The sequence below is a fragment of the Cajanus cajan genome, chromosome 11 (genome assembly GCF_000230855.2).
Source record: "Cajanus cajan strain Asha chromosome 11, NIPB_CcT2T_4, whole genome shotgun sequence".
NCBI classification, from domain to species: Eukaryota; Viridiplantae; Streptophyta; class Magnoliopsida; order Fabales; family Fabaceae; genus Cajanus; species Cajanus cajan.
The window spans coordinates 28,978,695-29,201,782 of record NC_138527.1 but is presented as its reverse complement, the minus strand read 5'-3'; the positions used below and the strand labels follow the sequence as shown (position 1 = coordinate 29,201,782).

At 31.3% G+C, this 223,088-nt stretch overlaps 14 protein-coding genes, 2 long non-coding RNA genes and 1 pseudogene across 21 annotated transcripts; 10 read left to right on the top strand and 7 right to left on the bottom strand.

Annotated features, from left to right (window-relative positions):
- Window positions 1–12,988: 12,988 nt before the first annotated feature.
- On the top strand, window positions 12,989–15,972 carry LOC109801562 (hypersensitive-induced response protein 1). The gene is made up of 5 exons (XM_020362663.3): window positions 12,989–13,450; window positions 14,156–14,276; window positions 14,388–14,479; window positions 14,554–14,650; window positions 15,214–15,972. The coding sequence occupies exons 1-5, from the start codon at window positions 13,262–13,264 to the stop codon at window positions 15,573–15,575; spliced, it is 861 nt and encodes a 286-aa protein (XP_020218252.1). The 5' UTR covers window positions 12,989–13,261; the 3' UTR covers window positions 15,576–15,972.
- A 9,725-nt stretch (window positions 15,973–25,697) lies between these two features.
- Window positions 25,698–37,863, top strand: LOC109801576 (alpha-amylase 3, chloroplastic). Of its 3 annotated transcripts, XM_020362685.3 has the most exons (13): window positions 25,716–26,190; window positions 26,735–26,865; window positions 27,031–27,085; window positions 27,178–27,300; window positions 27,437–27,563; window positions 27,707–28,056; window positions 28,443–29,230; window positions 33,948–34,137; window positions 34,364–34,470; window positions 35,493–35,742; window positions 36,011–36,133; window positions 36,352–36,519; window positions 37,326–37,863. In XM_020362685.3, exons 1-13 carry the CDS (start codon window positions 25,930–25,932, stop codon window positions 37,482–37,484), a joined length of 2,832 nt encoding a protein of 943 aa, XP_020218274.1. In that variant the 5' UTR covers window positions 25,716–25,929; the 3' UTR covers window positions 37,485–37,863. The 3 variants fall into 3 exon arrangements, 2 of the variants coding, with proteins under 2 accessions (XP_020218274.1, XP_029127408.1); XR_002240027.3 differs by lacking the exon at window positions 37,326–37,863 and having other exon boundaries at window positions 25,698–26,190; window positions 35,493–35,758; window positions 36,352–36,490; XM_029271575.2 differs by lacking the exon at window positions 25,716–26,190 and having other exon boundaries at window positions 26,761–26,865; window positions 27,018–27,085.
- Window positions 37,864–41,616: 3,753 nt separating this feature from the next.
- Window positions 41,617–44,114, top strand: LOC109801190 (pectate lyase). Its single transcript, XM_020362198.3, has 4 exons — window positions 41,617–41,987; window positions 42,604–43,261; window positions 43,359–43,601; window positions 43,705–44,114. The coding sequence occupies exons 1-4, from the start codon at window positions 41,776–41,778 to the stop codon at window positions 43,927–43,929; spliced, it is 1,338 nt and encodes a 445-aa protein (XP_020217787.1). The 5' UTR covers window positions 41,617–41,775; the 3' UTR covers window positions 43,930–44,114.
- Window positions 44,115–52,116: 8,002 nt separating this feature from the next.
- LOC109801544 (uncharacterized) lies at window positions 52,117–57,364 on the bottom strand. The gene is made up of 13 exons (XM_020362642.3): window positions 57,184–57,364; window positions 57,026–57,087; window positions 56,415–56,492; window positions 56,231–56,309; window positions 55,977–56,047; window positions 55,686–55,787; window positions 54,663–54,752; window positions 54,006–54,080; window positions 53,717–53,749; window positions 53,440–53,517; window positions 53,052–53,120; window positions 52,757–52,869; window positions 52,117–52,516 (listed from the first exon to the last, which is right to left on the bottom strand). The coding sequence occupies exons 1-13, from the start codon at window positions 57,242–57,244 to the stop codon at window positions 52,495–52,497; spliced, it is 933 nt and encodes a 310-aa protein (XP_020218231.1). The 5' UTR covers window positions 57,245–57,364; the 3' UTR covers window positions 52,117–52,494.
- A 4,142-nt stretch (window positions 57,365–61,506) lies between these two features.
- Window positions 61,507–63,061, top strand: LOC109799854 (uncharacterized). The gene is made up of 2 exons (XR_002239902.3): window positions 61,507–61,750; window positions 62,327–63,061. It is a non-coding gene; the product is annotated as an uncharacterized LOC109799854 (long non-coding RNA).
- Window positions 63,062–63,744: 683 nt separating this feature from the next.
- On the bottom strand, window positions 63,745–64,963 carry LOC145953495 (putative LRR receptor-like serine/threonine-protein kinase At1g14390). Its single transcript, XM_083067463.1, has 4 exons — window positions 64,751–64,963; window positions 64,480–64,532; window positions 64,292–64,403; window positions 63,745–64,206 (listed from the first exon to the last, which is right to left on the bottom strand). The coding sequence occupies exons 1-4, from the start codon at window positions 64,961–64,963 to the stop codon at window positions 63,886–63,888; spliced, it is 699 nt and encodes a 232-aa protein (XP_082923589.1). The 3' UTR covers window positions 63,745–63,885.
- A 74-nt stretch (window positions 64,964–65,037) lies between these two features.
- Window positions 65,038–68,185, bottom strand: LOC109800894 (putative LRR receptor-like serine/threonine-protein kinase At2g02780; annotated as a pseudogene). Its single transcript, XR_014430639.1, has 5 exons — window positions 68,047–68,185; window positions 67,390–67,464; window positions 67,101–67,133; window positions 65,467–66,737; window positions 65,038–65,202 (listed from the first exon to the last, which is right to left on the bottom strand). The product of XR_014430639.1 is annotated as a putative LRR receptor-like serine/threonine-protein kinase At2g02780 (transcript).
- A 244-nt stretch (window positions 68,186–68,429) lies between these two features.
- On the bottom strand, window positions 68,430–71,571 carry LOC109800893 (POLLEN-EXPRESSED TRANSCRIPTION FACTOR 2). Of its 2 annotated transcripts, XM_083066715.1 has the most exons (2): window positions 69,848–71,571; window positions 68,430–68,571 (listed from the first exon to the last, which is right to left on the bottom strand). In XM_083066715.1, exons 1-2 carry the CDS (start codon window positions 71,555–71,557, stop codon window positions 68,431–68,433), a joined length of 1,851 nt encoding a protein of 616 aa, XP_082922841.1. In that variant the 5' UTR covers window positions 71,558–71,571; the 3' UTR covers window position 68,430. The 2 variants fall into 2 exon arrangements, with proteins under 2 accessions (XP_082922841.1, XP_029127410.2); XM_029271577.2 differs by lacking the exon at window positions 68,430–68,571 and having other exon boundaries at window positions 69,657–71,568.
- Window positions 71,572–71,897: 326 nt separating this feature from the next.
- On the top strand, window positions 71,898–75,629 carry LOC109800999 (single-stranded DNA-binding protein WHY1, chloroplastic). The gene is made up of 7 exons (XM_020361956.3): window positions 71,898–72,131; window positions 72,218–72,321; window positions 72,405–72,503; window positions 73,833–73,927; window positions 74,226–74,299; window positions 74,600–74,703; window positions 75,315–75,629. The coding sequence occupies exons 1-7, from the start codon at window positions 71,948–71,950 to the stop codon at window positions 75,432–75,434; spliced, it is 780 nt and encodes a 259-aa protein (XP_020217545.1). The 5' UTR covers window positions 71,898–71,947; the 3' UTR covers window positions 75,435–75,629.
- Window positions 75,630–81,553: 5,924 nt separating this feature from the next.
- Window positions 81,554–88,491, top strand: LOC109801566 (WRKY transcription factor 72A). Its single transcript, XM_083066285.1, has 4 exons — window positions 81,554–81,721; window positions 85,560–85,997; window positions 86,415–86,528; window positions 87,444–88,491. The coding sequence occupies exons 1-4, from the start codon at window positions 81,665–81,667 to the stop codon at window positions 88,344–88,346; spliced, it is 1,512 nt and encodes a 503-aa protein (XP_082922411.1). The 5' UTR covers window positions 81,554–81,664; the 3' UTR covers window positions 88,347–88,491.
- A 1,210-nt stretch (window positions 88,492–89,701) lies between these two features.
- LOC109801048 (Pentatricopeptide repeat (PPR) superfamily protein) lies at window positions 89,702–95,100 on the bottom strand. 2 transcript variants are annotated; one of them, XM_020362017.3, is made up of 2 exons: window positions 92,525–95,100; window positions 89,702–92,146 (listed from the first exon to the last, which is right to left on the bottom strand). In XM_020362017.3, the coding sequence occupies exon 1, from the start codon at window positions 94,815–94,817 to the stop codon at window positions 92,946–92,948; it is 1,872 nt and encodes a 623-aa protein (XP_020217606.1). In that variant the 5' UTR covers window positions 94,818–95,100; the 3' UTR covers window positions 89,702–92,146; window positions 92,525–92,945. The 2 variants fall into 2 exon arrangements, with proteins under 2 accessions (XP_020217606.1, XP_082922410.1); XM_083066284.1 differs by having other exon boundaries at window positions 92,530–95,100.
- On the top strand, window positions 90,510–92,962 carry LOC109801049 (Cystathionine beta-synthase (CBS) protein). Its single transcript, XM_020362018.3, has 5 exons — window positions 90,510–90,678; window positions 90,783–91,225; window positions 91,605–91,871; window positions 91,947–92,119; window positions 92,564–92,962. The coding sequence occupies exons 1-5, from the start codon at window positions 90,510–90,512 to the stop codon at window positions 92,841–92,843; spliced, it is 1,332 nt and encodes a 443-aa protein (XP_020217607.1). The 3' UTR covers window positions 92,844–92,962.
- Window positions 95,101–100,188: 5,088 nt separating the features above from the next.
- LOC109800735 (ubiquitin-conjugating enzyme E2 2) lies at window positions 100,189–104,221 on the top strand. The gene is made up of 6 exons (XM_083066186.1): window positions 100,189–100,357; window positions 101,038–101,185; window positions 101,301–101,326; window positions 102,186–102,275; window positions 103,263–103,351; window positions 103,930–104,221. The coding sequence occupies exons 2-6, from the start codon at window positions 101,061–101,063 to the stop codon at window positions 104,056–104,058; spliced, it is 459 nt and encodes a 152-aa protein (XP_082922312.1). The 5' UTR covers window positions 100,189–100,357; window positions 101,038–101,060; the 3' UTR covers window positions 104,059–104,221.
- A 1,095-nt stretch (window positions 104,222–105,316) lies between these two features.
- On the bottom strand, window positions 105,317–109,154 carry LOC109802664 (putative LRR receptor-like serine/threonine-protein kinase At1g14390). The gene is made up of 7 exons (XM_083066185.1): window positions 107,771–109,154; window positions 106,968–107,101; window positions 106,604–106,847; window positions 106,321–106,514; window positions 106,050–106,102; window positions 105,862–105,973; window positions 105,317–105,778 (listed from the first exon to the last, which is right to left on the bottom strand). The coding sequence occupies exons 1-7, from the start codon at window positions 109,020–109,022 to the stop codon at window positions 105,458–105,460; spliced, it is 2,310 nt and encodes a 769-aa protein (XP_082922311.1). The 5' UTR covers window positions 109,023–109,154; the 3' UTR covers window positions 105,317–105,457.
- Window positions 109,084–113,029, top strand: LOC145952987 (uncharacterized). Its single transcript, XR_014430498.1, has 4 exons — window positions 109,084–109,221; window positions 109,587–110,108; window positions 110,280–110,405; window positions 112,678–113,029. It is a non-coding gene; the product is annotated as an uncharacterized LOC145952987 (long non-coding RNA).
- A 9,737-nt stretch (window positions 113,030–122,766) lies between these two features.
- Window positions 122,767–128,605, top strand: LOC109800831 (protein IQ-DOMAIN 29). Its single transcript, XM_020361727.3, is given in 8 exon segments — window positions 122,767–123,058; window positions 123,549–123,686; window positions 123,856–124,146; window positions 124,342–124,530; window positions 124,758–124,838; window positions 125,778–125,939; window positions 125,941–126,763; window positions 128,220–128,605. Coding segments are annotated over 7 exon segments (1,677 nt in total). The 5' UTR covers window positions 122,767–123,058; window positions 123,549–123,587; the 3' UTR covers window positions 128,252–128,605.
- A 78,807-nt stretch (window positions 128,606–207,412) lies between these two features.
- On the bottom strand, window positions 207,413–211,197 carry LOC109799980 (putative serine/threonine-protein kinase PBL3). Its single transcript, XM_020360654.3, has 6 exons — window positions 210,906–211,197; window positions 209,756–210,075; window positions 209,502–209,637; window positions 208,740–208,876; window positions 208,528–208,651; window positions 207,413–208,024 (listed from the first exon to the last, which is right to left on the bottom strand). The coding sequence occupies exons 1-6, from the start codon at window positions 210,967–210,969 to the stop codon at window positions 207,573–207,575; spliced, it is 1,233 nt and encodes a 410-aa protein (XP_020216243.1). The 5' UTR covers window positions 210,970–211,197; the 3' UTR covers window positions 207,413–207,572.
- Window positions 211,198–223,088: the final 11,891 nt, after the last annotated feature.

The window sequence follows — 223,088 nt, the reverse complement described above, 5'->3', positions numbered from 1 at the left end:
TGTATCATTATCCTTGATTCATGCACGTCATCTGTATGAGTATGAGACAGCATGGACGATTTGTCCTTATCTAAACTCTAATCCATTTAGAATAAGATTAGCTTATAAGAGCGTATCTGGTGGTGGTGGTGGGAGTAACTTATAAGCAACTCTCTCTGTCATATCATATCACATCAATTTTTTTTTATTTTATGAGTTGTTTAAATTTTAGTACTGAAATTTCTATAAATAACTCTACTAAAATTTAAGCAACTCATAAAATAAAAAAAAATTGATATAACATGATGTGATACATGAAATTACTTATAAACAAAATCTAAAACTGACACCAAAATACTCATTATTTAAATAAAATAATAAATATTAAATTTTTTATTCATACTCTAAAACTGACACCAAAGATTAATTTGTATTTATAAAATATAATTTTTACTAATTAAATATTATTTTAATATTGTATAAAATCTACTTCAAAATTTAAAGAATTTAAAGTTTAAAATTTAGGATTTACACTCTTAAATTCTATTTTCATCCTCTTAAAATAATATTTAATTAATAAAAGTTATATTTTATTAAATAAAGATTAATTTTTTATTATCAATTTTAAGAAATTATGTAAATTATATATAAAAAGAGATAAATGTTATTTTAAAGAAAATTTTGAAGTGCTGCAGAACCTTTTTTTAGCCTAGTAATTTAAATACAACCCGTAGCTTATGTTTAGGAGGAGTAAACTCTCTAGAGGGCCACGATTCTTAATGGAGAATTATTGAAGATCATTTTTCTTCTTCGACACTAGATTTGAATATTCTTTCTTATTTATTTTTCTTTTTTCATGGATATGATTTAGTACTCACCTTTTTTATTCTAGGATTGGGTGTAGCCTTTGTTATTTTTAATAGAATTGGAATTTTTGTTTTTACATGTGAAGTTTGTTTTCCTCCTTTTAATTATTTTGTTGCTAAGCTTAATTATACGAATTTTTCATAATCTTAAACTAAATGGTGAATCTAATCATTAAAATCATAAGAAAGTATGCTTATGTTTAATTATTCAAAAAATAATCAATTAATTAAGAGTATAATAAATTTAACTAGATATAGCTATCACAAAAATAAAGTTAATTCAATTAAATACACGTGTGTTAAAAGAAAATAAAGATTATTACCTTGAAATCAATCACAACATGTATGCAGTAGAAGTTGATTCATTAATCATCATTGAGTAAATTCCAATCCTACAAACCCTTTTTTTTCTTGATTTTTTTTCTTCATATTTTAATATTTTTGTTTTCTTTTTAGTACTTGCTCACAATTTCTTTATATATTTTACTTTTTTCAACCACATAAAATATTATTTTGTCTTTTTGAATCATAACAAATTCATAACAGTAAAACAAGATCTGTTGGTATATTCAATAATTTTATTACTTAACAATAATATTACTCTTATAGTTTTCTCACATTTAACCAATTTTAACAACTCTTTTAATAATGAATGATATATGATAATTTAGTAGTATCATGGTGATAAAATATTAAGAAATAATATTAATTATCAATTTTGTCATCCTTTTAACTAATTTTGAGTTAAAATTTGTGCTTAAATATTGACAAGATGAAGACAAGAACAATATTTGTTAAAACATTGATATTAATTGCATATTTACTAATAAATGTTGTTATTTGACTTAACACCTCACATGTCAATTTACAAAGATTTAAAACATTTTTTTTTTGTGATCTTTTGGATTGCTTAAAACGTCTAATTTTGAAAAATATTTTAGTTTAAGTAGTGAGTTGGACAATCAAATAAAGATTCAACTCAAACTTAAAAGTGACATCAACAAACTCACATATACATATATTTATAAAAAGAATAAAATAAATTGACCAATAAAAAGGACTAATTAAATATTATTTAAAAATGACTAACTTATCATTATATGAAAAGGATCATTAATTTTTCTTTGAATTAAAATTTTGTTTAATTGAAGGGAAAACTTGATAAACATAATGAATTTGACCTTGTACTCTCAATTTTTTTTATTAATAAAAAAATTATAATAACAATAATAAAGATCAAATATAAGTCTTTATGCATCTATATCAACCTATATTATTAAATTGATTTTAATAATTCAAGTTGTTAGAATTTCCCGATGAATTTAACTTTACACTCACATATTCTTTATAAAAAAAAAAAAAAAAAAACGTGTGCATCTTGCCATTTATATTATTAGTTTTTCATCACAAGTAAAAATAATTTTGAATAATAAAACCGAATTGCTTTCCAAGTTTCATTTGTGGGTGAAGAATCATATTGGAAAAATGAGACCACGATCATTCCAATACTCGCTAAACTTGCCCATTCCAAGGATCAAATTGTTGATATCCCTATTTTAATCCCATCGATTACAAATTCTTGCCGCATTACATTTAACTTTTTCTTTGCTATTTTTCACTCCAATTTTAATAAAATATTTCCAAACTTTATTTGTCTTGGTCTTAATTAATCCTCTTACCTTCTCTCTGTGTCACCACTCTTATTCCCAATTGGATTTGCTTCCACATGCATTCTTCTTTCATAGCTGATAATTCTAAACTCATCATCAGTGCAATTTCTATTTACACTTCCAATTTCCATCGATGGTTCTAACATATTTATGTGCGAAGGAACACCAACAATACACGCATGTTATTATTTAATTGTAAATCAAGAGGCACATAATGTTTAGTTATATTATATCTATGAATGTGTGACAAATATTGTGTTTCTCTTCTTCAAGCAAGGGCTGAAAATAACAATGGTTGTAGATTGGTTATTGGCATTTATACACCTAGCAAAAATCGAATGGTATTATCAGGAAACTAAAACACCGGTAAAACAAAGAAATGTGGGTGTATTTATTTTTTATTTACGTATAAAATTTAGTCTTTTTATTTGAATTCATTCCATAACAAGTATATGTTATCTATATTATTAATAAAAGGGATCATCTTATTGATTGCATTTTTAGACAATTTTATCTTTATAATTATCTTTTTATAAATTACAATTTTTTTTAAGATTTTACTTTATATCTGACTATATATTTAATAATCATTCATTATCATAAAAGTTTCACATTCTAAAATGATATTAGAATTATTTAGATTCACTCTAGATGAGTCACATACACGCACTAAACTCAATAATGTTGGGCGTGAGAGAATATATTGAGAAAAATTTAAGTCTCGTCTATCATAAATTATTAAAAAAAAAAGTCACTTATCATTTATTCAGGTATTAAATTTAATAGTGCTAGACATGAGAAAGTATATTGAAAAAAAAATAAGTCTCATATTAAGATAAGACAATTAATAGTATATAAACGAAGAATAACTCTCATCTTATAAATCAATTTTATAAAATTGAATTAAAGAAAAATTATAAGTGATTTTGATTTTTTTTTTGTGGGAACATGATTCATAATGTAATTCATCAAACGAAAACTTTTGGTGGTAAAAATTTTAAAACTAAAAATTATAGAGAGAAGTTTAACTTTGTTAAAGTGTTAATTGAACGAAGTGAAAGAAGTGCTTCTACTTGAACACAAAAAATGGCCTGGGAAAAAGGAATGTTGCGTTTAGAAAGAAACTGGTGCTTCGATCCTAGGAGAGAGAAAAAGAAATCAAAATAATGTTCAATCAACACAAAAGCAAAGTGCTACGAGGAGAGACAGAAATAGCACCACTATTTTAAGAAAATCATGTAATTATGGGATAGGTAAATAATACCACTACGTTACAAAACGAGTTACGGAGAGAAAGAAACAACACTATTAACTATGGAGAGAAATATAATGAATTGTTTCAAAGTGATGTGGGTAAAATAGGAAAATTGCATATAATTTTAATAGAAAATAGTGGAGTAATTAATTTTATAGGTTATTGTGTACACACATATAAAGAAACAGAGAGAGTATTTAGCCTAAAATTAATTTTTAATATAAAATTAAACATATATCTAAATTTGTGATGTCTTTTTTATCTAGTTGTATTATATATTTTTAGGAAAAACTTGATGTAGTTTTATACATGAACTCTAAATATAGAGAACAAAATCATAATATAAAAAATTCAAATATTGATAGTATTTTATTCTAAAAAGAGAAAATAAATCTTGAAATAATAAAAAAATTAAATCTAAATATTTAAAATATAAATAACAAATTCTTAAAATAACTAAATTATTTCTTTTTTACATTACAGATATTTAGGCATATACTCAAAACCCCTCATTAACTCAATGTTTATGTATTGTAAAACATAACACTAAAAGTAATTATTATTGTTCTTCTCCTAATTAGTTTTCAATAATATTGATCCTTTCTTGTTATTGATGAAACATATTTTCTCAATATCACTTCATTTTTTATAACTCAAACTTTTTCATTAAATTTACTACAAAGTATCGTACCTGTGAAACCCTTCCCTCTCTCTTTACTCCCCTCACTTTCATTCACTCTCTTCTTCACTCTCTTTGACTCCATTCTTTCCTTTTCCTTAATCTTTCCTTATGGTGATCTCTTGGGTTGAAGGTGCTGAGTAGGTGTTTCGGAGCTAGCTGAAGTGGTCTCTCATCTCCGCTTGTTTCAAGCTCTCTTCTTCTTCTTCTTCTTCTTTGTCTCTTCCCGGAGCTCGGAGCCGTTTAACCGAGGTAAGGGAAGTTAGTTTTCTTGATGGCTGGATGAAAATGAGTTTTTCAACTCATGGATAGTTGGATGTTGAATGATTTTGGCTGAGATTGATGGCTGTTTTGGTGAAAATAAGTTTTCAGGGTTTTCGGGGTATTGGAGGAAAAATTTGGGTTTTTCTTGTGTGATGATTGCATGTGTGAAAAGATTATATTTTTGAACTCTTGGATGAAAATGTGAACTTTTGGTTGGATTGCATGTGCTGGATGAGTAGATTTTTGCAGATTTTGGGCAAATTTTTGAACTTGGTGGGTTGCTGCTGAGCTTCGCGTTGAGCGCCGTTCTGCGTGCTGGGTGTGAGACCACTTGGAGGCTCCTTTCAGGCAAGCCCGCCGGGCGAACTTGAGAAGGTGAGCCTCTGGATGGCCCACGCCGGGCGTGACATGGATCGCGCCGAGCGCGCTAGCTGTATGTGACATGTTTTGGGGTTCTGGTTCCACGTTGAGTGCGACCCTCTTCGCACTGGCGCGAGGAATCCTTGGGAGTCTCTGCCACGGGGGTGCTGGGCGCAATTTAAATTGCGCTGGGCGCGAGACCTTGGGAGGTCTCTACCTTCCCCGCGCTGGGCGCGGGTTAGGGCACGCCGGGCACGCGAGACTCCTTAGAGACTCTGCCTGGGCATGCGTTGGGCGCAATTTTGTATTGCGCTAGGCGCGTAAGAGCCTTGGGCTCTCTGGCTGGGTCACGCCGGGCGCGGGCACTCTTGCATTGGGCGCATTGACCACTGGTACACTTTGGTTGCGCCACGCCAGGCGCGACTGTGAGTGCGCCGGGCGCGTATGATGATGTTGACTTATATGCTAATAGCTGTTGATTTATGCTGAAATTGTTGATAGATGTTGTTTTATGTTGAATTAAGCTGTAATTGATGAATATGTTGTGCTGACTAGATGATAATGCTGAAAAATGATGTTAAGCTGTAATAGATGTATATTGTCGTGCTGAGCTGAGCTGTTATTTATGATTCTAATGCTGAATTATAATATTGTTGTACTATAGAATGTTGAGCTGAGTTGTGAGTAGTAAGCTGTGTTGAATACTACTTGGTCGTGCTGTGTGCTGATATTACTGTGCTGTGCTGAGCTGTATGTTGTTATAGCCGCTAAGTCGGTGCTGTTATTGCCGCTAAGTCGGTGCTGTTATTGCCGCTAAGTCAGTGCTGTTATTGCCGCTAAGTCGGTGTTGATATTGTCGCTAAGCGGTGCTATTATAGCCACTAGAGTGATGTTGTTATTGCTGCTATGCAGTGCTGATATTGCCACTTTGCGGTGCTGATAATTGCTGAATGTTGTGGTGTAGTATAAGCTGGTTGGTGTGCTGATAGCTGTAGCTGTTTTAAAATTCATATTGTTATATATGTATGTTGATTTTATTTCACTAGCTTACCCTTTGTTGTTTCCATGATGTTTGGACTGCAATGATCATACTATGTATGGGAGCAGAGCAGGGATAGGTTGGTGGCTGGTAGTGAGTCTGTAGCTGGCAGACGGAGCTGATATATTAGGATATTTTGTTGTTTTAGTTGTTTGGTGTAGTAGCATTTGATGTATTTTGTACATTTTAACTTTATCCAGACTTGGACCTTATATATGTATATATTCTAGACCCTATATGTATACACTTGTTCCTTTCTGTGTGGTGTTTCTGGTGTGCTGTGCGGTGTGTAGTGACCAGCTGGGTCATTACACTTTAGTGGTATCAGAGCCTGGTTCGAGTCTAGTGGACATTTTTTGGGGGTGGTTCCTTTAGGCTTTTGTTGTGATGAGCTCTGTGTTGTGCTGTCTTGCTGTGTTGTTTGCTGTGCTGATTGCTGTGATGTTTTGCTGTGCTGTTGATTGTTGTTTGGTTTAGTGATTGTATGCTAAATATGCTGTTACTTTTGTAGACAATGACTAGAACCAATGAGCAAATAACCCGTGCCATGGAGATGATGGTTATGGCTATGCAGCAGCAAAATGCTTATTTTGCTAGGGCGGAGGCTGATAGAGCTGCAGCTGGTGCAACAAGGCCCACGGGGTCACAGGAGAGCCGAGATCTAGCTGAGTTCCGGAAATGCCATCCTCCACAGTTCAAGGGAGATGCAGATCTAGAGGTAGCTGACCACTAGATTTGTGAGCTGGAGAAAATCTTTACAGTGCTGGGATGTTCTTAGGAAAGGAGGCTGACATATGCTGTATACATGCTAATTGGGGAGGCTGAGCATTGGTGGAGGGGTACCCATCACACGCTAACCGCTAGAGGAGTGGTTGTTGACTGGGAGTGCTTCAGGAGGATGTTCTTGGAGAAGTACTTCCCTGAGAGAGTGAGGCACGCCAAGGAGGCTGAGTTTATGCGGTTACACCAAGGAGGGATGACAGTTTCTGAGTACGCGATGAGATTCGAGCACCTGGCTCGTTTCTATTCGCAAGGTATAGCTGAGGCCTGGAAATGTAGGAAGTTTGCGGAAGGTCTGAAATATGAGCTGAAGAGGGTGGTGGTGCCTATGGCCATCACTGAGTTTCCGGCCTTAGTGGAGAAGGCGAAGGTTGTAGAGCGATTGGAAGGTGGTAACCGTGTGGTGAAGACTGCTGAGGGACCAGCTGAGTGTTATGTCGTTTGGCAAGTGTACCAAATCGTATAAGTAGTTCAATGAAAGTATGAGTATCGTCTCCCAAGGGACTTGCGCAACACTTTGCAATTTCACTTGTTATACTAACTAAGCTACCGAAAAGCAATAAGAGTTTGATTTGCTGCAGTAAATAATGTGGTGGAAGAGGAACTGTTGATTTTAGTTGGCCAAGTTGAATCATTGCTGAGAGATGGAGCAGATTGCTGTCTTCTGCTTGCTGCTTTGAGTGTGGAGACCGAGAGGGTCATTGCTGAAATAGATTTGGTGAGAGACTTTGCTGAGGTGTTCCCTGATGAGGTGCCTAGGTTGCCTCTTGCTAGGGAGATGGAGTTTAGCATTGATTTGGTTCCAGGTGTAGGGCCAGTGTCGGTGGCTCCCTATAGGATGGCTCCTGCTGAGCTGGTTGAGCTGAAAGGTCAGTTGGAGGACCTGTTGGAGAAACAGTTGGTGCGGTCGAGTGTATCGTCGTGGGGTGCTCCTGTGTTGTTGGTAAAGAAGAAGGATGGAGGTAGTCGACTGTGTGTTGATTACCGGCAGTTGAACAAGTTGACCATTAAGAACAAATATCCACTTCCCCAGATAGATGACTTAATGGATCAATTGAGGGGACCATCCATTTTCTCAAAGATCGACTTGAGGTTGGGTTATCACCAGATTATGGTGAAGGACGGTGACATACCGAAGACTGCTTTCAAGACTAGGTATGGTCACTACGAATATGTTGTGATGCCGTTCGGTGTGACTAACGCCCCAGCTGTGTTCATGGATTACATTAACAGGATTTTCCGGCCGTTCTTGGATAAATTTGAGGTGGTATTTATTGATGACATCCTAATTTATTCAAGGACCCCGAATGAGCATGGTGAACACTTGAGGTTAGTGCTGGAGATTTTGAAGGCGAAGCAGCTGTACGCTAAGCTTTCGAAATGTGAGTTTTGGGTGGATGAGGTGAAGTTCTTGGGCCACGTGATCTCAGCTGGGCGGATTGCTGTTGATCCGGCTAAGATGGAGTCGGTGTTACAGTGGGAGTGTCCAAGAACTGTCCCTGATATTCAAAGCTTTGTGGGTTTGGCGGATTACTATAGGAGGTTCATTGAGGGATTCTCCAAGATAGTAGCGTCTCTAACCCAGCTTACGAGGAAGGAGCAACCGTTCATTTGGATAGATGCCCGTGAGCGGAGTTTTGATGAGCTGAAGAGGAAGTTGACTACTTCTCATGTGCTGGTGTTGCCGGATTCTGGTGAGCCCTTTGATGTGTACTGTGATGCCTCTCACCAGGGTCTAGGGTGTGTGCTGATGCAAAACAGGAAAGTAGTGACGTATGCTTCAAGGCAATTGAAGAACCATGAGAGGAATTATCCCACTCATGATTTGGAGTTGGCAGCTGTGGTGTTTGCCTTGAAAATATGGAGGCATTATTTGTATGGTGCTCGGTTCAGTGTCTTCAGTGATCACAAGAGTCTGAAGTACTTGTTTGATCAGAAGGAGCTGAACATGAGGTAGAGGCGGTGGATGGAGTTTCTAAAGGATTATGACTTCTAGCTGATGTATTATCCTGGCAAGGCTAATGTTATGGCAGATGCGCTAAGTAGGAAATCCATCCACATGTCGAGTATAATGGTGAGGGAGCTGGAGCTGGTTGAGGAGTTCAGAGATCTGAATCTCTGTGTGGAGTTAGCTCAGGATCACATTAGTTGTGGGATGATTACCATAACTAATGAGTTCTTGAGGCAGGTTGGACTTAAGTAGTTGCAAGATGTTAAGCTGGTGAAGCTTCTTGGTTTGCTGGGTACCGAGAAGGCTGTTGGTTTTGAGCTGGGAGAAGATGGATTCTTGAGGTTCAAGGGCAGAATTTGCCTACCTCAGGATGCTGAACTGAAAAGAGCTGTATTGGAGGAAGGCCACAAGAGCAGACTTAGCATACATCCTGGTATGACTAAGATGTACCAAGACCTCAAGAAAACTTTCTGGTGGTCTGGTATGAAGAGGGAGATAGCTGAATATGTGACGGCCTGTCTGACCTGTCAGAAGGCAAAGGTTGAGCATCATAAGCCGAGTGGGTTGATGCAACAGATGGAGATTCCGGAATGGAAGTGGGATAGTATCACTATGGACTTTATTATCGGGTTGCCTAGGTCGGCTAGGAATAGTGATGCTATCTGGGTGATTGTTGATCGATTGACCAAGTGTGCACATTTCTTGCCTGTCAACATCAAGTTGTCCTTGGAGAAGCTGACGTAGTTGTATGTGAGGGAAATAGTACGGTTGCACGGGGTGCCTTCCAATATTATTTCCGACAGAGATCTGAGGTTCACTTCCAGATTTTGGCAGAGTCTACATCAAGCCCTAGGCACGAAGCTGAAGCTGAGTTCTACTTATCATCCGCAGACGGATGGTCAGTCAGAGAGGACAATCCAGTCCTTGGAGGATCAGCTGAGGGCTTGTGTGTTAGACCACTTGGATAGTTGGGAGGAGGTCCTACCGCTGGTGGAGTTTACTTATAATAACAGCTTTCATGCTAGCATTGGGATGGCGCCGTTTGAAGCCTTGTATGGCAGGAGATGTAGGACTCCTCTATGCTGGTATCAGGATGGTGAGTCTGTGGTTGTGGGGCCGGAGCTGATCCTACAGACTACTGAGAAGGTGAAGATGATTCAGGAGAGGATGAAGACTGCTCAGAGTAGGCAGAAATCTTATGCTGACAAAAGGCGTAAGCCTTTGGAGTTTGTTGAAGGGAAGCATGTGTTTCTAAAGGTGACTCCGACATCTGGTGTGGGTAGAGCGCTGAGGGCAAGGAAGTTGACACCGAGGTTTGTTGGTCCCTATCAGATAATACAACGTGTGGGTCCGGTTGCTTATCGGTTGGCCTTGCCACCGTCTCTTTCAAACCTACACGATGTATTTCATGTATCCCAGCTGAGGAAGTATGTCCATGACCCTGGTCATGTGGTTGAGCTAGATGATGTGCGGGTGAAGGAGAACCTGACGTTTGAGAAGTTGCCGGTAGCTGTGGTGGATCATAAGCTGAAGGAGCTGAGGGGCAAGTCCATTGCTCTGGTGAAGGTGTTGTGGGATGCAGCTACTGGTGAGGCTACTTGGGAGGTGGAGCAGCAGTGCAGGGAGCGGTACCCGTTTATTTTCCCAAGTAAGTCTATTTTCGGGGACAAAAACTCTTGTTGTTGGGGAGGTTGTGAAACCCTTCCCTCTCTCTTTACTCCCCTCACTTTCATTCACTCTCTTCTTCACTCTCTTTGACTCCATTCTTTCCTTTTCCTTAATATTTCCTTGTGGTGATCTCTTGGGTTGAAGGTGCTGAGTAGGTGTTTCGGAGCTAGCTGAAGTGGTCTCTCATCTCCGCTCATTTCAAGCTCTCTTCTTCTTCTTCTTCTTCTTTGTCTCTTCCCAGAGCTCGGAGCCGTTTAACCGAGGTAAGGGAAGTTAGTTTTCTTGATGGCTGGATGAAAATGAGTTTTGCAACTCATGGATAGTTGGATGTTGAATGATTTTGGCTGAGATTGATAGCTGTTTTGGTGAAAATAAGTTTTCGGGGTTTTCAGGGTATTGGAGAAAAAATTTGGGTTTTTCTTGTGTGATGATTGCATGTGTGAAAAGATTATATTTTTGAACTCTTGGATGAAAATGTGAACTTTTGGCTGGATTGCATGTGCTGGATGAGTAGATTTTTGCAGATTTTGGGCAAATTTTTGAACTTGGTGGGTTGCTGCCGAGCTTCGCGCTGAGCGTTGTTCTACGCGTCGGGCACGAAACCACCTGGAGGCTCCTTTTAGGCAAGCCCGCCGGGCGCAAAGATGTGTGCGCGGGGCGAGCTTGAGAAGGTGAGCCTCTGGATGGCCCATGCCGAGCGTGACATGGATCGCGCCGAGCGCGCTGGTAGTATGTGACATGTTTTGGGGTTCTGGTTCCACGCTGAGCGCGACCCTCTTCGCGCTGGGCGCGGGGACTCCTTGGGAGTCTCTGCCATGGGGGCGCTGGGCACAATTTAAATTGTGCTGAGCGCGAGACCTTGGGAGGTCTCTGCCTTCCCCGTGCTGGGCGTAGGTTAGGGCACGCCGGGCGCGCGAGACTCCTTAGAGACTCTACTTGGGCTTGCGCTGGGCGCAATTTTGTATTGCGTCAGGTGCGTAAGAGCCTTGGGCTCTCTGGCTGGGTCACGCCGGGCGCGGGCACTCTTGCGCCAGACGCATTGACCACTAGTACTCTCTGGTTGCGCCACGCCGGGCGCGACTATGAGTGCGCTGGGCGCGTATGATGATGTTGACTTATATGCTGATAACTGTTGATTTATGCTGAAATTGTTGATAGATGTTGTTTTATGCTGAATTAAGCTGTAATTGATGAATATGTTGTGCTAACTAGATGATAATGCTGAAAAATGATGTTAAGCTGTAATAGATGTATATTATCGTGCTGAGCTGAGCTATTATTGATGATTCTAATGCTGAATTATAATATTGTTGTACTATAGAATGTTGAGTTGAGTTGTGAGTAGTAAGCTGTGTTGAATACTAATTGGCCGTGCTGTGTGCTGATATTGTTGTACTGTGCTGAGCTGTATGTTGTTATAGCCGCTAAGTCAGTGCTGTTATTGCCGCTAAGTCGGTGCTGTTATTGCCGCTAAGTCAGTGTTGATATTGTCGCTAAGCGGTGCTATTATAGCCACTAGAGTGGTGCTGTTATTGCTGCTATGCAGTGCTGATATTGCCGCTTTGCGGTGCTGATAATTACTGAATGCTGTGGTGTAGTATAAGCTGGTTGGTGTGCTGATAGCTGTAGCTGTTTTAACATTCATATTGTTATATATGTATGCTGATTTCTTTTCACTAGCTTACCCTTTGTTGTTTCCATGATGTTTGGACTGCAATGATCATACTATGTATGGGAGCAGAGCATGGATAGGTTGGTGGCTGGTGGTGAGTCTGCAGCTGACAGACGGAGCTGATATATTAGGATATTTTGTTGTTTTAGTTGTTTGGTGTAGTAGCATTTGATGTATTTTGTACACTTTAACTTTATCCAGACTTGGACCTTGTATATGTATATATTCTAGACCCTATATGTATACACTTGTTCCTTTCTGTGTGGTGTTTCTAGTGTGTTGTGCGGTGTGTAGTGACCAGCTGGACCGTTACAGTACCCCCAAAATATTTTAGTATAAAATAATAAAGCTTGTTTAAATTTAACACTTTTTCACACAACATTTAAATTTAGTAAAAGGACTCACTCATCTAAATTCATTATATAAAACTTCATTTATATTAAATAGAAATGAAACAAGAATAAATTCATAAAATATGCACAAATGACTTTTACAAGTTCTCCAATGCACCCATAAGTTTATTTTTATCTATTTATGTTTTATATTATTATTATTATTATTATTATTATTATTATTATATATATATTTAAGAGGAACTTGATGTTTTTTTATTCATGAACTCTAAATATTTAACATAAATAAATATTTTTTTAAAAAATAAATTGTTTTTTATAAACTAAAGATATTTAAATATATTTAATAATTTATATCAATTAATATGATATCTTAATTTTATATGATTGGAGGTGTCAGTTTCCATTTCCGGTTGGACCGAACGCGGCTAAAGTGTATACTTTCCTATCCTCGTGCATTTGGATTCTGAAAACAACTGAAAATCATGCGAAACTGTCTTATCATTGCCATTACTTTACCTCATTCCTTCGCTCTCTCTTTCCTCCTCTTTTCATCTTCCAGCTTCTGAACTCCCTATATATACCATTACCATCTTTTCTTTTCTTTTCATTCTCATTATTATTATCTTTGTTCTGTATTTCACAACCAAGTACTGAACTTCTCTGGTTGTATTGAGGAGAATCCTCTTTTCATTCTCATTGTTTGTGTTGGAGGTTTAGTGAGGATGGGACAAGTGTTTGGTTGCGTGCAAGTGGATCAGTCAAGTGTGGCAATCAAGGAAGGGTTCGGGAAGTACAATGATGTTCTTGACCCTGGTTGCCACTGTGTGCCTTGGTGTTTCGGCAGTCGTGTGGCTGGTGCCCTTTCTTTGCGTGTCAAACAGCTCGATGTTCGCTGTGAAACTAAGACAAAGGTTCTTTTTTCTTCCATTCTCACTTCCTTCTTTGCTGTTCTTCTCTTGTCTCAGTTCAAGTATTTTGGCTTTAATCTCTTATCACAATTCAAGTATCACTTCAGTGACTTATGTTGATCTTTGTTATGTGAAATACTGAAATATCGAGCTGAAGCTCTACTTCTGGTTGGAAAATAATACCAAAAATACATACCATTTTACCATAAGATTAACCACGTCAATACTAATCCTAAGTCTTAATCAATGAAGTGTAAATGATTTACAGATAACAATTGTACCTTAAATATGTAGTTAAGGGTTTGATTTTGATTATGACACGCACAAAAAATCATTCATTCAGAAAGGTTAGTCCTTTAAGAGATCTCAATTTTTCAAAAGATTAGTACTTAACTTCTAGGTGAGGATACCTTGATACACCACAAGAAAAAAACAAAACTTACAATAATATGTATTATACCATTAGTGTCTCTCTTAGCAAGTAGTCTAGAATTAAAGTTGACTGTCAGAAGACTCAGAACCAAGGTTGTTGGTCAGCACTTGGCATGAAGAAGGATACTAGAGATGTAATGTAAAATCATGGATGTGTTGAAATATCAAACAATATTTTTGTTTGGTCATTATTTTTTCGTACAAATGATTGCACATTTATGTATCCTGATTACTGGCCGAATTATTTGACTGACCATGTTGTAATGCATTCATCAGGACAATGTCTTTGTTACTGTGGTTGCTTCTATCCAATATCGAGTATTGGCAGAAAAGGCAGTGGATGCTTATTACAAACTCAGCAATACCAGTGCACAGATACAATCCTATGTCTTTGATGGTGGGTATTTCAGTGCTTGTGTTCTGAATCTACTGCTTAAAAAATAAATAAAAAAATTAGGCTTGTGTGTTCATCATCAGATTGAAACTCATACTCCTGTTGCTATTTTAGTTATCAGAGCAAGCGTTCCAAGGATGGAACTAGATGCTACTTTTGAGCAGAAGAATGATATTGCAAAAGCTGTGGAGGAAGAACTTGAAAAGGTATCCCCTTTTGCTTTAGTTTTAAATTAAGAAAGAAGTAGGAAATTCTTAATCTGTTTGCTTTTACTTTCTAGGCTATGTCAGCTTATGGGTACGAGATAGTTCAGACTCTTATTGTGGATATTGAGCCAGATGAGCATGTAAAGAAAGCCATGAATGAGATAAATGCTGGTATGTTTTCTAGATGTTTGTGTATTTGCTTCAGTTATAGTTAGTTACTCACATTTCCTTTTCAAGCATGAAAACAAAATAAATTTAAGTTTAGTGTGGTGTCTAGGGATTTCCTAGCTGAAAGGTTTTGATTGGAGAGTTTTTGTTCCCCTTGCCATTATATAACTAAAGCTGTATTATTACCTTAGAGACGAGTTAGTTGGACCTGATACATATATAAACATATTAGACAAAAGCCTAGACTTCTCATGGAGCTAACAAGTTTTAATAGTGAATCATTTTTCTATATAGTGAACATATTCATTAGCATCATTATCCTGAACAATTACTTTCTTATACTTGTTGGTGTCACCTTAATTACACAACTTTGCATAAGACTTCAGGCCAAGTAATTATGGACTTGTTAGTTGATGAATTGGCTAGTTTGTGAGAGATAACTTCGTAGATCTTTTAGAGATACTTTTAGCTAAAGATTTATCTTGTTTGAACAAAAAATTATTTGACATATATGAATTTAGTTTTCCTAATTACCCTTTTCATTGTTCTTTTACCATGATAAATAGCTGCAAGATTGAGGGTGGCTGCAAACGAGAAAGCAGAAGCAGAGAAGATATTGCAGATCAAGCGAGCAGAAGGCGATGCAGAATCAAAGTACTTAGCAGGGCTTGGCGTTGCTCGTCAGCGCCAAGCCATAGTAGATGGACTGAGGGACAGTGTGCTTGCTTTCTCTGAGAATGTGCCTGGCACAACATCAAAGGATATCATGGACATGGTTCTCATGACCCAATACTTTGACACAATGAAGGACATTGGTGCATCCTCAAAATCCAATGCTGTTTTCATTCCACACGGACCTGGTGCTGTAAATGATGTTGCTTCACAAATCAGGGATGGTCTTCTCCAAGGAAATGCAACACTGTCTTGAAGACTTGCATATTATACCTCTACTCTAGTAGTTTAAAGTTTAAACAGCTTCACAACTATGTGCATAAGCACTTAAAAGTAAACAAAACTGTCTTGCAAATAGAAGTTATATTATTGGTGGTTTGTGTTTGTTTTAATGTTATGTTATGTAGAGTTATCCTTGGCTTTGTCTACTATCAGAGTTAGCCTTTGAGAAGCCTCGACTACAGAATGTGCACTCACAAAACCTTTGGGCTTTGGTTAGGTTTATGAAGGTGCTGGCCTTCTTATAAGTTTGTGAAATTTATTAAAAATAAATCATAAATTTTTAATGTAATGATTTGAGTTTGAGTTTTAAATATGTAGTTGGTTATATACTATATAAAAAAATTCAAAATATATAAATATTGACCTATAAATGTAGTGCAAATTTGATTTGAAGTGATAGCATATGAAAATGAGGTTGTAGTTTGGAATCTGGAGTAATCTATACTGGTTTTCAGATTGGAACCTTGATATTGTGTTTGTAATTTCAACAAATAAAAAATAAATGAATATGAGACTTCAATTTTCTCTATTTTTGGTGATCACAGTCACGGGGATGATGCTAGTGAACACGTAAACAGTATTGCTAAAATAAAAACGCGTTGTCGAAGACTTGAAGTTTTTCCAATATTACGTTTTGACTAAGAAGAAAGTAACGCAAAATTTTCTTTCTTAAAAAAAATTAAAAATAAGTATTTTGAAAGAATAACTGAGACTTGAAATTTGTTTTTAATATGATTATTATTTTTTTTTGAAAAAACATGAAAGTTTTTAAAAATAATTAAAACTGGACTTTTAGAAAGGAAAAAAAATAACATAAAAAGATATTTCACTAGATTTAATTTCTTTTTAAAAAAAATGTAAAAGCAGGTATGAAACAATGGTAGAGACGTAAAGGTATGCGCCACAAGATTTTATTTTATTTTTATAATAAAAATGCCTTCATATTAAAAAATGGAGATTAAATTTATAATATAAAAAGTAGCATATGGATAGTAAAGAAAAAGTGAAAAAAAATTGTATCCGTAGATTATTTAACTTTTGGTATTTTTAGAAAGAAAAAAAACTTTTGGTATTCTTATTATCGATGAATTTAATTAGAATATATTGAAAATATAATATTTTTATATACTTTCATTTAATTGCGAATTGTGATATAAGGTAGATGTGTAGAGTTTTATAATAATCACTTTAAAAATCATAATTAAAATATTTTTTATTCAAAATAGTGTAAAATATTTTATATTAAAAAAATAATAAAACTTTTACATTGTCAAATAAAAATTTAAAGTCATCAAATTGTTATAATAATGTGTAGAAATGAAAAATAAACTTGTACTCATAAGTAATGTTTGAATTCATCTGATTTTAGTGAAGAATATTCAATTTGATCGAGTATGTTACGAATATGAATAATACCATATTAAATTGGATACATATACTTACCTGTCCTGTACTCGTCTTCGTCCTCAACCTACTTTAAATTTTTAGAAATTTAATTATTTTTTTTTAAATTTACTTAATATTTATATAATTTTTATTCTATTTTAAAATTATGTTAGTGAAAGTTAATTAATACAATTTTGTAATAAACTACTAGGGTTAGCCTAGTGGTTGGGTGGGGGGGGGGTTGGGGTAGTTAGAAGCATGAGGACCTAGGTTCAATCTTCATTGCGACTATTTTTGTAAGCTTTCCTATCTTTACAAAAAAAAATACAATTTTGTAATTGTCATTCCACAGTGAAATTCATATATATATATATATATATATATATATTGTCAACAAATATATTTATTTAATTTCTAGATAGATATAAATATAGTCGATACCTGATAGGAACAAAAATGAATCACAAATTTCATATTTGTTAAATATTGAATATGAAGATAAATAAAAGATACAAACTTAGGAATAGAGATGATGATATTGTAATTTTCATTTGTCCCCCCCTAATAATGTGTTATTAAATGAAAATGTAAAAAATCTTGATATCATTGAAATTAATTTTTTTATATTAATTTTACTATCTTATATGAAACATGATTTTGTAATCAGTAATTACTTGATGATTTTTTTTAAATATTAATTAATTATTTATTATTTTGAAAAGTTTCTTTTATATTGAGATTTGTTTCTCCTTTTTCATATTTCAATTTTTATTTTAAAATTATTTTTTTGCATTAAATTTCATCTTCTCATATTTTAAAGGTTAAATTATACTTTTGATCCTTTATCTTATTTTTAAGATTTTTTTAAAATATTTATTTGATCTCTTAAATTTGAGTTATTTGATCATTTTAAAACAATGATAGTTTTTAATTTTGAGACTTACTTTTAAATCTTTGTTTGACCGCTAATTTATAATTTGAAACTTGTCTCATTATATTTATTTAAAGAAAAAATATTAAATATAATTAAAATTAAAAAAGTGTCATAAATATGATAAAAATTACATAAAAATAAGTAAAAAAATAATTTTTTTAAATATTATTTTCAAATTATTTGTAAAATATATAATTCATACAATTTTCATTATATTTATGTTGAGAATTAACATATTTGATTCCTACATCTATGAATGCAAAATATGCACTATGTGAAAACAAAAATAAGAATAAAAGAATAATATCATAAATTTACATAGAAAATCTTTTCAATATGAGTAAAGCAAAAATAGGAGACATAGTATAGTAAAAGAATTTTATTATAAAAAGTAAGATTACAAATAGTCTTTCTTTCTCAAAAAAGAAAAAAATCACTCAAATAATCCTATTTTTTTAAAAATGATGATTATATCTCAATTCTTTCCGATTATCTCTTTTTCTCAAAGAGGAAAAAAGAGTAAATAAAGATAATTATCTATACTTATTATAAAGGAAATATGTTTTTAATAACTATATTTTAATTTTCACTTTTTTATCATACAATATTAATCTTAAATTGATACTACACAATTACAAAGGAAATAAGTTTTTGATAACGAACCTTTTGATTTTCACTTTTTTATTGGAAAATAATATCCCTAAATATAATAATTAATTTTTTTTAAAATAAATATATAAAGAGAGAAAATACATCTTTCTTCTTGTGTTAGTAAAGAATGAGAATGAAAAAAATAAAGTCAGCGGCATGAATGATTAAAATTCAACGGATGCCACAATGTCTTATGAAAAATAAAAGCAACGGTGTATGAAAAATACAAAAATGCACGTGTCTTATGCCCTTTAGTTAAGGTCCATGTAGATATCATGGCTGCTACGAAATACTAATATTACTCATTTTGTTTCTCAGTGTAACAATCTTTCCAAGGTTCACACGTGGTTCCGACCAACACTTTTGATATGATTCTTCACTCCATATTATGCGATTTCCTTCGTAGGTTTCACGTCAGAGTCTACGGACATTTTTTTTTAATGGATGGATATGGGCTATATTTAATTAGCATTTTACAGCCATTCATTTAATTTAGTTACTTCCATCTCCAAATCATAATCTTCACTTCATACACCTAACAATTATCATGTTCATGTATAAATACAACTTGATCAACCACTAATCTTCATTTAAGCTAGTTAAAGCTTTGAATGATTTACATTAATTCCCACAACATTTAGTATCTCCAACTAGTGATACCCATGAGAGAAGTTACATAAAACTTCATGCTTTAATTAGTTCACTCAAAATCTGAATTGGTAAATCCAATACCAACCCAAACAAGATGTTTAACGCATCATTAATCTCCAATCTTTAGATTGAAATGGTCAACTGCAAGTGATATTCTCAACCCAATGATATAGACACACGAAAGATTAGTAAGATAAGACACACTTAAAAACCATCTTCTTAGATTGAACAATGCAGGAAAGATAGGCACACAATTATTCTTTTAATTACTCATAATTTAAATAATCAACTAAACTTTTTAGTTAATATTTAAATCATAATAAAAAAAATTAAGAAAGATAGATCAAATCACAACGCATACATAACAAGAAAATAAATAAATAAACACTAAAACGGTCCGGCCGCTCAAAATGGCCAAACAACACCTAAAAAAAATACTGGAACCGTCATCCAACAGCTCAAGATCCTTAATCTAACAATTAATAATAAAAAAAACAACTCTTTCGCAATTAACATAAATTAAATTGTAGCACATATATTTATGACTTACATCTTAAAAAAGTTTTAATGTTATGATTTCCCAATTCATGAGCATTAAATATATATAATATTCCAAAGAAACGTTGCAAACATTTATAATATATACCATCGACAACAAAAAGTAAATAAATGAATTATATCTAAATATATTTCATTTTGCCTAGAAAAAAAAAATGAATTATATCTAAAGTCCAAAATGCATCTTAAGCAGAACCGCATTCGTTATATAACTTATAAGCATATATATTCAAATAACCATTATATATTTATAAGTAGAAACTATATATAATCCATTCGCAAATGCCATGCATATAATGCATCTAATCGAAGAAAATAAATAGTAAACATTGCCTTTATTCCAAACACATTTCTCCGGCATGAGAAAAGAAAATCAGGATCTAATCAATGAATTCTTTTACTATTTTCATCATAAAAGAAATCAACAATGGTCAAGCTACACACAACATCAATAATTCCAAAACCTCCTTCATACGATAACCATCTGGCATATAAATAAATAAATAAATAATTTTGTGTAAGCATCAAACAACAACAAATATGAAAAGTCAATAATCTAACAGTAATGGTAGCTTTCATACTGCTTGGAGGAATTTTAATTACTTTTAATATATAAAACACCAAATAAACATAAACATCACGTCAAATTATTAAGGTTATCAAGTTTTAAAAAATTCTTAATTCATAGTAGTTAATTAAGAGTAGTAGTGAAATCACAAATAATTATTCCAATCTATGAGTAAATGACTTTCTTCAATTAAATCATCCGAGTTTTTCATATGAGACTTAATATTTCTCTTTTGATGGGGGAGATTGAGAGGTCTAATCTATTTTGAGATATTGAAGACTATAATCATATTTATTATTTAATTTATTAAGGTTTTCACTATCATTTAATTAGTTAATTTGATTTCCACTCATTAAGTCCATATTATTTTTATGTTGATGATATAATGACACTAGTGGAAAAAATACTTTTAAAATCGGTCATTTTTTATTTTTAAAATTGGTTCTCTGACTGATTTTAAAACAACTGATTTTAAAAAGTGGGACTTTTAACATCGGTCAACAACTGATGTTAAAAGTCTAACTTTTAACATCGGTTATAGCATGACCGATGTTAAAAGTGGTTAATTTTTTTTTAAAATAATTGACTTGTTTTAGGAAGATCTCTGAACAAAACCTGCAAATTAATAATATACCAGACAATATATAATTCAAATGTTTTCAATGGACCAAATTACATACAAATGACAAGAGTTGGTAAATGTTAACCATATATGTAATCAAAGTAACTTATAAATTATTATGCATCCTAAACTACAAAATGAGTAAAACTATAAACATAACTCGTAGCTAGTCAATGTCTCAATAAAAAATGTAGCCCATTGCTCCCTAATGGTGTTTATATCTTCTAGCGACAATGGTGATCGATCTATAAACATTTGTTAAGAAAATTTAGAACAATTAGAAGTAACTCTTAAAACATGATAAAATGCAAACTTAAAATAATTTTTTTTAAAATTCTAAAACATACTTCAGTCCACCTAGATACTATTTGTGAATCAACAATGGTATGCATTGCCTTCATTACATAGTATCCGCACTCATAGTTTCATTTTTGCTTATGAGACTACAAAAAGAATATAAAAATCAATTTTAGTAGTAATGGTAATTCAAAAGAAAATACCTTAGAAAAAATATCATTACTAAAATAAAATAACTTACTTTAAGAGAGACCCAAAGCATTTTTTTTCAACTTTGAACCTTTAAGTATATGGTATCCTTCCATAGCCCTAATGATAAAAGGACATCATTATTATATTTTAAAATAAAATGTAATGATCAATAAAATAAAGTAGTTTTTTTTAAAATAACTTACTTATCTAATAATTGTTTAAAGTCCGCAGGAGGAGGTTTGTGCATCGAACAAATGCATACAAATATATTGTCCATAGGACAAATAATCAGAAGTTGCCAATGAGCACTGCATTGAGAAACTATCAGTAATAAACAATACATTTTTTAAAAATTTATAATCAATTATATACAAATATACTTACTTAGAAAAGTAAGGAGCTAAGTAAACTTTTTTATTTGAGTCAGACATCCAATTTTGGATGTAAGCTTGGATTTCTTCTGTCTTGTTCCCAATTTTTTGGATTAACTCGGGTTCCAAAAATCCATAAATGTGATCATTCCCTTTATCCACACTCAATTTATGGATAAATCTACAAGGTTAGAAATAAAGTTAGAAAAATGCAACAAAATATAATTAAAATTAATTCAAATACTTACAATAACCACAATTACAAAATTGATATGTTCAACATACAGTGCTCACATCATAATCAAAATCATCTTGTTTCTTTCTATATCGTGACAACCCACATCTTGGACATTGATGCAACCCTTCAAACTCACCATGATATAACATACAGTCATTTGGGCACGCATGTATTTTCTTATACTCCAAACCCATAGGAAACAACACATTTTTTGCCTCGTAGTTACGATTAGGCAATGTGTTACCCTCTGGAAGCATTTCTTTCAGTAGCTCTAACAATTCTGTGAAGCTTTTATCACTCCATCCATTTCTTGCCTTCAAATTGAACAATCTTAATATCGCTGAAAGTCTTGTGAATTTTGTACAATTTGGATACAACGGCTTCTCCAAATCGTTGCACATAGTTTCGTACATATGTGCATGCTTGAATGATTCTAGACCCACATCATGAAGCATCTCCTCTAACCGATCATCCATATCTATATCTTGTGTAAATGTTTGAGTTTGAGTTTCGACTGATACACTTTGAATGTCAACATTTTCACCATGCCATATCCAACATGTATACTTCTTAAGAAATCCATCACAAAAAAGATGTTCTCTTATAACATCAAGTTCTAGGCGAGTCGCATTACAACAATTAACACAAGGACAAAAAAACCTTCTATTCATATCATCATTAGCATTTCGTATTACATATTCAATAAAATATTATACTCCAGTCTCATATTGATCACTTATACGTAATGCATGTATCCAACTTCGATTTAATAACCAACTTTTATCCATAACTTATGTTCTTCATAAAAAAAACATAGACCATGAATGTTAATCTCACTATTTTAATCATTTGTATTAAATTTCAAATGGGACTCAATATGTGCATAAATATAACATCATAGTAATTTATAAAAATCAAATAAAGCACCTAATTTTTCTAAACACTAAATTACTAAGTAGACATTAATTATATCACAAATTATTAATAAAATACAAATATATAACACATACATACAAGGTGTCTAATTTTCTAATTTGAGTACCTAATTTGTCTATATAAAGCAATGGTGAGTCAAAAAATAAATTATAAAGGTGCCCAACTTGGAACGGACCGTTCTAGGATCTGAAAAATGCCTAAAACTATAGTCTGGAACGGGCCTAGAACGGCCCGTTCTACATGCAGAACAGACCATTTTGCTTGCAGAACGGCCCGTTCCAGATTCAAATTTTGCCCAGCAACAACGAAACTAGAGACATGAAAAGAGAATGTTACCTTGATATTGTAGTCATGTAAAGAAAATGAGAAGTTAGAGAGTTTAGATGAGAGCCCAAGAGAGTAAAGAAAAGAATGAAGGGATAAATGAAAGAGAATGGAGCCAAAGATCAAAGAGAATGGAGGGGAAAGGAGAAATACTAAGTTCAGACATTTTTAACATCGGCTATTCATGAATCGATTTTGTATGTAGTTTTTAAAATCGGCTATTGAAGAGCCGATTTTAAAAATTACATACAAAATCGGTTCTTAGATAGCCGATGTTAAAAGTAGAACTTTTAAAATCGGTTATTTAAGAACCGATTTTGAAAACTACATACAAAATCGGTCTTAGATAGCCGATGTTAAAAGTAGCACTTTTAAAATCGGCTATTTAAGAGTCGATTTTAAAAGTGGCATCAGAGACCTTTTAAAATCGGTCATAAGGTAGTTGATTTAAAAAGTAATGTCATTATTTACAAAATTGTCACCGCGTCACTTTTAAAATCAGTTACCTTATGACCGATTTTAAAATCTCAATTTTAAAAGTGATTTTTGTACTAGTGTGAGCTCACTAAAATAGACTACTTATATTGAGTCCATCTAACATTACAAGAAATGTTACTTATAGTGACAAATAAAAAGTGTCATTATAGATACAATATATGTAAGTATATATCTATTTGACATATAATTACACAAAATTTTTAGTGTTAATTTTGAATGAGATTTAACAACATATTTTGTTGATGAAATAAGGTTCAAACACATGTTTGGAATATGTCTTGCCTCCTTCAATACAAGCTTGTTTCCATTTTGAATCATCAAAGTTACTAATTAATGTCGATAATTTTACTTGTGACATGGTATCTTTTTAGTATGATAAGTAAAATTCATTAAAGGGATTAACATGGAAGGATTCTCTAGAGTCAAATATCCATATAAAATTATTAGACAACAACATTTACACAATTTCACATAGTGGTATGATTGAAATTAAAACAACATAAACAATGTAGAATGTATTCAAATGTAATCATCTAACTTTTAACAAACTTTGAACCACTTATCAATAAGAAAAAAAATATATTCACATAATAATTTCATGAAGTTAAAGTTTTAAATGAGAGTAAATCACATAATAACTATAAAGTTTTATTTACTATAGTCATTAAAAAAACAAACAACTATCTTAAAGCATTCCAAAAAGGAGAGATTTCATATCCTAAGACTTAGCCAAAATTGGACCATAAAAAGGTTGGACAAAGGCTTCACATCTTAATAATTAGCTAAAAATTATCACAAAAAAATTATATTGGATGTGTCACTGCCTTATTGGCTTGACTTCCCTCCTTGTTTGTAACTGGCTGTGTTCGGCTTAGTGATTGTGTTTGAAATAGGTTTGGGGTTAGTGCAACCCTTGAAAGATATTGTATGTACGACCTCTGTAATCTTGTTCAAATCTCATCACCAACAAACCAGCCTAAAAGAACAATGTCTCCTTTTAAATTCACTTGCTATTTTTTTTTGGTGTTTGAAATTATTAAGACATAAACAAAAGACCTCCTAAACCCATCCAAAACAACAACAAACTACAATCTTTGTATCCTTTGGTTTGTTGCACATATATGACATTTCAAAAGAAAAAAGTCTCACATTGCTTGAACCACTCAAATGTAGAACCTTTATATATCAAAGTGCTCCTTACATTCCTAAAGAGGCAAACAATGGGTGGTGGGCTCGCGCACGTAAGAATGGGCCTTGTGAGTCCATTGTAGTTCAAATCTGTCGATTTGTCCCCCGTGCGAAAATGAGATCCAATCCAAAAATATTGAAGCATAACTAATTTAACAAAAATATATTTTCTATTTATTTTATTAAATTAAGCTTAATTAGATTTTTTGTGTTCTTTCATACTTTTAATAATGCTTAATTTATTCCTTTATATAGGACCTTTGTATAAAAAATTATATAGATGTGTTTAATTAACAATTAATTTAATTTTTTAATAAAAAATTTAGATACAATTTTTTAGATGCGATTAATATTCTTTAATTAAAATTAAAGTTTTAATTAATAATATATATAAATGTATATTATATTAAATGCAAATGTATAATATTAAAGTAAAACTTTAATTTTGATTAGAGAACAACAATCATCATAACTAAAGAATTGTACCTATTTTTTTTTTTTAATGTATTTTACAATAAACAAGAATAAAAAAGGTCTAGGAATAGAACAAAAAATGTACTTCTACAGTATTTATGAATCTTTCGGTTAAACTTTAATAATGAGAGACGATATTGGCTTGTTATCCGATAGAAAAATTACCTAACAACAACAGAATTAAATTATCTGAATCCTCAAAGATTTATTTGTAAAGAAATTTAAGCCCTTCAGAAATACTAAGATCCGGAAGAGAATATATACTCCAATAAATATAGTTGTAGTTACTAAACATTCTGGGATATCTATGTATCTTGTTTTGGAAATGGAAACTCATCCAATCGTGCGGAGAAGACATTGAAAATGACATTTTAGTCCACTCTTTATAAGTTAGTTGGAACGAAGCCAAACATTTCACAACTTGTTCCCATTTGCATGCCATGTCCACCAGCGTTGCATTAGAGTCTCTCTTCCCTCTTTGCCGAAGAGAATCTCCATTTCACCGCCACAAACCAATCCCCTTCAGACCCTTCTTTCTCACTTGTTCTTCCAACCTTAATGATGCCTCCTTCGTTTCCCACCAACCTCGTAGGACCCTCTCTCCCGCACTTGAAGCTTCCCTTGCGGACACACCCATCCTCCACTCCCTTCAATGCCCTCAAACCATCACCAACACTTTCCAAATCAACCGAACCCAAATGGTCTCAACTTTCTCTTCCCATTATATATATATGTGCATGCATAGGTAGATGTGTAACAATATGGTTTGATTGGGTGGTAGATGATCATGTCATTTAAGCATGTGGTTTGGGGCCAATTTCCAATTCTATGTATATGAGTTGAACCTCTTAAATGGATCTCAATGCAGAGGATACCTTAAGTTCATGCAAAAATATATTTATATACAGAAAGGGAGATGTTTGGTTTCGTGAGAAAGTGTTGGGGAATACCCAAAAGGGAAAAAAGTTTTGATTTTTGTATTTTTAGGAAAATGTTTGGAACAAAGAAGTTGTCGGGTATCGTAGATTTTGTTTTTGTAGGGTTTATTTTTCTGAGAATGTAAAAGGCAATAAAGGAAATCACCATGCAATAAAGGGTTTATTTTGGGGGAGGGGTTAAAAAGGAAATCACCATGCATGAAAGGCAATAAAGGGTGTTTTGATTTTACTTTTGCTATGTCTTTACGTAATTGAACATGTTTCGGTGTTTGGTATTGATGAGGTTGTTGGTGATGGGATATTTTAGGTGGAGGGAAAGATTTTTGTGAGATTAGATCCCGGAAAGGATTTGAGGGATCGGGAGCTTACCGTGAGTTGCAATATACCCGGAAAATGGATTCTTCACTGGGGAGTTACCTATGTTAATGATGTTGGAAGGTACATCCTTGTTAAACGACATGCTTGAATTCTCTGTTTTTGATTTTGAGATGCCTTGTTATTCTTATACATTAGTTGATTTGATGTTATTTAAGAGCCAACAAATCTTTATTAGTGATGAAATTTGGTTTGTTCTATAATGATGATGTAAGCTTGATTCTCTAGGGAATGGGATGAACCTCCTTGTGATATGATACCCCCTGGCTCTGTTCCTGTAAAGGTAGACAACGGCTTTTTGACTTATCATGATCACATAGAACATGTTCATATTGCCATGCAGAAAGTTTGAGTTGGAAGTGAATAATATTTCAGGAATATGCAATAGAGACCCCTTTGAAGAATTCATCCTTGTCAGCTGAAGGAGATACGCTTCAAGAAGTCAGGATTGATCTTAAAGACAACAATGGAATTTCAGCGGTTAATTTTGTTCTCAAGGTTTATTTCTAACAATTAGCAGTTGAGAATGCTTGAAAAGAAGGCATTGATTCTAAGACCTTTTGACTGAACCTTGTTCTTCCCTTTTGTCATTTCTCTCTGCTTCCCAATTTGGGTGGTCCTGTTGTTGATTCAGGATGAGGAGAATGGAACTTGGTATAAAAACAAAGGAAGAGATTTCAAGGTTTCTTTGATCAACAACCTTAAGGCGAATTCAGATACTAATATAATTGGACCTAAAAGGGGCTTTGATTTATGGCCAGGTTTTTCAAATCATTATACAGTGATTTATTTGCTTCTATAAAAAGTCTAGTTTCTCTTCTTAATGCTCTAGGAGTGTCGAATAAACCATTCTCTTCTCATGATACACAGTCCAATATTTGTGATACTATTTCTTCAATCATAGGGAATTTGGGGCAGATATCTGAGATGTTCTTCAAGTCAAGAGCTGACAGAGATGAAAGAAGTGAATCCAGAGTTCCAGAAAAAGAAAATAATCAACCAGAACGTTTCTATGAAGAAGTGTCTGTAACAAAGAAGGTTTCAGTTAAGAACTCTATCAGTGTCTCCACCAAAAAATGCTTCGAGTCTGGGCAAGTTAAGGACCTCATACATTTTGAAACTGATCTACCTGGGGATGCTGTCCTTCACTGGGGAGTTTGTAGGGATGATTCAAAAAAGTGGGAAGTTCCACCTCCTCCTCATCCACCAGGCACGGTATCATTTAAAGGCAGGGCTTTGAGAACTCAATTACGGGTACAGAACTGACAAATATGTTTTTCGTTTTTGCAACTTAAATTTAAGCTATTAAGTGTTCTTCATGCTTACTATTTACTAACAACCAGGTCCTGTGCATCCTCTTCCCTCTCTTTTATTTTACTACATATTCTTTTACAAATATTGATGGCTTTTATGTCTTCATCAATACATTTAGAATTTTAGGTTATGAATGAATGCATGGTATTCAATCAACAATTCTTCTTCTAAGAGTTTTATACATGTTCTTCCCCTTCTCTCTCTCTTTTGGGTGAGAACTACAAGTTTGGTTAACTTCTTTTGGTAAGGATAGAGGCATAGTATTGTAGTTAATGTCTTTCTTTGTGTTTTAAGATATATTTACTTGTTCATCCTGTTTTTTATAGCCAAGAGATGGTGGAAAAGGATCTTCAGCACTAATCACCTTAGAAGAAGGATTTTCAGGATTTGTTTTTGTTCTTAAGCAAAATGAAAATACTTGGTTCAAGTACATGGGAAATGACTTTTATATCCCCCTTTCAAGTCCTAATGGCTTACTTAATGTTGGCAACATAAAGGATCAGTCAGCAGGTGTGCAGAGGGAAGTGATTAAAGAGGCTAGTCAAGATACTTCTTTCTTTGCATTTGCTGATACAATAGCCAATGACATAAGAAATTTGATCACAGACAATTCCTCTGAGAAGAGTCAAAAGACAAAATCCAAAAAAGAACAACAAAGCATTTTTCAGGAAATTGAAAGACTAGCTGCTGAAGCCTATAATATGTTCAGAAGCTCCATTCCAATTTTCTCAGAGGCAACTATTGCAGAACCTGTAGCAACTTTTGTGGAACCTGAGACTGCTATGGTGGAACCTCAGGTAACAACTATTGTGGAACCTGAGACAACTATGGCGGAAACTCAGGCAACAACTACTGTGGTACCAGCGACTTCAGTGGAATCAGATACACTGTCCCTGGATCCAAAAATATGCTCAGGGACAGGTACAGGATATGAAATTTTGTGCCAAGGGTTTAACTGGGACTCTCATAAATCCGGAAGATGGTACATGGAGCTTAAAGAGATAGCTTCAGAACTAGCATCACTTGGATTCACTGTGGTCTGGTTACCACCACCTACAGAGTCTGTTTCACCTGAAGGATACATGCCTAAGGATTTATATAATTTAAGTTCCAGGTACTATATTCATTAGAAGCAGTCTACTTTTACTGTTGTTAACGTGAATCTTCTCTTAATACTTTGATAGAAGGTTCAGTCTTAGGCAAATTGCTCATGTTAAACAGTTCTTAGATATGTCATATGCTTGAATTTCAAATATTATTGTAACAAGTGTTAAGATAATTCTATAAGATATAGTTTAGATATACTAGTTTATCCTCTCCTAATTTCTAGTTTAGTTTCCTTAGTCAGTTTTATCTAAATCCCTAAACTTTAGGGATTGATTATGTTTTATGCCTATTTATTTTATTGTATCCATCAATTCAATAACATGAAAATCATTCAGATTCAAGTTGGTACTAGAGCATTCTGGTCCTGGTTTGGAAACCCTAACCCAGCCGCCACCAAGGCATCTAGGGTTTTTTTTTCGAATTTTGTTAGCGGTTGTCGGAGTTGATGCCGCCTGAGTGTTCATAGGTCGCCGATCGGCCTTTCTATTGTGAGCCGCCTCCAGACCGGTGTCTCACGCGCTCAAACGTGCGGTTTTTGTCAGAAAAGCTCGCCGGCGCGTGGGGTTCACGCGCCGCCCTCCAGGCCTCCGTTTGCGACGCCGTTTGCACCGTTGGACTCGCCGGCCCTCCCTCTTCTTGTTTTTGACCCTTTTTAGGTAGTGGGTCACACTGTAGGTGATTGTTTGGTTGCTGCTTGGAATTTCGTGGTTGTTTGGGTGCTGCCACGAAATTTCGAGACTGTTTGGAGGTGTTTTTTTGTTGCTGTTCTTCTCCTTTTTCTCTTCATGGCAGAGATTTCCAAGAATGGCACACCCTCTGCTTTTATCCCTAGTTCAACTGACCATGGAAGTCGAGGGCGTGGTCGAGGTCGTGTTCGTGGTAAAGGGGGTAGAGGAAACCTCCATTGTACCTACTGCCAAAGAGATGGGCATACACGAGACAAGTGTTATTCCTTGCATGGCTTTCCGAGCAAGATAGCTAAAGTGGCTCAATCTCCGACTTCGGCTCTAGAAGTCAAGATTGAACCCAAGAGTAATCATCCAATCACATTATCTGCCGATGATTACAAAGAGTATCTTCAACTAAAGGCGACTAAACAGGCCCCTTCCTCCATCACTGTTGCTCATACTGGTAATTCTACGGTCTGTCTCTCTCATTCTACGTCTATTGGACCTTGGGTTTTGGACTCCGGTGCTTCTGATCACCTAACTGGTAATGTCTCCCTTTTCCGTAACCTATCATCACCTAAAACTCCACATCATATCACTCTTGCAGATGGGTCAAAAGTCCAAGCCATTGGTATTGGTCAAATATCACCTCTTCCATCACTACCATTAAAATCTGTTTTACTAGTTCCTGGATGTCCCTTTAATTTGATTTCTATAAGTAAGTTGACTCGGTCACTAAATTGTGTCATAACCTTCACTTCTGATTCTTTCTTGATACAGGACCGGAGTACGGGACAGACGATTGGAGCTGGATCTGAATCACATGTCTCTACTACCTTCAGCCTTCTACCTCTACCATATGTGCATCTATTGAGTCTCCTAGTTTAATCCACCGTCGCCTGGGTCATCCAAGCTTGAATAAATTAAAGAAAATGGTACCTCATCTCTCACGGTTAGAGTCTTTAGAGTGTGAGTCGTGTCAATTAGGAAAGCATGTTAGAGCTTCTTTTCCTAATATAGTTAATAGTAGAGCTATATCTCCTTTTGATGTTATTCATTCTGATGTTTGGGGTCCTAGTCGTGTTCCTTCTCTTTTGGGGCATAAGTATTACGTCACCTTTATTGATGATTTTTCTAGATGTACTTGGATATTTTTGATGAAAAATCGTTCTGAGTTATTCAATATTTTCCTATGTTTCTATTCGGAGATCAAAACTCAATTTGGCAAAGTAATTCGGATTTTACGAAGCGATAATGCTAAAGAATATTTTTCAGATTGCTTCAAATCATTTATGGCTTCTCATGGCATTCTACATCAATCTAGTTGCCCTCATACACCTCAACAAAATGGTGTAGCTGAGCGAAAACATAGACATATTGTGGACACTGCTCGTACTCTTTTATTGAATGCCAATGCACCCCCAAAGTTGTGGGGCGATGCTATCCTCACTGCAGGGTATCTAATAAATCGAATGTCATCGTCTGTCTTGAATGATCAAGTACCTCATTCCCTATTATACTCATTGGATCCCCTTTACTCTGTTCATCCTCGTGTCTTTGGTTGTACTTGTTTTGTCCATGATCTTTTCTCAGGACGTGATAAGTTGTCTGCTCGGGCCATCAAATGTGTGTTCTTAGGATACTCTCGTGTCCAAAAGGGGTACCGTTGTTACTCCCCTGCTACACATCGATTTTACACAAGTGCAGATGTCACTTTCTTTGAAGATACACCATATTTTATTGCCACAGATGTCTCTCCGGTTGACTCAGATTTCCTCTCTCAGGTATTGCTTATTCCTCATTTTGATCATAGTATGCCTCCTACCACACCTTCTACTTTAGAGACACCAGATCCTCCCACACTACCAGGGTCTGACAATCCTCTACACCGATTTGGGATAACATATGAGCGTCGATCACATACTGTTGTTTCTCCCAATGATTCTACAATTGAGCCATGTGATTCTACTCCTGCTTCAGTCTCCTCACCTACTACGGCCCCACCTACCTCAGTTGACTTGCCCATTGCTCTTCGTAAAGGTAGTCGTTCTACTTGTAATCCTCATCCTATTTATAACTTTCTTTCATATCATCGTTTGTCTCCTACCTATTATGCTTTTGTCTCTGCTATTTTCTTTTTTACCATTCCCAAGATTGTACAGGAGGCCTTAACCCATCCAGGATGGCGACAAGCAATGATTGATGAGATGACAGCTTTAGACTCCAACCACACTTGGGTACTTGTCCCAACTCCACCTGGAAAATCCGTTGTTGGTTGTCGGTGGGTATTTAATGTTAAACTGGGCCCTGATGGACAAGTGGATAGATTGAAAGCTCGTCTTATGGCTAAAGGATACACGCAAGTATATGGTTTGGATTACAGCGACACTTTCTCTCCAGTTGTGAAGATGGCCTCAGTTCGTCTCTTCCTAGCCATGGCTGCTATGAGGCATCGGCCTTTGTTTCAATTAGACATCAAAAATACCTTCTTACATGGTGATTTGAAGGAGGAGATTTATATGGATCAACCTCCTGGGTTTGTTGCTCAAGGGGGGTCTGGTCTTGTATGTAAATTACAAAAGTCCTTGTATGGCCTCAAACAATCACCTCGTGCTTGGTTTGGTCGGTTTAGCAAAGTTATACAGGAATTTGGAATGATCCGCTACGAGGCAGACCACTCTGTCTTCTTTAGACGCTCATCGACACATAGATTTATCTATCTTGTTGTTTATGTAGATGATATTGTTATTACAGGTGATGATCAGGAGGGCATCAAGTCTTTGAAGCAACATTTATTTAAACACTTTCAAACTAAGGATTTAGGTCCCCTACGTTATTTCCTTGGTATTGAGGTCGCTCAGTCAAAGTCCGGTATTGCTATTTCTCAGAGAAAATATGCCCTTGATATTCTAGAAGAGACCGGACTTACAGATTGTAAGCCAGTTGACACTCCCATGGATCCCAATGTGAAGCTTATGCCTAATAGGGGGAGCCTTATCCTGACCCAGGAAGATATCGGAGATTAGTGGAAAAATTGAATTATCTCACCATGACCAGACCTGATATATCTTTTCCTGTGAGTGTTGTAAGTCAGTTTCTTAACTCTCCTTGTGAGTCATTGGCTTGCAGTTGTTCGAATCCTTAGATACATCAAAAGATCTCCAGGAAAAGGACTTGTTTACAATGATAGAGGACATACAGACATTGTTGGATATTCAGATGCAGATTTGGCAGGTGATGCAAGTGATAGACGATCAACATCAGGCTATTGTGTCTTCATGGGTAGTAATCTTGTCTCATGGAAGAGTAAAAAGCAAAGTGTTGTTGCACGATGAAGTACAGAAGCAGAATACCGTGCTATGGCTCACACCACATGTGAGCTCTTGTGGCTAAAATTCTTAATTCAAGAGTTGCAGTTTTGCAAGGTTGGTCATATGGAACTAGTTTGTGATAACCAATCAGCTTTATACCTCTCCTCTAATCCAGTTTTTCATGAGAGAACAAAGCATATTGAGGTTGACTGCCATTTCATCAGAGAAAAGATCCTCTCCGGTATCATCAAGACCTCCTCAGTTTGCTCCAAGGATCAACTTGCAGATATCTTTACTAAATCTTTACGAGGTCCTAGGATAACATATATATGTAACAAGCTAGATGCATATGATATATATGCTCCAGCTTGAGGGGGAGTGTAACGAGTGTTAAGATAATTCTATAAGATATAGTTTAAATATACTAGTTTATCCTCTCCTAATTTCTAGTTTAGTTTCCTTAGTCAGTTTTATCTAAATCCCTAAACTTTAGGGATTGATTATGTTTTATGCCTATTTATTTTATTGTATCCATCAATTCAATAACATGAAAATCATTCAGATTCAAGTATTATGATCACTAATTAACTTGTGTAGCACGCAGCACATTTCCAGCTGCTGGTTTATATAATACATGAGAAAGAAAAAACTTGTTCTCACAGAATAGATAACTGTCATACCATCGTAATGAAAAAAACTTGCTCGTATGAATTGTAACACTTCTGTTTTTGAATATAAATATCAGATACGGAAACATTTATGAACTGAAAGATTTGGTGAAAACATTTCATGAAGTTGGGATCAAAGTTCTAGGAGATGCAGTTTTAAATCACCGCTGTGCTCATTATCAGAATAAGAATGGTGTTTGGAACATATTTGGAGGCCGTCTTAACTGGGATGATAGTGCAGTTGTTGGTGATGATCCACATTTTCAGGTTTGTTGGTGAAGGTTTTGGATATTTGTTCTGTTTCCTTGTTCTAATCCTAAAACAGAATAAGATAGATAAGAAGGTTCTCTACATTTTATATAACATAGCTAGTTTCCGTTAGAGGTTTAAGTTTAATGCATTTCCATTATGTTTCATTGATTATTTTAACACTACGATGTGTTACTTTCTGGGTGAACCTGAAAAAATATTGAATATCCTTTCTAACATACAGGGTAAGGGCAACAAGAGTAGTGGAGATAATTTTCATGCTGCTCCAAACATTGATCATTCACAGGAATTTGTGAGAGAGGATCTCAAAGAATGGTTATGCTGGTTGAGGTTGATATTTTTAGACCCAAATTTTCTTTAGCTTACTTTTAAGTTTTAACAAAAAAGTGTTTGTTGGACAATAATGCACCCAATAGGTTTGTGAGTAGATCATAGATTCTAATCATGTGATATTGGGAGTAATGGTTTTGTTAACAAGATTTGTTATGCTGGATAGCTTAGAGATTCTGTCATAGAGAATTGAGGTTAACCATCTTCTAATTTTTTTGTAAAATTTCACGTTTGAGGTTAGACTAATTCCAGCTGTTAGTTGTGCATGACTTGGTAACTACCACAATGGGGCTTAAACTTATTAGTTATTACAAATATCCATGTTTCAAGTAAAGAGTTTGTAAGTGTAAATTGACGTCTTGATGCTAGATCATGCTCTAGTTATAGCAGATTGGCTAAGCTGGTTTCTTATCATCACCCATTTGTGTAATTGTCTTTGACTTTGACATCTCCTGGTAGTACAGGATGCCAGCCCCTAGTTTGTGTCGGCTATAGCTTATCTGTTCAGGAGATGTCAGACAAAATTTAACAAGTGTTTTGGGCTAGACGTATATTCTTTGTCAAAAACTCATTTTATGTAAAACCACTGTATCTTACCTGGTTTGCTATGGGGGAGATCGGGGTACTTTGTGCTTTATTGAACACGTGAGTGACAGAAATGGAAAGTTTCATTACAAGGAATTCTCATATGCTTTTCGTCATTTTGGATAAATTTCTCTAGAAACACTTATACGAGGAAAAAAATAAGAACGAAAATCAAATTAAGCTTCTCTATAAGTTAAAATTAGCTTATACATTAAGTAAAAGATTTTGAAGATGTTAAAGAAGAAAGCTTCTATAATTTAGCTTATGTGTAAGGCAATTTTAACTTATGAAGAAGTTTATTATAATTTTTCTTCGTATTTTTCTTTCCTAAAAATACTTCTGAAAAAATTTACCTAATCAGACTCTTTATGGTGTGATAATAACTAATATAGTGTCTTACATAGTTGTATACTTTTCTAATACTATGTGGCCCTCAGGAAAGAAGTTGGGTATGATGGATGGAGGCTTGACTTTGTGAGAGGATTTTGGGGTGGTTATGTAAAGGAATACATAGATGCAAGTGAACCTTATTTTGCTGTGGGAGAGTTCTGGGATTCTCTCAGTTATACATCTGGTGAAACGGATCATAATCAAGATGCTCATAGGCAGAGGATAATTGACTGGATCAGTGCCACTAATGGTACCGCTGGTGCATTTGATGTTACCACTAAAGGAATTCTCCACTCTGTAAGCATTAACTCTGGTACATCTTTTTCACAGCATTTGTTCAAATTTTCATATTCCATGTACCTCTTACAAACTGGATCATAATTTGAAATTAACACTAGTTTCATTATTTGATGAAATTTAGTCGACATCTCTTCTTGCTATATCAGAAATATATGCAACTGTACTGATATAAGCAACCTTACATTACCCTCTTATTTTGTCTTAACATGGTTGCTTTTCCTATTTTTTCTTTAATGATGAAATGTAAAATTCTTTCTCAATGTAGGCATTAGAAAAATGTGAATATTGGCGATTGTCAGATGAGAAGGGAAAGCCTCCAGGAGTTGTTGGGTGGTGGCCATCTCGTGCTGTTACCTTTATAGAGAATCATGACACTGGTTCCACCCAGGTTTGAACTTCCTCTTTCTAAAAATATCTTGATACATATTTTTTTCTAGGTTTAATTTTATTGAAATTTTTTATTATCTATCAATGATTTCAGACAGAAAATATTTGCTTAGCATATTGTTAAGAAGAATGCAACTAGTATAATTAGATGTTTCAAATTAGGAACTTTCCTCGGAATTTCTTCAGATTTATAGATTTCTTTAATATTTTCTCTTGCAGGGTCACTGGAGATTTCCTCGTGGAGAAGAAATGCAAGGATATGCTTACATTCTTACTCACCCAGGAACCCCATCAGTGTTTTATGACCACATTTTCTCTCGCTATAAAACTGAAATAGAATCTCTGATATCTATCAGGAAGAGGAACAAGATCCACTGCAGGAGTACAGTAAGCATCACAATATTGTCCAGTGTAATAAATCTAGTATTGTAAAAATGTTTTTTGGGATGGACAAATAAGAAGAAACTGTTTTCTTAGCATGCAAAAGCAAATTAATTTTGGTTCTCGACATAGGTTGAGAGAGTGAAACCAATTACTCAAAAATCATAATGTAAAATGATAGATGACATTCCACAGTATGAACCTATCTGGCTATCTCAATTTAAAAATGTGGTTTTAATCCCTATAAAATTTTAATACATTTTTAATCCTGATATTTATTAATAAAAAAAATGATGTAGTTTTTGTCGCTTGTTACAGACTAAAGCATGTATTTCTATTAAAATGTAGGAACTAAAATTGACTTTCATGATATCTTTAGGGACTAAAAGTATATTTTAGATTTTACCTTTATATTTTCTTGGTGCGTGATATGGAAACTAATACCATATGCATGCATGCCAATATCTTTTATGATTATCTTGATCATGTTGGAAATCCCGCATCATCTATGTCTATTTCTATGGTACAACTTATATATATGTTAGATAACTAGAGTTACTTGGTTTTGAGATCAAATCTAACATAATATTAGAGTGTGTAGTAATGGAGTTCATATTCATGAATCACCTATTCTAGTGCATCACTTGTGGTTAATATATCTGTTAGACAATTTCATCACACTTAAAGCCAATTGATCTAACAAATAACAATATAACATGTTCTTTAGATGTCTATTCAGTGGCAAATTGATGTAATGTATTACAAATGTTTATATCGTTGGAGCACTAACCTTTTCCACTTTCTTGCCCCAGGTTCAAATTAGTAAAGCAGAAAAGGATGTTTATGCAGCCATCATCGATGAAAAAGTTGCTATGAAGATTGGACCTGGAGATTTTGAACCTCCTAGTGTCTCCCAGAAATGGTCATTAGCTATTGAGGGAAAAGACTATAAGATTTGGGAAGCATCATAATCATAATATAATCATTACTAATTTGTATCTTATAATTAAGTATGTACATACATAGTCCTTTGTACATTCTTCCTCATGCATATCCCGTTGTCTCACTCAAGAATAGTTTTTCCTTTGTTGTATTTGGATGGTGGTATAGTTGTGCCATGCTGTTGCTTAACGTATATACATAGGATTTTGGCCACATAAGCAACACTACCTAGAAGGCCGCGTAGGGTATATTTCAGCCTAATGCTGGCTCATCTGGAACTAGAAAATTTTGGATGCTTTAAAAGTTGGGAAATGAGTTGTATCATATACTATATATATTTACGTAGTGTATGATTTTTACACAACCCGGTTGATGGTAAATAAAATTTCTCAACTGTCTCACGGATAAGGAACCAACCTTTTTGTTAGTGTACAAAGTAAATTTATGAACTCAAGTTTCACTTGTTCATGTGTATTGCTTCTTTCATGACAAACATGATCAGTTGATGTCAGATATCAGATGCAGCAGATTAAGTGAATACAACAGGAAGAGTCAAGAACATATATAGTATTGGCAATGACTTAGCGTGTAACAAATTTATTGCCTTACATATTAGGTACCTATGTTGCATGGATGTGGGTCGTTATTGGGTACGGTCTGGGTGATTGTTTAAAGTTATTGGATACGGGTATGTTAATGTGAATCTTAAAATTAAAATATACATGAATGAAAAAAATAAAATTATACATACACATGACTAAATTTTATAAATGAAAAAAAAAACACAAATAAGCATAATTTATAATATAAAAAAGAGTTAAATTGTTCAAAAGGGCAACTAAAAAATCTAAAATAAACTATACCATGTAAATGCTCATCAATCAATATTATAACATCCAACACTATATATCACATTTTCACTGTTTCATTCTCATAATTTTTTTTCATCAATCAATATTTTGAAAAAGAATCATTTCTAAATTTAGTTTATCAAAGGAAAAAATAGCAACATGATGACTGATTTAGAATAATTTATACTTAGCACTCAGTACATATTAAGGAGGTTAAGAACAAAAGGTTTCTTATATCATTGGTCACCTGTTCTCACCATACACGAAGAAGGATGTATAAATGATAATATATTTATAGTTTTTTTTTTCTCTAAAGGATATATCTATTTATCATTGGGTTACATATATATGCAAATAATATCTACAAGTATCCAAATTAAGCACCCAATTTTCTTTCAGTAAATGGTTTTGGTATGTATTCAATATATATAGTCAAGTATGTACCCATTGCATATGCGATATATATACTCATAAGTATGTACTCATTGTAGATAGAATACACATTTGGTACGTATGTAATTTCATTTAGGAGTGATAAAACGGGTTACAGTCTGTGGGCCGACCTGCTAGCCCATTAAAAATTGACGAGTTGGGTCAAGTATTTTGACCTGTCAGTCAGTCTGGTCCGCTCTACTTAACCCGTCAGTTCACTAGGTTGGGGTGGGTTAGCTCGCCAACTTTTTCTTTTTGTTAATTTATTATTTTTAATGAAAATTTAATTAAGTCACTTCAAATTTATTATGTGTAATTTTTAATTTATTATATAATAAATATGTTGTGCTTTTAATTTATTTTATTATATGTAATTTTTTTATTATTTAGCTACACCATTTGTGTAAATCCTTTAGATATTGAAAAAAAAATGTGTTAGAAGAGTAACTTAAAATAAATATATATAAAAAAATTCTTTTTTTTTTCCTTTTTTTCCTTTTTTTTTTTCCTTTTTTTGGTGAGCTAAGATTTATGGCCCATTTTTTCTGGAGAGTCAATCTAGTCCAACCTATTTTTGGGAGGTCAAGCCTAAACAAATCGATTAGTGTTGTCATCCTTAATTCCATTTCTATCTTTAATAATTATTTGAGTGATATATTTTTTTTATAATGTTAGTGTGGACTATGTGGTGAAGGTGAAAGTGGATGAAGAAGCAGCTGTAGGTTAAAAAAAACTAAAACTAAATAAAATTTAAGAGTTATCATATTATTTATTGAATTGAAAGAAATAAAAAAAATTTAAAAACGCATCACATTATTCTAAAATTAATATATATATATATATGTGTGCGCGCGTGTGGCCAAAATAGTAATATTAATATGTACTTAAAAACTAAAATGATAACAAGTTGTTAAATTTAAAAACTTATTTCACATTTTAGAAATAAAAAATTTATTCTTTTTAATAAATATTACAACTCTCATTACTCTCATGAACGAAAGTGACTATTTACCAATAATAATAATAATAATAATTAAAGACTAAATAGAAATTTCAATTTTATTGGAATTGAAATCAAAATTTGATATTTTTTTAAGAACAAAAACCATTTTTAAAATGACACAAAACAACACTAGCCGTGTGATTTTTACTTTTAATTTATTTATTCAATCTCCTCTGTTATATCTAAACAAGAAAATAAGTTGAAAATAACATTTTAGTTCATTAATTAATTTATACTCATTATATCCCCATAATTACTTGCAAATTCATTGGTATAATATGCACAAAGCGCTTAGCGGTCAACATATCCGATATCAAGTAGCATTACTAGAATTTCTCTTATTACATACGAATTTTTCTGCAAATTTTGTATTAAAATCCATAGCAAACATTATTACTACGAATTTTTCTACAGAAATTTTATCTGCAAGTAATACCTTCGTGATAATGTGTTTTTGTGAAAGTTTTCTACAAAAATTCGCGGGAAAGTTTCCTGCAAATTTGTTTGTAAGAAATTCTGCAGGAATATTTTTTACAAAAAAAATTAAAAAAATTACTATAAATTTTATCAATAATTCTTCAATTTTCAAATGCTCACAATGAATTCATCCGAAATATTTGTTTCTACACCTCCAACATTTGATACATAATCTTTTAAACTCTAAGATTATATAGATTATAAGCCTAACATTTAATCATACAAATTAACTTGTAAGATAAGTGTTGCCCCAACTTATATACTTTTTGATTGTTTTATTTTCAATCAATGTGAGACTTGAAGTTTTTTTTTAAATATTAAACTTATAAATTTAAATATCTTTTTGATTTTTCATGCGGATTAAAATTGGCAAGAAAATCCGCAGGAAAAATTACCTGCGAAATTTTTCTACCATTTAGTAAACATTACTTACAAATTTATTTTTGCAAGAAAATCTGCAAGAAACAAAATAAAATTCTTACAATATTTTCTGCAAATTTTTACCATGAAAAAAAATTTCTATGATCATTAAAATATTGTAGCAAAATTTGCAAAAATTTCTTGTAAATTATTTTTCATAAAAAAATTGTAAGAAATATCTGTAAATTATTTTTTGTAAATAAATTCGTAATTTTTTTTTTGTGAAATTATGATTGCAAGAAAATTCGCAAAAAGTTTCTACGAATATTTCTTTTAGAAAAATTCGCAAAAAAATAACACTTTAAAAACTATCTTGTCATTAAAACAATAATATCAACACTCTAAAAACATAATAGTTGTTTGTAATTAATTACTTGCGGGTAAGAAATAAGAATAAGTGTTAGGCTACCTTTTTTCAATCATCAAATGCTATCCTTGATAATAATTACTAAAGTTGATTTAGTGGTAAGGTGAAAGTAGTATATACAATATCTTATAACTTCGTTGTAATTCTACACATAATTAATAAAAATGCTACCCCTATTACTCGTAGCGCCATAAGAGATCCATGCATGGCAAAACCATAAATATCTATTTCAAGGCAAACGTTATAACCTCTATCACACTCTCAAGAATATCATTGCAATACTATTTGAAAAGCTAAACTCTAATGGTTAATATGAGCTTCCACATTTCAAGGTAGAACAAACTATATTAATTATAGCAACACGGCTTGGTTGGAAATATCCACTATCATTTTTATAGGGTCAAAAGCAAAAACCACCCACCCATGACAAGAAAATTATGTATCTAATTGCATTATTTTCTATGAATAGAAATGCAGGTAAACTGAATTTCACAAGTTTTCTTCCTAAATCTGTTCAATGTCAAAGGCTGACCGTAATTCCAGCCATTTTTTCTCTTCAAATTTACCCAAATAGAAATAAGTATATATGTAAAGTGCTTCCTAGACAATATTTAAGTATACACATCTATAGTTGTGTACTTGTATCATAATCGGAGTCTTTTTCCTTTTATTTGGCTGAGGTTACCTTTCCCTTGGCCATAAACACACAAAATAAAAAATAAATAAATAAAAATACAAAATAATAATAAAGACCCCCCACCTGCATAAAAATGCGTTACTTCTACCTTTTGATTTGTTTCATAACCATCATACCAACTTTGGATGCGAATGACAAAGAGAATGAAGAGTACTGGAAGAAGCAAACTGAAGTGCTTGATGCATATTGGGAGTATAGAGAAGAAGTTGCACAAGAAGAAAACAAAGAAGCCTACACACCTGACCCATATGCACTCACCAGCAACCTGACTTCTAATGTTAGCGAGTGAGTTTTATCATCAATTCTCCTATTAATGCCTATCGATCATATGAGAATCTTCACATATTCATTCATGGTATTGGTGTTTGTATAATGTGTTTCTTTTTATCTGTCATAGAATAAGGCTTTTTGTTAGGGTTTCCAGATTTTGCCTTCTCCAAAATTTCAATTATAAATAAATTATATATAGATAAGATTTGTTATTAATAACATTTTATCAGTTCAATAAATAAGTTTGTCAGCGGATGATATCGATTTAGATTATACATAAACATTTACTCAACATAAAATATGGGTGCTAGAAGTGTTAAAATATTATATTTGATATATGAACTATGATAGATATTAACACTTGACATGAAGAAAAACATATTTTATGTCAAGTGTTTGAGCCATGTAGAATGTTTGAATATTTTATGTGGCATCTATCTATATCAGATTCAGAATTGAGTTAGAATGTGAATTAAAAGTCTTCTACACATTATTACATCCTCTTTAAATTCCAGTGACAAAGACAATTTTCCTTCTTAATATCTCTGCAGAAGTCCAGTTATTTTATGTTTTTTTTAAAGAATGTTTCTAACACTTGCTGATAATATTTTGTATTTGTTTGAGAGAACAGACTGATAATCGGTGAGAACGATGGAAGAAGGAATTTGGGGGGAAAAGCCAGAAATGGTGACTGTATGGCAACAAACCCAATTGACAGGTGTTGGAGGTGTGACCCTAATTGGGCAAACAACCGGAAGAAGCTTGCAGATTGTGTGCAAGGTTTTGGCAGAAAAACGATTGGTGGAAAGAATGGTCCATTCTATGTGGTAACGAGTCCAAACGACAACGACCTGGTGAATCCTGTTCCTGGTACCCTAAGGCATGCAGTAACACGAAATGGACCCTTGTGGATCACATTTTCTCATAGCATGAACATTAGGCTGAGCCAGGAGCTGATAATGGCAGGTGACAAGACGATTGATGGAAGAGGGGCTGATGTGTACATTTCTGGTGGGGCTGGATTCACCATCCAGTTTGTGAAGAATGTGATCATCCATGGAATCAAAATCTTTGACATTCAGGTTGGCAGTGGTGGACTTATTAGAGATTCTGAGACCCACTATGGTATTAGGACTATGAGTGATGGTGATGGCATATCCATCTTTGGCTCCAGCAATGTTTGGATTGACCATGTTTCCATGAGAAACTGCAGAGATGGTTTGATAGATGCCATCATGGGTTCCACTGCTATTACAATCTCCAACAGCCACTTCACAGACCACAATGAGGTCATTAATTTACTCATTTCATTTCACTTCACTTCCTCTTCCTCCATATATGATTTTAGTCCTACATTTTCACATATATATTATATATATGATGCAGGTGATGCTGTTTGGTGCCAGTGACAGCTATACACTTGACAAGATAATGCAGATCACAGTGGCATTCAACCACTTCGGCAAGAGATTAATCCAAAGGATGCCAAGGTGCAGATATGGTTTTATCCATGTGGTTAACAACGACTACACTCATTGGGAAATGTATGCCATTGGTGGTAGCAAGAACCCTACCATAATTAGTGAGGGCAACCGATTCATAGCACCTAACAACATTTTTGCTAAAGAGGTACTTTATATACATTAATACATACACATACATTGCATTTGCATCCTTAGTTTTGCATGGAAAATGATGACACTGACATGCATATAATTTGGTGTTGGTGAAGATAACAAAGAGGGAGTACTCACCAGAGCAAGTGTGGAAATCATGGCAATGGAGCTCAGTCAACGATGAGTACATGAATGGAGCATTTTTCGTACAAAGTGGGGCTCCACTAAACAACAGGCCATTCACACGTAAGGACATGATATCAGCCAAACCAGGGTCATATGTGGGAAGACTCACTCGCTTTGCTGGAAGCCTTAAATGCATTGTGGGAAAGCCTTGTTAGACATCACATCACTAACCAACCAATTAAATACGTCATATATGTTTTTTCCTTAGTTTATACATACTCATTATGTGTATTCTTCATGTATATACTTTCATCGATTAATTGTAAATGGAAATTGCACCAATGTTTAATTAAATTGTCTCGGATATTTCCCTTCTAATGGAAGCTTCTTTCATTACTCATTTTTTATCTATCTTGTTATTCTTTTTATTAATTTCACCGTCATTTTTCACTTTTTTGACTTCATTACTATGTTTTTTTAGTATTTAATATGTCTAGTATAAATTTTATAGTTTGTATTATAAAACTTAAAAAATAGCAGTCATTCACTTCTACTATCCAAAATGGATAACTATAATAAAAACTATTTTATATTCTAAAGCAATTTTCCAAACCAATTTGGTAGGTTCTAACCGAATTGTGAATTATCTTAAAAATTCCCATATCAAATCACAAATAAATAAATAAATAGATATTTATGAAAAAAAATAATCATATCTAAAATTTTACTAATATTTTTTTTTATATATAATCATGTTAATACTATTTAAAAATTTGGCTTGTCTCACCAACACTTTTCAATATAGTATTTACACTTAAATATATTTTTAAACTTTTAAATTTGGTTTAAATTTATTTTTGATCTTTCCAAATTAAATTTAGACTTTTTAGTCCCTATACTAAGAAAAATATTTTAGTCTAACATAACAAAACTACAAATAACATCATATACAATGACAAATGAAATCAATTGTATAATATCAATTGAGTTTAATTTGAAGCCTTCTCGGTAAAAACAGACATTAATATGAGTATATTTTATATGATAGATTAAGTGATATGTAAGTTTTGTTTGACAAAATCACTAATGATAATCGAATAAATTTAATTGTTACATGATTTAAAAAAAATTAAATTTATGAGATCAAAATCAAATTTATCTCGTATTTAAGAAATCAAAATCATATTTAAACCTAATATTTATTATTAAATATCTATAAAAATTGGTTTGATTAGTATTTTTATACATTATTATTCTTTAATAAAAGCATATTTATTATTTTTCATAAATAAAATAATTTTAAAAATTAGTATTACTTTTATTAATATGTTTTCATATATTGAATACTTAATATTATTTCTAAATTTTTATCTCATTCAAACATTTTTTAATCATATTATTAATAGTATGAAATATCACATTATTATTATTACTTTGCTGATAACTAATAACTTAGTTGACAACTTTTAGTAAAATCTCTCATATTAATCATGTTTGTTTTTATATGTAAAACTCGAATCTAAAACCTTTCTTAAAAAAAATTAAATCCAGTATATTACTCTTACCAATACTTTATTGATTGGTTTATAATTATACACACCTTTTTATATTAATAACACCTCCATTATACTTTTTTTTTCTTTTCAAAATACCTTCATTTTTTTATTTTTAATTTCTCAACTTTATCAACCCCTACCTTCAAGGTTCAATTTTTTTTCCAAATACTTCCCTAACATGCACCCCTATCTTATCCTTCCTCCAAAGTTTATTTTTTTTTTCAAGCACTTACCTCTTTTACAAAATTCCTTTTTGTGTTGTTGTCTCCAATGTTTAATTTTTTTTGTCAAACACTCACTTATTTCACATACACCCTCTTCCTCTTGTTTTCAAGACCTCAAAATGTACTAAAATTTTATAATTAATTTTTTTTCCAAAACATAAAATTTTAATATTCTTGCATGCACCTAGTTTCCTTAAACATAAATTTTATTATTTTGGAAAAAACTTTTTAAATACTTTGAAGTGAAATGTTTTGTTTGGATTAAAAAAAATTAAATTCAAGTTTTTATGAAATTTTTTAAATTGTAGAATTTTGAATTCCTCAAAAAATAAAAATACAAATTTGAAATACTTCTTTTTCTTTTTTCTCCTACCTTCCTCTCATTTTTCAAATTTGACATAAAACATCGTTATTTGTTTAATTATTAAACATTCAAAAATATTTTTTACTATAAAATATTATCTAATATGAATTTTTAAAAATTTCTAAATATTTAAGAATTAGCTAATATTTATTTTTATAAAATTTAGTATTAAAATTTGTGTGTGTATATATATATATATATTAAAATTTTATGATGAAAATCAAATTATTTCATCTAAATTAAAACTTTTAAAAATTTGAATTGATTTATCTTAAAAAGACATTTAAAAATAATGGAAATAGTAATTATAGTAATTCAAATTCTAAAAAGTTCTCATTTATTTCAAAAATCTTTTTATTTATTTTCTTATTTAAATTTCTTAACCAAACACTTCTTTCAGTTTATCCTATTTATTTAAATTAAATTTTAATAATTTTGTAAAGGGAAATAATAAAAAGTCATAAAGTCTTATTTTTAATAGTTGTAATGGTGTCTATATAAGACACTTTATTCATCTGCTGTATGTTGTTCTATTAAGTATCAATACAGAAAAACATTTTCTCTGTTTTCTCTCCTCCATGGCAGAACTCTAACATGGTATCAAGAGCACTGTAACATCAACCATGACTTCCTCATCTCAATTCGTTCCACACACGCTCAATATGCCGATTGCTATCAAATTAGATGATGATAATTTCTTGATTTGGGAACAATAGGTTCTTGCAACAATTCGAGGGTTAAAACTTGAGAAATTTGTTCGTGGAGATGCAATTCCACCACGTTTTGCTACAAAAGAAAATGAAACTGCAAAGACGGAGATTCTTGAAGCAAAGACGGAGAATCTTGAATACACCAATTACGTTCAACAAGATCAACTGCTTGTCGCGTGGCTCTTGGCATCAATGTCGTCACCAATCTTAACAAAGATGGTAGGATTGAAATTTGCTTATCAAATTTGGAAGAGGTTAGAAGTATATTATGCTACGCGCACACGAGCTGTTATCAAGAAATTGAAATTGCAGCTTCAGATGATCAAGAAAAATAAAGGTATCAATGAATATCTCCTAGAAATCAAGAAAATTGTTGACTCTCTTGCTGCAGTTGGGTCGCCTGTTTCTGATGAAGATCATATTGATGCAATTCTGGATGGTTTGCCAGATGAGTTTGACGATTTCGTTACTTCCATCACGTCTAGACTTGATCCATATACTATTGATGAGATAGAGGCATTGCTGCTTGCTCAAGAAGAGAGATTTGAAAAGCGAAAGCATTCAGACACCCCTCTTATTCGTGCAAATATTGTTTCTGGTCCAAATCAATGGCAAAACTCCAATCAAGGTCGTGGTAGATCTGCTTTCAATACACAAGGAGAATTTCATGGGGGAAGATTTCATAATAGAGGGGGCAATTGGAACAATAGAGGCAAGTTTAATGCTGGTAGAGGCAATGGACGCTCAAATTAGAATCAGACTGGTCAAAACAATTGGAATCAAAATAAACCCACCTGTTAGATTTGTGGTAAAATTGGCCATATTGCTCTTAACTGTTATTACATGTACAATCAAGAGTATCAGAATCATCCTCAGGCCAATAACACTTAGTTTCAACCTAGTGGATATGATCTCTCGGAGACCACTACTCTTGCAACTCCTTCAACTGTGCAAGACCCTCTCTGGTACCCAAACTCGGGTGCATCTCATCATTTTACTCATGATGAATCCAATCTATCCATAAAGAATGCTTACACTGGAACTGATTCTGTCAATATTGGTAATGGTACAGGTTTGCATATCAGTCATGTTGGTCTTTCTTATTTTCATAATCATATGTCATCTAAACACTTTGTTATGCATAATTTGCTTCATGTCCCATCTATAACTAAAAATTTGCTAAGCGTTTCCAAATTTGCAAGAGACAATAGGGTATTTTTTTAGTTTTGGCCTGATTGTTGTAATGTTAAAACTCAAGACACCAAGGACATCATCCTCCAAGGGCATCTTAAGGACGACTTGTATGTGTTTCCTCAATTTCAAAAAGTTCAAACTGTTTCTGCTCATCCTGTTCAAAAGGAATCTAATCATTCTTTTTTTTAGCTTTGGCATTCAAGGCTTGGACATCCCTCTCCTAGAATTGTGAAATTGGCTTTAAAACATTGTAATATACCTAGTAGTGTAGACACTCAATTTCGTCCGGGGGCACACAAACAAGGAAATGGACCTACATTATGAAGGGAAGGAGCTTCCGAAGCGGGCAAACAATAAGATAGGACATTAGAAGGCCTAAAGGCCAAATAAGGTGATTTTAGTAGCCCGGAACGGGCTGTTCCAAAATCAGAACGGGCCGTTCTGAACCCCGGAACGAGCCGTTCCAATATCAGAACGGACCGTTTCAACGTGACTAAAACACATAGGAGTCGTAGGCTGGAACGGGTCATTCCAAACAAGTCAAATTTGGAATGGGTCGTTCTGGAAAGGACAACTTTATGTTAATTTCCACTTTGGAACGGGCCATTCCGTTTTCAGATCGGGCCGTTCCAGGTGCGTAATTTGCACATAACGACTTGCCCAGAACGGGTCGTTCCGAATCTGGAACGGGCCGTTCTGGCCCCCTTCTAATTCTTATAAATAGAGGCCTCGGGCACAGTTCTCAAGGCAGCCAGAGAAATTTTGAATAAGACTCCTTTGAGCACGAAAATTTTCTATTTCTCTCCCTTCTATTGTATTTTTTGAGATTTTGTCGCATCTCTATCTTCTCTCTCCTTATTGTATCTCTTGAGATTTGTGAGACATACTGTAGTGTGAAAGGTCGCCGCAAAGCACCTTCTCCATATTTGAAGATTCAATAAAGCTCGTTCAAGAGATATTTCAATCAATCTTCTTCTTTTCCTTTTATTTTTCATCTTTATCTTTTTTTGTTATAATAAACGTCATAATGTAGATATTTTAGGGTTAATCGTTTAATTTAAATTTCAAGCATGTAAATAGTCACCAATAAAAAGGGGACTTAGTATTTCTATTATTATTTTTTTTAATTTTAACTTCATCATAGGGTACCAATTAAGGGCGTTGTAGGGGTGTTTAATACCTTCCCCATGTAACCGACCCCCGAACCCAATTCTGGTTATCAAGGCCATTATTGGATCTTTAAAAACCTTTTCTTTTTCTAATGTTTTGAGTAAAACATTGGTGGCGACTCCATGAACTCATTTTTCAAAACCATTAATTAAGGATTAGTCTGATGTCCGGGCATTCCTTAATTGATGAGATTTTCAAAGGATATCTAAACCATTAGTCGCGAGATCAGAAATTTTCAGGTTGCGACAAGTAGTCATTTTCCTTATTCCTTTTTGTGTGACTTGTGTTGTATGGATAAAGCTCATCAACTACCTTTTGTACAATCAACTACTGAATATAAAAGTCCTCTTGAACTTGTTTTTACTGATATTTGGGCCCTTTTCCTGTACCTTCCTCTACTGGTGCTAGATACTACATTATATTTTTAGACGCTTATTCTAGATATTCATGGATTTACCTTTTAGATTCTAAATCTCAAGTTTTTGATGCTTTTGTTCAATTTAAAACCTTTGCTAAACTTCAGCTAGGCATGAAACTTAAAGCTCTTTAGTCGGATAATGCAAAAGAATATATTAAATTTACTAAGTATTTAACAGAACATGGAATTAAACATCAATTTTCCTGTCCCCACACACATGAACAAAACGATAGTCCTGAGAGGAAGCATAGGCACATCGTGGAAACTGGGTTAACTCTTCTTGCCAATGCTTCCTTACCTCTTCATTTTTGGGCAGAAGCCTTTTTAACTACTACTACTCTCATTAACTACTTACCTACTCCTTCATTGAACAACTTGAGTCCTCATCAAACACTTCCTGATTATCATTTTCTTAAGACGTTTAGGTGTGCTTGCTACCCTTTTTTTACTTATAACAATCACAAATTAGAATACATGTCTCACCTATGTCTCTTTCTTGGTTATAGTAATCAACATAAAGGTTATAAATGCTTATCTCCTAATGGTAAATGTTATGTGTCTAGACATGTTAAATTTGATGAGTCTCGTTTTCCATACAAAGAAAATCCTAGCCCTTTTATAGTTCCCTCTGTCTCTGAGTCTGAATGTTCTTTTATTAATCATCCTCTTAATGTTTTGGTTCCTCTTGATGAGACTGGTCAGATTGATAATTGTAATCCTATTAATTCCACTATTACTACCAATGATGATGTGATTATAGACACTAACACTACTGATCCCACTGTTACTATTCCTAGTGCTATTATTGATACAGGAGTCGCTGAGCAAAGTATGATCAATACTCATCCTATGACTACTAGAGCTAAGGTAGGGATTTTTAAGCCTAAAACCTATGTTACTGCAGCTGACATATCAACCTATGATCATACAATTGAGCCCACCGTGAAGGAAGCTCTCTCTAAACCTGAATGGTGTCAAGCTATGAAAGATGAATATGAAGCTTTACTTAAAAATAATACATGGAGTTTAGTTGATCTACCTGTTGGCTGCAAAGCTGTTGGCTGCAGGTGGGTATTCAAGTGTAAATATAATGCATATGGCACTTTTCAAAAGCATAAAGCCCGCCTTGTTGCAAAGGGATTTCATCAAAGAGAAGGTTTTGATTTCACAGATACCTTTAGTCCAGTTGTTAAGCCAACTATAGTCAGAGTTGTTCTTACATTGGCCTTGACTAGGCAATGGCATATACATCAGATTGATATTAATAATGCATTTCTGCATGGGGCTCTTAAAGAGTCTGTTTATATGGCTCAACCTCCAGGTTTTAATACCAAACATAAAGGTAAAGTTTGCAAGCTCAACAAAGCAATTTATGGGCTAAAACAAGCCCTAAGATCCTGGTTTCAGACCTTGAGCAATACTTTGTTCAAAATGGGATTTAAACCAGCTAAGAGTGATACCTCTTTATTGATCAGAATAACACCTCACTTTACATTGTTGTTGCTGATTTATGTTGATGACATTATAGTCACAGGCAATCTCTTCAGAATAACACCTCACTCTAGCACTGGGGCTAAATTTCGAAGTCTGGCAGCGATTATTACTGAGTTACTTTGGTTGCAATCTCTTCTCAGTGAATTAAGGATCCCAACTATAATTCCAAAAATTTATTATGATAATCTTGGTGCGGTATTGCTAGTTGCTAATCCAGTGATGCACTCAAGAATGAAACATTTTAAGTTTGACCTTTATTTTGTCGGGAATAAAGTTATTGAAGGAGCTATCCAAGTTATTCATCTACCTGCATAATTTCATATTGCTGGTATACTTACCAAAGCCATTTCTACTCCTCAGTTTGAAGCATTTTTTAACCAATTCATGGTTACCATAGTAGGCAACATGAACTTGAGAAAGGGTGTAAAAGAAAATAATAAAAAGTCATAAAATCTTATTTTTAATAATTGTAATGGTGTCTATATAAGACACTTTATTCATCTGTTGTATGTTGTTCTATTGAGTATCAATAAAGAAAAACACTTTCTCTGATTTCTCTCCTCCATGGCAAAACTCTAACAAATTTCTTAAAATCATCAAATAACAATATTTTATAAGTTTAAATATATTTTTAATCTTTCAAATTTAAAATTAATCTTTTTAGTCTATAAATTTTTAAAAAAAATATTTTAATTTTTATATTCAATTATTAGAAAATTTGTTAAATACTATCACATAAAACTTACTTACCTGCATTTTTGTTAAAAAAAATATCACATTAAATCTAACTGATATACATAACTATTTTAATCTACTATTTTTAAATATGTTATTAGTGAATTAAAAGTTTAAAATAATTTTTTTAAAATTACAAAGAGTGAAAACAAAAATTTTAAATTTGAATGAAAAATAAATTTTTCCTAAATTTAATGAACTAAAAACATATTTAAGCCTTTCTTATAAACTTAAAAAATATTCATATATTTACAAATTATTAATATCAATTTTAATTATATTATAATTTATTTAGCATAATTTTATATAAAATACTTATCATGTGCATCACAGAAACTTAAATCCTAATTTTCTATGAATTATACCAAGTAAAAGATAAAGTCGCATATACTTTACAATATAATAAAAAAATATTAAAATTAAAATGTCAAGAAAAATATGAACATTCCTCAAGCAGTAAGATTAAGCGGTTGGTAACTTTATTACCAATGAACATTAACATATAAATTAAATTGCTGACCGAAAACCTCACCAAGCTTCACAAAATGTTGACGTGTGATATAATATAAAGCTGGCGATGATGTTCATAATAAATCACTAATTCATGAAGACAGAAGTCATGAATCATACGCCAAAAGCGACTCGCATAAGCTGATGGCACCAAACCAATATACACTTTGACAGCAAAATTTTATTTACAACATAGAATCACTATTCACTAACTAGATTATTAAATGTTATCCAGTCTATTAATACTATGTATAGATAAAAACTTGATGTGAAAATCACAACTGCAATCACAAGTATGTTAAGATTTATCATGAACAAGTGAACTGAGCTACTGCTGAATAAAAACAAGGAAAGCCGAGGAACGCTTCCTTAAAAGCTTGGTAATCATGATCTTAGACTTTATCATCAACACCTGGTTGAAGTAGTCCTGCAAAATCAAAGCTTCTTCGTATCAAAATACGCAAGCAGATTGAACAGTTATAAGCACAAAGGAAACAACTATCAAGATCTCGATTTGGATGAACGTTAAGAGAAGTTCCTGATATCAATTAAATTTCTCATTCCAGTCTCGTACTTATCGATAAACTGAAGTGATCAATTACTAGGCAGAGGAAAAATTGCCCTTGGTTACGTTATTTAGAAAAATATCAAATGAGAAAATTCAAACCTCAACAATGGCCTTCGTTGCAGCTCTAGTTTATCCATACCATCTGGCATGATCGTATCTGAAGCTGACCTGTCTAAACCAATAGACAAAGTTTCTGCAATGTCTTTAAGACCCTGTCCCGGCAAGTGAAAACAGAATAATTGAGCATATTATAAAAAACTAAATTCAAATTGCAGTGGATACCATATCGTATGGATATAAATACGATATTAAAAGCATATTGACATATTATGGCCAAACTCGTTTTTCAGTAGGAAAACAACAGTAGAAAACAAAGCACAAGGTAGAAGAACACCTTCAGATTTGGAGTTCCTTTATATGTGAGCAAATTGGGGGACTTCCCTGGAAGTTTCTGTTTCTCCAGCTGAATATTTACTAATTAACATCAGATCATTATCTCAACAGGAAAGTACAAAAAGATATAATAACCAGAGCCACCCGAAGAATTAGAAGAGCTGAATAAAGTGCCAGTACTGTAATTTTAAAGTCGGCTCTCTAAATATAACCTGTTCAAGCTAATCTAGGTCTCTGACTGTCACTTTAACACTCAACAGATAAGAGGGTGATAATCCAGCCTCTAGAACATATATAATTTTGTATATTTAGCAGTAACAGGTAATTTGAGAGTGACTAACAGCAAAAGAGAATATAATTATAACAGACATTGAAGAAAAAACTCCAACCTGCAAACTTTCAGGCATTTTCCGTGCTTTTCCATGTACAAAGTCGATGAGATATGCCAATCCATGATTTGCATAATCCTGCAGCCACACTACTAAATCAATATTTTCTTTTGGCACATCAACAGGAGTAACCATTTTCATTCCAAGATCTTACATGCATACCAAATCATTCTAGCAATTCGTTTTTTACTCTCATCAAGAGATGTTCCATATAAAAGAAACAACATGGTCTATGACAATGACATATTCCTATTTCAAGAACAGGAAAAAGCTTTACCTGCTTATAACTCAAGGTAGCCAGCCTTTCATCCTGCAAAGGCATAATTATACAACATAAGAAATTAAGAATGAATCAAATAAATGAGATGGTAAACACAAGCATATGTGTGTGCATGAGCACTCACATATAGGAGCAAATAAAACTAACCAATGTTGAGGAAACATAAACATCATATTTACATTGTTACAAATTGATAGATATTTTCATTCCAATGAAAATTAAGTAATCAAGCCAAACTTTGATAACAATTAACTAGCCACTGCATGAAAACAATCATATTACATACCAATGTTTCCACCGTTTGTTGCAAGAGACCCAAGTCATCATGAAAATTAGTGATAGTACTTCGAACCCCAGAAACCTGTGAATGTTGTATAACAATTAAACACAGATTTGATTTCTTCCCATAATTGTAAAAAAAGAATAAAAGGTGATCAATTGTAAAGATACAGTAGCTGGTCTTCTGAATAATATAAAATTTTTAATTTAAAAACAATTATGTTGGATATTCTACTGCCATGAACAGAAACCAAAACATAGTGCTCCCACAGTAAGACGTATAAGGGAAGATGTATGGAGCTTATCTAACATTATAATTGATATTCCATTATAATAGAGACTCGAGCATTGTAAAGTATTTAGTGTAATGACTAAGTATATATCACAACATGACAGGACATGACAGGCATGTAAACCACTTCATCACTGATCAGGATGAGATCAAGACAGCCCAATGGAGAATTTTAATGTCTTATTACCACATAATATTCACTAACATAGATATCCATCAATACTTTTGAGTTTAAAAATCAATTACATCTAAATGAATGTTGGTTAAGTTGTCTGATAAGAATTCACTAGTACAAACCAGTACATATGCTAAATAGAAAAATAGTGCAAGAACAGGTGCAAGTATAGAATTTGTAGGTGTCAAAAACCATACCTCATCCTTAATTGACCGTGCCAACTCATTCTGCTTGAGCATTTTGTCATCTAAATTCTGAATTCTCTGGGTCAAATGCTTCTTGGCATCCTACCATCAAAAGAATTGAGTAAAAAACTTGGTATTATGTCATATACAAATTAATTTTCATGTTAAATGTTTCAAACATGAACATATTTGGACAAAATGTGAGTTGTTGTAGCACACATCTCCCCCCTTACCAAAGACAACAGATGCCTTGGACTCTGTTAAAATGTGTTGGTTTACTTTATTGGCACACATGCAAGAGAGGGGGGGGGGGGGGGTGAGAGTTCTATTAAAAATTAAATTACACTGATTCTTTATTACATACAGAAGCAGTTTAATACATTGTTGGCAAAACATTTTTGTGATGGGAAAGACCATTTCTTTTAATTATCCAATGTTAACAACAGTATGTAAGCTACTCTTTTCATTTTCTCTTCCTAATACTAAAAGAGTTCCCCACCAATAGGTCCTGGAGTAAATTGTTAAGGTCATGGTTTAGAAACTACTGCCTCCTGATCACTGCTTAACGAATAAAATCTGGCCAGAACAGATTAAGCTGTTTATTCATGGATTTGGGAGTCCTATATAGTTTTGCAGAGGTTGTTTAAAGCCCAACACTGTGACTGGCTCACGGCAGCTTATAATATGTCTTGACCTCCTTTTGAGTTTAGAAGCATTAAATTTATTAAATTTATATTTGACTCTTGAACAGTATTTTCTACTCCAACCCTACACAAGTCATCCTGTAATACAAATCAAGACACAACTAATACTTTTTGCCAATAGATAGAGAACTCAAAACGAAACACCAAGCTTGTGAGTTGTGAATCATATTAATGAGTGATGCAAAATATTTTAACCACTAGGGTGAATTAATATCAAATTCTACATTAAGGGGGCCTCATAGCTTTCAACTACACAAAGTATGCAGAGCCTAACAAACATAGTTACATAAAGATATAAAAAGAAAATCCCAAACAGTAAATGGACACCTACAGCAATGACATCTGAGGCATGCTGCAACTTTTTTGTTAAATCTGCAACAGCTTTTTCCATATTCCGTTTAGTCACATACATAAGATCTGAGAATGAAATACCCTGATATTGGAAAGGAAAAAACAGCAATCAGAATAACAATCCGTTTTAAAGAATTATGGGGTGATAACGATTTGCTACATTTAAATAAGGGAAAACTTAGAAGAAAAATCTGGTAAAAGATAAATACAATACAATGTCAACCATAAACCAATGAAACTATTCAAAGAAAACAGGAAAGCAGTTCCACACCTTCCACCACATGTAACCATAACCCAAAGCACCCACAGCAGCAGCTGGAACGACAAGGGATGAAAAATTACCTGTTCAAAAGGACAAACATTTAGAAAATCAAAGCATGGGGCAGACAAAATATAAAATTGCTCTACGCCAACACCACTCATCAACCAGTTGACAGCCTATGCATGAAATGCAGATAAACATGAAAAGTAAAACAAGGCATCTTAAGCAGCAGCTACATTAGATGGTATAATAGGTTATATTACTTTGTCCAGAACCCCCATTCAGTACTGTGATTGGCCTGCTTGATGATAACTGCCGAACTTCATTTGCTAAACGGCGCACCTATAGCAAAGGCAAGCAATAGTTTCGTGACAACCAAATTCAACCACTTCTCCGTGTTCATTTGGTAAACAAAAGACACCAAAACATATTCAACCAGTTCGTTACCTGAGCAGCTATGGCATCAGCATATTCACTTTCACCTTCAGCCTGATCCCCAGATTTTTCCAATCCCTTCACAAGCAACTACAACCCCAAAAATAGTAAAATTAAACATCATCAGTAAATTTATAGAAAAAGTAATATCGAGAGTAACAAATAGAATGCAATAACCAAGCTTCTGAATCCAATAATTAGTCCTAGAAACCAAAAAAGAAAAAAAGAAAAAAAAACTTAATTTACGAGGACTACAGAAAACAAACGCTGACCACTGTATTTAGCTTTAGCTTAAGACAACCATTCCAAAATTGTGGGAACCAAAGGCGTTTTACGGTCACAACCACTGACAATCACATGAAGTTAAAAAACGAATATTCCGAAACCCTAACATCGGTTAAAACCGAATCTTACAAAACTGAATCATCTCCGACTCGCACAAACCACTATTCGTTTATTTATACAGAACCTCCTCGACTCTAACAACACCATTCCCGAAAAAAAAAAAAAAAAAGGAAAAGAAAAGCAATTATAGAAATTTGGCACGCGGATTTCAAAAATTTAAGCTAAGAGATAATAGTAGTAAAGCGTTGGAACGCATAGGAAAGTGAAATTGGAAAAACCTGAAGGTCGCCGATCAAATCGGACAATTTTCCGTTTTTGATGAGGACGGTGCCGGTGTAACCTGAAGGAAGAGAGTGCACGAAATAAGTGATGAAAGTAGTTACTGATATTCGATTGTGTGTGTGTGTGAGAGAAAGAGAGAAAGAGAGAGAGGTACCTGCTCCAGCTATGATGAGGATCTTGGAGATTCCGATTCCGCTTTGCATAGCCATAGCCATGGCTGTGGAAAGAATGAGAATGAGAGTTGATGCGCTCTGTGCGACTCTTAAATGCTTTGACTACTCATCCCACACGAGAACGGGGAAGGGGGAACCGCCTCCTCAAACGACTTCGTTTTGCCTCCTCCTACTATCCCTGTCTCACGACGGCTAATTTACCCATCAGCAAATTAAATTTTTATTTATTTAATAATGTAAACAAATAAACCTATTTTTAAATCGTGTTATTATCGCAAAAAATATTCATTAATTTAACTATTATAACCTTCTTTTCAAACATTCCAACTACGTATAATTGTTTATTTAATTTATTTTTTTATATAATATCTAATTCATATTATCTCATATATTAATTATTTTTAAACTAAAATATTTTTAATTCATTTGTGTTTTTTAAATTTAGTAAAATATATTAATTATAATTTTTTTTAAAAATGTCATAATTGGTTTAAAAAAATATAAATATTAATTAAAAAAGATAAGTAGTATAAGAATAATTTTAAAAAAAATTATAAATAAAACAATTTTATTATTATAAATTAAATTAATTATTTTTTTAATCTTGATAAGTTAGATAATTAGGTCTTTTATATAAGAATAAATGAAATATAAAATATGAAAAAAAAATTAATATATTTTTAGTCTTTATAAAATGAGTGAATTTTGATTTTAATTTTTATAATTTTAATTTTTATTTCATTTTCATCTTTATAAAATTTAAAGTAATTAATTTTGATCCTAATGATCAAGTGAAATAATATATAATTATAAAAAAGGTTAAAAAAACAAATCATACAATTAAAAAAAAAGTAAAATAATCTTAAATAAGATATCAAAGATTACAAAATAAAAAGATAGTTATTATTGATAGAGTGGATAATTAATTTTGTTTTATACATTTTGTTTCCTCTATTTTACCTTAAGAGAAAATTTTGTATATGAAATATTTTTACATTCTTAAAATCTTAAAGTAGAAATCTTAATTTTTTATGTTTAGTTTTTATTTCACAATAAGAAATTTCTTTTTTTTAAGGGAAAAATAAGAAATTTTTAATAACTATTTTTATCTTACTTTTAAAAAAAAAATCTTATAAGAAGGGTGAGAATCCAACTTTTTCGAATTAGGAAAAAATTATGATATCCTTTTTTTTTTAAAAAAAAATCTCTTTCTCTCCCATTTTCACTCCCCCTTTCTTTTCCTTTCTCCCTCTCTACCTCTATCTCTGTCTCTCTCTACACCTCTCCTTCTTTCTCCTGTTTCTCTTTCTTCCTCTCTTTCTCACTCCTCATTTCTTCCTCTCTCCTTCTTCCTTTCATTTCTCTCTCTTATGTCAATTTTAATAATATTATTAAAGCATATTTTATTCCTATATTAATGATATTTGTTAATACTCTTTTTTTTATAATTTGAATGAAATAAAATAATATATTTTTATTTTTCTAAATTACAATGTAGCATTTTTTTATTGAATTTTATATTTAAATAATTTTAATAAGATATGAGTAAATATATATATATATATATAATAATGAGTTTCTTTTAATAAAGGATATTTTTGTAAAAAAATATTTATAAACATAGGAATATACTATTGTAACAAAATATTAAAAATTTTAATTAATAAGAATCATGTATGGATATTTTTAAAAACTTTTATGAGTAATTAAACATATAATAATAAAGGGGTATAAATATATGTAGAGAGAATAAATCAAATGCTTCCAAAAATAACTATTAGTAAAGTTACTCAACTTAATAACTCATGTTGAAAAAAAATTTCTAAAATACTTTCACACAAGATAAAGATTCGTGTTTAATAAACAAATTTAAATAGAGTTTTCAATAATTAGTTTTTAATGATTTTTAAATTTTTTTTTACCTATTCTAACATGTATTTATCATATATATTTTCAAGATAAATTTAATAATTTTTTTAAAAATATCATTAATTTTAAATTTAATTACCAATAGCAGAAAACGTTGTATTTTTTTTTTGGTAGAGTGAGAAATTTAAAAAACAAATACCAAAAGGAAAGTAAGAATAGCCAAGGGGTGAACACCCACATCTTACTGCCTCAAGAACAAATGCAAGAGGCTTAGAAAACGTTGTATTAGAAGATAAAACCAACAATACAAGGTTAGAAAATGAATCCCCATTTTTTAAAATTTATGACTTATTACCCATTTTTCAATATGCTAAGACCTGCACCAACAAAGAAAATGAGTAACTGCTATATAATTTGCGAGCTGTGCCTGTGCTGTGTTGCATCGATATGGTACGAAAACGGGTACAGTATACGTGTTTTTTATTTTTAAAAACTTTATGGTACCTTACGGGTAACTTAATGTAATTTTACAAATATTTTTTTAATTATATAAATCTAAATAAACTGTATAAACAATAAAAAAAATCACAAATAAACAAAATACTTATCACTTGAATTATAATATTAAGAATAAAAATCATAACAGTTGAAACATGATTATAATAATGTACATGAACTATGATACACACTTTAAATGTGATATATATCACATTTTAACAATTTCAAATTTCTATCTCATCTTTGTCTATCATATGTAAAAAGAATTGTTTCTAACACTAGTTCATTGAGAGAAAATTCAATAGATCTTATTTATCTTTATTCAATATTATGTATTTTGTTTTCACCCTTTATATTACACTTGCTCTTTCTTGAGAGGAGACATAGATTTTTATGTATAAAATGTAAATTTTCAACTCTTTTTATTATATATATATATATAATGGGCAAAAGAATATGTTTCAAATTCTTTCACAATAAAAAAAAATGATAATTTTGACTAAAATTTCAATACAACATATTGAAATATTGAAATTTGGGGATTATTGCACTATACTTGACCTACCAATCCTTTGATTTTATTTTTTAAATTATTTTTTGAGATATATAAATTTTATTTTTTGGACTTAGATATATGAAACCAAAAAGTATCCACATATATCCAAATTAAATAATTATTTTATTTTAAAAAAAAATATATGTTCTAGGAGCATACCAAATAGTAATCCCCCAACATGTACCAAATACAGATACTTCCTCAATACATATATGACATGAATTTTGGAGTTGTCATGATTTAGAATTTGCAAAAAAAAAAATAATGTCTTAGCCAAATCATAAAATGTGTATTTATATAATCAGTAACGTGCATTCCAAAATAACGAAACAGAAAAATATGAGTTTTAATGGATTAAAATGAATCCACATTTACCTGCTCCAGACAGAAAAACAAAAACACTAAAAATCTTTATAAAGCAATGAAGTTGTTTTCTATTCCTAACTTCCTTGATACCGATGGTAACATCCTTCATCCTTCTCCTCTAAGAAGAGGAGTCTTTAAACTAATGAGTAAAGATAAACCTGAAATTGGTGTCATGAGTTTCACAATCAAATCATCTGTAACCATAAATATTGCTGGACCCTTGACATAACCTTTAAGACTACTGCACTGCATATAGATGACTTGAGATCCACTAAAATTCCATTGTACGACCTAAACTCATAGTTATTAGTTCTATTCGATCGATCACTATACTTGTTTTCTATAAAACCTCTACGTTGATAATAAGCATGTTATTCATATATTGGTAACATCTGCTTGCTCAATTTTAACTGTGGGGCAATGCGAGGATCAATTACTCTTTCCCTCACTTCCTTTGGTACCAAATATTTGTCTTCACTGAAATCAACTATGCTCTTTTGTATAATTCATCAATGCTACCTGCGGAAAAGTACTCTCCCAATATGCGCACTACTCTTCCCAAAGGGAGAGAGAAAACTAAAAAGGAAGTCCACAAAATCTTCTTCCTATTGAGCAAATAATTTACTATCTGATTTTCTCATAACCAGTTTCACTTTGATTTGAATAGTACTACTGATCTCAACAACAGGTGGAGAAAAACTTAGATTTTGGCAGCAATGATTTCTTTACTCGGAACAAATCCGGCAGAGTTGACTTGGCCAACAAAGAACACTTTAACAGATCCAATACCTGCACAAAAAAATAGTCAATAAAAAAATGTTATGTAGGGGAATTAATTAATCAATGAATTAAAAATGAAAAACTCACAAGTGATACACGTATAAAGTAAGAAAGGACATGTTTGGGTAAAAACTAAACATGAGTACTTTTGAAAGATAAAAATAAAAAGAAAAATGAATATAAGTTTCTTCATGAATTAAAATTAGTTCATGTATTAACTAATCTGAAAAAGTTCCAAGTGGTTGTGTTTGTTCTTGGTTTTCAATAATGTTTCGTAGTTTCTTCCAATGGATCAGTGTATCTGCAAGAGAATAAGTACTATTTGCTTTTGACTAGTTCATTTACTTCAGTAATTTTCAGTTCTGAGCCCCTTTTCCTTGCCCATTTTAGTTTACGCAGATGGAAGCATATGCTTGGACATTTTACAAAATCAATGGAGCCCAATTTATGATGTAGCTGCAATACTTACCTCAATTCAGGTCCTAGTTATCCTCTATCTTTTGACATTGCTTTAAGACTATTAATGTTGGCATTGAATTTATGCTTCTGTGAAGTTATGAAAAAGCTCATATGGCATTATTTTTTATAACTGTTATTGGTATGGAGTATCAACCAATCTAAAAAGTCTTCTGTTGTAACCATATTTTTTTATCACAAAATTTGTATTCGATACCTTGCTTAAAAGGACCTAGTCAAGTACTACTTGGATCAACGTAATTAGTGTATCATAGGTAGATTCATGTGCAATTGTTAAACCAAATCTGTCTCTGAACAATACAATTATCTATCAGTTTAGATCTTGCAGTCATTTATTCTTTCCATTTCATCTTTTTCTTCAACTAGTTAAGAATCTACGAAGTGCTAATTCAATAGCAACCAACTTCATTGTTTTGTAATCTCAGATTTTTTCCTTCTTAAATAGAAAACCATAAGAATTTATTGTAATCATTTTAATTCCATCACTCAACAAATTAGTAAGCATTTTGATAGAATGCATTTTTTGTGCATTGTTCTGAATATTTTCTGTTCACATGAAACTGGATTTCCTGTTGCAGTCGTTGCTTTGCGACCCAAATCCTAACTCTCCAGCGAATTCAGAAGCGGCTCGGATGTTTAGTGAAAACAAACGTGAATACAACAGAAGAGTAAGAGAGATTGTTGAGCAGAGTTGGACTGCTGATTAAGTATCTTGGTGTTGCTGTTAAAAGGTTTTCAAAGGATCTGATTGAATAACCATTTAAGTACTTTAAAAACATTTGTGTCTTGTAACCCTTGACAATGTGTTTGTTCAAACTTATATGAATGGACTTATGATCTCTATGTTGAGCTGAATCATGTTTTGTTCAACTCATTTTGTTTCATCATTATAACATTATAAATTCGTTAATAGCTATGTTGCACAAATATGACATAGAACTGTCATCTTCTCGAGTTTGACATCTTTTTAGAGCGGACACATTATAGATATGCTTCGAAAATTTTGATGGACTGTGTCCACACAAATTGGGTACATCTCCATCACGGGCACACGTAAATGATCACGGACACATATAAATAAAAATAACACGTAAATGATCACAGCCACATGTAAATATAAAAAAAATTAATAAAGGGAGGATTTGAGATATAGAAAACATTGTTGTGAAATATAATGTCTCTTAACAATTTATTTTTGAGACTAAGTTATTATCATATTAATGTATAATTTTTTTTTCATGTTATGTATATTATATATTATATATATGTCATGTCTATATGTTTTATATTTTTTTTTTTTTTATTTTGCCATATCCTCATATCCATGTTCGTGTTGTGTATCCATGTCGTGTTTGAATTCATGTTACATATTTAGCAAACAATGTTGGACCTATGATCCAAACAAAAGTTATTTCCCGAAAGTTTCAAGGAAGGGGAACAAGGAATTGATTGGTAGAACCAAAATATGAAAACTTGATAGATACTTGAATAATAATAGCAATATAGACAAAAGCTGGCATTTTAAGAAAACTAAATATATTTACAATATATCTTTAGGCTTTGTTTGTTTACAGTTTCCAAAAGCAGATTTCATTTTCCAAAGTTTTTTTGTTTCCTCAACACATTTGAAAGTGATTGTCCTAAAATTCATTTTTGTTTTTTTATAAACAACTGTTCTCTAAACACTTGAAGATGAGATGAGAAAGCATCTCTCAGCTATTTTTACTTTTGGTTTTTAAAACAATTGTTTTGGAAACAATTTTTAAAACTTATTAGACTTTGAACACGTACAAAAAAGGTCCTGAAAGGCATCTGAGAAGAGCAGATTGCATGGTCTTTGGTCCTATGAAAGGTGGAGGACGAGACTCAGAAGGATATAGGAGGAAGTTGTCGAGAGATATCTCATGGTAAATAATATCTCTGAAACTTCGGTCTTTAGCATAATCAAGTGGTGTTGAATGGCCCACGTAGCCATCTCACCTAATGGAATAAGAAATTGATTGCTAACTGCTACTTACCATAGAATTAATTTACAAAACAACTTTTAAAACAGACGAGTGAGGAGTGAATAAACAAGCCCTTGTTCTTTATGATTAAATAACTTATAAACTACGAGCAAACAGTTTTGCAGCTAAGTTTACAATTTTGTTATGAAGCTTATACCGCTGGTCCTTGCCTCTTGAACTTGCACGGAGTACTGCAAATTCCAAAGAATATCCTCTATGGAAGGGCGATTGCTAGAAACTTTGCTGAGACAACTAATGGTGACCTGAACCGCAGTCCTCAATGATTCATGCACATAAGTTTCTCGGAGGGAAGAATCCACCACACCCCTTAGTATTGGTGATGCAACCCTTATAGATGGTGATGCACCCCTTAGAGATGGTGATGCACCCCTTATTGATGGTGATACACCCCTTAGTGATGGTGATGCAACTTCTGATAAGCCTCTCTCCAGCTGAACATGACCATAGAGGACATTAAAGATAGGAAAAACATATCCAATAGTACATATCTGACTAAGGATAAAATGTCACGTATACCTCATCCTTCAACTTCTCTACTTCACTGGAAGAAGTAACTAGTTTGCCAGTGATAACTTCAAGTAGAATAACACCATACTGATAGATATCTTCCTTTTCAGCATTATTGGTGCTGCATGTTGGGATAACATGTTATATTTTGGATGTATCAGTGGATGAAAGATATAGATAATTAAACTGAGAAATACCTGCCAATTTGATTGGAGGCTCTTTGTTCATAAAGTTTGCTGTCATGACCTTTCTAAAAATTGACGAAGGAAGATTTCATTAACGTTAGACACTTTGAGAGAGGCATTGAAAGCAAATATTACTAAGAACTAGTCATCAGAGATCGCATATCAACTAGTAATATAAGAAAAATAGAATATATGAGTGAGGACAATTTTCATCTTAAAAGTCTATATTGTAAAGTTAAGTTAGGTCGTTATCAAGATCAAATTACATAAGTTCTGTTCTTACCTTGGATGGCCATGGAATGCTGTATCCATTAACTTTAGCATTGAGGCTATCATCCAACAGAATATTCTCAATCTTTATATTGTTGCCAAATATGCCAGGACTAGTTCTGGTGTGTAAAAACTGGATTCCTCTTGCAATGCCTATGCTGATTGCCATTCTTTGGGGCCATTTCAGCATTTCCTTTTTTCTCCTATCTGTTTCATGGAATTTCATGTTACATTTTTTGGTCATAACAAGTGTTGATTTGCTCTTGCAGTTAATTTTTTTATGAATATTTTGTTTACCTGCAAGATAATCCTTCAATGTCACGTTTGTGACACGCTCAATTCTCAAATACAATGAATATTGTGCTTATAATTTGGGGACGGTCCTCATGAGTAATGACAGAGTGTCCAAGAACACTCACCAAATTTCTGTGCCTTAAATAGGGTAATACCTTCAAGCTCTGAATACTGTTTTTGTACAAACTCTTCTGCTTTAGTTTTACACAATTTGTACAAACTAGTTTTAAAGTTGATAATAGAGATTCAAAACTAGTTCTCAATAATGTCAATAATCACATAAAGGAAGAAATGTCCCTAACAAGTTCGTTTATATAAATATGGATCAAAGTGAAATATATATTAATCTCTCAAAGAGAGAAATGCAGTATAATTTAAACACACATCAAGATATGAGAAGTTAATTTATAATAACAATAATAATAATGTCCTTACTTGCATTAATATTTGATGTTGGATATGCAGGGACAGAAAATTTATCATCAGCAGAGATGTCTTGGTTATAATTGCTGTCTGCTTTTTCTGCTTTGGACTTCTTGAAGATGCACAAAATGAAAAGAACCAGAAACCCTGCAGTTCCCACAATACCTCCAACAATACCAAGTATTAGGCCTAGTTGCATCTCTGACTCCTTCTGCTGGCTTCTATGTGGTGGTTTAACAGCTAAAGCCTCCACTTTCTTGCAATATGAGGATGGATGTTGACCATTTAACCTTCTAGTTGTCAAACAATTCCCGGCATAAAGTGTTGTTCGATTTGAACCCTTTGAACTAATACATGATGGCAATTTTCCCACCAAGACGTTGTGTGAGATATCAACAAATGCCAAAGAAGAACTGCATGATACATTCACAGAAAGGGAACCACTTAATTGGTTTGCAGCCAAGTTTAGGTACTTGAGGAAAGGAAGAGAGAAAATAAATGATGGGATATTTCCAAATATCACATTGGAAGAGATGTCAAGTAGCTGAAGTTTATAAACATGCATGAGCTGTGGAGGAATTCTACATCTCAAAGAGTTGTCTCTCAAGATAACCCTCACAATATTCTTGCTCAGTGAAGGGAATCCAGGACCCAATTTGTTGCCACCTAAGTTGATCTCTTCAAGAGAAGCCAGTCTCCCAAGATCAGGCACACTCCCATTGAAAAGATTTTCAGCCAAAACAAGACTCCTGATGCTTCTCAAAGAGGAAATTGATGATGAGATTTCCCCATAGATGAAGTTTGAGCTAATATTGAGCACTTCAAGGAACCAGAACCTGTCAATCTTGGATGGCAAAGGACCCCACAACCCAAGTGACACCAATGACAACACCTTCAGATTTGAAAGGTTTGTCAAGACAGTAAAGAAAGACTCAATGGAGAATCTTTCTGAGAGAGTCTCAGATGAATTCCAAGACACAAGCTGAGTTTTGTGAGGAGAATGAGAAGTCTTGTTCCCAATGATGGTTAACTCGGTTACATGGCCATTAGAGCACATAAATCTTGAGAGACGGTGAGGGAGGGAGGGAGCAGAAGTTGTTCATGTTGTTCCATCCTTGAAGAGCTTGAGGATATCCAAGAAGCTTCTGAACTTGGAGAAGGATTCTGTTCTCACTTGTCGTTAACTGTGCACTGGGAATTGGAGTAAGCAGCACAAGAATGATTGCAGGAAACAAGTAATACAAAGAAACCAAGAAAACCTTCATTTTCTGAGGATCAGACACCTGTGTAGCAAGACAAAGAATGGTGCTAAGTGTCTCAGAAAGAACAGAATATAACTCTATTGCAGAGTTGAAGCTAAAAAAATCGAAATATGCCACCTAGAAGATAACAGTAATAGCAGCAGTTATTGCTCAAAAGATTAATTATATGCATAATCCTGCAGCCACACTACTAAATCAATATTTTCTTTTGGCACATCAACAGGAGTAACCATTTTCATTCCAAGATCTTACATGCATACCAAATCATTCTAGCAATTCGTTTTTTACTCTCATCAAGAGATGTTCCATATAAAAGAAACAACATGGTCTATGACAATGACATATTCCTATTTCAAATTTGACAAGAACAGGAAAAAGCATTACCTGTTTATAACTCAAGGTAGCCAGCCTTTCATCCTGCAAAGGCATAATTATACAACATAAGAAATTAAGAATGAATCAAATAAATGAGATGGTAAACACAAGCATATGTGTGTGCATGAGCACTCACATATAGGAACAAATAAAACTAACCAATGTTGAGGAAACATAAACATCATATTTACATTGTTACAAATTGATAGATATTTTCATTCCAATGAAAATTAAGTAATCAAGCCAAACTTTGATAACAATTAACTAGCCACTGCATGAAAACAATCATATTACATACCAATGTTTCCACCGTTTGTTGCAAGAGACCCAAGTCATCATGAAAATTAGTGATAGTACTTCGAACCCCAAAAACCTGTGAATGTTGTATAACAATTAAACACAGATTTGATTTCTTCCCATAAATGTAAAAAAAGAATAAAAGGTGATCAATTGTAAAGATACAGTAGCTGGTCTTCTGCATAATATAAAATTTTTAATTTAAAAACAATTATGTTGGATATTCTACTGCCATGAACAGAAACCAAAACATAGTGCTCCCACAGTAAGACGTATAAGGGAAGATGTATGGAGCTTATCTAACATTATAATTGATATTCCATTATAATAGAGACTCGAGCATTGTAAAGTATTTAGTGTAATGACTAAGTATATATCACAACATGACAGGACATGACAGGCATGTAAACCACTTCATCACTGATCAGGATGAGATCAAGACAGCCCAATGGAGAATTTTGATGTCTTACTACCACATAATATTCACTAACATAGATATCCATCAATACTTTTGAGTTTAAAAATCATTTACATCTAAATGAATGTTGGTTAAGTTGTCTGATAAGAATTCACTAGTACACACCAGTACATATGCTAAATAGAAAAATAGTGCAAGAACAGGTGCAAGTATAGAATTTGTAGGTGTCAAAAACCATACCTCATCCTTAATTGACCGTCCCAACTCATTCTGCTTGAGCATTTTGTCATCTAAATTCTGAATTCTCTGGGTCAAATGCTTCTTGGCATCCTACCATCAAAAGAATTGAGAGGAAATTGAGTAAAAAACTTGGTATTATGTCTCTTTATCTCCCATATAGTTGTCCACATAGCCCATACAGCATATTGTCCAAAATATAGGTCTCTCATTTTCCAAAAAAAGAAAATGATGAAAATTTAAACTGCAGCAAAGAAGACCATATGCTTGTCAAAACTGCAGATTTGTTTGAACTACAAAGATATGATGACCAAATCATGGTAAAAGAAAAAGAGGGTAAGAACAAAGAAGGGAAATGGCACAAGGAAGGGGCATAAAATAGGAACATTAAACCAAAAATGTTACAGACGGGTCAAAAACATCATTATAGAGTCCTCCTAATTCTGAGTCTTTATAGAATTCACACTGGTAGGTGGAAGTTGAAGCCAAACAAGAAATGCATACTTCAGGTGATAATACACAGGACACCTGCACAAATAATTAAAATTACAAGGGATTTAGTTCATTGAATCTGCAATAACTAATAATCCAGATAAAAGAAATACTAACAGCCATAAAAACAACAAAAAAAGGGAGATGGAATCTTGTTAAGTAGAAGATAGTAAACTTTATCATATAGAGAAGAAAAAGAAAGGTAGCACTTTGAAAATCAAAGGGGCCTACAGGCCCCATACAACTAACTAAAATGGATTAGGATGTGAACAGACAATACCAAGAAATAAACTTGATGGTGAATACTTCAATGATACTGAACAAACTATAGGCTGAAAAAGTAAAAAAAAAAAATGCAGAAAAAAAATCATAATGAAAATAATACAATAATATGATTTATGTTTATACATGGTAATGCAAAGAGATTGAAAATATGTGGGGGGAAGCATGTCAAAAACAGTGCTGTCAAACTTGCGTGGATCATTTGATCCACAATTCAACAAGTTTTTTTCCTCCTTCACAAGTCATGAGTCAAGCTGGATGACCAATGCAGGTGGAGTGGTTCAGATCATCATCTAAGGCATTTCATCATTGGAGTGGTGTGCAGAAACACACCATGGGTGCAAATTGGGTAGGTCAGGTCACACAACCCAGTGTAAAAAAGAAATCTGTATATTTTGTGCCCTAATTGCTGTGCCTATGACCTAAGTCATAGTCAGACTCATTATCAATCCAAGAGAATTCCTAATAGAAAATTCAAGAATCGGTCAGTGTTAATTGCCACACTTTTGCAGCATGCCTTGTGATTATATTTAGTAATTTGATCCAACAGAGAAAAAAAGGCGGAGGGGCATAATATATAGTACTAGAAGGATTTCAAAGGTGTGATGCTGATAAACACTAGCCTAATACTCCATTATATGTAAGTATTTAATTTAAAGTCAATATAATAATAGTATTACTACTGCAAGCATAACCCAACAACACTCTCAACATGTGCATAAACTCAGTAGCTGAAAGAGAGGAGAAGAGTAAGGTGCAGTGTAACTGTAATTCTAACAGCAATCACTCAAAAGCAGTGCCAAAGTAACATGTATATATAATTGTATAAAATCAAGAAATAAAGAAATGTAATTGCCATTATCAATCCATTTATAAAAGTGCTAGTACAAAACTTGCAGCAAGATAACACTTGCTGCTCTATCATATGATGGTTGTCAAGGACAAAATGTCAACGGGTAATTAAAAATTACAGCAGCAGTATATCTGAAACTTTTCAAAAAAATGCCTGTATATCTGAAATCTGTCATACAATGCCAGAGTTAAACACATGTAGATCCAGTAAGGTATTGTAATGCCCCTTCTCAATTTCCTCATCTTTTACTCGATGAAGAACAAGGGTCTCAATAATCAAGTCTTCCCAATCAACATCATCAACAACCGTTCCTTTTCTCTTCTTCCTTTTTCTTTCAGGACAAGAGCTATCTAAAATCTCAGTATCACCCCCATCAGCATCTAACGGATGCATGATTCTTTTTATCCGCACCTTAGCAGCGTTGATCCTCTCCTGCCTCATTTTACATTTCAATTGACCAGCAACAAATGATGGCGGCAAGGTATCCACTCCAACATCTTTCTCCAGCAAATGTCTAAGCAGAAGCTTTTTGCTCAATTCTGATTTTCCATCCCACCATTCCCTACACTCCAGAAGATCAAATCGTAAACTTTTCGTTTTCCGAATATTCCTACTCCTCAAAGTCTCAGCACAACGGTTCTCATTCAAAAACTTCTCATACAACATGGACAAACACTCATGAGAAATCTGCAGCCTGTCAGCACCCTCAGCACCTGGCCTACCAGCATTACGACTCTTTAGCATAAAATACCGCGAATCCTTCCGGGTAGTAACCCCATCAACCCCATATTCATATTCACCATCATGCCTCAAGCATTCAGCAACCACATCCTCCAAATCCACCCTAGGTCGATCAAGACTCTCCCTCCCCTCCCTCTTCTCCTCAGGCTTCAACATAGACTTCCTCTCCATATACTGAATCACAATTGGCGCATTCTTGACAATGTTCTTCATCGTAACATCCTTCCCCCAAGGCAACACCTGAGCAGCTTTCACAAGCGTCTCAAGCAGCTCCTTGTACCTAGCTCTACAAGTGGAAACCCTCGAATGAACCTCCTTAGCCAATTCATCCATCCTCACACCAACTCCATTCAACTCCGCCACGAAAACCAACACCGCCACCACCAGCGGAATCGGGCGGCGGCCGGTGCTCAGAAACCACTTCACCGCACACTGTATCAAAAACACCCCCTGCTTCATCATCCTCTCCGCCACACTCCTCTCAACCGAGGCAAAACAGGCGCAATTCTTAATCGTACGTTCCAACGAATGCACAATGTCAAACTCAGGAAAATCAGGTCTCAAATCAAGGAAATCAATAACGCGAAGAATCATCCTACCGAGCTCGTAAACGCCGCAACCGACGGCGGGGGCCACCTCCGCCATTGGCAAGGGGCGGTCGTCCCTCCGCATGACAACGTAGGCGCACGCGCCGACGAGCACGTTGAACCAATCGCCCTGGCCGAACTCGCCCTCGGTGATCACGGATATCATGCTTCTGATGTCGACGCTCTTGGAGGATAACCCTAACCGGTAGGTTAGTTCGTCGATGGAGTTCTGCGCGGCGAATAGCTTCCTCTCGCGGTAGGAGTAAACGTTGCCGGAACCGGCGGTGCCGACGTGGACGAAGGTTCCCGTGGGACCGTCGAGGCCGCCGATTTGGGCGTCGAATTGGTCGAACTGCTGGACGACGCCGCAGGAGGAGCAGAGCAACTCGCCGGTGTCATCGTCGCGGATGAAGGAGGTTTTGCCGCACTCGACGCAGGGAGGAGTCATGGACGTTGCGTTATGCGTGCAGAGGAAGCTTCGTTTGAGTTTGGAGCGAAGAAGAAAGAAGAATACGAGAAGCGAGGAAAAGCCCAATGCCACCGAGTTGGGTTGGGCCATTCTCCTCTTGCTTTCTGCTTATTTGTAGTTTGCTTTTCTTTTTCTTTTTTTTAAACCAATAATTGTCGTAAGAAGCAAAGCGAATGCTTATAATAAATGTTTTATCTATGTAACAATCTAAAATATTAGTAAAAAATAATCACAAAATTTAATACAAGTATTCAAAGACAGAAGGTGAGGCTACTTTTTAATAACAAGCAGTTCATTCAAAATTTATTGCGCTCAAAATTTTTAAATAAATTCTCAAATTTATGTCTCATAAATAATATAAAAAATGTACTTAAAAATGAAAATTATAGTAATTATTATAAATCACGTCATTTTGTTGTTGTAGGAAAAAAATATACAAATAACATAGGATAGAATGACAAGACGAGTGAGGGAAACACGATGTCGCAGGTTCAATCCATTACCTTGAAGCATCGCTCGCTACCTATGCACTCTTTCGTTCCTCCAAACTTCCTTATTCCTTTGAAACGCAACGTTTCATTGACACCCACACCCAACTCCCCATCACTCTCTGTCAAATGCTACCACCCCAAACCCTCTTCCTCACCTCCCCAATACCCTCCAAGTTCGTTTATTCTTCACCTTCATAACAAAGTCAATATTTTTCTTTCAAAAATCGCAGTATAAAATGATGGGTATTTGTGTCTTCAGTTGGAGGAGAATCGCTGCAAAAGGTCTACGTTGGTTACTCCATTTACACTTTGAAGGGTGTGATCACGGTGGCTCCTAGACCTCCGGAATTCGAACAAAAAAATGTATGTTTTGAGTTTCTGATGTTTGTGTGTGGAATTTTGAATAGAGTGTTTGGTTATGGAAGGTTCTTGTGTTTGTTTTGCAGTCCGGGGCGTACGCAGTGTCTAGGGAAGGTTATGTGCTGCTCCAGTTTGCTCCTTCACTTGGTGCTGATGAGGTCACATATGATTGGAACCAAAAGGAGGTAACTTGTGCTTCTGTTATGGAGTCTATACTTGGTGTCTTTGTTTGTCTAAAATATAAGAAACTCTTATGTATTATTAAGAGTATGCTGCACCAAGTGGCAAATAAGACATGTTAGATTGGGTTTAATATATTGAGTAAACAGTCACTTTGTCTCCGCATTTGGAAGGTGCTACTATATTAGTCTTTGTATGGAAGGAAATTAAAAATAAAAAACTCATTGAAGGTACAAATTAACAATCACATAGTTTAAAATTTAGAAAAATGTGTGACTAAACTGATAACATTAATATATATTTAAGAACTAAAACGACGGTAAGTAGTAAAATTTAGAGACTTATTTGATACTTTCTTAGTTTTAGCCTTTTAGGACAAATGTGGCAACGCTCATCACTTTCTGAGATGAAAGTGGTTGTTTACTCTCTAACTTAATAAAATTTAGATCAAATCTTAATTGTTGGGTGTGTTACGTTGAGTTACATAGGATTTCTCTTAAAATTCAAACCTAATCAATATACATTCCTTTGCTTTTTCTCTTCAAATATTGACATGTATTTTAGTGATTGTTCAGAGTTAGAGTTGAGAGGCTGGCTACTCTGGTATGCCAGCTGATTTTTTTTTCAGCCTGGGGAAACTCAAGTTTTTAACTAGTTGGAAATTATGCTAGTTTAATGGATGATACTGATGGTTAAACTTTTTATGTTAGAAACTAGTGTAATTAAACAAAAATTTAATGTTTTGAGAGAATGTAATATGTGTTCACAAGAGACCTGACTTGATGTTGAAGGAGTTCATGATAAGGTCATTCTGTAAAAAAAAAGTTTTATTTGTACAGGTCTGTGTTTTTGTGTAATGAAATTAAGGAAATTTAATTTTTGTTTTTTGAATGAGCCTTGGGTTAGACAGTATCAATTAGTTATTAATTTATTATAATAAATTTTATAATAATTTATTTTCTTTATTGCTAACAAGTAGTAACCCTTATCATTGTCCATTGCCTTCATGCTTCTGTGTGTTTGCTGTTTCCAACACAACTGAATGAATTTTATCCCCACTTTGAAAAAAATAAAGTTATGATTTCATGGTTCCTTTAAGACAGTTTAGTTTAGTTAGTAGTGCTTGAGATATTCAATGAGTGTGCAGGTTCAACCTTGCAATTCAATCTGCCTCCATTTCTCTCTCCCCTTCTCCTCATGGGACCTCTAGTGGGCTTCCCCCATCCTTGAACCGAAAAGAAAAAAGGATGTGATTTCATTGGCATTTATGACTCTGTTGAACATAGTTTTATAGTTTAAAACGTGAGTTAATTGTCCACTTTGCTTGAATGCAGGTATTTGCACTATCAGTGAGTGAAATGGCAACTCTAATTAACCTTGGATCGAGGGATTCTTGTGAATTTTTACATGAGACTATGAAACCTAAAAGGTAGTTTCCGTGTTGTTTCTTCTAGTTATATTGATAACTTTCTGATTATTGCTTGCTTTATCTTGTGATACAAATTGAATTTCCTTTTCATATGGAAAGGGTATATGGTAAATGGTGTCTTCAAACCATGTTGCAAATAAAACATGTAATAATATATGAGGATTCATGCATATTAACTAAATCAGTGTCCACTGCACTTGTTGCATTTTTTCTTTGGATGTGTGTGCATTATGCCATAAGTAACGGCTGCTGTGATTTTATCCTTTTAAAGCATTTTGCACATTGTTATGTTATGCAGTGATGAATATGAAGTCAGAAAAGTTTTGAAGGTGGAGCCAGTTCTGGATGCTTCTGGTCACTTAATTAGCTTAAGTAATTTTCTTTATTCAAAAACTTTTGTTGCTGTTATACTGTATCAATCTGATTTTACTTTATTGCCATCTTGTATTTGTCGGGATACTCTACTCCTGAGCTGATTTATTTCACTATTTTGTGTAACCTGTAAATAGATTCTACATGCATTATTATAACACTGATCAGTCTTGATGGTCCTCACTATAAGAAATAATTTAGCTTACCCATACTGATGCCAATACATGCAATATAAAGGTAAAATATTACATGCGTAAAATATTTACTTCAGTTCTGACTTTGTTATGTCAATTTTCAAAGGTGTTCAAAAGAAGCATGAGAACGAGAACATGAACGAAATTGAGAAAAGCATCTTTATCCCTGTTGTAAGGGCAGAGCTAGCGGTTTTGAGGTCGACTTTCAATGTATGCTCTCTCTCTCTCTCTTCCCTGCTCTAACGGAGGAATATTCGTTGCCATGTTTCACCACTGATAATACAATGGGATTATGTAGTAGCAAAAAGATAAGGCTTCTCTAAAATGAACATTGAACAAGTAAAGGTGTATATGCATGTTTTTTTTTTGGTACATATAGTGCATTGTAATCTTGCCCCACTAAAATTCAAGGTAGAAACAACCTTACTTTGCCTACATTAAAGACAAGCTCACTTCTGAGTGTCTTCCCATAACATAAATGACTGGTTACTGTACAAGAGAAGAAGAAATAAGATCTTCCTCATGCAATATAGTTCTTTGTGTAATAATAGCTCAACCTTCTAGTCAAGAAAACTACTTGTCTAGCCTAATTACTTGTCATGAAATCTTCAAGATTTATACAATTTTTTGCTTGTCAGATAATTTATAATTTGGAATGAGAAGTTCCTGGTTATGTTTATTCAATAGTGTGATATAGCATTTAAAAACAGGTTTCTCTACAGCATTTTCTTTTTCTTGAGTGAAGCCAATTTTCCTATATGCACTAAACCTGATTAATATTTTGCCCATTTTGATTATACTTTTGCTGCTTTTCTATGCAGTATATCATGCCATACCTTCTAGGTTGGAATGCCTTTGCAAACACCATAAAGCCAGAGGTATATAATCGAGTGAATAGTACCAACCCCAGATACAGAGCAAACGATGAATGGAACAGATAGGAATCATTATTTTCAAGACCTACACGGCCCTGTGACTGTGCTACCTCCTCAACTTTGAAATGTGTTGAATCTCTTCATTCTGGTAGCATAGAATTGTTTTGAAAAATTTTGAGATATCATTATTAGCACACTCATTTTTAATTTAATTATTTAGTTGTTTATTAAATAAATTATTTGCTCCTTTCCTTTTGTTTCTGTGCTCTGTCTCATGCTTTTCCCTTTTGTTTTTGAATTTAATTAGGATGTATGTGAATGTATAAGTTATTTAATCTTATATTTATAAATGTGTGTTCGAAACTAAATCTAAAACATGGATTATCACTCTCTATCTCTCCACGTCTAATTAAAGTAACAAAGAGTAGTTTCTCCATGTGTCCTAAATGAACTTCGCATCACATAACTAATTTAATATATAGGAGTTTAATAAATAAAATATGTGTAGCACATATAGTGGTATTGGAAGGGCTATTTGCATTACACGAAGGTTATGTGTCGCTTCCTTCATAGTATTTCTTTTTGGTACAATTTTTATAAAAAAAAAAATTTGTACAAGCTTCCTTTATAGTATAAAGTATAAATATAATTTATGGAATAAAGATTAAGTATATTTTTAACTCTAATAAAAAACGTTGAGGTCAACCTAATCTAAGATCGTGTTTGAATGATCTTAAATTATCAACTTAAATGCAAACTACTTGACCAGGATCTGTTGAAGATTGACCCACTTGATTTTTCTTTATTAACTCTTAATTAAGAATCTAAATAATGCATCAAATTAAGTTATGGTCAAGCAGTTGCCCAGTTGCTTACTTTCTTTTGAGCTGTTTGTAGCATCTTACCTTTTAATTAATCTATGATCTGTAGAACTCTCATATATATTATGCCAAGTAGATTGTTAATTTATGCTAAACATTCTTATTGAAGTAACATAGACAGATTTCATCCCTTGACCTTATTATACAGACTTTACTAAGCCCATAAACTATTAACATTAAATTTAATTATGAATAAAAAAATACCACCAGGATGGTTTGTTTATATTATTATGAAAGATCACTTGACTCAAATGTAAATTAAAATTAATCTTATAATATCTAATAACATTTTATTGAATGAACTTCTCACAATTTTTGTCATTAGATTAACGGTATCTATTGTATGAATCCATACCCATAATTTTACGATTGATATCTTCTTTTTTTTTTATGTATATAAATTAAAATTAATGTAATTTATATCTGTACATACTAAAGGAGGCCCCTATAATCATTTTGATCACATTTTTTTTATTTGGTCTCCTTTTTTAGTCTTGGTGTCTTGTAATACTCAATTGTTGCCAAAGATCAGCACTTCTTGTGCTGGTTTTAGTACCATACTATTCCTAATTGCAATAATATTCTTTGGCTTTTAATTATATATATATATATGAAATTATTGATTATTGAATCCATGCATTAAAATATAGATAAAATGTTTTTATTCTCTCTATTCTATTTATAAAAAAAAATCGGTTTTTGTCCTAAAATAATCAGTTGAAGAATTTTTCCGTAATGGAAACTTGTCCAAAGGAATAACCGTTTCTTTTGTATCTTTGGTCCCTAAGAAAAATCATTCCCAAAGTTTTTCAGAACATAGACCCATCTTCCTTATCGGTAGTATTTATAAAATCATCTTTAAATTGTTTTGCATATAGACTAAAGGTGTGTGGTCCTTAGTTCAATTATATATATATATTTGCATGGAAACAATTGTTTGCATAATGATTTGGTAGATAGAGTTGGCGAATATCGAACAATTGCAGGCGAGCTCAATGCTTGCCACGAAGAGTTTGAATTTAATTTGGTATTCTAAAATGACATCAAAGTTTGGCCCTATGTGGATTGCAGCCTTTCCCGGATTGGTTCAATATTTTTAACTTTTTTTCTTCAAAATTTAAGTTAAATAATTATTGTGGAAATTATTTTTATTCATATATTTATTTTATTGTAATAAATAAAATATAAATAAATATATATATATATATTATTTTATTTAAGAAAGTGATTTAAAAGTGATAGTGTGACATTGTTGTATTTATTTTTAATATGAAAAACACGTATATATAATATATTATTTTTATCTATGATCATTTTATAAAACTTATAGTGAAAAAAGTACCTATATCTCTTAATTATTGAACTTTTATTAATCACTTAAAAAATTAAATAAAAATACAGACAACACATAACTCAATTAGACTAGTTCCACTCAAATCCATTTTATAACGTACACAGATTTTATGAGATCGAATTAATTAAAAATATATTCATTTTAAATTTAAAATTTAGAACCTAAGCCATGTAATTAATAAACGGTTTCGTACTAACCTACAAAATACTCAAAATTTAGAGTCCAAAATCTCTGTAATTTATCAAACGGTTTCGAGTACACACATTTTTGTCAGTTCTATTGGTAAATCTGTATAAAACCCTAAATGCATCATTTGAAAAATACGACTCATTGTTTATTTTTAGATTACATGATGCGTAAAATAGGGATCCAATGATGTACACTAAACAAAATTTATTATTAACAACAATTATTTAATGATAATAATTTAATTTCTGCTATTTAATTATATAATAAAAATATTAATAATTAATATATAATAATTACTAAAAATCTATTTATATTACACTAAAATTTACTATTAACAATAATTATTTATTGAAAAAAACTTAAGTTCCACATCGATTAGAGATAAAATAATTAAATAGTATATAAGTGAGTAATAACTATCACCTTATAAGTTAATTTTATAGGGTTGAGTTAAACTCCTAATTCACTATTCTAAATTAGTATCAAATCACCCACTATTACCAAGTTTAATAGTGCTATAAAATAATTAGAGAGTAACTTTCACCTCACCTTATAAATCTCACATCGAAATAAGACAATTAAAAAATATATAAATAGAAGAGATAAAAAAGTATAAATTATGAATTTAGAAAAGGAAATTATAGGAATAAATTATTTAAAGTTTTACTAGCAAAATATAAAAGTCACTAAATGGATCGAAAAGAGACAATTGAAAAAAATAACTTTTAATAGCCTTTAAAATGGCTATAATTGTCACTATAAAAAATAAGTTTTCCCGACAATTTAGTAGGCTTTTACCAGCATTTTATATAAATGCCGGTAATAATATATATTAACGATCCTAGATACACCAACTATTATTTAAATGTTGGTAAAAAAAATAATGATTATTTATATGACTGTTAAAGAATAAATTAATTGCCACAAAAAACTAATTTTGGTGTAGTGATTGAGGAGTTGGACCCACCACTGTATTTGCTTTGCCATTATTTCTATGGTAACAAATGGCAACCTTACAAACGAAGTTGATTATAATGTCAAAAGGATTAATTAATTAATTAATATATATATATATATATATATTATTATAAATAAGTTTATTTAAATTTATTTTATTCAATAATTTATATTTTATATTAAATTTTAATAATTTAATCATTAAATTAAAAGTTCTTAATATTTAAATTAAATTTATAATTTTAAAAAAATTGAAAATTATATAATACTTTATTATATATGTTTAGATCAATTTATAAACCATTTTTACTATTATCTATCACTTTAAATTAATAAACAAAGTATCATATGATTTTAATTTTTAAAAAATTTGTAAATTTAATATATATATTAAAAACTTTTAATTTAACGATTGAATTGTTAAGATTTGATGCAGGACATGAATTATTAAATAAAGTAAACTTAAATAAATTAGAATAAATAGATCTTTCTATATATAATTATTGAATTAAAAAAATTTAATAGATAGATCAAATTTATAAAATTAAAAATTTTAAAATTTATTTAATACTCCATTTTATTTTTATTGCGGGACTTGCAAACCAAAACCATTTTTTCCTCCTATTGACAATGCTTATACCAGCTTAGGGATGGCAAAGTGGGTCGTGGCCCGCGGGCTGGCCCGTTGGCCCACCAAAAATTGGCGGGTCGGGCCTATCATTTCAACTCGCCAACCCGCCAAGCCTGTCCTGCCAAGCCCGTCAACCCGCTGGGCCAAATAGCGAGTCGGCCTGCCACAACCCGCCGGCGTGCATATTTTTTTATTTAATTATTTTTATGTTTATTTTATTTTGATGTAAAAGATGATGATGAAGATGATTAAGAAAAAAAGTAGAGACAACTTCTTCCAAGAGAGCTTCTAATATTCTTAAAATAAAAATTCAAAGTTAATTAATTATATTTGAACTTGTTTTGTGGACTATCAAAAAATTTAGTTTATAAGTAATTTATAAGTTTATAATTTGGTTTTGATTTTGGTGTAAGTAGACTAATTTCTATTTGATTTTGTTGAACATATATTATGTACAATATGTATGCATTTTTAATTTCATATGGTTATATTTATTTATTTGTAGCAAAAAAAAATTATTTGAACATAAAATATTTTTTTTTGTATGCGGACTGACCCGCCAACCCGCCAACCTGTCCTTAAGCGGGACAAGCTAGCATTCCTAGCCTGTTTTACATGGGCCGGCCCGGGTCAAAACGGGTCGGGCTAACTCGTTTTGTCATCCCTATACTAGCTACAATTGAGTTACATGGCTACTTCATATGTTGAAGTACCTAAAATTAAGTATTCACATGGACCCACAACTTCTTAAACATCTATAGTATACCGTGAATAATCCACACATTGCCGGCCCTTGAAGTTCCCCCACAGATTTAAGGTAGTGCAATGGTGGAATGTAGTTTTCTTTGATGCAGGTGCAGCCTGCTGCAGGAATATGGCTCTTCAAATGTTTGGAATGGCTTTGAAATTAGGGACATACATTCTTATTATCAACTTTCATTAGTTGGAATAGTGCACCAATTTTGTTTTTCACACACATCAGGAGTCAATATAGTACTCCTACCACCCTTTCATTAATTTATATAAAATACATATGCTTTTGAGGCATTTCTCCCAACAATTCAACTCTCTTTGCTTTCATATATATAAGTTTGATTCCTTCTTAAATAATGAGAGAGAATATTTTTACTTTCAAAGAACAATGAGAATGGAATCTTCAAGCGTGCTGCGTGCCTAAACCCTAACCTATTTTACAGCCCGTGTTAATTTACCCATCCAAATAATGAAAATAAGGAGGATTTTTTTGAATTTCCAAATTAGAACATTTATTTCTTTGTATAAGAAAAACAATGTAAGGACAAATGAAAAATTAAAAACAAAATTATCTGTTTAATTTTTTCTTCCCTTGTATTTCAAAAAATAAAATAAAATAATCTTCCCCTTATTTTACATCCTTTTCATCCAACCAAAGGTTTAAGAAATCATTTGACATTTACAAGTGAAAACAGGAATTACGCCAAAAGAATTGGTACACTAATGACAACTTCTTTTAAATTTAGGAAGTTCTTACTATTTTATTTATTAAATTAATGATTAAAGACTTATCACCACCGTCTTCTTAAGAACCTTGAAGGATTGGTTAACTTGAAATCAAATTTAATTAATATTTAATATTCACTTTTCTCCTCCAGCTTGCACAGACTTTAGAGATCCATGACCCAAATACCAACAACTGAGCTACAGCAACTTATAAACAATTTTTTCACCAAACACATTGGAATAGTCTTAGAAATATATGACCATGAATCTTGTGTTACCTTACAGTGGTAAAAGGAAAAAATGACGATCTAAATATAAAAAATTAAAAAAGAAATGATACAAAAAGTGAATTTGAGGACCCACGCATAATGATCATTGTCAAGGCTGATGAATGCATGTGGTGAACTTTGACTGGCATTTATGACATTTTTCACAGATGAATCTTCAATCCTACCACGACTGACATGATGAGCTCTATATATAATACAATATTTCTCCAATCTCTCTCATAAAGGTTGAATCCAGAATTAAAATATGTTATTTTATATCTTAATATAATAAGCCAACTAATATATATATAACATATATGACAAAATATATAGAATTCTTGTTCTTGAAGTTTATATGGAGCTATTGACAAGGAAATCTCTTTGAATTTCAACTTATGCAATTGAAGTCAACATAAGAAGGCTTTAAAAAGCCATGCTTGAATAGAGAAAATTTGTCTCCATGGAAAGCTAGCTATATAAATATATTATAAACTTAATTTGCTCTTCTCGAAAGATCATATCTGTGCTAGCTAGTAATGGAAGACAATAACTTCTTGGATTCTAACGATGATGAAGAGATTGGTAGCGAGAAGGTGTGATTTTCTTTTCTCTATAACTTTTTATTGAATGCCTTTCTTTTCCAAAGAGTCTTTTTAAGCTTTTTTTTTTTTTTTTTTTAAATTATATATATGATCGATCTATTTCATGCATATTCTTGGTATTGGTATATCTGTATTATGTAATTAACAGCTTCATTCAATCTTTGCCAAAGTATGATATGGTTTACTTTTAACACATTCACACGTGCATGTCGATTTCAGTTTAATTTCATTCATAACCATTAAATTGGACCTGTAATTAATTCACCTCAAAATTCAATGTATATATTCATGTTTTTAGGATTATGCCTTTTCGTGCAAATGATGATGAGAATTAGTCATTTTCACCATGATTAGTCAAATATCTCATACTTCTGAGTGTTAACGATGGGTTAACGTTTGTGAGATCCAATAATGGGTAATGGGTTTTCTAGAAGATTGAAAATAGATTGTAATTGCAACCGGAATTATAAGGTAACCAAGTGAGTTTGATTGAATTCTAATTTGAGTGAAGAAATAGATGAGGCATTGAGACACCTTAAACATTTTAGAGTCTCCTTAACTATTAAACAGAGTCTAAATAATTTGATTAACGCAAGATTTTTTTGGGTTTTTTTTTCTCCCGTTCATGTAAATATAATAACTTTATAATAATTAAGGATGTAAACAATGATTCTAAATTTTATAAGGATGAAAAATAAAAATAAAATTATAAATATCGAAATCTCAATTTATTCATTTTATAAAAATATAACATATTTAAGTTAAAATATAACTTTAAATAATAAATTCTACTAACAAAATTATGTATATTTTTTATGCATGTTTAATTGTTTCTGTATTTTTTTTTTTTTATAACAAGCAATAATGAGATTTCATAGCTGTAATAAAAAACTTATATGTGTAACCCCAAAAGAAAAATGAGATTTCATTGCAAGTAAATTGAACATTAGCACGAGAGAGGCAAAGTCCATGTATAAGCATTAGATACATTATATTAATGGTTAAAATTTTAATTTATATATAGTTAAAATTTCTCACTTTTTGGATCGTCTAATGGAGAACCCCACACAAAGCACCAAGTGTCTCTCTTTTTTATGGCCGTGCTCAACCTCATTGTAATGAAAGTCAATTGAAATGGCATATTCATGCAGGCATATGGTTGTTAGAAAAAATGTACTAGACAAACAATAATGGTTGTATACATGCATGCATGTTGTCGACAATATGTTATATGCAAATAACAAAAATCATGTTTTAGCTCAAAGTCATGTGCTGTGCCTGTAGCTGACTCACTAAATATTTATAATTAAGAAATATTAATAACATGCTTTTTAATCATCATTACTATTATCAAAAGTGGTAATGTGGTGCGACACTTGTACATAAGAATCACGGTTTATTTATTTTTTACTTTAACATAAAATCGTGATTAAATGTATTCATTTTGCTTTTATAAGAGTTGAGAAGAAATTATATAATTTTTTATATAAGAAAATATCATTATTTATTGTTGATTAATTTTTTTAAAAAACTACAAAAATTATGTCAATCTCACTTTTAATTCAATAAGCATTGCTCATAATCCTTTAAATTTATCGCAGTTTGTTTACTTTAAATAGCCATGTGAGACTCTTATACGTGGGTTAGAATACCCCTTTATACTCTGTTTCTTAAAAATACTTTATTTATATATATAATAATCTGACTCATGATTTTACAATTTCTAAAAAACAATGCAGTGAATAATTCTTTATTATTACCTTTGCTCCTAATATATAAATTGATGCATTTTTGGTCCGTATTATAAAAAAATATTCTCTTTAGTATTACCGTTTGTTTTAATATATAAATTGGTGCATTTTTTCTTCATATTATTATTATTATAATATATATATATATATATATATATATATATATATATATATATATATATTAAAATATATTAATCGTTAATTTTCTTTTATATTTTAAGTTTATGAAACACTTATTAATTTATCCTCACAGAAAACATTCTTACCCTTCTTAATTTCAAGAATAATTAATTTAAAATTCTCTTAATGATAATATTATCTTCTTACATATCTTAATCTCTAGTTATATATTAAATATAAAACACTGAATGTCTTTTATTTCAATCATAAAATATTAAAATTATTAATAAAAGAATAGAACATGGTTCCGATTTTATAATGTTTTGCTAATTACAATTCAATAGTAATTTTATATATCCTTAACTTTTCTCCTATTAGAATATAGCTGGTTTAAGAATCCACCAAGGAACCTATTTTCTACCAAAAGGTAAGCAGAAACAATATTAAATTTTTTTTTATATAAAAAAAACTAGTATATTAATTGTAGACACTTGAAGTTGAAATTATATATGTAAGAACATTTTTCTACCCCTCCTCCTTTTTTTGTGGAGAAATGTTGAAAAAGCAGCATACAGGAACAAGTAGGTCAAAGTCGAATAATTTGTGATATTATATATAATAGGTGGGGCGGTAACATCGCCACTGGAGTTCATGAGGCATGATATTTGTACAGTATAATGTTTGTTTCACATTACTGTATATTGGAAGAAGAGTATTAATTCACATATAAGTTGGTTTTTTAGTAAGGGTTAAAAATACCAAATAATCAAGATTATTTACAAATTACTTTCAATATTTTTATTTTAAATTAATCATTTAAATTTAATATTATTGGATTTATTTGTAAAAGAATTGAAGTTATGTTAAAAATATGAATTTGATAATTATTATATAGTTTTAAAGGACTGATTTTAAAAAATTAAAAAGTTAATGTCATGACATATAATTTTATATGGCTAATAAGCGAAGGCTTACTTTTATTTTCAGTACTAATTTTCAGAATATAATAACGAAATAGAAAAGTTGTTTTTAAAATATATTCTGTTTTAGAAAATAAATATAAGAAAATGCGCAAGTTTTATGTGTCATGCATTTGTTTTATTGGTTGTCAAATTATTTTTAAGAATTGTAAATATGTGAATATAGCATTTCATTTATTTCAAAGCTTTGAAAATATAGTTATTCTCAAGTATTATACTTTCCTAAAGAAACAACATTTTTATGGTTTACTATTTTTTTATTTTATGATGAATTTTTTTTTTCCGCAACATGAAAATAAAAGTTATCTTATAATCCAATTATTAATTTCTACTATTTATATTCTCATTTATTTCTTTTATCATTCTCTTAAGAATAACTAAAAAATGTACATTTATAAATTTTCTCTAAAATATATTATTCCGTAATACTTTTAAATAAGTGATTCCTAAAAATAATCATATATACCTTATAAACTCTTTCAAAACACTACTAAATGTGTAATCAGCTAGCAGGGATTGTATTGAAAAAAAAATATATTAAAAAAAAAGCAGGGATAATTGTTTTTGTTTTGGTAATTTGATTGTTTTAGTTTAAGTAATAGTCAAATTTAAATTCCTATAAATATTAAATAATTAAAAGATTAACTTAGCAATGTTCCTTAATCAATATAAACTCCTTCAACGCATCGTGTAAGTCGAGTCGACCCAAACCTAAAAGTGTAAAAAGAAGTATACACACGTTTGCACCAACATGGTGTAACCCTTTTTTTCAATGCACAAAGTATAAAGTAATCAATTGCATTTTGACCATACGTGTTAAAATTATCTCATTCTCCTTGCAGTACTCATCAATGAGGAATATATACTTGAGTTATATACCTTTCATTTTCCTTCATCTCTTTTCCTCTCCCTGATCACATACAAAACTTGTAGTCATTAATTTATATATGCATGTGTCATCAACATTATCACATGCAGGATCAAAAGCTGGAATCAGCTAAGGGTGAGCCTAGAGAAGAGAACAAGATGTTGGAGTTCTTTGACATCCTTCAACAAGATAAAGCTGAAGATGCTACAAATGCTAAAGGTACAATTAGCTATGAGGAAAGTGAAGAAAGTGAACTAGTGTCTCTTTCTCTTGGGATATCATCCAATATTGGTGAGGGTATTGTGGATAAACGACTTGAACTTGGGTTAGATATCAATTTGGATCCTTTGGATGAAGCTGAAGATGCAAATAATCTCAGCACTGAAAGTAGCTTTGGTGAGGGAGGGAAGGAAGAGGAACCAACTGAGATGTGGCCACCCAGTAAAGTTTTGAAGACAATGAAAAGTGGGGATAAAAGTGAAGCTTCTCAAAAACATGATCAGAAGAAGGCTAGGGTTTCTATTAGAGCCAGATGTGATGCACAAACGGTTAGTAACATTTTATATTAAGAAGTTTATATAGCTTGTTCTTTACTGCACATGTGTGTTTGTATAAATTTATTTTTACATACCTATAAAAAAATAAGAATGTGAAAAGTGAAATAATTAAGTTTAATTAACTTTCATAGATTAAAAAAATATAGATAGAGAAATTAATGAGAGATATTTTTAAAAATTAATTTTATTTTTTAAGTAAAATTTATTTTAATTTTTTTTATAATCCAAGCAGACTCATAATAAAATTGATTTTATTGTGATAATACTTTATATATAATCTTAAATTAAAAGAAATCAAGACCTAATGAAAACAAATATATTGATTATAATCATCTTTATGTTGCAATATGTTTTCTTAATTTCTAAATATCAAAACTTAAATTAGAACTTTCTTGAATTTTTACACAGATGAATGATGGGTGCCAATGGAGAAAATATGGACAGAAAATGGCAAAAGGAAATCCATGTCCCCGAGCGTACTATAGATGCACTGTTTCTCCATCTTGTCCTGTAAGAAAACAGGTATGATTTGTATTGAATAATTAACAAGCAGAGCTGAAAATCTACAAACATATGATGCATGTAGTCATATATTACTAACCAATTTGACTTCTTTCATTTTGTTTGCATCTTAGTTTTCGCTATTTTAACTGGATTATTAGATAAATTGGTATAAATTGAGTTTCTAAATTGTGCCATGGGATGGAAAGAAAATGTACTCTATTTCCACTAAACTTCACTGTAACTTGTTTTTGTTGTTTGTTTTACATTATGCACGCTTCAAATCTTTAATTTTTAGCACTTCGTAATTGAATTGGGCTTAACTCCAAGTGGCTAATCAGATTGTTTTCATGACTTCAAGTTAATTAAAGGGCATTTTTAATGAGAAAAAAAAAAGAAATAAATGAAATAAATCTGTCTAATAAGACTACACTACAAGAAATGTTACATATAGTAACATACAAAAAGTATCACTATAGGTATAATATACGTAGGTATATGTCTATTTGACATATAGTTACACACAATTTTAGCGTTGATTTTGAATGAAATTTAATAACATATTTTGTGTCATTATAGTCTATACTAACACTTTTTAATAATATACCAACATATATTGTAGTTATTGTATAAGTAAAAGTAATTTTTAGTAACATGTATAGTATCATTATAGGGTGTGTGTTACTATATGACAATTTTGTTATAGTGCTAAGATAAATTTATACATAAATTAATTTATAAAAATTCTCTCATATATTTAGTTAATCATAATTAACTTTTTGATTTAGTTTAAGCTAATTTTAACATATAAAAAACATGTGTTTCTGAAAAAAAAAAATTATCCAAACATATTATAAGCTCATATTAAAATCTCAAAAGCCAAAGCATTTTAATGAACAGTAATAATCGACCTTAGTTTATTCTAATTAATTTCAGGTGCAAAGATGTGCCGAAGACATGTCCATATTGATTACCACCTATGAAGGAATCCACAATCATCCACTTCCTATGTCAGCCACTGCAATGGCTTGCACAACTTCTGCTGCAGCCTCCATGCTTCAATCTCCCTCATTGACTTCACAACATGGACTAGTCAATTCAGCTATATCCTCCATCATCAACTCTTTTGCTCCTAATAATTACAACCCTAATAATGCTCTAAACTTCTCTACATACCAAGTTCCAAGACCACCTCAATTCTACATCCCCAACCCATCCATTTCAACCTTCAATTCTCACCCCACAATCACTCTTGACCTTACAACACCTCCATCTTCCTCAAATTCAACCTTCACTCACGTGCCAAAATACTCACCAACAAGCCTTAATTTTAATTCTTCAGGGTTCTCTCCTCTACAATCTAGCATTTCTCAATCACCTTGGATCAACAGTTTTAGTGCTTACTTCAACACTGGAACAGTAACTCAAAACACAAACCATGGTGGTAATTACATGTTAAACACCGGAAATATTCAACCATCTCTAGGGCATCTCCATCAACCTATTTACATGAGCAACAACAACACCATTTCTCAGCAATCTTTTCCTGATCCAATTGTTGCTGCAACCAAGGCAATCACAAGCAACCCAAAATTTCAATCAGCTTTGGCAACTGCTCTCACAACATATGTTGGCAATGAAGGTGGTGGTGGTGGTAGGTTAAGAGAAAATCATGTCACTGAAAGTGCAGAATTGAACTCAAAGCTATGTAGTGAAAATACCATAGCATGTGCATCATCAAGAAACTCGAATATGTTTCCATTACCACTTCAGGTGTCTAAAAGTGCCTCTGGTTCGTGTTCTAATAGAAGTAACCAGCTCTTGGAGCAATGGAAGTGAAACAATTAATCAAGCCTCACTGTGTCTGTTTGTATTAGATGTTTGTAGAATTAATTTATTATATTTTTGGATCGTACGTCGTTGAACACGATTAATTAAAGATGTATACTCAAATTAATTTTTAGTTACAAATTTTATTCTAAAATATATGCGTATCTCAATTTGTGAAATTGATATTGGTAATAAGCCGAAGGAGACCCGAAATTTATTGGGAGCTTGGCATAACCTACACAAGGGACATGCATGAACGTTAATCTACGGTTTTTCAGGTTTTGCTTTGGCAAATAGGAAAGAAGGGTGTTGATTTGAGTGAACATTTTCAAGGCTTTGATTCCCAAATTTCCATTGAGATCATATGACGGTGCAATACTATTTCCCTTTGAATAATGAAGTTGTTGCTTTTGTCAATATTTATTTACTTATTTTTATATTTATTATTTATTATTATTGTTGTTTATGTATGGATAGAATTTGATAGTATATATGAAGGTCTTCCCATGCAATTTGGTTTGATTAAATCCCCCTTCAGATTTGAGGGGGGAGTTTCTAGCATGAGGTACTAGCCAGACTCGACGTTAATTACGGTAACAAGTGAACAAAATGTGAAAGAAAAACAAACATGTAAGCCTTTGGGAATTATGAGGAGATGACAATTAGCAGCTTATATAATGAAATAAGATCAAACTTTCCATATCACTGCCTCTAATTCTATGTATAAGGTCATTTTAACTATTGCGTAGAATTAAAGAATTTAGTTAATTTAGAGAGTGATATTAATTTTTTACTACCTTTCTTTGTTAATGTTCATTCAAGGTTTTTATACATGTACAAACTAAGAAATGTAATAAATTTCTAATTTTTCATAAATAATTTTCATGTTTCTTATCATATATTTTTATTTTTCTGTAATAAATACATATAAGTTATCAATATATAAATTAATTTAATTAAAAGTTAGAATGTAATTAATGTTTTCTAATGACTTCCTCCAAAAAATTTGTACCATAATAAATAAGAAAAACATTTACAGTTGCATTTTACAGCATAAGATAATGGGCCGTTGGGCTTACGGTTGAAATTTGGGCCTCCTCAATTAGCTAGAGGAGTTTGTTGGTGTGAAGATCAGAGGCAAGACGCGATCAAACACTTGGTGCTTCAAGGGATGAAAAGCAATTAGCAGTTAACAAATGGTTTAACCAGCTTTTGACACGTGTACAACACTTGGCATTGCTAGCAACCCCCAGCAATCATTCAAAAAAAACCAGATTTAACCGCTTTTCAATAGACCACAAATAAAACTCCCAGCCTCTGAATCCATTGCCATTCTCATACTAACGGGTACGTCAAGTTCAATCTTTCTCCATGTATTTTTCTTTTCATGCTTTCAAATCAAAATCTATTTTTCATGCATTACAATTTAGAATGAAACAGTTTAAAACTGTATGATGATTGTTTATTGATTTTTTCGGTTGACATGATCAGTTTCATTTTATGTATCCTAGGATAAACAAATTCTTCACCAAATATTGCAATTTAAATCACCCGTTATGATACACAATTATTTTGATTTAGCCATGTTATTCAAACATCAGATTAGGTGAAAATATGGCCTATCGTTATATATGATACACGATATATGAGTCATTATGATTACTAGTTCATCTAGAGGATGGATAGATCGAAGAGTTGCGGATGGGAATCTTGCGGGGGGTATCATACCCAAGTCACTTTCCCATATGAATATAGAGTATATCTTCGGACCAAAGAGAATGTAATAATGCATAGAATTGCCACATGAAACCATGCTATCAAACTATCTAAGATTTCAGTCACTTGTCATTTCATTTTCATACTCGAAAGAAACAAAATCCAGGGGGTGATTAAGATCTGAGAGATGAATTAACCAAAATGACAATACAATTTGTTAAATCTTCACAGTTCAAAACAAGAGTTTTGTTGGGTGCGGTCCCAAAGATGCTGTTGAAAAATGTAACAAAATCCCATGGCTCTATCTAACTTTTGACAACAAAAAAGGATAGCCTTATTTCAATGGAAACCAAGAAGTAGACAAGGTCTAATATTACACGGCTATAATTATGTAATTTCATGAAAATTATTGAAACATCAATTAATACCAATTAGTTCATGCCTTTTAGTTCCAATATGGCGCAAGCACAGGAGTTAAAAACAAGCACTACGCTTTCAAAGTGCGATTCCTATTTCGATACCATACAATCCAGAAAGAAGCTACCACTGTCATTGCAGGAGACGTTGACAGATGCATTTGCAAAGATTCCCGTTTCTTCTTTTCCAGCAGTTCCTAGCGGAAAAGGTAAGGGATTAAAAGTAATCATTCCATCACTATCACCTTATGCATTTGATGTGAGTCAAGGATTTCCATGGTCAAAAGCACTAACGTGTAAAATTCTTTGGTAGTGATTGAAATTCTAGCAGACACGCCCGTTGGTGAAGCAGTGAAGATTCTATCTGAAAGCAACATTTTAGCAGCTCCAGTTAAGGACCCAGATGCAGCTACTAGTTCAGATTGGAGAAGCAGGTACCTTGGTATCATAGATTATTCAGCAATCATTCTCTGGGTGCTGGAGAGTGCAGAACTTGCAGCAGCTGCCCTATCAGCAGGTACAGCAACAGCTGCCGGAGTTGGGGCAGGAACAGTTGGCGCTTTGGGAGCAGTAGCATTGGGAGCGACAGGGCCTGCTGCAATTGCTGGGCTAACAGCTGCTGCAGCAGGTGCTGCAGTGGTAGGTGGCCTTGCTGCAGATAAAATGATGGCCCAAGATGCACCTCAAGTTGCTGATAACCTGGGAAAGGACTTTTACAAAGTAATACTGGAAGAAGAACCCTTCAAGTCCACAACGGTAAGCATGACAATGCCAGAGGTTCTGGAGTTAGCTGTGCATGTTCTTGGCTTTTAAACTGATGCTAGCCTTGTGTCTTGGTATGAGCATTTTTCTTCCTTGGTTGGGAAGAAATCTTTTTAATTTAGGATATCTCACTAATAAGGAGGCCAGTGCCAACAAAGCTAGGCTGGTTAGCTATTTATTTATTTATTTGGCTTTTGTAGTGCTTGTAGCCTGATTCAAATCCATCTCACAGAAAAACCATGACTGTATTCCTGCATAATCCATTTGGGATTTTTTTTACATAAAAGAAAATAATCCAATTATAGGTCAGCTGAATTCTTTCCTTAACTCCACATTAAAAAGAAAATACATTAATGTCGATTTTTGGTTTCAGGTACGATCAATACTTAAATCATATCGATGGGCACCTTTTGTTCCAGTTGCTAGAAAAAGTGCTATGTTGACTGTCATGCTGCTTCTCTCAAAGTATAGGCTGAGGAATGTACCTGTGATAGAACCAGGTAAACCTGATATTGTAAACTTCATTACTCAGTCTGCAGTTGTCCAAGGTCTCGAGGGATGCAAAGGAAGAGATTGGTTTGACAGCATTACAGAAAGGCGTATTTCTGATCTGGGACTTCCATTTATGTCTACTGATGAGGCAAGGATTGGTGTTTTAAATTTTCATCTTACGTTGGCTTGAAGGTTTAAAAACTTCATTTTGCTTCCTGTCCAGGTTATTAGCATCCAGAGCAGTGAATTGATTCTTGAAGCTTTCAAGCAGATGAGGGATAATCAAATAGGTGGTCTTCCTGTAGTAGAGGGGCAAAAGAAGAAAATTGTTGGAAACTTGAGCATTCGAGACGTCAGATACTTGCTGCTAAGGCCTGAGCTTTTCACCAATTTTAGGTAAGACGAAGTAAAAAAACCTTGAACCTGCATGGTATGCATTTTTGACAGGAATTAGGGAGACATATATGCCACTAAACAACTCCAAAATCAGATGAAAATGGTTTTTTACAGTTTCAACAATAAAACTCACTTTGGGAGAAGCATCTAAAATGGTGACGGAGAAACTCAAAAGATTTACACAAAATACTAGCATTTTCAGGAAAAACAAAATTGAAGATAATCAAAAGAATGAGAACAAATTTTAAAACAATATGAATTAATCAGGGTTCACATGATTATCTACTTAATATACATGAGTGAGTGTGTATGAGGTGATTTTTAATTTGGTAAATTTAGGAAAACAAACAAGGTGTACACCTCTGGCCATTGCACAGACTTCAAAGTTGTAAGGGAACTACTTACTTAACTGAAGTGTTTTCTGTCCTCTATTTTGACTCTCAGGAAGTTGACTGTGATGGATTTCATGAACAAAATTGCCTCTGCGTCCCGGGAAACTGGAAAAGTTACCCAGCCCATCACATGCAAGCCTGACTCGACACTGCATGACGTGATCCATACTCTAACTTCTCAGTCTATTCACAGGATTTATGTCGAAGATGGACAGGAAGAAGTAGTTGGAGTCATTACACTGAGAGACGTAATCTCTTGTTTTGTCACCGAACCTCCTTACCATTTTGACGATTACTACGGATTAGCAGTGAAGACAATATTGAATGAGTGATAATTTATGGAAGTTTGAATAGATGAAACACTCAAATGTAACAAACTATTATGTTATCTGAGAAAACACTTCTCATTTAAAGTTATTCTATGCAAATATTTTTCATGCAACTTCTATCATGCTAAAGCCAGAGAATTTGTCCAATCCCTTATCTGTGATTATCCCTCTTATCCTTTCTACTTCCTTCCATCTTCCCAGCCCAGCATATATGTTAGACAAGACCACCAGAGGAGCTGGGTTTTCTGGTTCTAAATCTAGAAGCTTCATGGCCATTTCTTCCCCAAGATTGGAATCTAGGTAACACCTACATGCACCAAGTAAAGAAGAAAAAACAGAAGGAGGAGGCTCTGCTAATTCCTGCACCAGGTCTTGGGCCTCACCCAACCGACCAGACCGACCTAAAAGATCAACCATGCAGCCAAAATGCTCAGGCTTTGGCTGCAAGCCATACTCTCTTCTCATCATTCTGAAAACATGTAATCCTCTGTCAACCTGACCCGTGTGGCTGCAAGCAGATAAAACACTAACAAATGTTGCACTGTTTGGTCGAACCATTTCTTCCAGCATTTCATCAAAGATTTTAAAGGCAGACTCATTGTCTCCGTTTCTTCCATACCCCCCTATCATTGCATTCCAAAATGCTGGATCATCAGGTTTTGCATAAAACTGGTCAAAAACTCCTCGCGCCCAAGAAGCATGCCCACATTTCATGTACATGTCAACCAGAGCAGTCGCCAAAAAGTCATCCCTATTGATGTAAGTTCTTATAGCATACCCATGTATCTCTTTTCCATGTCTCAACACACACGAATCCGCGCACGCTGACAAAAGGCTAGTAATAATTTTCAAACAAGGAGGCACACCAGAAGACTGCATTTCCCTAAAGTACTTAAAAGCTTCCCCACACACCCCTTGTTGTGCAAACCCATTGATCATGGAATTCCAAGTAGCGGAATCAGGCTTCAACCCTTCAGATTCCAGCCTCCGAAACATGTCAACAGCTCTCTCACTCTCTTTGTTCAACATCATTCCCGCAATCATGGAGTTCCAAGTGATCAAGTTCCTCTTATCCCCATCCACACCAATGAAAACATCAAAAGCAGAACTCCAAAAACCACACTTTGAATACATATCCACGAGTGCAGTCACCACCATAACCCCATCACCCGCTTCAAGTTTCACAAGCAGTCCATGGACCTGCCTCCCAAAACGAACACTTGGTACACTACCACACGCAGAAAGGACAGACACCAACGTCACTGAAGTGACTTTACACTCCAAACACTCCTCCCTCGTCATCTCCTTAAACACATCCAACGCCAAACGAGGAACCCCATTCTGCAACAAACCCGAAATGAAAGCGTTGTAACTCACCACACTCTTCACAGACAACTCCTCAAACACCCTAGTCGCGGAAACTAACTCTCCACACTTGGAATACGCAGTGACAAGCGAGGTGGCAACATAGACATCAAATCCAACCCCTAACTTCACCCCGCAGCAATGCATCAGCGCAACGTGGTCGAAACCCACGTGAGGAACACTGACCATGCACGCGATCGTGACCGAGTCGGGCCTCAAGGGGCCCAACCCAACTCGCCGAAACAGCCTAAAAGCCTCTCCCGGACGCCCGTTTCGCGAGAAGCCGGAAAGCGCGGCGTTGAGAGAAGCGACGTGTGGTTGGGGCATTTCGTCGAACACCTTGAGCGCGTCGAGGAGACGGCGAGGATTGGCGGCATAGGCGGCGGTGAGGGCGGAGGAAGCGTAGGGGTCGGAGTGGAAACCGGTTTTGAGGAGATGGGCATGGAGGGTTTGGGTGTGGGAGAGGGAATTGAGGTTGGTGCATGCTTTGAAGAGAGTGGGGAATGTGAAGGAGTGAAGGGTGTGGGAAGAAGAAGAAGAGAAGAGGGAGAGTGCTTCTTTGTAGAAGCCATCTGCTACGAGTTTTGTTAGCGTTTTGTGATCTCTTCTCATCGAATCATACTCTTTTGGTTGGCGTCATCATTTGTTACGCTGCATTGCATTTGCATGTGTTTGTGTTCATCCTTTGACTTGTCAGAAAATGAACAAAGGGTGACATTCTTACCTTATTATTGTAGGACGATTATACAGGTCTATCAAATTATATAAGAATTATTTTTCAGTTGAATCGATTAATTTAATCCAATTTTGATAACCATGATTAATACACACTGACACTATTAAACCCTTTCACAAAAATTAGAGGTGTATTTGGTCCACAACTCTAGGACTAACCCATGTTTTCTCCCTTAGAAGACTCATTTATTTTAATTCTATTTAATGAAAGGACTTTGAGCTTTCAACCTACACAACTCCAAATAAATTGAAAGAATTACATGTTCAATGTAAAATATGAAACATGCTCATTGAAAAGTTAAAAATATTTCTTTTTATTTTTTTAATGATAAATAACAAGAGAAATTCTTGATAATTTTATTTATTTTATATAATAATTTAACTTTGTAAAAAAATTTATAAACTGATATGATGTTATATAGTTTTTTGAGTGTGAATTTATATCACTTTTTTCGTAATATTTTCAAAATCAAACTAGTTATTGAATTGGCCTAGATATTAATTCAGAGTTAAATAATTCAACTATAAGTAAATCATTATTAATCTGATATTAATAAAATAATATTAATTATTGTTATAAAAAAATTATAATAAATAAATATAATATCATAATTTTATAAAATTAATAATTAAAATAAAATGTTATTTTTTTAAAGATTTGGCGTGATTACATATGAAATTCTAAATATTTATTGCTTGAATATGTAATAAAATATAATAAGACATTTGATTATCTTAAAGTTTAGAAAAAGATTAAGTGTTTGTTAATTAATAATTATTATTTTTTAGTTTATATTTTTTTATCTTAACTAGTATTTTATCTCGCGTATTTCATAAGTTAAATATTTACAATATATAATTAAAATAATAAATTATATATAAATAAAATATTTCAATATATAAATTATACTTAAAATTAATATAAATAGATATTTTAAATATATAAATTATATCTTATATTTGAGGTAAATAAATATATTATTTATTAATAATTTATTTTAAAATTATTAAAATTTAATTTATAAATAAAAAAGTTAAATTAGATAGGAAGTTAAAAAAATCTCTCAAATCGTTTTTATTGAAGAATAATCTCTTTCATATAAGATAGTCATTTATGTTTAATATATAGGGTTAATTTTACAAAAATAAAATCATCTTAATTTTGGTTCAAATAATAATTTTTAAAAACATTATTTCTATTTTGAAAAAAATTGTCTTAATTTAAAGATTTGTTCAAAAAAAAATAAATAATGGGAAGTTATTCGATATAGACTAATTAGTTCTTTGAATAATCTAGTTTATACAATAAATTATGATAAGTTTTTAATAGTTTAATTTATTATTTTAGTAAAAGAAAATGTCCATGGGTTGGTCCTAGCCTATAGGGTTTTGTGCGTTTTTTTGGTCCTATGAACTTTTTTGTAAGTGAGGTTTTTTTCTCTGTGAGATTTTTTGGTGGTGGCCCACATGGGTAGGCCTCCACAACCGTGTAGATTTAATGTAAGTATCATGTGTATTGAGAAGAGTAGTAGTAAGGAACTTATGCTATTTTAAGTTAAAATACTTTTTTAATTTATTTAGTTTTATTTATTTTATTTTTTAATCTTTATAGTTTAAAATAGACATTTTTAAATTTTATATTTATTTTTTCATTTCTTTTATAATTTAAAATAATTTTTTGTCTTAATTTTTTATTTTTCAATTCTTTTAGTTCGTTTGTTATTTTTTTGTAATGCTTGTTTTATGTTGATGATGTAGATTTTCAATTTTGGAAAAGTAAAAAAAAAAGTGTCTCAACAGTGGATATTATATGAGACTATAAAAAAGATGAGTGTCGAAAAACATAATTTAGATTAATTCTAATAAAATAAAATTGATATCAAACACGTAGTTGAATCAATATAGTGAAATATCAAACACGCAATTGAACTAATATATCGATTATGTCAACACAAAAGACACAATATTACCAAAAAAAAAATAACAATAAGGAATAATAAGATTACAAATCTATAAGCATAAGGAGTAACATGATCTACCTTAAATTATAAGGATTGAAAATGATTGAAAAAGACAAGTATAAAACCTAAAAATGTCTATTTTAAATCATAGAGACTAAAAATTAAAGTAAATGAAATTATAGGGACTAAAAAATATTTTAACTTGTAAGTTATATTTTTTTGCTTAAATATTTTTAGTCACTATAAAATAAATAAGTTTTGATTTTGATCTTGTAAAAAATGTTTTTTGTTTTCATCCATCTAAATTTTATAAACATTGTTTTTGGAGAAATTAGTAAATTTTGATTTTAATTTTTATAAAATATTTTTCTTTAGTTTTCATCTCTCTAAAATCAAAATTTATTATTTTGAGTCGACCATTTTAAGATAAAATAATAATATTTACTTTAAGGATTTATAACAAAATTAGAGGTTTGAAACATTTACATTATATTATTATAGTATAGTTATAACTTATAAATAACATTTAAGATGACTACATAGCATTTTAATAAATAAAAAATAATTAAAAATTATCACATAAAAAATAAAGATTAAAAATAATAGTTTCAATTTTAAAGGATAAAAAACTAAGAAAATTTTTTACAAAGACAAAAAATTAAAATTTGCAAATTTTATAGAGACTAAAAATATTTTTAAACCTAGTTTTTTAAATACAATTTTTATAATTTTAAAATTTATATAAAAAAAATAGTGGTGATTTTAAACTGTTCCAATATGTATTAACTATTAATCAAATTGTAAAACTAACAACATTAATTTAATTAGATGAAAATGATAACATTGTATCAATTTTAAAAATTAAATGAAAAAAATTGAACATTTAATAATAGAAAGACTGAATTGAATAAATAATTAAATTAAGAGATTAAATAAGTAATTAAATCAAGCATGCTTGTGATCATAAATCAATTGTTGCAAGATGCTCTTTATGTAAGAAACTGATTATAGACCCATATATTTATTTTATTGTAGATAATTAAGCATATTGTAGATCTGATAGTCTTTAATATATTATTTTAGGATATAGATATGTATTTTATTCAGTTTCTGTATCTATACATAAAGGAAATATTGGAGATATTTAATCACTTTTAATCTTCACATTTTAGTGGATCATTATATTTCTTAAATATAAAAAAAATATCATGTGAATAATTACAAGTAACTTTCTAATATTTTATTTATCTGTAATTATTAAAAGTACGAAGGAGCTTAAATTTTCTAATAAATAATAAAAAATATATAAAAATAAAGGTTAAAGAAATTTCTAATGTGATGTAATTATTTTTCGCATTTTATGACAATATTTAGTACCTTCAATAAAATAGTTCTTTTAGCTGTAACTTCATATAAGTGTGTGGTATATGTCACGTGATATCTATAAAAAAAATTCTAGATTAACAAAATAAATATTATTTATTTACTTTAAAGATAAAACATAAAGTATTTTTTATATGAAAAAAATTAAAATTCACTCATAGATATTAAAAATATATTTTAAGTTTTTTATAGATAAAATATTTAAATCTTATTTTCTCATAAAATGAACTTTAAAATTAGCACTTGTATTTGAAATTATTTTTGTTTTGCAAAATTATACTTAATATTATATAGAATTTATTATATATTAAAAGGTTTTAAAGAACTTCATTGTCCTCTTATGTATATTATATGTAATAAAGTTAAAAAATGGAGGCCTTTTAAGATTTTCAATATCACTATTAACACTTTTAATATTCTCATAAAACTACAAATTAGCCTTGTGAGATTGGATGTTAGCAATATCCACTTTTTCATCTTTGCTTTCTCTCATTCCCATTTCTCAAAAGATATGTCCCTTACTTTGCTTATAATATTATTGCTGTCATGTATTGCTCCATGCAGTGCCGAAAGCATTTTTGTTGTGCACCAATGTTATTGACCCAAAAGTAGATTCCCCGGAGGGAGATAAGTATCAAAGATATATTCATATATTCTCTCTTGTATGAAACATCAATAGAAGTCAAATGTATAGATTCTTGGATGTTCCTTTGCGTGTATCTTTCATTGCTGTCCACATATAAGCCATATAACTCTCTGATCTTGATTTGTTTGTGATATAATATAACTTCAACTCTGCAAAGGGAATCTAACTCCAATAGTTCTCCAATTGGGGTAAGTCTTCGTGTTAGTTTTAAGTTTGGTAGTTAATTAAGCTTTATCTCATCCATAGAGTTTAACCACCGAGTGCATTAGTTAATCGAAATAAGATTGTTCTAACTTAATAAGATATTTTGTGTTTGAATCTTAAATACATAACTATATTAAGTATTTGAATAGAGAATTTTATTGTTTAAAATAGTCTTATCTAATTTGAATATGATTGTTTTTGATAAAATATAACTATAATCCTTAAAAGAAATAAAATAGAAGAGAATTTTTGAAACATATAAGGAGGGGTAATTTTTGTAAGGTACTTTGACCCTTATAAAAGGAGTGATCCGAGCTGAAGAGTTGAGAAATTGTTGTAATTTAATACATGTACAATTAGATAGTGTTTATTTTTTTGGTGTTGAATTAGATAGTGTTTAAATGCGAGAAAAAAGCAGAAGAGTAAATATATTTTGGTCTTTCAAAAGTAACATCAACAAAAGTTTTTGAAGACCAAATCAAACAAATTAGATATTTATTCTAAATTAAATATAGTAGGTTGAAAATAAAGGTAATTTTTTGGAAGTGCAATCCCTATCTCATAAAATAAAATGGTGACGGTTGTCGGGTGAGCCACGCTTTTCTTAAAACCACTTTCCCATTGAAATAATAATAAAAAAATTCAAAGAAAATGAAGTGAGACTCCAAATCTAAACCAGATGATCAATTTTTATTTACATAAGTTTAACATTATAATGAAATTATTTTAATGTTATATTAAGCTTCTTTTTTTGGTGGAATTAGGTTATGGCCATGATGTATTAAATGTAAATGTTACTTGAACTAACTCCATGAACGATATCCAAAGTTTGCTACTAGCAGTAGTGGTTAGTAGCTACGCACACATGCAGATTTCTATTTTCATACAAACAATGAGATTACAACGTGTGAGAGCCTTCAATCATGAGTTGTGCAAGTTGCCAAGCAAATGAATGGTTACATTCTTAATTTTCTTTTGACATATACGTTAGTACATTTTACAAGAGAAAGCGACACACACACCCCTTTGAGATTGGGACCGTTGAAACCTTTTTCAATTATAAGATGAAGAATCTCTTTCTCTCACTGATAAGCTTGGAGGCACTTTTTAAATGACCAAATCAAATTCCCTATTCAAGTTCACATCTTTTTAACCAGTTCCCTCTTTCCCTTTCCATTGGGACTGCAACTCTTCATTCACAAGTCACTATTCTCTCTCTCAAGGTTCTTCTTGTTCTTTTCCTTACCCCAGTTTTGCTTAAATATCTGTGTTTAATGTTCTAGCAAGGTTTGTTTATGAAATTAAGTGATTCCCTTTTGCTTTGTAGTTTGATGGGTTGGTTTGGTTGGTTACCTTTTACTAATCCTGATTTGGAAATTTATTATGAGAGAAGTGGAAAAGTTGATCTTCTTAGGATTTGGGATTGTGATTGTGAGAAACCAAGTTTGTGGTGTTTTGGAAAACCTTGAGTATGTTGTTTTTTGTGATTTGTAAGCATGAATATGCTTCCCCCCACTTTGTTATTTTGACAAAAGAATCCAGCTTTAAACTCACTGATGCATACAAGGAGGATTGTTTCCTGGTTAAATAACACCTTCCTCTATAGGAATTGGATTTTAACATGTACGTAATTCTGGAAATTGTGAAGTTTGATCATTGTGTATGGCTGTATTGGCTTGATTGTTGAGAACTACAGTAAAATCAATTTTTATCTCTCATTGCGTGTGGGTTTGCATTACTTTAAACTTTTAATGTGTTGTGTAATAATTTATTACAGGTTGTTACTTTCTTTAATCTGTTGCTTGCTGATGTTGATCTCTATCTATCTCTGTTGTTTCTCTATGCATAATGGCTTGTTAATTACTGATTAAGATTGCTTGTGTTCGAGTTGATTGAAATATAGGTTGTGACTTGTGAGTTGTGAGGATGTCAACTCCTGCAAGGAAGAGACTTATGAGAGATTTTAAAAGATTGCAACAAGATCCCCCTGCTGGCATCAGTGGGGCTCCCCAAGACAATAATATTATGCTTTGGAATGCAGTTATCTTTGGGTATGTTATTAAACTAAAGAATTTGCAAATCCTGCATTTTTCTTTCCTTAACAAGGGTTTGTTCCCTTTTGTGGTGGTCTAATTAGTAATTACGCTTTTCTTCTTGTTTTTCTAGACCGGATGACACCCCTTGGGATGGAGGTACAACAATATCTTCTACCTTATTTAAAAAAAAAACTTTATATGTTGTCTCAATGTTCATATGAAAATTTCTTCTCTGCACCAGTCACCTAAACAAAGATTGTGTAATCCTTTTCTATAATGAACTTCAACATTTTAGACCACATTATATAACTGGGATAATTCTGCTGCACATTTAACTGAAGTTTCTCATATTATAATGATCAGTTGTGATTGTTTTAGTTTGTAGCTAACCCCAGGAACCCACCATCTTTATATTACCCGTTGATATAATAGCACAACCTTGACCCTAGTGTAGTGGATGGTCAGAGACTTGGGTTTATTTGCATTTACAAATGATTGAGAAGAAGAAAGTTGAACTTTGTATCCAGCTACTTATTATTAATATTTTGCTGTGAAGTATAATCAAATAATTTTTTTAACAACTAAACCTCTTGGCTTGAAAGACCTGCTCTCGGACACAGGGAGTCAACTTGGCACTTTCAAGATTGATTTCTGTCAATGTTAAAATAATTTTTAGTCAATAGAAGTTACGCCTTGCAAGTGTAAATTAGTATTTGGTTGTCAGTTTTGAGATAATGCGTAAACTATTTCCATGGATAAAAACACAAAAAAAAAAAATAATAATATGCAAGTGCTACAAATCTTCTAAATATTAATGTTTATCTGTCTTCCAATTTGGAATCATCTAGAAAGTTGAACTTTTATTTGATGCATGCTGATATTTAGTGTTGAATGTGCGAGTATTGTATTTGTGTCCTACACACAACTTTACGCTTCTTTAGGTGATTGATTTTATTGTTTGATTGATTCTTCTAATTTCAGTATGCTTAAGTGATCAAATTTCTGTGTATTTCAGGCACATTTAAGTTAACACTTCAGTTCGCCGAGGATTATCCGAATAAACCACCTACAGTGCGCTTTGTTTCTCAAATGTTTCATCCAAACAGTAAGTAGGAAACTGCAACTTGCTTTCTTGTCTCTCTTTATGAGCCAACATGTATAGGACCCTGCAATCACATAATGAAATTGAAATGCCAACCACTTGAACTATTTCTGTTTCAGCACCCAAGGGTTACTATCCAACTTTAAACAGAACTGAAAATCATTATTTAAATCCACCAAATCAATTTGGATTTGGGAATTCCCTGGAGAAACATTTTTTGAACTTCGTTGGTGGTGAATTTTTGTCTTCCTGCAACATCTCTTAGAGAAGTTATTTAGGAAATAAAACATATGTTGTTGTTTACTTCTGTCCTGATTCAGCAATTAAGTTCTTCATTATAGGCAGTTAGTAAACTTTTTTCGTATATTTTAATTAATCCTTTGGTAATAGCATGCTGAAAGGAGATTGAAATTTATTTAAATTAAGCTATACATATATATTTTAAAATATTTAAAAAATCCATTCTCTAATAAATACATGCTAAACTTTATGTGATAACATGAACAGAGAATGAAGTGGTCCTTTTCTCTATACCCGTCTCTGTTTGGGAAATTTTTATAATGAAAGTAGAGTTCCTCGAATTTCATAACTCATAACTCATAAGAATACCCGAAATTTCTCTACATTTCTTTGTTTTTGACTCCTAGCTTCTGTGCCATGATGCCAGTTGTAAGGCTCATAACAAATAGTTTTGGAGACTTTCTAATGTGGAACTTACTGTGAAATTATTTACCATGAATGAGAATAACTACTTGAAATGGTAATTGTGCATAATATATTGGCTTACATTCTACACCAAAATAAAAAATAAAAAAATTGGCTTACACAATCATTCCAAGTGGTTGTGTTTGTTCTTGGTTTTCAATATTGTTTCTTAGTTTCTTCCAATGGATCAGTGTATCTGCAAGAGAATAAGTACTATTTGCTTTTGACTAGTTCATTTACTTCAGTAATTTTCAGTTCTGAGCCCCTTTTCCTTGCCCATTTTAGTTTACGCAGATGGAAGCATATGCTTGGACATTTTACAAAATCAATGGAGCCCAATTTATGATGTAGCTGCAATACTTACCTCAATTCAGGTCCTAGTTATCCTCTATCTTTTGACATTGCTTTAAGACTATTAATGTTGGCATTGAATTTATGCTTCTGTGAAGTTATGAAAGAGCTCATATGGCATTATTTTTTATAACTATGTTATTGGTATGGAGTATCAACCAATCTAAGAAGTCTTCTGTTGTAACCATATTTTTTTATCACAAAATTTGTATTCGATACCTTGCTTAAAAGGACCTAGTCAAGTACTACTTGGATCAACGTAATTAGTGTATCATAGGTAGATTCATGTGCAATTGTTAAACCAAATCTGTCTCTGAACAATACAATTATCTATCAGTTTAGATCTTGCAGTCATTTATTCTTTTCATTTCATCTTTTTCTTCAACTAGTTAAGAATCTACGAAGTGCTAATTCAATAGCAACCAACTTCATTGTTTTGTAATCTCAGATTTTTTCCTTCTTAAATAGAAAACCATAAGAATTTATTGTAATCATTTTAATTCCATCACTCAACAAATTAGTAAGCATTTTGATAGAATGCATTTTTTGTGCATTGTTCTGAATATTTTCTGTTCACATGAAACTGGATTTCCTGTTGCAGTCGTTGCTTTGCGACCCAAATCCTAACTCTCCAGCGAATTCAGAAGCGGCTCGGATGTTTAGTGAAAACAAACGTGAATACAACAGAAGAGTAAGAGAGATTGTTGAGCAGAGTTGGACTGCTGATTAAGTATCTTGGTGTTGCTGTTAAAAGGTTTTCAAAGGATATGATTGAATAACCATTTAAGTACTTTAAAAACATTTGTGTCTTGTAACCCTTGACAATGTGTTTGTTCAAACTTATATGAATGGACTTATGATCTCTATGTTAAGCTGAATCATATTTTGTTCAACTCATTTTGTTTCATCATTATAACATTATAAATTCGTTAATAGCTATGTTGCACAAATATGGCATAGAACTGTCATCTTCTCGAGTTTGACATGTTTTTAGAGCGGACACATTATAGATATGCTTCAAAAATTTTGATGGACTGTGTCCACACAAATTGGGTACATCTCCATCACGGGCACACGTAAATGATCACGGACACATGTAAATAAAAATAAAAATAATAAAGGGAGGATTTGAGATTTTAAAAAAAATTATTGTGAAATATAATGTCTCTTAACAATTTATTTTTGAGACTAAGTTATTATCATATTAATGTATAATTTTTTTTTCATGTTATGTATATTATATATTATATATATGTCATGTCTATATGTTTTATATATTTTTTTTATTTTGTCATATCCTCGTATCCATGTTCGTGTTGTGTATGTTGTGTATCCATGTCGTGTTTGAATTCGTGTTACATATTTAGCAAACAATGTTGGACCTATGATCCAAACAAAAGTTATTTCCCGAAAGTTTCAAGGAAGGGGAACAAGGGATTGATTGGTAGAACCAAAATATGAAAACTTGATAGATACTTGAATAATAATAGTAATATAGACAAAAACTGGCATTTTTAGAAAACTAAATATATTTACAATATATCTTTAGGCTTTGTTTGTTTACAGTTTCCAAAAACAGATTTCATTTTCTAAAGTTTTTTTGTTTCCTCAACACATTTGAAAGTTATTGTCCTAAAATTCATTTTTGTTTTTTTATAAACAACTGTTCTCTAAACACTTGAAGATGAGATGAGAAAGCATCTCTCAGCTATTTTTACTTTTGGTTTTTAAAACAATTGTTTTGGAAACAATTTTTAAAACTTATTAGACTTTGAACACGTACAAAAAAGGTCCTGAAAGGCATCTGAGAAGAGCAGATTGCATGGTCTTTGGTCCTATGAAAGGTGGAGGACGAGACTCAGAAGGATATAGGAGGAAGTTGTCAAGAGATATCTCATGGTAAATAATATCTCTGAAACTTCGGTCTTTAGCATAATCAAGTGGTGTTGAATGGCCCACGTAGCCATCTCACCTAATGGAATAAGAAATTGATTGCTAACTGCTACTTACCATAGAATTAATTTACAAAACAACTTTTAAAACAGACGAGTGAGGAGTGAATAAACAAGCCCTTGTTCTTTATGATTAAATAACTTATAAACTACGAGCAAACAGTTTTGCAGCTAAGTTTACAATTTTGTTATGAAGCTTATACCGCTGGTCCTTGCCTCTTGAACTTGCACGGAGTACTGCAAATTCCAAAGAATATCCTCTATGGAAGGGCGATTGCTAGAAACTTTGCTGAGACAACTAATGGTGACCTGAACCGCAGTCCTCAATGATTCATGCACATAAGTTTCTCGGAGGGAAGAATCCACCACACCCCTTAGTATTGGTGATGCAACCCTTATAGATGGTGATGCACCCCTTAGAGATGGTGATGCACCCCTTATTGATGGTGATACACCCCTTAGTGATGGTGATGCAACTTCTGATAAGCCTCTCTCCAGCTGAACATGACCATAGAGGACATTAAAGATAGGAAAAACATATCCAATAGTACATCTGACTAAGGATAAAATGTCACGTATACCTCATCCTTCAACTTCTCTACTTCACTGGAAGAAGTAACTAGTTTGCCAGTGATAACTTCAAGTAGAATAACACCATACTGATAGATATCTTCCTTTTCAGCATTATTGGTGCTGCATGTTGGGATAACATGTTATATTTTGGATGTATCAGTGGATGAAAGATATAGATAATTAAACTGAGAAATACCTGCCAATTTGATTGGAGGCTCTTTGTTCATAAAGTTTGCTGTCATGACCTTTCTAAAAATTGACGAAGGAAGATTTCATTAACGTTAGACACTTTGAGAGAGGCATTGAAAGCAAATATTACTAAGAACTAGTCATCAGAGATCGCATATCAACTAGTAATATAAGCAAAATAGAATATATGAGTGAGGACAATTTTCATCTTAAAAGTCTATATTGTAAAGTTAAGTTAGGTCGTTATCAAGATCAAATTAGATAAGTTCTGTTCTTACCTTGGATGGCCATGGAATGCTGTATCCATTAACTTTAGCATTGAGGCTATCATCCAACAGAATATTCTCAATCTTTATATTGTTGCCAAATATGCCAGGACTAGTTCTGGTGTGTAAAAACTGGATTCCTCTTGCAATGCCTATGCTGATTGCCATTCTTTGTGGCCATTTCAGCATTTCCTTTTTGTTCCTATCTGTTTCATGAATTTCATGTTACATTTTTTGGTCATAACAAGTGTTGATTTGCTCTTGCAGTTAATTTTTTTATGAATATTTTGTTTACCTGCAAGATAATCCTTCAATGTCACGTTTGTGACACGCTCAAATACAATGAATATTGTGCTTATAATTTGGGGACGGTCCTCATGAGTAATGACAGAGTGTCCAAGAACACTCACCAAATTTCTGTGCCTTAAATAGGGTAATACCTTCAAGCTCTGAATACAGTTTTTGTACAAACTCTTCTGCTTTAGTTTTACACAATTGACCACGACCATTGAACCATCTATGAGCCAACCTTTATATAGCTGTGTAAAATGCAAGAGTAAATGCCATTACCACTTGGTCTTGTGGGTTCCATACTTCCATCTCTTTGTAGAGACCCCATAATCATTAGGAAAGTAATAGAGATATGAAAATTCTTTTACCTGTCCCTGTGATCCTTCTGCTATAAGATTTGATGGATCAAAGTTGTTTGTAGCGTCTTCAATTTCTTCTAATGAGAAAATGGAGTATGGTGGGAATCCCAGAATAGGTTGTCTCGTTGACAGAGGAACATGTTCTATTTCCCACAGGAGAAAAAAATCAATTCGTGCATGAGTAAATAAAAGACACAGAATATTAAGGAACATGTATACCACAATGAGGAACCAAAATTATGATCTTCATACAACAACAGCAAAGTCTATTGTATCATATCGTATTAAAATATATAAGTAAATAAATTTGATTCCACTCCCCTAATAGAAGCTTAAATTATATTGTCTCTAATTTAAAAAAAAAATGAGAAATGAAATGTACTACATTTTAATCTATTTGAATGTAACCAAATCGCTTAGTAGTGATAAATAATAATAAATAAACCACCAAAAACATTTTTTGTTTCTCTGTTACATTTAATATCGATGACAACTAATTTTAAATGCTCGATTATTGATTTTAGAACTTCAGGAAATGAAGTTTTAGACATCCTTATTATCAACTTAGAAACTTCACAAAAAATCTATTTATACTCAAAAGTTTTAAAGTTGATAATAGAGATTCAAAACTAGTTCTCAATAATGTCAATAATCACATAAAGGAAGAAATGTCCCTAACAAGTTCGTTTATATAAATATGGATCAAAGTGAAATATATATTAATCTCTCAAAGAGAGAAATGCAGTATAATTTAAACACACATCAAGATATGAGAAGTTAATTTATAATAACAATAATAATAATGTCCTTACTTGCATTAATATTTGATGTTGGATATGCAGGGACAGAAAATTTATCATCAGCAGAGATGTCTTGGTTATAATTGCTGTCTGCTTTTTCTGCTTTGGACTTCTTGAAGATGCACAAAATGAAAAGAACCAGAAACCCTGCAGTTCCCACAATACCTCCAACAATACCAAGTATTAGGCCTAGTTGCATCTCTGACTCCTTCTGCTGGCTTCTATGTGGTGGTTTAACAGCTAAAGCCTCCACTTTCTTGCAATATGAGGATGGATGTTGACCATTTAACCTTCTAGTTGTCAAACAATTCCCGGCATAAAGTGTTGTTCGATTTGAACCCTTTGAACTAATACATGATGGCAATTTTCCCACCAAGAGGTTGTGTGAGATATCAACAAATGCCAAAGAAGAACTACATGATACATTCACAGAAAGGGAGCCACTTAATTGGTTTGCAGCCAAGTTTAGGTACTTGAGGAAAGGAAGAGAGAAAATAAATGATGGGATATTTCCAAATATCACATTGGAAGAGATGTCAAGTAGCTGAAGTTTATAAACTTGCATGAGCTGTGGAGGAATTCTACATCTCAAAGAGTTGTCTCTCAAGATAACCCTCACAATATTCTTGCTCAGTGAAGGGAATCCAGGACCCAATTTGTTGCCACCTAAGTTGATCTCTTCAAGAGAAGCCAGTCTCCCAAGATCAGGCACACTCCCATTGAAAAGATTTTCAGCCAAAACAAGACTCCTGATGCTTCTCAAAGAGGAAATTGATGATGAGATTTCCCCATAGATGAAGTTTGAGCTAATATTGAGCACTTGAAGGGACCAGAAACTGTCAATCTTGGATGGCAAAGGACCCCACAACCCAAGTGACACCAATGACAACACCTTCAGATTTGAAAGCTTTGTCAAGACAGTAAAGAAAGACTCAATGGAGAATCTTTCTGAGAGAGTCTCAGATGAATTCCAAGACACAAGCTGAGTTTTGTGAGGAGAATGAGAAGTCTTGTTCCCAATGATGGTTAACTCGGTTACATGGCCATTAGAGCACACAATCTTGAGAGAAGGTGAGGGAGGGAGGGAGCAGAAGTTGGTCATGTTGTTCCATCCTTGAAGAGCTTGAGGATATTCAAGAAGCTTCTGAACTTGGAGAAGGATTCTGTTCTCACTTGTCGTTAACTGTGCACTGGGAATTGGAGTAAGCAGCACAAGAATGATTGCAGGAAACAAGTAATACAAAGAAACCAAGAAAACCTTCATTTTCTGAGGATCAGACACCTGTGTAGCAAGACAAAGAATGGTGCTAAGTGTCTCAGAAAGAACAGAATATAACTCTATTGCAGAGTTGAAGCTAAAAAAATCGAAATATGCCACCTAGAAGATAACAGTAATAGCAGCAGTTATTGCTCAAAAGATTAATTATATGCATTTTTGACTTCTACTACTATTATTATTAGAGGTAACACATTTCTTCTATCATATTGATTAAAATTTATTAAAATATGAAATCATAAGTGAGAGTAGTTAGATGAGAAATCAAAATTTATAATTTCTAATAATTTAAGGTGAAGTAAAAAAATGTTAAATATGATATTGCTAATATTTATGTTATTTTATTATTATCAGAGTCAATAATATGGTTTTGAAAATATTTATTTTAAAAATTAATAAATCCATTATACATAATAATTTATAATCAGATGATGGTATAAAGTGTATGAACTATAAATGTTTATTTATTTTAAAATGTGCTTAGGTATAAATTTAGAATAATCTTTGATTTTTAGAAACATTTCTAAGTTGTATATAAACATTATATTGCAGAAACTTACACAGAAAAACTAACAAGCAGAGGGAGAAAAGTTCACTTTCATTGCATGATGATTTCAAGAAAAGGATCGTTTGCATGAAGATAAAAATTTCCAATATCGTGGAGCAGGTAGAAACTTTGTGAAGAGAATCTGAGATTCTGACATAAAAGTGAGATTTTATGATTACATGTAATACAAGAGTGAAGCCACCAAAGTTGTTGATGGAAACCAACTTAGTAATAATAATAATAATACCGATCAAATGCTACAAAGACTACTTCATCTTCAGTAGAACCGGGTTTTCTACGCTGCCACGTTTCCTAATAGAGTCCCATTTTCCACGTGGCAAATTCAGCCGTTCAACACAGTTCCAATAGCGAAGTTGCATGGTGCAGGAACTTAGATGTTGGCATGTTATCGTGGACCTGCCTGTATGTTAATATTGACCCATTTTTTTTTCTTTTTTTAAAAAGGAAATGATTCATGTGAAGCCACGGCGTATGACATAGGTTATAGTTATGCTCTACGGACTATGGTACGTGATTTTCCGGTAATGCTACATAATTGTTTAAAAATTTTATATTGTTATTTGTGAGACCCGCTGTCCTTTTCTCTCTTCCACTCTCTTCTCCCTCACTTCACATTACTTTCTCCTTACTTCTCCTTGCCTCATCCATTGATTTCCTTTACTTCTTGCTGTCTCAAGGTGTTGATTCTCAGAGGTTGAACTTGCTGAGGTGTGGGCGTTTCTCTCCTTCTCTTCCCCCGTTCAAGCCCTTCTCCACTTCTCTTCTCCGTTTCCCTTGCCGGAAGCTCGGATTCTCGCACCGAGGTAAGGGAAGCTAGTAATTTTCTTTCTTTTGTCGCTGTTTTTGGCTGTGGATGAGTTCTAGAAACTCATTAGATGCTTATGGATGGTTGATTCGTGGTTGTGTTGAATGAGAACCTGTTTTTGGGGGTTTCGGGGTTTTTGAGAAAATTTGGGGAAATCCGTGATTTGTTGTTGCATGTTGAAAAAGGTAGTATTTTTGGGTTCTAGGATGGAAATGTGATGCTTTGGACCGATTGCATGTGCCTGGGAAGTTGATTTTGCAAGTTTTTGGGTGAAATTTTCGAACTGGGGAGAGTTTCTGTTTGAATTCGCGCTGAGCGCAGTTCTTCGCGCTGAGCGCGACTTGAAATGGGGACTCACTGGGTGAATCGCGCTGAGCGCGGGGAGAACCGCGCTGGGCGCAATAGACCTCTGTATGTCTCTGGTTGAGACGCGCTGAGCGCGAACTTGAACGCACTGAGCGCGAATTTGAAGTTCCGAAATTGACTTCATAGTCTTCATGAAAGTTGTAGCCTTGGATGTTAGCTTTCCAATAGCGCTGGAATCACCCAAAAAGGAGTTTTAGAACTCCAGTTGTGGTTGTTTTAGTGAAGAGGGGTCGAGCTGTCAGCTTTGGTTATAGCTGTTGCGGTTTTCATCATTTTTAACAAGGTAGATGAAGGAATTTGGACTTGGTGTCTTAATGAGAGTTGTAGGAAATTTGATTATCTTTCATATGAGATAAGGATGAGCATGGTAGGAGTAGTATAACTCCTGATGCGCTGTTTGCTGTGATGGTTGCCATTTCACATTTAGTGATTTGGTTAAGTTTAAAGTTGTTTTAGGTGCTTAGGTGTATTGGTGTTGTTTGGGTGAGTAAGTTGACAAGATAGATGAGTTGTAAACAAGATGGTTGGGTCGTATTATGTGTTGAACATGTTGTGCATTGTGAAGTTGTTGATCATGTTGTTTTAAGCTGTTAATGATGAATGTAATTGAGCTGAATGATGATATTGATGTACTGCGCTGAGCGCGACCCTTGTCGCGCTGGGCGTGAGACTCCTTGGGAGTCTCTGCCTCGAGGGCGCTGGGCGAAATTTTGGTTTACGCTGGGCGCGAGACCAAGGGAGTCTCTGCCTGGCCTGCGCTGGGCGCAATTGGGTATTGTGCCAGGCGCGAGAGAGCTTTGGACTCTCTGGCTGAGTCTCGCTGGGCGCAGGCACGCTTGCGCCGGGCGCTGGCCCCTGAAGCCCTCTGGTTGTGCCACGCCAGGCGCGACCATGAGCGCGCCGGGCGCGTATAAGGATGTGAAGTTATATGCTGAATTTGTTGATAATATTGTTTCATGCTGAACTAAGCCGAAATCGATGAATATGATGTGATGACTAGCTGAAATTGCTGTTTGATGATGTTGAGCTGTGTTAGGTGTATGTTGCTGTAAGATGCTTAGATGTCCTGTAAGACGTTGAGTTGTGCTATGTGATGTTAATGCTAAACTTTATTGTTTGAGTCGAGCTGAATTAATATATGCTGATAGTTGTTGAATTATGCTGTAATTGCCGAGCTGAGATGTAATTGATAAATATGTTGTGCTGACTAGATGTAAATGCTGAAATATGATGTTAAGCTGTAATAGATGTATATCGCTGTGCTGAGCTGGGCTGTTATTGATGATTTTAAATGCTGATTTATAATATGGCTGTGCTCTAGAATGATGAGCCAAGTTGTGAGTAGTAAGTTGTGTTGAATACTACTTAGCTGTGCTGTATGCTAATTTTGCTATGCTGTGCTGTGCTATGAGCTGTTTTGCTGTGCTGTTAGTTGTTGAGCTGTATGCTGTGTTAGCCACTATAGTGGTGCTGTTATAGCCGCTATGTCGGTGCTGTTAGCCACTATTGTGGTGCTGTTATAGCCGCTATGTCGGTGCTGTTAGCCACTATTGTGGTGCTGTTATAGCCGGTAAGTCGATGCTGTGCTCCGTGCTGATAGGAGCTGTTGTAGGCCGTAAGGCTAAGCTGTTGTAGGAGATCTCCGAGCTGATATGCGTGACGACGCATTATGTGTTTACTACTATCTATCGATGTGTACTGTTGTTATTATTGAATGATGTGAGATGTGCGTTGTTATGTATATATATATATAACTGATGTTGTTAAGCTAATTGATGTTCTAATAGTTGTAGCTGTTTACTATTCTTAAATTTATATATATGTATGTTGTTTCTTTTCACTAGCTTACCCTTGTTGTTTCCATGTGGTTTGGACTGCGATGATCATACTATGTATGGGAGCAGAGCAGGGATAGGTTGGTGGCTTGTGGCAGGTCGGTAACTGACAGATAGAGCTTATTTCTTATGGATGTTTTGGTGTTTTAGCTACTTGGTGTAGCAACTCTGGATGTATTGTTGTACATTTTGAATCTAGTCAGACTTGGACATGTATATATGTATATTCTAGACACTATATGTATACACTTGTTCTTTTCTGTCCGGTTTCAGGTGTACGGTGTAGTGTGTAGTGACCAGCCGGGTCGTTACATTATTTAATCACAATTGATTGTTTTAAAGATTACATCAATTATAATCATTAGTTAATTGACAACATAAATTTTTACACCGATAGCATTAATTTAAAAAATATAAATTTGAAAATATTCATAGTTATGAAAGAAATATAAATATCTGATTTAGGCAAAATTTAAATATATAACTAAAGGAGAGAAATTAATTATAAAAATATAGGTAATTAATTTAAAAAAGAGTTCAATTTAAAATTAAAAAATTTAAAATAATATCTGTCTATTTACTTTCCTTAATTAAGTTCAGTATTGATTACACAAACACTTACTCTTCTCGATTGCAAATATATATCTACTTTCCATATTGCTTATATATGATTGTTACATGTAGAATCTCATTATTTTTTGAATAATTATACACATTTCTGTTATTTTTATGAATAAATTATGCACATCTGTTTGAGTATAAATTATATAATACCTTAAAAATAATAAGGTAAGAGAGGGCATAAAAGAGTAACCGTAATTTCAAATAAAATATGTTGTAAGTGTAATTAATATTTATCTTGAGAAAAGTTAGTGTTATTATCTCAATGGTGAAATTACAATAAATAAAATTATACTTTCTCTTGACAAATATAAATATTACACAATTTTTATATTCAATTAAAATATTTATTCCTCTTATTTTAAAAAAATATATATCAATATAATATAATATATTTAGTAGATAATTTTGTTTCTTAAACATGTAGTTAAGAGTTCAATCTGTGATATATAATATAAAAAAAATATTTGTTATAAAGGTCAATCTCTTATATTTCAAAAGATTAATCATTAATTTTTTTACTAAAAGATATCTTAATTTATCAAATCTCCTTACATATTTGAATGCATGACATTTTACAATTTTTCTAAATTTTTAATTAAATTTCCAATAGGCTTTTAGTTAAAAAAAATATGTTTACACTATCCCTCCAGTAAAGTTGCAAGTATTAGACCTCACTCCCTCATTGTCTTAAAATATACTTCACCTTTAACGAATATAAATAATATATTGTACTTTAATAACTTATTTCTTAGTGTATATATTTAATTATTATTTCAAAATATTTTATGATTTAATTATTATTTCAAAATATTTTATGATTTATTTAATTAATATACTTCACCTTTTTAATTATATATTTAAAAAAATATTTATTTTTAATTATTATTTTCACAAAAAATATTTTAAAATAATCATATAAAAAACTATATATACAAGTAAAATATATTCAAACACAAGTAGTATTCACTTGATGATATTAATATTGTATTTTTATGAATATTTAAAAAAACTAGTACTTCTATATATTATTAATTATTATATTTATTGAATATATAACATATACGTATTAAGATATTATTTTTATACATATTTAAATGAACTGGTATTTTGTATATATAGTATTAATTATTATATTCATTAAATAGAATATATTTATTAAGTTTAATAATTGCAATGCTAATATTAATATATATATATATATATATATATATATATATATATTTTGTACAAATTTTAAATGAATCTATCTATATTAATATCTATTATTAAATAAAATGTAATTATCAATTCATAAATTTTATTTTTAACTGTTATTTTAGTAAAAAAAATTAAATTAAATTATATATTTTATAATTTCTTTTGTTAAGCAGCGAATGACAACTTAATAAACTAAACATATTTTAGTTTATATTTTGAACTCTTACAATAAATAAATAAACTAATTATATGTTTTAATATATGAGGATGTGACAGTCTAATATTCACATCTGAACGATTTATTCAATATTTTAACATATGAAAAAATTGTATAATATTTCTATCTATAAAAGAGATTAGTATAAATAAATTAAATTATATATTTAGTTTTTTTTAATTTTAACACTTATAGATAAATAAATATTTTTTTCTCTAAAATATTTTAACATATAAAAGAAATAAATATGTAATGCAAATTGAATCATGCATCTTTTATATCCTTCCTCGAGTAAGGGTATAACGTGCGTGCTTCTTCGTTTGAATATTTCAAAAATAACGTTAACGATAGTTTTATCATCAACATTAGTAAATAATGAATTAATGGAAATCTAACTTTACTGTAAAATAATAATGATGATTGGGTACAATCATGGACCATTCCGTCCCCAATGCCACGCATAAACTTTGGAGACTTTGGGGACATTCTCCTCGCAAACTTTTATATATTATACACATCTGTATATACAAATTGTTTTTTATTAGTTATAATAATGTTATAAAAAAATATAAAAAATTAATGCATCATTTAATTTAAAAATTAAAAAAAATTATAATTAAGTCCTCTAGTTTTATATTTATGTAATTTTGTATATGAGATTAGAAATTTGTTTATAATTTAAATAATTGTTCAAGTATATAGATATAAAATTGCTATGTGAAAAGTGGATTGTAAATAAATTTCTAATTCTAAAGATTAAATTATAAAAATATAAAAAAAATGAAAGATTTAATTATTTTTTTAATTTAAGGACTTAATTAAAAATCCTAAAAATTTTAGGAACAGGATGATTTATTAAAAAAAATTTATTTAATTTTTAAATATATTTTTAAAGATGGATCCAATATTCATCCATAAAAAATTGTTGGTTTTTTTTTATTCTTAAATGGATTAGATAAATTAAAATTTTAAATGTAACTATAAAATTATCCGATCCATTTGTTTTTCACTTCTAATTGGATTGGGAGACACTTTAGACTCTTTATTTGGTTTTGTTCCAAAAAATTTGTTAAGACTATGCAACCAAACAATTGCAAAACTAAATGTGTCAATTGAGACACATTATGTTAGTAAGAGATCAACTGTCTTTTGTATAAAAGTGTTCTTATCCCCTTAATTTTAATACTTATTTTCTTTGTTTGTTAAATCAAAACTAATGTGGGTTATAAAATATTTTGTCTTAATAATCTTTTTTTTTTATCATGATAAATATATTAATTTCTAATTTCTTCTCACAAATCTAACTAAAATAAAATAATATTGAAGGATATGGAACACCACCTCTTAAGAGGTTAATATGATCAAATGATAAAATATTTTTTGAAAAGGTACAATCAACTTGTGTCAAAGTTAAAATTATTGAAACTCACTAAATTTTCAAGTGTTTTTTATACGTAAGGAACTAAGAAAAGAAAGAGTTAGCAAACCCTAGGAAAAAACAGTTAGCAACATCAACAAACATAAGGTTATTGTGATATTGTGGACAAGTATCAAAAATTAAACAAACATTTTCTTAAGATATGTCGAGTTTTGTTAATGAATCTGCAACATTATTTCCTACCCCAAAGGTGTGTTTGAATACTAAAGATATTCCTTGGTAGTGAAAGCCTCTATCATCTTCAATTATAAGAAACATACAAGTAAGATGAAATCAAATCTTGAGTGATTAATAGTAGAGTTGATTTAGAATCTGATTCACATATTAGGTTGTGAATGCCTCTATTCCAAGCAAGTTGAAAACCTTGGTAAATAACATGAAGTTCAACATTCATCATGGTTGTATATCCACAAAATCCCGCAAAACCTGCTACCCAATTAGTATTCCTGATAACTCCACCAAAATCAAATATTCTTGGGTTGTTCATGGGACTCCCATCAATATTAAGTTTGTAGTGGCCATGTGTCAGTGGCCTCCATTTCACTTGTACTTATTGTTGAATCTAAATTAGTTTATGTAACACTCCTTTGATCACATTGGAGAGGCCATAAACGTAATTGAGAATAACATAATTGATTTGCAAGTCCTTAACAAATGTGTTTCAAACTCTGGATAAATTATATTTAATTAATTTTTTTCTAATAATTAATTTGATTAGAAATTTTTCAATAAAAATATTTAAATAGAAATGACAATAAACACGAAATTGACACTAAATACTTCCTTAAAAAAAATCCTCTTTTAAGTTTATTATGTTGAATAGAAAATGAAAATGACAATAGGTACTTCTAGAAAAAAGTTATTTCATACTTAAAATTACTATTATAAATTACCATTTTGTTGTGATTCATCCTAGTTTATTCTAATTTTATAAAAAAATATTTTATATATTATTATCTTTGTATTTATAATAATTGACGGGAGTCATGATAGCTTGTGATCTTTAATCAAGTTGTTTAATATTTGAATTTTTATATAAACATGAAATACATTACAACGTAAGAGAAATATTTATTTTATATACATTTACAATTTTTGATGAAGATCAATCCTTATTTTTGGTAGTGAACACTTCATATCAATATAATAGTTAAAAAAATGCATTTTATAAATATTTCTATTATTCTATAAGAAAATCAAATAAAAATAAATATGTTATAATATTTATCACATATATAAAAAAAATTATATATATAAAAGAATATATATATATATATATATATATATATGTATATATATATAATAAAAATATGAATTATGGATACCCATCTCGAGTTTTGAAAATCATGAGAGTGGTGAGTGTTCACAAAGTCTTACGTTTGTCCCCGTTAACGTAATTTCTACTATTAATTAAATAATAATAATAAAAAGTTATCGAGTTTTGAAATTTAGTGATTGAGAGTTTGTGTCGGCAGTGTTAAAAAGGCTTACTTGCCACACACATATTATCGCATGAGACAATTTTTTGTTTTAAAAAAATATATTTATTTATAGTACTTAGCATGACACATTCTTTAATGTTGATGTTTATCTACATTTTACACCTAATCTTATTCTTCTTGATGTTCCCACCATTAGAAACTAAGCCTCAAATTTTGACACATTACTGATTTGTAACTTATGAGTACGACAAGTCATTAATTAAGATTGAAGATCAGCGTGGCACAATTCTAGTATGCTCTTTGATGTCACCATTTATGGACATGAAATTTTGTCAACTTTCTATGACTTCTTCCCCACAGTAAATTAATATCTCAAAGGTTCCACACACATAGTATTCATAAGAAAAAAATGTAAAAAATGTAAAAATAAAAAATGAAAAATAAAAACAATTCCTTTAAATACATTATTTGTTATTAAGTAAAAATTATTAATATAAGTCTCTCTCTTTATTTAATTAAATGTTTTGTAGTTTTTAATAAAATTAAGACTGAAGTGATAAGAAGGGGGTGAATTTAAATCTTTCAGTTAATATAGTATATTAATTGTTAATATTTGTCTATAAAAAAGATAGATTTGATTAAACATAAAATTTATATAAGAGTGTATTATTTCCTCTAATGATCAAATGGCGTTATTAAGAAAGAAGGAAAAAAAATTTGAGAGTACCTCAAATTTCTGTACTTCTTCAATAAAATAACTTAATTGTACCAACTATTTAGTAATAACTATCGCAATCGATATTGTAAATATTTATGTTACATCAAAGAAGCAAAATCTTCTCTTATAAAATTTGTATAAAAAAAATTCTGACTATGACAAGGGTTGCTATTTTCATTATATTACTGATATGCCTTATTATTGATTGATATGTCTTCTTAATTGGGGCTCAAGATACTGCTTTTCTTTTAGAATTTTGTTTTGGGCTTCGAGATTACAGGGTCTTCTTCATTAGAGGTTACATTTGGGCCTTTCTTCGGCCTACATTTGGGCCGTGTTATTATTTTATGGACCTTTTCAACATAATTTTTTTTTTCTAAAAACCTATTTTGGTCCCTTATAATAATTGTTTGTTTCAATTTAGTCTCATTTTTATTTTTGGTTTCAATTTGGTCCCAAATAAATTAATTGGTTTCAATTTGGTCCCAAATAAATTAATTGGTTTCAATTTAGGACTTCCGTCCAAATTATTTAAACGGAGTTAACTATTGGCCACGTGGATGCCACGTAGATGCATAGGTGGATGCCACATGGATGACATTTTTTTTTTGAAAACACCTGGACCCAGAACGGCCCGTTCTGAAACCAGAACGGGCCGTTCTGGTTCCACACTGCTGAACATAAACGATCAATGATTTCAAACACTGAATTTGGTAATATTATCAATGGAAATTAATAACTTCAATTGCTAAACAGTTAGGCTATACAGTGTATTATTAAGGACACTGCAATGTATCACTAAAGACAATGGTAGCAGATTTTATTTCATTTTCAAACTGGAGTGAACCACTTACTACCAAATTAACACTATACAGTAAAAGATAAAATGACATGGTATTTTTCCTTGAAGTCATTAACAATGTACCCCAACAACAACAACCTGTTCTTGAAGAGGTAGAACCTGAAGTAAAGGAAAAAGATACACAAGACTAACATTTCACCACACAACCATATGCAGGGACAGATCTAAGTTAATTTTTATCATTTTATTCCTCTAATTTTAAATAAGTTACAAAAAATTATAAAATGACACTTAAATATTTCTTCAGACAGAAAGAGAAAAAGAAAAAATTATTACTCCATTTATAAGATAATTGTATTTTATAAAAATAAGTAATTTAAAAATTTTTACCATAAAAAAATATTTTTTAATAAAATTAATAAAGAATATTATATTCTCAGTTTTGGAACGGGCCCAGAACGGCTGTTTTGAATCCAGAACGACCGTTCTGAATCTAGAACGGCCCGTTCTGATGTACTGGTGGTGTGTTAGTTTTGCATCTGGAACGGCTCGTTTCAGGTGCAAAATTAACACACCAAGAGTGTATCCAGAACGGCCCATTCTGGTTTAGAACGGGCCGTTCTGGTTCTAGATGTTTTTACAAAATTTGGCGTCCACGTGGTATCCACGTATGCATCTAAGTGGCATCCACGTGAGCAAAAGTAACTCCGTTTAAATAATTTGGACGGAAGTCCCAAATTGAAACTAATTAATTTATTAGGGATCAAATTGAAACTAATTAATTTATTTGGAACCAAATTGAAACAAAAAATAAAAGTGGGACTAAATTGAAACAAACAATTATTATAAGGGACCAAAATAGGGTTTTAGCTTTTTTTTATAAGTACACCTCTTTTATTTTTTTTTTAAATATAAAATATTTATATATATATATATATATTTTAATTTTTCTAATTTTATAGCTCCAACTTTCAATTTTCTACTTTCTTCTTCTTTTTACACACTCTTTTTTCTTCTTCATTTTTCACATGCATCATTTCGTCTTTCTTCAATTTTTCATATATTTTAGTAGGTAGTTTTAACTCTCTCAATTTTTACATTATTCTCTCCTTCCCTTACCTCTTTTACTTTTTTATATGTACCTAGACTGTAGAACTGGTACACAACAACATTATAGGTATGTGTAACTTCCTCGACAATTTCTACCAAGCTAGACATATATTTTTTTTCTTTCAACACTTTTTCTCCTTTCACCCCTCCAAAAACCTTAATATTAAGTTTAATGTTATGACAAAAAAATATTTTTACTATTCCAGAGTACTGTGCGCGATAGTGAAATTAGTGTTCTAGAAAGATATTCCTATTGATTGTATTTTTTTACATAATTTCGGAAAATACTTCTTAGAACAATATGTAAAAAAATATAATCAACATTGTCGAGAAATTCACACACACCTATAATATTGTTAAAAACTAGTCCTACATTTTGCGTGTGTATGAAAATTAAAAGTGCGGAGAGAAGAGACAATAGTAAGAAAACTAAAAGAGGAGGGAGAAAAAGAGTAATGTAAGACTAAGAATTACAGCTACCTACCAAAATAGGTGAGGTGAATGAAAGGTAAGGGGATACATGTAAAAGTTAAAAAAAGGAGGGAAGATGTATAAAAAAAATACTAAATTAAATATTGTAGATGTAAAATTAAAAAAATAAAAAATAAAAAATAAAAAATTTTTAAAATTTTAATTATTTTTTTTAAAAAGAGGTGTAATTATAAAAAAAAAGAAGGTGTATATATCATGAACCTAATTTTTTTTATTAGGTTAATTTTACTTGAATTTTATTAAATACAAATTGAGTTAAGATATTTTGTCGGAAGTCTAGGAAATAAAACTAATAATAAAAATATGTAAGAAAGTATATAAATTTTTCTACTTCATAAACCACTAATTAAAAATTTAATAAATTTATGTTCTCTACATGTATCTTAAACATGCTTTTAGGTCCTAAAATATCTGTGCTAGGTTTTTATATTTTTAATGTTTATCGCTAATTACATACTGACATGTTTGTTAAGTAATGATATGACAAATAAAATGCTACATTATCATTACCATATGTATTAAAAAAAAAGAAATACACGATCTTGTTGTTATCCCATCTCATTCTCACATCACTTTCACCGTATTCTTTCTTCACCTTTTTCCTTGCACTTCTCTTACCTCACTATGGTTACTACAATCATTTTTTTTTCCTCACCATATTAAGCCACAATGACTTAACTATTTACCCATCATTACAAGATATCCCACCTTATTTATCTTCTTTCATAATCTTTTTTGACCTCCATAGACACCGATAAATCAACTATAAACTCCAAAATAGCACTCTAATCATATACATGTAACTACCACTCTTAATTAGACCTAAGTCATGACCCCAATCTTGTAACACGTGGTCCATTTAATTACAAGCCCTTTTAATTTCAATCTCCCTAGCTTGCGAGGTTAGTGGATTGGTCTGAAAATTATGAGGGTCGGTTCACAATCTTTTTTCTTCAAATTATGATTAGAATTTTTTTTAAATGCTTGAAATAGGTTGATTTTGTCAGTTATTCACTTGAATATTGATTGATGTGCTTAGTTAGTTTGTATTAACCAGTATATATTTGATATTTATTTGAGACTTTATTTTCAGTTCTAGTTTTATTTAATTTTTAGTTTATCTTAGTCATTTATTTATCTTTCATTTCTTTAATTTACAAGCCAACACATTTATATAAAGAGAAATGCTAGTAATAAATTTTGTTAATCCCAAACGTGTAGTTTAGCGGTATGGGTTGATCCACGCTTAAGCAAGATCAGGGATTCAAATCCTATCTTGTGTATCCAGCTGCGTTAAATCTTGGGGTCAGCTATCCTAGCAAGAAGATTAGTCATTGCTATCGGTCCTGGATACTCCAGGGATGAACAAAAAAAAAAACTTTATCACACTCATTTTTATTAATTAAAATTTATTAAAAAGTAAAAAATTTGATAGGTTTCATATTTTATTTAATGGGTTCTCTCTCATAACTTGATAGTTTTCAAAAAATCCTAATCCACAATAGTAAATGTATTAAAAGAAATATATTACTAACCCTCCTTTTTAAATATGAATTATCCAAAACATGCTTATAAACAAAACAAAACCCATTTATGAGCAGCCCAAGCAATTAAAATTGTGGGCCAATAAGTTTAAACAGGCCCTACAGTAGCCGCCCAAGAGCTAAGCCTCATAGAGAGAGAAAGAGAGCTACCTCGTACACCAAAGTTGCTCAAATTTATTTTAAACATTCACATTAATGAAACTAGTGCAAAGATAATCTATCATTTTACATAACTAAAATTTATTATAAATAAATATTTCAAATATATAAATTTTATTATAAGTAAAATTTGTTACAAATAAATATATTTATCGTGTAAATTATTTTAATGGTAGTGTTCGATGCAATGGTTAAAAATATTTTTCCATTGCGGTTTGAAAATGGATGCATATGTGGAATAAGACAGATCTCATGTGTCAATTGTCATAGGCACAATTATTATATGCATTTGGATATACATGTTATACAATTATTATGTTTTTTACTCAGAAAAATGAATTATCATTATTGAATAATTATCGATGAGTAATTTGTTAATTTTTGTTTATTGTGAAAAAATATGAGGATCAATTTTGTTTTGTTCAAAATTTAAACCTCGTAAAGGAATCTGTGACGTTGCTTTTCAGCTTCATCCATACTTTCTCTTCGTTCAATGTCCATTCAGTTTCTCACTCTTCCCTCACTGCAACCAAAAACGGCAACTTTGATCCAAACCTACCCTTCCCTTTATTGAACCTTCAAATCCCTTCACTCTTTACTCTTCCCCAGTCTCAATATTCATAAAGTTCACCCATTTCCTCACTTGTTTTCTTTCATTTCTTCACATTGGAGGTTTAGGGTTCTGCTCTTGCCTTTTCTATTTGAGGGTATGATCCTCTTTCACTTCCCTTGTCTTTATGTGTTGATAATCTGAATGTGTTGCTGATCTGGTTCTTTTGAATTCCACCTTGGCTTCATTGTTTTTATTTTTAAGATAAAAATTATTGCTTTTTATTATTTTTGTCTGGGGTTTTGCTGATTTTAATGCCATTTTTAAGGAAAGAGTGAAACTGACTCTTGGTTGGTGCTGTGTAGAATTTATTGCAAGTTTTGTTTTGACTTCTAGTTTTATGGGTTTTGTCCTTTTTTGTAAATAAGCTCTCCGGTTTGGTTTTGGATTTTTCAATTACTTTATGGTATTTTTCTGTGCATAACTGCTCACCTATGTTTCCATTATTAATTATACTTGAAAAATTCATTTATGTTTAGCAATTAATGTTTTTGTTTTTGAATTTAAAATTTATGGTTAGTGAGTTTAATTTAGTTTGACATCTATTTATGATGGAACTGAGGCTCAGTTGAATATGCTTCTTGCAGATTTTTATGCTCGAGTTCTGTGGTTTCTAAAGCATTCACATGGGGAAAGGAAGGAGTCCTGGGAAATGGTTCAAGAACTTACTCTTAGGGAAAAAATCCTCGTCAAAGTCTACTTCATCAAAGAAGAACGATATTTTTGTAAGTATTTCGATGGTTGACATCCGTTTGTGTTTTGTATGATTTGCTATAAAAATTGTCTGTGATATAAGAAACTATGGAAGGGAAAAAATTTCATTGTTGGTACCTATGAGTGCTTAGACTTCTGAAATATGCATGTTGTAATTGTTATTTCATTTTGTGTGTAAAGAAACCTTTAAGTGACAAGGATCCGCTGGTGTCTTCTGAGGTGCCTGTGACTGACCCAACTGTGGATTCTTTGCGGATATCCTCACCAATATCCGGAGTTAATGATACTAAAGGAGTGCTTTCAGAAAAGGTGGTAGTTAGTAGGTCGTCACAAGATAGGGATGTGCTTTCAAATGGAGATGAAGGGGTTAAGGTGCTAGAAGTTGCTAATTGTGGATCTCAAGAGGATGTTGAGAAACTCCAGCTTATCGAAGCAGCTATAAAAGTTCAGGCTGCTTGTAGAAGCTATCTGGTAATCACTCCCTTGTAGTTGCCTTGTCCGTCCTGCATTTTTATAATGCACTCTGATTTGAATTTTTCTCTGTACCTATTGATTCTTAATTTGTATGCTATTGCATGCAAGTTTCCTAAGCATTGATATTTTGTTGGGAGTTTCTATATGTATGTTATTGAATGCTTAAAGTGATTCCTGCATGATTCATTGAAGGCTCGTCAAACATTTCAAACACTCAAAGGTGTCATACAACTGCAAGCTCTTATTCGTGGCCACTTGGTTAGAAGACAAGCTGTTTCTGCTTTATACTGCGTGAAGGGAATAGTTAAATTGCAAGCATTGGCTCGTGGTTACAATGTTAGATGTTCTGATATTGGGCTTGCAGTCCAGAAAATTCGTAAGGTAAAAGTTCTTTAACTAACTCATCAATTCAGTGATCTGTGCATTATCTTTCCTGCCTTTTTGATGGAAATGTTTCTTAATAAATTAGTATCCAAAGGTGTTTTCTAAATTTTCCACCATACAGTTGGTATGTTCTAGTGATTTATAGATCTTATTCCATGGGGTGAATGCCATTGCATTCCTAGCCCTTCTATTACTTCACTAACTCCATGGGGTGTTTTTGTTAGGATACTCATTGTTCAAATTCTATTCGGGCAGTTTCATCCACACAGGCAGAGAAGCTGTCTGAAAATGTCTTTGTTTGCAAGGTAAGAACTGATGTATAATATATATTACCTACAGAGAGGATAAATAGATTCTTTCAGTACTAGGAATATCTGAAATATGATTTATTTCAGTAAATTAAAACTGCAAGATATTACTAACAGATAATAATGTTGCTGTCATGAAGATTTCTTCCCCAGATTATGCGAGCTTGGTGCTTTTCATTTTCTCCTAATATGGAGCTATTTTTTAGGTTATTTCCTTTAGAAAAAGATAAATTTGTCTCCACTTTTGGGCCTATAAACTTGTCTCTAGTTCTAAGTGCCATTTTCAACTTGTTTTGGTTATATTTCTAGTTTCACGATCTTGTTTTACATGAAGATCACTTCCCCTGTTTATGAGTGAGCTTGATGCTTTTCACTTTCTTCTCTAATGTGGAGCTAATTTTTAGGTTACTGATAGTAGTAGGATAAATTTGTCACAACTTTGGGTCTCATAAACTCGTCTCTAGTTATATGTGAAGTTTTCAACTTATTTTTAATATATATATATATAGGTCCATGATCTTGTTTTACTTTTACACCACATTTTATTCACTATGCTTCAGCTGAAGTTTCTCAGTCCTTTAATATCCAATTTTTTTTTCTTCTCAAACTGCCTGTCCTTGCCATGCTTTGTGGAGAATTACATTAATGTTCACTTATAGTTCCAGTAATTATTAATGTTGAGTGACAACACTGACAAGTTATTTTTGGTTACTGAACCAGTGAACCTCATAGCAAATTTTTTTGTCACTCATCACTTTTACGTTACACACTCTTGATATATGATTTTTGAATATGAATGGTATAACAAAGTTCGGAACAAATGGTGTGCATTTTATTTTTATTGTTCCCTTGTAAATCTTATTGCTTTGAAACTAATTTATTTCATTATATTATTTTGGGTCTTGACTAAAGCTCATTTCATGTTATCCATTTTAGCTTCTGGCTTCATCCCCATCTGCAGTTCCTCTTTCACTCAATGGTGACCCTGGAGAACCTAAACTGGCCTGGAAGTGGCTGGACTATTGGACACAGTCACACTTCTGGGCCCCTCTTCCCAAATTGAAAAGGAAACTTGACTCCGTGTCTGATGAGAAAAATGGAAGTTCTCAGACAGTTGAAACGGGAGAAGTTAAAAAAAAATACTCGGAAATCTACTTCTTTGAAAGCTGACAATGGCCCAAATTTAGGATCCAACAAATCTAAACTGCGTCCGAAAAAGGATTCAAGCCACCCATTGTCTTCAGCTCAGGAACAGCCACAAAAAGAAACCAAGAAAAGTAGTGCTGAAAAAGTTCACAATGGATCTGAGGTTGTTAATGAAAAAAGAAAATCCAGCGGTAGAAAGATTTTGGATCATGCTGTTACTGATATTTCAGAGAAGGGCCCTAGTGCCTCTTCAGAGAAAACGAAAGATTCAACAGAGCCAAAGTCAAAAGAGTCTGATGCTGAGAAAGCTCTTGGACAGCAAGCAAACGACAAGAATGATGAACCACATAATGATCCATTTGCTGTCTTAAAGACTAGTGTCGAGAAGGGTGAAAATGAAAGAATTCAAGGAGTCAGCGACGATTTGAATGGTGGTGACAATTGCATCAGTAACAATTGCCAAAGAAGAGCTTCACTACCTGCTAATTTTAATGATCAAGATAATGAGTTGTATAACACTCCAAGATTGCCCAGTTATATGGCTCCTACTGAATCTGCAAAAGCTAAGCTAAGAGCACAAGGGTCCCCAAGATTTGCTACTGATTTGGTAGAGAAAAATGGTACAACCAGGCGGCATTCACTTTCATCCTCACTTACATCCTCACTTAATGGCAAGTCAGGTTCATTTTCCCCAAGAGCTGAAAGGTTGGTAGCCATGAGCAGCAGAGGAGCGATAAGGTCTGATAGATCTCTTTCATCTTCAAGGGATGGAACTGGTAAGCATTTAAGATTTTGCATTTTTTTCTTTGTATTTTTAAATTAGTAGACTAGTTGAACTTCGAAGCTCTGCATTAATGTGCCCTCCCCAGTCCTCACCTTTTGGAAAACAATTTTGCATTAACATGCATATACACAAGTATCCATCCACATATATACATGCTTAAATTATTTGCTTCCATGTTTTGTTGTGAGTAAAGGTTTTGCTGTTTTTATGAATGACTGACTACTACAAGACTTTGCTAGACTGCTAAAGCTAATTTCCTTGTTTGAAAGCGATAATGTTCTTTTGTTTGTTTGTTTCTTTTTTTATTATAACAAAGTTTTCTTCATTACGAAATGGATTGTGCTTTGTATTATTTATAGTGAATGATGTACCGTGTATATTGATTTCCCACTCTATGATGCTTGATTGCATGGTGTAGACTTGTCGGAATATTATTAATTAGTTTTGCAAGTGCACTAAACCACACAAGTAATCAAGTACAGTACCATTTTCACGTGAATTAGGTTAACAAGTACCACTTCAGTAATCCAGCTATTATCTAGACATCAAATCAATATAAAGCATCGTAAGTAAAACTAATAAAGTAAAGCCAAATAGAAAAATAACTTGAAAGACAGTAGAAGTGCAGTAGCAAGTTAGAGAGAGAGGGCCCAATATTGAAGAAACTGAGAATCTAATTTAGCATGGTTTTTTCTATTTAGTATTTAGAATTCCAACCTATCTAATACCAAACCAATCAATTAACAAGGAGACTCCCTAGATTGACTAATACCCCATTCATTTTTCTAATAATCTTTTTTAGTTCCTAAGGCCAACAAGAGTTAGGTCAAACACATTTTTGTAAGGAAAGTTGTGCCAAATTTACTAAAATAGGTCCGAGAGCAAAAATCCTCAGAATCACCGGCAATCAAAGGATAAAGATTTGATATTGGTCAAAATTTGTCTGCCAACATGCATATAACTCTTCACCCTCCTAAAGCATGAACTAGCCACAGGTGTCTGCTTGTATGGTGGAGGAATTTTTCTTAACTTTCTATGGACACCAAAATGAGCTCAATCTGAGGTTTGTAGCAAAAGTTAGGATCAAAATAGTGAGGTTTAGACGTCTCTTCATTAGAATTTTGGCAATTTGGCTCACATTTTCATGAAACCCATAAATTTCTAGAAAAGACAACAAAAACACATTTAATTTATTAGGCATATAGAATTCACTTAAAATAGAGATATTTCATTAAAAGCACTTCAGTTTCTTTGTTGTTGTTGTTGTTGATGTTGTTGTTTTTTTGTTTTTTTATTTATTTTATTTTATGCATAGTTTGTGTTTGCTTAAATCATGTATACAAGATGTGTGGAATTTTCACACCTTAAATATTAGTGCACTCTGATTGTTATGTAGTCCTTTTCTGTTTCCCCTAATCACTGTGTTCTATGAATATTATCAATTTCAGAGAAGATAATCCAACCTCAGTGGAGAAGGTGATTCTTCGTTATTTTTCAAGGCAAGGATACTTGAAGGAGGTAAAAACTTGAATAGTAAAAAACATGCAGACTTGCATTACAACCTTACTTTACTTTTCATTTTCATTACTATTTATAGTCATGGAAGAAAGGGATACAATATTGTGATCAGCATCTGATATCAAATTTCTTTTAGTAGGAGTACTTTGGTGGGTATATATTTACGGATCTAATGTGCTTGTTTTCTTGCGTCTGTGATGTATTATTATTGCTAAGAAAATTGGTTCAGTGTCATATTCATACTCAGCTTTAGAAACACCAGAGGCATTATGAGCAATCGAAAGAATTTGAAGTGACATTGCATTAAGCTTAAAAATGTGATTATGTGATGCTACTTGTTCTAGACTTTTTTTTTTTTTTTTTTTTTTTTTTTTCATTTCGGAAGTTATTTTTAATTTTTGAGAAAAGGAACAAAAACCGGTTATACAACTTTTACTTTTTTTTTTTTGAAAAGCTTGTGCTATTATTTTAATTTTTAAAAAATAATTTAACTAAAGAAAATATTGTTTAGAAAGTGCTCAGATAAACGGGTTCTGGAATTAAGCGACATCATGCGCATTTATATATAATGCTCTAGGCAAGTTGCGTTCGCTGAATGAATTATAGAAAAAAGTGACGAGTAACTATTTAATGTCATTTATAGTTAAACTCACTTCAAAAGAATATGTTAGTGTGTAAAAAAGGAACAGAAATGAAAGCGTAAAATGTTTGATTTTGGGAAGAATATATATTTTTGTTATATTTTCAATGAATCTTTTTAATTTTTGAATGTTTTATTTTGGCTTAATTATGTTTTGTTATCTAAATTTAGTATGTATTTTTTTTTGTTCTCTGAATTTAAAACTTGTACTTGTAATCTTTAAAATATCATAAATTATTATTATTATTTTAGTAATTCAAATTTTATTATTTTTTTATTTCTGTAATTTTAAAAAATATTATTTTTTATTAATATCATAATTGATATTGATAAATTAAGGGACATTAAAATAATAATTTTAATATATTAAGAATTAAAAGTATAAATTTTAAATTTTAGAGATTATATATATATATATATATATATATATATATATATATATATATATATATGAAAAAATATATTTTCTTTATTTTTTATTTTTTATGCTTCAATTAATTATGCATTTTTCTTTATTTAAACAACTAAAGTTCCTTTGAACAAACAGAGCATTGTTACATAAGCCGAAACGTATTTCAATTCATCGTCCGAATTGTTAAAATATTATTATTATTTAATAAATTTATTATAAAATAATTATTTAATTTAATATTTTATTATTTAAATTAATTTTTTAATAATTCGGAAGAAATTTTGGCTTATTCTTTCGGATGATGCAGCATTTTTCTAATAAAAATAACCATAATTGTCACTCTCTGACACACTATCTTGCATATAGCACTAAACATAATAATAAAATATTTTAAAAGGACTAAGTTAATAAATATAAATTAATTGAATAAAAAAAAATCTCAAGAGAGATAATACATTACAACCGAAAAAAATGTTACTTTAACATGAGTGTGTAATGAAAATAACTACGAAATAAATTTAATATCATGTCATAAAATATAACCGAATAATAGAATAATCAAATTTTAATTATATTTCGATATCGTATCTTATAAAAGTATATCTTAGCATAAGGTTTAAGTTTTGTTACCAATATTATCAACATCACAATGAATATTACGTGCAACAACATACATGTAAAACAAACACAATTCATGACATAAAACATAATTAGATAAACATACGACATATATAACAATATATATATATATATATATATATATATATATATATATATATATATATATATATATATATATATTCATAACAAGGTTCACTACATGATTATACATTAACAAATATAATGCAATGGATACATATATCAATGTGCATATGTTTGTGGCACTAGTAAAAAATCACATTGCGTTGTCCCTTGCCTAGAGGCACACAGAGTAGCCTAAGAGGACATGCTAAGTCACACCCTGATCTCACTTATACTAAGAGGAGATACACCACGAGCTCGTCAAGACGACTGTGTTGCGCAAGTTCCACCCCATGCTCACAAGCAAGAAAAATGGGGATTCCTAAATCCAACTGTCTATGAAGTCATGAATCCCCAAACTTTTACATAAGGAAGACATTCTTTGAAAACATACTATATATTGTACCCATAAAAAACATTTATGCATATAATGCATGTCTCACAAGACCCGATGCAATATAATGTCATCACATTATCATAATTACACAACATACACACATTACTCATATCACTACTAGGCCAACATAAGTACAATACATTATATTCCACAAGAATTACATTTCATAGTTCAATTACACAATGTTCACAATATCGTCCGATAACACCTCAAGGTAGAATCATCATGAAATCATCTAATCATATGTTAACACATCAACCATAATATTAACATCAAACTAAGCATTTAAATTAATAATTAACTAGCTTCGCAACATTATTGATATCACACACTAATTTCTTAAGCATTGTTATCACTAAAACACTTAAAGCCTTTAACAATTAACTCACATCATAATTTATTCACAATTATTTTCTCCTATTATTTATCTTTCTTAAACATTGATACATGTACTTTAAACCATTCATAAGATCATACACTTAAAGGATAAAGTCATTCACCATCACCACTCATAGCTGTATTTCCATAACTCAATCTTGTATGACCTCAAGTGGTTCCAACATGTTATCAAGTTGATCTTAATTTTGTTAGAAAACTAAGACAATCTATAACTTGCGTTTTAGACTCCCTTTTTAGGTGATTCTAACAAAATTTGAAACTTAGCATCTAGGGTTATAAATTTCATGAAGATCGCAAAAGAAAATTTGGCCATCTACTCGCCTAAGCGAGCCAATCATTCACTTAAGCTAGGTCAACTTGCTTAAACCTAGCTAAAATTCACTCAAAGTGAGTTGTTACCCTAAAATCTTTGTCAGGACTTACTTGAGCGAGCCTAAGATAACTTGAAGCGAACTAAATCCGCATTGAGCGAATCAAAGTTTGCTTGAGCGAGGTACAACACAATATTATACTATTCATAGGATTTTAACTTTTCCTATACCATCCCTTAACACCTTTAATTCAAATCCAATCGCTAAGATGTCAAATTACAACCTATTACTATACAATTTAATCATCAATTACTCAAATCCAACAGATTTCACATTCCCACATGCATGCTTATCTCAATTATCCCATATTAACTTAATACTTACACCCCCTAAGGTTCCTATGGAACCATGGACAATCCAAAAGCCATAAGGTTAGTTAATATACAAATTGAGAATACATATACATCAACAACATCAATTAGAATATTGAAGAATCATGTTGGAAGCAAAAATACAAGTTGAGGTTAGAAATTGAGATTGCTTTCTCATACAACGCATACAACAAAGTAAGAAATTGGGAGTTAGTCTCACTATCCAACATATATTTCACGTCTAGAGTGACACTACTCACTTCCTACCTCAATGAGTACTCAAAGACGAATGTAAATCTCTAGGGTGATCTCCTTCTTGAAAACTAACTCCCTTCTCTTTTAATTAAAACAAATATAAAATAAAATAATACATAATACATAAAAATGATACATTAAGTCTTATAACTTATAAACTCATTCTTCTCCAACTATATATATATATATATATATATATATATATATATATATATATATATATATATATTAATTAATTAAAATATCTTTGAAATAATTTTAGAAAACTTGCGATGTTACAGTCAATACTTGCAATCTATTACCATTTTGTAAACTTGAACTATGATTTTTGAATCAAAGTGTTTCTAAAAGTTATTGTTCAGTTAGTTTTATAAGGTGTTGCTTTTTTATGAGGACAATTTTAAAAATTACATAGTTCATGCTACCTTGAGTTTTTAATTCTATTTTTAAAAAATTATTTCTTTCAAATATATTTTGTAATTTTAATTTTAAATGTATTTTGTATAAACCAATTTAACATCATGTTTTTCTTAATTATGAATATTTGTGATATATTCTATTAAGAAATATATTTTACGTTGTTTTATTGCTTTTTTTTTAACCTTAGTATGGTAGAAGTTAGAGTTGAGATAAATCTAAACTTAAGTTATAGAAGGTATAACTTAAATGTGTGAGAATTGACCTTGAGAGATCAAAGGTATTTAGGTGGATTCTGAGATATAAATTTTATAAGTTGATAACTCTAAAATTCTAAAGAGAAGTTAGAGAGAGGTACTCTAAAACCAACGGAGTTTGATCTTCGATCTGATTCTGACGAAAAATCTTTTTTCTTCCCCTGGTCGATAGTTGACATGGTAGAAACCAAGATTCAATTTGAGGAGTTGCGAATCTTAGAGAGAAATTGCCATACAGAGGGTTTTAGGGTTTCTCTTTTCTTCCTTATTTTCCTCGATTATGGAGAAATCAAGGTAAAAGAAACTTGTTGTTTGATCTTTCATGTTATATGTGTTGATTTTACTCTGTTGATTTAAGCTTTGGTAAACATTTAAGTTGTAACTCTATGAGTAGAAATTTGAGTGTTCTTTTTTTCTTGTTGTTTTTGATGAAAAATGGAGAAAATTGGTGATATTCTTGACTTTTGATGGTTGCATGTTGTTCCTTTTGATGGAATTGAGTTGCACATGTTGTATATATGTTGAATTTGAGGTTGCATGTTAGTTTTTTTTTGTTGGTGAAAGATTTGCAAGTTGGAGCCAAAATCGTGATTTTGCCAAATGAAAAAATCACCATCGCCTCGAGTGCAACTTCATTGAACTAGGTATGATGCAGGTTAGAGGCTCTCTGCCTCACTAACACCAGCGCGAGATAGGCATCGTTGGACGTGAGTTAGAGGGGAGGTTCCTAACTTGGTCACGCTAGACATGGGTTGAGGGATATCGAGTGTGATTGCTTTATGAGCTCTTTGCCTTAACGACGTCAAAAGCAAGTTGAGTAGTGTCAAGCATGGGTCAGGTAGAGGTTCTCTACCTCACCAACGTCGAGCACGAGGTGAATGGATCTAGACTTAGTTATGTTGGATGAAACTTGTGATTTTAGTTGTTTAAATGTTGAAAGTATGTTGATTGCTTATATGATATGTATTAAGGAGTGTTTGTAGTTCATACATTGATCTATGATGATGGTTTAAGTTGATTAAGTGAAAAGTTGTTTATTGTTTGAAGTTGTATAAGGTAAGTCATATGATGATAAGTTGTGAATGTAAGTTTCTATTGATATTGTAAAATACTTGATGTAGTATGGAGATGAATTATGATGAAATAAATTAGTTGGAATATATGATGTTAAGTTGAATGATTATATATATATATATATATATATATATATATATATATATATATTATGCTATTTAAGTTGTAAGATGTTGAGTTGTGATAAAGATACTTAAATTGAATTGTGATAAAATCACGATAGGATCTAATCACTTAGATTACTCTCTTGTGTAAGAGATCTCTTAGTTGAAATATGTAATGATGCATTATGTTGCCATGTTATATTGTAGCTTAACTTGACATGTACCCTGCTAAATTGTGTTACATTGTTATCTTACTATGTTGATATGTTGTTGATGAGTTGTGTGTTCTGCAATGTTAAGTTAATATGATGTTGAGTTGAATAATTGTGTTAAGTTGAAAATATGTGGATATGTTGTTTTGTGTTGATATAACACTACAAGAAAATTCGGTATTTCAGACGGCAAAAATCCGTGGGAAATGCCCAAAATCCGTGGGTAATGAGGCATTTCCGACGGATTACCGACGGACACTAATCCGTCGGTAAATTGGACGTCTGAAATTTTCCCACGGATTTTAATCCATGGGTAACTTTCCCACGGATTTTCCCACGGATTTATCCGTGGGTAATTTCCCACGGATTTATCCGTGGGTAACTTTCCCACGGATTTTCCCACGGATTTATCCGTGGGTAATTTCCCACGGATAAATCCGTGGGAAATTACCCGAAAATTATAATTTTTTTTAATTTTAATAAATTTATTAATGTAACAACCCTCATATTTGGTCTCTCAAGGGTTCTATTTCACGATATTTCATTGTTTAGTGTGTTTTATCCTTACTTGTGCAATTTCTGGGAAACTTCCCAGAAGGTCACCCATCCCTGTACTACTCCAGGTCAAGCACGCTTAACTGTGAAGTTCTTATGAGTAAGCTACCGAAATGTATATGTGTGTTGTCAGTATAACTTGTACAAATTAATTCATTTAAGTCATTCTCAAATATACAATCTCATATTTGTACTATAATAATAATATATAATAATTTTATATTACAAATAATAATAATTAATAATAATAATATATTTAATTATTATTTATTTATATGTACTTACTTTTATAATTAACGTCTACTTATTTTTATTTAAAATTATAATTTAAATTATTTTATTTTATAATTTATAATGATAATATAATTTAAAAAATTATAAATATTTATTTAATACATACTTATAAATTAAATTTTAATATTTTAAATAAATTATTAATTAATTTAATATATTTAGTTACCTTAAATCAAACATATAAAATTCAAAAAATGTATTTATCCTTGTTTTTTTTTTTTTTTCTAATTATCAACTATTAATAAAATACTAACTTAAAATCTTATCTAATTATATATAATATTCTCATATCAAATTTAAAATCAGATATTAGTTATACAAAAATATTAAGATCATATAGTAAAACCAGATATTAATTATACAAAAATATTAAGATCATATAGTAAATTTTCAATAAGATTTTAGTTAAATAATTTAAAATAATTAATGTTTCAATTATATTGTTAATTCACAAATAATTTATTCCAAAACTAATTAATTTTTTATATTAATTATTAGTAAAATTTAGTAACTTTTAATTTAACAATTAATTAGATCGATAAATTTCAACACACGCCATGAGTTACTGAGCGGAATAACTTTACCAAAGAGTTATTTTATAAGTTTCTTAAATCAAACATATAAAATTCAAAAAATGTATTTATCCTTGTTTTATTTTTTAATTATCAACTATTAATAAAATACTAACTTAAAATCTTATCTAATAATATCATAATATTTTATATCAAATTTAAAACCAGTTCTTACATTTTCGACAAATATAAATTTGTCTGAAATATTTCATCAATAATATAGCTTTTCCTACAAAAAATTTTCTCATCGAAAATATAAATTTTTCAACAGATTTAATTTTGTTTTATAAGAAATCATCTTTGATTAATATAAAATTTTGTATATATGATTTAAGAGTAAAATATTTTTAATTTAACGGTTGAATTTACAAAATTAACATTTAATATAAAGTTATACGTCATCTTGTAACAAATTTTGTCTAAAAAATAATAGATAATCATACCCTTAACTGATTTTTATTTTATATATTCTAATTTTATTTGTAATAATATGATTATATATTTAAATAATTTAATTTTAGTAATTTTTTAAGTATATTTTTGTCTTTTCACTTAAAATATTTGAATTTCCATATTTTAATTTGAATTATTTTTTAAGTATATTTTTGTCTTTTTGTCTTAAATTTTTGAATTTCTATATTGTAATTTAAATAATTTTTTATTTCTATTATTTATTAATTCTTTTCTTTTTTAATGTTTTATAACATTATTAAAATTTTATAATTTTAATCTCTCTAATTTTATCTTACTTTTTATTTTATAAATATAATTTAGATTATTCATTTTATAATTAAATTAATTTTTTTAAATTTTTTATGAGTTTACATTCTAAGAATGTATTGAAACTCCTCAATTTTGAATTTTAAAAAAAATAATTTTTCACAGAATTTCCCACGGATTTATCCGTGGGTAATTTCCCACGGACTAATCCGTGGGTAATTTCCCACGGATTGTCCGTGGGTAATTTCCCACGGATTTTCCCACGGATTTGTCCGTGGGTAATTTCCCACGGATACATCCGTGGGAAATTACCCACGGATTTGTCCGTGGGAAATTACCCACGGATAAATCCGTGGGAAATTCTGTGAAAAATTATTTTTTTTTAAATTCAAAATTTTATTAAATAATTATCCTATTTAAAGATATTAAATCAATCATAATTATGTAAATCAAAACAAATTCATTCATACAAAATAAAATATCATACATAACAATTAAAGTTTAGGAGTTCAAATTTAAAAATAACATATAGTACGATCAGTAGTAGAATTATAACATAATGTCTAATAATCAGAATATCTATTTGTTGCTATCTAATAATCAAATATTGAGGAATTTCAATACATTCTTAGAATGTAAACTCATAAAAAATTTAAAAAATTTAATTTAATTATAAAATGAATAATCCAAATTATATTTATAAAATAAAAAGTAAGATAAAATTAGAGAGATTAAAATTATAAAATTTTATTAATGTTATAAAATATTTAAAATGAAAAGAATTAATAAATAATAGAAATAAAAATTATTAAAATTAAAATATAGAAATTCAAAAATTTAAGACAAAAAGACAAAAATATACTTAAAAAATAATTCAAATTAAAATATAGAAATTCAAATATTTTAAGTGAAAGACAAAAATATACTTAAAAAATTATTAAAATTAAACTATTTAAATATATAATCATATTATTACAAATAAAATTAGACAAAATCAGTTACAAGATGACGTATATTACCCTTTATCTATTACTATAGATAATCAAACAACTATATATTTAACTATTTTTCTTCTATTCATTTTCTCTGTCTTTATCTCTACTTTCTATATATAGATTCATTGAAGTTTTAAATACTCATATTTATACTCGTTACTTTGTATTTTACTGATTTACTTAAATATAAAATTCAGAAATCAATAAAATGTAAATTTAAGAAATTACTACAACTTAAAGAGATTTTTAAATCAATCAGTTATTAGGAACAAAAATAATTATTGTGTAATTATTTTAACTTTAATGTTTTAAGTTTTAAATAAAGAAGATTTAATCTAGAAAAAATTTCATTAACCCCTACTTGAAGTTTTTCTCAATAACGTCATACATATATCTCTTCTCAAATTTTTAAGTGAGTATTAATTTTCTTATTTATTTATTTAAGAGGCACATACAACTACTTATATAAGATAATACTGTTTATATACTATTAAGAGAAAATAATTTATTAATACAAATATCAATAATTAAATGAGATTTGATCTCTTATTTCATTATTTCAACTTTTTTGAAATTTATTTTAAATATCATGCACACTGTGATTTAAAAAAATATATTAAATTTAAGTAATAATTTTAAAAATGAATTGAAAAAAATCTTATTTTCAAAATTGAAGATCAATGAAAGTTTTCATCAAAATGACATAGTATTGGATGTAATTTAGAAATAAATGATAGATACATATATATGATTTGCAGAACATAATTTAACTTTTTTCCCCTTATTTAATTAATAACGTTATTTTTAAAGAGATGAGTGATTTTTAAAAATTAAAGAAAAGATGTGTGTTATTCTTAAATTTGAACATCATGTGTTGGTATTTTTCAAGATAAGTAACAAAAAACACATTTACGCTAATTAGTTTATAATTTATAATAACCTAAACATATAATTATATATAGGTAATATAAGTCATACCTCACACACTTTGATTTATATTTATCTTATTTATATTTTGAAAACACCCATATAATAATGAAAACATTATATAGTGCGTTGTTGTGTATTGATGCGATTAGGATTGGTTGCATTTGAAAAATAATTGGCTTAAATTTTATTTAATAATTTCAGACGTGGGAAACTCCGCCAGAAATTTCAGATGGATTTTAATCCGTGGGAAACTTCGTCAAAAATTTTAGAAGGATTTAAATCCGTGGGAAATTCCGTCAGAAATTTCAGACGGATATAAATCCGTGGAAAATTCCGTCGGAAATTTCCCACGGATATAAATCCGTCGGAAATTCCGTCGGAAATTCCTTCATGTAAAAATCCGTGGGAAATTCCGTCGGAAATTTCCCACTGATCTAAATCCGTGGGAAATTTCCGACGGATTTTGGTCCGTGGGAAATAATCCGTGGGAAATTTGACTTTTTCTTGTAGTGTAAAGTTGGAGATTGATGAACTCATTTGTGTATATTGCTAAGATAAGTTGATTGTTGTAGCATAAATATGTTGAAATTGTTGATATAGTCACATCTTACTTTTATATTATATATGTATGCTTTGATGTTTACACATTTATTCTTATTTGTTGTTGTGGATTGCGATAATCATACTTGTTATAGGAACAAAATAAGTTTAAGTTGGAGGGCACGCTTGGTGGTTAGCCATTGTGAAGATGACTTTTATATGTTGTTGTGTTGTTTTGACACATGTTTTAGAGATGCTTGAACGATCCTAAAACTTTGTGTTTTTAGTATTTTATATTAGATGTATATTGGTATATATGTATAGGTTTTTGTTGTAACCCCATAAAATAATTTATATTTTTTTAAAGTTAAAATTGGCAGGGAATATTTTAGGTTTTCTACACCCTAGGCCTATACATATATCTATTACATAATGTTCGGGTAATATTGTACAATAACCCTAGTTTAATAAATTTTATATTTTTTCATTGCATAATGTTTTACTGTACTAAGTGTAATAATTTGTCAAATCGTTACGACAATGTATTTTTAGTTGGAAGTTAAGAATTAATTGTCTCAAGTTATGAGATCTATTAAAAATTAGAATAAATTTTGATTTAATTACTAAAAAAATTATTTCTTAATTATATTTAAATTATTTTTCATAACTTATTATAATATCTTAATTGTTTATATTTTCATTATTATTCTTAAATTACATTTCAATAATTGTTAAAATAAAATCTCAATAGTTATTTAAAAATAATGTTGTATATATTATAATGTATATTATTTGTTGAAGATTTAAAATATATTTTATATATTGAAAATATTTATTTATTATAATTTTAATTATATTAAGATGAAAATTTATTCTCTTTGAATTATACTGGTTAAAATATTAATATGTTATTAAGTTGGACCACACGGAATCAGAAAAGACAGGATAGGATATAATTAAAATGGAATAATAATTTATTAAAAAAACAGAAAGAAATTGATAATGTAGTTTAATCTATTTTAATCTTACATGTAACAATAGATCCTATTACATGACGAATTACATTATTAAATTAAAATATTATATACTCGAAAAAAGAATTTTATTGTCTATAATAATCTTATTAATTAATTCAAATTTGATTTTATTTGATAAAAAATGCACGTGATTATTACAAAAATAAAATTTGAATTTTACATTTATAATTTATTTATTTATTTATTTTTAATGGTACTAACATTTACTAATTAATTAATAAGAAATTCTACGGTACCTACTATAATTGTGGAGTACCGGAACAGTCATTTTTTAATTTTTTTTAATTTTTTTTATAATTACTTGTTTTATTTTTATTTTAATTTAATATTTTTAATAATTTATCTTTTATGAAAATTGACCTTTTGATTATTTTGTTTTGAATTAGTCTTTTTAATTGATTTATTTTATACAAATTTTTAATCTAAAATTTATGTGATTTTAAATTTATTTTTTAAAGTTTATTTTTTCACATAATGTAATGTATCAAAGTCTTTCAATTTTCATGGGTACTAGTTCCCTTAATTAATATATATTATATAACAGACAGTTTCTGGTTGAAATTACATGTTCACTTGCGACAATTGTAACGATTATGAATATATCTTGGTTAAAGAAAGTAAATAAATAGGAAAAGCTTCTTTGATGCTTTCCCTTTTCCAAAAATCATTTACAATTTCCATCTGCACTAACAAACCAGACAACTCTACTACTCTTGTTTCTTTGATTCAGTGAAAGCATCAAGAGATTAAAAAAAGAAAAAGAACAACAATATGGTGAAAATTAAATAAAATAATAAGGTATATGCATTGAGAAACTTCATTTTGTGAACCTGGAAAACCGATCACAATAACACCCTTTCTGTTAAAAAGCATCAGATATGGCTCCCAGAGTTCCCCCAAACACTTCAATAGTCCATGCAAACTACATAGTCCTCATTGCTGAAACCTAAGGGCTTAGGTTTTGATGCTAATGAAGTGGTCAGGGGAATTCAAGGGGACAACTGACCTTCCTTTATGGAATCAATGCTAGCATGCATTTGTGTTTTGCAAGGCAATGAATGTTGCTAATAACAAGCATATTCTTATTTATAGTGATTATGTAAATTTGTTGTTTCACCTTCTATGTGTAGTCACAATGACCCTTCAGTTGGGGAACAGTACACTGATTGAGAAAAAAAATGTTGTGAACATGAACCTAGTCGGATTTTGTTGTCAAGGGAGAAGTATATTTAGTGCTTGCACTTTCTTTTGACATATTATTCACTGATATCTCATCACATTGCTTTAGCTTACAAGTTGCAGAAGATGCCCTAGGAAAAGTGCATGGTCCATAATGTTTATGTTGCATTTGCTCTTGGCTCATGAGTAGGGAAATATTTTCTAGAATTCTGAAGCTTTTCTGTGTGTTTATCAATTCTTTTAAAAAGGGGTTTATTCTTTTGTGTAAAAAGGAAGCTAAAAATGACAGGAGAGAAGAGAATGAGAATTGATTTTGATTCATTATTTAAAGATTTTTATATTCTTAATTAATTGGAAATTATTTTAATATGATTTTTTTAAAGTAATTATTATAAAATTTAATTTTTATATATATATATATGATAATTCATGATAGGATAATAATCAATTTGGAAAAGAAAATAAAAAATGATCTGTTTGACTTTGGCACAGCCTTATCTCCTCCATTATGCACATAGCCCACCTTTAAGTATATGTTCACAATATAATTATATTATATTTCTTATAAAATAAAACCAGAGCAGAAAATAACTAATATTGGAGTCGTCTCGTAGTATATTTAACTAACACGTGAATGGTGATCAATTGGAACAGTCATAATGCTCATGCATTCTGCTGCTGACTTTTTTTTAGCTAGATTCATTCTTGATTCATATTTTCTACTTTAATTGATAATTTTGCTTTAGCTTTTGCTGATTGAAGTTGAGGTTCTACCATTGACTGTGATATATAAAGCTGAAATCATGGTTGGTTTTATAGCCTTTGATGAAACAACTTATTTGTTTATGTTCGAAAAGGAAATTAATAAAATATTCGTTCTTTCAGTTTTTCTTTTTCCTTCTGGTTAATGTTGTCATACCTATATCTAAAAAACATAGGATTAACTTATCATATAATAAGAATAAATTATTTAGAAAGTATAGAAACGTACCTATTACAATTGACCGACTCTTTTATAGTCATTGCTACTAGCTAGACTATGTTCTAAAGAAAACTCAGTATCTAGAGAAAGAGAGATAGAGTTGTTCAATTAATATATGTCGGGATAGGTGATAGTTGTTTTTTCTCTTAATCAATTTGTTCTTAGATATATGAAATAAAATATGTTTTTAAAAAAATTATTTTATATATACTAACGATTTTTTTTATAAAAATTAGACATTATTTTTAATCATAGGTATTTCATATTAATATCACATAATACTATGAATTAAAAACAAAAATTTTAATTTTAGAGAGATAAAAAATTAAAAATTAATTACACGAAAATAAAAAAAAATAACTTAAGAAATCGAAAACAAAGAATTTTCAAATTGACTGCTTCATGAGTCAAATGAAATACTACAACCTGTTGCACCCATCGATCTTATGTTTTATGTAAATGAAGAAAATAAAGTTAGAGAAGAAAAATTCCCATATATGGATTTCAAGAAAGATATATAATTGTGTTATATTATCCACATACTATAAATTTTGGTCCTCACTCTTAAAATAAACATTTTTAAAATTAATCTCTTTATGGTGTAAAAGAAAATAATCTCTTCATAGTTAAGTTGTGTATTCTCATGCATTAAATATTTGTTTTTTAATATTTTTTTATTCTTTTAAAATACTATTTCTTAATTTTAAATATTTATTTTAATTTTAAATCTTGATACAATACATTAAATTAGAGATATCTTTTTTATTTGAAATAAATTAAACTTTAAGATTATTGTAATATTATCAACCTTAATTTAAATTTTGACACACACTACTAACTAGGAGTGAGCATTAAACCGACACCCGAACCGAACCCGAAAAACCCGATAAAAAATATTGTTTTTGGGTGGGTTCGGGCGGGTCTTATGGGTAAATCGGGTTAAAATTTTGATTTTATACGGGTTATATTGGGCGGGTTCGGTTTTGAATTTTTAAACCCGCCAAAAACCGAACCCAACCGAAAATGAGATAAGTTTAAATTTTTATTATTTTTGTATAACTAAACAACAATGGTCCAAACTTAAAAGTCTTTATTTCAAGTATAATATAGTCATCAATTTGTAACTTATTTTTTTCCTTTTTCTCATAACTTAGATATTTATTTTGTCTTCTCCTTCCTCATTCAACTTCTCAACACACTAGTCCATTTTTAGAGTTATCTTTTTGCTTCTTTCTTTGTCTTTCTTTTCCATCTTCTTATCTCCATTTTGAGTACATTTTGTGTGACTGTGATTTCTTATGATTTTTTAATCTAACTTTATATTTCTTTTCCATGTAACAACTATGAATTTTGTTATCTTTTATTTTTGCTTCTTTAGTTTGTAAATGTTTCAACTACGAATCTACTTACACCATCTATTGTCACCTTCATTCTATTTTTATACACTATTTTAAAAATATTTTTTATCGTTTTAAGCTTCATCTTCCTTAAGATAAATTGGTTTACAAAAAAATTCAAACCCGATTATACCCACCCGCTTAAATCCGTATCCGTTTCAACCCGAACTGCCTCAAATTGAAAGCTCAGTCGGTCGGATATGGATCACATTTTTTCAAAGTCGGTTTACAATGGGTTGGACATTTTTCACCCGAACCCGACCAAACCCACCCGTTGCTCACCCCTACTACTAACGAAAGATGATACGTCTTGATTTAAATAATTTATTCACATAATTTTATTTCCATTTTTAAAAGTCTTGATTATCTATTTAATTTATTTTTATCGATATAAATAAATATTTATTATATATTAATAATGAAAATATTTATAATTTATAATTTAATTAATTTATTTTAAATTAAAAAAATCCTCATAGTCATAAAGAAACATAGCTAGTAATTGATCTGAAATCTCTAATTTATTTGGTTAATATTTGTTCTAGTTGTATCTAGTCTTTTTTTTTTTTTTAAACTTTTTTTATAATCATTATTGGTACAAAATATTTATTGACTTTGTTGATGATCAATTTTGTAGAACTTGATTGACTATTTTTAGTTAAAAAAAATTTCAACTACATTTTATCCATCCATAAGACTCGAACTCGATATGTAACGACTTGACAAGTCACTATACTTATTATAACTTAACAACTAAAAAATGAAAAAGATAAATCTAAATACCAAGAATTATCATACAACATTTCTTATATATACAACAATTTATATGTATAAGAATGGACGACTTAAAACATAAGGATTCCTTAGTGGGATTACAACAATCTTGTACACATATATACATACGAAAAAAAATCCAACTAAATACACAAAATCATAAGTTATCAATCAAGCAACTATTAGTTATATTAGAACAACCTCCACCCAAACCACCATCATCACCAACATGACACCAAAATCCTATTCATCATCTGGCCTAATCTTGTCTTGTTCTCTATAATAATATGATTATCACAGTCTAACAATAAGAAAAAATAAGGGTAAACTCAAAATCAAGAAAACAACATAATATAGAAGCAAAATAAACAACTATATATAAAAGCATCATCAACATCAATTACTTAACAATTCAAAATATCAAATTTACAATATATATATCTACACAATGATATAACTCATTCACACATCAACAATTTATCTTTACAACATAGAAACTTCACAACACACAATAATTAAATGCATCATCAAACATTTCAACTAACAAATCTTTTACAGCACAAGTGAGAAGTCTAAGTGACTTGACTCTACCGAATTACAACTTCTGATCCCTAAAAAGAAAATCAAGTTATCAATGTCTAACATACCAATGCCAAGTCAACACAATAGGGGCATACCAATGCTTAAACAACAACTCCAATGATTTATCAGATTTTGTCATTTAGATCAAAAAAGTCTACTACCGCTTTCAGGAATAAAATAACTTGGATGTGAGCCTACCACAACATTAATATGCATTAACTAAACCTATATAAAATTAACTCACCAACTACCCTCTAAATAGTGTGCACTTTTTCAACAATCAATAAGAATTTTATCCTTCAATTTCATATCTTACTCAAGTTTGGTCATTTCTAAACTAGTATGGTTTGAGTTTACCCCCGTACAATATCAACTAACGACTTTGAAGAAATTCAATACTCCATTTCAAGAGACAACAAATTCAAGAAAGATTTTTTCAACAATTGAACTCTTAGAGCACCGCAACACATATCTACATAATGGTATATTCCAACTTTCAAAACAACACATTTTCTCTAATTTTAAGTTCACAACACAATTAAACACATTATGCCTTATGCATATCACAACACAACTCAACACAATGTGTCGTATGCACCTCACAACATGCCTTATGCATCTCACAACACAACTCTACTCAATATGCTTCATGCATATCACAAAACAACTCAACACAACATGCCTCATGTATATCACAACACAACTTAACACAACATGAGAGAATATAACTTAAAAGCTAAAAGTCTCAAGGAGATTATCACTTCAAGCCACAAAAAGTGCGCTCTAAGCAAATGAAATTAGCTTCAAGCACTCACAACCCACTCTTTCTAAGTGAGCTCATCAGACAAAGAGCACACTTGGGAGATGTCATTAGCTCACTTAAGCGAGTGAGTTCTTGCTTTGAGTGATGGAAATTTGCTTAAAGCGACCAATGAGCACTCCAAGTGAGCCAAGTTAAAGACCACCTTTGAAATGGTTGTACTAGCTTACTTGAGCGAGCCCCACATGGATGCTTTAAGTGAGAAAACCCAATAACCCCAACCAAAACAAAAACATACATCATCCAACATGAACAACTCAACTTCTCTCAACAATTTCTATCATCAATCTACACCAACTCAACATGAAAATCATCAATATAACATTTATACATCCCAAACAACTTAGATTTTAAAAGAATCACCCCATGCAACCATAAGAAATCAAGGATCATCAACTTTTCTTTCTTAAACAAGAAAAATCCAAAACAAAGAACACCAAAATGCTATCCCCAAATTCAACCTCAATATTTTCCCAAGCATCAATCAACACAACACAATCAACCTATTCAACATAGAAGATCAATTTACAAGTTTTCCTTACCTTGAATCTCTCAAAATCAAGGAAAAAGAGGAAGAACAAGACTCTTTAAGCTCTCGTTGTATGATAATTTTGATTTTTGATTCTCAACATTCCAAGCTTCAAATCTCCAATTAAAAATTATAATTCTACTACGAGGAAGGATTGAGATGCTTCTATATGGAGTTAGAAGAAGAAAATAAGCCTTTTAACTCTAGAACTTATCTCTCTAAACTTTTTTTTCTAAAATTATTAATAAATGAACTTATGAAATTTAAATTTTCATAATATATACTTTAAATAACTTTCTTCAAACTTGGTCAACTTTGACCTCGATACAAAATAACTTCCAAATAACTAAACTCATAAGAATTCATTAATCCTTGAAGTTTAAAACATTAATACAACACATTAACATAAATAATTTAATTAATAAATTAAATAAATTAACCACAAATCACAATACAATGTTACACAATATCTTACTATTAAAATCGGATTAAGTTTAGTATTGTTCAAATCAACGATTTGTTGTTATCTTGAATTACCATGTGTGGATAAAATTTTAAATTATTATTATTATTATTTTTTAATTTCATTCATTTCATTATTTCTAAACAAAACTCCATGAGTGTGCCAATGTGCCATGAATCATTCGGTCGTTAGATTGACATACATACATAAGTGTCTTTTAAATGAGACGCGTGTCATAAAATTATTCACCGGTTTTTGAAATTACTTTTGGGGCTTAAGACTTTAAGTTGATTTCTGTGTCCATTATACATATATATATATATATATATATATATATATATATATATATATATATATATATATATTATTTATTTATTTATTTATTGACATTCCAAATAAATGGTAACTAAATATCAAATTGTAAGAACATAATATTTAACTTTATTTTATAAAATATGTTTTTTTATATTAAAATTCATGAACCAACTAAAATAACTTAATCCTAACCAAGTCTTCTATATAACTAATTAACCTTATTAATTTGTAAAAAAAAAACTATTTAAAATTAACCAAACTTTTTTAGAAATAAAATACTTTTTAAAGAAAATACAAAATAAAACACAAATATTGAAGAGTAAAAAATACATCTAAATTATAGTATAGCAACGTAAGGGAAATGAATGTGAAAACTATATATATACACCTATGCTTACAAGTGTAGACCTTGTTTGTTATATACTTGCTAACATGGAAATGTGAAAATTCAAATTTAGTAGCCCAACTCAAGGATGAGATGAGAAGAAAAGAAAAGAAAAGAAAAGAAAAGAGAACCTTATATATATAACACCCTCAAACTTGTAGAGACAATTAATGTCAGTTGGCACCCGGAGTTCCCCCAAACACTTCAGTAGTGCATGCATGCTTTGAGAATTTTGATTCTCTGAATTTGCAAGCAATAAGCACAATGAAGTGGTCAGAGGAACTCTAGGGGATAGCTGACTTTCCACATTTGCATGCCTTTTGAGATGAGTCCTACCATTTATATATAGCAAAATTTTGAATATTCCTTCACATGATGGTGAGGTACCACATGCAGGAGGACCACTAGAGCTGAAAATAAAGACGTACGTTGATGTAGCTATAGCTGAACCTGGTCACTTTCTAGGGTTAAATGAAGAATGTAGAATATTTTAATGTGACGTGGCGAGCCGAAAGCTCTTCAAAACCCTCTCATCAAATATTCTACATATCCATGTAGGTTTAACCAAGTTTAGAAGATTGTTAATTTGCTAAATGCTGATTGCACTGCACTTATGATATTTTTGGTTCACGTGGGAATACCAGTTGTGAACCATGAAATCTTAATTATCTGAGCGTTGTTCCTTGTTTACTTATAAATTAATATTATTATGGAATACATTAATTATTATCGAAATAAGATTTTTGATTAAGGGTTAAATATAGTCAACAAAAGGAATATAAGACTGGATTGCTCTCTCACTCAACTTGGCGAAATTTGTTCTAGATGGTCCATGGCATGGAATCAATTTCTGAAAGGTAGGAGCAAAAGCTCCATACTCATGGTATAAAGCAAAAATGGGAAAACATAAAGAAAATCAAGATAAGAAAGAAAAGGAAAGAGGAAAAAGAATGTTAACTCCGAAACCGCGCATTGCTGGTATATTTGTACCAAAAATACTATTTGAAACTCACATTGAATACCCCTTATTTGGTCTAGAATATATATATATATATTATACTTAAGAAATATTTGTTGTTAGAAATAATGATTAATCTTTATTAAAAATTGTAAACACACATTTTTCTCTCATATAATCTATTCTATAATTAAGGTCCAAGATTCAAATTGTAAATAATTTTACTCAGTGATATAAATTGTTACTACTTATGCCAATTGATGTTGTTGTTGTTATTTATTTATTTATTTTTACAAAGGAGAATAAAATTTATTTTAATATTTGGTCTAGGGATTGATACAATTTGATAGTGACTCCCGCAGAATACGCCTCAAAGGAAACTTTAGTGGTTTTTATCTTTTTAAATTGATTTTGAATGAAATTAACTTTATATATACAAACGAATTTAGTTAAAGTTGATTTTGACGAAGCGAAATAATATATGTTTTGAAATTTTTAATTTAAAACAAAATTAATAATAAAATTTAGTATAATATTTTGATCTAATGCAAAAACTACTTAAAGTCGCTTCAATTCCAAATCATTTTTAAACTTAAATTCGTTCCTTAACATGTATATGCATGTATTTAGCTAAAATCATGTTATTAGTATATTTTTAACGAGATTTTTCCAATTTAACGCAAATCCAAACATGTTCTGTGTTTGGTTTCCTATTAGTGCCACCTAATAATGCATGTCACTTCTGAAGCAATAAGGTATAATTTCATGCAAAGTTCTGGTATTTATGATATCTTCACCTACGAACTTCTAAGCACGTCAACAGATGAACACTTGCAAAAGATACTCTAAAATTGAAGTAAGATCACTTGATATATATAATAAATACAAATATTTAGTAAATAATGTGTTGTTTTTCCCTCCACATACGTATTATTTATACTATAATTGAAATGTGTTTCAACTAATGGGCTTTTGTGGGAAATTATCAATTAGCTAATGCGCCCATTATTATGTGTTTCTTCATAATCATCCTTCATTGTGCACATTATTAGATTTGTTAGGGTGTAAATCAGCTCCCTAATTGTCAAAGGTGTCTCAACCATGATTATTCATGGTTGTACAGTTACTGAGGAAGCTGGGAGGACCTTAACACTGAAAGGTTGACAAGTTCGTCTTTGTTTACCTGTTCCTTCAGTTTCGATCATTAGTGTCTTCTGGTAAAAAATAAATTATGTTACTCTTCACACATGTTCCTTCAGTCACGGTCATCTCAAGTTATGTCACTTCAAAAGCAACCGACATAAAACAAATGTGCTATATTTTTGTAAATAATATCACACACGTGATCTTATAATAGGATTTTATGTCGCTTCAAAAGCAATCGACGTAAAAGAAATGTGCTATTATATATTTTTTGTAAATAATATCATACCTTTTTATATTGATTAAACACATTCTATATGGATTGTGTTTTAATTGATATCAGTTAGATAAGCAACTGAGATAGAAGATATATTTTTATGTTGGTTAAAACAATCAGATTTAAATCACTACTACGAGTCACAAAAATGCACTCGCGCTTTCGCTGCTTTATTTTCGTTTACACTTGGCCACTGATTTTTCCCCTTCTATAGCAAGCTCTCTTCTCCCTCCTCTTGTTCTTGAGGTCAAAATTGTAACTCGATGTGGAGGATCTGGTGGCATACTTGGCTGGTGTAGTGGTGGGAGGGAAGATCTGAAGTTGCCCTTCTTGCTTGACATGATAGAGGAGAAGAGAGATAGAGAAATAAATTAGGGACGACACTTTTTATGTCTAATAATTTTCATTATACCCAACATAAAATGAGCATTTTCTATATCAGTTTGTTCTAAGTAAACATCATATGAATTAACTTCTATTTTGTATCAACTCAATTCATTAATTAGAAGATTTATTCTATGTCAATAACTCAACATTAAAGACCATTTTCCGCTCAATATTTAATCAGTGATGAAGCTATTACTTGAAACAACAAGCATTAAAAACAAGACTGAATCATTAACAAAAACAAAGATGAGATGAAGTTCATTTATTGATCAAAGAACATTACATAGTCCTGGCTGTGAGTTACAAAGTTGTTTCATCACTTGATTCATATTTCTCCTTCTATAAGATCAAAAGATGTTAGTGTAAGTTCCCTCCAAACACCAAGCTTCAATAGTAGTCCAAAGTGAGAGTTGAACCGCTAGCAAGAAATAGATCAATTTTAAAAGTTAATTTTCCTTTTATATGAAGGATATGATTGTCTACTTTTCATTCACATCAATTCGCTTAACGAAACAAATTTGTTGAGCAAATTCTAAAGTTTCTTCATTCTCGCATAACATTTTTGTTTAGTAAAATTTTCGCACAATGAAATTTTACATTTAAGTCTTCTTTACTCTCATAGCTATTTTTTGTTGAACAAATTGATCTTATATATTCAACGAATCTTCAAAGTCACGCTTCTCTTCAACTTTGATTTTCAAAAGTGTTGCTTTGATAACTCTCCTCCCCAAAGTTTGGTCTTGCACTTGATTTCAAAATTACTCACCTAACACAATAAATACTTGAGATTAATTAGTTAACTAAAACATCATAAAATATTCAGAATATAATTTTATCTATTATTTTTATAAAGAGCTGACAATTTTTGGATACAAGCTAAAAAGAGGTTAAGGAATCAAGTTATTTATCCTCATTTGAATCGAAAAATTCATGTAAATTGGACTAACACACCACTTTTATAATAACATCATTATATATATATATATATATATATATATATATATATATATATATATATTCTTTGTTCCCAAATAATGATAATGGTATAGCTAAAAGTCGTGTTGTAAGAGGCTGCACTGGATCACACTACAACAGAATTTGTTTTAATTAATGACTTTCATATTTTGGCAATTAGCCAATGACAGTTATATTGATATTTAGGGGTAAAAGACCCAATGAGGATCTTCAATTCAAATACAACAACAAATTAATATTTCGGCTGCAATTTTTTCAAAAGAATTTTGGCTGCAGTTGACATTTCCATGGATTTACAGATTAATCCCAAGTAGCTTCTCCTTCGGCCCAACTTGTTAAGCTCAACAAATTCTCATAAATTAAAGCTCTGAGAGGAAGTAATAATAAAAGCTAGGTAGCAATTACAGAAAGAATACCTGTGTGATTTTAATGTATAAGGTAATTATTAATCAACTTGCATGCTTCTTGAGTGGAGTTGAACATGGGAATGAAATGAATTGGACTCATGTTTTTGCTTTGCAGTGTTAGGTTGAACCCAAGAGTTCCCCCAAACACTTCATGAAAATAAAACCTATATATAACAACACTAGTACTATATATTCACATGAAGCGTTCAGAGGAACTCCAAGAGACAGCCAACAGAAAATCTCTGAAGTTTATACATGCATGCTTGTCTTGGATACACAAAAGGCACACAGCACATTTGTATTTATGGTAGAGAATTCCATGTTAAATGATGAAAATAAATGTGAATTTTGTGTGGACATGGAGAATTCTACGTAATGAAAGTATTTTCTTTGTCTGAACCTGGTCTGGATGTTCGCCAAGAAGGGATGGAGTAAAGTAATTCCAAAGCTAACATAATAAGATCCTTGCCCTTCCTGTCACTTTCATACTCATCACATGAACTTTAAAGCTTGTTAGGGCAAATACATAAGTTTTTTTTTTTTTTTTTTTTTTTATGTATTTAGAAAAAAAGGGAATTAGAGTGAATCAATCCCTATAAAAATCGACCCGCATCCGATGTTACAAATATCCAATTCGATCTGCCTTTTTAGATTGTAAAGCAAAATTGATCGGGAAATATAAATTCAATGGTATCGAATTACTCTGTTAACTTCTTGGGAGTTATAAGGTCGCATGATGATTTAGAAATAAGGTTAAAATATAAGGAGAGAGTGAATTTGAATTTCTCCGATATTAATATATATTTTTAATCTCTCCAGCTAATTATATAATCTCGCGGTTAATATAGTATACTAATTATTAATAATTATTTTTAAAGAAAAAACTCCTTTAATATAGGTCTTGCCAATGATGTGATAAAGGTTGTTTTTATGTGGAGTTCTAGCTTCCATCTTACTCAAGTTTAGTAGAGAAGTATGCTTTGTTATATTTTTTGCACATGCAGATTCAAGATTTTAGGCTAGTGAAGATATTTTTTTTATAAAAATAATTAATAATTATTAAAATATATACAAAGAATAAAATATAAATGTTGAAAAAAGTTGTTGAGGGGTTTGATAATATATAAAATTAGAAAGTGTAAAATATAATTTAATTAATTAAATTGAGAAAATGTATTTATCTACCTTCACTATAATATAGGTATGCGAGAGATTCTGTATTATAAACATTAATGCAAAATATATATATTTTTTTTATTTTACTTTTATTAATCATTTTATTTTACTTATCAAAATAGAATCTCCGACATTTTATTTTACTAATCTTCATCGAGAGTCTCCTCTCAACCAAATTTTATTGTTATAATTATTCCTCTTTAATTAAAATTTAATAAAGTTATTTTGTTTAATAACCATGACATCGAATGAAAGTTTTACATAGTTAATCTAAAAACTATATTTATAATAAAAGTAATGTCTTCTTTTTTCTACTTGTTATTATTAGACTATTATATATTTTAATTTTTATTTAAACTATTGACTACTTTATCATTTGACTACTTTTTCAACTATTTATTATTTCATCTTTGGTTAAAATGCTTTTTTAATTCTTATATATAATTTTACTTAATTTACTTTTTGATTTTTATAGTTAATTTTTTTAAAAATTTTTTTTTAGTCTATGTAATTTAAGATAAATCTTTTTAATTCTTATACTTACAGTTTTTTTATCTTTTAAGTCTTATCGTTATTTTTTTTGTAATTAACATTATTTATTTTGTATTGACGTATTAAAAGTTTTCAATTTTGTGAGAATAAAAATAAGTGTTTTAATAATGAACATCACATGTGAGAATATAAAAGATGTACAAGATATTAAAAGACCTAATTTAAAGTAATTCCAGCAAAATAAATTTGACATGAAATGCATAAAGTTGAATTAATATATTTATCATGTTAACACAAAAGAGACAACTTTACAAAAAAAATTAATAATGGAGACTAAGAGGATTAGAAAATTGCAAATGTAGGAACTGAAAAAACATATCTTAAATTATAGGGATTAAAAAAGATTGAAAAATATAAATATAGAGGCTAAAAATGCATATTTTAAATTATAAAAACTAAAATTTAAAGTTATAAAAAAATATTTTAATCTTTATCTTTAACTACTCTAAACTACTTGTTAAATTTTTTTTCCTCTTTTTAATATTTTTTAAAAAGCTGTGGTGAGTGCCTCAATCTCCCTTAATCAAAAGTAGACATTTAAAGTTAGCATTGAGGTAAAGATTAATATTAAATACAAGAGTTAAATTTAAACTTTTTTTTCCTAAACAAATGTCTTTTTCTTTCTTATGTATCAAGTATTGGATAACATAACAAACAGATTCTGTTGCGCATCTTATCATTGATTCAAATGTTTAAATTATTGTTACTATTATGTTTCTATTTTCATTCAGTTGTACAAAACCTTTATATATAGGGTTGCTTCTCATTCAATAAAACACAATCAAAATTATCAATTCCAAACACTTATATGGTATCAGCAGCTTTTGCTTCACAGCAATCTAATCGATCCTCAATCATGTCTTCCTCCAACAACACCATTCCAATATCAGATTCCCAATCTTTTGTAGTTCTCAATAACCATGCAACTGTCAAGCTTAATGGCATGAACTATCCTGCATGGAAAGTACAACTCAATGTCCTTCTTGTAGGGTATAATCTTATTGGCTTCGTTGATGGCCAACTTATGTGCCCAGCACCCAATCATTGTGATTTCATATATTGGAGGCGCTAGGATCAATTGATTCTTCACGCAATCATCTCCTCAGTTGATCAGAATGTGATCACATTGCTTGGAAATGTCAAGACATCCAAACAGGCATGGGATATCCTTAACAAGAGATATGCCAGCAAGACCCGTGCTCGAATCATGCACTTGAAGGAACGCTTAACTCGGTACACGAAGGGCTCTTGGGCCATGACTGAGTATCTTCATGGAATGAAATCCTTGGCTGATGAATTAGCCATCATCAACTCTCCTTTGAATGATGTTGATCTTGTCATCCATACCATCAATGCTTTGGGTGATGAATATAAAGAGGTTTCTGCTGCCATTCGCACAAGGGAAAATCCATTTGGATTTGAGGAACTACATGATCTTCTCTCTGATGCTGAAAATTATCATAAGAGGGATGAAAATACTAATGATCTACAACTGGTGGCCACTGCACATGCTGCACAAAAGAGCAAGCATACCTATAACAAAAAGTCATCTCCTCATAATCATGGCTCATCTTTCAACAACTATTGTTCCACTTCTCCCGGCTCCTCTCGCAAGATTTTTTTTCAATACTGTGACAAACCTGGTCACACAACTAAGGTATGTTATAAGTTACATGGCTATCCAAAACGCAATAATGAACCTGCTGCACATTATGCCCGCACCTTGCAGCAAAATGTACCAAATAATTGGATCCTAGATTCTGGTGCAACGCATCACATCACTAACGACCTAGACAACCTGCATCTCACCAATTCTTATCACGGACAAGATCAAGTCATTGTTGGTGATGGTGCTCCTCTTCCTATAACCCACACTGGTACCACTATTTTACACACCACCTCACACCCACTTCAATTAAACACAGTTTTACATGTTCCCACCATTGCACAAAACCTGTTATCTGTTTCATCCTTGTGCAAAACTAATGAAGTCTCTGTTGAATTTTTTCTGACCATGTTTTGGTGAAGGATCGGAAGACAAGGGTGCCTCTCCTAAAAGGACTCCATAATTGTGGACTATATCACATACCTTCCTCCATCATCAAACCAATAACTCTCTCCTCCACCTCTTCATCTCACTCTCCATGGCACCACATCCTTGGTCATCCATCTGAACGCGTTTTCAATCATCTGATCTCTCTGCATAAAATAAAAGCACAACCTACTGCCCCGTGTGTCTCATGTAGCATATCCAAAAGCCACAAGCTACCGTTCTCGAGTTCGAGTTTGCACAGCAAGAAACCATTGGATCTTGTTTACACTGATGTTTGGGGTCTAGCTCCTATTAGGTCTTTAGATGGTTTTTTATATTATCTTATTTTTGTTAATCATTTTTCTAAATATGTTTGGTTATATCCCTACCAGGTCCGACGTAAAAAAGGATGCAGATTTGAATAAGAGAGCGCGAGGCACACCGCGCGCATTCACTGTTCATCACTTTTCATTTTTTTCTCTGTAAACCCTCTCCCTCTCCTTTGTTACTGAATCGTTTTTTTGTCTTTTGCAGAGGGATGAACTCTTTGTTACTCATTCGCACATTGTTACTGCTCCTCAGGTATGAATCAAGGTTTCGTTAGCACTTTTCTATTTCGCATTTCTACTCTGACTATCTGTTTTATTCGATTTTTTGGTTGTTTTATTTGTATAGGTAGTGGGCGTTTTCTTTTGGGTAGTTCTACGAAGCAGAACGGCCAGTTCTTCTTGCATTCTTATGTTTTTTTTGTTTTTTTTTACTATTTTTACGTCGGATTTCATAATGTCCCACGTAAATTTACGTCAGTTTTGCAGGTCCGACGTAAAATTTACGTCTCCCGCTTTTACGTCGATATGTTTTCTGACGTAAAAAGCTCAAAATACCCGACGTAGTACACCTCTTTTGTACTAGTGACACGACATCTCACATTTCACCACCCCACCTCACACCCCAGAACTTAATGCGACAGATGAACGACGTCATAGACATATTGTTGAAACAGGACGTGCCTTATTACACCATGCAAAATTACCACCACAATATTGGTCGTATGCCTTCACCACTGCCACCTACCTCATAAATAGACTACCAACCCCAATTCTCCAAATGAAATCCCCACATCACACACTACACCAAACTGAGACCAATCCACTTCATTTGCACTCTTTTGGTTGCCTATGCTTTCCTTGGCTACGTCCTTATACAACAAACAAACTCCAACCTCGATCCAAGCCGTGCCTATTTGTTGGCTATTCACCCTCTCAATATGCTTACTATTGTCTTGACCCAACCACCAATCGTCTATATGTATCTCGTCATGTTTCATTTCATGACAATCATTTTCCATACTCCACCCTCACTAACACCTTTCAACCCAATGACACCCAACAAACACTCACACCTATACCAGTCCTTAAAATTCAGCATACACCTGAACATAGACCAGCCTATAGCCCTGCAACCACCACACATTCTGATCCACCATGTCAAGAGGCACCAATGACTTCCGCTCCTCCACCAGGTAATCCTTCTCTACCCTCTCTTCCTTCAAATATTTATTCACCTCCTAGTGACAATCAGTCTGAGAATTCTACTTCTCAAAATCGGCATCATATGGTCACTCGCTCAAAGAACAACATTCACAAACCAAAAAGAGCCTTCAATGTCTCAAAACACCCACTCCATGAGAACCTTGAACCATCTACTATAAGAGAGGCTATGAAATATGATCATTGGAGGCAAGCCATTTCCGCTGAATTTGATGCACTCATACGGAATGGCACATGGTCACTAGTACCACCACTGAAAAATCATAATATAGTTGGCTGTAAATGGATTTTTCGTGTCAAACGAAAATCTGATGGTTCCATAGACAAATATAAGGCACGTCTTGTTGCAAAAGGGTTCACTCAATGTGCCGGTGTGGACTTCCATGAGACTTTGCACCAGTGGTGCGTCCACAAACAATCAAAGTGATTTTCACCTTGGCTTTGACCAACAAATGGCAGATGCATCAATTGGATGTTAACAATGCCTTTCTACAAGGCAATCTCTCTGAAGAGGTTTTTATGACTCAACCACCAGGTCTTAAAGATAGTCAACATCCGAACTATGTTTGCAAACTTCATAAGGCCATTTATGGGCTTCGCCAAGCACCACGTGCATGGCACTATGCCTTGAAGTCGTTCATTACTTCACATGGGTTTATCATGAGCAAGAATGACCCTTCCTTATTTATTTTTGCAACTGGCAACATAAAAGCTTACTTTCTTGTGTATGTGGATGATTTACTGCTAACTGGAAATAATAATGACTTTCTTCATGGTTTTATCAGTGCTCTCTCTTCCAGGTTTGCACTAAAAAATTTGGGAGCTCCACATTACTTTCTTGGGGTTGAATTCATACCCATCAAATCTGGACTTTTCCTTTCTCAACACAAGTACATTCGTGACATCTTGGAGAAATTTGACATGGAGGGGGCAAAACCAGCACCAACTCCTCTTTCCCCTTCAGCTACTCTACAACTACATGATGGCATTGCCACTACTGAAGCCACATACTTCCGCAAAATAATTGGTGCAGTTCAATATCTTACTTTAACTCGTCCAGATTTGTCATTTTCCATCAACAAACTCTCACAGTTCATGCATAAGCTTACAACTCTTCATCTCCAACATCTCAAGCGCTTACTGTTAAGTCTCAATTTTACTTCTTTTTGGATGAGACTTATTGAACAATTCCACTCATCCTCTGAACCATTGCAATATAATTGTTCTCTTTTTGGTTCATTTTGTGTGCAGATATAACTAACCCAAATTCATCTAACAATACCTTAATCCACCTCATTTTTGTGCATGTATTGAGCTAGAGACTTGAGGATTGAAGACCCTTAGGATTGGAAATCTAAGAAGTTAAGGAGCAGAGAAGAGTGAATGCGCCGGGCGCCACATGACCCGCGCCGGGCGTGATCAAAACAGAGTCTCACCTCTGCAAAGCCACATATGCGCCAGGCGTAATATTAATTGCGCCGGGCGTGTCCTAAGGCAGAGAGTATTTGGAAGACCCCGCGCCGGGCGTGAAGATTTATGCGCCGGGCGCGTAAACCCTAATCTGACTCTCCAAGCTCGTATTTGAAGGCATTTTAGGGGACTTTTCTCCCCATTCACACATTGGGCGCGTTTTAGGAGCTATGGAAGGGATTCCCGGAGCTTGGAGCCGTTCGTGTGTGGGTTTTTCCTTCGGTTCTTCATTTCTCCTTTCATCTCTATTTTGTATTTTCCCTCATTGTTTTGAGTGGTTTCACCCATTTTTTGTGGGGTTAGATGTAACCAACGAATTCTAGTGTAATCCTTACATTTTCAATGATATATATATATATTGTTCATTCATTGTTGTGTTGTTTCTATTCTTAATGCTTGCTTTGGATTGATTCTCCTTTGCATGATATGGGTTCCATTGGGTGTTGGAAAATAACCATTGAAACTAGCTCTGAAACAAATGCCTAGTGGGAGATGTATCTAGGAATGGAGCTTAGCCCATTAGTAGTCTTAAACCCTAGCCCATAATGCGGGTATAGATATTGGGTACTCAAGGGATTGATATTCAATGTCCGCACCTAGGCTCTTGCTCTAAGGGATTAGGTTTGAGTAAACTTATGGGTTGACTAAGCAATGCATGTAACAAGTGATTAAGGATTCATTAGTTTAACTTTTGGTGAAATCTGACCCCAAAATCTCACAAAAACCATAATACCATTTCTACCCTTGTCCACTCACAACAAATATTTTTTATAGCTTTCATTCCAGTAGTCATGCTCTTTAATTCACATACATGACAAACTACAATTTAGAATTATTCTTTAGTCATGACTAGTCAATAAATGCTTATTTTACCTTCTAATCCCTGTGGATACGATATTTTTACTACTTGAACGGCCGATATACTTGCCGTGTTTGAGACCGTTGACAAAACAATAGTAATTTAAAGTGATAACAAAAGTGATTTTAACGGAAATCTCAACAAGTTTTTGGCGCCGTTGCCGGGGATTAGAAAGGAAATTTAGTATTTATAGCTATTTGTGATTTAATCCTTTATTATTTTTGTTATTTTTATGTTAGCAATGAATTATTGGAGCTAACCTGTGTACTTTAGTCTTCAGCTTTCTCTTGTATGCAAGGTACTGTTCAAATTAGATTTTGTTGGTCAGAGCACTTCAAGTTGGTCACCGTCAGGCTCGGGACAGTAAACAAGCGCTTCCTGGGAGGAAACCTAGAGATCTGAACTGTTTTTTAGATTTTGTGTTGCATGTTGTTCTGTGTTATATGTGTTGTTTTGTATTATGTGTTGTGTTTTGTGTTATATGTTATTTTGTGGTATATGTTGTTCTTTGTTATGTGTTAATTGTTAGAATCATGTTTGAGTGGGTAAATATAGGGTACATCTTGTTGGGAGTGTGAGGATGAGGTAATTATGTTTCTGGGTGGAGATAAGGCCTTCTCTTTAAGAAAACTTAGGCAAATTGACCATGTAAATGGCTACACGCCGGGCGTAACTCTTTTGCGCCCGGCTCAGTACTCAATTTTTGGTCTATGGAACGCACCACGCCGGGCGCGCTTAAGTCACGGCCGGCGCGATATCAGATTTTGAAACCTCGTTGATCTTTACTGATACGAAGCCCGGCGCATCTGTTCTGCGCCCGGTGCAACTTTCCTGACAGCCAATATTTATCTATTTTCAATCATGTTTCTTTATGTTCTGTTTGTGTGCTTTATGTTGTATTGTCATAGTCCATTTCTGTGTGCATGCATGTTATGCTTAATTGTGGTCTAAGGATATTCTTCATTTTTTCTATATTTGCTTGGTCATCACTGTGTATAAATTTTGTGCTCACCATATTCTTTCATGATTACACTCCGCAACCACTTCTGGTTACCAGGACTTTCAGGCATATACTGGTTGGCCTGGGGACCAGGCTCCTAAGTTTGGGGGAGTGGAGCTACTGATGCTGACGGAGCTGATAATGGTGGAGCAGCTGCTGATGATGATGACCAGACCCCATAGATGGAAGCAGATGGAGCCTACCTTAGTTTACCTTTGTTTATTGCAATTTATTTTTATGTCTTTTATTTTTAATATTTTAATTATTTTTATTATCTAGTTTCTTTTTGATGATTACTCTGTTGGTTCTTTTTTTTGTAAATATTCTGCTTTAGCACGGTTTTTAATCTTGTTGATACTTGCTTTGCTTGTGGCCGATTCTGGATTGTGGTTTGCTTGATGTTTGTGGTGCGTGTACCTTAGACATTTTCAAGTCACGTTAGATCTTTAGTTCATAACTAGTTGCATACGGGTTTCAATGTTGATCATAGGACTGAGCTGATAATTTGTGGTTGCATAGCCGGGTGAGGTTTGAGCCCAAATACTGATGAGTGAACTACGCTTAAGTCGCATGATAGACTTTGCTTGAGTTTCCCCTGATGGTTTGCTAGTGTTGTGCATTTATATGATCAAGGCATTCATATTTCCATATTTTGTTAACCATCTAAGCCAAAAAGCCATATTCACTTTTTACCTGACCCATACCTTCCTAAGCCTAAACACCACACCTTCCACTTATCCCAAACCATGAAAAATTAACCATAACCTTTACTTTGGTTAAGAGAGCAAATTGATGACATCAAACAAGTTTGGGGGAGTTGAAGAATGGGAAATTTTGAAAAAAAAAAAGTATGTGGTCAGCCATTACAAAATAAATTCAAAAAAAAAAAAAGCAAAACAAAAACAAAAATATTAAGATGCAAAAGTGTAAATATGCATCTCATAAAGGCTAATGGCTTGGATCCGGATAGGGGCATGTGCTGAATTGTTGTATTGGGGTATAGAGAGGGATATCATTGTAGAAATCTCAATTGCTCTCTTAAGCCATAGCAACTTGAATCCTTGAAAAACCATGAGATTGTTATTGCTTAACCCAAATTTGCCCTAATAAAGACCTTGTGATAAGTGTCTGCATTTGTTTTACCACTGGTTTCATTTGGAAACGAGAGCAAAGTTGAATCATGTGGCGTGAGTAGTAGATATGAGAGAAACACTCACCCTGATACACTAGTGTGCATAGAGAGAAACACTTTCCTAGTGAGAATGTATACACAGATAGTCATTAACTCTTCTCAGCTCTTTGATCTCTTTTGAAACCTTTGTTTGCACCTTGTCATGTTCTATTGCAATAATTGTGACTGGAGATTCATCTTAGGTTCATGCTTGCGAAAGGAAAATACAAGTGAACTGGGATGTAGAACTTGACACACTTGCATTGTTTGTTATCTGCTAGATTAATTACCTGTTGCTTGAGGACAAGCAAGGTTCTAAGTTTGGGGGAGTTGTTAAGTCTCAATTTTACTTCTTTTTGGATGAGACTTATTGAACAATTCCACTCATCCTCTGAACCATTGCAATATAATTGTTCTCTTTTTGGTTCATTTTGTGTGCAGATATAACTAACCCAAATTCATCTAACAATACCTTAATCCACCTCATTTTTGTGCAGGTATTGAGCTAGAGACTTGAGGATTGAAGACCCTTAGGATTGGAAATCTAAGAAGCTAAGGAGCAGAGAAGAGTGAATGCGCCGGGCTCCACATGACCCGCGCCGGGCGTGATCAAAACAGAGTCTCACCTCTGCAAAGCCACATCTGCGCCGGGCGTAATATTAATTGCGCCGGGCGTGTCCTAAGGCAGAGAGTATTTGGAAGACCCCCCGCGCGGGCGTGAAGATTTATGCGCCGGGCGCGTAAACCCTAATCTGACTCCCCAAGCTCGTATTTGAAGGCATTTTCGGGGACTTTTCTCCCCATTCACACATTGGGCGCGTTTTATGAGCTGTGGAAGGGATTCCCGGAGCTTGGAGCCGTTCGTGTGTGGGTCTTTCCTTCGGTTTTTCATTTCTCCTTTCATCTCTATTTTGTATTTGCCCTCATTGTTTTGAGTGGTTTCACCCATTTTTTGTGGGGTTAGATGTAACCAACGAATTCTAGTGTAATCCTTACATTTTCAATGATATATATATATATATATATTGTTCATTCATTGTTGTGTTGTTTCTATTCTTAATGCTTGCTTTGGATTGATTCTCCTTTGGATGATATGGGTTCCATTGGGTGTTGGAAAATAACCATTGAAACTAGCTCTGAAACAAATGCCTAGTGGGAGATGTATCTAGGAATGGAGCTTAGCCCATTAGTAGTCTTAAACCCTAGCCCGTAATGCGGGTGTAGATATTGGGTACTCAAGGGATTGATATTCAATGTCCGCACCTAAGCTCTTGCTCTAAGGGATTAGGTTTGAGTAAACTTATGGGTTGACTAAGCAATGCATGTAACAAGTGATTAAGGATTCATTAGTTTAACGTTTGGTGAAATCTGACCCCAAAATCTCACAAAAACCATAATACCATTTCTACCCTTGTCCACTCACAACAAATATTTTTTATAGCTTTCATTCCAGTAGTCATGCTCTTTAATTCATATACATGAAAAACTACAATTTGAATTATTCTTTAGTCATGACTAGTCAATAAATGCTTATTTTACCTTCTAATCTCTGTGGATACGATATTTTTACTACTTGAACGGCTGGTATACTTGCCGTGTTTGAGACCATTGACAAAATAATAGTAATTTAAAGTGATAACAAAAGTGGTTTTTAACGGAAATCTCCACACTTACTTAGATATATCAAACACACTATCAACTATGGCATTTCCCTTCAACCATCTTCCTCCTTCCACTTGTTGGCATACACTGATGCAGATTGGGGTGGGAACTTTGATGATAGGACCTCTACATCTGCTTACATCATCTTCTTTGGTGGCAACCCCGTCTCATGGTTGTCAAAGAAACAACGAACAGTTGCAAGATCTTCTACAGAAGCAGAATACCGGGCAGTAGCTACTGCCACAACTGAGCTCATGTGGTTGACAAATCTACTCACAGAATTGAATGTTCCCATAAGACTTCCACCTCTCCTTCTTTGTGACAATGTTGGTGCCACGTACCTATGCTCAAACCCAGTACTACACTCAAGAATCAAACATATTTCACTTGACTATCATTTTGTCCGTGAACAAGTTCAAGCTGGAAAGATGTTTATCTCTCATGTGTCAACCAAGGATCAATTGGCAGATCTGTTAACCAAACCATTAGCAACTACATGATTTCAACAATTAACAACCAAGATAAAAGTCACAGACGATGATTTTATCCTGAAGGGGCATATTGGATAACATAACAAACAGATTCTGTTGCGCATCTTATCATTTTATCATTGATTCAAATGTTTAAATTATTGTTATTATTATCTTTCTGTTTTCATCCAGTTGTACAAAAGCTTTATATATAGGATTGCTTCTCATTCAATAAAACACAATGAAAATTATCTATTCCAAACACTTATATCAAGCTCATTACTCAAGGTAAACAAATTATTAGTCCAAATAGAACATAGTTCATATTCTTAAATAAAGTTTCATGTTAAAATTTTGTGAATAGAAAAAAAAATTAACAGAGGGGATCCTGATCAAACAATTTATTTTTATAGAAGTTAATCATTGATGAACAAAATTAGTAGATATTTTACAATAATAACATAGTAAAAAAACAAACTAATAAAATAAAAATAAAGTATTATTATTATAATTTTTTTCGTATTAACAATACAAAACTCAATCAATAGTTATTATTTTATTCAATTGTCTGGTGCCATTATTGTATTATTTTATTCAATTAAAATCATTTAAGAGGATATATTTAATTTCTTTTAACATTTGTTCTTTTTGCATTGGACATCTTCCTAAAGTTGTATCATACTATTAAACCCGCCCCGCTTAAATTAACAAATTGAAAATTTTTTCTTCTTATTTTCAGGATATAAAATGTATGACAATTTTTTTCCTAAAAATAATTAGTTATTGTTAATTTTATCCTATAAAAAATTTCATTTGATTCAAGATTTTATATATAAAATAGATTTTATTGGTTCATGTCGTTATATTTAGTTCAATAAGTGATATGTGATGTTGATAATTACATAAAAATTTCATTACATTTCATTAATTAATTTCTATATATAACTCATCATTGGTAATTATATTTTTCTGTTTGTATAATACTATAATATTATGCATGATAATTTTAAAATTTAATAGATTTACCTTATATTGAAAATTAAAAATATTGCTCTCGTAATATTTCTTATTCCTTTTAATTAAGTGTATAAATTTTAAGTTAATATATTCTTTTTCATTCTTTTTATGTTGGAGCTTGTAGTTGTATGTTGTGGAATCTACCTTCCAAAGTCAAGAGTATGGTAGTGATTGGTCATGACACAAGATTGCATTGTTAATGAAAGAAGTCGAAAGTGTTGTCTACTTTCTTTCTCCATTCAAACAAATTTTGCCGCTAAGATAGATTCCACTCCTGAGCACGACCAATCCACTTCTTTCACCGTTGACTCTTTGTTTTCCGGACGAGGAGAACAACTAAATAAATAGCTCTTTCAAACAATCCTCACCTATTCATATTTCATTCTCCCTCAACTTCATAATAAATGTAGTTTTAAAAAAAACACATGTTATGTTAACTTTTTAATATAATACAATATTATCTTTGATCCTAATTATAAGTCACATAGGACAAATTATCTAGATCAAGAAAAATAATTAATATGATTATTTTTAATTAATTCTACCATACTTTCCACTTTTATTCTAAATATATCTTTTATTTGTTGTTATGTTTAATGTTCATTATAAGTTAATGCATAAAAAATAAATTTAACAATTAATGAAGGGTATAAAAAAAATTAAGTAGCTTTAAAAATTAATGATTGTTACTTATAATTAATACCAAAGAAAAATTAATTTGTTTTTTTATAATAAGGGTCAAATTAAGTTAATATTAATTACATCTTTTTCATCTATATCCTTATTAATATTAGTTATAAAAGTGGTTCTTGTGTTACATTTCTAACAAAGATTAATCATAAGATTAATTTTGTAATTATTCTCTTTTATCTATTATTAACTTTTTTTGTGTGTGTATAAAATAGCCTAAGATAACACTTATTATGATAGATGAGAGTACTGGAAATGCATTGTTTTTACTCCTTACTTAATGTCTTTCTTTTGATGTCATTTTTCCTCTCACCTTCGCTTATTTTTAGGCTTTTCAAATCTTCTCACCAAATTGACTCTTATATTGGGAAATAAATAAAAGACTAAGGTCTGTTTGAATAAATTTCTTTAGAAGTATTTGTGGGAGAGAAAAACAAGAAAGAAAATAAAAACAAGTTTTTTCTTAAATTAAAATCAATTAACTTATGCATGAGTTAAAAATAGTTTGGAGAAATTAATAAAAAAATTACAAAATAGATTATACATAAGTTAATATTAGTTTATGAATGAACTTTTTTCTCTCTTTCTATTTTATTCTCTTAAAAGTACTTTTCGAGAAATTTATTCAACTAGTAAAAACTTTTAGGAAATGACCTGTCTAGTAGAGAGATGGACTTAGGTAGGATGTGTCGGGATGATGACAAGGAGAGTTGGTTTGAAAAGAAAATAGAATTAAAAAATAGGGATGAGAAAGATGTAAAGTTTTGGAAGGATGCATGGGTAGGAGGAGAAAAATTAAGTTCAAAATTCAATAGATTATATGGTATCTCAACAAGATTGCAAAGTAGGGGGGGATGGGAAAATATTCAGGGGAGGTTTGAGAGTGTTACTTCAAATGAAGGAGGGTCTAGTTTGAGTGGGAGATGTCGTTGCAGGAAGCATTTGTTCAAGAAATAAACTCAAAAATGTTAAAGAAAGATAACACAAATTGTTGGATTTGGAAAGAGAACACAAATATAAACTCAATAAAAGATACATATCTCTGGTCACATGAATAAAAGATTTCTACTTATACATCATTTATAAGTGTTTGTATATGGGGAATATCTGTACGTACCTCAAATGCATCAACCTTTGTTTGGAGGATGTCATTTGATAGAATACATACAAGAGTTAAATCTAAGAAAAAGAAATATTGTGCCGGATAACAGAGATTATTCATGTTCTCATTTTATTCCTTCTCTTCATCTGTATAAAATCAATGTTACTGGTGGCTTGGAGTTCAAGTGTGGTAATGCCTATTGCCAATTTTCTTATGACATATAGTTACGATCTAATAGGGAAAAAAGTTCAAAAAAAAAAAAAACACTTGTTAGGTAGTATGGTTTTCAACTGTTTAGATTATATGGCTGCACAGAAATATTATTATTTTAAAGACGAGGTTGTAAATGTGGAACAAGTATATATTGGACTTAATAAAATTCAGATTTTGGTAATGATTAATGTAAAAGTGAGAAAATTTCATTTTCCATTGTATGAATTGTCTGGAAACCCTATAATAATTTGTATGCAAAAAGTACGTTTGTAATGACTTGAACATAAAGATTGGGGTACTACTAGTACCTGCATTATACATTATAGTTTTTTTTTTGCTGATAAAAGAAAATAACTCAGAGTTTGCTTATTTTAGACCAAAACCCTAATTCATAAAGCCCTTCCCTGCTCATTTGCATAAATTACGAAATTTAAGCAAAGCCACAAGCCCCAAAAACAAAAAGTACCTTAATTATAATGTTCTTATTACACTGCTTTAATTGTAATAGCCATCATTCTCATGGAGAGAAAAAATTTGAACATACAGAAGTGATAGATATAATTGTCAGTACCAAAAAGGCTAGCCGACAAGATTAGGCGAAATTGACGATTTAGTTGTTTCGTAACGGTTGACGACTGTAATAGCCGATGCAACGAAAAAAGATCATAATTAGGCCCAATTTTGCATGAGCACATCAAAGGTAGATGCAGGAAGCAAATATTGGAGTGCCATCTTAAGTTCCAAAATATATTTGTTCAAAAGAGAAATGTAAACTCTCTAATACACTTTTTAACACATTTTTTTAAAAAAAATTCTTTAATTAATTAAAATTTATTAAAAAAACATAAAATCTGATAGCTCATACTTTATTTAATAATTATCTCTCCTGATTTTTAAATTTTTAATAAATTTTAACTAATAAAAATGAGTATATTAGAGAGGAGTGCTAGTAGTCAGCCTGAAAACAATAAATCCATTTCCTAATGACAGATAGTAATGGAATAAGAGAATTTGGGAAGAAATTGAAGATAGTAATTAAGAGAAATATTCAAATTTTACAACAAAGAGAGAAAGAAAGTGGAGAAAAGAAAAAAAAAGTATTATTGCATAAATTACTAATTTAATTCGCTAATACGGATTCTTATGGATTAATAAAAACAATTGTTGTATAAATAACGTATAACACAACTAGGATAATAAACTAATAATAGTCACCTAGCAAATAGAGAAAGAATACCTGTGTTATTGCCTTTTTGGCCACATGCAAGGCAAATTTGCGTGCATACCTATATACTGTTAATCAATTGTGCAGAAAAACAAAGTTGTTTGTGAATTCATATATAAAATATATGTTAATGAGACCTGCATTAAATATAAATATATATTACTAAAATAAAACTTTAATTATAATTAAAGAATAATATCAAATTTTGTCCTATTACTGTGCAATGTTGGTTGAACCCAAGAGTTCCCCCAAACACTTCATTTAAGAAGGGTGATAATGTTTTTTTACACAAGGTAGCCCCTCACATGAAGCGTTCAGAGGAACTCCAGGAGACAGCCAACAGAAAACATGTATCCCTGAATTAGTTATACATGCAATGCAACTCTACTACTTGTGACTTGGACAGACAAGGGCACAGCAACGTTGTATTTATGGTAGAAATTTTCAAGTTGTTTGATAAAAATAAATGTGAATTTTATGTGGACATGGACAATTCTACGCAATCAAGCTACTTTTTTTTTTCTGAACCTGGTCACGATGTTGGCCAAGAAACGAGGGTCGGTGATGGAGTGGGTCGTTGCTGCTAATAAAGTGATTCAAAACACACATAAAAAGCTTGTAAGAACCTTTCTCCCCACTCGAGTCATTTTCAGTCATTAAAAGGCTAGGGAATTGAAGAGGTAAATTGTGATCATATGTAATTTAATCTATAGAGTAATTATATATCCTACAGTTATGTGAGATTCCAGATAAATTAATTTCCTTTTTTTTTTTTTTTACTTTACACTAACTTCTTATGTTCTCTAGTAAAATGTTATTATAAATGTTAAAAAAGCAAAGATACGTCCGATCTAATATAGAGAGAAAGAAAAAGAAGGAAATAAAAGGAAGTGCTTCCTTTCAATACGAATTCATAGAAAAAAGGTGAAAACTATTCTTATTCCCCCTTCTGAATTAGAGTGAATCTATCCCAATGAAGTCAATCATGAATCAGATATTATAAATATCTGATTGTGTGTAATAGGTAATATTTGTCAACTCTAACATTTTGTATACGTACGATAATACTTGCTATTAAAAGAACCGAGGTTGTGCTTACTTAAATGATCTCAATAGTTGGACTGATTTTATCTTTAAGGGGTTTGAATTTGGTAGCTTGGAATCTGTTGCATAGTATTCTATATGGTTGTATCAGTTTAGTGTTGCATATAATTAGAATTTGTTTAAAGGTTTCTCATCATAAAAAAAAGAAATTTGTTGAGTCCAAATCCTTAATATTTTAATTATGATAAATTTTAAGAATAAAAGTCATAAGCCTTCTTAGTATTTATATTATGAGTTTGCTTAGTGTATTTAGAACATTAATTAAAGTAAATTCAAGGTTGATTTAGAATGACTCTTAGAAGATGAACAAGAAAGAACAAGTTTAAACCAAAAATTAGAATCAATATGGCATAAAAATCATAATGAAATTTTAGAATGCAGAACTCAGAGTGACTTAAAATGAATATCTCAACTATGCATTAAATAGTGAAAACCTTCAAAAAAATTATGAAATTCATTTGTGTGATATCTTGAATTCTAGAAATTCTTTGAGGAGATCTAGTTGGCTATGAAAAGCTTGAAGAAGTATGTACATTCTTCGTGAAGAAGTCAAGAGTTTATATGAATTAGATCGTTTGCAAAATTGCAAAAAAAAAAAAAAAAAAGTTGCACATGATGCTAGTCTTGACTACAAAACATAGTTGTTATATTTTGCACATATCTTGAGTTTTAGACATGATCTTTAGCCAACATTTGTGGCCATAGAAACCTAGAATAATTATCTACAACCTTCATTAAGAACTTTATGCACTGGAAAAGCCTAGATCGTGGACAAATATGGGAATCAAGATGGGAATGTTGTTTTGAGTTGCAACATTAATTAGGTGCAATATTTTGAGCATATTTAGAGTTGTAGACATGCATTTTATCCAAACTTAGTAGCTATGAAAAGATAGGAAAATTGTCTACAACTTTGATGAAGAAGTTGTGGATTAATAAGGTCTCTATCATGGGTAAATTATGTTTGCAATATGGAAATGCTAATCTGTTCAAAACAACATGATGTTGCTACAATGTTTTGGGAATATCTTATGCTACAAAAGTCCAAATAACATGAAATCAATTCCTAATGATCAAAGACAAATTTATCTAAAAGTTTAATGCAAACATCCTTATGACAACCTAAAAAGAATTTAGTATCTGTCAATGATTGTTGATTAGCCCAAATGAAAATATATATCTATCCCAAGCAAGAAGGTGAGTACTCTAAGTTTCTGATCAAAAAGTTTCAAGTTAAACATTTCTTCTTAGGAGAAATGTCTTAAAGACCTAATTCATAAGACTAACACTTCAAGTTGTTTATCAAAAGGCTTCAATTAAAACTAAGCTTCTCAAAAGACTTGTATTGAAGACCAAATTCAATAGGCCTAAAATGAAGACTTACTCAAAAGGTGCCCCATTTATAAAGGCTGGCAGAAACAAAAAGTAAAAGTATAGTGACGTCAACATCTAGCTTAAAAAAATAAGCAAATCACAATGGATCTATTGTTAGGTGCCTATAAAGGGAAGATAATGGACACTTTTTGAAGTAAACATGAACAAAGAAAAAGAGAGATTACACAAGCTTAACAAGCTAAATCCTTTATTGCTTCATCCTCTGAAAGTTTTAGACTTCCACTTTTCATATTTATTATATACCTATTTTGTAATAAAAAAGAAGTTTGAAACCTTCCTTAGTGTAAACTCTATTGTAGGAGAGTTACATGTGGTCTTTGCAAATGACCGTGTAGTAGTAGTTTGTATTAATAGGTGATTGAGTATTTGTTACTAACAACAAATGACTGTATAATAGTTCGTATCAATAGGTGGTTGAGTTCTTGAACAACAATTGATTATGTTTTAGTGAAAATCCCACAATGTTGTGTGGGAACTAGCTAGACGTAGCCTAGTTGGAGTGAATCACTATAAATCTTATATACTTTCTTTCTTTCCTTATCTCTTGTCATTTAACTTATTACATTCACTATTATAATGCTACAGAATACAAGTAAATTCAAATTAGTACTAGCACTCAAAAGACTTCCCTTTTGAATAACAAATATAAAAATAATTGATTTTTAAAAAGAAATAATTCAAGTCCCCTTCTTGTATTATAACATTTACTTTAATTTGTGTGTGTGTAAATATATAAATATATATATATATATATATATATATATATATATATATAAAAGAAGGGATCCGTTTATTCTAGGAGGTAAATCTACCTAAACTTATTTTGTTCAATAATTCATGTTCTATATCAAATTTCAACGATCCAACTGTTGAATTTAAAGTTCTTAATACATATATATTAAGCCTGCAAATTTTTAAAAAATTTAAAAATTATTTGATATTTTGTTTCATTAATTAAAATTGACAGATAATCATAAAATCATTTTATAAGTTGATTTGAATTAAGAAACGAAATATCAAATGATTTTCAAAAATTTTTAAAATTTACAAACTTTATCTATACATTAAGAACTTTAAATTTAACGGTTGGATCATCGAAATTTGATGCAAAACATGAGTTATTGAATATAGCGTGTGTGTGAGAGAGAGAGAGATATCAAATGATTCCAAAAATAACTCTTGATAAAGTTTCTTAATTCAATAACTCATGATTATGTAGTATGTTGATTTTTGACAATTTGACTTATTAAATTAAAAATTCTAAATACATGGATCAAGTCTACAAATTTTTTAAAAATTTAAAAAGTATTTAATACTTTATTTTGTTAATTTAAATTGACAAATAATTAAAAAATATTTTATACGTTGATTTGAATCTATATAACAAAGTATTAAATAATTTTTAAACTTTTTTAAAAATTTGTACACTTTATCTATATATTAAAAAACTTTTAATATGGAGGGTTTGATGATTGAAATTCAACATACACAATGAGTTATAAAATGAAGTAACTTTAGCAAGAATTACTCTCGGAGTCATTTGATTCCTCCACACACACACACACGTATATATGAGGAGGAATCACTTGCTCTAATAATAACTCTATTTAAACTTATTTTGTTCAATATTTCATGTTCTACATTAAATTTCAATAATTCAACTGTTAAATTTTTTTTGAATGCATAGATCAAATTTATAAATTTTTAAAAAATTTGAAAAATATTTGATACTCCATTTCATTAATTTAAATTGACAGATAATTATAAAATATTTTATACATTGATTTAAATTAACAAAATGAAGTATCAAATAATTTTTAAATATTTTAAAAATTTGCAAACTTGATATATAAACACTAGTGCAAAATATAGAATTTACGTTAGGGTTTTTATCATCGAACATAAAAATATCCAACGTAAAAAATATACGGTGACGATTTTGAAAATAAATCAAAGTTTTTTACATCGGACTACATAGGGGTCTGACGTAAAATTGTAAATCTACGTTAGACAGTAGCCACATCCAACGTAGATTTCAAATTTTACGTCGGACCCCTATGTAGTCCGACGTAAAAAGGCTTCTTATTTCTCCTTAGCGCCTTCGTCTACTTCGTGCGCGAGGTTATTACATCTTAGGAAGCTTTTTCTAGTGGTGTGATTTCCGGCAAAGGCTTCCTCGAGTACGTATAAACGTTTTTAGTCACGACAATTCCCGACGAAGGGCTTCTTGACATCCTTGGGTGATTCCAGATCTTTCTGACCGATTGGATTGGACATTTTTTGGGTTTTGGACGATTTGAGGTTAGTATATATGTGAATGATTTTTGGCTTCCTTCCATTGTGTATGAATCTTGTTGGGCCGAGCATCAACTATTGTATGAGTTTCAGTCACAGCAATTTCCGGCGAAGGGTTCCTCGAGTACGTGTGGGCGTTTTCAGTCAACGATTTCTGACGAATGGCTTCTTGACATCCGTGGGTGATTCCAGATCTTTCTGACTGATTGGATTGGGCGTTTTCTGGGTTTTGGATGATTTGAGGTTAGTATATATGTGAATGAGTTTTGGATCTGACTTATGAGTTTATGATCCATGTTTTCTGACGAATACACGTCCAGAATAGAAGTGGTGGAGGTGGAGGTGGAGGTGGAGATTTTCTTGCTGGCAACAATTATACGTCGGTCCTTGGCGATGTCTGACGTAAATTTACGTTGGTTAACTCAATCGACGTAAATTTACGTCTCCCACATTAATTTCGAACTATTTTACGACATAAAAAACTTGAAATAACATACGTAAAATACATCTTTTGGAGTAGTAAAAAGATAAATCCACTTACTTTAAGAATAAGTCTATTTAGACTTATTTCAATCGATAAATCATATTTTACATCTTCACTCAATAACTTATATTGCGTGTGTAGATATTTGTAATTTTTTTATAAAAAAATATATATTAAGATAAAATTTGAATTTGCATTTATCATTAATTTTTCATTCAATATTATCACTTTACGAAATAAACTTATCATTTTATCAAATAAAAAATAATCAATAATTTATTCAAAATATATCAAATAATCAATTGATCGTATACAATTTCTTTAGGCAACAACTGAAACGCTGGACTAAATTTTAAGCAACAAATTGACAACAGCCTTTTAGACGTGGTCTAGGTGATTGTTTCCTATTTTAATAGGTAACAACTTTTACATTGTGCCACAGAAATTTAGAAACCGTTGTCTCATAAGTGACTATAAGCAACTTTTCTAAACCACTTTTAGACAGACAACGGTAATTTGATTGTAAGGTTTAAACAACGGTTTAATAATTGTTACTTAGGTGGACCACTTTCGTGCATCTTAAGCAACAATTACAAGCATCGAAAAATATCATAGGCAACACTTTATATATAAAACTTTAAACAATAGTTGTTTAAATGTTGCCATTTAGACCATATTCATTAATATATATTTTTATCATTAAGCATAAGGAAAAATAAGATAAATTAAGTCATTAATAAAAAAATTTAAATGACACATTGTTAGATAAAATAAGGAAACTGAATGTGATTACAATACATCTAATAGATATAATCACTATTAACAAAAATTGTCATATAATAATACACACTTTATAATGATACATTACATATTATTGAAAACTATTTTTATTATATTTATATTGAAAACTATTTTTGTATATATTATAAATATAATATAGGTTGATATATTATTAAAAATATAAATATAACATATAATGACACAATATATATATTATTGAATCTTATTTAAAATTAATATTAAAATTATATGAATGTATATATTAAATAAATTTACACCTATATATGTTATATTTATAATGATATTTTTTATATATCACTAAATATAATATTTTTTATAGTAAATTTTATGTTAAATATAGATAAAATAATTGGCGTATAAAAATTCGATGTTAAACAACTATGTAAATTGAAATATTCCAACACTACAAGAAAAATAAAAACACATTTTATAGAAAACCAAAACAAGAGACTCGTACATCATGGGATCCATCTTAGCAAGGACATTCGCGCTATGATTTCTAGGGGTGGGCAAAACGAACTGAACTGAACTGAACTTATAAAAACTATACTGAACTTAAAAATAGTTCATATGAACTGAACTAAACTAAATATTAGTTCAGACGAACTGAACTGAACTATTTTTTTGTGTCATTGAACTGAACTGAACTGAACTGAACTATACTATAAAAACTTGAACTGAACTACAATTTAAACTGTACTAAACTATTATGATATTTTGAATTGAACAATTTTGACTCATTGATCTATCAAAATAGGACACATTTGTCAACTTTACTTTATTTTCCATTTTATTTAAATTTTTCAAAGGAAAAAAATATAAAATTAAGTCAAACAAACTCAGTGAATTTTAAGCCTAAAAATAAATAGTTCAACATAGCTCAATTGATCCGTTAAGTTTGACAAAATTGATACAATTTTTTTCAGATATTTTTTTTTTAAGTTTTAATTATTAGACTATCGAGCTAATCTATTAAGACATAACATGTTAAACACATTTAATTTTTATTCTTTTATAAAAATAGTTCAATTTTTATAATTCAGTTCAGTTTTTATAGTTTAGTACAGTTTAACTTTACAACAGTTCAGTTCAGTTCAGTTTTTTTTTTAACAGTTCAGTTCAGTTTTTTTACAAACAGTTCAATTTTTTATAGTACAGTTCACCAACAGTTCAGTTCAGTTCAGTTTAGTTTTTTTTGCCCACCCCTAATGATTTCCCTTGGCAAAGTATGATGCAAGATGCACAGCCAGTCATGAGAAGTTCATTCTCGTAATGGTGACATGCAGGAACATCCTCTAAGTTAAAGATATGGTGTTGCTGGAATCAGAATAACAAAGCACCTTCCAGTATAGCCACGATTCTAAGTTCTAACATAACTCCAAACCTCTAAGCAAGGCCAAAACACTGCAAACTATATGTTTCAATCTTCGTATATAAACAAAAATTAATCATATATGTGGAAAACAATTATATATGTGTGTTTAGATAAAAGAAGGATTTATTAAAAGTGGAATACCAAACAACGCTCACCAAACTATGCTAAGGTGTATGCTCCCATCATAGAATAGTCATGTAAAAGAAACATAATCAACTCTGAATTATGGTATTGTAATCTCTAATTAGCAAAGGCATGCCTTTATTACATATATAAATTGAAAAAAAAAATCATAGAAAAAATAAGCATGGAAATTTCAGCACATTTCCTTTCCTTGCACCATTTCTACACTAGCTAGTTAATTATGCGCATGTAATAAAATAATATATCATTAACATGTAGGAAAAATAATTAGCAAGAAACATTATTTTAATAATTTCAAAAACTTAAAATAATGATCAACACAAATAAAGATAAACAATTATAACTCAACAAAATATGAACTTTCTATTTAACTTAACACAAATAAATATGAAAAATAACTTAACACAAGCCTAATGTGATCAGCTAAGATGGGTTGTCTGGATCGGCTCTAATAATTATTTTCCCAAATTATTAATTAGTATAAGCTTGGCTGGTGCTAATAAATTTTATTTATTAAAAATTAACAAATTAAGAATATCCATGTTAGTGTCAAATTATCGATGCTATTTAGTGTCAATGATGTGAACGACGCTAATTGGCTGGCATTAATTTACAGTTTGCTTGTAATTTTCTTGTAGCGTGACACATGTACATAGAGAAATATATATAAAAGAAAAATATATATAAATATAATAATTAAATAATATGATGTGATAAAAAAGAAAGAGATCGAGAAAAATAATATTAAGTATTTCATAAAGTAAGTTGTACAAAAATTATTTCTCATTTCGGTCTTGCGAACGAGTACTTGTCGATTGCTTAACATAGAAAACTAGATTTTATCGATTAACAACCTAGCGGACTGGAGTGAAATATGTTTATCTCATAAGTGTGCAACTGCAATTCACAAGATTAATGATACAAGAAGTTACCCTGGGAATGTTGAAGGTTAGTTTGTGAGAGTTGAGGAATGTAATGCAAGAATTTTCTCCATCGATTTTGAATGATGACATTGTAAATATAACTCAAGGAAAAATCTTGTTTAAACATTGCAAATTCTGATGACAGAATCTGACATTGCAGAATGTGGAGATAAATTATATAAGGCCAGTTTAGTTAATCAAGGTAGTATAGTTAGAGACATTCTTATTTTTTGTTGGAGGTGGCTATCCACCCTCAAACCATCCTTTGCCTATTCTTTCTCTCAATGGAGTAGCAATCCTGGGCCATGTATTTGTTTTAACGGGTGTGGATAGGGTAGCAGGTTCTGATTATGAGGAGATAGAAATGTACTAAGTATTTCTCTATAATCCTGGAAAACTCTATACTTTGTATATGGGTTCAGGTACCCCTTGTACTTGTTATATATTAATTTTGCTGTTTTAAAAAAAAAAGTTAGCTAACATAACAGATAAAAAACATGAATATAGTAAATTTGTGTCGTGTACTTCTTCATTACTATATATGCAAGAATCTACTATGAAAGATAACAAGACAACCCTGATCACAATATTGAACACAGAAATCCTCTAAACATGTCAATGAAAATTCCTTTTGGGCATTCACAGTATACAAAACTCCACGTTGGGATTGAAATGAATTTTCATGCAAGTCTTTGATATGTGGTGTTAGTTGAATCCAAGAGTTCCCCCAAACACTTCGTTGAAAAAGGACTATGCCTTTCTTACTAGCCGCTCATATGAAGCGTTCAGAGGAACTCCAAGAAACATCCAACAAATAATCTCTTAGACATGTCTTGGCTGAACAAATGCACAGCTAATGCTCTATATATAGTAGAGATATTTTGCTGAGAGAACAAATAAAGGTGAAAATTATGTGGTCATGGATCAACCGAAAGTTATTAAAGTTTGTTTCTAGTTTCTAAAGCTGAACCTAGTAAGAATGTTTGTCAACTCATAAACTACTAGAAAAGTAATGTTTTTCTGCAAATTTTTCTATAAAAAAAAATAATTAACTTCTCAAAAGTTTTTTTTAAATTTATTTGCAAAAAATAATTTATAAGAATTTTTTATAATTTTTTTATGGAAAGTAATCTACAATAATTTTTTACAAATTTTATTATAATTTTAATAATTATATGAATTTTTTTCCATGTAAAAATCCACGGAAAATGTCGTAAAAATTTTCTTTTATTTCTTAGATATTTTCTTCACAATAAATTTGCAAGTAACATTTATTATTATTATAATAAATGATAAGAAAAATTTGTTGATAACTTTTCTTGTATATTTTTTTGCCAATTTTAATCCGTTTGAAAAATAAAAAAATATTTAAATTTATAAGTTTAAAAATTAAAATTTTTTAATTAAAAAATATTATTTTACTTAATTATTTATAACCATATCATTATAATTAATTTTAATTTTAAATTAAATATATAAAATTTAACAAGTATGTAAATTAATAAAAATGAGTTTTAATTTAATGATAGTTTATAAAATTTTAAAATTAAAAGTATTTAACAAAATATTATTTTACTAAGTTATTTATAAATATTTCATAAAAATTAATTTTAATTTAAAAAATTGGTAAATTAAACATTTGTTTTAATCAAATATATAAATTAATGATAATAAATTTTAATTTAATGATAGTTTTGAAAATAAAATTATTCAATAAAAAAAACTATCTTTTGATATTATTGAATATTTTAAGAGTTAATATAATTTATAATAATATAATTTTGGAGTTAAATATTATGAATTGATTTTTTTAAGGATATGATCTAATTAATATTTATAAAAAAAATCACAAGTTTCACATCAATTAATAATATTATATATATATATATATATATATATATATATATATATATATATATATATATATATATATATAAAATACATTTGAAATCAAGCATGTAAATTAAATGGTACAAAAAATTTTAAGTTTGAACAATAATTTCAAAATCAAGTTTTTAATATGTAATTGTGTTAAAGAATTTATCAGTTATATTAATCCTACTCCTACATGACTTTAACATAATTTTCTCCAGTAGGAAATATGGTATATAATACATTTAAACGGAAAGGATGATGGAGAACAGGTAGAAGTTATTTTTTTTTATAATTATTTTGTGTACAGAAAACAAGTGGAAAAAAAGGTTAAGGACGAGAGTTTTCTACTTGGCTTTTGCCAAGCCAAAAACATTAATCTAGCAGCATCACATACCCATTTGCTTTAAAGTTCACATACTTTCACGTACTAGATTCTACATGCTCCTGTGCATCAAAAGATTAAAAGAGAGGACACAGCTAAAACATGGTAGAATTTAATATGTGGCCACTCGATATTGGTTTTTTGATTCTCATCCTACTTTGGTTACTTCAAAAGTTCAATTCCCTATTGCCCAACGTTGAGTCTAGGTTCACTTGCATGCATCTTTACCACTTTACTTTTCCATGTACATAGGAAAATTTTACGAGCCAACGCAAAGAGCATAACTCATTCTGGATAGTGAGCTTGGGCACACCTTGCTGGACATGGACATAACATGCATGTAAAGCCAATAAAATAGACATGTTAGGTATTATCATCATGTTCCTTGGAAATCACCAAGCAATTGAATTATACAGTACTAAAGATGATGCCATATTTTTTTATGATGCCATTTAATGATGATTTTTTATCCAAAATAAAATTATTACGGTAAGTCGTCTAACCCTATAATATGAAATCAGTACCAAGAAAACTACTAATGACCACAACAACGTTTCAAAGAGTAAATTTGTTTGATTGCTAAGAGGAAAAATAAGTAAATTAGATGTTGTAGTGTTTCATTTCATTTGAGATGTTCTAAAAAGATGAAGAGGTACTTCATCATTTATTAAAAAAGAAGAGTTGTATTGATTAATACCTTTGAAATTGCATCAGTGATTGAATATTCGGATTAAAGTATTAGTTCACGGTTCACTTATTATTAATCATGATAAAATTATATATATATATATATATATATATATATATATATATATATATATATATATATATATATGTATATATATAAGTAAAGAGTATATAAAGAAGGTAAACAATCACAAAATTTTCTCACTTAAGCAAATCATTATTGGTTGCTCAAATAAGATTAGAGAATTTTTTATGATTTCAAATCATTTACGCAAGTGTAACTCATTGGATATCACTAGCGTGACCATGTGAGGAGGAAAATAACAATTTGTTTTTTATTTAAGCAAGATATGTAGGATGTTTAAATGAGTATATATTAAGAAAGAACATTTAATTTTACCTTTGTTTAAGTAAGTCACAACTCTCACTTAAGTGAGATTCTAAAAAAATATTCAATTGCACTACCTTTGTTTAAGCAAGCTAAACATAACTCGTTTAAGCGTATCTCTAATTTCAAAACAATGAACACTATCTAATCCAAACTAAAGAGGAACAATTTATCCAAAATTTTACACGAAGATCTGCTTTGAAAAAAGTAACATCAAAATCTTCATGACGTCTTTTACTACTTTCTTTTTATCACTTTTTCTTTTCTCTTTGGTTATAAGTGGCTAAACTCATCTTAATTGAGGATTGATGTAGTAAGACTTGAATTCAAGTAATTTTTCTTATTAATTATTTGATATTTTATTTAGTTAATTTTTCTATTTCAATGGAATTTAACCCAATTGAAAAATACTTTCAAAATCACAAACTAAAAGAAGATCTAATAAATTTTATCGCTAGGAATGATGTAGAACTTATTGCCAATTCGTTTTAAACTTCTGATCTCAATGCAATTGTTAAGTTATATTTTATGAATGGATTGAGAGATTATGAAAATTAGACTTCATTTAAGAAATTAGGATTTAAGGAAAGTTAAAGGTCATTGAAATAACTTGAGTTTAACCTAAAATAATTGGTTACCCTTTTACATGTGGGATGGTGAAGTGAAATCAAAACCTAACATTTTTAAACATATAAACTTCAATAAAGAAATATTAAGATTGATTTACATTCTAATCACAATTTAATATCGTTTTAACCTATTTAATTTTATAAATTAAATGTAATTAAGTATTATGTTAAAAGTCTTTAAATTATGGGATATAATACTTGGTCTCACCAAGTTTCCACCCTCATCAATACCCGATTCCTTTACTATCCTTGTAATCCATAACTTCTTTAACAACCTCAGTTAATTGTCACAACTGATTCAATTATTGACTTCCAACAAATAGAGTAAACATCTCCCCTGTTGTAGACCTCATATCATCATATGCATATAATTACAATCCACGTACCCTACAATTGAAGGATCACCCCACTAATTACTTTCGAATACAATCCCAGCTTCTAATGCGCACTTTAAATACATGAAATTCCACTTGACTCCTTTTAATGTCACTTGTGGAGATAAAAGTATAGACTTAACAAACAGCATGTCAAATCAATCAATGCAAATCATAACGTACATTAAACAATTAACTATACATTATTCAACTTTTGCAAAAGAAAGTTTAAAGTGATTTACCAATAGAATATTGAAGAATATTATAAATGATTTACTTTTATTAACATATATCGACAATTATTTTTAATTTTTTTAATATTTTATTAGAATTTGTTTAAAATAAATTTTATATAAAATATAAGTAAATAAATTTGAGTGATTTTCTGACTTTCACTTTATTTTTTTTAATTTTATTTAATTTTAATTTACTCTCTTTAGTCCTTATTATAATAAAGGATTATTAACTAAATCACGCACAATAACGATATGATAGTTATGTTAGTTAATTTTATAAAATTTATAAGATAAAATTATGATGATATATCAATTTTAATATTTTTACTTATCATTAAATTTTTATGAGAAAAGTGAAAATATTATTTCATATTAAAATTACTCTACCAATATTAGTAAAATTAGTAAATGACAATAGAAAATTTTAAGAGATAAAAGAGAATATTCATTTATCAATTTTTCTTCTCATTATCTAACAAGAATCACATATTCTCATAATCTTTAATAAGGGGGCAAGAGATGAAAAATAAAATTAATATTTTATAAAAAAAAATTGTAAAGTAACTCATAAAAAAATACATTATTTTCTTATAAATTGTAAGTTATGATAAAAATCGAAGTGAGTAAATTATTTGAACTTTACAAGAGAATGAGTACTTATATAATATTTGTCGATCTAAAAAGGAATTCTTTGAGGCATTTTTAAGTCGCGTAAACAAGAATTCATGTCGTCTGTTTATTAACTAGTGTCTTAAGAAATTCTTGTTTGTGCTATATAGATCCTTCTCCCTTTTTGCCATAACCCAAAATTATCAGTTCCATGGACTTTCCCTACTTAGAAATTTGCAGCATGGTTTAGAGTCATCTCAACCTTAAGCTCCGATATACCAGTTGAGAAAAAAAATCAACAACAAAATAAAGACACGATAACATAAAGTGCAAACAGGAATATTATTTGAGTTCGGCAATGCGATTGTGTTCTCGATCCAGAGCATAGTGTTTATATCTTTAACGTTAGAATGTTAAATCTTTTTTTTTTCTCGTCACGTACGAGAGTCAGAATATGTATGTAGCATATATATATATATATTCAGGGAACGCAATCAGGAAAGATCTCTTCTTTTACTTGGTTGAAAAATTCTTATATAGACCAATTTCTGAGTTCCTAAGTATCCTCATAAACTTCCTATGATTAGGAAGTTGTTATTTACCCCTCAAATTGAGTTCCTATGCACGACAAAAAACAAATAACCTTCTAGAAAGTAAACATACAAAAAGGCCACTTGATTTGCTAGTAAAAGATAGAGTCCAGTAATATATATAAATTAAAATAGTATAACTAGAAATTTCTAGGTTTCAAAACATATTTGGAAGGTGTTTACAACTTCTTAGAACTAAATTTGAACGATTTTGACAAGGTTTTGTGTATCTCTCCAATAAATTGTGCTCACTAGTATATCAATCTTGAAGACTTTGTGCAAAAAAGGAAGAAATTACTGAAAGATTGTGCAAAAAACTATGGGGTGACGGACAATGTGAGTGGAGAGCTGTGCCAGCGATTAATGCTGCTGGTGGACTGTTATGTATTTGGAAAGTAGACAAATTTCACGTAAGTCAGCAATTTGAAGGTGTATCTTATCTAGGCTTGGAAGGGGTGTGGAAGGAAAATGGGCTAAGGTTGATTATTGTCAATGTCTACGCGCCGTGTCAAAGAGTTGCACGAATGGGTGTTTGGGATGAGATAACGGTCAAAAGAAGACTTAGTTCAGTTAACCTTTGGTGTGTGGTTGGAGACTTTAATAGTATAAGGTGTGAAGAAGAGAGAGTGAGTACGTCAGGGATAAGGTGTAGTCAGTCAGATATGCGTGCCTTTAATGAGTTCATTGAGAATATGGAAGTGGAGGATCTACCGATTGTAGGGAGGAGGTTTTCATGGTACAAGCCAAACTGTACAGTGAGGAGTAGACTAGACAGAATTCTGGTGTCTAGGGAATGGTTGCTAGCATGGCCGGGTAGTACGCAAATGATCATGGACAGGTGCATTTCGGACCATTGCCCGATTAAACTTCAAGTTTCAAACTCGGATTGGGGACCGAAACCTTTCCGTTCACTTGATCATTGGTTTCATGACCCCTCTTTCAAGAAATTTGTTGTTGATACATGGCAGGAGATGTCCATTCATGGTTGGGGGGCTTATGTATTGAAAGAGAAGTTTAAGATTCTCAAAGGAAAGTTAAGAGAATGGAATTATAACAAGTTTCAGGATCCGATGTCGTCACAAAAAAGGATTGTGAATATGCTAAGTAGGCTGGATAAGAAGGAAGAGGAATCAAGTCTGACTGAAGCTGAATGGTCGAATCGAGTTGAACTTCAAAATCAGTTCTGGGAGGTGGCTATTAGAAACGAATCGATTCTAGCCCAAAAATCTTGGGTCTGTTGGCTAAAAGAGGGAGACATGAACACAAAGTTTTTTCACTTAATGATCAACTGGAGAAGAAGAAAGAATGAATTGAAGGGACTATACATAAATGGGGTGTGGTCAGATGAACCCAAGGTGGTCAAAGCCCATGTAAAAGACTTTTTTCAACAAAGATTCCAAGAACAGCCTCAACCTAGACCTGCGTTGGATGGTGTACGATTCAAGGTCTTAACCTCAGAACAAAATGAATTGCTTATTGCTCCTTTCACTGAAGTGGAGATTCGGTCTGCAGTATGGGAATGTGGTAGCTCAAAGTGCCCTGGCCCAGACGGTTTCAATTTTAGATTCATAAAAAAATTTTGGGGTACTTTGGGTGGGGATATTTGTCGCTTTATGAGAGAATTCCATAACAAGGGAAGATTACCTAGGGGAACAAATTCGGCATTCATCACTCTAATTCCTAAGAGAGATGATCCTCGGTGTCTTAGTGATTACAGGCCTATTTCTCTGGTAGGTTGTATGTACAAGATCTTGTCCAAGGTGCTTGCAAATAGATTGAAGCGTGTCTTGCCTAGTGTTATTGACGAGAGGCAAAGTGCCTTTATTGGGGGTAGGAATATCCTTCACAGCGCATTGGTTGTAAACGAAGTTGTGGACGAGGCTAAGAGATTGAATAAGTCGACCCTATTTTTTAAGGTGGATTACGAAAAGGCGTATGATTCTGTGTGTTGGACCTATCTTCTGTATATGCTAAGACGTCTTGGTTTCAATAACCTATGGGTTAGTTGGATCAGTGAATGCCTCATGTCATCCAGAGTGTCTGTGCTTGTGAACGGAAGCCCTTCAGAGGAATTCGGTCCCAAAAGGGGGCTTAGACAAGGTGATCCACTATCCCCGTTCCTTTTCACAGTGGTAGCGGAAGGGTTAACGGGACTGATGAGGGAAGCTGTGAGTCAAAATAGTTTTTGTGGTGTGAAGGTTGGATCTCAACAGGTTCCTATCAGTATGATCCAATACGCTGATGATACCATGTTTATTGGTGAGGCAAACTTACAGAATGTAATGGCAACTAAAAGCATGATGAGATGCTTCGAGATGGTTTCGGGTTTGAAAGTCAACTTTTGTAAGAGCAAGTTTGGAGCCATGGGAATTGATTCTGGATTGGCGGAAGGTTATGCTCACTTATTGAATTGTACACTTCTATCCTTTCCTTTTACATACCTCGGGATTCCCATTGGCGCAAATCCAAGAAAGAAAGAGACGTGGAGGCCCATTGTTATCAAAATTCAGAAAAAGTTGTCCGCATGGAAAGGCAAGGTCCTATCAATGGCTGGTAGAGCGTGCTTATTGAATTCAGTATTAACCTCGCTACCACTATTATTTCTCTCTTTCTTCAGATTGCCGGCTAGTGTCAGCAAAGAAATCGTTAGTCTACAAAGAAACTTTTTATGGGGTTGTAAGGAAGATCAACGTAAAATTTGCTGGATAAGCTGGGATAGGGTGACTTTGCCAAAGAAGATGGGGGGATTAGGAGTCAAAAATATTACCAGGTTTAATATGGCTTTGTTAGCCAAGTGGAGGTGGTCTCTTTTTCACCAAAACGATTCTCTATGGGCCAGAGTATTATATTCGAGATATGGTGGTGGGACAAATCTTTGTGCTCAAAGTAGTTCCCGAAGAGATTCCATATGGTGGAGGGATCTACTTATGGTATGTGGTGGACTAGAACAAGACAATTGGTTTGAAAGGAAGACTAAGTGGAGAATTGGATCAGGAGCAAGAGCTAGATTTTGGCTAGATAATTGGACAGGCCCAATCTGTCTAGCAAGTGTTTTTCCGAGGCTATTCACTATTTCTGAACAACAAAATCATTTTATTCAGGATATGGGCTCTTGGACAGACAGTAGTTGGGTATGGCAGCTGCAATGGAGAAGGGAAAGGTTCGAATGGGAGATACAGTTGGAGCAGCAATTAATGCAACAACTTCTGGAGTGTAGTCCTAGGGCGGAGCAGGTTGACTCATGGTGGTGGTTGGGTGAACCGTCTGGAACTTATACAGTCAGGTCTGCATATAGTGCCATCACCTCTGAAGTTGTGGTAGGATCCAATAATGGTGCACCTAACATTATTTGGTCCATCCCGGCACCACCAAAAGTTAAAATTTTTGCTTGGAGAATGATGAGTAGGGGCCTCCCGACGGTGGATAATCTGGCTAGCAGGAGTATTACCATATCAGATAATGATGCACTATGTGTATTTTGTAAGCAAGATATTGAAACTGATTATCATTTGTTCTGCACCTGCTCGGTGGTTGACAAAGTATGGAAGGTATGTCTGTCTTGGATTAATTGTCCTACTCCACTCCCTAGGTGCATTTTGGAGCATTTCAACTTCATTCCTGGACCGATTTACCAAAATGTACAAGTTGAATATTGGCGTACCGTGTGGCTGGTCACTACTTGGATAGTGTGGAGGACAAGGAACCTATGCAGGTTCAATGATAACAGCTTCTGTTTTGATAGTCTGGTGAAAGAGATTCTGGTTCACAGTTGGAGGTGGTTGTCATCCTTCACAAAGACTTTCCGGTATACTTTTTCACAATGGTGCAGCAATCCTGGTCTATGCTTATGTAGATTAGGGGCTTGATGTGTTAGTGTAGGTGGAAGACAACTACGATGGGAGTGGGGTTTATAATAGAGCAGTAGTAAAGGGTTGTGAAGGGGTTACTTCTTTTCTATTTTTTTCTATTCACGGAACTGATGTTTGGTTCTATATGTACACTTTTCTGTTTATCTTTTTGGTACCACTGGTACCTTTTCAATGAAATTTTTCTTAGCTGTTCCAAAAAAAATCTTGAAGACTTTATAATACTAGGGTTGCATGACTGAATTTCTGTTTAACCTCGTCTTCGGTCATGTCTGTAGTGAACTACTGATTGAATATCTTGTCATGGTAAGATTAATATTTAGCTCATCTTCAGGCTTTTCTCTGATCTTCCTCGCTTGCAAATTTTGTTCCTAAAGAGCACCTGTTGCATGGTATAGGGTTTACAAAGAAATAAACAAAAATAAATGAGTTCCAAAAAATTTGATCATACATATGTTTCATATATTTTTCCTTTTGTGATTCTATGTTTTTCAGGCTGCTTATGCTAAATTGTTTGAAAATTAAAATAGCTAGGGTATTTTTCCGTTCATGTATTTCATTTTTCCTAATTTATAGGAATCAAATTTAATACTAAGAAGTTTGCAACAACTAACATACATTATTCAACCAACTAGGCAATTTTACAATCTCAAGTAAATATGATCCTTGCAGCTACACACCTCAAACCAGACGAATTGGTCACCAGAGTGAAATAAAGAGTTCACCTTATATTATCTCCAATCAGTGCAACTGCAGTTCATAAGATGACAATAGACCCAGTTCCAATAAGTTACCTTGGGAATGTTAAATATTAATAGGATGTATTAAGTTTGTGTGCGTTTGGAACAAGCATGAAATGCAAGAAATTTGGTCACTGGTTTTGTTTGTTAATTTTGCAAATTCTAATATTGAAAGTAATATTAGGTCAATAAAATCAGATATTGCAGAAGGTGCAGAGAAATTATATTGAAGGCCAGTTTTAGTTAGAAATTAGCAAACATATAGAAAAAATAAAACGAATATCGTAAATTTGTGTGCTTCCTAGCCTGTTATGCAAGAATTAATCTACTGTGAAAGATATTAAAAGACACCACAAAACCCTGATCACAGTTGAACACAAAATTTTTGTAATGAAAAGAATTAGGGTATATATAAATCAGCAATGGGAATGAAAAGAATTTTGTTAACTCTTGATACACACTACACAGTGTTAGTTGAATCCAGGAGTTCCCCCAAACACTTCATTAAAGAAAATATATAATCTCATATGAAGCGTTCAGGGGAACTACAAGAGACAGCCAACAAATATATAATCTCTTTGGACATGTTAATTTCATCAGCTACTTCTTCTTGTCTTGGCTATACAAATGCACTGCAAGTGCTCTATATATAGTAGAGATATTTTGCTCAGAGAACAAATAAAGGTCAAAATTTATGTGGCCATGCAGAAATCTTAAGTACATAAACTTTGTTTAACGCTGAACCTAGTCAGGATATTCGTCGAGAAGAATGGGGACAACGTACAATAATGAATGACTCTCTTTTTGCCTATACAAAAAGTAAAAATAAAAACTCTTTGAAGCATCACATGTGAGTCTTTTTGGTAAAGTAAATACCAATAATCAAAGTCTAACGAAAAAAAAAATCTCAATCCCCTTCACATTCTTTTGTTCACGTAAATATAAGATCAGGTCTTGTGCAGTTAAAAAGAAAAGGAAAATAAATGTAAATTACTCTCTTCAATATCCTATGTCTTTATATGTATTCCAGCTTAATAACTTTTTTTTTGTCTTCATGAAGAATAAAATTAACATTACTTGTAATACATACTTTTGTATTACTGCAAAAAAGTGCATGTATATCAGAGTGTCGAAAGGCGTCGATTAGGCCGTCGCTAGATTTATGGGTAGTGTCGGATTATCGTTTTGGCCTAACACTAATCTAAATATTGTAGTTAGTGTCATTTAGACCACACAATTATATTTTTTTTTTAGTTAATCACTTATATACTACTAGTATAAAAAAAAAATTACACGGACAACTAATCAGATCTGTTAATAGTGTCATGTTATTTGCTCATTTAATTAAATTAAAATAAAAAAGGCACTATTAACAAATCTGACTGGTTGCCAGTATAAAAAACTTTACACTGACAATATATAGGTGATTAACTCTATTTTTTTATTAAAAAAATTGTAATTATAGCAATGATATGAAATATTTATCCATACTAATTATAAAGGGGATATTAGGGTACGTAATCGCTTTTAGAGCGTGTTTGGAAAATCGTTTTTTTAACGAAAACGTAAAAACACACTTTCCAAAGCACCAAAATACAAAGCAATTATTTCTATCTTTTCCGTTCAACGTACGTTTGAGAAATTTTAACAATAAAACAAACACACTGTTAGTCTCCACTTTTTAGTATATAATTAATTATACTTCTTAGATGTAAAAAAAATCTTATATCATTTTTGAATAATTATAGACAACCTTATAATATTATGTTTATATATAACTATTAGAGACACGAAGTGTCTCGATCCCTCTGGTTATATTATAAGTATAATATATGTTAGTATATTGTTAAAAAGTGTAACTATAGGTTATAGTGATATATAATACATGTTAAACCTAATTTAAAATCAATACTAAAATTATATGTAATTATATATCAAATAAATTTATGTTTACATATATTATATCGACACATTTTATATATTATTATATGTAACATTTCTTATTATAAAGAATGATGATTAATTTTTATTAAAGACCATAAATACACATAAAATAAATATTTTTTTCAATATAATTTATCGTCAAGATTCAAATATTACTTTTATTTTGATATTTTTAATCTTAACAACAATCAACTTATAATGATGAATATTATGACAAAAAGTACTTTTCTTATGGTGTATAAGTTGTTTTTAATCTCTCTTAAAAATATTTTTTTTTTTGTTAGTGGTGAAAAAATTACGGGTTTAATTCAAGCACACAAATATATTAACAAAGAAATAGATGAATTTATTTTTTATGATCTCCAAGATTGTCTTTCCTTAAACTTTATAATATTTTTGAAATCTTTAGTCACCTAAACCAAAGATTACGCTAATATTAGTTTTACTGGTAAAATTAAACAGCATATTGATGAATTTTTGAACTTAATGGAATAGTCTATACCATTACCTTTTCTGTTTCTTTTGATAAGATAAGAATTTAATTTATGTTAACTAAGAGCATCTACAATGAGAGTTGTTTATAAGCAACTCTTATCCATTTTAAATGAATCCCACATTGTTATCATGTCACTCATAAGCAACTTATATTATATTTTTATATTTTTTACTTCAATAAAAATTTCTTATAAGCACCTCCATTTTTTAATCACTCATACTTCATTTTTAATAAATTTTAAAAAATTTAATTATTATAGTTGTTAGTATCAGGAAAAAAAAGAAATATTAAATTATTTTTTTTATTCTTAAGTAACCGTCTCTTATATAAGCAACAATACTTAAATTTTAGCAATTTGACCTGCCATGTCAACATGTTCCAATGCAGGTTTCTTATATGTAATAAGAATTTAAACTTAAGAATCGGATAAGAACCTAGTATTGGAGATGTTCTGAAAGCCAATCTTAACTAAAAGTTGTGCTAAAGATTAGAGATACAAATTGCCAACCAAAATCAACGTTGGTTGAAATGATAAACACATTAAGAAATTGAACATTTGGTGTATATATGTTTTGTTTCACTATTAATTTGCTCTAAAGTTCTTTAAGAAAGCTAACACTTTATCAACATAAGTTGAACTAAATATTTGAACTGTAAGTATAACGTTAAGGAGTGACAAGGGCTTTTCTTTTTCTAATGCTTAATTTGAAAAGTGCAGAAAACAAGAAAAGAAAAAGTTAAGGATGAGAGTTTTCTACTTGGCTTCTGCCAAGCCAAAAACATTCTAGCTAGCTAGATATATATGCATCAGCATCGCATTCGATCGAAGAACTCATGTTAATTACGATTTCATGCAAGTAAAGTAACACACTTTTGCGTACTAGATTCCATCTAACACATGTCAGTGTGCATCAGACTTCAGAAAAGATTAAAAGAGAGGGCATATATAGCAAAAACATGGTAGAATTAAATATGTGGCCACTCGATATTTGGTAACTAGGTTCACTTGCTCACATCTCCAAGACCTGTTTTGTGATTTCAAAGTTGAACTTCACAGACTTTTCATGCATGTAAGATAATATTCCATTTATAAACACTTACCTTTGTGCATCAAAAAAGCTTATAAGAAAGGGCATAGCATAAACATAGCCGAATATAGCGCATGTGGCCACTCAATATTGTCTATATCTTGATATATTCTCATGCTATTTAATTTCTTATGTCCAATGTTGCGTCCAGGTTCATCCATCTTTTCTGCTCCACTAGAATGAACAACAGTAAATTTTACTGGCGAATGCTAAGAGCATACAATTTGATATAAATAGTGAGTTTTGACGCGCCATGCATGCAAGACGTAATGTTGATCGCAACACAAGGATATTTGTCGATGGGTAATAGAAGATGAATTAACACCCATAGTCCATGAATTCATCGGAAGCGGAGTTGCAAATTAAGAAATCATTAAATTAGTTTCTAATATATAGGATAAATCTTTAAATTTAGCTACTTATATCATTATTTTAGTCATATATATATATAATATCACTTAATTTAATCACATATTTTTTAAATTGTTTTAACTTATAAAATCTAATTTTATAATTTTTGAGTTTCAAAAACTAATATGACATTGTTTTCCAAATTTAAGGATCAAAATGAGTTTACTTGGTAATTAAATTGAGTATTTAAAACCCAAAATAGTTTCACACAAAGAATAAAATCTTTGAATCCTTCATTATTTAAATAACATGTAGAGATGAAATTTAAATTGAAATGAAACAAAAATAAATAAATAAAATTGGGAAAAGATAAAGAAATTAAAAAAAAAAAAAAATAGAGCATAAGAGTGATAATTGAATTATGGAAACCCTAGGACGTGTTTGGTTGTTTTACCTATGTGATTAAGAACATATATGATAATGAGTATATTTGTTTAAACTTAAAAAGTGTTTTTAAATAAGTGTTTTTTTTTAAATAATATTTTTAAGATGTACAAAGAAGTTTCTTCTTAAAAAAAAAAAAAAAAGAAGAAGAAAAAAAATATTTTAAAAATAAAAAAAATTGACAAACACATCAAAAAATATAAAAAAAATGTACTTATTTAAAAAAAAATGGTTTTATAAGAAAAAAGTTTAAACAATCAAACTCAATGTAATAAATTATATATTCATTTTACATTTTTTCATTTACTTTCACTAGTTGTAAAGGCGGCAAACTAGATTTGATCCAATTTATCAAACTAATCAATATATTATCAATATCGGATTGCTCATCAATCGAATCAAAGTATTGAATTATTGGATTACTTATTGGACCAATAGATGATATAGTTGAATTGCATGCTCCTGCATTTTTTTAATATGTTAAATTTTATACTTAAAACATTTTATATATATATATATATATATAATTAAGTTAAACTTTTCATAAACTATCGGTGACAACAATGTTGGTGTGATTGAGATGTTGGTGATGATGATGATGATAATAATGATGCAACAATGACAATTGTAATGATAGTTGTGACAACAATAATAATAAAACTAATTACGATAATATGATATATTTTAGTCTAAGTCATTTATTTTTATTTATCATATTTATTTATGAATTAAATTTTAATTTTTAAAATAAATTATTAATAATTAAAATAATTTTATATTACAACATAAATTATTTATCTAAAATATAAAATATAATATCAATGTTTAAAATATCTATGAATATAAATTTTAATATAATTTATATATTTAATACAATATTTATTTATATATAATTTATTATAAATTTTAATTACATATAATAATCATTTAACTTGTAAAGTACACACACTAAAATACTACTAGTATATTAATATTGAAGCATGAAATTTAATTAATAGAAGTATGAAAAAGAAAATTAATTTTGAGAACTATGTTGTAGAACTATGTTGGGCCTCGTACACACTGTTCAATTAATTGAACCCAAAATAATTTAGACTCATGATATATATACTTCCTTTTTTTTATAAGTACACCTTTATTTTTTTAAAAAAAATTATAAAATATTGTAGTTTTTTTTTATTTTTCAATTTTACACCTCTAATTTTCAATTTACTACTTTCTTCTTTTTTTTCACACACTTTTTTTTTTCTCTTTTAATTTTCACATACTACCAAAATAAGTGTGGTGAAGGAAAAGTAAGGGAGTGCATGTAAAAATTGAAAAAAGGAGGAAAGATATGTGGAAAAAAACTACTAAATTAAATATTGTATATGTAAAATTAAAAATTAAAAACAAAAAATAAAAAAAATTAAGAATATTTTAAATATTTAATTATTTTTTCTAAAAATGAGGTGTACTTATAAAAAAAAAAAAAAAAAAGGTATATATATCATGAACCAATAATTTATAACACATAATTCGCACTTGGGCCTTCTTTTAACTCGTGAACATGAAGTCTGGCTTATGCTCTCTTCGATTTGCTTCATGGTTCAATTGAATATTAGAAATCCTAAAAAAAACTCTTTCATTTAAGGAAAAACATCTAAAAATATTCTAACGCAAGTAGAAATTCAAATTTAATACATAAATTTAAATAAATTTATTTAAAGGATTTTAAATATATATATATATATATATATATATATATATATATATATATATATATTTAAACATATAAATTATATTTTACTCAAGATAAATAATTTATATTGTAGTATAGAATTATTTTTAATTATTAATAACTAGTATTTTAACTTGCAGATTTCACAAACTAAATATTTATTATACATGACTAAATATCACATGAATATAAAAATTATATTTAAATATATAATTTGAATATAAATTATATTTAAAATTTATATAAATAGATATTTTTATGCACAAATTATATTTTAGATTTTACATAAATAATTTATATTGCGGACTTGTGGCACAAGATTATAATTAAATAACTTATTTTGAAGTATTAAAATTTTATTCTTAAATAACTTATTTTGAAGTATTAAAATTTTATTCATAAATAAATATAATTAAAAAAAAATTAGATAAGTTAAAACTTATTTGGATGCTTCCTGGGCAAAGGTTGCTTTAACTAGTAACGTGTGCAAATCAACCAACAAATATTAAAAAAAAATTAATAATAATAAGCTTTTTTATTTTACCGTTGCAAATGAAATAGTTATTTTTTTCATTTATATATAAATAAGGATTTTTCAAAATAAAAATTGCACAACTAAACATCTCAAATTTCTCTCTATCACTCTCAAAAAAATTCTCAACTTCTTTATTCAAATCAAAATCCATGGTTTAATTTGATACCAAATGATCAACAACCCACAAATCCAAATTTCCAAAATTCATGGTTTAACAAAAGTATTTATTAATAATTTTACCACTTCTTTTATTGTTGCAACAAATTATTTAAATAATGATGAAACAAAAAAATTAGTTATTTTTTAAAATTAATTAATATATATAAATAAATTATTATAAATTAATAAATAAGTTCATAATAAAATATAATGATCTAAGCTTTTTGAGGGGACCTATTGGAAGCATCCAAATTTTCAAAAAGAGTTACTCTATCGTAGAGATGAAGTGCTTGGAAGTACTTGTATGAAAAGAGTAAAAATGAGTGATGTGTACAAGTGGGTCTCATTGGAAGTATCCAAATAGAGTTGTTCTCACGTAAGATAATCATTGGTATTTAATATATATGGATTGATTAATGATAATTTAATATTAAAATATTAAAATTTAATTCTTAAATAAATTTGATAAATAAAAAAATTAAATTAGATAAGAGGTTAAAAAATTTTCTAAAAACATTTCAATTAAAAAATAATTCTTATAAATACAATAAAAAAAATTTTAACAGCCAAACTATATATATAATATATTTTTAGGTAAAGGGGTACTAACTTATTTACAACAACAAAAAATGAAACAGAAACACTTTTCTAAACTAATGTTATTATTTTATATTGACAATACTAATGTTATTATTTTATATTTACATTGTCAAGTAAATGATATCAATAACCAAATCCATCAAAATTAATGTTGCATATAAATGTCGCCTAAGTTAATACACCTTTCAACCTCATCCGCATCAAGCACCGGTGTAAAAACTTTGCACAAAAGAATAGACCATTGTGTACATATGACAGTGGTCATTGAAATTAAATTGTAAATAACATATCGAAAAGCATTAAATATCATTTTTTTTTTCTACTTATGCCTTTTCACTCTCAGCAATTCCTTCCGGATCCAATACTATACTTAAGTAAGTCAATCTCTTGTCTCACCCATACATAATTACTCTTCATAGTTAAAACATGTATACTAATTTGAGCCCTTAATTAGATAGATGATGATTCCAATTTCACCCATTACATGCCACCTAGCACCCATAACATTAACATTCATTCTTATTAAGCAACAATAAACTAAATTTGCATTTAATATAAAGGGATGGATGTTATATGATTGACAAATAATCATTTTTTTTTAAGTATGTGATAGAGTTTTGATCCTTAAATTTGTGTATATGAAAAAATAATTATTATATAGATAAAAATAAAAATATTAAAATCGAATTTATAAATTAAGATAAAAATGATAGTAGATATCTATATGTTAGAAAGAGATATAACTATTGAGAGTAATTAATTTTTCAATACGTATCCATTTCACTGAACAACCAACAATTAAAATCTAATTTATAGATAAAAATAAAATAAAAAATTATTATATTAAAAAAAAAAGCGGTTAAAATATCAAATATATGTATAAAAATAAAAGCAGTCGTATATAAGAAAAAAAAACGTGTTTAGGTTAGTTATTAAATCATATTAAATTGGAAATTAGAATTAAGGAATATATTTCAAAAGAAAAAAAATGCTCAATATATAAGAATAAGATAAAACATAACTCAACAAGGGTGATAACTGTTTTTAAAAATATTCTTAATTAATAAATATTTTTAAAATCATTCTAGTTAAAGAATACTTCCTATATAAAAATATGATATTGAAGATTAAAATTCAAATTTATAATTTAGGAATTGATTAGCAATGCTATTGTTGAATTTGGTCACAATTGTGGGAAAGGTGATGGCAAGAGAATAACAGAAAGTGCTTAAAGTTGAACAATCATGGCCACGGTATCTCCTTAGCTTTTCTAATTCTTTGCTGACCCATCCACTTCGATCGACCACTTTCAAATGAACAAGTACTCCAATTGTCTCGTGATAGAATCAAATCAAATGATACATATAAGTAACAGCATTAAGAGCATTTAATTACGCTTCATATTTTATCAAATCCAGATTAATATATATATAGTTGAATCATATACATATATCAATCTTCAACTTGCCCTTGTATCATCACGATGACATCTTAGTTACATAGGATACCACCACATTATTATTATTTGCATGCCAGATATGCCAGATTCCAGAAATAAAAATTGATGATTGATATATGATTCAACCAGAAATTAAAAATTGAGATTCCCTCTTGGTCTCTCACTGTCCAGGTTCAGTGCATGGTTTCTGTTGCACAATGATATTTCTTTGCAGAAACAACGTTGTTGTAACAAGAGAATACCACTATAAATATATCAGTTAAGGAAACGTTTCCATACCAAGAAGCCAAAGAAGATTTTGAAGCATATGACATGTCATGCATACTTCAGGTTTTCCCTAGAGTTCCCTTGGACACTTCATTGAGGACTCTATTATCATATCCAAAGTTGATTATAGTCCATGCTGAAGTGTTTGGGGGAACTCCTGGTCATACTTGAACTTAAAAAAACGTTTATTCCTTATATATATACCCCACGAAAGAGGTTACTGAGTAATGATATATTAGTTTATCACTTTAATTATTTTCCTCAAGTTTCGCCTTGGATGTATCATGTATGCCAATTTGTTTATATGGTGTTGGTTTTATGGTTTTTGTCAAATCTGTGATTTGTGATTGGATACACGATCATATTTTCTTACTCGGAGTTGTATCATGTGTAACATGCTATATTTTCTTATACTTTATAATCTAGAAGATGGAGATTGCTTGTTGAATGTTGGTTATAAAATTGTAAGTATCAACACAACTTTGGAAAGCATCATGACGATGATAATTCAGGCTCTGCTCAATCATAAGGTAAACATATTTCCTGCTTTGGATTAATAGTGCATATGAAAGAATAATAAATCATCTTTAAAACTGATTTTCATCAATTAAAATAAATTTTAAATATATATATATATATATATATATATATATATATATATATATATATATATATATATATATATATCGTTACGTGAAATAAAAGAATGCTACTGAAATAAAGATTATTATAATATAGTCAAATAAATTTTTAATTATAATATTTTATATATTTAGAAGTATTTATTTATTATAAATTATATCAATATAAAATAAACATTTATCATATATACGACACATACTAAAATGTTACTTTTAAAATAAAGATTTTAGTATAAATATTTTTATAATATTAACTAATTAATAAAAAATAGATATTTTTAAAAGTAAACAATATTATATACATAACCATTCATATTAGATAACAATGTAAAAATAATAATAATAATAATAATAATAATAATATAAAATTAATAATAATAATAATAATAATAATAAAACACTTACACATTCTCTATATTTTTCCTCTCATACTCTAATTTCACATCCTATAAAATTCTTCAAATTTTATCTTTTAAAGTTTGTATTTTCTAAAATTTTAGTTATTTCACAGCGTAATACATTTGGTAATGGGTTATCATTAGATTTACCCTTATTAGTAAAGACTTCACTGAATGGGAGTTTTGTTATACTCCTAGCCACCTACATGTGTGATTTAATTTATCCGCAACATATTTGAAGGACACTAATCTATACATCAAATATTATATATATATATATATTTACTTTATTCAATAACTTATATTTTACATCAAATTTTAACAATCCAACTGTTAAATTTAAAGTTTTTAATGTATAAGTCAAGGTTACAATTTCTTAAAAAATTTAAAAGTCATTTGATACTTCATTTTATTAATTCAGATCAACGTATAAAATAATTTTATGATTATTCGTCAATTTGAATTAATGAAACGATATATCAAATAATTTTCAAATTTTAAAAAATTTGTAAATTTAATCTATGCATTAAAAATATTAAACTCAATAGTTGAGTGTATTTTTGGGTTGGCATTAAATGTCTTCTAAACCCATGTTCATTTAAAAGCTACAAATTCTTACTTCTTGTTTTTATGCTTTGGAAAGTGGAATTTCACATTTGCGGTGATTCAAATGTTTTCCCAAACATGTTCTGAATCATTAAAATTTGATGTAGAACATGAATTATTGAATGAAGTAAATTTAGGTAAACTTACTTCTAGAGTAAATAGATCTCTCATTTATCTCTCTCTATATAAAAGTTATTTGATAAGTAATTTTGATATAAAAAATTACTTCACTTAATAATTTACCGTATATATTAAATTTCAACAATCTAACAGTTAAATTTAAATATATATATATATATATATATATATTCAATTTATTAAATAAGCAGCAAAATTTAAAAACTATTTGATTTGACATTTTCTCGCATAAATTTAAATTTTTTCACATAAATTTAAATTAAGTGTATTTAACTTATATAAATCACCATAATCAAAACATAATAAAAAAGACATTTTTTCATATGGCATCTTTCAAATTTTTTAATTTTTATTTCCTAAAAACACATACTAAGAAAACATGCACCATAGTGTCTATTTTCCTCATGATCCAAAAAAAAATCCTACAAAAATAGAACGATACAAATATACAATACATATACATCATTACCTTATTATTGGCCTCATGCTTGTGGGTGTTACATGAAAACATTTCTATTAACACCTTTTATTAGGTATTACTTACTATATAAGACTCAAATTATATTATTTTATATATTAATTATTTTTAAACTATATTTTTAAAGTGTATTTTCTTAATTTAGTAAAATATATTAATTATAAATTTCTTAAAGAGCATGTGCTTCAATTAGTTTAAAAAAAAAAGATGAATACTAATTAGAAAAGAAAAATAATATAAAATATACATTTTTAATTAGTTAGAAGATACTTGATTATTAATTAGGAAAGAGAAATAATATAAAAATAGTTTTAAAATATATATATATATATATATATATATATATATATATATATTAAAAAATTATTATTATCATCTAAATTAACTATTTCTCTTAATATTAATGAATTAAATAATTAGATTTTATATATAGAAATGGAGGTAGCAATTACCAAATATATCACTCTTTTCTTTACAGATGTTGGAAGGTGGGAAACTCAGACATATGATCTCAGATTGTGGGACTTCATTATATAAAGTGGGTTGATGCAAAATTGGGATGAGGATGGATGTTGTGTAATAAACATGTATGCCAAATGTGGAAGTATACCGTATTGTGATCGAACAGTCCGAACGCTCGAGTATGTGATCGAATAGGCTGAGCGCGTACACCCGAGACTAAACAAATCGATGACCCCGAGCACACCGACTACTCATGAAAGGGAACGGGTCGGTTTGCTCGGCCTGGACACAGATTTTCACTAGGATGATTACGGTGAGATTAATTTACATAATATCTCGGTTTAACCCCCTAATTATTCGGGGTCCAGTCCCTAATCACGGCCCAACAAGAAATACTATAAATAGACCCCCTTCGATGTACGTACCCAATTTTTAACCACCGCATTTATTACGCCGAGTACTTACTTGAGCGTTGGAGTGTCTTTGCTGGCACCCTCCCCACACTTCGGACTACCCAAGAAGGAACGAGAAGACCGAGACCCAGGACCCGACCCGTTACAGCAAGGACAAGTAAAGTGTGTATCCTAATACAGGAACAGGAAGCATTCAAAGGGTGAGAGTGATATATATATATATATATATATATATATATATATATATATATATATATATATATATATGTATATATATATATATATATATATATATGATTGGAGTGTGCTAGACAAGAGATGATTGCTGGGTATGGCAAGAACGTAGTCAGTGGTAGGTGCACAACCTTTTATTTCCAGAACTTTCCGGAAGAGTACAACGAACTTGATTTGCGAAGGATTTTTCAACGGTGGGGGAGGGTCTGGGAAGTCGTTGTGGTTAGAAAAAGGAATAGATGGGGGAACAGGTTCGGGTTTGTAAGATTTCTGGATGTAAACAACGTGAAGAGATTAGAAGGGGAACTGGATAATATTCGTATCGGAAGCCAAAAGTTGTTTGTCAACCTGCCCAAATTCCCAAGGAGTGGCTCGGTTTTGATCCATAGTAACAATGCAGTAATAGATAAGGGGAAGACTTCACATAAGGTTGCGATGGGGCATTCATCTAAGAGCTTGAACTGGGGATTGGGCGGGAGAGCGTTAGCAGACGGAGATGGTATGAGGAAATCTTACGCTCAAGTTTTACGAGGAAGCGATACAGGTAAAACATCTCAAGCATGGAGAGTCAAACACAGGTCTAACTCCGAACAGTGGAATGGCATAGCTATCACAGTGGCTGAATATGTGAACTCAGAATGGCTTAAGGATTGCTGGGTAGGACGGCTGAAGGATCTAACCTTATTTGATAAAATACAAGAAGCTAGGATCCTTTGTGGAAGAGCACAAGCAAAAGCGCGGTACATGGGAGATGATATGGTCCTGATTTCATGGGTGGATGAGGAGGTCTTCAATGAACAACATGATGTTTGGTCTTTCTTCCACTGTATTCAAAAGTGGGATTCCAAGCTTATTCCCGGCAATAGGTTGGCATGGGTGAGATGTAGCGGTGTCCCTATCCATGCATGGAGTCACGAGTGCTTCTCGAAAGTGATTGCGATGGTGGGTACCTTAGTTTCGGTGGATGACGAGACAACAACCTTCTCTAGGTTGGATGTTGCAAGGCTGTTAATTAAAACATTCTCCTTCAACATGGTGGATACCCATCTCACGGTGAAGATCAATGACATGGTCACCAAGGTTCGCATTCATGAAGAAAATGCCAGTGTAGCTAGCCAATGCAAATGCTGGATGTGGTGCAAACAAGGTTCATTCATGTCATCGAAAGGAAGTGAAAGGGAGGTAAACATTATCTCTTCATCATCAGAATGCTCAGATGAGAGTGTAAGCGAGGATGACGATTCACCGGTGAAGGAGAAGGAAGACGATTGGGGGGACGAAGAACCCAAGAATTTGAATTTTGATCCACCAGTTTTTAACCAGCGGTCTCACGAAAAAGAGCAGAAAAGTAGGCAGGAAAGGGATGCGAGTGGGGACGGAAATAGCATTAATGGTGCGGTAAAGGGTTTACCATTTATGGAAAACAATGGTATAGACTACATGCCACCAGAAATGGTTGGGAACTTTTCAAGGAAAATAATGGATAAAGGTGAATATGATACAAAAACAAAAAGGATGGAAATAAAGGAAAAGAAGGTTGTCAGACGATAATATGCGATGAATGGCAGCACAACACATCAGGGCAAGTTCTAAGTCATATGCAAAATATTCAAACACACGGGAAACATGAAAATGAGGGACAAGGTGTGGAATTTGAGTTGAAGACGGGGTGTGGGCCTACTGGGGGTTGGGAGTTGCGTGAAGAAGTGCTCAACGGGCTATTCCCTCGTGGCCCATCAACATTTGAGCGTGGAGAATCAAGCTTGAGACACGTGACAGCGGGTGGGAGGGTGAGGCAAGAGTTACTAGTAGATGGGCTTAATGGACATATACCTTCAGGCCTATTGCCAACCATGTATGATGAAAACGATGTAGGAAGGACTGGGTCGTGACACACCACTTGAGTAGGGGCCAACAACAAGTTGAGGGCAACATCAAGCACGTGAATCTCTCTAAGCTGCACAGTAATTTGGCCGTCAATAATCAGGATATTTGCAATGGTGAATTTGGTAGCCCTGATAATGCTGATAAAACTAGTCAACCAGAGGCATGCGTTGCGGCGAATAATCATATTGGAGCCAGCAAAATTTTGAAAACACAAGTGGGAATATCACTTATGGGCGAGTCAAAATCCAATCTTTCAACATCACATAGTGTAGTGAACAAAACCCAGAAGGAGAGTGTAGAGGTGGGGACGGAGGAGGAGATTCGCCCACACAACGAAGCGCGATCCAAGGACCATCATCGCAACCTGAAAGCAGCAAGGAGCAAAGTGAGGTATGCAGTATCTTCACTCTGTAATTCTATTTCTGATGGGGGTATAAACAATTGCAATAGGCTATTTTGGATGAAGAATGATGTTGTGGAGGCCAAAAGGATATAGGAGATTGGGAAACAAATTGGTATCTCGTTCAATGGCGAGGAAGAACAGATTATCAAAACATTGATGGATTTAGAGGTTAGAGATCAAAAAGAGAGACAAGAACTAATAAATCAAACTATGAGGGGGAATCTAGATGGTGATCCATGAAACTAATATCTTTTAATGTCAGGGGGTTAGGGGGTAAGGTTAAGTGGAGGGTTATTAGGAAGATGATAGTAGAAGAAGATGCTCAGATTGTGTGTCTACAAGAAACAAAAAAGGAAGAAATTACTGAAAGATTGTGCAAAACACTATGGGGTGACGGACAGTGTGAGTGGAGGCTGTGCCAGCGATTAATGCTGCTGGTGGACTGTTATGTCTTTGGAAAGTAGACAAATTTCAGGTAAGTCAGCAATTTGAAGGTGTATCTTATCTTGGCTTGGAAGGGGTGTGGAAGGAAAATGGGCTAAGGTTGATTATTGTCAATGTCTATGCGCCGTGTCAAAGAGTTGCACGAATGGGAGTTTGGGATGAGATAACAGTCAAAAGAAGACTTAGTTCAGTTAACCTTTGGTGTGTGGTGGGAGATTTTAATAGTATAAGGTGTGAAGAAGAGAGAGTGAGTACGTCAGGGATGAGGTGTAGTCAGTCAGATATGCGTGCCTTTAATGAGTTCATTGAGAATATGGAAGTGGAGGATCTACCGACTATAGGGAGGAGGTTTTCATGGTACAAGCCGAACGGTACAGTGAGGATCAGGCTAGACAGAATTCTGGTTTCTAGGGAATGGTTGCTTGCATGGCCGGGTAGTACGCAAATGATCATGGACAGATGCATTTCAGACCATTGCCCGATTAAACTTCAAGTTTCAAACTCGGATTAGGGACCGAAACCTTTCCGCTCGCTTGATCACTGGTTTCAGGACCCTTCTTTCAAGAAATTTGTTGTTGATACATGGCAGGAGATGTCCATTCATGGTTGGGGGGCTTATGTATTGAAAGAGAAGTTTAAAATTCTCAAAGGAAAGTTAAGAGAATGGAATTCTAACAAGTTTGAGGATCCGATGTCGTCACAGAAAAGGATTGTGAGTATGCTAAGTAGGCTGGATAAGAAGGAAGAGGAATCAGGTCTGACTGAAGCTGAATGGTCAAATCGAGTAGAACTTCAAAATCAGTTCTGGGAGGCGACTATTAGAAACGAATCGATTCTAGCTCAAAAATCTAGGGTCTCTTGGCTAAAAGAGGGAGACATGAAGACAAAGTTTTTTCACTTAATGATCAACTGGAGAAGAAGAAAGAATGAACTGAAGGGACTATACATAAATGGGGTGTGGTCAGATGAACCCAAGGTGGTCAAAGCCCATGTAAAAGACTTCTTCCAACAAAGATTCCAAGAACAGTGCCAACCTAGACCTGTGTTGGATGGTGTACGCTTCAAGGTCTTATCCTCAGAACAAAATGAATTGCTTATTGCTCCTTTCACTGAAGTGGAGATTCGGTCTGCAGTATGGGAATGTGGTAGCTCGAAGTGCCCTGGCCCGGACAGTTTCAATTTTAGATTCATAAAAGAATTTTGGGGTACATTGGGTGGGGATATTTGTCGCTTTATCAGAGAATTCCATAACAAGGGAAGATTGCCTAGGGGAACAAATTCGGCATTCATCACTCTAATTCCTAAGAGAAATGATCCTCGGTGTCTTAGTGATTACAGGCCTATTTCTCTGGTAGGTTGCATGTACAAGATCTTGTCCAAGGTGCTTGCAAATAGATTGAAGTGTGTCTTGCCTAGTGTTATTGATGAGAGGCAAAGTGCCTTTATTGGGGGTAGGAATATCCTTCACAGTGCATTGGTTGTAAACGAAGTTGTGGACGAGGCTAAGAGATTGAATAAGCCGACCCTATTTTTTAAGGTGGATTACGAAAAGGCGTATGATTCTGTGTGTTGGACCTATCTTCTGTATATGCTAAGACGTCTTGGTTTCAATAACCTATGGGTTAGTTGGATCAGTGAATGCCTCATGTCATCCAGAGTGTCTGTGCTTGTGAACGGAAGCCCTTCAGAGGAATTCAGTCCTAAAAGGGGGCTTAGACAAGGTGATCCACTGTCCCCGTTCCTTTTCACAGTGGTAGCGGAAGGGTTAACGGGACTGATGAGGGAAGCTGTGAGTCAAAATAGTTTTTGTGGTGTGAAGGTTGGCTCTCAACAGGTGCCTATCAGTATTATCCAATACGCTGATGATACCATGTTTATTGGTGAGGCAAACTTACAGAATGTAATGGCAATTAAAAGTATGATGAGATGCTTCGAGATGGTTTCGGGTTTGAAAGTCAACTTTTGTAAGAGCAAGTTCGGAGCTATGGGAATTGATTCTGGTTTGGCGGAAGGTTATGCTCACTTGTTGAATTGCACACTTCTATCCTTTCCTTTTACATATCTCGGGATTCCCATTGGCGCCAATCCAAGAAAGAAAGAGACGTGGAGGCCCATTGTTATCAAAATTCAGAAAAAGTTGTCCTCATGGAAATGCAAGGTCCTATCAATGGTTGGTAGAGTGTGCTTATTGAACTCAGTATTAACCTCGCTACCACTATTATTTCTCTCTTTCTTCAGAATGTCGGCTAGTGTCAGCAAAGAAATCGTTAGTCTACAAAGAAACTTTCTATGGGGATGTAAGGAAGATCAACGCAAAATTTGCTGGATAAGTTGGGATAGGGTGACTTTGCCAAAGAATATGGGGGGATTAGGAGTCAAAAATATTACCAGGTTTAATATGGCTTTGTTAGCCAAGTGGAGGTGGTCTCTTTTTCACCAAAATGATTCTCTATGGGCCAGAGTATTATATTCGAGATATGGTGGTGGGACAAACCTTTGTGCTCAAAGTAGTTCCCGAAGAGATTCCATATGGTGGAGGGATCTACTTATGGTATGTGGTGGACTAGAACAAGACAATTGGTTTGAAAGGAAGTTTAAGTGGAGAATTGGATCAGGATCAAGAGCTAGATTTTGGCTAGATAATTGGACAGGCCCAATCTGTCTAGCAAGTGTTTTTCCGAGGCTATTCACTATTTCTGAACAGCAAAATCATTTTATTCAGGATATGGGCTCTTGGACAGACAATAGTTGGGCATGGCAGCTACAATGGAGACGGGAAAGGTTCGAATGGGAGATACCGTTGGAGCAGCAATTAATGCAACAACTTGTGGAGTGTAGTCCTAGGGCGGAGCAGGTTGACTCATGGTGGTGGTTGGGTGAACCGTCTAAAACTTATACAGTCAGGTCTACATATAGTGCCATCACCTCTGAAGCTGTTGTAGGATCCAATAATGGTGCACCTAACATTATTTGGTCCATCCCGGCACCACCAAAAGCTAAAAAATTTTCTTGGAGAATGATGAGTAAGGGCCTCCCGACGGTGGATAATCTGGCTAGCAGGAGTATTGTCATATCAGATAATGATGCACTATGTGTATTTTGTAAGCATGATATTGAAACTGATTATCATTTGTTCTGCACCTGCCCGGTGGTTGACAAAGTATGGAAGGTATGTCTGTCTTGGATTAATTGTCATGCTCCCCTCCCTAGGTGCATTTTGGAGCATTTCAACTTCATTCCTGGACCTATTCACCAAAATGTACAAGTTGAATATTGGTGTATCGTGTGGCTGGTCACTACTTGGACAGTGTGGAGGACAAGGAACCTCTGCAGGTTCAATGATAGCAGCTTCTGTTTGGATAGTCTGGTGAAAGAGATTCAGGTTCACAGTTGGAGGTGGTTGTCATCCTTCACAAAGACTTTTCGGTACACTTTTACACAATGGTGTTGCAATCCTGGTCTATGCATATGTAGATTAGGGGCCTGATGTGTCAATGTAGGTGGAAGACAGCTACGATGGGAGTGAGGTGTATATATGATAAGGTGATATCAACAACTGGGTAGGACAGTTTGCAATCATGTAGGGAAGGGTCAGGTAATGAACTGGTTTTTTGAGGAATGGGGAGGAGATGTAAAAACAATTCAACACGATTAGCTACAGAGGGTGGGAGGGTGGGGGAGAGTTTCTCATAATAGGGCAGTAGTAGAGGGTTGTGAAGGGTTTACTGAAACAACAAAAGAAGTGTGTTATCTTCTTTTCTATTTTATTCTCTTCATGGGACTGATATGTTTGATTCTATATGTACACTTTTCTTTTTCTCTTTTTGGTACCACTGGTACCTTTTCAATGAAATTTTTCTTAGCTGTTCAAAAAAAATGATTGGAGTGTCATGTCATGGTAAATGTGTTTGAGTGCAATGGTATTTGTTTTTTTTTTAAAGGATATATTTATCAACAAAAATGTTAAATCCTCCGAAACTGATGAGTTCTGAAACATTCTCCGAATAGTTAAACTTTTTTAAAAATTAAATATGTAAGTTATTCAACGCGTGTGTGAAAAAAAAAATTAAATTATTTCATATCTAAATTAATAATTAATTAAACTCTAATCTTTAGTTAAAAAATATAAGTATCAAATTATTTTAAATTAATAACTTTTGATACCCATAGATGATGATATTTATGATAGGATATTTTCAAGAAAAAGTTAAATGTATATATAAGGAATGTATTTTTTGCCCATTCCTATTGCTAATCAGCCTGGAAGCATTGGATGATTAAATTTATATATTTTTTATTTGTTATGATTTATTTGTAACAATTCTCACCTGTTAAGAAAAAATGTTAAAAATAATTGATAGTCTTGACTCTTAAATCTATATCTGAACTTTCAAAAGTATACTTATTAAAAAAATTTATTAAATTCATTAATTTATTTTCCTACCTTCATTATTCCTTTCAGTATTTCATTAGTTTCACTAAAAAAATTTGTATAATAACACATAATATTATAATAACACATAATATTTTATGTTAAATTTCATTCAAAATTAATATTAAAATTATATATAAATATGTATTAAATAGATTTATACTTATATATATTATATAAAATCACTTTTTATATATTATAACATTTCTTGTATTATTCTTTCTTACGTAATTCTCTCTTTGGTTCTTATCTCGTAACAATGGAGTTAGTTAAAGGTGGCAAAAATAAATCATCCGACTCGTGTAAAAATTGGTAATATCGGGCTGAGCCAAAATTGTTATAGGTCAAATTTTTGTTGACCATTTTTCTTTACCTAAATTTATATAAAATTAAGAAAAACAACTTTAAAAAAAATACCAAATTAAATAGGTTAAGTAATGTTCTCATTAAATTGTAAAAAATGTGTTGGACCGCACTAGGCTCAAATTCTTATGGATCACAGATTCATTGACTCCTTTTTATCTAGAATTATATAAATTTTAAATTTTTTTAAAAAAAGTCAAATAGGCTAAGTTGATTTTCAGCCTACATTTCATGGATCCAGCCTGGTTCAGTGGTTATTTACAACCTGGCTCTTTTCTACTCTAAAATTTTAAGAGATTCGATATCTGTGCTGTTCTTGAGCCGCCCCATTTGATTAGACCTAATTTGCCACCTCTAACATTAGTATAACCTGATAGAAAAGTGGATAAATTATTGGAAAATATAAAATAGTTAAACTTGATTTATTAGATATTGAAATTAACTTGAAAAAAATATATATCTTTCATAAATTTTTAAAAGGGTGATTTACTGATAAGTATTCTAAAATTATTGATCAAGTAATTAATAAATAAAAACATTTTTATTGAAGGTCACAGTAAAATTATGCTGAAAGAGGGTTGTCGATAATAATTATAAATAAATAAAAATTGCATTCAATTCATGAACCTTGATTAGTATTAAAAACTAACATTAAAGAAACTAAGGAAAAGTTTATAAAGAGGAATACAAGGAGTTCATGTAACGCGGTACTCTCATGCATCTTATCAGCGCCACACAACACTCATTATGTGTAATAAAGTCAGTTAGTTAGTCACCCATTTAGCTAGATGCTGTTGTAAGTCTAGTCGGTTTGTTTATTAAGCTCTTCTTTTTAGCCTTTACTTCACATGATGAGTCCATGCACATTAATAAAGTTCTTGCATTATGTATGTTACAGTCATAGGTTTATTAAATATCTTGTCCCTATGCTTCCCATCTGAAACTTTTTCACACCAATGACTATGACTCAAATCTAACACCTTATTTAAGAAAAATTAGAGATGTACCGCTTGATAACATAAGACCTTAACCTCACTTAAGAAAAATAAGTTACATGTTATCTGAAGAGTTTAGACCAAACTCAACTTTATAAATCGACTTGTGAAGAATATTCTCTACTTATATTATCTAACATATTACTAATTAATGTACGATTTTCAACATCGAATCAACCACCGGTTGGTAAATTTAGTACGGAAGCAATGTGTCTGGTTGTGACCTGTGAGTATCAACATGACATTCCATCAAAAGTAAATAACACATGATGAATACTGCTGCAATAACTTGCATAACATTTGGATAAATGGTGTTAACTATTCTACAAAGCATGCCAAAATTGCATCTAAGTACACACGCCTCACCGCATGCTATCAAAAACACAACCAGATGAAAATAAGGAATTTACATACACACGTTGTATGTTCACAGCTCAGTGGACACGGGGCGATTGCCGGTGAGCCGGCAGAGGGGAAGCAGTAGGAGTTACATTCAACGGTGACCGAGGCCGTGCCGGAGACTTTCTCACAGGAGTTTGGACCCTGTGGTGTTCTGAATGGGAGTGTCTGCCTGCAGTTTTGGGGGCTTCTATCTGTTGCAGAGTTGCTAAAACCTCTGTCATTGGAGGCCTTGCCTTGGCCTCACTGTTGAGACATTGTAGGGCAAGTGTGGCAGCCATGAAGGCACCCTTCTGAGGGTACTGGCCCTCCAACTTGGAGTCCATGATCCGGAAGAGTCTTCGTTTATCGCTTAGATAAGGTTTTGCCCAATCCACCAGATTCTGCTCCATACCGGCTATTGTTTTATCAACGGCACGCCTTCCGGATAAAAGTTCAAGCAACACAACTCCAAAGCTGTAGACATCACTCTTGGCTGTCAAGCGACCTGTAAATCATTTAGGAATTTAGTGTAATGTTTGAACATATAATGATATGGGAAATGAGTCTTCTTCTCATTGATGCTATGAAGAGAAATGCAAGCAATACACACCAAATATCACTCAATAATGGAGAGAACATTTAAACATTTAAAAATGTATGATTAGAGGATATGTTGTTAACACTTCCCGTTCTATGAAATAGTACAACACATAAAACATGATAAGAAGTTGAAGCATAGAATGCCTATTTTGAAAAGAAAATGATAATTAGAACTCAGAAGGGAAATCATGAAAACCCTGAAACCAATTATCAGTATGATGAGCAATGTCCTAATGTCCCAATGGCATTTATCATTTATTCTACAGTAAAGAAGCTATATTAAAGTATATAGGATTTCTTAGTTCATAGCATGTTAAAATGCACAATGAAGAAACAATGACTGAAGAATACTAATAATTAGGTAAAGCACCAACTACCAACAATGATTTAGGTGAAGCTGGAGCATACCAGTGGCTACATATTCAGGTGCTGCATATCCTTGAGTTCCCATGACTTGAGTAGACACATGAGTTCTATCACCAGTAGGACCCGCCTTAGCTAAACCAAAGTCCGAGAGTTTAGCATTAAACTCCTGTAATCCCCTTGAATGATAAGTAAGAAGTTTACACAAAAAGAAAAATATAAACTCATAACATTGTTTATATTCTCATTGATCTTACAGCATCTAGTAGGATGTTAGAAGCTTTGAAATCACGGTATATGACTTGTGATTTGGCATTATGAAGAAAGGAGAGTCCTCTGGCAGCACCAATGGCCACTTTCATCCTTACTGGCCAAGAGAGTGGTTGTGGTCCTCCTGTCAAATAAATGAACCCATAAGTTAAAAATTTAAATTAATTTCTAGTGCAGTTAACCAACAAAACTCAAATCAAATGTATCATATTTGGGCCATCAATAAACTGAAATTAGAATTACAAAACATGTTCGTTAAGAAAAAGATCATTCTTAAGGGAGCATTAATCTGTACTTGTTAATTTCTGTCTTCTAAGTTTCTTTAGTGACCAAGGCCTTGTTTGGGTAAAGTTACCCATAAGTACTTACAGAAAAAGAAACTAAGAAGGTAAAATGAATTAAACTTCTCCCATAAGCCATTTAGCTTTTATAGAAGCTTTTTTCACTTACTTCTCCAAAAGTTAAGGTGCACAAGTTGATTTTAGCTTATGGGAAGCGTTCAATGCATTTTACCTTTTTTATTTTCTTCTCTTGCAAATGTTTCTAGACAAAATAGGAGCATGTTTGGATATAAGTTTAAAAGAGGTTACGAAAACTTTTCTGAAAATGAAGAAGATATCTAATAAAGAAACACTCAAATTCCTCAAAACTTGTATTCAAAAAGACTCTAGGACCCAAATGATCAAGGCAATAGCTGAATAGAGACAAAATATGAATGAATGGAATAATGGTTATATATGGTAACTTACTTCTAAACAGATGGTTCTCTAAGCTTCCTTTGGGCATAAACTCGTAGACCAAAAGCCGGTTCTCTCCCTCCAAGCAGTATCCAATTAATTTAACCAGATTAGGATGGTGCAGTTGTCCAAGGTAGTTAACCTCAGTCTGAAAATAGATTAAAATTTCATAACCAAGCATATTATGAGAAAAAAAACAAAACCATGTACTTTTTCTTTTGGGGGCAGGGAAAGCCCCTTTATAGACTTGGATAGCAAACACTTACCAACCACTCCTTATGACCTTGAAAACCTTCAGGCTTAAGCCTCTTTACAGCAACAACCATTCCTGATCCAGGTTTTGAAGCTGTGAATGTGTGTTCATCAATCCATCCCTTGTAGACATATCCAAATCCCCCCTCACCAAGAAGACTATCAGGGCGAAAATTTCTGGTGGCATTCTTCAGCTCATTGAATGTGAAGGCCTTGAGATTGGGAGAAGACAAGATTTCACCCTCAGACCTTGGTGTGGGAAGACTTGAGGCATTGCTTTTTTCACTGTATGATGATGGAATAGATAAGCTGGAAGGAGTAGTTTTTGAGATTCCTGATGCAGACAGAAGGAGAAAAAAATGTTTACTTCATAATTCCATATATAGTGACCCTACACAAAGTCACAAACAAAAGCAAGTAGGAAGAAAAAAAATGTGGAAAAAAAAAAGCAACTTTAAAATCTAACGATCAGCAATACTACAGACCATTTCTGAACAAGTAATTAACAGCAATTTTCTCTAGTTATAACTCAATTTCATGATTTCAATCTGCGATGCACATAATTACAGAAGAAAAAAAGGCAAATCTTCAACTTTAATTACTTTATGACCTCCAAACTCTCCCGGTTAATATTTAAATTGCTTATAATTCAACCAAAAGTATGTTTCACCATTTTGATGAAGCATATGTTTTTAACTTAAAAAAACAAGCAAAAACTTGCAAAATTTCGGATATAAAGATGAGAACGTACTCAACATATTTCACACCCTATTCAGACCACCCCATACAACTTACTAAAAAAAATCAATTCCCAAAACAATCCATGTCTACAATCAGACCACACCGTGAGGTTTAAAATCCACATAAAAATATAAGGAGGAAAAATTGTTTAAAAAATAAAAAACCATAATCATAAAAGTAGAAATGATAGGTTGAAGAATCTGAACCTTTACAGTAATATTTAACGAAAAAAAAAAACCCAAAACAAAAATAAATAAATAGATAAATATATTGTACTACTGTGAAGAAAGTGTCAAATTTCATCCAACCCTTGTAACGAAGAGACAATTTTACACTTTACAACATCATCTATCCAATATCCATAACACTGAAACACAATTCCCATAAAGAAAAAGGAATCATCTAATAAGGTGGGTGACCAACCAGAAGTGGATCTGGAGCTCTGAGCAGCATCAACTTTGGCAGAAGAATCTAGGCAGTTACCCATTAGGCCCTGCCACAATTCTCAACCCAACACAACACTTTTCAAGTGAAAGAGAAGAAGAAGAAGAAAAAAAAAAGTGAGGGTTTTGATTGATGGTTTCAGTTCCCAATGAAGTTATTGGGTGGGTGAAGAAAGAGGAAGAAAGAAGGAGCAGAGAAATTGTGGGGTGGGGAACAGAAGAGAGATGAAAAGAATCACTTCGTTTTGGATTCGCCTAAGCAAAGCTATGTTCGATATGAAGAAGATTAAAGACACTGACATAGGAACCGCGTCATACGTGGCCACGTGTGAACCAACTCTGTCCCGTAAACACGAGCTCGTCAACTTTGCTTTATCGTTCCCTATTTCCTAAAATACCCTCCTCCTGTCTTTTTCCTTCTTCCTCTTTTTTTTTAACAATTATGCACTCATTGACTTTTATCCCATACAGTACTTTAATATTCTCGATTTGAGAAACAGCTGCTTCGGATAACACCTGCGCTAATTGAATTTTTTACTAAAATAAATTTTTTTAAAAAAAAATTTACCAAAAAAAATATGTACCACTTTATTTACTCAAATAGCACTTTTTACTGTTCACATTCAAAATTCGGTTTTCGGGGAACCGAATTCTAAGCTGTTAAATTTTTTTTTTTTTTTTTGCGTTTTTGGATCTGAGAATGGTGTAAAACTGGATCCGGAACGGCCCGTTCTGAAAGGAAAACGGGCCGTTCCGGATACAAAAAATACACACATGACGAATAGATCAAAACGGGTCATTCTGCTTGGACGTTCCAGTTTCAAAAATAACAGACTATGCGTGCAAGCAGAACGGTCCATTCTGCTTAGAGAACGGGTCGTTCCAGTTGCAACATTAACCCACAACCCGAACTACAAACAGAAAAGAAAAAAAAATTAACACTACTCAGAATTCGGTTTCCCGATAATCGAATTCTGAGCAAAATAAATAAATAAATAAATAAATAAATTGAAGTTCAAAATTCGATTATCCAGGAACCGAATTATGAACTTCAACAATGAAAAGTGCTATTTTGGTAAATAAAGTGGTACAGATACTGTTTTGATAAATTTTTTTTAAAAAAAAAATTATTTCAGTAAAAAATTCGCGCTAATTCACCATCTCGGAAGGCTAATTTTAATGTGATTATACTTTCAAAATAAATTTGGTGTATTTTAATATTTTTTTAAAATATAATTGATTGAAGTATTTTTATTAATAATAAATTTTATTTAGTTATTAATATTTTTATAATATAATATCATATTTATAATAAATTTATTTATCTTTAAAATAATTATGAAATGTATCTTAATTTAAGTTTTGTGTTTTTTTAATTTACAATTTAATTATATATACTATTAAAATTAATAGAGAATTAAAGTTAGATTGAAAACACCTTATTTTATATATTTTTAAGTCTTTATTAGATCATATTTGAATTTTAAAAAATAGCCCAATTAAAAAATTGGGTCAAGATTATAAATGAATGGATTTCACTCATGCTCACCTCTAATAGCTATAAGCATAGAAAATAATTAGTAAAAATAACAATCAAACAAATCTCTAGATTTACTATAATTTCACGCAACAGCAAAAAACATACACATAATTTAATTTAGGATTTTCATACAAGTAATACCTAGATATTCATGTAATAAAATATATGCAATATATGTGTAAAGAATAAACATCTTAAAACAACTTAAAATTGGATTATGCATTAATCTTAGAAAGAAAATATTTTTTCAAAAAATATAATGATGAATTTTCTTAATTAGTGGTTTTTTTGCTAAATTGTAAATAAAATAATGTTAAAATTTAATAATAAGTACACATAAGCTTGATTTGACTTTAAATAAAAATGACACTGATAGTATTAATTTCACATTTAAGATAGTTAAATCAAGTTTGACTTTTAAATTTAATTTTACTTCAATTTAGTAAAGTGTTTAGAAACAGTGTTGCTATGTTACTTTGAATTTCCAATGAAAATTTTTGGGTAAATGAAACATGGCATGCATAAATCGCTTTTGACTTTTCACCAAAAAAAATCGCTTTTGACTCCATTCACAAATGTTAGTATTTCTGATGCACATATCAAGTTTCTTGACGGGGATGATGGTTTCATGATGAAGAATTAATTATTAATTACTAATTAGTGAGAGAAGGAATACTGGTAATATAATAAATATAATACATGTTTTTTAGAAATATTTTTACTTTTAATTATTTCGAATAATTTTTATTTGATAACAAAACATTTTTAGTATCTACTTTTAGAGGATATACCTTTGCATAAGTTTTACTAACACTACTTTATGAAGCTTAGTTTAAATTGGTAAAAATCATCGTTACTCTTCAAAATCACAATTCTTTCAAATGGATTCAATTTTTATATTTCAAATGCAAATTTAAGAGAATATTTCACTCCTAACATATAAATTATTCTAAAATTAAACAATTTAATTAAAAATATAATTTTTTTTTGGTACAAGTTAAAAAAAAAAAAAATTATTATCACTTGTATTAATTAATGTTAATAAAATTATTTGAAGTTGTTGCCTTGCTTGAGCAGATTATTTGCAAAAAAATAAAATAAACTTAAAGCTTAAATTAATTATTTATATTTTTTAATTTAGGAAACCAAACCAAAATAAAGAAGAAAAACAAAAATAAAAGACGAAAAATATATTCTACTAAAGAATTAACGTTAAATGACACCAATTCTAATATTCTATATTAAATAAGATCGTAATGAATTTAAGTTATTTTTTAGCAAATGAAATATTGAGTATATATAGAATAAAACCAAGTCAAAAGAAAAGGTTGAAATCTTGATCTGGATAGCATAAAAAAATTTATCATCATCTTGACGTGCAAATATTAGATGGGGAAATTAATGAAAAAGTGGAGGGGTATTATGGGAAGCTTGATAAAAAGTTATGAGCAAGAGCGTCAACACGAAGCAACGAAGAGCGTCAACACGGCTCGCTTTGAAACAAATAAAGACATGAGATGTGTACCCTAATAAAGAATTACAAAACAAAACAAATATTTTATTTCTTAAAATTAAAATATCTAAAACCCAAGAAAGTAGATGTCCTTTGAATTCTCTTTGCAATCCACAAATCCAGTTCACACTCACACAGGGTCCACCATCTTCAGCCTTCAGGATGTAAATCTCTTGGAATATTTATCTTAATCTCAATTCATTTTTAATATATGAAAATGACATGTATCATAGTTTAGAAGATGAATGCTAACAACCTTTTTTTTTAACATTGTTTTTATTATGGGTTAAAATTTTAATGAAACTTATTTTTAAAGCGAGAGAGATTATATAATATAAATTTATATGGTTTAGGATAGCATTACAAAATCAAATTATATCTGTCTAAGGACACATTAGTAATTTTCTCGTAATTCAAGGGTCGAACAGGAGCTCCAAATCGAGATACAAAAGGGAGAGATATCTACAAAAGACACCCTCACACTCAAGTCAAGACAAGCATGATATCGATAGTAATAAATGAATAATAACTTTTACCTCAAGATACGAATTATTTATACGGACATTAATGAGTCTAGATCTTAATGGACCTCGTATTAAGGTTGCAAATTAGGTAATACACTGATAACTAGTTTACTCATATGATTAGTCCTTAATCACTAATTAGGGATGTTTAATTAATTATGAAAGGTCACTTTTATTGGATTTTATCAGTTATAGAAGATGTCGAACGACTGTCGACTATTGAAGTTGCCGAGATATACTAAGTGACATGCTTAGTTCACTCACTCGGCTGCTGACTATACCGAATGATGTAAGGGACCCTAAGGGTAGCCAGGGTATGGTCAAGTGAATGTATACCTTCCTTCAATTGTCAAAGGTGTTGATTAGACTTCTATTCTTTATGGTGTCAAGTGGGTGTGGCCGAATGATCAATCCAACACATTTTCCTTCGAAAACTGGAGGTGCCGAGTGAGTGTGATCGAATGGCCTAACCTGTACACAAACTATATTTCAAACTATTATATCTTTATAGGAGAAAAGTGTTCTGCCAAAGAAGGGGGTATAGGATTCTTCTCCTAGGTCAAGTCTCTCGAGCTAGAGCATTCAAGTGTAATCTGTCTTTTTAGCTCTAGGGTTTTTAGTCTTATACTTTATTGTCTATAGACCTCATGGGCCTCGTGAACGTGGAGATTTTTATGATAGTTTTCTTTTGGGAATATTTGGTCATTAAAGATAGGATTTTATCCCTAATATCAGATTGATATCTACGTAAAAGGTATGCTTGTGGGGGGTCAGGTCGGATTCTGATCGAGATAGTACGCCTATGTAGAGAGGTCAAATCAAATTTTGATCGAGAAAGCACACCTACGTAGGGGGTCAGGTCACATTATCACCGAGACGGTACACTTGCCTTCTAATCTTTAGCCTATAAGGTGAGAGGGCTTAGCTAACCATAATATCGAATCAATACCTACGTAGGGGTCAGATCAGATTATCACCGATACGGTACAAAAAGTGATGTACTAAACATTATATTATATTACAGTAATTTTTTCTTATTAATCAAAGATTAAAAAAAAGTAAATTAAGTATTTTTAAGCGTACACCGCCGCCAACGGCGCCCAACCCGACATCTTCGGTGTTTGACATTGTGACTAAAATATAGCTACGTAAGGAGAGTCAAGTTACTTATAAATAGATTACTATAAAAAGGAATTTAACGTTAAGAAAATATTTTTTAAAAAAGTCATATATAATTTAATTATTAAAATAATTTCTGTGTGATAAGTTAAATGTAATTACGTAATTCAATTCGTAAGCATTAAAGTTAACAATAATTGATTGATTTTGGTTGCCTAATCCTTGAAAATGATGTATGAGAGTGAGAGGAATCACAGATTTCACACACTGAATTGAAAGGCATGGACCATCAAGGCAAAGGGTCGTTCACTCTACTACCTTTGTAGTTTCCTCGTCCAATCATGGTGAAACTTTGAATCGTAATGTTTACTCTAGATATTAATGAAATTAATTTTAAATAAAAATATAAGTAAATTTACAAGTTTTATACTTAAATTTTAATTTATTAAACAAGAGGCAATTAAACATGTTAAATTACTGCACATTTCATGAATAAACAATGCAATCGATATTTTGGCTTTGCAAATGAAAATTTTGTTTACCAAAATTGTTGGGATAAGTAATGTTAATTAACTAATGATCGATCCAAGTTTGATATCTATTTTAAGTATATAATTATGATTAAAAATATCACTTTATTTTTATATAAAAAAAAATTTCATGCCTCGGTAAAAAAAAAAAAAAGTTATGCTATTGTAAAATATGTTCTAATATGTGAGACGGATATTTTTAACATGCATTTAGTATTTGATAAGTTTCTCATATGCCATTTTTTATTTCTTAATAATTTTTGTAAAAATTTAATCGCTCTTTTTTTTTCTTCATTTTTTTTATTTAAAACTCTTATATTCTCGTTTTTTCACTTGAATTTTTCATAAATATGGCTAAGTCGTTTCAAATCATTTCTCGTTAAGAAAATTCTTAACCAAATTATTGAATTTTACATAAAATTTAAATTTAAAAGTTTTTACTTTTTAATTTTAATGTCACATTATATTAAAATTTTCCTTCAGAGGTACATAAAAATAATTCTTTCAAATCTTATTAATTTTTCACTAATTAAATTTCTTTTAAATTTTAAAATAATTTCATATCTCAAACTCAGTATACAAACCCCCAACTATTTGAATAAAAAATAAAATTTCAAAAGCTATATATAGCTAAAATAATTTTTTTTGGGAAGAACTGTAATTGTTTAAATTAAATGTAGAAATACTTGATTTGTTAAAAAAATGACATAATTTAAATAAGAGAAAACCAAAAAGTATTATAAATATGGTTAATCATTTATTTTAACAGAAAAAAATAAATGAAATGTATTACTTTAAATATAAATCGAGTATTTTCATTTCTATTGTATTAAAAAAGTTTTAACCACCATAACACATTAATTGCAACAAGTCAACCAAGAAATATCTTGCACAATTGACTTTTTCATTGTAATTCCTTTTTTTCAATAGAAATTAACAAAAGTAAAATAAATATATAAATAGGCACATATATATATATATATATATATATATATATATATATAACAACTAATCATTAATATTAATTAGAGTAATAATATTAGTTAATGACCCATCATCCCAGTTTTTTTTTTCGTCCCTGAAGTATTTATCGCCAATAACAGTGACTAATCTCCTCGCTACGTTGATAAAAATAAATCCTAAAACATAGTTTTTTTTTTATTTTTAAGTTTTGCATTCTAAATTTAAAATAGTTCACTTTTTTTAAATTAAGGTATCTCTTAAGCCAAATATTAAGGACTAATCCTTCAAGTTCAAGGTACTTGGATCCATTTAAAGATCGATTTTTTTTTAACAAATATTTTTTTCATAGACATCAATCAAGGATTGAACTCCTAACCATATATTTAACAAATTAAGTTATCTACTAATTATATCACACTTTAATTTTTATAATATTTTGTCAGATTAAAATAATTTTTCTGTAATTATTTTATAATAATAATGTTAATTTTAGCTGAAATGTATATGATAATTCTCAGTTTGTCACATTTACGGAATTGACCTAATTAATTGACAAGAGAAAACAGGTGAAAGAATTAATTGGATCTAACGATTAAAATAAAACTTATAAACTCAAAAATAAAAATAAAAAATCAGAAACCATAATTATATTTTATGGAAAACAAATAATTTTGTTTTAAAAGTTTTGTTTTAGTATTTTTGATTTGACTCGGTCCAAGATTAATAGCTTTAAGCTTTTGTTTAGTTTTCTTAAATTAAATCAGCTTTATGGTTGACTTGTTCAAAGTTGTTGTCCCTCTTGAGTCTTGCCTCTTAATAACGCTGCCCCAGTTCCGCTTCAGCGCCAGAAAACACGCCCGTACACTCGTAAACGTGTGAAAAGTAATTAAACATTTATATATATTTTCATCAATTCCATTGGACAAAGTTTACAATAATTAAATATTATAATCACACCCTTTATTTGCAAAAACAAAATTATCTGTATCAAAATTCTTTTTTATTTCAATAACAATTCTAATATTAATATCTTTATTATAATGCCAACTTTGACGATAAAAATCGATAGAATTCATTTTATGATCACTTAATTACAATTTCACTTTGGCTAAAAAAAATTTTAATTCCCATTTCACTTACCCTCAAACCTATGGTTTGACTTGAAACAACTATGAAGTGAATGGTTTTATAATCGTAATTGCATAATTAAATTGGAATAGAACCATGTTTTACACTTGGCATTGTCGGCAACCCAGTGAAGAAATTCCGAGTCAATGTGTAGAGAAAGAAAAGCTTTTGTGAGGTTTATGGTACAATGATGCCTAATCCAGGGATTTCTCCCCTAATTAAGTCATACATACACTTACCAATATAATCAAAGTCATTAATTTAACCGATTCATTAGTAATAATGATTTTAAGACCTGTCATGAAACACTAGTTATATATTAGAATCAATTAGCGTTGATGTTAAAATCATGCTTACAAATCTTAAAACACCGCATAAATTATATTTATGCAATGTTGGAGAAAAAGTAGAGCTGTCAAAATGGGCTTGGCCCGGTGAGCCAACTCGGCTCATCACGGGTTCGAGCCGGGTTGGGTTGAAAAATTTTTTGAAAATTTTAATACGGGTCAAATTTGAACCCGGCTCACTAACAACCTGACTCACCCGAGTTGAACCCGTGGTAAGCCGGGTTGGCCCACCAACCCGTGATTAAATTTTTTTTTTTTGAAAAATATAATAATTATTGGGCCATGGTGCAGTCCAACATGAGACAATAATGATATAATGTTGGATTGTGATTTGTAATTTTTATGATTTTAGATTATTTGAAGTTTAAGATGATTTTGGATTATATTTGAAGTTTAAGATGATTTTGGATTAATTTATCTATTTGAGATTATTTAGATTTGATTTGATTGTATTTAAAATTATCATTTAATGTTTGGGATGAATGATTCATTTATGGATGTCTTAATTAAGAATCTCATATTTTAAAATAAGTTTAAATTTTTGGGCTTTAGTTGTATATTAAGAAGAAAAAAAATGAAAAAAATTATTTTTTTTTAAGGTGAGCCAACCCGTTTAATCCACCAACCTGTGGTGGGCCGGGCCGATTTCAATTTTTTTGAGCTCACTGATAAATGAGCCGGGTTGAGTTGACCTACCAAATGGCCAACCCGTGGTGGGCCGGGCCGGGTAGCCCGTTTTGACAGCTCTAAGAAAAAGTCATTAATTTAAGCCATATATATATATATATATATATATTTAGTCCAAACAAAAAAAATATACATGTATTGTTGGAGTAGATGAGTGACATCACTAACAAATTTACTTGGAACACTAAAATAGTGAAAGACTATTTATAGGCAAAAAAAATAATTAAAAAACAATCATATAATTACTTTTAGAATTCATAATTGTACGGATGAAAAGGGAGGAAATCAAAATATTGTCTCTTTGGTAAGAGTTGAAACACTTTAACATATAAACACAAACTCTACTTGTTCTAAGTAATGCAATTTTTCTTTTTGAAATGCCACATATTCACAAATTTAACATCATTATTGTAACAGTCGAACCGCAATTGGTAGAGTTTTCTAATTCGACTTTGAAGTTTCTAGTTTTGGTATACAAAGTTTAGGGTTTGGATCTGGATGGGAGTTTAATTATCGTACATTCCTAATCGTGTAAGAAGAGTTTTACACTTCTCTTTTTCTTATATTAATTATATATATTTGTTGGGACAGTGCGTGCAAGTTAACTCAATTATCGTTTATGTCGCAATAAGTGGGACTGAAAGTTTTGTATTGTAGGGTTTCTTTTCTTCCTACAATTCTTGTTGTATAGTGGGCAGTGGGGACAACAATTGTGTAACGTCTCTTTTCTTCCTGCAATTCTTACTCAAGTAATGACAAAGGGTAGGACCATGTTGCATTAAAAGTGCAAGACTTGGTGTGACTTTCTAAATACATAAGTTATTTGTGTTACTTTTTCATGTTTATTTAATTTTTTTTTTACTTACATGTATCAAAGATAATCATGTTCAAATCAAGTAAGATTATTATGAGTGCTAAGTTTTCTATCTAAATATTTAATGTTTTATATTTAAAATTTAAATTTAGAATTATTGATTAAGTTGTATAAAATAAAATTGTATTAATTGATTTATGTCATGAATAGTTCTTATATATAATTATTTAACTAATAATAAAATAATCTTTGACTTTAAAATAACCTTTTAAAATTTGGTAGACCTTGTAAGTGCGAATGTGTGTATATATATTGTTAATGTAGTTTAAGGAAAATGATAATTGGTACGTTTAATTACATGTTTCTAAAAAGAAATTGATTGATAAGTTATATATACTTTTAAAAGTATGCCAAAAAAATTTAAAATTATAATTTGCTTAATTATTATATATATTTTATTATATAAATCAAATAAAAATATGTTAATAGTTCCTATATGTACAACTTAAACATATATTTTAATATATAAGAAATTATTATAATAAAATTATAATAATTCAAAGAAATGCAAGGAAAAAAATTCTATTGTGGACATGCTAGTGGACAATTCAAAGAGCAGAAAAATATTATCATACCACCTACAAGGAAGTACTGGCAGTAAAAAATGGAATCAATAAGTTTGATTTCCACTTGCGAGGACACCATTTTGAAGTTCAGATGGATAATTTCTTATTCCCCAAAATTCTGGATTTCAAGAATAAGCTACCACTTGAACCTCAGATCTTGAGATTAAAAGATTGGTTTTCCAGGTATGATTTCACTGTTAACACACATTAAAGGAAAACACAACCTCATTCTTGACTTCCTTTCAAGACCCCAAAACCCAGTTTTAGTCATATCATCCTCTCATAGCTTTCCATTAATCTTCATGGTGAAACCATTACTTGATACAGTAAAAACTAGAAAGCTATATCCTTCTGGTTTTGAACCAAACAGTCCTGAAGAAATTATCCAATTTGCCAAAGCTCATTATTTTTATTATCTTCATGAAACTTTAAGGTTTAAAACAGTTCCTTCATCCATGTTTGACCCTACAGAAGAACATCCCGGGATCTTTGAATTATCCTGTGAAATTGGGTGGGATTTAGCTGAACCAACTCTTTGGGCCATATGGTGTAAAACTGTCCAAAATCCAATCCCAATTGCCCTAAGGACACAGTCAGCTTATGATATTCTGATAAATCCAGATAAGGTTGATTATTTATTCGGGACTTTATTAGAATGGTTTTCGCCTCTCACATGGTGGAGATGTGAGTTAAAAAAGGTCATCAATTTCCAAAGAAACCAAAAAGGAAAGACTAGAGAACAATGTGAGTCCTTAACCTCCATTGCTATCATCAGTCGTCCTTATTTTCAGAAACCTACTAGGCAACTTCGGTCCAAAAATGAAGCTTATATTTGGGGAACCTTTGAGACATATCCTTCAGATCAAAGTTACAGGACTCAGTTGGTTAACCATCTCAAGGAAACAAGGATCCATCAGAAGAGCCAAGATGAAGCTCGCTCATCACAAAGTCGACTGATCCCTTCTCAGACAAGCCATCAGGGAATCAAAGCTTTCATGAGCAGGACTAAATATTACGTTCCTGATGAACAGTTCCAGACAGCTAATGATCTAGGAGAAAATGACGAAGACCTCTACTATGCCGAATTGATGATGAACAGTTGTTCGGATTCAGACGCATCAGATCCGAATCTCTCTCCTAGTCACGAGCCCATCATTAAAGGAGGCTAATAATACTGTTTGCCACCAGTTGTGTAATAAGTGTGTACGTTAGTTTGTATTTTGTGTGAATCAGACCCATGTGGGTCCCTCACCAAAATTAATTTTTTACAACCATTATTTTGTTTTTTAGGAGTCATATAAATGAAAATTATTTTTTTTATCAATAATTAAATAATGACCAGTGTATTTAAAGTCGTTAATATTATTATTGATATTTATATAAAATTTTGATAAAGATTCATAAAATTGAGAAAAACTTAATTAATTTGATAACATATATAAAATAATGACTAATAAATAATAAATTTTAATGAATAATATTTCTTGATTAGTTATATAGTTTATGATTGATTTAGTGAAGTTATATTCTGTCACCATAAAATTGTCATTAAAGATTATTTTTGTGATAATGTACACAGTTAAAGAGAATGGAAAGAAAGTTATATTCATATTCTTATAAATAAGTATTGGTAGAATTTTAATAATGATTCATGTGTAACATCATTATCCAATTTATAGATAATTTCAATATCTTTTATACAAATACAAAATTATAGATATTTAAATAAGTTTTCAAGATCCTATTATTAAGGAAAAACCTACACAAATTTATGATTATATAGGGATAGAGACTCTTACAAAAACACTTACAATTATGTGAGAATAAAAATAATTATTTGAATAAGATTAAAAATAATATATCATTGAAATTAAAATTCAACCATAGATACTTATGAGACTATTGATATGATTATTGTCCATATTATTATTATTATCATTGTTACCATCACTATCATTATTGAAAATACCATATGAACTAATGATCATTAAGGTCAAAATAATATTTGCAAGTAGAGAATAATTCTCATCTTATAAGATGATTTTATAAGATTAAATTAGGTTTATAATTTAATTTTTTAATATGGTATTAGAGTCTATTTCAACAAATGTTTAATTTATTGAACCACTCACTATGGGAACGTTATCGGATCATTCATAAATGTCATATCCTGCAAACTTAACTCTTGAGACGTCCAGTTAATAATATGAAAGGTGAGTTTTGAAGATTTCATATTAACTAGTGATTAGGTCAAAATAATGTATATAAGTTGCAAAAAAATTGTGAATGAAAATGCTATAGATTATAAATTGATAATTAAATAGATAAATACGTAATAATGGGATGGAAAAAAATAGTAAGGTATCCGTGTA

Coding starts and splice junctions, on each gene's coding strand:
- LOC109801562 (XM_020362663.3), top strand. CDS start 13,262: ATGGGACAAGTGTTTGGTTGCGTGCAAGTGGATCAGTCAAGTGTGGCA. Junction 14,480..14,553: donor TGGAGGAAGAACTTGAAAAG/GTATCCCCTTTT, acceptor TTTACTTTCTAG/GCTATGTCAGCTTATGGGTA. Junction 14,651..15,213: donor CATGAATGAGATAAATGCTG/GTATGTTTTCTA, acceptor CATGATAAATAG/CTGCAAGATTGAGGGTGGCT.
- LOC109801576 (XM_020362685.3), top strand. CDS start 25,930: ATGTCCACCAGCGTTGCATTAGAGTCTCTCTTCCCTCTTTGCCGAAGA. Junction 27,086..27,177: donor CTGGCTCTGTTCCTGTAAAG/GTAGACAACGGC, acceptor ATAATATTTCAG/GAATATGCAATAGAGACCCC. Junction 27,564..27,706: donor GGGCTTTGATTTATGGCCAG/GTTTTTCAAATC, acceptor CTTCAATCATAG/GGAATTTGGGGCAGATATCT.
- LOC109801190 (XM_020362198.3), top strand. CDS start 41,776: ATGCGTTACTTCTACCTTTTGATTTGTTTCATAACCATCATACCAACT. Junction 41,988..42,603: donor CTGACTTCTAATGTTAGCGA/GTGAGTTTTATC, acceptor TTGAGAGAACAG/ACTGATAATCGGTGAGAACG. Junction 43,602..43,704: donor ACAACATTTTTGCTAAAGAG/GTACTTTATATA, acceptor GTGTTGGTGAAG/ATAACAAAGAGGGAGTACTC.
- LOC109801544 (XM_020362642.3), bottom strand. CDS start 57,244: ATGGCTATGGCTATGCAAAGCGGAATCGGAATCTCCAAGATCCTCATC. Junction 56,048..56,230: donor GAATGGGGGTTCTGGACAAA/GTAATATAACCT, acceptor CCTTTTGAACAG/GTAATTTTTCATCCCTTGTC. Junction 53,518..53,716: donor CTACCTTGAGTTATAAGCAG/GTAAAGCTTTTT, acceptor GTGTGGCTGCAG/GATTATGCAAATCATGGATT.
- LOC145953495 (XM_083067463.1), bottom strand. CDS start 64,963: ATGAAATTCCATGAAACAGATAGGAGAAAAAAGGAAATGCTGAAATGG. Junction 64,404..64,479: donor GCCTCCAATCAAATTGGCAG/GTATTTCTCAGT, acceptor CCCAACATGCAG/CACCAATAATGCTGAAAAGG. Junction 64,207..64,291: donor TAGAGAAGTTGAAGGATGAG/GTATACGTGACA, acceptor GGTCATGTTCAG/CTGGAGAGAGGCTTATCAGA.
- LOC109800893 (XM_083066715.1), bottom strand. CDS start 71,557: ATGGCCCAACCCAACTCGGTGGCATTGGGCTTTTCCTCGCTTCTCGTA. Junction 68,572..69,847: donor ATGTGTTTAACTCTGGCATT/GTATGACAGATT, acceptor TTATTTGTGCAG/GTGTCCTGTGTATTATCACC.
- LOC109800999 (XM_020361956.3), top strand. CDS start 71,948: ATGTCGCAGGTTCAATCCATTACCTTGAAGCATCGCTCGCTACCTATG. Junction 72,132..72,217: donor ACCTCCCCAATACCCTCCAA/GTTCGTTTATTC, acceptor TTGTGTCTTCAG/TTGGAGGAGAATCGCTGCAA. Junction 74,704..75,314: donor TTTTGAGGTCGACTTTCAAT/GTATGCTCTCTC, acceptor TTTTCTATGCAG/TATATCATGCCATACCTTCT.
- LOC109801566 (XM_083066285.1), top strand. CDS start 81,665: ATGGAAGACAATAACTTCTTGGATTCTAACGATGATGAAGAGATTGGT. Junction 81,722..85,559: donor AAGAGATTGGTAGCGAGAAG/GTGTGATTTTCT, acceptor TATCACATGCAG/GATCAAAAGCTGGAATCAGC. Junction 85,998..86,414: donor CCAGATGTGATGCACAAACG/GTTAGTAACATT, acceptor ATTTTTACACAG/ATGAATGATGGGTGCCAATG.
- LOC109801049 (XM_020362018.3), top strand. CDS start 90,510: ATGGCGCAAGCACAGGAGTTAAAAACAAGCACTACGCTTTCAAAGTGC. Junction 90,679..90,782: donor AGCAGTTCCTAGCGGAAAAG/GTAAGGGATTAA, acceptor ATTCTTTGGTAG/TGATTGAAATTCTAGCAGAC. Junction 91,226..91,604: donor AACCCTTCAAGTCCACAACG/GTAAGCATGACA, acceptor TTTTGGTTTCAG/GTACGATCAATACTTAAATC.
- LOC109801048 (XM_020362017.3), bottom strand. CDS start 94,817: ATGAGAAGAGATCACAAAACGCTAACAAAACTCGTAGCAGATGGCTTC.
- LOC109800735 (XM_083066186.1), top strand. CDS start 101,061: ATGTCAACTCCTGCAAGGAAGAGACTTATGAGAGATTTTAAAAGATTG. Junction 101,186..101,300: donor TGGAATGCAGTTATCTTTGG/GTATGTTATTAA, acceptor TTGTTTTTCTAG/ACCGGATGACACCCCTTGGG. Junction 101,327..102,185: donor TGACACCCCTTGGGATGGAG/GTACAACAATAT, acceptor TGTGTATTTCAG/GCACATTTAAGTTAACACTT.
- LOC109802664 (XM_083066185.1), bottom strand. CDS start 109,022: ATGAAGGTTTTCTTGGTTTCTTTGTATTACTTGTTTCCTGCAATCATT. Junction 107,102..107,770: donor AACATCAAATATTAATGCAA/GTAAGGACATTA, acceptor TGTGGGAAATAG/AACATGTTCCTCTGTCAACG. Junction 105,974..106,049: donor GCCTCCAATCAAATTGGCAG/GTATTTCTCAGT, acceptor CCCAACATGCAG/CACCAATAATGCTGAAAAGG.
- LOC109799980 (XM_020360654.3), bottom strand. CDS start 210,969: ATGGGTAACTGCCTAGATTCTTCTGCCAAAGTTGATGCTGCTCAGAGC. Junction 210,076..210,905: donor GAGCTCCAGATCCACTTCTG/GTTGGTCACCCA, acceptor TGTCTGCATCAG/GAATCTCAAAAACTACTCCT. Junction 208,652..208,739: donor CTAACATCCTACTAGATGCT/GTAAGATCAATG, acceptor AGGGGATTACAG/GAGTTTAATGCTAAACTCTC.